This window comes from Equus caballus, chromosome 5 (genome assembly GCF_041296265.1).
Source record: "Equus caballus isolate H_3958 breed thoroughbred chromosome 5, TB-T2T, whole genome shotgun sequence".
Lineage (NCBI taxonomy): Eukaryota > Metazoa > Chordata > Mammalia > Perissodactyla > Equidae > Equus > Equus caballus.
Genome location: NC_091688.1, coordinates 39,971,516 through 40,238,760, shown reverse-complemented (window position 1 = coordinate 40,238,760; position 267,245 = coordinate 39,971,516). Strand labels below are relative to the sequence as shown.

The window sequence follows — 267,245 nt, the reverse complement described above, 5'->3', positions numbered from 1 at the left end:
GCAGAAGCTTGCTTGGTGGCTGCCAGCAGTAGTTTACACAACTGGAGAGGACCAGGGCTGTGTTACATGCCGCCTTGTGCCCAGGAAGGAGTTTGGACACCAGATGCTCAGCCTGGAGAGCTACTTCCCCACCAGCTCTGGGCAGGGAACCACTGGCGCAGTCACACCCACGCCCCTCCCTGAGCTGCCTGCTCCCTCTTCCCTTCCTTATAAACTGTGGCCTTACCCTTGGTTCCAGCCCCCAGGGGTTGGAAATGAGACAGAGGTGCCTTAAAGATCTTCCGCAAACGCTTCAGAGTTTGGGACCTGCAGAGGAAAGTCACTTGCCCAGCATTCACAGTAAGTTAGAGGAGGAGCTGAACCTCCTGAAAATCAGTGATAAAGCCAATTTATTGAGTAGTCTCAATTCAGTAGGGCTCAAATCTGACATGGTTTTATTTTTCTGCAGTCACTACTTTCAACCAGGCTCTGCTCTCTTTCTTACTCTGTAACATCTTGAGCAGATGCTATAATTTCCACTCACTTTTAAGCATTGAGAGTTCAATTTAGTCCATTTTAAAACTCCAATAACCAATCACGTATCTGTGATTTGAACTTCTTTTCCTTCCTCCCCTCTCCCACCTTGTTCCCCTGGCCAGTGGCTGAGGGAGTTGGAGTGGGGAGGGGACATGGTCTGCTCTCCTCCTCCCCAACCCTCTGAGGCTGGGGCAGAACTGGGAGGAGAGGAGGTAGAGGGGCATCTGTTTGTTATCTATTGCTATGTAACAAATTGCTGCAAGCTCAGCGGTTTAAAACAACACACATTTAATATTTCACAGTTTTTGTGGGTCAGGAGTCTGAGGACAGCTTAGCTGGGTCCTCTGCTCAGGGTCTCACAAGGCTGCAATCAAAGTGACTGCCAGGCTGCGTTCTCATGTGGAGGTGTGACGGGGGAAGAATCCTCTCCCAAGCTACTCAGGTTGTTGGCAGCATTCATTTCCTTGTGGGTGCAGGACTGAGGTCTCCGGCTTCTTCCTGGCTGTTGGCTGGAGACTGCCCTCAGCTCCTAGAGGCCGTCCTCAGCTCCTTGCCATTTGGGCTTCCTGATGTAGCTGCCTAGTTTTTTTTTTAAGTCAGATGGAGAAAGAGCCTCTAGCAAGATGAACGCTACAATCTAATGTGATCGAATACACGTAATTACTTATACCTTTGCCATATTCCATTGGTTAGAGGCAAGTCGCAGGTCCTACCCGCACTCATGGGATTACACAAGGGCGTGAACATCAGGTGGCAGGGATCATGGGGAACTACTTTAGAGTCTGTCTGTCACATAAGATTCATGTCTTATGTCTTATGTCACTAGTCACCTGTTGGAGTGTAAGAGGCCTGACCTCGGTCTGGCCTGTGGCTGGTGGTGGCCTCTGCTTTCCAGAGGCACTGCTCAGCTTTGATCTGTGTGGGTCCATCACCCAGAATCCTCTCAGGGGCAGCCTACTGGGTTTCCCTTCAGCCCAGCCAAGAGCCCCATCCCATCCCTCGTTGAATGATACATCGCTTCTCCTGGCCAGCAGGGCAGTCCTGTGGCTCTTGCTTTTGACCTCTCCTGAAGCCATGGAAACTGCTGGGTCTCCTTCTAAGCATTCCAAGATCTGTGGGGAGGCGGGGCTGCCCATCCTCATTTTTCTGGGTCCACTGCACCATATTCCTCTTCTTTTGTTCTCACAGGCTGCTCTAGCAATTCTCCAACCTTCAGAAACCTCCAGGTAAGAAGTTCTTGGTTCACGAAAGCCAGTCAAATTCTACAGGGCACCTGTAGTATCAGTTGTCTTGTCCGTTGCTGATTCTCCGGCCCCTGGAACTGTTCCTGGCATGTTGTAGGTGCTCCATGGTAATTCGTTGAGTGAATGGATGATGAATGATCTCCTTCACCATGCTCTGCACGGAAAGCATGGAAGGCTCAGCAGATATCAGCTAGGGAGCAAGATGCTCGTGTCCTCTTCTTCAAGCCCTCTTCCCATGACAGTGATTCCTTGAGCACCCCTCCTTCATATGGTTTGGAAGTGTAACATCAGTTAGTATAGGCAAGGTTATGCTGAGGTACCGATGAACCCTAAAATCTCAGCAGCTTAACACAACAGAAGTTTGTTTCTCACCTCTGCGAATTACACTGTAGATCTGGGCATTTCTTCAGGGAAGCTGTTGCCCAGATGGTGGCTCAGCCTTTGAGGTTGCCTGAATATTGTGGTGCTGCTATATCTACACACCTTTCCACAGTCGCTGTGGCAGGGGAAGAGGAACACGAACTGCACACTGCTTCCTAAATGCTCTTCTTGTCTCTGGGAATGAAACACGCTCCTTCTGCTAACACATCATTAGCCAAAGCGGGTCACACGGTCATGCCTCATTTCAAGAGTCAGAGATGTGTATTCTTTTATATGCCCAGAAGGGGAGGAGAGCCAGCTATATTGGTGAGTCCCAATCATGACTACTAGAGTAGGGAAGCATCCCAGCTCAAGTATCCAGTCTTGAGGACAAGATTGGCAAGTGTCTTAGCAGGGCCCAAGGCAAGAATCAAAGTATGATACCTTCTTTGGGAGGTATGAGCTCAGGGTGGGGAGGATGAGGAAAAGAGAAGTGAAGCAAAAAAAGATGCAAAACAATGTTACTACATTGGTTACCACTTCAAAACGAACTGCAAAGAGAAGCAGCCAGTTGCCGGACAGGCATTTTCACTTGACAAAGAGGACTTTCTCCAGACAGGGTGCAAGGTGAAACCACCCCTTGGAGGAATTCTCAGAGGGCAGAAAGGAGGAGGAATTTATCTTGCCGGCTCTCTCTTGCTTCCCACTTCCCATTGCTCAAGGTTATGCCATAGGCAGAGGTTGCATCCCCTGTACCTTGGTGTCCACTTAGGAAGCCAGATTCCATGGCCCATGGTATGGTATTTGATATTAATCGGAATTGGAGTGGTGACTCAGAGAGATAGGCTCAACATGTCGGGTGTGAAGACCACGTATTTCTAGGCCTTCAGCTTGGACTCCATCAGCTCAGGCCACAAGGAAGGGCTCTGATAAAGGTGGCAGTGGTTTGGAAGGCAGGCAGCCCTTTGGAAGTAAAGAGTCAATGAAAAGAATCTCAGGAGGAGAACCAGTTTGTGTCCAACACAGTCCACCCCTTGTGCCCTCTCATTATTTTCAGCCTTTATACTACAATATAGGGCTTACAGTTGTTTTGTACAAACAGAGACATCCTTACTTATTCTCCAAGAATGGAGCTACAGGTCCAATCAGTTACATGGCTCCCTTCAAGGTGGAGGTCAAGAGTGTTTTCCTCAAAGACTGAGGCAAGAGGATTAGCAAAACAAGCTACAATCCTCATAGTTGTAACTGGTCCAGTGGCTCTAATTGATAGTCATCGTCTCCTTCTTCTACTACTCATTCTAGATGCCCCCTCCTCAGTTAGCATTTCATCTGGTCTGGGTTGTTTTCCTGGTAGGGTGATCCAGACCTTCATTCCCAAAAGGTGTAGACCCCTAGTTGCCCTGCTCTTGTTGGCTCTTGTAGCTACCCATTAACAGTCATCACCAGGCATGAAAGTACTGAGAGATGCCCCAGAGAGTCCCTGGGTACCAGACATTCTCCCTGCCCCCATTGTGCAGCAGCCATCCTGTCTCCACATGGTAACCAGGATCGATTATCCTAGCCAGTATGAGAACTTTCTTCCTTTGCCTGTTGGTCCACTACATGAGGAGCCCAAAGTGGATGGGTCGTAGTTGCAGCTTCCAGTTTAGTAGAATTCTTACGATGTCATTTGGTAGAAATCGTCTCCCTCTGTTAACTAGGACCTCTAATCTGGAAGATCCCAAGATTATGGTGAAGGGAATCACAAATTCAGAAATACGTCACTGGATGTAATAGCGAGAGGAGCCATTTCCAGTTCCAACCCCTGGTACCCCCATCTGTGTATTCTGGTTATAGGGGACTGCATGTTTTTGTCCCCCCCAAATTCATATGTTGAAACCCTAACTCCCAATAGAATGATATTAAAAGATGGGGCCTTTGAGAGATAATTAAGTCATGAGGGTAGAGCCCCCATGATGGGATTAGTGTCCTTATTAGGGGAGGAAGAGAGCTCGCTCCCCTCCTCTCCATTATGTAAGGATATAATGAGAAGATGGCCATCTGCAAACGAGGAAGACTGTCATCACTAGACATGGAATCTGCCAATGCCTTGCTCTTGGACTTCCCAGCCTCAAGAACTGTGAGGAATAAATGTTGTTTAAGTCACCCAGTCTATGGTATTCTTGTTATAACAGCCTGAGCTGACTAAGACAGGGACACAGTACCGTATCATGAGCATTGGTTTACGGGATACACTCCATCTTGGAGGAGAGAACTCCAGCTCGACATGGTTTACCAGATGGTGCTTTCCTGAGCCTTTGACAGGTCATTCTATCATTCTATCAAGTTGACTAATTTTGGGTGATGGGGTCGGACTAGTAAATCCTGTGGTCATGAGCCTGTGGTGTGCCTCTTTGCTGTAAAATGGGTTCTTTGGTCTGAGGCACTGTGATGTGGGATACCACATTGAGACATCAGGCATTCTGTAAGCACACAGGTGGTGCTGGAGTTTGCATTGATTCTAGTAAGGACAAATCACTGCCCCCTCAATACCGGGGGTCTGATATAATCAACCTACCACCGTGTGGCTGGATGTTTTCTCCCCCCACTGGGGAGTAGCACCATATACACAGCTCAGAGTCAACTTCTGCCGCGAGCAGCCTGGGCACTCAGCAGTAGCTCCTAAAGTTGGTGAGAGGGCACCCGTGATCTTGAGCCCATGCTAAGCCTCCCTCTTGCCACCACGTCCACTATGTTCGTCGGCCCACTGTGCCAGCACTAGGGTGACTGATGACTGAAGAGAAGGGCTGGCTGACAGTCACAGGATGAGTTATCCTGCCCGATGATTGTTCAGTGCCTCCTCTGTGACAGATGCTCCTTGGTGGACATTAACGTGAGTCTCAGAGATCTGCTCCCTTCCTGTGTGTTTCCATAGGTCCATCTATGAGGGCTGGGTCTCAGGTGAGGCAGTGCACGATAGGGCATGAAGTTTAAGGAAGCCTTCACTCTTAGGATCATGGAAATGTACCCCAGTCCTGGCCTTGCCATACGCTTATCTCTTTCCCAGACCCCCTTTGCTTCAACTTTTCATTTTGCTCTTTCCAGGACTCTGACCAACTGACAAAACCATTTGCCACTTACTAGTAATCCATGTGTATCCTTCCTCTGGACTATCTCTCCCTATACACAAAGTGGATGACCAAATGTACGCTAGGGAGGATTTCCCTTTATCACTGTCCTTCAGAGATGACCTGAGTGGGACCATAATTCTAGCACATCCATCAGTTGGTTATAGGGAACGCCCACCAGGCCATAAATGTGGGTTGAAAAAGAAGTACTGCAACAGAGGCAGGTGATTTGGGGTCTGGGCCGCCTGCTCATGCAATTTCCTTACACATTCTGGGCCAGCTCAAGCCTGATCCAAATGTGTCACTCCCATCACACAGTGGATTACTGCTTTGCCGTCCAACTTTAGGACTCGTGTATCGGACACATGGATTCAGCTTTTGGTGGGCAGCTCCGGTTGAATGGTCGCTTGGTGCCCATTGGTCAGACACTCAGTCTCTATAGCATTCCAGTAGCTGTTTTTCAGATGTGATTCTTTGCCAGAGAGGGTATGACCTTGTTCCAGAACCGCAAGGTATGTGGTACACTTCTCCATTGGAGCTTGCCCGAGACTCCACACAGCATCCATATCCACCACTGGACACGCTGGATCACAGGCCCAGGAGGCAGAGCAGCTTGTCCATATCTTGGACCTGCTGCAGGGGCCTTTCTCGCTCTGGGACTTACTTGAAGCTGGCGGTCTTCTGGGTCACCCCGTAAGTAGATTGAAGTGATGTTCCCAAGAGCAGCCCACCTTGTCTCCCAAATCCAAAGAGGCCAGATAAACACGCTACCTCTTCCTTTGTGCCAGGAAGTGCAAAGTGCAGCATCTTGTCCCTCATGACAAGCCCCAGAGCAGGGCTTTGGAAAAAGATGGTGACCAAGGGAACCTGAGGAGTTCTGTGTCCGACAGAGCAAGGATATTACACGCTGTGGGCCATACCAATATCTGTCTTCTCTTTTTCATTCCAACTAACTGCTTTCAGAGAACAAAACTGATGAGTTTTTATTTTTACCATTCTGCCCTCTGTGTCCAGGCTTTACCAATAGCCCACCATTACTTCGTATAATCAATTACTATTTGATAAATAACTGCCAACGACTGGCCTGGCCTTATTTGAGGATTACCTGGTACCATTTTACAGGTGAGAAAACTGAGACCAAGGTCAAGAGACTTAGCTTCAGTCACACAATGAGCACGTTGGTCTGAACCTGGGGCTTCCAACCTGGGACTTCGCGGCCCTGGGGGTGAGGAGATTACAGCTGTCATGAACCAAGTGTTTGCCACAAGCAAGCCCTGTGCTAAGTGCTGTACAGGTATGAACTCGCATACCCTTGTAACAGGCTCACAATAAAAGTAGATGTTCTGATTATCACCCCCAGTTTACAGACAGCGCATCTGAGACTTAGGGAGGGTCAGCGAATTGCCCAAGGTCACCCAGTCAGAACGAGGAGGTCTGGCTTCAGATCTTGGGATCTCAACTGCTAGCCAACACAGACGCCAAGGAGTTAGGGACACAGGCCCACACGGATGGGTGGGCACTACTTAACTGCTTTCCCACGGAATGATTTCATGTGAAAGATACAGGAGGGGAGCAGAAAAGGAGCAGCTTTCAAAGCCTTTAACTATTGCCAGGACAAAACAGCCCTGTATGGAGTTCCCCTGAGAAGACCAGGCCATTCAAGCTTTAAGAAACCAGAATCCAGGAAGGTTTTGTACCCACCAACTCGAACTCTACCCTTTGAATAACCTGTGCTTTGTAGCAATTTCAACCCAAAACATGGACTTGTTTGCAGAACCATGGTATCTTTGCACATAGTTTTTTGTCCAGCCGAACGTGCTTTGCTGACATCATGCATGATCGTGACACATACCCACATGCTCCTGAAAGAGGCAGTGATGTTTCAGATTCCACATGATGCCTTTTATCCTAACAGCTTCAGGCATTTGCAGAACCAAAAGCGTCACTTTATAGTTACTCTCCTTGTATCTATTTAGTCAACACGTCTTCTCTGCCTGCAGTATACCAAACACGCTGGGGGCGAGGCATGCAAAAGTAAACACAAAGTCAGCCACCTGTTCTTCTGGAGTTGACGTCTGGGTGAGAAGAAATACCCACAGCATATTAACCTTTTAGTGCCTCTTACTTCTCATTGGAAACCAGTAGATAACGAAAGGCGTGGCCTGAAACTGAGCCACCGTGAGCTGAAATGGTCAGCCTTGGCCTTGACCTCAACAGCCTCTTTTTCCCACGGGTCTGCATGCGTCTGGCTGGCTTTCTAAATCCCAGCTTTATTATAGAATTGGCACATGAATTTATAATGAGCCAGCCCTAGGAAAATTGTTTCTGTTTTTCTGAAGGTATGAAAAAACTCCTCTATAAAATAATATGCCATATAATAATACATTCAATTTTTTGAAAATTATAAGGCCTTTTGCGAATGTAATACTAGTATTGATATTGATAAATTAGATCAAGTGCTTGGTTTTTAATGTATTATAGCGGGCTCAAAGAGTGACTGACTTACCTGAGCGAATGAATTAATGGCAGAAGAAATAGGTTTTTGTTTCTCTTCTTCATTCTTTTCCACTCTGAGGTGGAAACTTTCTCTTATTTATGTTGAATTCCCAGTGCCTGGCAAAATGCTGGCATGTGGGAGATGCCCGATAACTATGTATTGACATGTTGAGAAAATTTTTAAGGAGAAAAGAAAGCTTTCAGAGAATAAAAAACAGCCTTGCCAGGCAGAGGTGGCTCCATGTTGACGTCTCCCCGACTCCCCACACTTATACAATTGTCCCCTTCACAGGCCACTCTCGTGCAGTGCCGCATGCGTCTCCTCACGCACAGTCGCAGGCTGGCCTCGGTCTCGTGGTGGATGTTTTTCATCCTCGTGCACACCTGCGCCTGCTGTGGGCATCTGCGTGGATGAGAGTGTCAGAGGAAAAGGAGGGAATTGACTGTGGAAAGGGAATAGAAGTTGGGGTCTGTTTGAGCCCCTGCTCCACTGCTTACTGGCGCTGTGACCTGGGGCAAATCCCATAGGTCCTCTGAGCCTCAGTTTCCGCATATGTAAAAGTGGGGATAACCCAGCCCAAGCCATTGTATGTAGAAAATGTGACTCATGCAATGTTTCATCAACCGGAAAAGGCTGCTACACTCGGGCATCATCACTTTATGTTTCATAGCAATAGAGTATTAATCAGAACTGGAGGTCCATCCGGACGGCCCATTCAACAGAGTCGAGCCCTCCCTTGATGAGTCAGGCAGCCTAGGGTCTGAGGATGCAGCCGCAGAGATGCGCACGGCCTTTGCTGTCTGGAGCCTTCATTCTGGTGGGGGAGAGAAAGAGAAACTTGTGAACGAATAAGAAAGATGACTTCAGATCGTGATATGAGTTATGAAGACGATAATGCAGAGCAGATGCTGCTTTTGAAGGCCTCTTCTGAGGAGGTGACAGAAACATAAACCCACTGACCGGGTGAGAAGGAGCCAGCCTTTCAAGGTTGGGGAAAGTCTTGGAACAGAGGGAGCTGGAGGGCAGTGGCCTGGAGCACTGAGGCTCAGTCACAGGGTCAGGCCCCGAGACAGCTGCGTGCTTGCTGGCTGCCGCCCTCAGCCTGCCAGCAGCCCAGGGGCCAGCGTGGCCCCCTGGTAGGCGCCTGCGTGTGCCCCGCTTTTCCCACACCAGCCACACAAGCTCTGAGGAGGTGGGGGGCGGGCAGAAGGGGCCTGAAAGGTATTGGGGAAGATGGAAACAAAGAAAACAGGCAGAAAGGAGGGATGTGTGTTGGGGGGCTGCACAGGTGTCTCCAGCTCAGATGTCTGCCCACCCAGCCCAGATTCTGCAGAGAATTCCAGAATCCTGGTCACCCCACCTTGGGATTCTGCCTTTTGGACAGTGAGGACCCTGGGGATGGACTCTCCCTCTCCAAACCCCTTGCCTGGGTGTGAGGACACAGGAGGATTAGCACTGCTTGGTGTTGAGTGTCCACCCCCCGCCCCCCTCTCATCAGTCATCTCCATTTCTATTTGAAGAGAGTCACACAGGAGGGCAGCAGGTCTGAGTGTCAGCACTCAAACACCTGATTGCCATCTTCTCCACAACCTGCCATTTAATTGGTCACCAGGTGGTGGAGGTGTGGTCTCCGTGCAAGCCCGTCAAACACCAGGGCTCTGCCCTGCGGGGCTGGGGTTCCGTGGTGCCCAGCCCACTTCTGGAGACCATGCCTACCACTTTGACACACTCTAGGACAATCCCAACGAAAGCATTCTTCACCTTTACAATGGGATCACTCACTCTTCTTGTGTGGAGCCTGGGCCCACGCCAGCAGCCCTGGCAGGCGGAGGGTCCTCTCAGACCCACGTACAGCTGACTCCTTGCACAACCGCTCTGTGCAGACGCAGACCAGGTTACGGGACTGCCAGGAATCTCCTGCCGTTCCATCGGAGAGATGTCTCTTGGAAGAGCCTGAGCCTCTTGGAGGCTGTGACTGTCCCTTGCCCTGGTTTGTATCTTCATCCCCCTCCACCCTTCGGCTTAGGTCAACTGGGGCAAGTTCCTGGATCTCTCCAAGTTGCTTTGTCTGGAATATGGGGGAAGAATCCCTCTTTGGAAGGGCAGTTGAGGGATTCCGTCAGCAAACGGTGCTGAGCCCAGCAGGGGGCTTTCTGAGATGTGGCAGGAGCTTAGGTATTTGTTCCCTTTTTTCCAGCCAGCGCCTGGCCCCGTGTCTCCTCATGGCTGGGGCAGCAGCAGCGGGTCAGACCTCAGCTCTTCCCTCTTGCTTGGCTTGTGGAGGCTGGGGTCTGGTCCCCGCTCAGCCCTGCTTGCTGCTGGGCTAACAGAAGGGGCTCAAGAATGTGTGTGTGGGGGCCAGCCCCAGTGGCCAAGTGGTTAAGTTCAGTGCACTTTGCTTTGGTGGCCTGGGTTCAGTTCCAGGTGTGGACCTACACCACTTGGCTATCAGTGGCCATGCTGTGATGGCGGCTCACATAGAGAGTAGAAGAAGATTGGCAACAGATGTTAGCTCAGGGCAAATCTTCCCTAGCAATAAAAATAAAAATAAAAATAAAAATAAAAATAAAATATGTGAGAAATGGCCTGTGTGTTGGTGTTCCCCTCCCAGAACTCTCTCTCTGAGTTCCCAAATGTATTGGTCTGTTGAGCTGCCGTAACAAAATACCACAGACTGACTGGGTGGCGTAAACAACAGAAATGTATTTTCTCACAGTTCTGGAAGCTGGAATTCCAAGATAAAGGTGCCAGCAGAGTTGGTTTCTGGTGAGGCTTCTCTTCCTGAATGGCAGATGGCAGCCTTCTCGCTGTGTCCTCACATGGCCTTTCCTCTGTGCTCATGTGGGGAAGGGGGAAATCTCTGGTGGTCCCTCTTCTTATAGGGACACCAGTCCTATCGATTAGGGCCTCACCTGTATGACCTCATTTAACTTTAATTACTTCTTTCAAGGCCCTATCTCCAAATATAGTCACATTGGAGGTTAGGTTTTCAGTGTATGAATTTTGAGGGGATACAATTCAGTCCATACACCCAACGTCAAAGCCTGTCCTCTCCCCTCAAGAAGCTAAGAAGCTGGTGTCCTAAGGCAGGTAGGACCCTGGAGGAGTCTCTGCAATTCAAGGCGGTGGTACCCAGAGTGACGTACATCCTCCAGGGCCTTGGGGAGAGAGCTCCCCTCTGGCTGAGGTGACAGAGAGGAGGAGGCACAGAGGAGAGCACAGTTTGGGGGCATCTGGGCTGGGCCTTGATAAGAAGTCGTGGGTGGAAAGGGCGTCCCAGGCGCGGGGAAGTCTGGGCAGGCTTGGGGCCACGTGAAGAGCGTGCTGGGTCAGATCAGGTTGCCATCCCCACTTTCTCCTTCTTCTTTCTCCTGCTGTGGGTCCTTGGGGAGTGTATGTGCTGCCAGAAGTTCCTCAGGCTGAATTTGCTGTTAAAGTGAATTGCAACGTGGCAAAGGAGAGAGCTGTCTGGGGCAGCCACAGGAGGAATCCTGCAGCAACTGGAGCCCCTGTGTCGCAGCCGTGTGTCCAGATGGTGCCGGGGTTAGAGCTGCCAGCACCTGGAGCGGGCAGAGAGGGATGGCGAGGAGAACACGGGATCCTGGGAGTCTGGAGAGACCATGGAGAGGGTCACCGGGGATCCGAGAGTCAGGTTCCAGGACTGCTCGGATGTGATCGGGAAGGGAGACCAGCGAAGAATTGTGGAGGATCCTGGAGGACTCAAGGGACCCCAGAGAACCTGAGGAAGCTCCAGATGTTCTGAGGGACCTTCGAAGCTGAGGGCGTCAGAGGCACCAGGGGATTTGGGGGTCAGGACAAGAAGAGTTCAAGGGGGTTCAGGACCTCGTAGATCCTGGGGGCTGGAACTAGAGGTCTAGAGCAGGTGGGGAGATTTAAGGTTCCCACTTTCTCTCCTCCAGCAAGGTCTAGAGTGTAGACTTTGTGGCCGAGAAGGAGTCATGTCACGGCAGCCAGCCCTGCAGACTCCCTGGTGCAGCCCCGGAGGCCACAGTCCTCCCATGTGGTCTGAACATCACCCACGACCACCTGAAAGAGAAGGCAGGAAGCCCTGTAGATGCCTTGGGTCAGGCATCGTGCTGCGAGGGGCGCAGTGGACTTTCCATTTGACAGTTGAGTTAAACTGAGGCTAGGAGAAGTTAATTACCAATAACTCACTCAAGCAAACTGCGAAGTATGTTTAACAAAGATTCAGTTCAGGTCTGGCTCCAGAGGCAGCATTTTTTCCCTCTGCCCCTGCTGGTTTGTTATCATTAGTTCGTTGAGCACCTATTGAAAACCTATTATGTGCTGGAGTGTGTGATAGTTTCAAGGGCTAAAAAGATAAATAAGACATAAGGACAGGGGAGATACATAGGTCAACAAACCCGGGTAATTCAGAATGACAGGAGCTAAACTGGAATCATGGGGTCCAGAGGGGTGTACGAAGGAGTGGTCCCTTCCGCCTGGGATAAGGTTGCATGGGGGAGAGTGGTCAAGAAAAGCTTCAGAAAGGAGGTGGTAGTAGAGAGAGCTGGCTTAAAGGGTGAGCAGATGATCCTCAGGAGAAATGGGCAGGGAGGGGTGGAGGAGAGTGGAGGATGTTCTGGGTTGAAGGAGTGGAGTGAGGAAGGCGTGGAGACAGAGCTGCAGTGCCCTCTGGGGATGGCAAGGCTGTGAAGGGGCAGAGAGCTCGAGAGACGAAGCCAAGAGGTCAGCCTGCCTGGGAGCTTTGTTTTTAGCTGTTGGCACTGGGGAGCCATTGAGAGGCTTCCAGCAGGGAAGTGATGAGATCCGAGTTTCATCGATGGTGTCTTGTAGCACTGGTTCTTGTGCGGTGCCGAACCGCAAGGATCTGTCTACAAGCCTCTCGCCCAGTCGACAGTGTGCTCCTCCAGGGCAGAGCCTGACTTCTGCCTGTCTTCGTGACTCCTTCACCTACTGCAGGACCTATGGTACGCAGATGTTCAGCACATCGGTACGTGCTAAAGGCAGTTTGGTGCTGGGGCCAGACAATTGCACAAGCCGCCATCCCTGCCCATAGGACTGATGCCCATCCCTCTCCAGAGCCCTCTTCGCCCAGTGTGCGGCACCTACAACAGGATATGGCTGAACCTCAACTCTGCCTTTTATTAGTCATAGGACTTTGGGCAAGTTATTTCACTTCCTTAAGGCTCAGTTTCCTCACCTGTAAAATGTTGGCGATAGTATGAAGCCCTCCAGACTGTATGTGTGTTAGAGTGATGACAAGTGTAGACATGTGGGAGGTGCTCAACACATTTCAGCTATAAAGTTATAATAAATAATACCCACCATGTGTGCCGGTCACTTACTGATCGTCTCTCAGCTCGGATCCCTCCCGTCTTTTTTTTTAATAATTTAATTTAATATGTTTAATTTATTTTTTTTTCCTTTTTCTCCCCAAACCACCCCCCTCCAGTACATAGTTGTATATTCTTCGTTGTGGGTCCTTCTAGTTGTGGCATGTGGGACGCTGCCTCAGCGTGGTTTGATGAGCAGTGCCATGTCCGCGCCCAGGATTCGAACCAACGAAACACTGGGCTGCCCGCAGTGGAGCGTGCGAACCCAACCACTCGGCCACGGGGCCAGCCTAGATCCCTCCCTTCTATACTCTGCTCTGTAAGGCTGGGGCTGAAACTCTGCAAAGCACATTTGGCAGACTCCTTTGCCAGTGGGCTCTCTGTTAGGTTCTGTGGATAGGGAGGTCGGCTACTGGCAGACAGCGGAGGACTGGCTTCTTCCTGTCTGCTTCCTTTCAACGTTTATCTAGCACCCTGGGCAGCACTACCTCCCCCAAGATCTGGATCCCACCTCCGTGGGGAGCCCTCCCTGAGAGTCCAGACTCTGACAACTCACCTGCTTGTTCTCCCAGCCTGTGGCTGGGAGCTTCTTCCTGCAGTTCTCTCTGGCTTACTTAGTGTTCCCTTCTTGCTTCCATCCCGCCCACACCAGTAAAGCCAATTCCTTATATCCAATACTCCCTGTGGAAATACCTAGTGTGGTTCCTGTTTTCCTAAGGGAACTCTTGACACCAACATCATGGCTGTAATGGCAGCAGGTACTAGGTGGCTGTGGATGGTGCAGAGATCAGAAAGGGCCTGATTGAGGAGCCTCAGAGACCAAAGATGGGGCAGGGGATGGGGATAGATGGCAGGTCCCCACAGAGCACAGGCCAGGTGATGGGCAGCACAGTGCAAGCTGGCAGATAGGGGAGACTCTAGACTGACTGAAACATGGGGTTTGTATTGGGCTGGGGCGGATCATGATGCTGGAAAGGCAGGTTGCACCTAGAAGTGGAAGGCTTACATCCAGAGGGATGCAATAGAGATGAAGAAGGGCCTGAAGGGTAAGAGAGGACAGTTCAGCTTGCTCTCAGTCCTTGAGGCAGGGTCGGGTGGTGGAAGGGGCTGGACCTCCAGCAAGTGGCTATGTGACCTTACACAAACCATTTTGCCTCTCAGATCATTGATGCCATCCTCTCTAAAGTGGATTAAATATATATATATATATATATATAATACACACACACACACGCACACACGCTTTGGACATAGAAAGCTCTTTGCCCGCACAAGGAATTACTGATATTAGATGCTATTCTGAGTAGGTGGGGAAGAGCAGCTCTGGAAGAGGGGCTCACAGGAGCGGGGAGGGTATTTCCAGGCTGGGAAAGAGAGGAGGGTGGGAGCCCAGTGGGGAAGAATGTTGGGGGAGGACTCCAGGAGTGTAAGGGCCACAATCACACTGGGAGGAGAGGTTGGGCAGAGGGCAGGGGAAGGGAAGGAAAAGGAAGAAACGTTTGGATGACGGATGTGGCATGTCTGAGGAGTGAGGGGTGTGGGACCGCTGTAGGTGGGGGCTGGTCCTGCAGGATTGGGAGGGGAAGGGGCCCTCATTTGTTGTGGCCCCAAAGAAACTGCAAGCAGAGAGCCGTCGACCCAGAGAATCTCTGAGAAGAGTCTGCTTTTCTCTGCCTCTCGCCTGTTTTGTGTCTTCCCAGCTGCAAAACATCCTGAGGTTACAAAAACATGCTGTCAATCCTAAATTCACAAAAACTGACTTTGGCCCAGCCCAGACATGGAGGAAAAAATTTTCTTGGAGGATGTTTATGGGTCAGACCCTGCAGTACCCAACCAGGTAGAGAGAAGGCAGAGCCAGGGCCCTGGCAGGCTCCGACCTCAGCCATCCTGAGCCCAGGACCTTGACCATCTGGGCAAGAAGTCTCCTTTTAAAAGCAAACTGTTTGTTTTTCACTATATAAATAATGTATGTTCTTTAAAAGACATACAGAGAAAACACAATCAAGCAAAAACTGGATATAAATCATCCATAATTCCATCTCCCAGATGTATATTTACACTTCCAGATATTTTTCTGAGTTTGTACATGTAAGTGCAAAAACGGCATTTATATTATTTGTAACCTGCTCTTTTTGCTCTGCACTTGGTTGTGGCCATCTTTCCACAGCACTAAATGTACTTCTACAGCATCTTTTTAAATGATGTCACAATTAGATAATGAGGACCATAATTTGTATGGAGCTCTATCGCTTACAAAGCTCTTGGCATCCATCCCTTATTCCAGCCCTTGGCCTCCTGTGTGGAGGTCTCTCCCTTAGGAAATTCTGCTTCTAAAAGAGGCCGTCCTGCCTCCTTCCACCTGCACCTCCTACCCACCTTGGTCTACAGTCACCCTCATTCTTCCTGTTTTGGCAACAGTTGATTTCCACTCCAACTGCCATTTGGAGAGCTGGATGCTGGCTGGACCCCTCTCCTCCGTTTCCACTTCTTCTTGGCTGACCCAGCTGTCAACACTGTCCTTTTGTCCACACTCCTTCCTTCCTCTGACTCCCAGAGAGGAACAGGCCCCTGTCTCATTTTCTTGCAAATCCTTCTTCATAGTCTCAGAATTTCTTCCCCGCTGACACCCTGGTCTTCCATGCATCATTCATCCTTCTCCTCTGTCCCCCTGCACCTCTGCCCACACCCCGCCCCCCTGTTGAATTCTGCGTGAGGACCGGCCTGACACAACCTGAGAGGGTGGGAACCGGAGTGGCCCTCTGCTCCCTCAGGATGTGCCCCCCCTTCCTCTCCGGAAATGACCGAGCAGAAAGTCTCCTGTTGTTGCTCACAAGTGGGGAGGTGTGGGGACCAGACCCACAGAGAGCAAAGGGACAGGATGGGGTGTCCTCAAAACTTCCATTGCGTGTGTATGTAAGAGGTCTGTCTCCTGCCTGTCAGTGCCTCTCTCCCACACTCCCCTTTGTCTGTTTCTCCCTCTCCTCACTGCCTCCCCAGCACCGCCATCCTTTCCTGTGCTCCCTCTGTCTGACATCTGAGAACGGCCTTGGGGCTTGAGAGCTACAGCCACGGGGGGAGGGGAGTGGAGAGAGGCAGGAAGGAGTGTATTGTGCCCCTGAATAAGTGCCCCCTTATTTGCCTAGGATTTCCGCCAACATCTTTATCCTGGGAGTGCCTCCCTTCTGCTCACCCCCCTGCTTACCAGGCCCCTGTCTCTTCTCTCTCTCCTTCTGTGGTGGGAGTGATGAAGGTGAGGAGAGAAGCTCCTGGCCTGCTCAGTCCAGGACACCAGGCTGTTCAGGTGTCCTGCCTTTCCTGGGACCGAATGAGGGGCATGTCTGGGGCTGGAATATCTACTCAGTCAGCCAACATCCTGGGCAGGGGACTCCAGCTCCTGGCTTTGGAGAAGGCAAAAACCCCTGAGTTAGGGTAATCAGAGATCCAGGCCCGTGGGTCACCTCACCCCTCACCACAGCCACTCTGAGCACCTGCCCCATGGCCCTTAGGCCTCCTTTCGCTAGCAAGGACATCAAGCCTCTTAGCCCTGTGGCCCTTTGAGACCCTTACTTCAGGCAGGCATCGGGGGTACCTGAGGACTTGATCTCCGTCTCCTGACCATGTGCCTAGGGCTCACGAAGCACCCTCCCTTCTGACTCCATCCCAGCCCTACCAGCCTGGATTCCAGATTCCTGATTTGGCACACGTGCAGTGTCACCTGGATGGATAGTGCCACCCTAGTGTCCACTCACTACTGGTCCCTTTAGATGAGTGACCCAGAGGGGTTCCTGTTCATGGAAGGTGACCAGGAGAAGACTCAGGTGTTCAGACCCTCTGACTCCTGGGCAAAGATAAGGAGTGGGTAGGAGGTGCCAGCACACTGCCCATCAGTCTCACAGGGATCGGAGGAACCCAAACTGCCCTTCCCACCCCTGGGGGCAAGTGGCATGGTCTGAGGGGTTGTGCACAGGAGGCTCTGGCTGGAAGGAGGAAGACCTTTGCTACGGGGTGGTGGCCATGTCCTAATAGCTCGCTGTCCTCAGCCCCAGCTGAAGGTTTGAGAAGGCAAACAACTCGTGGACCAGGGGAGGAGCTTCCACAGCGTTGTTGACACCCGGCCAAGGGCAAGGTCCACAGTTTCTACCCCAGGGTTACCCCCTGGCTGGGCATCTAAGATCTAGAGCCCTGCCATCCAAGCTCCCTGGCACTTGGAGAAAGCATGGTGTTATGGGGCTGATCCGAGAGCAGGAGAGGGATACTAACCTCTCATGTCCTCAGACCCTGCTGTTCCTCCTACATGGTGACAGCCAGGAACCACCTTGGCTGCAGCCTTCTGCTCTGTAACCAGAGCCTAGAGGAGGAACTGTGAGTGTCCCAGATCGTCCTGCCTCCACCAAGGCCTGGCCCAGTGACATAGCCCACCTGACCTCAGACCACATCTACCCCCGTCCCAGGCCTCTGGGCCTCTCACCATGGAGGACTCGATTCTGTCCTCCCTACCCCACAAAGATGCATTGGTTGGTCCTGAGCTTGGAGGGGGTGGGACATGAGACCCATAGCTGTCAGCATCCCTTTGCTCATGTGGGGAACTTGTCAAGAGGACACATGGACAGGCCCAAGAGGATGGATGGTAAAATAATTCTTTGATGCTAATCTGTCTCCACTCCATTTCCTTCCCTTCCTAGCCAGCTGCAGGTTATTTTGTCTAGAATTCTGCTTGAATCTAGAGGAAAAGAGGAAATAAAAAAGGGGGTTTTTGGACTCTCTCTTTTAGTCATTGCATTTACCCTTCTGCCTCTGTGGTAGGCGCCCATCACTCCCTCCCCAGGTCAACCTGTTGTCTGTCTCTAGCTGTCTCTGAAAGAGCACGTATTTCTTCCCTCCACAAAGCTTCCTTGTATAGTTGGGAAGTCCTCCTGAAGTCTAACTCCCATCTCGCTTGCTACTTGCTAAATCCAGTTCTTCTCTAGCACATGGATCGCAGGAGAGTTTGTCTTCAGGCATCCCTACATCCTTCTCCAAAAAGTTCTTCTGAGCCAGCCACCACCTGCTTATCTTTGGAGGTGGAGTGCAGACAGCATTTCTCTGAAGCCCTCTTTTCTTTGACTCCCAGTCCCTTCCTTAAGCCCTCCACATCCAGACGGCCAGCGCTTCCTGAGCATGCAATGTCCAGGACTTTGGAGGTTAGAGGGCATGGGTGCTGGGGAGAGGGCTTGACCCCACTGCTGCCCTCCAGGCCTGTGCAAGCACAGGTATGCCTGTGTGCTCAGTGTGAGTGTGTGGGTCTCAGATCTAGGGCTTCTGTGTGGAGTCCCTCCTCCCTTCCACTCTGCCGGAGGCTTGTCCGAGACCGGCAACACAGGGAGAAGAGCACAGCCTCCTCGACTCTTTTCTCCCTTAGTTGTAGTTCCACAAGAAACCATTAGGGGTCACTGTTGCTTCAGCCACCAATGACAGGCAAGGGGTGCTGGGGCAGGTGGTCCTTGCTGCCCACCCTGACCCTGTCAGGGTAGTGTATATGGGTTGTAATTGCTATCATAGAGATGGCCTCACACAGACTCATGCCCACTCCACTCAGGCCCTGCCCTAAGGAGCTGTGGTTTGCGGGGCAGCTGCTGGAGTGAGCAAGCATGTTTGCAAGTGCAAATCTCCCCAGACCCTGGGTGTGAGCAGCTTGTGGCAGAGCACGGCGGCACGGGAGCTCCGGCCCCAAGGACCTGGATGCAGAAAACACTGGTATAGGATGCTAAAAAGCCCTGAGCCATGACCAGCCCCTTCTGCTGCCACCTCCTTCACCAAGGTTTTAAGTCATTCATCTGTAACTCTCCCCTTCAAATGCCCTGATGGCACTGGCACAGGAGCCTGCAAGTGGACTCCGCTGTGTTCCCTGAACATGCCTCCAGGGCATCTCTGCTCCTGGGAAGGAACAACCATAGGGAGCCAGACACACAGACTCTGCTCTGATGTGTGTCCCTTGCCTTGGCTGGGTGGCATCCAGCACGGACTGGTGTTGTCATCAGGGCCCCTCCCCCACCCCATGTTCTGCCCAGCTCAAGTCTGTGCTGTGATATCCCAGGAAATGTCTGCCCTGTGGATACAGCGAGAGACAACCTAAAGATGAGGTGTGGGAGATAGTCGGTGAGGCTGGGAGGACAGTACAAAGCCGCCCTGCCCGGCTCAACCACTTCTGGCCGCCTGAGCAGCAGATAAGAGCAGGACTGTCCAGCTTCACTGCCATGGCAACCCTGGCTGCTCAGGTCCTCATGGAGGTGGTGTTTGACAGCAGTGTATTTATCCTGTATCACCGCCTCAGGGTCACCACCTCAAGTCCCCAAGGAGGGAGGGAGGAAGTTCATCCAGTGTTAACACCATGTAGATGGAGAGATAATGGGCTGCCCGGGACCAGGGTACAAACAGACTCGGCATTTATTGTGCCTTCTCCAGTCTTCCCATGAGAGGCAGGGGGTGGGGGGCAGGAGTGAGGGCAGGGAGGAAGCAAGGCTCTTAGAGCCTTAATAATCCAAGGGTACGAGGGAGGTTGAGGGGAAGAGACTGGGAGATGGGGTGAATCACTCCAAGGGATGCCCCTGGAGAAGAGGAATGAGGAGCACCAGGCTGGGGGCCCTGGGTGTGGCAAAGGAGAGGAAGAGGTGAGGGTAGGCCTACAGGGCCAGGCTGGGGACCCGCTCACCTAGGTCCCTGCTTCTCCCCACCACCTGGTGCATGGGGCCGAGGGGAGGAGGTGAAACACAGTGGTAAGAAAGGCAGTCATGGGGACACCCCATCCCCAGCACCCCAAACAGGGGCAGAGAGGTTTCCAGGCTGATTCTGGTTGCTCATCTGGTTTCAAGTGTGTTGATGGCCTCAGATGTCCACAGGAGACCCAAGCTGAGGGTGGCATTCCCTGGACTCTGCCTCCGGGGCGGGCAGGCCTGTCTTCCTAGCCTGAGTAGGGTCTCTCACTCCGAGGGCCAGGACATCTCATCCGTGGTCTGCTCTCTACTCCTTCTGCTGTGACCTTGCTTACTTTCTCATGGAGAACTCAGACTCTTGAGAAAATCTTCCCTGCGTGAGTCTGCCCTGACCCCCTCAGTCTTTCCTGCTCCTACTTTCTGCCTCACCCTCGGCCACCCCCTACCCTGTCTGAGAGTGGGGTAGGGGTGTGAATGTCTGCACATCTCAAGGCCCCGAAGTTCAGGTCCCTTACTCTCTGCCCATGGGAGACCCATCAGCCAGGGAAGGGGGTCCCCTCAGTGCCCTGGACCCCCATTTTGGGGGCTGCAGTTTGAGGAAGCCCCTTTTGGGGTTGGCAGGGAGTCGGGCTCTACATCGGTGGGCAGCAGGGAAGCCTGGCCCCCGCGGCACTCGGGGCTGTAATAGAAGGAGAGGAGGCGGAAGGAGGGCCGCAGCTCCCCCTGTATGCTGTCCAGGATGTGGGTGAAGGTTGGGCGCAGGCGCGGGTTCTGTTGCCAGCAGCGGCTCATCAGCTCCTGCCTGGAGGGGTGGGGCAGTATCAGAGGAATCCAGGACCACCCCCCACAACGCTCCCAACTGAGAGTGGGGGGAGGGGTCATGGGGGATTATGTCTGGGCGGGTCACCGGGGAGTGAATGAGGGTTGTGGTGGGGATTTAGAACTGGAGGGCTCAGAGCTGGCCATCAGTGGAAGTAAAGCATCAGAGGAGGTAGGCCAGAATCCTGGTGCGGGAGGCAGGTGTGGGCAGAGCCGGGATGAGGAAAGGGCAGGCTGGGGTGACTCACAGCTGAAGCGGGCAGCTCTCCAGCTCCTCCAGGACCCCGCCATCCATGACAAACTTGAGCACCTGCTCGTTGGATAAGCCCTGGTAGGGCTGTTCAGCCAGGGTCACGATCTCCCAGAGCACCACGCCGAAGGACCTGGAGGACACGTAGGAGGGCCTGAGCCCGGCACGCTGCACGCTGCTCAGGGCACCCTGAAGGGGTGCACCCAGACCTCCTCCCTAGACCCTGCCCCACATCCCCTGAGCCCTCTGCTCCAGCCAGGCCCCACCAGACATCCGAGTGGGTAGTGAAGATTCCATCTTTGAGGGACTCGGGGGCCATCCAGCGCACAGGCAGCAGCCCCTTCCCACCCTTGCGGTAATAGTCTGTCTCATACACGTCTCGAGTCATCCCGAAGTCTGGAAAGTAAGGGTGGCTGGGTGTGAGGCAGAGCGCCACACACCAGCTCCTGCCCCAGGAATGCTTCTCCCAACCCTCTCCACCTCCATAGTCTCCAAGAATCCTGGAACGTGCAGGCTCCAAGGACCTCAGAGATCATCCCAGCCAAACCCCTCTGCCCTTGGATGACGAGACTGAGATCCAGGGCGCGGAGCTTTGCTGAAGTTCTCACAGGCTCACAGGGACAGAGCAATGGGCTAGCCTCGATCTCCTGAGGCCTAGCTGGGGAGAGTCTCTCCGCTCCTCAGGCTGCCCTCACCCGCCTGGTACCCTCTGTACCCCCAATCTTGACGGTGAAGTCCTGGGACACCATGCAGTTTCGGGCTGCCAGATCTCGGTGCACAAACTTGTTGGCAGCAAGGTAGGCCATGCCATCTGCAATCTCACCAGCCATCTGGATCATATCTCCCAGTGCCGGCCGTGGGAGCCCAGGGTTGTTCTAGAGCCAAGACAGGAGCTGGTGAAGACGGAGCCTAGAGGCTGGACTCCTACCCAAGGATTACCCCCCAAAACTGTGCTGAAGTCTTCTCTAACTCCCCAGTCCCTTGGTCCAGGGTCTTCCTGGTCCCCACCTCTGCCTCGGGCCGCAAAGATCGAAGATGGCTCTTGAGGTCCCCACGGGTCATTAACTCCATGATGACCAGAGTTGGCTGGCCCTGAGATACCACACCCAGGAGACGCACCTGGGACGGACAAAGAGCCTGGTTGCAGGTCTACTCAGCCCCCTTGACCCACCTGGTCAAAACCTTGACCTGCTGTGGTCACAACCTGACCCAGACACCAACACTGACCCTAACCCCAACCATGACCATAACCCTAATCCTGACTTAACAATGACCCTGACCCTAACCCATGACCTTGATCATATCTGACTATCATCTCAATCTTCATGATTGACCCAACTCTGACCTTGATCCCAATGATAACCCTAATAATTATCTGGACACTCAATATTGACCCCTAGGCATGACCAATCTGAGCCCAGCCATGATTCTACCGTGGCCTTGCCAGGACCCTGTTCTGACTCTAACCACAAGCATGACATTTCCCCAATTAGGATTCTAACCACAGTCCCAACCCTGACCTTGAGGTGCCCTGGTCCCATCCCTGACCCTATCTCTCTTACCACATGACCTAATTATGACCCTGATAATGCCCCTGACCCTGTCTTACCACATGGTGACACTTGAATGCCTTCATGACAGAGGCTTCCTTGAGGAACTCAATGCGTTCCCGTGGGCTGGCCAGCTCATTCACTGTCTTCAGGGCCACGGGCGTGGACTCCTCTCCAGCCTCAAGTCCTTGTGCCAGCCCCTCATATACCATCCCGAAAGAGCCCTGGCCCAGTTCTCGGATTATGGAGATCTGCTTCCGAGGTACCTCCCACTCGTCAGGGATGTACACTGAGAGGAGGTGGGGGTCAAGAGGCAAGGCTACTGCTCTCTGTCACGCCTCCACCCACTTCTCTCTTCTTCTGAAGGGGTCGGGTCCCAAGGCTGCCTTCTCCAAGAAGGTCTCCTGGAAGTCTGCCTCTCCTCCCCTCCCGGCTCCCTTTCTCACAGCACCTGTCCACCCATCCCCAGACCTACTATCAGAGGCACTGAAATACTCCGGATTCACAGAGGTGTACAGGGTGCTGTTTCTGCAATGGGAGGAAAGAGCGTCAGGCTGCAAGGTCCTCGGGAAGGAGCAATGTCAGAGGACAAGGAAGAGGGAGTTGCAAGGAGAAGGGAAATAACTGACTACACCCCCAGCCCTGATCAGGGTGACCCCTGGGAAGCCCTAAGCACTTTCCAAACTGGTCTTGGTCTTAGTCCTGGGATCTGGGATCTGATGGGCTGGGAATAAGGAGGCCAGGAGTAGAGGGGCTCCTCCCCCCTCAGCTAGTTCTTAGAAACAAGCTAATCAAAGCCTTGCCCCCACTTCCCTCTTGCATTCAGCCCCGGGGGGATCTGACATCAGGCATCTGAGGACATATCCTGAGGTCTCCTGCCTCTCCCCTTGCTATGGTAGAACCAGCTTCATTTTTTCTCAGGCCAAGAGTGCGGTGACCGATAGTCCTAGTGTGCCCAGATTGAGGCGTTTCCCAGTATGTGAGACTTTTACTGCTAAAGTCAGGAAAGTACCAGGCAAACCAGGATGAGGTGGTCACCCTAGCTGAAAGGTATGTCCCCTCCATGCTGCCCCCAGGGGAAGAATTACTGCTTCTAAGGAAGTCCTTTCTGCTGTCTTATCTACTTTTCTCCTACTACACTGACCTTGTGATGAGGGCGCAGGGAGAGGAGGGGGTTGGGAACTGGTGGGACTTGTCATCACCTCTTCTTCCCATAGAAGAAACCAAGGGCAGCAAGAATGATGAGCAGCATGAGCCCCACAGGGGTGAGAGTGAGAAGGACGTGCAGACTCCCGGAGTCTTCCTCCTCTGGCGGTCAGAGGACAGGGTCAGCAGGCAACAGAGGGTAGGGTCAACGAAAGAGGAGCCAGGGGGTAGAGGACGCTTCCCTTTCCACAGTGGGGAAATGGGGAGGGATGGGGTGGAGGGGTCTGTGGTTTCTACAATGGGAGATGTGGCTGGGGACCCAGGTGGGGCTGTTTGGGAGTATAGGGCTGGGACAGAGGCCATGTATACCTGGGCCAAGGATGTAGAAAGCAACACTCTCTGTCCAGGACCCATTGCCAGCCAGTGAAGTTGCCCGAACTCTGGCAGAATAGTTTCCGGGGGGCAGCAGGGCCAGCTGGACCCCCCCAAACTTGGCATATCGCAGGCGGGACACGCACAGTACTGTGGCCTCCTGAGGGCAACATAGAACAGCTGGCTGGGAATAGGATGGAGGCACAATTTGGGGCAGGGTTAGGGGTCCCCCGGGGTACCTACCTCCCCTAAGCGGCGGTACTTGATTTCATACTTGAGGATGAGTCCGTTGGGGTCCGGTGGCTCCAGCCAGCGCAGGAGGACACTGCTTTTGCTGGCCACCTCCCAGACCACCTTCCCTGGGATTCCATCCGCCTCTCCTGCAGGAGAGGGCATCAAGCAGCCCAGCCACAAGTATTTCCTCTTCCCTCCATGTTCAAACCCAAGGGGGCTAAACCGGGGGGTTTGAGGAAGCTCTGGGATTATGGGGGACTGGGAGGGGAGAGCGAAGCGAGGCTCTGGAGTTAGCGCGAGGTCAAACTCGCTAGTTGGAGCACTAATTAATTAGGGTCGTTGGCGTCAGTGGCGGGGGTAGAAGGTGAGGGGCGTCACCTACTGTGGGGCATGGTGCGCGCGAAGACGAAGGTGGCCGCGCTGCAGCCCACGGTGTGCGCCGCGTGGTTACAGGCGTGGATGTCGATCCTGTATTCCGTGAAGTGGCGCAGGCCACTCAGCACCGCTCGCTCCCGGGGTACTTTGTCCTCCTGGATCTCAAAATCTGAGCTGTTCCCCCCAAGCCTGAGGGCCCCCACGGCCCGGCGGTGCCGCCCTGAGTCCCTGTGGAAGGCCCGAGTCAGAGCCAGGGCCCGGCCCCAGGACCCCACCCCTCAGCCCCGGCCCCGCCACCGCTTACATTTGAGGGCTCTCGTTGATGGACGTCACCTTCCAAGGGGATCTGGGGAAGCCAGGGAGGGCCCTGTCAAGCCCGTCCGGAACGCTCCCCAACGCGCTAAGCGGCGGCGAGCGGCCTCCAAACCCACCCACAACCCAGGCCCCGCCCACAAAGCCCCACCTCCAGCAAGACCCCCACCCTCATGGCCCCGCCCATCCGGCCCGTCCGGCCCGCGTGCTCCTAGCCGCACTTGGGGATGGTGATAGCGTTGTGTAGAAAGTTTTCAAACTTCTTCTGGAACGAGGCCTCTTGCGCTTCCAGCGGTGGCAGGACCTGCCCAGGAGGTGGGTGCTGGCAAGGGCAGCAGCCGGGCTCCATCTCGGCCTCGAGTTCCCCATCTTCGCGGTCGAAGCGGGGATCGTTGTTGCTGGTGGGCAGCCGCAAGCCTGGCGCGGCGGCGGGGAAGGAAGTAGTTAGACGGCCAGCGCCCGCGGCCTGGGGCGCCCCAAACCCTCTGGCTCGCGCCTCCTCCCTGCGCACCACGGTGGCAGTAGTCATTGAGGTAGAGGTCGCCGTCCTCTGCCAGACGCTGCCACAGCACCAGGTAGTAGGTGATGTTCCCGTTGCGCTGGGTCGGTGGCTTCCAGCGCACCAGCAGGTGGGAGGAGGAGTTGGACGTGGAGATGACGTCCTGGGGCACCGTGGGCGCTGAGGGTGTGAGTAGGGTACAACTGAGGTGCCACGGATCCGCCTTTCAAATACTGTCTGGTAACGGGCACCTCTCTCTGGGGTCTGACATTCCCTTCTCCTGAGAAATAGGTGACCCTCAACCTCCCCTTCTTAGAACTCAGCATTTTGTCCTTCTCTTGTCCCCCAAAGGCCCTTGAATTGTCTCAATCGTTCCCCCTGTGCTCTCCCACCCACAGCCTCCCTAGGACCTAGGCGATGCCTCCTCTTCCTTCTAGGACTCAAGCAGCTGGCCTGCTAGCCTTGGTGAACCAGGTGTTCAGTGACCCAGCTTCTCTATTTCTGGTGTGGGTTTCCCCGTTCTCACTAGGACCCAGGCATCTAGCTCCCATCCCCTTCGAAGGCTTCAGCCTACCCGCAGGCAGGGTTCGCAGGTAGACAATGGGGCTCTGGGCTCCTTGGTGGGGGCTATCCTCAGCAGTGGTCAGCGTGATGGCCCGCACAAACACTGCATACTGCGTCCAGGGCTTAAGAGGGGCGAGGGTCACCCCTGGCTCCTGGGTACGGCTTAGGGGCAGCTCCACATCCAGCAGATTCCAGCTCTGGGTCCCACAGGCATCTGGACCTACGTGCTCCGTGGCATTCTGGAATGGACTGAATACCCCATCCCTGGAGCTGAGGGGCAGCTCAGCCTTATCCCCAGTTACTAGCACCCCCCTCCTCTCTGAATCACTCCAAGACTGTCATTGTCATTCTTTTTCCGGTACACACAAGGGCATCCAGAAGCAGGTATGGGTCTGCCCTCTGGGGCAGGTAGCCTGTGGGCATGACACACTCACTGAGTGGGTCTGCTCAGAGCTGGAATCGAGCCAGGATCCCCAGTATCTGTCTCTGAGGGAACGCAGCCACAGCCACACTGCAAGGAATGATGTTAGGGGAGCTTCCTGAAGGACCTCTAAGTTTCTCTGCCTTTTGAGCCCAGAGGCAGCTGTGTATAGTTGTGCAGATTGTGAGCTGCACAAGCCAGGGGTTACCATTTACGTTGCAGTCCATGTTAGCGCTCCTCAAAGTGTGGTCCGTGGACCAGAAGATTCAGCATTACCAGGAAGCTTGTTAGAAATGCACATTCCTGGTTCCTACCCAGGACTAATTGAATCAGAATCAGTGGGGGAGGGCCCCAGGAATCTGTATTTAACAAACTGTCCAGCTCCCCCATGCTGGACACCTTCACCTACCGCTGAGGCCTAGGAGAACCTTGGCCATACGAGCAGGCCTCCCACCATTGACTTCCCTCCTTCCTCCAGGCCAGGCCCTGTGCTAGTGGGCAACTAAGACCTCTCGATTTTAATTCATAGGAAAAGCTTCTAAGCCAGGAGGCTCCCATCTTTTATCTACCACAGAGGGGGAGAACTCCTCACTCCTGCCCTCCAGCTTGCCATCCCAAATCCATCTCTCTCCTCTAAGGATTTCCATTTTTGATTCCTAGCCATACTTTTGGAGAAGTCTTGTGGTCTAACCACTCTCCCTCCTGCTATGGTCAGTACACTCTCTCCAAAGCAAAGAGCAGCCAGTCTTTGGCTGTCCCTGTTCCCTCGCTTCCTCAGGCTTTAATGAAATGCTGGCAAAGCTGTGCATAAAACTGGCCAAATTAGTGGGTACTTCCCAGACCGCTGCTGGGGCAGGAGCATGTGGTCAGTACAGAGCATTAGCATAGTGAATTGAAGTTTAATTATCCCAGCCATCCCAGCGGGGCGCCTCTCCTGGGCTCTCTGAAGCCCTGATTGCCCTCTCCGTTTCACTGGGTGAAGTGAAATGTAGAGGGATGAAGAAGGTGAGAGGAAAGCCAGATATAGACCCTACAAGGGAGTGCGACTTAGGGGTCCTGGCTTCCTGGCTCTCCACAGCCCCGCGACGTTCTGCCCTTACCTGCCTGCTGTCGTGAATTAAGTGGCGGGGTCTGATTCGGACCCTGCTGCCATTCTGGCCCCGCCCCCGCCCCGCCCCGCTCTGGCCCCGCCCCCGGTACTCACGACTCCTTGTAGTACACTATGAAGCTTAGTAGGTCGCGAGCCTCCAGCGGCTCGTAGCGCTCCCAGCGCAGCAAGATGCGGTCGGCCTTCGTCACGTTGGACACGAAGCGCAGGGTACGAGTCTGGCCTGGGCGGGGCGAGGGGAGAACCCTGCTCTCAACTGCGCAGTCACCCCCTTGAGCCGCCTACTTCCAAGCCCCTACCCTGACCCCGCAGCATCCCACCCCAACACGGCCTCTGAAGAGAACTGATCACGTTGTCCCCATCAAGCGCCCCCTCCCACCCGGGGGCGTGTCCGGTGTGTTTCAGTGTGTGTGAACGTCTGCGTGTGTGCGCGTCTGGGTGTTTCCTGCCGTCGCGTCTCTCGTTCGCGCGCGAGTGCGCTCGCTGCTCTGCGGTTGGGGTGTCGGGCCTCACAGGCGGCGCGGTCTCCGTTGGTGCGGGGGTTGATCTCGGCCTTGTTTTGCCGTCCTCGCGTGCCGGTCACCTCCTCCAAGCGGTAGATGTGCTCCAAGCAGAGGCGTGGGTTGAAGGCGAAGTAGATCTTGCCCACGGGAATGGTGAGCCCAGCAGCCACCCAGGAGCCCAGCTGCTGCAGGTTCTGGTTGTCCAGCACATACAGAGTGTAGTTCCTGGGGGAGGCCAGGGACCTTGCTCTGCACGGGAGGTGGGGGCAGGGGGTCGGGAGGGGTGCCTCATAGGCTTCTCCTGGAGGGGCTGTGCTGGGAGCACAGGGGAGGAGGGGCGCTTGGCAGCCCACTCACGCCCAGCATACATGGGCCATTCATACACACCCACTCTGTGTCACTGACCAAGAGTGTAATGTCTGGCGAGTCACCCACATTCTGCATCTTTTCCTCATCAGTGAAATGGGGTCGGCAGTTTCTCTGCCTCCCTCCTTCCCTCATCTCACATTAACTAGGCACCTGCTATGTGCCAGCCTCAGTCCTGCCTTTAGGAACATGGGGAGGAGTGGGACTCAGTCTGGGGCTATGCCTCTTCTGTTGAAGAGGCTGGAGTGTGGGCACTCCTGGGGGTACATGGCAATGTGCCAGGAGACATGAGAAACCACTTGGCTGGATGGTAATTTAAAACATTATTTTGAAAAATCCTGGCTACATTATGGGTAGGCCTTGGCTGGCAGGCAGTAGGAATGGGTTTCAAACCCACACAGTCTTGCTCTGCAGCTGAGAGGATCACGTGATAGTTATAGCCAACCCATAGAGTTATATGTTACTATAATTTATATAGTATGTAATGCATTCCAAGCACTGTTTTAAGGGCTTTATACATAACAACTTAACTAATACTCACAACAGCCCTAAGAAATAAGTAGTGTGTACTTATTACCCCATTTTACAGATGAGAAAAGTGAGGACCAGAGAAGTTAAGTAACCTACCTAGAGTCACACAGCTAGTAAGTAGCAGAGCTGGTTTCAGAACCCATGCTCTTCACCACTGTTTTGGGAGTGTTGGGGAGGAGATGTGATAGAGGGAACTGGTCAGAGGCCTGTTTCTGACCCCTTACCCATCCACCATGGCATCCCCCCGGATTAGTTTCAGGTTCTTGAAAAAGCCCAGGGACACGAGGGCAAAGGAGTGCTTGATTTTGAGGAAGCCGGTGATGGTCTCCACCAGGCCCAGGCTGCGCTGCAGCTCCTGTTCCAGGTTGTCTAGGGGATGGGAAGACAGGGCTGGAGCAGGGGCAGGGAAAGTGATGGGTCCACAGGGTGAGGGGGCTGCATGGGGGCCCAGGGAAGGGGGGCCCTCAGGGCTGGGATGGTGGGCCATGGAAAGTGGTGCTTTAGCTTGGTCATTGTAAGGGGCGTGGCTGGGAGGAAGGGTGTGGCCAGGGGAGAGGCACGCCCCTGAGGAAGGTACTAACAGCCCTGGCGAAGATTGAGGATGAGGCTCCCCTCCACGTGGGTGCAGCCCACCAGATCCTGTGCCGCCTGGACAGAGTCGATGGTCTTGGTGCCCACCTTGCACTCTTTGGGGCACAGCCCCTCGCACTTGTGGCAGAATATGCTAGCAGGGGCAAGCAGAGGGTGTGGTGTGAGCCCTGGACCAGTGTGGGTCTCCTCACTGCTCCAAGGGTGCCCCCCACCCACCCAACACTCACCTGCTGCCATTACTGGTGAAGCCTGGGGGGCACTGGGCCAGGCAGCTGCCCTGGTGGATGCCAAAGGTGGAGGCACGGCCGGGCACAGAGCGCAGGCTGGCACAGCGCTGGGCCGTGACGCAGCGCCAGGATTCATGCTGGTAGGTGCCTGGAGGGCAGGTCCGGTGGCAGGCGCCCTGGAAGTAGAGATGGCGGCAGGCGACGCAGGCACGAGGGTCTTCCGGCCGGCTGCAGCCCCCCAGGCATTCGATGTGGCAGCACTCACCCCGAGCTGTGCAGGCCAGACCACGGGGACAGGGGCACACTGTGGACAGAGTGCTGCATTAGACCTGACCCACGACTCCTTGGTCCTGGCCCCGCCCCCTCCTCCTGGGATAAGGCTCTTAGCCTGCTCCCAAACCCCTCCCGTTCTGATGACACTGGTTGCCTACTCTGTTTTCCTTAGACAGGGGCTCTTGAGGACAAGGACCATGGCCCTTTTCTGTGGCTCCCCACCTCCCACAGTGTCTGGTCAGGGGTGTCAGAACTCAGGACAGAGCAGTGACCTTGTCCATCAGGGCTGCTGCTCCCCAGCCTGCTGTCCTGTCTAGGCCTGGTGCCCAGATCATCACTGGGCATGGTGCCAGGGCGAGCCAGCCAGCTTCTCCCGAGCAGCTAGCCCTGGGGCAAGGTGGGCCTGGGAGTGTGTGGAAACAGGCGCCACCACTGGTCATTTCACCCAGGCCCCTGCCCATACCTCCTCCCCTTTAGTGCCCTGCCCTGGGCAGGAGGCGGCCCCAAGCAGCAGTGGGTGGGTTTGGGGCTGGGGGCCTAGTGGCCTGGGAGCTCTGCACAGTGGCAGCTGGATGTCTGTGGGAGCGATGCGGGTGGTGGGGGTCAGCCGGGGCATGTTGACACTATACACGAGAGGGGACTGGTGGCAGCTGTGTTTACAGCCAACAGGGAGGCATCGGGACGTGGGGCCCAGCGGATACAGCAGGGGTCTGGTTACTCTTCTGCCCTGAGGCGGAGGCATTTGGGTGAGGGGGGCTGACTTCCAGGAGCTGTGTGGAAAGAGCCCCATGTTGGGAGACCCCAGATCTGCTCCCAGCCTCTGAATGGTCTTCCTTCCCTCCCCCATAACTTTCACTTCCTCCACCAACCACCCCTCCTTATTCCACTCCTCCCACTCCTCTTCTCCACTCCAGTCCTCGGGTTCCTCTCCATGCATCTTACTTCTTTTTTTTTTTTTTTTTTTTTTTTTTTAAGATTTTATTTTTTCCTTTTTCTCCCCAAAGCCCCCCGGTACATAGTTGTGTATTCTTCATTGTGGGTTCTTCTAGTTGTGGCATGTGGGACGCTGCCTCAGCGTGGTCTGATGAGCAGTGCCATGTCCGCGCCCAGGATTCGAACCAACGAAACACTGGGCCGCCTGCAGCGGAGCGCGCGAACTTAACCACTCGGCCACGGGGCCAGCCCCCCCATGCATCTTACTTCTTAAAGAAGATCCCGCCTCACATTTTCGTCCTCACCTATCCTGTCGTTCGTCTGTCACTTCCTCCTTTCTCTTCCCACCCGCTCCCAACCTCCCCGTTACCATATCACCCGCCGAGCCTGGACCACCTGCGCTGTGGCCACTTTCATCAGGAACACAGAACAGCTACCATGGCCCAGGCACCACTCTAATGCTTTACAGAGTAGCTCATTCCTCATAACAAGCCTATGATCATTTTACAGGTGAGGAAACCGAGGCACAGGTAGGCTAACTGAACACAGCCAGTGAGTAGTGGAGCTGAGATTTGAACCCCGGCCGTCTGGCTTTGCACTTAACCACTGCCGTATACTGCTTCTTGTGCTGCCGCCTCGTATCCACTCACACCTACCCTCTCCCCCACGCCCACCTGGTGCCTGTCCTTTACTTCCGCCATGACCACCTGACGCTGTCTTTTGCCTACCCCTTGACTGCTTCACGCCACACCAGTTATTTAACTTTTCCGAGCCTCAGTTTCCTCATCTGTGAAACAGGAATAGCAATAGTACCTGCCTCATAGGGTAAGTGAGGATTAAAGTAAACACTGGCGGCAAAGTACTGACCCACACCGTCCTGTGGCTACCCTGTCCTCTCTGTGCCCCCCAGTCGTGCTCTGTGCCAGTGCCCACCTCTCTGGCAGTGGCTGGAGGTCCAGCACCTGTAGTCGGTGTGCCCGCTGAAGGTGGTCCTGGCACAGGGTTCGCCAGAGGCACCCAGCACGCCGGGGCATACGTCGGCACACTCCTCACCCAGCTTGTTGCCCACGATGTGGTTGGCGCCAGGTGAAGGCTGCAGCAGGCCCCAGTCAATGGTGGAGAGGTGGCAGAGCTCCTGGTTCTTCTCCACACGCACAGCCCCACGCAGCACGGCCCCCAGCGCCGGCAGCCCCACGTCACGCAGGTGAGGCATCTCGAAGATGACCAGCGCGTAGCCCAGGAAGAGGCGGGCACCGCGGATGACTGCTAGGTTGGGGAAGAGGTCACGCAGGCTCTCCAGGCCATAGACACGGAAGAGGAGCAGGTAGTCGGTGATCTGGGTGAGGCGCGGGAAGCTGAGGCCACGGAAGTCCTCGCCTGTGGCTGTGAACAGGAGCAGGATCTGCAGGTGGCCCTCTACCACACTGCAGTTCTCCAGCCGCCGCAGCTCTGCCACCTCTGAGCGGATGTCCAGGCTGGGGCACACTGTGGGCACACACGGCAGGCAGCTGTCAGGGCAGCCTGGTCCAAGCACTCCATCCCACCCTGGCAGCTTTGGAGGAAGAGGACCACATTGGGAGTGGGACATTGAGGGGGAACCGGGCTCTGCTGTGGGTGTGGGGTGCCCTCCTCCCTGGGCCTCCGAAGCCATACCTGCAGCTTGCAGGATCTCTCCCAGATGAGCCAACACGGACAAAAATGAGCTCTGGACCTTCCCTCCCAAACCCACTTCCCCTTCTCATTGACTGCAAATTCCTTCTTGCAGTCAGACTCCAGATCTAAAGGCATCCTCACCTCCTTTCCTTCTCTCACCCCCCACACCCCGTGGGCTCTGTCTTTAAAATAGATCCAGAATCCAGCCACTCGGCACCACCGTCACTGCTTCATCATCATCTTCCCCTGGCTTTACAGTAGCAACCCCCCTACTTCCGCCCTTGTCCCCTCTGTGGTCTGTTCTCCACTCTAGCCAGAGTGATCTCGAAACACAAGCTGGATCATGTTCCTCCACTGCCCATTCCCCCGCAATGGCCTCCATCTCCCTGATATAAATCCAAAGTCCTCAACGCCGCCTACAAGCCCTCTGCAGCCTCTCGGACTCCAGCCCCTTTCTCTCTCTCCTTCAGCCACACTGACCTCTTTGCTGTTCCTCAAACAAGCCAGCCAAGCTTTGCTTGGTGTCTTTGCACCTTCTGTTCCCTCTGGCTAGAACACTCTTCCCTCTAAATGGCTCCCTCTCCTCCTTGAAGTCTTTGCTCAAATGTCACCTCCTCAATGTGGCCTTCCCTGACCATCCTAGTTAAAATGACACCGCCCCCGACTTCCTCCTTTATTTTTCTCCATAATTCTTTTTTGTTAAAGATTGGCCCTAAGCTAACATCTCTTGCCAATCTTCTTTTTGTTTTTTTTTTCTTCTTCTCCTGAGGCCCCCCAGTACATAGTTGTATATTTAGCTGTAGGTCCTTCTGGTTGTGGCATGTGAGATGCCGCCCCAGCGTGGCTTGATGAGCGGTGCTATGTCCGCGCCCAGGATCCAAACTGGTAAAACCCTGGGCCGCCAAAGCGAAGTGTGGGAACTTAATTAACCACTTGACCACTGGCCCCTCTCCATAATTCTTAACACTGGATAATATATAACTTACTCATTTATTTTGTTTACTGTAAGCTCCAGAAGGGCAGGGATCTTTGTATAATTCATCGCTGTATCCTCGGTGCCTGGTACAATGCCTGGCACAAAATTGGCGCTCAATAAATATTTGATGAATGAATGAATGAATGAATTCTGTAACTGGGAGGCAGTAGTCTGAGCTTCATGCCTTCCACTTCTCTCCCAGGCCAAAGGGAGCTAGGTGCCTGGTCCCTGCATTTGTTTTACTCTCACAGGGACATTCTGTGGCTCCTCAATGCCAAAAGTTCAAGCTTAGGCTCCTCAGCCTGATGTTCTGGGAGTTGATAAACTGGTCCCCACTAATATCTCCAGCTCCAGAAGGGTTCCTCGGCCTCGTAACAACCTCAGCTCTTGTCCTGCAAGCTGCAGGGCCAGCTCCCCCTTCCCTGACCCTCTGATGTTGAGTTAATCACTTCCCCTTCGGGCTCGGCAGCACTTAGTCCAGCACCCACACCAGAACACCTGGGGCATCTCCCCAACATTGCCATCTATATCTCTGTCATCCCCTCCAAGGAGGGATCTCCTGAGGGTGAGGCCCTTGTTAGTCAGCTCTGCATCCCCCCGCACTTAGGGACTGTGGGTTCAGTCGATGGACGTCTAGATCCCAAGTCCACTCCTCCCTTGGGGACCTGAGTGTGTCTGGTTTCTTCAGACCCCTGGCCCCAGCCCCACTTCCCTTTCTCTCCCCAGGGCACCTAGGACCATTCCCCTAAGTGGGCTGGATACCTGGTCCCTGCACTCACTTGCTCCCAAGGATACCTTCTATGGCTCCCACTGTGGGACAGTCAAGTCTGAATTCTTCAGCTTGCCATTCAAGTCCTGCCAACCTCTCCAGCCTCTACCCTCTCCCTTCCCACCTAGCCCTCCAGCAACATGGCACACATTACACATCCCTAGACCCATCCTCTGATGGTTAAGAGGCGGGTGGGCAGGCAAAGCTGGCTCCCTGGGCTTACTCCACACTTTCCCTCTGTTGTCATTCATGGTCCTGGGCTTGGCTCTGCCCAGCAACTGTGTGTGTGTGTCTGAGCACATGCACACACACGCACACACACAAAAGAGAGGGAGGAAGAATGAGAAAACACTTCTAGCCCCTCCAGGCGCAGGCCAATCAGGCTCTGCGAGGCAGATGGGGGTTCTCTCAGGCGCCCACATGCCACTTCCCATCATGCCCCTGCCTCGCTAGGGCTCCCCTGATGGGAGTCATTTGGAAAAACAAATCTACGACCTTCACAGATTAACCCCTGCCTCCCCTCAGGACACAGCCCTGTGCAGAGCTGCACTGGGAACGGGACATCTGGGTCCCTGACCAAACACCAGCCTCCCTCCCCCTCAGGGACATGCTCCTGTCCTGACGACGGTGCTCAGGGCTGGCATCTGCTGTGCCCTGTCCTGTCACAGCCCTGGAGGAGGGGAGGGTGTGTGAGGGAGGGCTGGGCCTTGCAGGCAGTGCCTCTGTGATGAGCACCCTTCAGGGCACCCCCTACCCCAACCCATCACATCACTCCTCTGTCTCTGTAGGAGGCGGAGACTGCCCTGCCCCTGCAAGCTCCCAGTCTGGGGGCGTCACAGGACCCCTCCGGCAGGCACAAAGCACTGGATTCCTGAGCTCTGTGTGGAAGCGAATGGTGGCATTGCAGAGGGGACATCTGTTCATCCTGCCCCTTTTGAATCTTCCACCCTCAGCTTTTTTTCTTCTCCCCGCCAAGCCCCCAGCACCCCCATGAGGGCCACTTAATCTACATGATCCTCCCCAGAAACCCCACACATGGGAAGTGTCTAACATAGGGCACTAATGAAAAGCAGCCCCCCACCCCAGTGGATGGGCCCTAAGGGTGGGGGACACAGGACAGGGGCCTGGAGGCAGGAGCTTAGGACCCAGTCTAGCCTGACCTCTCAGTTCTCTGAACCTGTTTCCTGTCTGCACCATGGGTTCAGTTACCCAATGGTGCCAAGTTCTCAGCCACCTGTCTGGCTCCTGACCCCTTGCCATTCAGTGGCTCTAGAAATGACCTGTAAGACTCCCCCGCTCATATTGGTTCTCATTCAGGCTTCACTGGGATTACAGTCTCACAAGCAGGAATGGAGGACAGGTATTCATCCCTCTGTTTCAAGGTCCTTTTCAACTCCCAGGGAACTGAGAGTAAAACACCCTTATGTGGGGCACTCACTGCTGTCCCTGGTGGGAAATCCTTGTGAGAGCTAACCCCAGTCTTCACACTGCAGCAGGGAAATAGGTGTGTTCTGGCTGGAAGGGAGACGGGGCTCCAGGAGACAATGCTGGGCACTCACCCTCCAGTGCATCCAGGCCAAATCCCAAGGAGAGGAGGATCACAAGCAGGCATGCCACCCACGGCCACAGACTGGGCACTGCCATTGTCCTGGCCCTGCCTTGTGCCCAGTCCTGGCTCTCCTCCAGATGTCTCAGGGCAGGAGAAGGGTCTGACATGCCCTATGGGACATGGAGACCAGGCTTCAGAGGGGAGGGGAAGGGGCTGGGCAGAGCCACGAGGAATCCCACACAGAGATGGCAGGAGACAGAAAAAAGGAGTGGCAGCCACAGAGACACAAAGCAGTGACAGGCAGCTGGAGACAGAGAACCCAGAGAAGAGAAATGGGGACAGAGGTGCAGACAGCGACAGGGAGAGACTCAGAGGGGCCTCCAGAGGGAGAAAGTCACACAGGGTGCAGAGCAAAAGGCAGGCCAAGAAGCGGCCAACCCCGAGGGCAGGGCGAGCGGAAGCCGGGAGCGTGCCGAGGAGAGCAGCTGGGGTCCCGGGGAACGGGACTCGCAGGGGAGGGTCTCCCCGGATCCCTCGGGGCGCGCTCGGCTCCCGGGCGCCCGCTCGCTGCGCTCTCTCCCGGGGCCGCACGCAGGGGCCGCGCCCAGCTCCCGCCCTCCCCGCCCCCAGACCGAACGGATTGGTCTGCTGGGACCTCTCGGTTCTCCCCGCCCCTCCCGCCAAGCCAAAATATTTAGCCTGACAACTGAGGGGGATAGGTCTGTTGGGGAAATAAGGCCAAAATACAGGGGGATGGTAGGCCAAGAACCGAGCTCCCCCCAACCCCGCGGTGGCTGCAGTGGGTCCTCCCCCTCTCGCCCCGGACTTCTCCCAAATGGGGCTGCTCGGTCTGAGAGGCAGCGAACCGGGGCCCCCGGGAAGGAGTGGTTCTAGGTTCTGACACCCAGTGCCTTGACACCTGCGGGGTAACTTCTGGCAGCCGCCACCCGGCGGGAAGCGAGCTAGTTGAAACCTGGTAGGAACACGAACTGTGTCTCCTGCATATTCAAGCCCTTCCCCTCTCGCCTCTCGGAGCCCCTCTCAGCCTCCGAGGAGGCCGCCACACTGGGGACAAGAAGCTCTGTCCTAGCGCTAGTCCTTTGGTTCTGACCAAGATCCCCGTAGAGAGGGCAATCATCCTTTGGGCCCCGCCTCTGTCCGGTCACCTTCCTGAATTCAGGCTGCTCCATCGGTCTGTTTGTCCCTCTCTGTCTCGGGGAATTACAGGCCGGTCTGTGCTGGGGCCCCGGCGGAGAGGAGAAGCGCGCGCCTCAGAGGGCTTCATTCGCTTGATCCCTGGGGTCCTTGTCTGCCTTCTCCCCAAGAGTCCCTCCTCCAGGACCCCTCTTCCTCCCCCCTCCCCGGCTTGAGGCGGTCCGGCTCTTGCAGCCACAACGGCCTGCGGGGTGGGAGTGGCTGGGACCTGCCCGCGGGCCGGTGCTGGGGATCCTGGGGCTTTCCGGGCGGGCTGGCGGCCTCCTAGGACAGACGGGTCCCCAGCTCCACCCGCGGGCGGCCCCCGCGTCCGAGGAGCTAAGAGAAGATCTATTAATTTCTCCGTGCAGAAATCGATGCTCTTGTCAGGGCGGCGATCGATGCCAGCCCAGCCCGGCTTGGTCCTACCCGGCCTGGGGGCCAGCGCTGGACGGCCGGGGTCACGGGCTGACTCGGGGTGGCGAGGCGCAGAGCAGTGGGGTCTGCAGACCGCGCCCCCACCCACCCAACCCGGGCGTAGCTCACACCTTTGCTCGCGAGCTTCTAGCGCCACCCTGTGGCCTCTCCTGGAAATCTGCGTCTCGGCTCCCTGGTCTCTCTTCTCTGGCTGTTTTTGGGCGACACCTTCCCTTTCTCTGCCTCTTCCGTGTTTTCCTTCGCCAGGACCTGCATTTGGTGTTCTGGGGGTTCCTTCCCAGTTCTTCCTACGGTTTAGAAAGTGTTTCACCTAATTTATTCCAAGTGACATCCCCCACTGCCTCAGGCACACGCACCGGGAGGAGGGAGATTCGAGGCCGGGGGCTGGCTAGGATGACCTGGACGGCAACCTTTTCCCCAGCTCAGTCATCTCCCCTCCCCCCTAAAGGCAGCTGCTTTAGGCCGATAGAAATAACGTATCAACTTCCCAGTTCCCCCATTCCCAGCAGACACCTCTGAGGCGTTCTGCGGCGGCCCCTCCGCGTCTCCCGGAGCTAGGGGGGTCTTGGGGGAGAAAGCTGGCGCGGGGGCCCCCAAAGCGGTGGGGACAGAGTTGGGGGCTTAAGAAAGGAGGAGGAGGGGTTGGAGCCGGAGGGGGCGGGGCGGGTCCGGGCGGGGGCCGCTGGCTCCGCCCTTTCCTGGCGGCTGGGTCTTTAACACCGCCCAGCGCACATGTCGCGGGAGGCCCGGCAGCCGCTGCTGCGAGCGCACAGACGGCGGCCCGGCCGGGGCGAGGCGGGCGCCGCCGCGATGCTGCGAGGCGGACGGCGCGGACAGCTCGGCTGGCACGGTCGGGCTACCGGGCCGGGCAGCCTGCTGGCTTGGCTGATGCTGGCATCTGCCGGCGCCGCACCTTGCCCCGATGCCTGCTGCCCCCACGGCCCTTCGGGGCTGCGCTGCACCCAGCCTGGGGCCCTGGATAGCCTCCGCCACCTGCCGGGCGCCGAGAACCTGACGGAGCTGTGAGTGTCCGGCGGGCGAGGGGGCGCGGGGACCGGCGGGCAGAGCCGTGCCCCGAGGGCGCGGACTCCCCGCCTGCTAGCTGGGTCCGGAGGGGCAGGCGCGGCGGGAAGCTGGTACCGCGGCAGCCCTCGGTTGTGCCTGGACTTTTCTCCGCTGCCGCCGCTGCCCTGGCAGCCACCGCAGTTACTGCCTAGACGTTGCCTAGATCTCAGTGCAGCCTCGGGGAGATCCAGGGTGGCTTTCGGTACACCAGGTCTGAGAGAGCCCCGCAGTCTCGAAGCCGCTTTCTGGAGCTCAGACAAGAGCCTAAGCACGGCCTCGTGCAGGGGGGTGGCTAGCTGCGGAGAACCCCTCACTCGGCGCTCTTACCGCCATATCTCCTTTCCAGGGGGAAATTGGACCTCACCTCCTTCTTTGTCATGACGAGGCAAGGCCAACTCTTTCCCTGGAATTGGGAATTGAACTGGAATAGGTGGGAGGTGTGAGGAGTCGCAGCTTCTCCCTATTTCCACCATCTCTTGTCCTCACGACCTCTTGATTTTGGATCCCACGACCCCTTCCCGGCTTCCTTCTCCCCACCCCCATCTCCCTTTCCTCCCTTGTCTCCCTACTTGGGGCAGAGAGTTAAGGCCGTTGCTGAGGAACACTCTCCTCCCTTCAGGGCCCAAGACTGGGAGGAATCTCCAACATTCTGCAGTACTCTGACATCCTGCAGTAATTGATTACAAAATACTCAAGTACTTTTTAGCAGCTGGAGAAACCTATGGGAGTATTCTGTAATAATTGGCCTAGAGGTACTCAAGCATCACGTGGTGATGACTGGAAAATACTTGAGTATTCTATGTGGCTGGTGGGGCCAGCAAGACTTCTAGGAGAGGGGATGAACAGCTAGAAAATCCTCCTCCTGTGGCCGGGGGCGTAGAGGGTGGGCAAGGAAACCTGGCCTCCTGCAGTGATGGGCTGGAAGGTATCTGAGGCAGGGGCCATCACTGTCTGGAAGTTACTTGAGCAGGCTGCAAGAATTGGCACTGAGTTACTCGGGTATATCTTGGTAATTAACGGGAAGGTACTCAGTCTCTCTCTCTAATGGCCCTAGGGAGACCAGGAGGAGAGGACATGGCCTTGTCTTGGTCTGGACCTCGGTCTCTCTCTGCATGATGGGAGGGGGCATGAGATCCAAGCTGCCACCCCCAGTTCAGTCCACTCATCACCCTGGGTCTTCAGAGCAGCCCAGCCTCCTGACTGTTCCGCATCAGCTCTCTCATTTCCCAGTCCCCTTCCAAGCCCAAAGTGGGTTCAGGCTGGAGGGAGGGAGGGGCGGCATGGATAGGCTGGGGCTGGGGACCAGGAGGCATGCAGGGTAGTGAGCTGCGATGTCCCTCTGGGTGGGGCGGCAGCCTGACCCCCTGCCTTCGCTTGCACGGTCCCCTCCTCCTCCCTCACCCGCAGAGCTAACGAGGAGATAATGGACTCGAACAGACAGATTGATTATGAATCCAAACGAATGAGGCAGCTTTGAGCACGCTGCCTGACAGCTCCGACACACCCGGCCACTGCATTATCACTCCTCCTTGGGTCCCCACAGCTCTAAACCCTCTGGGCAGGGACTGGGGGTGTGGGCAGGACAGGGACCTACTCACCCTCGGAGTCACTGGAGGTTCCTCCCTGGGCATCAGGGGACTGAGGACCTGATACCTGGCTTTCCTGCTGGGGCCAAGGCTGGGGACAGGGAGAGGGGTCACTCAGGCTGCTCCTGGTTCCCACAAGTTAGGGGAAGTAAGAGGGTAGAGGGGGAGAGTTCTGAGAACAGGCAATGAGTCAGGGGCCCCTGGCATGTGTGTGTGTGTGTGTGTGTGGGATACGCTGACGTCCCGCTGCCGGGCAGCTGACTTCTCAGGAACTCGGTGGTGTTCCAGATCCAGAAGTGGGGCAGGGCATAGGGCGTCAGCCATCCCCCATTCCCACATGCCTGCTCTTACTTCTTTATTTCTCGTCTCCCTATCTTGCTTTCTCTGGCTCTCTGTCCTTATCTATCTGTCTCCCTTTCCTTATCTGTCTTTCTCCTTGCCTGTCTCTCTCTCTCTGCCAGTCTTTTCCTGTCCGTTTCTCTTTGTCGGTGTTTTTCTGCCCCCGATGTTGAGCCTTCCCATCGCTGCTCTCTCAGCCAGTCCGCGCCCCAACTCTGACTCCATCTTCTCATTGCACCTCTCCTCCTTCCTGGGTCCCTCCTAGGGCAGGCAGAGGTTCAAGGGGTCCCTGACTGACAGCCTCCATGCCTCTCGCTTGCTCTGCTGAAAGATGGGGTGGGGGAGTAGGGGTTGCTGCTTGAGTGTGAGGAGGGGCCAGTGGCCTTGAGGGGAGAGGGTGGGGTGTGTATATGTGTGTGTGGCGCGATGGGTGAGCCCAGAGCAGGCGTGTTTGGGAGCGCCAGGTATATTTGCATGACCCCAGGGCTTCCTCCGTGCTGGGTGGGGCAGTGGCAGTGACGAGGCCCTTTGTGGAAGCAAGCGTTTCAGCATGACCCCCATTGTTGAGCATGTGCAGGAGAGGCCCTGTGCGTAAGAGCTGAACACCTAGCTGAGAGTGGACTTGTGTGTGTTTATGAACGTGAGTATGCACACACATTCTCACACTTATATGTGTGTGTTTGTGAGAGATATATACGTGTGTCCTTGTGTGAGAGTGTAAGCATGCACATGTTCGTGCACACACATGTGCATGTGTGACTACGTGAGGAGGTGTGTTCCTGTGCATATGTTTATGCCTCTGCGTGTGTATGTGCATGACTGTGTGCGCACATGTGAGAGATGTGTGATGGTGCTAGGATGCATGCATGCACATGCATGCATGACTGTATGTGAGGAGGTGTGTCTCTGTGCATATGTGTATGCGTGTGTGTGCATGCCCGTGCACGTGTATGTGTGTAAACAGGTCTGTATGTGACTGTGAGCACGTGAGTGTGCATGTGTGCACACATGCATGTGTGGTTGTGAGGGAAGCAGATGGGTGGCTATGGGAACTCCACTGTGGGCCTGAGCCGCTGTGACTCCCATCCCTCTCCCCACAGCTACATCGAGAACCAGCAGAATCTGCAGCGTCTGGAGCGCAATGACCTGCGGGGCCTGGGGGAGCTGAGAAACCTGTGAGGGGGCTGGGGACTGTGGCTGTGGGGCTCAGCACAGGGCCTGGGGGACCAGAGGCTCAAGGGCACTAAGGACCTGGGGGACTTGGGAGGCTGAGGACTGAGGGGCTGGAGGAGGTCAGAAAACTCAGGGGTCTTAGGGGCCCAGGGTAGCTGAGGAGGCTATGAGGGCATGGGGAGGGCTCCAGGGCTCAGCACTGGGGACTTGGGGCTGGCGTGGGCAGAGAGGCCAGGGTGGCTACGGCCCTGGGCGCTGACCCTCTGCACCCTCCCCAGCACCATCGTGAAGAGTGGTCTCCATTTCGTGGCGCCAGATGCCTTCCATTTCACTCCTCGGCTCAGTCGCCTGTGAGTGGCTGGGGCTGGGCAGAGGGGCTGGGAGGACATCCAGGACTGGGTGGCTAATGGGCTTGGCCCTCCCCAGGAACTGTTCTGAGGAAGGCCCAGCCTGGTCAGGGAAGTCGGCTCACCCATTCTCCTGGGGATTCTTCTCATTGACTTCAGGGAGGTCGTGCTCTCAGCTCCCACCCCTGGCAGCTAGAAGGTCCTTCTTGCTATCTTACTTCCATGCTTCATGCTACAGGGACACTTCTCATAGGTTCACGCCCCATTTTTCTTCCCAGGTTTCAGATACACACCAGGTACTAGCTGGGACTCCATCTGCCACTCCCTCCCTGGCCCCTGGGGTGGCCGGGGAGCTGGGGTCTCAGATCTGCCACTCATCACCCTCCCCTTTCCTGGGAGTCATGGCCACCCCTCCTGCAGGGGACAGGGAGGGGCAGGGGTGGGCAGGAGAGCCCTCCAAAGGAGAGACCCTTGGAGTCCCTGGCAGCCCCTCCGTGGCCTTCTGAGGGCAGGAGTTCAGCTCCCCCTTTGCACGACGGGCATATGAGAGATGAGAGGGGCCTTGGGGCCTGTCATTCTCAGAGTTGTGCTGGGCACTCTAAACTCTCTGTTGTGTCCAGTGATTTAGCAACAATAAAACTTCAGTTAAAAATGTGTACTTCGTGACCCCTCACAATGCCTCTGCCAGTGAATCTTCACAGTCAATCTGGTGAGAGAGATAGTGTTATCCCCATCTTATAGATGAAGGTTCTGAGAATCAGAGAGGTTAAGTCTCTGGGCTGAGGCCACACAGCTGTAAGTGGCAGGACAGAACCACACCCAGATCTGTCTGGGGCTAAAGTGGGTGGTCTTTCTGATCCCTGTGTGGTGGTGTCTCTTCAACTCAGCCCCCACAAACTATAGGACAGCCAGGCAAGGAGAGGTGTCAGGGCAGGCCCTCAGAGGCAGAGGGTCCCGGGAATGGCAGCCTGGTGCAAGTCACAGAGTACTGGGGTTCCTAAACCAGCTTCCTGTGTGGCTTGGAGCTGGCCCCCTGCTGAGCTCACTATCTCCATCTCTACAGCTAGGGGGCTTGGGGCCTGGGGTCCCTTCCAGAGTCTTTCATTAGTCTCTGAGGAGGGGAAGGAAGGAGGAGTGGGGAAGGGACCTGAGGAAGCACTCTGAGATCCTTGTCATCCAGTAGGGGGCAAGGCATTGTGGGAGCCGTGGTCTTGCCTCCTCCTTGGGCCCTGTCCTGGGCTCTGTGGGCAGGGGAGCACAGATGGAGCCCCTTCCCCCAGCTGGGGCCTCAGCACTTTGCCAGCTGGGGCCAAGGGTGGGGGAGGGCGGAGCGGCTCTTCTCTCAGAACCTGCTCCCTGGGGTCTGGGGAGGGGGTTAAGTGGGGTTAACCCTTGTTGTCCCAGGGAGAAGAGTGGGATTCACCCTCATTGCCTCTCTGGCTGGTTCTAGTGGCCAGGGTTGGGAGGGGGAAGCGAGATGTCAACTTCATCCTTGGCTCCTCCCCTCCCCTCTCTCCCTCTGGGTCAGAGCTGAGGGTGGGTGGCAGGTGCTCATAGGGTCTGTCTCGTTCTGTCTCGACTCCTGCAGGAATCTCTCCTTCAATGCTCTGAAGTCTCTCTCCTGGAAAACTGTCCAGGGCCTCTCCTTACAGCAACTGTGAGTGTGGGGGCTCCCAGGGACAAGAGCAGCAAGTGTGCAGGGGTGTGTGTGTGAGATGTGTGTGTCCGTGGGCACTTGTGTCTCTGTGTAAGGTATGTGGCTGTGTCTACGTGGAACTGGAGGGGGTGGCTCCCTTTGGGGACTGCGTGTTTGGCTGTGAGCTGAGACTGGGGACTCTGTGCATGCCTGTGAACCCCCCATCAAAGGGGAGGCTGCAGGCCCAGCTGCTGAGGGGTTACTGCTCTGGGGGCATGCAGGGCGGGGGGTGGCATGGAGAGCTGGCCTGGACGACTGATCTGTACGTGCTCAGGAGGCTGGGGGCTGGCACAATTCTCTGGGCCTGTGCTGAGCAGACCCACAGGCCCACCGCCTGTGCACACGGGCACGTTCGCCCACATTCCCAGCACATCATGCGCATGGGATGGGCGACAGCAGTGGTCCACGTGTGCTTGGTGGACACCTAAGGTCTCTGGGTCATCCGGAAGGCAGTGCCCTTCCTTCCTTGTCACCCTGCTCAGAGCCCTCACCTGGCTTGTCACCCTGGGGAGCCCAGGGTAAGGGAATTCCGTGTGGCGCACAGCCGGCCGTCTTTGATCTGCATTCTATTTCTTTTAATAATGTCTTGTTACTGGGGTCCCTGAGAGGAACTTCTCCTGTGTCCCCACTCCTTCACCTCTAGACAGTCCACCCCACTGACTAAATGCGCTCCCTCTTACTGTAGTACTTCGTTCTCTGGGGCTCCAGGCTCACCACCTGTCCCTTCCCTGACTCTCTTGGTGTCCCCCACGCCCGCCAGAGTCCTGTTGGGGAACCCTCTGGACTGTTCCTGTGCCCTGCGCTGGCTGCAGCGCTGGGAGGAGGAGGGGCTGGGCGGAGTACGTGAACAGAAGCTGCAGTGCCACCAGCAGGGGCCCCTTGCCCTCATGTCCAACACCAACTGTGGTAGGTGCTGGACGTGTTGTAAGGGGCTGGGAAAGAGTTATGGGCTTGGGGAGAGGACATGGAGCAGGGCTTGGGGAGCAGGCACTGAAGGGGGCCTGGGGCATTGCCAAGAGCTGGGGGAAACTGAAAGTTGGGGCCCATGGCCAATGGGGGGCTCAGGGTCACTGAGGAGGGTGGGGGGAGGAGCACTGCCTTGGGGTAAGGTTCTGAGGCCACTCCCTGCTCTAACACCCCTCGGGGATCCTGGGCGGCCAGGCGTGCCCCTGCTGAAGGTCCAGGTGCCCAATGCCTCTGTGGACGTGGGGGACAACGTGTGGCTGCAGTGCCAGGTGGAGGGGCAGGGCCTGGAGCAGGCCGGCTGGATCCTCACGGAGCTGGAGGAGTCAGCCACAGTGATGGTGAGGAGCCCTTCCCCACCCCCGCTCCCCCTCACCCTGGGCGAGGCCTGGACGGGGCTGTGGGGACAAAGACCCGGAAAGAGAGGCAACCAGTAAGAAGCACACATGGGCGAGGGATGGACAGAGATGGTTTAGATCCATGGAGCTTGGGCTGATGCTGTGGGGCAACTACAGGCACACGCATGCCCTCAGGATGGGCCCTGGCCCAGCAGGGACCCCAGGCTCTGCTGGATCCACCAAGACTTCGGCCCCCTCTCTGGGAAAACAATGCTGGCTGCATGTCAGAGGGTCACAGAGCCTTCACATATTGGAGCTGAGGGGGACCCCACAGACCATCCCTCCCTCCCAGCCCCTTTCTAGATAAGGAAACTGAGGCCCAGGGAGACGGTGCGATATTTGTGAGCCTGCAACCAGGCGAGTTCTTGGGGGAAATCCGTTTTTTTTCTGGAGATTCTGGAAGCAGCATCCTCTGTTGTGTGTGATGAGTGTATGATAGTAAAGGAGGCACAGGTCTGGTTTCAGCTTTCTGATTAATTCATTTTTGGAATGACTTTTTGGAAAAATTCCTTAATCTGCCTGCATGTCATTTTTCTTATCTGTCAACTGAAGAGGTGGATGTGATGGCTTTCTGATGTCCTGCCTGCCTCTGGGCACTCTCTGGCCTCTACCTCTGTTATCCAGATGGTCTTTGGGCACCTTCATAGGCCTTGCCCTTTGTCCTCAGCTGGCGACAGGAAGCTGAGAGCAGCCACAGCTGACGCAGGAGGCCTTGTTGGCAAGAAGGCTGTACCCACCCAAAAACCTGGCCCCTTCTGGGTAGACACACAGGGTCCACCTCATGGGAGGAGCCAGGCCAACAGGACCAGGGGTGTGACTTCAGTTTGGAGACCCTCACTTTGGGAGGAGAGTCAACCCCAGAATTGCTGGACTCCCCAGGAACAATATTGAAGGAGGAACTACTGGAGGAGGGGGGTCCAGACATGGCGGAGGGACCACTAGCCATGGAGTGGTTTCCCTTCCCGGAGATCAAAGCCACCAAGAGTGAATCACGGAAAGGGACAAGGCAGAGGCAAGAGGTTGGCCATGGCCATCTGTGGAGAGACCTTTGATCAACTGAGTGTTTTGAGAAATTCCAGGTTTTTGCTTTGCTTTTTGGGAGATTTACATATTTGCTACCACTCATGTGTTCTAGAAACTTCTTATAGAAAAGTCACACCCTAACTGGGTTAAATGGAGAGGAGGGGAGGCTGGTCACCCTCAGGAGAGTAAAGGGTGGCAGAGCAGCTCCAAGGGAAGAGTTAACGGGACGCCATACCCCAGGGTGACTTGGAGGAGTGGGCAGCCCCGAGAAGCTTAAGGAAGGCTTCCCCGGAGGTGGCTGGAAACCAGAGCGTGCCCGGGAGGCTGGAGAGCTCTTCTGGAATCTTTGAATTCACATATTCCAATGGAAGCCAAGGGAAACTTCACCTCCTCTGGCATTTATTCAAAAGATTCCACGTTTATCTGGAAATTATGAAATTTCCAAATAAATGGGATTTGTCCACTACTCCATTTATTTTCATCATTTTATGAAAATAGCTTTCTAAAATGATGAAAGATCATTTAAAATGATGAAAGATCATTCTGTCTACCTCTTCAGCTTACAAAACAAAAAAAACCCCCATGGTTCAGCAAGATTAAGAATTGTCTTAAGGTCAGATAACTTCCACATGTCCATGGTTTCTTAGGAAGAGAATCTGAACCTGATTCAATCTTTTGATGACTCAGAATCAAGTCACTTTGCCTCTCTAACTTCACTCTCTGTCTTCATCTGCCAAAGGAGGTCACGAGGCTACTGTTGCTTGTACCTGCTGCCCTGTTATCAGCGCCATCTCTTTGTTTCTGATCTTCCTCGGGCTGAGACTAAGTTTGTTAGAACTGTGTAAAACAAGAATGCGTAGGTGATGAGGTGCTAGTTGGCTCTTCAGTGAGTTGTGTATATTTGGTATTTGGGATTCATGAACTCTATTTATCTGCTTAGATGAGTGGTTTTGGTTCAGGGTATTTGTGCCTATTTTGAGGTCATTGGTTATGGTCTAGGTTTTTCAGATCATTAAATAAATGATCCAGGAGATAGCCTTCGAACAAGCTCTAAGGGAGGAGGGCTATTTCCTGCCATATTCTCTCCCATATCTCTACCCTCAGCCTACTCCCCTTCCAGTCCCCCTCTCTTTTTCCATGTGGAGCCAGAGGGGCCCCCCAAAGACATCAGCTCCAGTCCCCTGCCTCCAGCCCCAAGCCAGCTGACACTCTTCCTGGTTTTCCTCTCTCTTCCCTGATTCAGCAATCTGGGGGTCTACCATCCCTGGGGCTGACCTTGGCCAATGTCACCAGTGATCTCAATAGGAAGAATGTGACATGCTGGGCAGAGAATGATGTGGGCCGGGCTGAAGTCTCTGTTCAGGTCAACGTCTCCTGTGAGTCCCAATGTCTGCCCCTGTACCCACCCCCATCCCTTCTCCCCTGAAAAGAGGATGTGAGGGTGGGGGGCTGGAGGAAGGGGGTGGGATGTATGTCTCCACAGCTGCTCCCTCCCAGCTGTTTCCAGATTCCCATGAAAACCTGATCCTTTGGGGGAAGTCCTGGGGGCTTGTCAAGGCCAGAGGGACGCAGATGGATTTCTTTTTGGCCCCCTGCCCAAGTCTTGCTACCTGAGGCCCTCAACGCCAGCTGCCCCGCTGTTCTCAATGCTCTGCTGTATTTCTTCATGCCCGTCCCTTTGTAGGACTTTCACCCTACATCCTAGTTTTAAAAGAAGAAATCCCTCTGCCAAGTTCATCTTTAGGCTTGCTGCCTAATTTCTCTAGGTCTGCCAACAAATTATTTTAAATCTTCTACGTTATATAATTTTTCTTCTGAAATATAACGTACATAGATATGTACATAAAAGATAAACACTTTAAACAACAATTATTCTTACCAGCATTTCAGAAGACACTCCCTTCCTTTCCCCATTCAGAGCCCGTCCTTCTCTTCCACCCCATCCTGACTTTTGTGATAATCATTTCCTTGCTTTTAAAAATAATTTTACACACATATCCTTCCCTATCGATATGGTCTCGTTTTGTTCTTGTACATATATCAATGGAATCGTACTGTAAGTATCATTTTATGTCTAGTTTCTTTCACTCAACATTTTATTTGTAAGATTCATCCATATTAATGGGAGCAGCTATAGGTCATTCAATTCACTGCTGAATAGTATTCCATTGCAGGAGTGCTGGCTAGAATTCCAGTATCAACTGTAGATGTTGATTATATATATATATTTTCTATTATTGAGGGGATTTCCCTTTTTTCAGGTTGGGTCTATTTCAAACCCATATCTTTTTTCAAAAAGGTTTTTAACTGGGTTTTTTGCTTGTTTGATGTTTAGGCCTCCTCCCGATCTTCTTAAGTTTGATGACACTTAATTTTACCCTTATCCAAAAAACTCCATGTTTAATTTCTATAAACTGGTACCCCACGTCTCTAAGGCTATTACTTATATACTTTAAGCCCTCCTCTTAAATTCTTTAAGCTTCTGAATTTCATACACCTGCTGCCTGCTTTATTTAAGATATACTGTCCACTGTCTTCAAAATGTTTCTCCTTGTGAACGTCTTAGGGCCTCCTGACCAGTTTCTCTTAGGCCCACCATCTGATTTCTGGCTCTCCCCAGCTTCCTCCCCTGGACCTGTCAGGTTCGGGCTGGGTTCCCTTCAGATACCCCCTGACTTCTCACTGTGACTCTCTGGCTCACAGTCCCAGCCAGCGTGCACCTGCAGACGGCGGTGGAGCAGCACCACTGGTGCATCCCCTTCTCAGTGGACGGGCAGCCAGCACCCACTCTGCGCTGGCTCTTCAACGGCTCTGTGCTCAATGAGACCAGCTTCATCTTCACCGAGTTCTTAGAGTCAGCGGCCAACGAGACTATGCGGCACGGCTGCCTGCGCCTCAACCAGCCCACCCACGTCAACAACGGCAACTACACGCTGCTGGCTACCAACCCCTATGGCCAGGACTCCGCCTCCGTCATGGTCGCCTTCATGGACAACCCTTTCGAGTTCAACCCTGAGGACCCCATCCCTGGTGCGAGGGCCACCCTGAACCCTGCCCCTGCTCCCTGGGCTCCACCTGGGTACAGATCCAGGTGTCCAGGGAGGCCTGGCCCACTTCCTGCTGTGATCCTGACCCCAGAAGTTGGAGTGCCTGGTCCTGGACAGAAAGGAGCCTGGAATTCTGGTGTCCAGCTCTGTGCTGGCCTCCTTGCCCCTGCCTCCCCCAAGCCCCAGGAGTCCTGAACCCCTGAGCTATTCCATCCACTTGAGCTGGCTGAAGAGAGAGCCGTGTCCCAGGGCATCCACAGCCCAGCTGGAAAAGGGCCATGTGCATCATCTCCCTTGAGGTCCAGCAGCCCCACTGCCCCATCTCACCTCCACCCCATGAAGGGATGATCCCAGAGGGGGAAGGGGCTTGCTGCTCTCCTCTCCCATCTGACTGCTTTCTCTCCTCCCTCCCGCTGCAGTCTCCTTCTCGCCAGTGGGTGAGTAGCCCAGGCTGGAGGGCATGTCTGTCTGGCCCCTGGAGCTGAGGCTGGGGCAGAGGGCACAGCTGACCTGATCCCCGAGGGGTCAGCTGGGGCCAGGGTGGGGAATTGCTAGAGGAGACTTGGTGTGTGCCAAGGCCCACCTTTCCTGCTCTGTGTCCCCCAGACACAAACAGCACATCCAGAGACCCAGTGGAGAAGAAGGATGAGACACACTTTGGGGTGAGCTTGCGGGGTGGAAGCTTGTCGAGGAATTGGGATTGGGAGGCTGGGCTGGGCGCTCATCTGCATGTCACTTCTGATCAGAGTGTGGGGATCACTACAGTCTGGGGGGGGCTTGGTCAGCCACCGTCACAACCACGGCCTGGGGCACGGCGGGGAGGAGGCAGGTGGGGAGCCTGGTTCTGGGCTCCTCTGCAAGATGGAGAAACAGTTTGCTATCGGGGAGCTCTGAGAGCACAGGAGAAGCCCCAGATCTAACCCCCCACCCCCAGGTCTCTGTGGCCGTGGGCCTGGCTGTCTTTGCCTGCCTCTTCCTTTCTACGCTGTTCCTTGTGCTCAACAAATGTGGACGGAGGAACAAGTTTGGCATCAACCGTGAGTTGGGGGGCTGCAGAGGGGCGGGCTGTCAGTCTGTCCTGCTGGCTTGGTTTCCTCCTGGCTCTTTCTGACTCTGTCCTCTGCACGAGGGGCCTGTGCACACGTGGAGTTGAGCGAGTGCGTGTTTGGGGTACGTGAGGGCCTGGCTGCGGGCTCGAGAGCGTGTGTGTCGGGGCTGCTGCTGGGGTAGTTTCAGAGGGAGCAGCTGCTAATTGGCGGCTGGATTGTAGTCAAACACTAAGTGGGTCTGGGAGGGCTGAGCTCTGCGGGGGGGCGGTGGGGGAGTTCTTTGGCGGCCCATGGGGCCTGGGGTTGGAGAGGCTCCAGACAGAGAGAGGCCACAGTACCTCCCCTTCCCCCGCCTGCTGTCTTGCTCCCTAGCTCTTCTGTTCCTCCCCTGCAAGTCACAAGATGGGGTCACTTGGCACCCTGCAACCTGGCAGGGGCCAAGGTATGTGCCTGGGCTGTGACTCCTCCATGTAGCTCTGTCTCCTCCCCAGGTCCCGCTGTGCTGGCTCCAGAGGATGGACTGGCCATGTCCCTGCACTTCATGACATTGGGTGGTAGCTCCTTGTCTCCTACTGAGGGCAAAGGCTCTGGGCTCCAAGGCCACATCATCGAGAACCCACAATACTTCAGTGATGCCTGTGAGGGGCTGTGCTGGGTCAAGGGTGGGGGCGAGCCTGTAGACACGTTTGGGTGCACACGTGCATACGCGTGAGTGTGTGTGTGTAGAAGCTACTGTGTCATCACCTTTGCCCACCCCAGGTCTGAACAAGCCTTCCTTCCACCCTACCCCCACCCCATCCACCCCACAGCACGGGGCGTGGTGAAGCAGTAAAGGCTCAATTTCAGTCCCCATCCATCCCCTGGCTGGCACCCTTGTGCAGCATACAGCCCTGCTACACAGTCCCGTCCTTGCCCCCACCCCATCCTTCCCAAAACTGGGCTCCTGTGTGATCCTGCCAGCCCCTCCGCAGGTGTTCATCACATCAAGCGCCGAGACATCGTGCTCAAGTGGGAGCTGGGGGAGGGTGCCTTTGGGAAGGTCTTCCTTGCCGAGTGCCACAACCTGCTGCCTGAGCAGGACAAGATGCTGGTGGCCGTCAAGGTAGGACCTTGTCCGTGAGGGACGGCTGGCCTGGGTCCACCTCCTGGAGCACCATCATTCCAGGACAGGGTGGTCAAGCTGGGGGGTGGCATGCTGGGGTCTGGCATGGCTCACAACTTGGGGCTCACAAGGTGGGCCACCTTGGATGTGGGGAGGTGAGGGCTGGGCCCCCACTCAGTCCTGTCCCTGGCCCTACCACCCAGGCGCTGAAAGAGGTGTCGGAGAGCGCTCGGCAAGACTTCCAGCGCGAGGCCGAGCTGCTCACCATGCTGCAGCACCAGCACATCGTGCGCTTCTTCGGCGTCTGCACCGAGGGCCGCCCGCTGCTCATGGTCTTTGAGTACATGCGGCATGGTGACCTCAACCGCTTCCTCCGGTACGAGCGCCTGGCCCCAGCGCTGGCCCCTGGCCCCGCGCTCTGAGCCCCGTCCCCCCTTCCCTACAGGCACGTCTCTGCTTGTCTTTTGAACTGAGGAGGGACACCAAGAAGAAGCAGGAAGGCATGGCTCCTGTCCCCAAGGAGCTCTGAGGCAGATGTGTGAATGTGACAGTCTGGGCGAAGGACGGAGTGTCAGGGAGGTAGACAGGGAGCACAGCAGTCAGGGAGGCTGAGCTAGCGGAAGTCCTGAGCTCAAACTTCAGGACGGGAGGGCTTTGCAGAGGGTCCGTGTGCATTTGTGTGTGGCACGCAGAAGCCAGGCCTGTAGGAGGTGGCAGTTAAGATAACTAGACAACAGCAACAACAACAAACGTTTGTCAGGCACTTTCTATGTTCAGGCACCACGTTATATACTGTACAGTTCTTTCTTATCATGGCGGTACATGCTTGTACCTATATATCTGTACAGTAGTCCCCCTTTATCCACAGTGTCAGTTCCCTGTGGTCAACCGAGGTCCAAAAATAACACCGTGGCACAATGCCTACACCTCACTTGATCTCATCACGTAGGCATGGTACCGTCTCACATCATCACAAGAAGACGGATGAGGATAGTACGATAAGATATTTTGAGTGAGAGAGAGTCACATAACTTTTATTACAGTATATTGTTACAATTGTTCTATCTTATTAGTTATGGTTGTTAATCTCCTACTGTGCCTAATTTATAAATTAAACTTTGTGATAGGTATGTATGTATCAGGAGAAAACACAGTCTATATAGGGTTCGGTACTATCCACGGTTTCAGGCATCCACTGGGGGTCTTGGAACAGATCTCTGCTGATAAGGAGGGACTATTGTATAATAATATAAATATATCTTTATTTTTCAAAGTCTCCAAGCATATATGGCAATTTATACTTGAAGAGAGTTACCAAAAATTCATTTATTTGGCTTTGGACAGAACAACTCTGATACGTTTACTGCTTGGTGCTGATATATATATATATATATATATATATTTTTTTTTCTGAGGAAGATTCGCCCTGAGCTAACATCTGTTGCCAGTCTTCCTCCACTTTTTATGTGGGCCACCACCACAACATGGCCACAAGTGGTGTACGTCCATGCCCAGGAATGGAACCCAGCCCACTGAAGCAGAGCATGCCAAACCTAGGCACTAGGCCACCGGGGCTGGCCCTGTGCTGATAATTTTAATAACTTCAAGAAACATGCCCATTTCACATATGAGACTTAGAAAATTTAAGTGACTTGCCCAAGGGCACACAGGTAGTCAGTGGCCCAGAGGGGATGTGACCCCAGGCACAGCCCTGCTCTCAACCTCTGACTCACGGGTGGTGACACATTCCCTTTGTCAGTCCTTCTCCCAAGAGATCACCCCCTGTGAGGATGGGGCCATGTGAGGAGGAAGAGGGCCAGGCTTTGGAATCAGCTGCAACTTATTAGCTGAGACTTCTTTGCCAAGTAGCTTTTCTCTCTGACCTCAGTTTCCCCACCAGTAAGAGGGACAACAAGGGGACTGTGGCTCTGAATGAGAAAGCATGGTGTGGTTGTCCAGGTGATGGTCACGATTTGGTCCCCAAACACTCCCTTACGAGTGACAGGTCGTTCATGCAGTCAGGCTGCAGAATTCAGCTGGGAGACAGTGCAGCGGCTGAGCTAATCCTGGGGCTGGGGAGGAGCCCATGGAGGGTGCGGAGCAGGAGGGAGACCATGCCAGACCCGAGATGAGTGTGGAGGTGACCGAGAAACTGGAGGCAAGAGAAGGCCAGGGAGGAGCCCTTCCCCTTGTTCACAGACACAGTGTGGGCTCGGCGCTGGGGGCTGGGGATGCGGGCCAGGGGCATGCCGCCATCTGGGGCCCAGGCTGTGGAGAAACGGCTCTAAATGCTGCACGGAGCACGGGGAGCCAAGGGAGGGAATCATGAAAGCTCCTAGACGAGTCTGGCAGACTTGCCCTAGGAGAAGCCGTCTGCTCCTTCTTGCCTCCGGGCCTTTGTACTTACAGTTCCCTCTGCCTAGCACACTGAGCCTCCCTCCCAGACACTTCACCCACCCCTGTCCCTGACCCCTTCCAATGGCTTACCCACTGCTCTTCCTTACGGCTTGCATCTCAGTTTAGATGCCTCTTCCTCCAGGAAGCCTTCCCTAACTTCTTCCATCCCTACCCTGAGTGCCCATCAGGTGCCCCTCACACTGCACTGCTGTGACCCGTTTATCTGCATCCTGCTCTCCACTGTAGCTGTGGCACTTGGCGCACTGGAGATGTGTGACGAATACCTGGGATAAAGAAGAAATAACCGGATGAGGAGAAAGTTGACTAGTAGGAAAGGGCAGTACTGACAAAGCCATCAGCTCAGGCAAAGGTTCAGAAGAAGGAACTTGTGGGGAATGGAGATGAATGATCAGGGACAGATCTGGAGTGGTGGCTGTGGGGTGAAGGAAGAAACCTTTGGAATGAAGGAGGACCCCACAGGAATGGCTGGATATTGAGGGCAAAGGTGAGAGAGACAGGAATCAAGGAGGACTCCCAAGTTTCAGGCTCAGAGCCTGGGGGGCAGTTCCCTTCATTGAGGCAGGGGCAGGCTCAGGGAAGACGCTGAACATTTAGACAAGGGCTAAGCTGGAAGTGTCCATGGGTAAGAGTTGTAGGGGCCAGTGGACAGCTGAATGCTGCGGTTGGAGTTCAAAGGGGCTGCTTGAGAGGAAGGCATGAATGTGGAAAGTGTCGGCCTGGGTGGAAGCCCTGGAGGTGGACACACCTCTGGCTCCTCATCCCAGCCCCTCTAGACAGCTGGCTCCCCTGTTCTTTGCTTTCTCCATTCCCGCTGAGTCCCCTCCTCCATTCCACCCCAGCTCCCCGGCCTCCCCTTCCTCAGGCTCCTGGGGGTTCTCCCCTCCCAGCCCGCCCTTCTCCCTTACTCTCTCGCAGGTCCCACGGGCCTGATGCCAAGCTGCTGGCTGGCGGGGAGGACGTGGCTCCAGGGCCCCTGGGCCTGGGGCAGCTGCTGGCCGTGGCTAGCCAGGTCGCTGCGGGGATGGTGTACCTGGCGGGTCTGCACTTCGTGCATCGGGACCTGGCCACGCGCAACTGTCTGGTGGGTCAGGGACTAGTGGTCAAGATCGGCGATTTCGGCATGAGCAGGGATATCTACAGCACTGACTATTACCGCGTAAGGGTCTTTCGTCCCAAACCCTCCCGCAGCATCCAAACTGCGCACACGCTGGATGCCGAGTCCCCCTAGGAGAGCCTGCCCTTGCTGGGCACGCCAGAACTCTTTGGCTCTGGTTTTTAACCCCTCTCCTACCTCCTCGGCCTCCAGTGGAGGAGGGTCTGTCTCCGCTATTCCGGACAGAAAGGGCACCATCGGTTTTTCCCTCTTAGCCAGGGGCGGGAGAGCCACTTCTATTTATTTTTAATGACGGGGCTGGGGCCGGGTCTGCGCCGGGAGAGGCTGTGGATGCGGGCGCCCCCTGGAGGTGACGCGGCGCCCGCCCACCGGCAGGTGGGAGGCCGCACGATGCTGCCCATCCGCTGGATGCCGCCCGAGAGCATCCTCTACCGCAAGTTCACCACCGAGAGCGACGTGTGGAGCTTCGGTGTGGTGCTCTGGGAGATCTTCACCTACGGCAAGCAGCCCTGGTACCAGCTCTCCAACACAGAGGTCAGCCTCGCCCTGCGGGTCACCCCCTGCTGGCCGCCCCTTCCCTGCTCCTTCCGAGAGCCCTTTTTCAGGGAAGTGAGCGCCCTTTTGCTTTTCATCCCACTGCCAGCAGGCACCCATCCAGCATCCTGCCGACACTGCGCTCCCTCCACCCCAACCCTGTTCTTTCCTTGCGTCCTTCCCCTCTCCTATTCTTGCCTCCGTTTACTGTCCTAAGCCCAGGCCCAACGGGCTCCTGGGGGAACCTCAAAGCACTTTATAAATGGAGCCCAGACCCCCCCCCCCCCCAGCTGCATTTTGTAGACCTAATAGGCATTATCAGGGTGGGAGAGTTGTGAGAAGAGGAGCACAGCACAGGAGGACCTGACTGCAGCAGGAAGGCTGGAGATTAGACTGTAGGAAGGACGGTCCTGCCTCCTCCCCGTGCCCTTCTGACTGGACACAGTCAGAGCAGGCCCCAGGTGTTCTGTCTCCCAGAGCAGCTCCCCCACCCCCTCCTTGGCTCGCAGCTGTCAGTTTCCATTTCTCCTCCTAATGCAGTCTGCTCCCTGGAGGCTGGTGGGGTGGGGGAGAGGGTTATAGATTTTAATTTTCTCAAGCACTGAGAGAAGGAATGGAATTAGTGCTGCCTATAACCCAAGTCTTCTAATGGGGAGGGAGGAAAAAAGGGGGAAGAGGCTCCAGGTCCCTGCAACCATCTCCCTGCCACCATCTCTTCTTCTTTGGCTCTTTTAGCTGCTCTAGCGGTCCTTCCTGGAGTCTAACTTTGATCTTTCCAGCTGTAGTTTCTTTTCAGAGGACCTAGGTCCCAGCAGAGTGGTACCGACAGAAGAGAAAAGAAAGTGGGGTTGCCCTCTCCCTTAAAATGCCAGCCAGCCATTTGTCAAGGCCTTTACCAGCAATCCAGCTCTGTTTTCTTTTTGTCCCCTGGAGCGGAAAGCAGAGGGCTTTCCCTTCCTCCATTCAGCCCTCAACACTGTGCTGATGGATTTGGCAAATGCCTCAGGCCCACCCCTTCCTCACCCCACCTGGCAAGTCTTCTGAGGGTCTGATTCCAGCCCTTGGAGGAGCAATCCTACCTCAGCCCAACCTTCTCAGAGTCTCTCCAGCCTTCATCCCTCCCACTGCTCAGTGTCAGAGTGGAAAGGAATCTTGGGGTTCGCTGCATCCTTTTAGATTGTTAGTAGCCAAGAGGCCCAGACGTGTTGTGTGACCTGCCCTGAGAACCTCAGTGAGGCAGGGGCAGTGCTGGGGCTGGCCTCACGCTGCTGCTCCCGACCCAGGCTGCCCTCCTCTCTCCCCTCGGTGGCCCCAGGCGATCGAGTGCATCACGCAGGGACGTGAGCTGGAGCGGCCGCGTGCCTGCCCACCCGAGGTCTACGCCATTATGCGGGGCTGCTGGCAGCGGGAGCCCCAGCAACGACACAGCATCAAAGACGTGCATGCTCGGCTGCAAGCCCTGGTCCAGGCACCTCCCGTCTACCTGGACGTCCTGGGCTAGGGGGCTGGCGCGGGGGCTGGGGTTGGGTAGCTGGAACATGGGGCCTGCCCTCAGCAAGCCCCACAGCTCCCAGCAGCCCCAGGGTGATCTCAAAGCATCCAACTCACCCTCAGCATGCCGGAGGGGACAAGTGGGGCCTGGGAGTGGAGGATGGTCCTGCTTCTCTAGGCAGGGTTCCGTCATAGCAATTATATTTATTACCCCTTGGCCGTGTCTCTTGCCAATTCTTGGAATGACGTCGTTCTGGGAAGGGGTATGGGGACTCAGGTAGGGGGATGACTCTCTGGGATCTGCCCTCTCTCTGGTTCCCCTCAGCTGCCTACCCCTCTCCATGCAGCTGTCACTTCCACCTCGTGGCTGTTATTTGCCTCCCAGTCCTGTGGTCACCCTGTTCACCTGGTGGTGAGGCAGCCTCAAGTCAGGCTTCCCAGAGCTTCAGACCTCACTTGCCTATCTCTGTACTTCACGTTCAGGAAGGCTGGTGCTGCAGTGGGAGGGATGGAAGTTAGATTTCATGGTGGACAGGATGGAAGCATTGGTGGGAGTCTTTCCTGTACTGGGGTGCCCAGAACAGAGTGTGCACAAAGTAGAACAAATGGATGAGAGAGAGGGAGTGTGTGTGTGTGGCAGGGACACAGGAGCAGGAGAAAGGAATGGTGAGGGAGGCAGGACCCCATATTCCTTCCCCTCTGTCACTCTTCTTGGCTTTAAGTGCTTTGAGATCAGCACCTGGAGACCAGGGACTGAACAAGGTGGCTGTTTCCTAAGGACAGAGCCATCTCCAGGTCCCATTCTGCCTGAGTGAGGAGGTGGAGTCTCCTTTCCCCTCTACCCCTTGGGACACCACTGGCCTTACTGAGTGGCCCGAGGCTTCTGTCAGCACGGAGGCTGGATCAGGTCCCCTATCCCCAGGACCTGGGCCTTGCCCCCGTCTTTCTCACCCAGGAGCCGGGAACCCAGAGCCCAGGAGGAGCAGCCCCCCCACCCCCGCAGCCCCATCACTTCCAATCACCTGGCCAGCTCCTGCAATAACCCATGTTGCCCATGGCTCCTCAGGGCTAATGGTGTAGCCGTCACATGTCCCTGGGTGCCAAGCTCCCCCCGCCCCACAGTGATTCAATCTGGGTCTTATCACCCCTAGGCCTAGCCCGCTGGTGTCTGCCTCTTGTCCAAGCTGGTTAGTGCTAATGGAGGTCTGACCCAGGGCTGCAGGCTGATTGATAGCGGGGGCTGGTCCCTGAGGGCCAAGTTCATAGGCCCTCCTCTCCTGCCCTGGGATGGGTGGGGTGGATGCTGCACCACCCCCGTGAGGAGGGCAGGTGGAGCAATTGGAGGGAAAAGGGGAGGGCACATGGTGGGAGAGACAGGCTGTGGGATCAGATCCAACAGGTGAGCCCAGGGACAGGTGCAAAGAGAGAGACAGTGCAGACGGAGACAGGGACAGGACCTGCAGATGTGGAGACACACAGACAGGAGAGAGACATACTCACACAGATGGATGGACACAAATGGAGAGACAGACAGAGGTGCAAGTGAGTGGGGTAAACAGACACAGGTGAGACAAGCAGCTGAATCAGAGAATGTCCTGGAGAATAACATGGACTCCTGGGAGGCGCTTTCTATCTCACCCCCACTCCCTTCCGCCCCATCTGCTCTGGCCCCTGAGCCTCTCCTCAGGGCTATGGAGGGGGTGGGACACTTCCAGCCTTGGAGACTCTGTGGGTAGAGGCATGGGGGGGGTCTGAGGTTCGGGCCACATTGAACAGGAATGGGGCCATCACTGAAGCAGAGGGGATGGAGGTCAGGTAGCAGAAGGGAACTGGGAGGGCACGTGGAGCATTTCCAAGGTCAAGAGCATTAGGGCATCAAAGTCTCTTAAAACCACAGCTAGAGGTATTGCTGGAAAAGCCAGGCAGGTGAGGTGAGGGGTTCTGGGAACAAGGTTAGGACAGGAAAGGGAAATTCCGGGAGAGCATGGGAGAGGGAACTGGATAGTTTTCATCCATCAGGGAACAGAAACTGAAGCCAGCCACTCCAACCAGCCACTCCAGGCAATCTGGGCTTGGGACCCTGTCCTGGATGGTGAGGAGGGGGCTCGCACCCACGTTGCCAGCTTCATGGTCTAAGAGCACCCCAATACCCTCCCCTTCGCTGACAGACATGAAGAGGGCACATCGACAGGCACACCTGCCTGCCACACACAGCCAGGCACACGTGCAAACACATCCACACACACAGCCCCCCATCACTCAGAGCTGTTGGATTCCATTGTCATTATGGTGCTCCCCCCCACTGCAGCACATGCCCGCTCCCCATTAATTACCTCCTGGCTGTGCCAAGTCCATTAGCTTCCCCCCACCACACACACACCAGGGGCTGATCACCAGCTGAGATGGACGCCTGCAGGGGGATCAATGAAATGAGACCCTGAGGGCCCCGTGGGGAGCTGGGACAGGGACAGCAACCTGAGGCTGTGGGGATCAGACATCTGAGTCTCCCAGACCTGGCATAGGCCCCTCCCTCCACCCTCCCTCTCAGAAATGACTGTCTTGGTTGGAAGACAGAAGCTCAGATAGGGTGGTGGGCACTGCAAGAACACCCAGCATGGAGGAAAGAACCCAGAGCTCCCCTCTCTAAGGAAGCTTCTGCCAGCTCCTCTATGTTGACTCTGAAGAGGGGGAATCAGTGGTGCAGAAGCCAGTGGGGCTCCCCAGGGGCCCCTGGCACTGGGATGGGTGCTCTAAAGAACCCGGGGGTCCAAGCCATCCCAACCCCCTCAGCCTTCCTATGCAGCCTCTGCCTCCTTCCTGCCCTGCTCCCTCAGGGGCTGGATTCCCGACAGAACAGAGCATCTGTTCGGGTTTCCAGGAACAGTGTGGGCAGAGCGCTGGGGCAGCCTGGGTAGAAAATATCCTGTCCTGTACCCCCTTGGACCCCCAAATTGAAGAGAGATCCTAGAAAAATTCCATTCTCCACGGGCCCTGGGCTCTCTAAGCACCAGCTGGAGAGAGCCTGTCTTGCCTAATTCCTAAAGTGGCCTTGGACAGGCTATCCAGTGAGAGAGGGGATGACAGTCCTGGGAGCAGCCAGGACCTAGGATCTCAACTTTCAGCCTACTGCCGGGCCGGACCACAGGGCTGTCCAGCCCCCCAGGAGGGAGTGAGGTGACTCCATTGCTCCAAGCATCAGTCCCCTCCCAGACTGTCTCTATTTGTCCCCCCACCCGACCCCAGCTCTGAGAGACTCCAGTGCTAAGATGGAAAGTTTGAGAGCTGTGGCTCAGGGGTGGTGGGGAGGAGAGAGATCTGGAGCCAGAAAAGGCAGAGACAGAACAGGGCTGGAGCTGCAGGAGGTGCCCACAGAGAGGCAGAGAGGACACGGAGACAGAGAGAGGGGACAGCCCAGAAGAGTGCGGAGAAACAGGGCATGCGTGCAGAGGGCACGGAGAAAAAGGCAGAGCCCGAGACGCAGAGGGACGGAGCACGAGATGCCCAGAGCAGCATGTTTTACTCTGAGCCCTGCCTCTGATGGAGCCCCGGGACCAAGAGGCTCTTCAGCCCACCTCCCGCTAAACTGGGTCCCTTCCTCTTCTTCCAGAGCTGGGCTCCCTGGAGGCTGAGCTTCTAGACTCTGGAGGCAAAGTGCTTGGTTCTGCACTTCGCAGCTGTGTGATGTTGGGCAAGTTATTCACCTTCCTGTGCCTTGGTATAGTCCTCTGCAAAATGGGTTTAATAACAACGCTAACCTCATAGGGTTTTTCTGGGGTTTAGACAAGTCTCAAGGGTAGAGCTCTTCCCTCAGGGCCTGGCCCAGAGCTGCTGTGTTGTTTTTATTCCTCTCTTTCCCACTCCTCCTCCTCCTGTTTTCTCTTCCTCGCTATCCTACCACAGGCTTTGAGTGCCCTCAGCCCAGGCCCTGGCCCTGGTCTTTGGGGCTGGGGCAGGACGGGTTGGCAGGGGGTAGTTTGGGGGTACAGTGCTCACAGAGGAGAAGCTCTTGTCCCTGATCCAGACCACCCCCTCTGGCTGCAGCTGCGGAGTGTGTGAGGTGAGGACGGGGCTTCCTCCCTCTAAAACCCCGTGGGCTGCAGGTCTCTGTGCTGCCGCAATGCACCCTGGTGGAGGAAGAGACCTCAGCTCGGGGGTCTGCAGGGAGGACAGGCCCAGAGTGCCCCCATCCACTCCAGTCCCCCGACTCCCTGATTTTTCCCAGTGGGAACTCCTCCCAGCTCACCTCCTGTGGGCAGCCCTCAGGGATTAGATGTGGACCTTGGTGCCCTCATAGGGTGCTTCTAAGGTCACAAATCCTTAAAGACTCTGAGTCAGGTCTCCAATGGAGCCATCCAGGAGTGGGAAACATACTTCCAGGTCTTTCTACCCTCTACCCCAGTGGCCTCCTGCAGGAAGTCCTTCCTGCTCTCTACCCTTCTGCTTCCCACCTGGATCTGAAGGGGTTACTCAGCTCCAGGCCCGCCCAGTGGAGGTCCCAGCTGCCTGGGGCCTGTGGTCAGAGCTAATGTAGGCAAGAGTTGGAGGACAAGAGGGGATAAAGTTATTAGCGTCTTCATCTTTGAGGGATATCGATTGTCGGGTCTCCAGGCTCGCTTGGTCTTATAACGGGGCTCACGGGGGGGTTGGGAGGGGCTCAGAAAAATCTCATGGAGCCTCCACCCCATATGCTTGAGTGGAAGCTGGGCTGCTGGGTCTTCTCAAAGGATGACATGTAGAGACACAACTTGGGAGGCAAAGGGCTCTGGGGAGGCAGAGGGGGCTGAGAGGGGAATTAGGGCTTGTGCCCTGGGCAAGGAGCAGACTGTGGGGTGGGCCAGATAGCTGAGGTGGATGTGGGCTTGGTATCAGTTCACTACACTTGGCTTTAAGGTGTGTGTTTCTGTGTGTGTGTGTGTGTGTGTGTGTGAGAGAGAGAGAGAGCCACTGAGCTAGAGTGATTCAAGATGGCAGCCCAGGGAGAGAGGGAAGGCAGGGATCCCTCCTCCTGAGGCTCATGTCATGCAACTGACCGCCAACCTCCCGTCGTGGAGGCAGAGCCTCTTCCACTGGCACCTGGATGTTCTGTGACACCTCAGCTGCCCCTCTCCAAGTGGCCATCCATGCTCTGGAAGTTTGTACTGTGACTGTGTGTGGTGGGGGGTGGGATCTCAGAGTGGAGTGCCACCCCCTTCCCACTCCCAGGGTGACTTTGGTCCCAGGATGTCTGGTTTTGTGTTTGCCTGTGACAGTCCCTGTGTGAAGGTTTGTGTGAACTTGGCTCTCTGCCTGCATCTGTGCAAATTCCTGTTCCCAACCTGAAATCAGAAGGGATGTTGGCAGGGGAAGGGGCTCCGGGATCTGGCTGTCCCCCTCGTCTAGGGAGACCCCTCTTCCAGTCAGAGGTTCTTCAGCTCCTGATTGACTATCTCCAGGGGTGAGGATGGAGCTCAGACTGCAGAGACTCCAAAGGGCAAGAGCCTCAGAGAGGGAGATTGGGGGGTACGAGAGTGCTAGGGACAGAGGGACAAAATCTCCCTTCGTTCCTTCCTTCCTTCGTTCCTTCCTTCCCCCATTCCTTCCTTCCTTCCTTCCTTCCCTCCCTCCTTCCAGATTCCTTTCTTCCTTTCTTCTCTTTTCCTTCGGAAGCAGGGAGGAGCAGGGCAGGAGTGGCTTCTTGGCCAGGGGGTCAGACTCGGTTCCTTTAGCGCCCCGAAGGAGCTGGCTTCCCCTCTGCTGGGCTGGGAGAGGAGGTAATTAATGACAGGGAGGCCAGGAGGGGAGAGTGTTCAGGGCTAATGTTGGTATTAATCAGGAGCTGGTCCCCAGCGAGGGATAGGATTCAGCTGGGGCTCTGTGTGTGTGTGCGTGCGTGTGTGTGTGTGTGTGTGTGCACGTGCGTGCGTGTGTGGTGGGGAGTGGGGGGCTATGGGGGACAAGGAGGTCCTGACTCATCCTGTCAGCCTCTCTCCCTCTCCTTAGTGCCCCCCAACCCTCAGCTCTTGCCCTTGTTTTTCTGGAAGTCCCTCCTGCTATCAGTCCTCCAAACTCCTGCTGAGGGAGAGCCAGGGTCCCTCCCCAAGTCCAAGTCCACCCCTGGATATGGGGGTGGGGCAAGCCCCCCCCAAACCTTCTCCAGCTCTTATTGTAGGCGGGCGCATTAGGTGATTCCCGAGGCTGTCAGCCCTGCTAATTGCCTCTCAACCTTCCCCTCATCACCAGGGCGGCCCCCCACGAACTCCATTAGCCCCCCCTCTCTCCCCTGATAGCCCCTAAATCAGCCCCAATTATTCACAGGAGGGGGGGTCTGGGCTGAGCTGTGATTACAGCTAGAGTGGAGGGGGTGACGGATGGGAGCTGAGTGCCAGGCAGACTGGTGGGCAGGCCACAGGCAGGGCTGGGAGGGGGCTTGTGGGCAGATGCAGGCTGGGGACCATCCAGGGGCAGCGACCTGGGAGCCTGAAATAGGGAGGGGAGGCCGGGCTGGGAGGTGGGCAACTGGGGGTCATAGCTTACATTTCAGGGCCCCTTCGCACACACATTAAGACCCAGGAGGGTAAGGGAGGGGTCAGCTGGGCACGCCCCTGAAGAGCAAGTCGTCCTCACCATTGTAATCAGCATCAGTGCCAAGCATCTGGGACAAGCTCAGTTGGAGAGGCAGGGAGAGCGGCAAGAATGTGCTACCCTTTGGGGCTCTCCTGAGAGGACCTCACTGCTCCTTGCAGCCCCTACCCAGGCCAGCCACGTGGCCGTGGGCTGGGTGGGGACATGCCACTCCCTCCCTCACTCTGTGTGTTCTGGCGAGTGCACCTCTGTGGGGCTGTGAGTGAGACAGGGAGTGTCACGTGGGGTGTGGGGTGTGAGGTGACATCTAACCTGCAGTGTGGGAGACGGTGAGACCAGCCTTATGCTCAACTCAGCCGCTCTTTCCAAGCGAGATCCGGGAGCCCTCTCCAGGCCTCTCCAGTTCCTCCAATGGCAGCTGCCTCTGGGACTCCTCAGCAGCCCCCGCCCATCCTGGAGGGAAGAGGCACCCACACTCTGCCCCCTCGCTTCCCTCCGCGAGCGCTCTACTCTGTTCTAAGCCCACATTCTCCTGAGCACCTCCACTGGTCCAAGCCACCATCAGTGCACCCCCCACCCCGCCCCGCATCAGTGCGGCAGCCTCTTCTCCCATATCTCTGCTTCCACTTATGCTCCCTACAGCCTACTCTCAACACAACAGTAATTCTTCTAAAACCTGAGTTGGCTGCCTTCCTTCCCCTGTTCAAAATCCTCTAGTGGCTCTCCATCTCACACAGAACAAAATCCAACAGCCTTACCACAGCCCACATGGCCCTGCAGGATTTGACCCCCATTATACCTCCCTACCACACTCCCTGTCACTCACCTTATTCCAGTCCCCTAGCTAGTCTTTGAACATGGCATATGCTCTGGCCTCAGGGCCTTTGTACTTGCTCTTCCCTGCCTGGAATGCTCTTCCCCCAGAAATCTGTGTGGCTCCCTCCTTCACTTCCTTTACGTCTTCACCTGGAGGTGACTTTCTCAGTGAGGCCTTCCCAGACCACCTTTCCCCAAACTGCACCCCCAGGATGCCCTGTCCCCCATCCCTGTTTTGTCTCTATTCTTTTTGGTAGCACTTATCATCATCTAATGCGTCATGATTTTAGTGATGGAGGTTATTTATCGTCTCTCCACCAGCACGGCTACCAGAAGGGAAGCTTCATTTTCTACCCTCCATATTGAGGCGAGATTTTGTCTATTTTGTTCATAGCTGCAGCTACATGGCTGGCACATGGTAGGTGCTCAACGAATCTTTATTCAGTGAACGAAGGAGTAATCGACTCTTTCCCCAACTAGCACAGGAGCTCTTTGCAGGCAGGAAACTTTCCTTTCTCCCCTAAATAAGTTATTAAATACAAAGATCTTAAAGGAGCGCCTGGTAATCAGTAGAGTTTATTTCATAAAAATCAGTAGTTGCCATCAACATCATCATTGTTGTCATTTCCTCTGTATCCTGGGCATCTGGTACACACAAGATGAGTGCTTGTGGGACAAAAGGATGAATGAAGACCTTGGGTCCCCTTGTACCTTCCTGGGAGGCAACAGGGGAACTTCCACCCCCTTGGCTATAAGGCCGGGTGCAGGAGGCTGAGCTGGGGTCCAGGAATCTGGAAGAGCAGTGCCCAGGGTGGCAGCCACTCACTCCAACATCCATTTAGCACTTTCTCTGTGCCAAGTCCTGGGATCACAAAGATGATTTCACCGGCTCCGGCTCCAGTCCTTGAAGAACTGAGTGTCTGGGGAGAGAGAGACAACTTACACGTTCATATGCAGGAGTGGGATGGGGAGGGAGATGCTGAGGCTGGAAAAGCTCCCAGAGAAAGGGCAGTGGAGCAGAAGGTGGAAGGATGAGAACTGAGCCAGGTAAAGGAGGGGGGAGGCATGTTCCTCCTCTCAGGTCCTCAGTCTCCCCATGTGCCCCTTGAATGTGCTGGATCTGACAGCTTTCAAGGCCCCTCTGGCCTCCGACACGTTACAACTCTGTAGACTTTGGCTTCTGGACCCTGGAGCTGTGTGCTGGTTTCTGCTGCCCCCTGCTGGGAACTTTCTGTGGCACTGGAGTCGGGAAAAGCCACCTCCAACCTTGCCTTCTTTCCTTCCTTCCCCAAAGGGAGCAGCATCATTCAACCGGCGCCCCTCCTTCCACTCCTCAAAGTGCCAAACTAAACACTTGCTTGTTTCTCAGATAGAAAATATTCTCAATACATATTTTTGACAAAGGACTTGAAACCAGAATACATAAAGAATTCATAACCAGCAACCACACTCCTAAGTAGCTACCAAGATAAATGAGAACATAAGTCCACACAAGACCTGTACACAGATGTTCATAGTAGCTTTATTCATAGTAGCCTCAAACTGGAAAAAACCCAATGCCCATCAACTGGTGTAAAGACAAGACAGATTGTGGTATACCCACACAACAGGATACCACTTAGTGATAAGGAGCTTCGAACTACTGAAAAGCCTTATGGTAAGTGAAAGAAGCCTGGATGGATGAGTACATGAGTCCATTTATATGAAATTCAAGAGCAAACAAGTCTGTAGTAACAGAAAGCAGATGAAAGATTTCACAGGGCTGGGGTTGGGTGAGGATGGAGTTGGGGGTGGGGCATTATCTGCAAAGGGGCTCAAGGGAAGTTTTTGGGGAGAGGAAAATATTTTTTAAATTATTTTGATTGGGGGTGGTGGTTACACAGATTAACACATTTGTCAAAACTCATGGAACAGACATCAAACTAAGTGAATAAGCCAGACACAAAAGGGCAACTACTGTATGATTCCACTTATGTGAGGTACCCAGAGTAGTCACATTCATAGAGACAGAAAGTGGAAGAGAGATCACCAGGGGCTGGGGAGGAGGAATGGGGAGTGACAGTTCAATGGGTACAGAGTTTCCGTTTGGGATGATGAAAACGTTATGGGGACGGATGGTGGCCATGGTTGCACAATATGAATAAACTTTATGCCATGGAGCTGTGCACTTCAAAATGGTTCAAATGGTGAATTTTATGTTACATATATTTTACCATTAAAAAATCTAAAAAACCCTCAACGAACTTTTAAGTGGGTATCTTTTTTATCGTACGTCATTTATACATCAATAAAGTTGACTTTACAAGTCTCCACGGAGAGATGTTCCTGGCTTGCTCTTCCTGAACTATCGCCGCTTTTTCTGTGGCAGGCGGTGATTGGCAGAGGGAGCCTTGAGGTCAGACGGACCACAGACCTGGGTTCAAATCCTGCTTCTACCCACGCGGGACATCCATCTCATCCCGTGAATGGAACCAATCTCGAGTTAAGGATTAAACGAAGCGCTACACCTAAAGGGCTAGTGATGGGGAAAGCAAATGTAATAAAAATTCAGTCAAGAGACCGATAAGGGAAGGGTGCCCTAGAGGGGTGGAGGGCAGGTTGCCGCCATCCTCCGGGTCCGCGGTGCGGGCCGTGGGTAGGTGTCCGCTGGCCGCGCGGTGGCGCCCGGCGGAGGCGGCGCGGGGGTGGCGGGGCGCTCGGCTGGAGGGCGTGGGGGCGGGGGGCGGAGGCTCCGCGGAGACCGCCTCCTAGGCTCGCGCCCGCCCTTGGCGCGCTCTGGGGCGGCAGAGAGAGACGAGGCCGTTCCTGGCCCGCCTCTCCCAGACTGGGATGCGCCGCTTGGTCGCCGCGTTGGGTCTTTAATCTGATCACGGTCGTGGGGCCGCACTGGGCAGGTGCCCGACGCAGACCATCTCATTGCGTCCCCTCCACAGCCCCACTTTGCAGACAGGAAAGCTGAGGCAGGAAAGGGGAAACACCCCAAGGCTGCAGAGCTGGTAGAGAGCCGAGGAGGGACTGGGGCCGGGGCCCTGCTCTTCTCCCCTCCTCATCCCCTCCCTGCTCCCGGTCCAGGCCGCCGAAGGTCGGCCCCGCAGCTCAGCCTCGCTGATCCCCCTCGCAGCAGTTTCCCTCCCGGGCGCTCTGCATCTCCCCTCCCCCGGCTCCCGGTTTCCTTGTCAAAACTTCCTGCCTTGGCGAGGGCCCGAGTCCCCACCCCCTTCCTGCCCCCCGCCCCTCCGCGCCCCTCCCCGCCCTGCGATCCACAGCGTTCGTCTCCCCGCCGCTCCCGCAGTCGGGCTGGGGCTCACCGCGGGGACCTCCGCCCTGTCCTCCGGGTCGACCCCCCAACCCAGGCCAACCGAGAGATAGGGTCCCGAGGCAGGTGAGTGACTGCGCGCCCCCGGTCCGCGACCACCCTGCCCCAGGGAAAGGGCGTGCAGACTCTGAGGTCCCTTCTGAACTGGAGTCCGAGCCCCCTGGGCGGGAAGTGGGGAACAAGAGAGACCCACAGAGAGAGACGTGAAGGGATGCTGGCAGTGGAGAGGGTCCGAAGGGAATTGAGGGTTGCCATCCATGATGAAACCACATGTAAATGACATGCAGATGAAGCTGCTTCCCAGCCCCTGTAGCACCGTTGAGTCCAGGGGCAGCCTCCGCCCGGCTTGCCCCGTCTCAGGGCTCAGGGAGAGAGGGTACCAGGTCCTCTACTTGGCTAAAGCGAACGTTAAGAGCACCCACATTGGAGTCAAGGCTGCTTAAGTTCGAATCTCAACCCTACCCCTCACTTAGCTGTGGGACCTTTGTCAAGAGACTTAACCTCTGTGGTTCAGTTTCTCATTTTTAAAAGGGGAAGAATAAAATAGAGTGGCTACCTGGTAGGGTGGTTGTGAGGTTGAGATGAGCAGAAACCTGTCTCCTACTGAGTACAGTGCCTGGGCAGTGTTTTTTATGGCATTGCCTGGCTCCCCACCAGGAGAAATGTTGGAGGAAGGCGTGGAGAAGGGACCCAGGTTTGCAGGCCCCTTTGCCAGTTATGAGGACTGGGGAGTTGGCAAAGGTCTCAGGCATCTGGATCCTCAGAAAGCTGGCTGGGTGATCTGGGGCGGTGCTAATGGCAGGGCTAGTTGGGGGGAGGTCTGGTGGGGGGGGGGGGTGGTTAGGCTCCAGAAGACCAAGCCCCAGCAAGGCATCCCTCACCCGCACCCCATCTCCAGCCTCCAGTACTGGATTCTCGGCTCTCCTATTCTGGCCTTTGGTGAGTGGCCTCTCCCGGGTCTGGGCTGTGACCCCAGTCCCCGGGGATGGGAACAGCTTGTGCTGGCCCGAGGTTCCCAGGCTCAGCTAGACCTCGGCTCCAGGCAGGATTGGGCAAGGGGTCAGCTCCTAACCCCAGCCTAAGCTGGGCCTAGGGGGGCAGGGAGCTGCTCTCTGAACCCCACCCCAACCCAATCTGATAGAGTACCTGTGTGTGTGCACATGTGAGCCAGGCTGTGAGGGCAGCTCTTCTGCCTCCTGTCATCTGTCCCCTGCTGCTGCTTCTTCCACTTCTGAGGTCTCCCAGTGTCTACCCATCATACTTGCCACTGCAGTTGGGGCTACCCTCCCTGCTGCCTAGGAACTGGGCTGGCCGGCCAGGCTCGCCTCTCTGTCTTCCTCTCTTCACTGGGAGGTGAAGCCGAGGGTTGGCATCTGTTTTTCCACTCCCCCCGCCATTCTCTATCAGACTTTCCCAGGAGAGGAAACTCTCTCTTCAGGCAGCCCCATCCACCAATCGGAAACCTGGATAGAGATAGAGGTCTCTGGGCTGCTGTCTGCCTCCCGACAACCCCACGCTGCAGGGGTGGGGTGGGGGTGGGAGGGCGAGGCCAGGCAGGGCCTCCACTGCTGTGCTCCCTGGTCTCTCCTCTGACTAGCCTTGGAAGCCTTGAGAAAGAGGCCCGCAGGTGCGTGCGGGGCTCTGGCGGGGTTGGGGGGGGGTGTTGGCTCCACTCCTGGCACGTAACCAGTCTGGGAGAAGCCAGCAGGAGGAGGATGAGAAGACAAGGAAGGAGAAAGACAGACAGAGATATAGAGACATGAATATCAAAACAGACAGACGCCGGCAGACACGAAAACACAGGCTGAGGCACAGAGGCTCCTGGAAACGATAAGGCCCAGAGGGAAAAATGGGCAGACAGAAAAAATAGAGCAGGGACCTAGAGAAAGAACAAGAAGAAGGTGGAGACAGGAGAGATGGAGAGTCAGAAGACCAAAGAGAAACCCTAGGGGGAGAGCACTGGTCCGAATCCCTGCTCAGCTTGGTGGCTATGTGATCTGGGGCAAATTACTTAACCTCTCTGGGATAATTCTTCATCTGCATAATGGGAGACGTAATAGCACCTACTTTATAGGATTGCTGAGAGAATTAACAGAAACGATCCAGCCCGCAGTCTACATTTAACAGGGGTGATAATTGGTATTACAGCACATGCCTGTGGGCATGTGGCACGATGGAAGTCTCCAGAGAGAACGAGCATATGGGTGGGTCCTGGGGCATGAGGCCTCCTGGGTTCCCTCTCCTGCCTCTCCCTCCCACCCAACATGGGGCATCCGGGGCCTAGTCTCTCCATTTAGGAGGAGGAGGTGTGGGGATGGCCAGTGAGGGGGTGTTGTCCCTGGACTGGAGGCTGTGTGGACACACCCCCTCCTCTCCAGGTGACTCAGCGCCTTGCACTACCATGGACTCATCCCGTAGGAACTTGGAGGCCAGCCCTGAGGAATTCCTGCCCAAGGTCAGGAGGGCAGTTCTGGGCCGCCTTTTGCTTTGTAACGTTGGAAGTTCTGTCTGGACCCCACCTTCCATCGTCTCGCCAGTGCCATGTCTTGAGGGCCCTGGAAGGAGGGCCTAGTTTTGCCGTCTGGTGAGCTGAGGAGCAGCTGCAGCCTCCAGATGTCTCTCCCTCTCCCCGATTCCCTACAAAGTAAGGTGGAGGCTGCCTGGAGTCAGGAAGGATTCCAGGGTTGACCGGTGCATCCACTCCACACATATGTGCAGTTTCTGCTGGGCGCCAGGCCCCCTGGGTGTGTGTGTGGAGGGGCTGGTCTGTGCTGGGGACGCAGGGCTGAGGAAAGCAGAGAAGTGCCCTGACCCCAAGGAGCTCCATTCCAGTGGGGAAGGCACCTTCATGAAAACATCGTAATGACCGTGGCCTGGGAGCTGTGAGGGATCCTCTGGGGGGCGGCTGGCCCACCAATGGAGGCTCAGAGAGGAGTGAGATTGGAGGAAGACCCCACCTGCTGGAGAAGGCAGACTCACAAACTGGCAGTCACAAGACGGGGTTAGTCCATCAGACTTGAGGTGCTTCAGGGCTGGGAACTTCTGGAGGGCCTGGGTTAGTCCCACATATGCCCAGAGGAGGGACATGGTGCCAAGCCTCTGGCTGGAATTTGGGGACGTGTTGGTCTCTGTGGACTGATCCAGCCTCAAGGCAGAACTGGGGGAGAAGAACAACCCAGGTCTGGGAGGGGTGCTGGGGGTGGGGAGTCCCTGTGGGGACTGTGCTAAGAGCCTGCAGGAGGGCCTAAGGGCAGAGAGGATGGGTAAGGTCTGGAGTCGCTGAGGGGGCTTCCTGGAAGAGGCTAGCTTGAAGGATGGGTAGGACCTGGGCATTCTAGGGGTGGCTATGTGGTGGGAGGTACGTGGGGGCAGTGGACTTCCACTGTGATGGGAGCACAGGGCCAGAGGCTGGACACCTGGTGGGTGTCCTTTCCTGTACTGTATTAGAGAGGGGCAGTGACCAGAGCAGAGCTGCGCTTTCTGAGAGTATCTCAGAGTGACTATGAACAGGGTGGGACAGAGAGGGAGCTGCTCCCTGGCCTGTGTCACCCCAGGGGTTACCCTCCACCCACTGCCTTGTTCTTTGAAGTAGATTCTAATCCTGCTGTGGCCTCTGAGGATCGGTCGGCCCTTGGGCAAGTCATTTTACCTGGGACCCTCCGCGGTCTTGCCCGTGAAATGCAGATAACACTCCCCAGCACCTGCAGGAGGTGGCGAGGGCCGGAAGGGCACCGGCGCCAACCTCCAAGTGGCACGTGGTGGATGTTTGGTGAATCAGAAGCCCTCCAGTTTCCCTATTTCCTGATGAGTAAACAGGTCAGGCTGAGGACCCTCCAGCTTCTGTTTCCTGAGCCACAGAGAACACAAGGCCGGCCCCTCACCCCTGCCCCCTTCCCGCCCAGCCTCTGGCGCACACGCAGGCTTCCTGTCGCTCCATCCGGCAGACATGCCTGGCGTGCCAAAGGCCTGGCTTGGCTGGATGAAGGAGGGGCTCTGTGCTTGCGTGTGCAAGTGTGTACACGTGTTCACTGAGTGGCGTAGGGGGCAGAGCCGCCTCTGTGTGGGGAGGGTGGGTAGTCTTCAGACTGGGTTCTCACTGCTGAGTGGGGAGGACTAGATGATCCTGTCTCCAGGGCAAAGATAGGTTAGGAAAGGACACAGAGAAACAGACCCAGAGACTGAAAGACAAGAGAGGAAGAGGGCAAGGCAGCCTTAGCATTAAGCTAAGACATACGGCTTGGTGAGTGGATCGTGGCTGGAGCTCAGCTTCCACTCCACACTTGAAGGTGGATTCCCTAGTGCAGTGAACATCCTGCACAACTGCGCATGGCAGCCTTGATATAGGAAAGGAAGGAGAGAGGCAGAAAGACAGAGACCAAGAAGCTGAGGGAGGAAGGAAAAAAAAGGCAGAAAGCAGAGTTTCTGACGAAGAATGAGACAAAAAGCAAAAAGAGAGAGGCAGAAGGCCTAGAATGTGGGGGATTCTGTTTCTCCATCAACACACATCCACTGAGCAGCCTCTGGTCTGAGGCTCTGTCCAGGGTAGCCCCTGGAACCAGCAGTTCCAACCCTCACTGAACCCTGGGAGATGTGGGGGGTTATTCTCCCATTCTACAGATGGGGAAATGGAGGCTCACAGGGCTCGTGTGACGTGCCTGAGGTCACATAGCCTTCAAATAACAACTTGTAAGTACTGGAACGCTTGGATTCCAAGATGGGAAGGGTAGAGACAGAGACAGAAGCAGAGAAAGAGACAGAGAGAGACAGAGAGATCCAGAGAAGAGAGGAGGGGGCGGTGGAACCAAGCAAGCAGCTGGAGTTGGTGCTCAGGCTGAGGGCTGGGGCGAGCAGAATCTGGGCGTCCTGCCTCATCAACCGCCTGTGGCTTGATGATGTACCTGGCTGGTAGCCCATTGTTCTGGGGGATCAGGTTCTTGGGGGAGCCTGGCCCCCTCCCACTCCCACTTCCTTTCTCTCTGTCAGCATCTAAGGCCCCATTCTCATTCCTGGATCATCCTGGGCGTTCTTCAGAAAAAAATAAAACTGAGAAACAGCTTTTCCTGGAATTAATACTCAAAGGGTATGACAGTGCCAAGGGGAGTGGGGATGGGGCCGTTCTGGGTGCAGGGGGAGTGGGACTGAGGATGCTGTCGTGGAGACAGCTAATGTTAATAGAGCTCTAAGCACTTTATCTGTGTGAACTCATTTGTTAATCCACACAACAACCCTACGAAGGGATCCCCATTTTGTAGATGAGGGAATGGAGAGCCGGGATTCACACGCAGGCTTGAATGGGGGTGGGAGGCGAGGCAGAGCTTAGAGGGTGTCCTTTGCTACCTCACCTCCCAGGGAAGAGAAGCTAGAACGAGCCAGTGGGGAAGTCCCTCTTGCTGTCTCACTTCCATCAGCCCCACTCTTGCTCTCTGTCTTCTATAGAAAGGATCATCTCCTGTCCCTCCAGAGGCCCCAGACTCATTTCCCTCCTCCTCCGAGGGGCTGGGGCACAGTGTGGGTAGGGGGGCTCCCCGCCAGAGGGAATGGGGCTGAGCAGAAGAGCAGGGGTGAGCTGGGTTGGGCTCTGTGTGGGCTTGGAGGCGGAGAGGGCCGGGATCCTGGGGGGCCGTGTAGGCCGGACTGGGGACTTGGGGGCCTGGCCAGGAGCCCAGCTGCTTTGCATCTCGAGGTAGAGGAGAGACGTGTCAGCTCATTCTTAACTGTAAACACATCCCGGGTTCCCACGCCTCTGATCATGTTCTTGCGGTAGCCCCCACCCCCATCCCCTTCTCCTGTCCGGCCCCCTGCCAGTCTCCCCCCCTCCCCATCACTGACGCTGTTAAAAAGAGATGCAAAGCCCCTGGGATTCCTTTTTGGGCTTGGGAAAGACTGGAACCATTGGGAGGCCTCCGCTAGCAGTCTGGGTTTGGATCCAGCTCTGATACTACTGGCTGTGTGGCCTTGGGCAGGTGACTTACCCTCTCTGTGCCTGTTTCATCATCTGTAAAAGAATAATAATACTTCCTACAATGGGTTGACTTAGCTTTAAAGGGGATCATCCATGCAAATCTCTCAGCACCCTCCCTGCCTGTCCCAACAGGGTAAAGGATATATGGGGTCACATTATTGTACTTGTGAGGGAAGATGTCTGGGTCCCTCAAACCAGAGGTGTAGTGGAGGAAGGGCGCTGAGTAGGGGAAACCGAGGGGCATCTGTATGGGAAGAAGAAGTGAGCCTACAGTGGGGGAGATCGGGGTCCCCCTCAGTGAGTGAACTGTGGGCCCCTGGGGCAGAATGGGGAGCTAGTAGTGTCTGATTTAAACCCCTTGGGGTCACTGGATTCACATGGGGCCCAGGGTGGCTGGGTCTGGAGGTGTAGGGGGAGGATGGACCCAGGCCTTAGGTCCCTAGCTCCCCAGGGACAAAGGCTCTGCTGGGAACAGGCTCGGGGCCCAGGCTGGGGCTCTGGGCTCCTGGTCTGGCCTGTGTTCCGTCCTCAGGGACTAAGGCTGGTCAGGCCAAACCCTTCCCCTCCCTGCCAGGATTCCCATCCCATCTCTCCCCTCCCTGCGGACCACCCACTGGTCTCACTTCCAGCCCCACCACTGGCTTGCTGAGGCCTCCTCTGCACTCAGTCCTACTCTGAGGCCCTCTGGGAAAACAGAACCTCCCCATCCTTCCAGCCAGCTGACCTCTGGTTGTTAGAGTCACACCCCTGGGATTGGGGTCAAGCCCTCGTCATGCTCCCCTGCCCACCTCCAGGTCCCTCTCAAAGCCGGCAGGTGAACCATTTCCTCTAGAAGTTGGTTGGGAGGAGGTGGCTGCTGTTGGGCGCTATGTGAATGGGAGGAAGGACTTTCTTTGGGCTGGCAGCCCAACCTACACGACCCCTCCTCTCTGTGCCTCAACTCAGGTCCTTCCTGCTGCGGCTTTCGTCCACCTTGCTGCGGCCTCCAGCTCTGGGGATGGATCCAGGCCCGGGGGCAGCCTGGGGGTCCCTGTGTGGCTGGAGATGAGGCTTACCCAGGGACAAGGGTGATGATCTTGGATCCAGACAGACGGCTCCAATTCGAGGACAGGGGCCCCATGCCAGGGCCACAGCTGGGGTCCAGGCAGAGGGGGGTGTGGAGACGACTGAGGGATGAAGAGGGGGAGATGTGTGGAGGGCGCAGGGTCTAGCCCGTGGCCCTGGCTGCCAAGCATACTCAAGGGAGAGGTGGGGAGAAGGTCAGCTGGGAGCAGACAGGGCGAGCCCTGGAGGTGGGCACTGGGCCTGGAAGGTGGCAGGGGCGGAGGGGATAGTTTGGGGACACTGGGAGAAGGAGCCAACTGTGTTTGGGAGGGGGATGGGGGGGCGTTGGGGATGCTCTGGGGGTGGTGTAGTGGGACAGACTGTGGGATCATCTGAAGGACCCTCCTGACTGTGGCCTGGCTTCCTAAGGACAGGCTGAGTCTCCCCCTCATCCCTTCAGAGTGGGCCACGGTGCTCAGCTCAGGAGACAAGCCACTGGAAAGAGGCTTCTGGCCCTGCTGCCCGAATCCGATCTTCTGAGCTTAGGGTGGTGGGAGGACGGAGCCTGTGAGCATGCTCCCTGCTGCCCTCCCCTACATACACACCTTCTAGCCGGGCTCTGTTTCCTGTTTTCAGGCTCCACATCCTGAGCGCTGGGATCCCCCAGGACACTCTCTGGCTCCCCCAAGGCCCCAGGCCCCAGGGCCACGTTGCCCTGCCCCTGGCTCACCTGAGTTTCTCAGGCCCCAGGATGCCGGAGAAGCCTGGTGAGTTCCTTGGGGACTGAGGATGGATGGGAGGAACACAAAGAAGACTAGAGGTCGGGATTTGCCCTGGGGAGCCATGATGGGGCAACCAGCCAGGGTGAGGAGAGGCATTGCCGCTCTGCACAACTGGAGGGCGGTGGGCAGAAGTTTGCACTGAGAGGGAGGTAACCTGGAGAGGAGAGGTGGGCCAGCCCTAACCGCTGGAAGGATTCCTGGGAGGGAGGCCGTAGCCAGTGAGATGGGGTTAAGTTAGGGAGCGTCTCTCTCGAGCGCTGCCCTGATTGGAGCTGAGAGTGGCTGTGGGGACCCTGGGAGTGTGTGGGTGGGGGGCATGGGGTGGGGCCAGGCAGCAGGCATTCCAGAGATACTCAGGAGGGGTGAGGGGCCAGCAACCGCGACCTTTGTCTCTTCCCGGGAAAAAATTATAAGCAGATGTGGTCGCCTCAAGGAGGCGTAGAGCAGGGAGCCAGGGTAGTCTTAGGAGCGCTGAACACAGAATCTGAAACCCGCCGCGGGGGCGGCAGCTCAGCCCCTCCTGAGCTCAGGAGCGAGAACAGACTCAGCTGAGGTCCTGACCCACTTCCCACCCACTGGGCGAGGCCAGGGGTGGAAGAGATGGAGAGGAGTCCGTTTCCAGATGGCTGCTGGGGTGGTCAGAGGGAGGTGGGGGCTTCTCCTGAAGTCTGAGGCCAGGTTGGGGACCTTGGGTGACAGCACCTAGAGTTGGGTACAGTGGTGTGCTGGCAAGTGTTTAACAACTGGCTTGGATGGGGTTGGGGGGCTGGTTTGTGGTGGTTGCTGATTTCTGTGGTGTAAATAATCCCCCATCTCCAATTTCAAGGTACTAATGTGGCGTTACTGAACGAGGAGTTGGGAAGAGATGTGAACAGTTGGCTCTTATGAGTCCGTATGAGCGGGTACCAGCACACCAGTGGTTGGGAGGGGCCTCCTTCAAGGTCACCTGGACCCAGCCCTACTTCCGCCTCCTACAGCAGGAAGCCCCCAGCTGCCTCAGGGTGGTTTTGGCCTCTACCTGCATACATCCAGTGACGGGGAGTTCACCACTTGAGGTAGCTGATTCCATTACTGAACTGCTTTGACTGCTGGAAAGTTTTTCCTCCAACTGAACCCAAGTCGGCTTCTCTTATAACTTCCCCTCGGTGGCTCCAGTTTCAGAGCTTGGTACAAATATCAAAGTGCCCTGGGTAGGGGCTGGGCTGCGGGTTGGGGATTCTAGAACAGTGGTATGTGGGCGAATGGTGCTGGGGGCTGCAGAAGGAATAAGGGGCAGTCTGCCAATGGGGGTCGGGGAGCAGAGCAGAGGAGGAGCTATGGTACTTGGGTGGGTACTTGGGTACTTGAACGGTGAGTACTCAAGGTGAGGAATGGAGGGACGACGGCTGGGCAGAGGAGACAGTGTGAGAGAGGCTCAAAGGCGTGGCAGTGCACCACCTAGTCAGGAATGAGACCCGGGGGCTGGAACCCAGGGGGCCTGGGGCCAGAGGACAAGAGGCAGCAGCCTCATCTCTTCTGCCACCACTGCTCAGGTCTCTGCAGACACTGGGTTCTCCAGGTTTGTGACTGCAGTGTCCCTCACCTGCCTGGCCCTGCCACAGGCCTCTGCAATGTCACCACCTCTGCACTCCCTTCTTCTCCTGGCACTGGGCCTGGGGCTGGCTGGAACCCTCAACCCCAATGACCCCAACACCTGCAGCTTCTGGGAAAGGTGAGAGGGGCCCCTGCCGTGCGTCGAGGGCACCAAGCCCCAGCCCCCCATTTCCCCTGCTGGGGATCCTCTTCCTGTTCCTTCCCTTGCCTCCCTCCCTCTCTCCAGCCCTCATCTCCTTCCTGTCTCTGCTTCTGCTCTCTCTACTCCCCGCGATGGGCTGCTTCTGACTCCGTCTCCATCTCTGACCTTGTCTCAGTCTCCATCCTGGCTCTGACCTTGTCCTTTCTTTATCTCCCTCCCTTGGTCGCTGTGGGAGGCGGCTGCAGGACAGAGGCGGAGGGAAAAATGGAAGGCTCTGGTCCTATAGGGTGAAAACAGGGTTTTGTTGAGGGGTGTCTCAGGAACATTCCAATTCTGGGAAGATCCCTCCAGACTTCAGAGATGGAGCAGAATGGGGGGTCCATCCTAGGCTTGAGGGAGCAAGCCCAAATGTAGGGATGGCGGTTCCCCACTGTGGCCAAGACCTCATGTTCCTGTTTCCCATGGTACCCTGTGCCACCTCAGGCCTCTCCCCACCCTGAGCCCCTGGCCCTTCCCCTGTCTTGCAGCTATACCACCACCACCAAGGAGTCCCACACTCGCCCCTTCAGCCTGCTCCCCTCGGAGCCCTGCGACCGGCCCTGGGAGAGCCCCCACACCTGCCCCCGGCCCACGTGAGTGCCCCATCCCCCTCCATGGGCACCTGGGCTGCCTGAGTAGCTGCCTTGGCCTGGCCCCTGGCCCTCCACTCCCCCATTCTCTCCTCAGGACATTTCAAGTTTAGAGGAAGCATCTGGCCTCCATGCACTCAAGGCGAGGTGTGGGGGTTTGTGTGGAGGGTGTGTGTTTGGGGCGTGCCTGCATCACGTACGGTGTGTGTGTGTGGTTAAGTAAGGGCCAAGGAGGGGATGCTCTTTCTATGCTCCCCCAGCCCAGAGCATTGGACATGCCCCCAGGCCTCTCCGAGTGCTGCACTGTAGTGAGGGTAGTAGTGCGGGACACCGTAGACAGGGACAGCTGGAGCCACCTTCCGGGTCTTCCCCAGGGTTGTCTACAGGACTGTGTACCGCCAGGTGGTGAAGACGGACCACCGCAGGCGCCTGCAGTGCTGCCGGGGCTTCTACGAGAGCAGCGGGGCCTGTGTCCGTGAGTCCTGGGTAGGGCCAGGGAGGGGACGGGGTGGAGCCATGGAACGCAGTGGCCTAGTCCACCCTCCTATTTGTTCCCTGCCCCCCAGGGTAGGGCTACCCCTCTGCCCCTTGGGTTTTCTCCCCCTTCTCTCGCTCCACCTGGCTTTATCCCTGGGTCCTGATGAGTATTTCCCTCTCAGCTGCCACTTCATACCTCTGTCTCTGGCTGCTCCCATGGTTCTCTCATCCCCTCTCTCCATGTCCCTCAGCAGTCTCTGTCTTTGAAGCTCCATCTGTCCGGAGCTCTCTTTCTTCTCTGGGCTGCCTGTGTCTCTCTCACTGTGTGTCTGGGGCCTTGGTGTCTGGGTCCATCTCCATCTCTTCCTCTCCCTGTCTCTGACTTGTCGCTGTCCAGTCTCCTGCCCCCTGCCCCCCAGCATCCTGAAACCCCCAGACTGGAGCCTACTCTGCCTTTCTCCCCTTCCCTCAGTGCCGGCCCGTCGCCTGAGACTCCTGCCCTGCCTGACCACCCCCTAGACTTCTACCCTCTTCCTGGACAGCATCCATATGTAGGTCTTCCAGAGAACCCCCCTCCCCATTCTCCCAACAAGGTGCTTGGAGAACTTCACAGAAAGGGGCTGGGAAGCCCAGAATCCTGAGATCTTGTTAAGTCCTGACCTGAGCTGCTGCCCCTCAGTCTTTCTGCATCTCAGAGGCAGAATTCATGCTTGGAGAACTCCTGGTCTTGGGTGTGGAAGGAAGATGGGATTAGGCTTCAGAGGACAAAAGGTGGGTGGGGACAGGAGTGGAAGCATCTTCTCACGCCCCCCCATCTCTGCCCCAGCGCTCTGTGCCCAGGAGTGTGTCCATGGCCGCTGCGTGGCACCCAATCAGTGCCAGTGTGTGCAAGACTGGCGGGGCGATGACTGCTCCAGTGGTGAGTGGCTGGTGGCTTCAGGGACACGGGACCCTTGGGCAACCCTCCCTACCAGGGCAAAGGTACTTAGGACCCCAGGGCAATTACCCCCCAGAGCCCCATTGCAGCGAGCTGCCCTTTCCGGAGATGTGGTACATCGGATGCGCCAAGCTGGGCATGGGCATGTGTGTGGGGGCTGGGAGATAGACGGGGACTAACTGGAGACTAGAAGGGGCAAGAGCCCTGCTGACCCCCTTCCACCCTCCTCATCCCACAGCATGTGCCCCAGGAATGTGGGGGCCACAGTGTGACATGCCCTGCAGCTGCGGCAACAGCAGCTCCTGTGACCCCAAGAGTGGGGCATGTTCCTGCCCCTCTGGCCTGCAGCCCCCGCACTGCCTTCAGCCCTGCTCCCCTGGCCGCTATGGTCCTGCCTGCCAGTTCAGCTGCCAGTGCCACGGGGCACCCTGTGACCCCCACACTGGAGCCTGCTTCTGCCCCCCAGAGAGAACTGGGCCCAGGTGCGTAATGGGGGGGGGGGGGAAACGATAATGGGGCCACAGATACAGGACCACATGGGCATACATGGAGTTACGAGGGTACTCAGACAGGATCCCAAATGTGGGGATGGAGTCGAGAGGCCAAGATCCTAGTCCCAGCCCTGCCACTCACTAGTTGAGCGACTGAGAAAATCGTTGACTCTTCACACGCTTGTTTCCTGTCTTTAAAATGGGAACAGTATTGTCACCTAGAAGGGCTGCTGCGAAGAGAACATGAGCTAGTGTGTGTGAAAGCACGTTGTCCAGTGGGGCTGAGACACGCACCCAGAGAACCCTGCTGTCAGGCAGGGTGAAGGGCGGGCTGGACAGTCACAGGAGGGAGAGGGGGCACCCAGGTGGAGAGCAAGGGCCCAGCTTCCCGGAGGAGCTTGGGAGTTGAGCCCTGCAGGACACAAAAATTATGGCAGACAGAGGCATTCTCCTAGAGGGAACAGCACGGGCACATGAGGAGGTGGAGAATGTGGAGGTGGAGTGGAGGGCATGTGGGGAGCAGACCTGCCACCCATGGCTCTTCACTACCCTACCTGGTGGAGCTGGGTGTCCCTGCCATTTCCAGTTCTGGACACCTTTGCTTTTTGACTCCAGCAGTGCCCAACAGGGAAGAGGGGTGGGGCTCAAAGGGCAGGTGTGAGGAGTCCCCTGCATGGTCAGTTAGCCCTTGGAGGCAGAGCCCTTGGAGGCAGTTAGCCCTTGGAGGCAGAGCCCTTGGAGGCAGTTAGCCCTTGGAGGCAGAGCCCTTGGAGGAGGCAGGTGCTCCTCATTTACCCACTCATGGCCGCTCTGCCCAGCAGCTGTGAGGTATCCTGTCACCAGGGCACTGTTGGCTTCTCCTGCCCCAGCACCCATCCTTGCCACAACGGGGGTGTCTTCCAGGCCTCCCAGCGCTCCTGCAGCTGCCCGCCTGGCTGGATGGTATGAAGGGGGTGCCTCTGGTATACTCTGGGAGTCTGGGGAGAATTCTGTGAATGGTTCTCAACAGGGCGTCCTCGAGGATGTGCATGAGTGGGGTGGGCTCTGTGGGCCCTGGAGAGGTTTGAGGGCTCCAGGTATGGGGGTATCAAGGGATCCTGTAGCCATGGGGAGGAGGCTGGGCACCTAGAGCTCTGGCAACCTCTCACCTCCACAGGGCACCATCTGCTCTCTGCCCTGCCGGGAGGGCTTCCATGGACCCAACTGCTCCCAGGAATGTCGCTGTCATAATGGCGGCCTCTGCGACCGATTCACTGGGCAGTGTCGCTGCGCTCCCGGCTACACGGGGGATCGGTGAGTGACGTGGGCTAGGGCGAGCGGAGGAGTGGCGGGGGCGGGCCAGGAGGAGGTGGGCGCGGCCGGGCTCACTCAGCTAGGCGCCCAGGTGCCGTGAGGAGTGCCCCGTGGGCCGCTTCGGGCAGGACTGTGCCGAGACGTGCGACTGCGCCCCGGGCGCCCGCTGCTTCCCGGCCAACGGCGCGTGCCTCTGCGAACACGGCTTCACCGGGGACCGCTGCGCTGAGCGCCTCTGCCCCGACGGCCTCTACGGCCTCAGCTGCCAGGTGCCCTGCACCTGCGACCCGGAGCACAGCCTCAGGTGGGCCGCGGGACACTGTGGTCAAGGGGTTAAGAGGCCAGTGCCCTTCGGTACTGAAGCCGCCAGAGTCACGAAAAGCGTCAGGGCATATCCAAGGGCGGGACAGATGTCAAGGAAGGGAAAAGGGCGGGGCCTCAGGGGCGGGGCCTCGGTGCGCTCTCCGCACAGCGCCGAGCCTGCCTGCTGACCCCTCACTGGGCGATGCCCGACTCCCACCCCACGTCGGGGTCGGGGAGGTCGGCCTTTGCCCCCTGGCTCAGACCGCGCGGCGCCCCCGTCTCCGCCTGCAGCTGCCACCCGATGAGCGGGGAGTGCTCGTGCCTGCCGGGCTGGGCGGGTCTCCACTGCAATGAGAGCTGCCCGCAGGACACGCACGGGCCGGGCTGCCAGGAGCACTGCCTCTGCCTGCACGGCGGCGTCTGCCAGCCCGACAGCGGCCTCTGCCGGTGCGCGCCAGGCTACACGGTGAGGCGCGCCCCGCCGCGAGGAAGGGGGAAGAGGCCGAAGAGCCGGCCCGCCCTGCTCATTAGTCCGCCCACCCCCATTCAGGGCCCGCACTGCGCTAGCCTCTGTCCCCCGGACACGTATGGAGTCAACTGCTCCGTACGCTGCTCTTGCGAAAACGCCATCGCCTGCTCGCCGATCGACGGCACTTGTGTCTGCAAGGAAGGTAATGGGGTGGGGTCTCCGGGAGGGGCGATTGGGGGGGCGGGGCCGCGGTTAGAAAGGAAAGTCCAAGGGGAAAGGCTGCAGGGTAAGGGCGGAGCCACTGGGCAACAGCTGGAGGGTGGGAAAGCAGCCAGGCTCCTTCCTTCCTGGAATATCCATTTTGCTTTTCTTCAACCACAAAACTCCTACTTGTCCTTAAAGGCCCAGGCCAGAAGGCACCTCTTCGGTGAACATTTCTCACTTTCAGTCATACAGAACCAAACAACAGCCATGCCACGAAGGACACCCAAGATCTACCAGAGGTGGCACTGTTGGCAGCCTTTCGGCTGGGTTCTGATACCCCGTTTGGCCAGCTCTCTGTTATATCTAGCAACCTTCCAGTCTGCAGCCCCCACTTCTCCCTTTTGCCTTCCACATGGTCTGGATGACTCATTTAGTTACCTGTCGGGGACTCTCTCAGCATTTGGGTCTGCTGCTCCCCTTCATTTTGCACAAGAGGCACACAAGACCCAGACCCAGAAGTGGTGGTGTGTCACCAGCAGTCACTTAGCCTTCTATGCAACACCTAACAGTTTACATGCTTATCTCTTGTATGGAGCCATGAGCAACCTACTCCCACCCGCAGCTCAAAGTACAGAGCTCGGCACAGTGAATGCCCACTGTGTGCTTGCTCAGGAGGGGAGCTGGGTCCCCATACCTATGTGCAAGGCCCCTCTTCCAGGTTGGCAGCGTGGTAACTGCTCTGTGCCCTGCCTGCCTGGAACCTGGGGTTTTGGTTGCAATGCCAGCTGCCAGTGTGCCCATGAAGCAGCCTGCAGCCCCCAAACTGGAGCCTGTACCTGCACCCCTGGATGGCATGGGGTTCACTGCCAGCTCCCCTGCCCGGTAATTGCCCAACAGCCTGCCTGCCTGGGGGAGGGGAGGGCAAAGCACCCCCCAATAGACTGGCCTGCCCTACCCTCCACTCCCTCTCCAAGAAGGGGCAGTTTGGTGAAGGCTGTGCCAGTCGCTGTGACTGTGACCACTCTGATGGCTGCGACCCTGTTCATGGGCACTGCCAGTGCCAGGCTGGCTGGACAGGTGAGCATTCTGGGTGTCCAGGCTGCAGGCCTACTGGGGAGTTGGGGGATGCATACTACCAGACATATGTCCAGAAGAACCCCTGTGGAAGGAGGGGGCCAAGGTCAGGCTCACTCTACCCCCCGCGTTCGCAGGAGCCCGCTGCCACCTGCCCTGCCCTGCGGGCTTCTGGGGGGTCAACTGTAGCAACACCTGCACCTGCAAGAATGGGGGCACCTGCATCCCTGAGAATGGCAATTGTGTGTGTGCACCCGGATTCCGAGGCCCCTCCTGCCAGAGACGTGAGGCTCCCTCCCCTCCCCCCGCCTGCCAGCTGTAGGGTGCAGTGTCAGATGCCAGCGCCCCCACTCTCCCCTCTTGGTCTCCTCCCCTGTCTCCAATCTTTGGGCCAATTACTGCAGTGGGAAGGATGGAGGGAGACAGTGGGGTCAAGGACTGACTGAGGGTTGGCTCCTGCCCCCAGTCACCACAAACCCCTTTCCCCCAGCCTGTCAGCCCGGCCGCTATGGCAAACGCTGTGTGCCCTGCAAGTGTGCGAACCACTCCTCCTGCCACCCCTCGGATGGGACCTGCTACTGCCTTGCTGGCTGGACGGGCCCTGACTGCTCCCAGCGTACGTGGTGGCTTGTGTGTCTGAGCACATGTGCATGTCGAGAGGGTGGGCTGAGGACCCGAGGCTCCTGTCCCCCTGCTCCCGGGTATAAAAGCCTCTGGACCTGCCTCGAATCAGTCACTTATACAAACAATATAAACGAATATTTATTTATTGGGCATCACCTACATGCTGGGTACTGTTCTAGGTGCTGAGCATGCAACAAGGAACAGGTCAGGGAAAAATATCCCTGCCTTCTGCATGGGAGCCTGGGAAGAGCAGTATTTGTACGTGGTGGGGAGTGGGAGGGAAACCATAGCTCAGCTTTGGATATGTTCTTTTTTTTTTTCTTTGGCATTTTTCAATTTATTTTTATTTATTTATACATGGCTGCTTTCCCACTTAAATATATGAAGAACATCATGGAAAAGAGCAGTCAAAAAACTGAGTAAAATAAATTTTGAAAAGGGGAAATGAGAAGCTGTCACTATGAGACAGGCTGGATATAAGCTCATCGGCAGGCGAGGTAGAGGGATGGGATCTTGGCAAAGAGTTTTTCCATAGAATTTGGTAACACCTACTATTAGATTATTTGCTAGTGTCTCCGATACACAAAAATTATGCCTTAAATAGAAGGGACACTTCTTTCTTATGTTTAAAAAAAGTCCAGAGCTAAGCAATGCTGGGTGCTGGAAGCCTTTGGTTTCCGGGCCTGGTCACATTATTTCAAAATGGCTATTGGGTAGTCAAGTGCAGATGCTGAGGAGGCAGCCGGGCACATGGGGCTGGACATGAGCATCTGTGAATCATCAGTGTGCAGAAACATTCAAAGCCTTGGTGTCCCTGGGGAGACCAAAGCTGAGCAGAAGATTTTCGTGATGCTAGGGGCTGAGAATTCATCCAAGAGGGGCTTGCCCTCCCCTGCCAGACATACACCTTGTCTCCTGCAGCATGCCCTCTAGGACACTGGGGAGCCAACTGTGCCCAGCCCTGCCAGTGTCGCCATGGTGGGACCTGCCACCCCCAGGATGGGAGCTGTTTCTGCCCCCCAGGCTGGACTGGACACCTTTGCTTGGAAGGTACCAACAGAAGAGGAACTCCATGCCCCTGTCCCCAAGTGAGCCCTAGTTTGTGGAGCAGACTGCAGTTTCCTTGCCCCTCTGATCCCCGCCTGCCTCCTTGCCTCTCTCCTAGGCTGTTCTCCAGGGACATTTGGTGCCAACTGCTCCCAAGCATGCCAGTGTGGTTCTGGAGAGAGGTGCCACCCGGAGACTGGGGCCTGTGTGTGTCCCCCAGGGCACAGTGGTGCCCCCTGCAGGATTGGTGAGTTCTCCTCCAGGCCCCAGGGAACCAGGACACAGATAACTGCCCGGGTGTCCACCAGGACCTCGAGCCCTCATACCACCCTGCCTTCCCTACGGGGGCCTCTCCCATGCATGCACCTCAAGCTCTCCAGCAGAGCCAGGACGCTGTCCTGAGTGACCGCCCCATCCCACGTAGGAAGCCAGGAGACCTTCACCATAATGCCTACCTCTCCAGTGGCCTATAACTCGCTGGGGGCAGTGATTGGCATTGCAGTGCTGGGGTCCCTGGTGGTGGCCCTGGTGGCACTGTTCATTGGCTACCGCCATTGGCAAAAAGGCAAGGAACACCAACACCTGGCAGTGGCCTACAGCAGTGGGCGACTGGATGGCTCCGAGTACGTCATGCCAGGTGAGCTGGCCTGGGGGTGGGGGACACACATGACTGGCTGGCTCATAGGCTGAGGGTGGGTGGGGTGTGGGGGCTCCTGCGTCCCCTCCTGGACCCAGGAGATGGGAAGTGGAGAGTTAGAGGGAGGAAGGGAGGCCAGAGAGGCATATTACTGATCTCCTGGGACAGAACAACTCTCTTGGGCCTGGGCCTGTCTCTGAGCTGGCAGGTCATGCTGCACCTGTGTCTGTTCATGCAGATATCCCTCCGAGCTACAGTCACTACTACTCCAACCCCAGCTATCACACCCTGTCACAGTGCTCACCTAACCCCCCGCCCCCGAACAAGGTCAGTGCTGGGGGAAGGGACGCAGAGGGAGGAGTGCAGACCTGGTTCTTTGGAAAGCTCTATCCTTGGATGTTTCTCTCCCTACTCTACCCCTCCCCTATCAGGTTCCAGGCGGTCAGCTCTTTGCCAGCCTCCAGGCCCCTGAGCGGCCAGGTGGAGCCCATGGGCATGACAACCACGCCACCCTGCCTGCTGACTGGAAGCACCGCCGGGAGCCCCCTCCAGGGTCTCTGGACAGGGGTAGGAGGCTGGAGGCCAAGGCCTCTGGTGAGGGTAGACGTGTGCAGCCCAGCATGCTGCTCTATCTGAGTGTGTGTGTCTGCAGAAGGGGGTTCTGGGCCCAAGTTCCAGAGGAGGCGGGAGCCAGGGAGGGGACCTGGGGTTGGATTGCACGTTGCCTCCTCTTCCCCAGGTAGCAGCTGCCTAGACCGAAGCTACAGCTGTAGCTACAGCAACAGCAATGGCCCAGGCCCGTTCTACAGTAAAGGTATGGGCACAGCGGGAAGCAAGGGAGGGGGCTGAACTTGGGTTTAGGAGCCAGTGGCTCCACTGAGCTTGACTTCTTTCCCCTATCCTTAGGGCCCATCTCTGAAGAGGGGCTGGGGGCCAGCATGGCATCCTTGAGCAGTGAAAACCCCTATGCCACCATCCGGGACCTGCCCAGCCTGCTAGGGAGCCCCCGGGAGAGCAGCTATGTGGAGATGAAAGGCCCTCCCTCAGGATCCCCCCCCAGGAAGCTTCCTCAGCTCCGAAACAGCCAGAGGCAGCGACACACCCAGCCACAAAGAGACAGTGGCACCTATGAGCAGCCCAGCCCTCTGACCCATGGTGAGCCCTCCTTCTCCGCTGGGGCAGGGACTAGAGAGAACGGGGACAAGGGAGGTAGAAAGAGAGAAGGGATGCAGAGAGAGAATACAGAGGCGGCATCATGTGGCAGCAAGAGCAAGGCCTTTGGGGTCAGACTTGTGCCATCCCTGGCATGATGTCTGGAAAGTCACATTGCCTCTTAGAGCCTGTGAGTGGTGGTGCCTACCTCTCAGGGCTGAGGATTTGAAATGGTGGTTGTACAGCGGCTGAGTTGTGGAGTTGGTACCCAGAAAAGTGGAGAACAAGGCAGGTGACAAAGTGTCCTCCTATCCTGTGAGGTGGGCAGGTCCAGGTGGCCTCCCCCACTGGAGCTGAGGAGCTGCACACACTGGCCTCTAGCCAGGCACCATCTTTGGGCAGAAGAAGCTGGAGATGGCAGGAGAGTGGGGAGAAGGGGAGGAGTCACCTTCCCCTCATCCTGTCCCCTCTCTGTCTCCAGATCGAGACTCTGTGGGCTCCCAGCCTCCCCTGCCTCCAGGCCTGCCCCCTGGCCACTACGACTCACCCAAGAACAGCCACATCCCTGGACACTATGACTTGCCTCCAGTACGGCATCCTCCATCACCCCCACTTCGGCGCCAGGACCGTTGAGGGGTCAAGATGGTGTACAGAAGCCAGCACACCTATTCTTTGCTGCCCACGGCTGGGGACAGAGCCCCCTGTACCCTGCCAGGAGCAGGGAGAGGATGGGCAGGCCGTAGACATGAACATGTTTCATAGAGGAAGTGAATGGAAAGGGCATGGGAGCCTGGCTCCCAAGTTCCATCAAGAGAGACACTGGTAATCAGGAAGTCTGTGTTCCCTGTCCCCAAGACACTGCTCCCCAAGGTCCCAGGGCCCTGTGTATATAAACTAGTGGGCTGAATGGTGCTGGGTAACTCTGATTTCAGATTGATGTAAAAAATGTATATGGGGTACATTTTGTGTGCACTCACAGGCTGGGCCCTGTGTGTGAGTGTGTGTGTGTGTGTGTGTGGGTGGGTGGGTGGGTGGGTGTGCGCGCGCCTGCGTGCATGTGAGTGATTTCAGAGGAGTACCAGGCACAGGTCCTGTCCTAGGGCACTCACCATTAGTTGAGAGACAGCCCAAACCCAGTTAACTCTAGCAATGGCCTAACTGGCCTCCCCGCATTCCCTTGGTACCCTTCCAACAAACGGCTCAAAACACAAGCTGGTCAGGTTACCCCTGCCTGAAAGTCTTCATGGGTGCTCCATTGTTCTTGGGCCAGAGTCAAAACTGTCGAAGGCCTTAAAGGCTCTGCTGGCCTGGCCTGTCTCTTCAGCCTCACTTTGAACTGTGTTCCCTGTTACTCCACTCCCGTCACAATGGCCTCTAGGTCCTGTTAGCCATGCTTCTTCCTATCGCGGGGACTTTGCACATCTGGAATGCTCTTCCTCCTCCACTCACCTGTTAAGGCCTACTTATCCTCCACATCCCCTCCTCAGGGAGGCACCTCTCTTTCATAGCGCTGATCCCAACTGTGTTCACTCACCAGATACCTGCGGAAGGCCTCAGGGTGCCAGGCGCCCCTGTAACATGTTGTTTCTGGATGTGATTCTTTGATTAATCTCTGCCACTACCCCCCAACCCCCACAGACTGTAAGTTCCCTGAAGGCAAGAGTCCTGTGTTTATGCTCAACATTGGTTCCCTTTGGCACATAGTAGAACTCAATAAATGTTCCTAAAAAGCTGAGTGGCCGAGTGAATTAAAAGTACCAGCAGTAAGTGCTGGCAAGTACTCAGATGGGCAAGTTGTGTGCTCTGAGAACTAATAGACTTTATCAGTGGAAGCCTTCCCCAAAGGGTGGCTTTTTTTTTTTTTTGAGGAAGATTAGCCCTGAGCTACTACTGCCAATCCTCTTCTTTTTGCTGAGGAAGACTGGCCCTGAGCCAACATCCATGCCCATCTTCCTCTACTTTATACGTGGGACGCCTACCACAGCATGGCTTTTGCCAAGCGGAGCCGTGTCGGCACCGGGATGGGAACCGGCAAACCCAGGGCCGCTGAGAAGCAGAATGTGTGCACTTAACCGCTGCACCACCTGCCGGCCCCAAGGGTGGCATTTCTACAGGGGAACAGCACAAAGGCTCAAAGGCGGGAAGGTGTTGGGAGTGGCAGTGGGGTGCAGAAGCTGAAGGCAGGAAGGCAGACAGGAGACGGTATACTCAAGTAGGGGCCCAGCAGCGGTCAGGGTCTAGACTACCTGAAGACTTTGAACTCAAGATTTCTAGGAAGCTTGGCCCGCCTCATTAACTCATTAGCGGACTTAATAAGTCCCCAGACCTCTAGGAGGCTAAATAGATGGGGTCGAGAATAGAAACCCAACGCTACACCAACTCGGTGGGTCTCTGGGCTTTTCCCACCAGGAGACCTCTCCTTACAGAATAAGAGGGTGGGCCCAGGGGAGTGGATCTGCTCCCAACTGGACTTTCCCTTCCTAGATTCCTCTGACTGCCGCGATCTCTCATAAGCCGGGCCGGCTCCCCGCTTTCCTGTGCTCAGTTTCGCGGGTGACTTTGGACGGCTCCTTGCCCGCCCTAGCCCCATCCCTCCATCCTGGTCTCGCCCTAGCCCCGCCCCTCCCTCCCGGTCTCGCCTAGCCCCTCCCCTCCCTCCCGGTCTCACCCTATCCCCATCCCTTCATCTCGGCCTCGCCCAAGCCCCGCCCCTCCATCCCGGTCTCGCCCTAGCCCCGCCCCTTCGCCTTGGTCTCGCCCTGGCCCCTCCCGCTGCGTCCGGGCCTCATCCTAGCCCCGCCCCTCCCTCCCGGCCTCGCCCTAGCCCCGCCCCCTCTGCTCCAGTCCCTCCACCACTGCCCCGCCTAGGTCCCGGGCCGCTCTAGGCCCTGACCCTTTGCACAGAGGCCGCAGGACCTTGCCCTCCAGGGATCACCTGCCCCTGTGGCCTCTGGCTCCCCTAGTCCTACCTGCCCCGCCCTGGCCCCGCCCTTCCCACCCGCTCTAGCTCCGCGGCTCCGCCCTTGGGGATCACCTACGCCCTTCTCTGACTCTGCCGCACCCCCTGTCGGCCCCGCGTGTGCTTTGCGGCTGCCTGTTTCCCGCGGGCCCGCGCACCTCGCGCGGTTGTCATGGAGATGGACGCGGAGGCGACGCCACTGCCGGTGGGTCGGGTCGGTGGACGCGGAATAGCGACCCCTGATTCGGCCACCTGTAGGGCGAGCCCCACAGAGTCCCGTCCTGCCTCTTCGCCCCCGTGAGGGTCCCCAGAGTCGCTGAAAACCGCGTCAGCATGTCAGGAGAGACGAGCGCGCCGGGGGCCTCCCCCAGGGCCCCGCGTCCCGCGACCCAGAAGTCGTCCGGCACAGTGACCAAAAAGGGGGATCGCGGGGCCAAGGAGAAGCCAGCGGCTGTCCTACCGCCGGTGGGCGAGGAGGAGCCCAAAAATCCTGGTACGCTGGCGGCGGGGTTGGGGGATTAGGCCTCCAGGTTGCAGCTCTGCCCTCCCGCCACTGGAGGTGTGGGGCCTTGGGCACGTTTCTTCTCTGTAGTGTGGAGGTGTGAGTCCTGCCTGCCTACCGGTGTGGAAGAATGGAGGTGATGGTGAGAAAGTACTTTGTAAACTGCAAATTCATTTGTTCATTCAACAAGCATCTATTATGCACTCACTGTGTGCAGAGCTCCGTGCTCCACCTTGGGACATGAATCACAGTTTTACTTCCAGCATAGTTCCTGAATCTCAGCTTGGCAGATGTTTGAATCGAACTTGATCTTAAAGAACCCACACTGTGGTTTGGGATGCTGACAAATACAATAATATGTGATAAGATGTATAAGAGAAGAAGGCCCAGGGGGTGATGGGAGGACACAGGGGGACTACAGGAGGTGACTTTGAGTTGAGTTTTATAGATACTCATTCATTTACTCAACAATTACTTTTTGGATGCCTGCCCTGCAGCTAGGTCCAATACAGAGAGAACAAGATGGACACAGGCCAGCCCACATGGAGTTTACATTCTCTGGGAAAAGAAAACCATGGGAAGAGTATAAGTAGAAGTGTGGCTCTTCATGTTGCAATTGGTAGAGCCCAGCCCAAACTAATTATCCACAAAGGAGCGTTTATTGCAAGGCTTCTTGACTCAAATCCACCAGCTTTGCCATCAGAGAGGGCCAGGAACTTGCTGTCCCTGGACTCACGGTAAAGCAACTTGGGAAAAAGGCTCTGATTGTCAGGCCCTGGTCAGGTGCCATCTCCTTGTCAGTCAGTATTTGTGGCTGGGGGAGAGAACTATGAGAGCTGGAGAAACAGCATTTCCAGAAGGAGAGACAAGATAGTATAGGAGGAGGAGCTGGCAGGAGAGGCTGATCAGCCTTAGGGCAGCGATGTAGGAGAGAGTAGGGGTCGTGACTGCACAGTGACCCTGGACAGGGCAACACGGAGGTCATGGCGGCTCTAGCAGGCGCCATTGTGTGCTGTGGCAGGGTCAGACGCAGGGCTCAGATGAAGTAGAGAATGACGGCAGACAGTAGGAAAGTTTATAGATTTAGAGGAAATGCCATCTGCTGGCTTCTGTTTCTCAAGAAGCTTCAAGTCAAGGTCATTAGGGAGCGTGAGGAAGGAGTGTGGGAGCCGAGGAGAGCAGGAGCAAGCCCCTTGAGAGCTGCACTGTCCACGAGGTCACTACCATTGTGCAGATAGAGAACGTTTCCATTCTGCCATGACATTCTGTTGGGAAGTGCTGTTCTGCAGCAGCAGTGCTCAAGGTGCTGTCCTTGGACCGGCAGGTTTGGCATCGTCTGTGAGCTGGTTAGAAAGTGAATTCATGGACTCTATCCAGCCTATGGAAGCAGAATCTCTGCGGATGGGGCCCAGGAAACTGTGTTTTAACAGGCTTACAGATGGATGTTAAAGTTTGAGAATCTTTGTTGTAGAGAAAGGTGGTGTGAGTGAGGCAAGGAAGGGCTGAGGGGCTCTCCCAGCAGAGGGAACAGCCCCAGGAAAGCCCGTGCGCAGGAATCAGCTGTACAAGGGGCTTAGCCCAGCCTCCCGGGGCTGCCTCCCCTCTGCCTTGTCCATTCAGCTGATGTTTCTCGGGCGTCCGTGTTCCCCCTGATGGCTGGGCGCATGAGGAACATGTCTCTCATCCCTTTGCCACAAGAACGCTTAAACCTCTCTACCTCCTGCCCCGACACATGCTGAGCACCTGTCCTCCCCTGTCCCTCCCCACCCTCGGGGCAGGCTACCTCCTGTTAGTGGCTGGAGTGCTCTCTGGGCACAGCCCCTGCAGTCCCTACTGCCCAGGGCCTGGATGATGTTGCTGTGGGGGGTCCAGGATGCCTAGCCAGCAGGAAGCTAGCCCTCTGCCTCCAGCTTCTCCCATTTGCCAGGGACACCCCTTCCCATCTCCAACAACCACTTCTTCCTGGGATGCCCATGGGGGAGCAGGAAAGAGCTGGGATCTCTGGGGACCCAGACAGCTCCGGTTTGCATAGCCCTCAGGATGGGATGTGGTGGGCATCTGTCTGAATTAATATAACTCTTGAATGAGTTAATATTCCTAAGGCATTTAGAAAAGTGTGGGACAGGGGTAAGTGCTATATAAATGTTTGCTAAGTAAATAAAAGCCTGCCACCCTGCTGGAATGTGGTGTCCATGTGTAGGGGTGGTAGTGGGAGTGGAGAAGTACTGGTGTTCCTTCCTTGGCTCACATCAGGCCTGGAGCTTCTTTCTCCGTGTGACCCTGAGCAGTCCCAGCAAGGAAGGGACATAGGAGGCTGGGCTGGGGAGGTGGAGCCCCGTGTCCCCCCGCCCCGCCCCCCGCGGGAACAGAGAGCCGGAATGGAAGAGGCTTTGGCCCATGGGGCGGGTGGAGGAGCGCGCACAGAAAAGAGGTGCCCGGCTTGCCTACATTCCACGCCCTTTAGTCTCCTTTCTCCCAGGTCTTGATATCCCACTGTTTCCTCTCAAGTGTTTTCAGCGTCAGTCTTTACAATGCATCTTACATTAAAAAAACGGCTGTAAGGATGTCCTTCCCTGCCTCTCTCCTCCCCGCCCCGCAGAGGAGTACCAGTGCACCGGGGTCCTTGAGATCGACTTCGCCGAGCTCTGTACGCTGTCTGGCTACACCGACTTCCCCAAAGTTGTGCCCCGGCCCCGCCCGCACCCGACCTTTTTCCCCTCCGCTTCTATGTCGGAAAAGCCCACCCAAGGTGAGTGACAAGGGAACCCCCGGGTGCCTGCCAGAGCCACCTCGCCCATCCCCAGCCTCCCATCGCACGGTGGGCCGAACGGCGGGGGCGCAGGGCAGTGTGAGAGAGTGAGGGGGCGGATGGGGAGGTGGGGTTGTCTCCCGGCTTCCTTCCCAAACCCTCACAGACGCGGCCCTGGCCCGAGAAGCAGCGCCCCCAGGCGAGCGCCTCTCACACCTGCGGAGTCCTCCCATCCCGCCGCCTCGGTGGGAGCCGTCCCTGCCTCTCGGGCACCCGTGGGCTGGCCGGGCGTGCGGCCCGGGGCGGTGGCTCTGTCCCCTCCCTGCTCACCCCATCTCCTCGCACCCCTGCCTTCTAGAGGATCAGCGGCTGTCGGGGTCCTGCAGCCTCAACAGCGTGGAGAGCAAATACGTGTTCTTCCGGCCCACGATCCAGGTGGAGCTGGACCAGGAGGACAAGGCCGTGAAGGAAATCTACATCCGCGGTGAGGCACCCCCGCAACTCCTCTCTCACCTCCCCGCTAGCGCCCCCCCCCCCGCCCCCCCTCGCGCCACCAGACCTGAGGCAGCTTCCTCCTCTCCTTTCCGCAGGCTGGAAGGTTGAGGAGCGGATCCTGGGTATCTTCTCTAAATGTCTGCCCTCCCTCAGCCAGCTGCAGGCCATCAAGTGAGGGGACATGGAGGGGGGTGGGCAGGAGGCCAATGTGGGGGGCCGGGCTCCTGGTGGCTTGGGAGAAAGAACTGAAGGGGCATGGAAGACCCTGGGGACTGTGGGGAGGGGGCTTGCTGAGGGAAGGTGTGGCTGGAGAGGGCGGTAGGGGAAGGAGGTGATGCCCCAGCCATGTTTCTGCACTTCCCCCCAACTCCAGCTTGTGGAAGGTGGGGCTGACTGACAAGACTCTGACCACCTTCATCGCCCTCCTGCCTCTCTGCTCCTCCACACTCAGGTCAGCGACGGGGGAGGCCCCCAGTGCCTGGGTAGCCTGGCTGGGTGCGCAGTCAGAGGGGAGCAGTTTGGGGAAGGGAGTGGCAAGTCCCACCTCCTGCAGGCCTGGCTGGCATCCCTGTGGAAACAGGGTGCAGCTAGTGTCTGTTGGGTTTTGAAACTTCCATCTGACAAGAAGCAGGGTGCCCTTTTCTGCCTCCACCAGTGGCTGAAGAGCCTGACCTTTGGGGCCTCATCCCCTTTTCCTTTCCATCACCCACTCTCCCTGGAGGATTTTTCCCTCACTCCTTGCTCCCTGGAGCCTGACACTGTACCAGGGCTGGTTCTCATCCTCCCGGACCTGGCAGTTCAATGAGGGAGGGAGAAGGATTTAGGAATAGATACTGCAGGGCAGTGTGGGGACTGCGGTGATGGAAGAACGGTTCATGCGGTGGGGGTGGGGATGGGGAGGTGGCTGTGGGGGCAGAGAAGGAGTGCCACCCCATCTTGTGGGTGTGGGGCAGGGAGACATGGAAGGCTCCCTGGAGGAGGAGGTGCTGGGCTGAGCCTGAAGGAGGAACAGGAGCAGGCAAGGCAGGGCATTGGGAAAGGACATTCCTTTATAGAAGGGAGCTGGAGCAAGGTGTGAATAGTGTCACCACAGGTGTGGTTTACTGTATAAAGGGCAAAGCTGATTTGGCCACCCCTGCTTGAGGCTCCCCCAGCACACTTGACTTCTCCTGCTTCACAGCACCCTCACTGCCACCCACTGGCTCGCCCATCTTCCTCCTGTGGATGGGATGGGTGCTTCTGGAGGGCAGGGGTTGTGATTTCTTCAGCGGAAGGTCCTCAGTGCTCCCTGTATAGAACACCATGAAACATATTTTACTCCATCATGGGAATTAGAAACAACTTAACCGGCAGAAAAATAATTATAGAATTTAGCTTAATATGTAAAACCTAAGTCAGATCAACATAATAAGAATAATTTTAGGTGAATGCCACCCAGTTTAGATGAAAGATGAGCCAGCCTGAAAGGCTGAGCAAAGATAATAAATCACGGGAGAAAATTTTTAAATAGAGAAAGTTCTAGCCATTAGTTCAATTTCTGTTGTGACTTAGAAAAAGACCTCCATTCTCTCAGCACTGTTGCAGAAGCCACTGCCTTATGGAGGGTCATGTATTAGTTGCCTATTGCTGTGTAACAAATTACCTCTATACTTAGTGGCTTAAAACAACACACATTTATGATCTCACCATTTCTGTGAGATAAGTCCAGGTGGAGGTTAGCTGGGTGCATCCGGCTCAGGGGCCTGGTGAGGCTGCAGTACAGCTGCTGGCTGGGCCCACAGTCATCTCCCATGGGGCTGGAGCATCTGCTCCCCAGCTCACTTACGTGGCTGTGGCTAAGCTCAATGCCTCCACACGTGAACCTCTCACATGCAGTCTGAGTGCCTCACCACATGACAGCTGATGATCCCAGAGAGTGCCAGAGAGCACCCAAGATGGGAACCAGTCTTTTTATAACCTAAACTTGAAGTGACGTTCCATCACTGTTGCCATATTCCACTCATCAGAAGTGAGTCACTAGGTCCAGCCACAATCTAGGGGAGGGGATTACACAAGGGCATAGATACCTGGAAGTGGGGATCATCGGGGTCATCTTAGAGGCCACCTTACCACAGGTCAATAACTCTGGGGAGTGACCCCTTCACATGGCCACACTTCTGGATTTTTAGTCTGGAGAACTGTCACATACAATTTCCTTTATTGGGGGGCCATTCTTTAACTCAGTTTCCAGGCTGCTCCCTAGAGACCCACATTTCCTCTCTGTCCCCTTCCTTCACCTGGCCTCAGTGGTGCCTCCTGTTTCTCAAATCTCTCCCACCCTCAGGAAGGTGTCTCTGGAGGGGAACCCGCTGCCGGAGCAGTCATATCACAAGCTCATGGCATTGGACAGCACGTGAGACTCACCCCCTTTCTCTGGGCCCGCCCCCCATTCCAAGTTGTCCCTAGTCCCCATTCTTCCTTGCCCCTCTAGCACCTCCCCCAAAGACCCTCAATTCCTGCCCCTCGACCCTCAGACTCGATGGACCTCCTCATGCCCCCAAGTTCATCGAAATTCCTGCAAACGCCCAGGACCCCCTGTTTCCAGTGACCCTCGTCTCCCTTCCGCTGCCCAGGATCGCTCACTTGTCTCTGCGGAACAACAACATCGACGACCACGGAGCGCAGCTCCTGGGCCAGGCTCTGTCCACGCTACACAGCTGCAACCGGACCCTGGTCTCGCTCAACCTGGGCTTCAACCACATCGGGGACGAGGGCGCCGGCTACCTCGCGGACGTGCGTGAGCGGCGAGGAGGGACCCACGGGAGCTGGGACGGCCCGGGTCCCGCCGGCTCACGCGCCCCCTCCCTGTCTGCCCAGGGCCTCCGGCTGAACCGCTCCCTGCTCTGGCTGTCCCTGGCTCACAACCGCATCCAGGACAAGGGCGCCCTGAAGCTGGCCGAGGTGAGTTGCCGACTGGGTGGGGCCGGTGAGCGGACTCCCGCTCTGGGGCGTCTGATCGCGAGGTGGCGCCTCGCCGCAGGTCCTGCGCCCCTTCGAGTTGACGCACACCGAGGTGGTGGAGCGCCGGCGCCTCCTGCTGGAGAAAGGGCCGCTGGAGCGAATGCGATCGGTGAGGAGCCGCCGGAGCCGAGAGCCGAGCCCCTCTTAGCCCTCCAGGTCGGCTGCTTTTCAGCAAGCTGGCCATGTCCTAATGTGTCCTCTGGCCCTCTGTCGTGACCATCTTTTTCTGTGACTTCTGCACAGATCTAACAAACATTTGGGCTTTAACGGCAGAACCACTCTATGGGCAGTAGAGGGTATTGGCTAACAGAAAGGACTAGATTTAGACCGCCTGTGCTTGACATTGGGCTCATCTACATAACAGCTTGTGACCTTGGACATGTTATTTAACCCACCGGTCACAGTTTCTTCATCTGTAGAATGGGAATGATTTTACCTACCTCATAGGCTTGCTGAGAGGATTAAGGGAGTTAATTCACGCGATGCACTTGGAACAGAGCCTAGCACTTAGTTCAATGAAAGTTAGCTACTATTTTCTCCCTCAGTGTGAGGGTCACAGCCCCCATGCCCACCCCCCAGCTCATCCCCAGATCCCTCTGCCCTTTCTTCCCAACAGCACCTCCCCCTAGAGGAGTCTCAGGCAAATTATTTTGGCACTTAGGCAGGGAGATGGGGGTGGGGTGCTGCCCAACCGAATGCTGCCCAGGCTCGAGGCTCCCCCTCACCTCTCGCCGAGGAAGGGGCGCTGGCTTCTGGCTTCTTCCTCCATCCCCTCCCATTTGTGAGCACAGCCTTCCTCCTCTCGACATGGGGAATCCAAATCAGATCGTGAGAAGAGTCAGGCGATAGGGGCCAGCAGTGTTGCCCTGGTGGACAAGGCAGACAAAGTGCAGACAATGAAGACCCCCAAGGGCCTGGGCAAGAAAAAGGAGAAGTCAGGGGTAGGTGTACTGTGGGCAAGAGAGCCTTGGGCCCTGGAGGAACGGGGGAGGCAGCTTCCGTGGGGTGGGGCACAGGTTGGGGCGGAGGGAAGAAGGCCTTTGAAGGCCCACCTCAGGCCCGGGGACCTAACGCGGCCCTGTCCCACACCTGCTCCCTATCCCAGGGGAGGTAGGACTTTCATCTCTTTCCTAACGTCCTCCACAGGAAGTGGTGAAGAAAGATGAGAAGTCAGGGTCTGCGCAGTCGCCTGTACAAGGAACCCCTAAGAAAGAAGACTCCACAAAGGCAGGCAAGGGGAGTAAGTGCTAGTGCCCTGCCGCGGCACCTTCTTGGTGTGGAGGAAGGAAGAGCACTGGGCAGGGTGCAGGAGAGCTGTTCTCAGCCTCGCTGTGTGCTCTGAGCTAGTCCTCTGGTCATGTCCCTCTCTGGGCCTAATTTCCTTCTCTGGGTGAGATGTAGAAAGCCCCACCGGGCCCCACATCCTGACACATCACACCACACACTTTGTTTCCCTGGGCTGGACCCCCGTGGCTCAGCCCTCAGAAAAAGAACCACCTGCCTAGCAAGGGGCCCCCTCCAGCTCTGTTTCTATTGCACCCAACCCAAAGTTTGAGGAGCCTCCTTTCTTGCTCCAGCCCACTCTCTCTGGGGAACATGGGTGGTATCAGAGTTCTGCACTGTGCATTCTGGCTCCTCTTCCCACACCAGAGGTGACCATCCCTGAGCAGAAACCAACCAAGGGAAAAGGGCCCAAGACTGGAAGCAGAGAGAAGCGCAGCATCCTCCTGGAGTCAGAGGTAGGCTGCAGGAGAAGTGGGGTGGGGATCCTTGGGACCCGGGCTGCCCACGAGCTCTTACCCCAGCCCCTCCTGGAACGTGGTCTCCAGCCCTGGACTGTGGCAGCAGCCACTTCAGTTCACTTTCTGTCTTCCAGTCCTCTTACCACACCTGAACCCCCGCAGCCCCCTCCCAAGCTGGCCTTGCTGGCAGATGATAGAGCTTAGCGCTCCCCCTCTCCCCTGCCTTGTTGACTAGGAGCCCACACCCTGCACTTTTGATGTGCTGTCTCAGCTCAGGCTACTTCCCAAAAGGCCATTGGTTCACCGTCACCACCTCCATCATCTGCTTGCACAGTGGCACAGGGAACAGAGCACGTGGTCCTCAGCCCCTCTCAGCAGAGCCCCAGGAAGGCAGGGCGTTTTATAGTAGTTTTTATAACCCTGGGCACGGCTCCTTCAGACCCCTTCTCCTCTGCCCCTGGAGCCTCCGTTTTCCCTTTCAACTTGTTCCTTGCTTCAGGAACTGCCAACTCCATAGGTCCCATCCTTCCCCAGGCCTCCAGCTGGAGGGTCTGTCTCTGTCCATCAGGAGACCTCCCTTGCCCTGGGCAGGGAATGGCCCCCTCCCCTTTTAGGAGTCTTCTCTGGCACCCAAGACAAGATCTTACGAAAGAGGAAGTTCAGGTGGAGAAAGGGGGTGGAAGCTGCCTTTCAATTCCCAGTTTTCTTTGTCCCTGCCCGGGTCTTCCTCCAGGCTGCTGCTTCTCACCAGGACTACTGCAGTTTCTTCTCATCCTGCCTTCAGTGTCATTTCCCTCCAGTCATTGCCCTCTTTGCTCTAGCTGTTAGGAAATCCTTAGTGGGACCCAAATGTGACAGACTGCTTCATGCCCCAGAGCCTTTGCACCTGCTGTTTTCTTTGCCTCGAACACCTTTCCCTTCTATCTTCATCTGTAACGACCCCATACCATTCAAACTTCGGCTCACAGGCTGCCTCCTCCAGGAGACCCTTCCTGACTCCCAAGACTGGGCTAGATGTCCCTCCTCCATGTTCCCAGTGCTCTGAGCTTACCTCTGCCACTTGTCACACCATACCCCATTACTGTCTCACTTTCTGGCTCCCCCAAACCAAGTTGCTTCTTGAGGGTATGGGCTTATTTATCTTTGTATTCCCAGCACCTAGGACAAAGCCTGGACTATAGCCGGCCCTCAAAACATGTATGTTGAATGAATGAATGACTGGCCTGTTGACCAGCTCCCCTCTCCTCTGCTGCATTAGTATTCTGCTTTAGCAGCTGGTTACTGAAGCTATGGAGATGGTCAACCCTCTCCTGGAGCCTGTAGAGCACCGAGATGGGAAAGTTTTCATGCCTGGGAACAAGGTCCTTTTGCACCTCAACCTCCTCCGTATGTGTGCCAACCACCCCTGCCCCCCTGCCGCAAGGCTACCTGGGTCCCACGCTGCCAGGAGGGTGCCCCACCCGACTCCACGGAGCAGAACGTGGTTCTCCTGTGGATGGGCTTTGTGCTGTCAGAGGCCCTCTTGCAGGGAGCTTTGGGGTGAGGGAGGCAGGCCCTGGGTTGGGCAATTAGAGAGTAAGGAGGGGCGGGAGAGAGCACTGGGGTGGAGAATACCAAGGGTGAGGGAAGTGAGACAGAGGAGGGGTCAGAGGAGGAGGGCTGGGGTGAGGGACCAGGCAGGGGGTAGGCCTGGGCTGGTGGGTGGGGTGCAGGGAGTTGGTTGTGCACTGAGATGGGGGTGGGTGCCAGTGAAGCTGGCGGTGTAAGCAGCCACCTCATCTCCTCTTCCACCAGGAAACCGCATCACAGAGGTGGGGCTGGAGGGCTTCCTCAGCACGGTACAGTACCAGGCGCAGTTCTCCAAGGCCAAGAGTGCGTCCAAGGGCCCCGTGGGGCTGCTGTGGCTGTCCCTGGCGGTGAGTGCCATCACTCTCCTGCTGCAGGTGGCTTCTGTGGCTCCCCATTTTCGAGGCAGGCCTCCAGTGCCCCTCATTCTTTTTATCACAACATAACCTGAGTCCCTCTTGCTGCAAGATCAGCAGTCCTGCCCACTTTGCCTTTTCTCCATGTCCCCCAACCCCGAACCCAGGATGTTTTTTTCCCCCAGAGGACTAATCTTTCCTCTGTCAGCTGTCAGCCTTCCTTTCCCTCCTTCAGAAAAACTGCTTCTCCCCACAATGTCCTATGTACATCATGATCCAGGAGCTGATGCTGCCAAGGGACCCCATCAGTAAGGCCAAGTCCAGGGAGGAGGAGGCCATGGCTTCCTCCACCTAGCCCCTCCCACCTTCCTCCCAGACACTGGGCCACAGAAGCTTCTCCTGTCCCTGCGTGGGCTGACCTCCCTGGAGGAGATCTCAGATTATGAACAAATTCTATTGCTGTACTTTTTTCCTTGAGGTTGTTTGAAAACTTTGTTCCAGAACTACTTGAAACATTTGGACTCTGAGCCTGTTCATGTTACATGGCCAGAAATGGCTGAATCACTTTACAGTTCTGCTGGGGATGCTCTCAGCCCCTGTGGCGTTGGCCAGCCAGGGCCTTTGCTCTCCTGCCTCCTCAGGGCCTAGCTCTTGCCTGCTCAGGCCAGTCACTCCCCTGTGTTCCCCAGAGGACAGGCCATGCGCCTGGGTTTGCATTCGGCCTTTGGTCTCAGAGGCAGAAGGGAAGGACTTGGGATTAGTGACCGATGGAGCCCGGGCCCCACCTTTCCCTCCCCTGCGCCCACCCCCTCCTGCTTCTCCCTGGCTGGCCCAGGTGTCTGACTGGCTTGGAGGAGAGGCAAGGGCTCAGCTTAGGAAAATGTGGCGTTGGCAGGTTACTGCAGAGAAGGGCTGAGTCTCAACATCTACACAGCAAAGGCCAAGCCCTACACATGAGCCCGAAGAACACTGCCTGCAGATGCCAGCGACCTGACACCAGGGACTCCCACCCGGCATGGGGCCATGTGGGTGGGAAAGCTGGGGACCCCGTGTCTCTGCCCTTCAGCGTTGCCTGCCCTAAGACAACCCACTGCCATGCCCGGAGAGCACAGGGCCGGCTCCCGGGGAGCTGACGGCCGCTCTACAGGGAGAAGTGTCCCCCGTCACCTCTGGGCAGATTTAACCTGGGCCACACCCCCTGAGCCCCAGTCCCCTCATTCTGTGGCCTCGACAGGGACTTGCTCTGCCTGCCCAGAGCTCCCTCTCTGCGAGGCTCAGTCTCTGCCTCTGCCCGGGGCTGTGGCTCGGCCTCTCGGCAGCCAGCTGCTGAGCTTCTGCAGAGAAGATCGACCAGCACTGAATTCCGCACACCGAGCACATTACAGGTGCTCAGCGATGATCAGTCACCTCAGCTTCTCCAGTTATCCCTGCCCAAGTCCGTCTAAAGCTGCGGCGCACCCCAACAGCCCCCGTCCATATCCCGACACTTGATCACCAGCGACTCGTCTATTAGTTCTGATGCCCAGCTAGACCGTAAGCTCGCGAGGTCAGCGTCTAGCGTTATGCTACGTCTAGGAGGGAGAGTATGAGCTAGTTAGGGCTGAAAGAGAATCTGTCCCTTTCTCCAACAATGAAGGCAAAGAGACAGAGGAGTTTGGATGGTTACAGTCCTAGGGATGGGGATGTGGCTGTGGCTGCCGTGCTGGCCTCCAGGGTTGTCAGGGCCTGCGGGAAGGATGTGGACGGCTGATGACAGTGACAACTGGCCAGGACTCTGAGGTGACCCTCCCCATATGTTTTCCCTTTTAAGTCCTAAAGCTCATTGAGGGCAGTTCATGAGGTCTCCTGACTGGGTCCTCTGCTCCTTTGTATATATGTGTGTGTGTGTCTAAATTAAGTGAGTTCAGTGTCTTTTCGTTTGGGCCACAGGGGCTGTGTAGCTCAGTTTGCCCCACTGCAGTTCCGTGAGCACACATCTGAAGCTCTGGGAGAGAATATGGCAGGACCTGGGTAGGGGGCTTGATGCGGGGTCAGGGGAAGGACACGACGACACCTCCTTCTGTTCCCTCTATCCATTTCTAACCACCCTCTCAGGGAACCAACCACAATATCTTTTATCACAGCACTTCTAAGAATCACACACACACCACCACAGTTGAAGAATATTTAACTTTTCTTAAAAAAAAAATCTTAACCATGAAAGGAAGAAAATAAAAGAGTATACATTATTTTAACAGCAAAACAGTCATTTCCATATCTATATTTTATATATTATATATATTTATATATATATATGTATATATACACCTAGCACAGTGTGTATATTCTATTTGTCAGTGGGGGAGTGGAGTGGACATGGTAACAGGGGCCAACGCTGTGGTGGCTCCTGGGGATGGTCCTGGTTAATTCGGGGACTCCAGCATTCAAACCCCCTCCCCCCACCTCCTGGTGGGGGGCCCAGTTTTCAGCTCCATACCTGATACACTGGTTTTCTATGGGGGGGGGGGGGAAGGGTGGTCACAGATGGGGTAAGATTTCCCCTGAAGATGAGAAGTCCTAGGAGGAAGGGAGCAGCTCGGCACCCAGCTAGGCGGCCAGAGGCCAGGAGACCTTTCCGCCCACAGGGGACTGGGGCACTCAGGGCCGGCTACACCTTTGGGCCCTCATCCTGAGCTGGGTGTTAACCAGGAGGTCCAAGTGAACCTCCCCTTCTCTCAGCAGTCCCTTCTATAACTGCCTCCAGCACCCCAGGAACAGAAACAAAAAAGGTCAAAGTTATTTACAATAGCAAAGATGCACTTACAATACATACATATTTATAGGAAACCAAAGTGACAAAGAGGAGAGGTGGAGGCCCCCACCCCAGCCTTGGGGTCCTGTGGAGAAAGGGAGGGAGGAAGAAAGTGCATTTACACAGAAGCCTCCTCCCTTCACTTGCATGTCTGAGGGCACCCACACATACAGGCGGACACGCGCACGGGGGACGGGGGCCTTTCGGATGCAGTTAGCATGCTTAGGAGACACGAGGCCTTGGAGGGGGGCTGAAGGGAGGGAAAAAAGACACTGGAACTTGACTCCGATCTTAGCAGACCAAGCAACATGCGGGTCTCCCCCCTGGGTCTCGGCTGGATCCGTCTCCTCAATTGCCTCCACCACAGGGAGGAGGTTAGGGGTCACCCCACTCTGTGCCCCTGAGCAGGAGTGGGCTGCAGAGGATTTGGTGGTGTGGACAGTTACAGCCCTGGGGATGTGGCTGCCTCCGCCGTGCTGTCTTCCAGGGGGGTGTCGGAGCCTGTGGAGGATGCAGGGATGGCATGAGGAGCTGGCCTCTGAGGTGGGCCTCCCTCTGATGTTTAGCCTGGAAAGTCCTCAAGCTCGTGAGAGCAGCTCCTGTGGTGCCATCTGTCTGTGACAAGGTGCTCTCCTCCAGAAACCCTTGAGTTTCTTGTGGGGCCTGGAGAGGGCTGTCTCCTGAACCCCCCTTTTGTTTTGTCGGCCCCTGAAGCCCGTAGGCAGGCATGTGCTTTGTCTCCCTGAGATGGAACACAGCCTTGTGGCTGGCCCACTCAATCTGATTCTGAACCGTTTAATAAGAATGGATTTTAGATGTGAGACTAGGCTCACCCTGGTTCATTATCTCCATAACCCAGGAAATAGAGGCTTCTATTTTAAGTTTCCCATTTGAGGGGAGTTTCTGTGGGGCTTCCCTAAACAGATCTCTTTCTGAAGCTGAGGGATGAATTAACTGTACCTAAGGGCAAGTGAGACCCCTTCCTCAGAGCCCTCGCTCCCCTCACACTGCAGGTGACGTTTCCTCCCGAGTTGGAGGCCTTCTCCCCCAGCATAGGTACAAAGAGGGGAGCGTCTTTACTCACCATCCTCAGGGCAGGGCCCCAGTTCCTGGCTGTCCCTGGAGTCAGAGGCTAGGGGCTCCTTGGCTGGAGGTGACAGGGTGCTGTTTGTCCATCTAGCCGCCTCTGTGTGGAAACTGCCCACAGGCGTGGTGCCGCCAGATGACTCTCCCCCGAGGGACCTGAGCAGCTCTCTGTGGGCCAGCTCCATGTCCTGGAAGAGTTAGTTGCAGGGGGATGTGTGCCCTCGAGTCCTCCTGTTCATAAGGTCCCTGGGGAAGGGACCAGGCTCTCTTATCTGTGCTGGGCCCTAGGGATGGGGCTGTGCTTGAGTGAGGCTAGGTGCGAGGAGGGAAGAGCCCCAGGCCAGGATCTAAGGCTCCCAGGGACACACCACAGAAAGCCTCCAGGGACCCAAGTCCCGTTTCCCTTACCTTGAGCCTGTTGAGCTTGAGGGTGAGCTGTTCAATGGTGCGGAAGATCAGACCCACGTCCCTGAGGGCCAGGCTGGGGGGAGAGTGGCCGGGGCGCCTCTGATCTTCATTGCTTCCCAGCCGCTGGGGCCGAGGCTCAGTCTGCCAGGCAGGGAGGCTGTCAGGCTGGGAGGGGTTCGTGGGTACCTCTGAGGGGTCGCTGCTTGAGTCCAGGGGTCCTGCTGGCATGCTGACATAAAAACAGTTCCCTGTCCCCACAGCAAGAGAGAGGTTAGGAGTCAAACAGAGAGAAGTCGAAGCCCTCCTCCCTCCCATGGTGTTCCCCGTGCCGAATGACAGGGCCAGGGAAGGCACCACAATGAGCGCAGAGCGGGCTGGCCTCACGCCGCCTGCCCGTCCCTCATAGCTCTCCTCCTCCAGAGCCTTCCAGATAGCAGTTTGCTGAGCTTGGCCCATAGCAAGGGAAGTGGTGGAAGTTACGAGAAAGTGGCAGGGGCTCCGTGTTTCATCTGGGAAACATGGAGTGGCTCTGCTCCTTGGTCAAGAGGGGTGGGCTGGTTTCGGGGACCTGTGAAAGGAGCGGGCGGCGCCTCCTTCACTCTGCCCCGTCTCAAGCTCTGCTGTGAACTTCAGCCCCACCCCCTTTGCCAACCGCCATCTATTTCATGATGCGAGAGACACCTCAGCTCATCAGAGGGGGCTTGGGGCAGCTGGAGGAAGGCCATGGTGGGTCCCTGACAGGGCAGTAAGCATAGGAAACACCGAGGAACCTGGGAGGCCAGGTAAGCCTGTTTCCACGGTGACCTTGGAGTTGTGGCTCAGACAGTCATGCTAAGGACACTGGGCCTCCTTGCCCAATCTCAGGACAGCACAGACTGCCAAACCTACTGTTCTGAAAGGCACCTGGGCAGCTCTTGACAAGTGGGTGGCACAGAGTCTGTTTCCCTGTTTTGAGGCCCATGTCCTACTCCCTCCCCATTCCAGACAATTGAGGGAATGCACGGGTGTGTCCCCCCATGTGACTGCAGGTAGGGCTCCAACTCCCAAAGCCCAGCTCTGCCCCCACAGGCCCCTCGCTCCAGCCCTGGCCTGTCTCTGGCTCCAAGGAGAAGTTCATTACCCGTAGCCTTTGCTCCGCCTTCCACTTCAGGTGGCTCAGGCTCTGACTGGCCACTCTCTGGTAGTGCAGGGACAACCTTGCTGCCTGCCACCTCAGCTGCACCAACACCACCACCACCAGGGAGAGCAGAGACCGAAAGAGAAGGAAAGGGAAGGGAGAGAGAGCAGGAAGGAGAGGGAGAGAGAAGGGGGAGTGGGGATGGAGAAAAAGAAAAAGGGAAGAACCAAATGAACACAGGATCACTCATGATTACACCCCAGGGAGCTGCAGAGAACCTTCCACCAATTCACCGAAGGAGAGAAGGAAGGTCAGTTCCCAGAAACCAAGGAGAGGGCAGACCTTGGGCAGACAGAACGAAAAGTGTTCTTGGAGAGGGAGGCAGAGCTGTGCACTCAGGGAGGCTAGGAAACCCCCTCGCACTAACTCAGGCCCCATCCACCCGTCGCGGGCACCCCAGGCCTCATTTCGTCTTTCCCGCCACACTCCTCAGACCAGTATTCATCCTCAGCTTACTCCTCCCTGCACCTAGGGCCTCCCTCCCCAGGGCTCACTGCTCTGGCCAGGCAAACCTGTCCTGAGCACGAACCCTGGCTAGTCTCAGCTTTTCTTGTCTTAAAGCCCCCCATGGTTTTCCACAAGCTGGGGCGCACTCCCTACCTCCTTGCTCATTCGTGACCCCCCCCCTTACCCTCCATGTGTCTTCCCAGCCTTGTTGCACAGCCCACCCCCCACTGCTTGACGTCTAGTCCAGCTGCCATCTCCACCCCTCACACTGCCAGCTCCTTCATCACTGCTTTCTGGACCGACTGGCTGCAAGCATCCGCCCTTGTCTTTCCAGCAGTGAGGCTTCTGAGAAGAGCCTCATCCTTTCCTTAGGACTGGGACATGGGTGAAGAACACCAGCCGAAACTTGCTGAGAGCTGATTCGTGCAGGCAGTAGGCAATACCCTCGTACTGTAACATGAGGTTCAGAGATGACTGAGAATTTTCTTTAAGATCACACAAGTGACAGAAATAAGGTTTTGAACCTTGGCTGTCCGACTCCACAGCCTTTGCACAGTATCAACATGTCCCCTTCTGCCAGGACCCAGTGTGAGCCCTGCACACGTGGTTTCCGGAACAAAGGCGGGAAGGAAGGAGCCGTTTGGAAGACTCGCCCCTACCCTAGCAAAGCTGGGCATTTGTCTCCCCAGTGGACGCCCCAATTTATTTTACCTTTTCTCACAACTTTGTAACTTCCTGCTGCCTCTGTGCTTGAAGTTTCTTCCTCTGGATTCCTGTCCAGCTCGGGAGACTCCCAGATCCCAGAATTTCTGGTCCTTGGGGGTAAGTGTTCCAGAGAACAAAGAGCCACGTCCTCCTGTTCTGGCCGGCCCCCCTCTGGCCCTGGGAGCTGGGTGTTGTCCCCTTCACCCCCAGTGGGAGCTGGCCCTGGGGAGCCTGGGTCCCAGGGGTGAGAGGTGATGCTGATGACAGAAGGTGTAGGTGTCAGGTCGTCCTCGGGCTCCCTGGCAGCCTGAGGTTCCACGGAGTGACCTGGCAGCAGGCTCCACAAGATCAGGTGCCGCAGGTTCTCCACTGGAGGGGAAACAGGGTGATGGCTTCCCCAGCACAGGACTGCACACCACGCCAGGGCTGGGAGAGTGCAGAGGTGGCAGGAGGGTCGCTGCTCTCCTCCCCCACCCCTAACTTCGTGAAACTGCCTCCTCAGTCACGGAGTGGAGCTGGAGGGCTCCGGCCAACCAGCTGGGGGTGGGGGGGGCGGGCAGAAGGGGAGTGACAGTTGTCTCTCTGCATCTGTCCCTCCTCAAGCACAACCAGGGAGAGCCTTCGAGCAGGTGGAGCCTGGAGACATCTGCCAGTTCACACTGGCCACACTACTGGGGGACCAGGGCTGACGGCAGGGTGCATGGGGCACTCACCATCTTCTAGGGCTGCGTCAGCGAGTCCTTCCATGAACAGAGGGTCTGGGAGGGGCAGGAGGATGGGGTCCCTTGTCCTGCTGGCCCTGTTCTCTACATCCAGGGATGCAGCAGGGTGAGGCAGGGCACGCACCTCCTCTTCCTCTACACGGCCCGGCTGCTCGGGAGCCTCTAGCATGACCGGGTGCTTCCCTTTGACCCTCTGCTGGGGCCCAGTGCCTATTTTGAATGGGAAGACAGAGTAAGGCAGGGAAAGAGGGAGGGCACACGTGGGCTGATCCCATGCCCAACTTTGGATTCAGGGGGCTGGGAACATCGGCTGATTCATTCCACAGACGTTTAGTGAGCACTTGCTATGGCCAGGCAGTGTCCCAGACTCTTGGCATACAGCACCAATAAAACGGAGCTTAAATTCTAGTGAGGAGATTAACCTCCATGTGGGGCTTAAATCCTAGTGACGCACATGGAGAAATAATAAAGTTAGTTATTATCTGAATAAAGTAGAAGGTGAGAAGTATTATAGAAAAGAAGAAAAACTTGAGCAGGGTGTGTGGTACCAGGACAGCTGGTTACATATTAACCCGAGTGCTCCAAGAAGGTGTATCGATGCAGAGAGAACATTTGTACAAATACTTGAGGAGGTGTGGGAGTTCGGAGGAAAAGCATTCTAATCAGAGGGAAACAGCCAGGGAGCCCACCCAGGGAGATTTCTCTCTAAACCCAAGACATGAAGTTATTCACATAAAAAAACCTCAAGGAGAATTCTGTTCAGGACCCTCCCACCCCTGCCAATCCCATCCCGGTAATCGGGTCTGAAGCCCTTTGAGCTCCCAGTCCCTGCAGTCTCCGCGTGCATCTCGTTCCCCATTAGTAACCCGACTGGAAGAAGCAGGGCCCCTGGACCCTGCCCGACTGCCCCTCTTCCGCCATTGCTAGCTACCTGCCAGCAGAGAGCCAGGGTGGAGTCTCTTCAAGTGAGCTAGTCTCCGCTCGCTTAAGTCTGTTCTCCTTCTTCCAGACACTTTCTTCCTCACTCTGTTTCCTCTCTGTTCTTCTCAAACCTCCTACTTCTGGCCCTGATGGATCTCTCCCAGCACCCCACACCCACACCTGACCACCTCCCTACCTGTGCCTACAAAAAATGGACTGGGGTGGGCTCCCACAAAGGCTGTTGGGGGGACTCACCTCCAGGAAGCTCCTCAGGTTCTGGTTCCGCAGGGAACATTTCTGAGTCATCCAGCCCCGCCCTGAGGGAGAAACAGCCGAGGGGGAGGGAAGATCACCTGCGGGGACTCTGGCTCTCTGCCAGCCAGCAGGTGGTGATGTCACAAAATTCCACCCTGGCCTCCCAAGTTAGAATGGGCAACGAAGGAGTGGGGTCCAAGAAGAGAGGTGTTAGGCTTCAGCACCTGCCGTCTGGCTGGCAACCTGTGGGGGTGGGTGCTGGCCAAGCTCCTCCTGGTCCCAGTTCTACAGCCCCCACCCCACTTCAGGCACAGTCTCCATTACAGTCAGGATGGGGGCTGCGGGGGGATAGCAGACAGACAGAAGGCAGAGACGTGGAGGCATGTCCCTGCTAACATTTGTCTACTGAGGCTGTCCATCCCCAGGGGTGAAGGGCTTGGAAGCAGCAGAAAATGAGTGGCTTGGAGTGGGGATGGCGAGGCGGACTGGAGGGCTGAGCACCTGCTCGCGGTGGGGCTTGGGTGGGTTGGCTCCTGGGGGCCCGGGGGCGGGGGATGGATGGGCGTCGGGGCGGCTCCAGGGTGCCTGGTGGCGTGCCGCACGGCTTCTTCTAAGAGCTCCATCCATCTGTTGCTCGGCAGGAACAGAGAGTACTGGTGGTGAGAACAAGGCCAAGGCGCACAGCATCTCCCCCTGCTGACTCCACCACCCAGAGCTTCGAGGCCCTTCTCCATGTCCTGTCCCCACAATCCTCTGCCTGTTCCCACCTCCCCTCAGTCCTGACTGGCTGCTCTGTGGAGTTCTATTACTTGTAGCTACTGATTACTGAGCACCAACCCTCTGTTAGGCTCTGTGCTAAGCATTCTGCATCTGTTTACTCTCTCAAAATAACTCTCCAAGAAGTGGCAGGACCCACTGCTTATGGATGAAAACCCTGAGGCTGAGAAACTGTCTACCTCCACCTGTCTCCCTCTCTGTGCCACGCCACCTCTGGCTGGCTGCTGTCAGGGGATACGGGGTGGTTGGATGACCTCGGGGGGATGAGGGTCCTGGCGGCAAACATCTGAGAGGAATGCATGAATTTCATATGCTGGAAGGGGAAGGGGCAGAAGAACCCCAGCGGAAGGGCGTGGAGCCAGAGACAGGAAAGCAGCAGAAGGCGGGGGCCCTGTGGGGGACTCCTCCTCCCTGCCACAGGCCGGCTTACAGGGCAGGGAAGGTGTTCCTGACAGCCCCTCCACATCTGCCCCATCTCCCCCTTCCCTGCCCAGCCCCTGTCCTCTGACTGCTCTGGGGTCCAGCCCTGGCCTCACTGCCCACCATCCTCATACACACCACCCTGGTCCCAACGGGACGGCAGTTACGTGTGACCCCTCAATCAATTCTCACGTGTTCTTGTCTGATGATGTCAATGCCACCAGCTCATATATCTGGGGTGGGCCCAACTCGGAGGTACAGATGATGAAGAAGGCCCGTTTATCTGTGTGAGGAAAGGAAGGTAGAAGGGTCTATACTGGGGGTGGCAGAGGTGTGACAGCAGCCTGGGCCAGGACAACAGAGTGCAGACTCGAGGCCCTGACCCTCAACACAAATCAAGAATGCAGCATGAGACAGACCTCGGTCATCAGAACCACTTGGGACTCATTTACAAAAGGGACAGAGGCAATTCTGGAACCCCTAATGTTATCTCCATGGCCACCCCCATTACCTTCCTGGTCCCCTAACAGTGAGGGCTGATGTGTGTAAGGTGCTTAGGGTTTATAAAACTTTTTCCTATCCATCACCCCTTTTGATCTCTCCAAGAAGTAGGGCAGGTATCACCCCATGTTATAGAGGAAGAAAGCAAGCCCAGAGAATTTGGTTGCCTGGCTCGAGCTCAGAGCTCTTTCTTGTACACACTCCACTCCTCACTGAAATGTCCCTGTCCCCTGTACCGCTCTGAACCATGGGTGCTGCAGTCTTCTGCATCCGAGCTCTGCCCAAGTCACTGGTGAGCAGGAAGGTGTGTCCCGCTCCCCTCTGCCCAATCCCATGCTTCCCAATCCTGCTTGAGACGTCCTTAGCCCATCCTAGGTGCCCACATCCCATCCTGTCTGCTCCAGCTTCTCTATCTGCATCTTGATCCCTATCCTACCTGTCATCCTAGCCCATCTTGGACCACATCCTCCTGCTTAGATGGGTCAGGAGGAAAGAAACACAGGTGGACCGGTTAGCTCTCCAAGGCCCCAGATCAGCCCTGCATCACCCAGTGCTCGCTGGACACTAGTAACAGGGATCACGGCCCTGGGGCCCAGGCCAGTCTCCCCACGGCACCTGTGGCGACGGAGCGGATGAGCACGGCATTGAGCTTGAGCACGGGGCTGAAGGTCTGCTTGCTGTCTGAGGAGCCCACGGCTGTCTTGCTGTGGCACTTAAGCAGCAGCTTCTCGTCCTGTTTCTGCAGCAGCACTAGGAGGTCCTCCAGCAGCAGCACATGGAGGTCTGGAGGGGGGTGGTGGCGTTGAGGTGTTCCCTGTTGCCCACTCATCCCTCTTCAACACATGGGGCACCTCCCCAGCCACCTTACTACCCCGAAAGCACCAGGTTCCAGGGCTTATGATCCAGAGAGGGAAGAGCCCTGGGGCTGTCCAGCCCACCGTGGATTCTCTCTCGGCCCCAGTCCCCTGACACATACCCAAGGTCTTATCCTTGCTGATCCTCCAGGTCAGGGGCCCCTCGTGGATCATCTTTCTGGCTGTAAGATCCAGGCTCTGTTAAGGAGATACCATTCATTCATTCATTCAACAAGTATTCGAGAACCTACTATATGTGCGTCATTGTGCTAAGGTGCTGGGAATCAGTGTGAACAAGAAACAGTCCTTGTCCTTACCCTCTGGTGGGAGACGCAGACAAGTAACAAGGCACCTCTGAAGTCCTGTGCATGAGCTGTGCTGCTGGTACCCCAATGGCTCTGGCTTGGGTTTCTCATCCACCCCCTTTCACATGCCATCCACTTTCCTAAGGTCGCTCTCTGCTTCGCCTGCCCATCCCTCCAGCTTTATTCCTTCTCAAACGGTCTTCACCTTTCCCTCAGGCTCTGACTCCCATCCCCTGCTCTCCCAGGCTGAGTTCTAACATCGGGTCTTTGTTGGTGGGGCTGTCTATCTAGGGATGGGGTGACAATGCTAACAGGGTGTGTGTGTTCCATGTCCTGCCATGCCCTCCGACCACAGATACGCCCGTCTCCTAGCAAGATTCTCCAAGCCCTGACCAGAGTTCTGCTCCTAGGGGTGGCCAAGAAGTAGGTGTGTGGGGGGCTGACCACGCCACAGCCTCTGCCTGCTACCTTGAACTCTGCTGCCAGGGGGTTGCTGGCCCTCTCCAGGGAGGTGGTATCCAGGCGTTTCTGGTAGCCCTCTAAACGGTGCCGGTTCTCGGTCTGCTTCACCGCTTCATTCACATACTTGAGAATTTCCCGGCACTGATCCCGGGCCCGGCAGAGCTTCTCGTGCTCAGAGGTACCACCTGTGAAATGGGGTAGAGGAGGTGCTGAGGGCTCCCGCCTGAGAAATCTGTCCGAGTCCAACGTTACCTGGCTGCCTAAAGCCCTGAGGACCGGCCTCCCACAAACCAGCAGGGAGGGGTGTAGATACGCCACCCCTGCCTAACCTGAGGACCTCAAGTATAAGGTTAACTTTTATTGAGTGCCCTTGGGTTTCACACCACTGCTTTGAAGACACAGGCAGCTGGGAATTCCTGCCTAGACCACAGCCAGCTCTACAGATGTGGGGGGACAGGAACAGGGACAGTGGGGGACGGCAGTGACTGTGCCTCCAGGAAGCCTATTCAAATCAGGCTGAGGTTCCTCACACTTCTATACCCTGACGCCAACGTCCCTAATTTGAGGGTGGTGAAAGATGTTCAGGATCCCAGGGACAGTGACAACCTGGGCCCAGACCCCCTTATTCAGCCTGGTCCCCTATTCCTCTGGGGTTACCACATATAGTCTGTCTTTTGTGCACTGCACAGAGGTGTCCAGGGGGGAAGATGAACCAGGGCTAAAATCCAGCCATGGCCCCTGTTGTGGGACCATGATCATCAGAGGAGCCAAGGTGTCCTCCACGTGCCAACCTGTGTCCACTCAGAGGCTTTCCTCTGATTTGCCAAAGGCCCCACGTAGGCTAGAGGTGGCTCTTATCTCCTCCTGCTGTTGAGCACCTTCTATTTCCTAAGGCACATTTATAATCATTATCTTCTTTGAGACTAAGCATAACAAGAAAAGGATGAAGACCCTGAAGACCAGAGAGGCCAAGCTATTTGTTAAGGTCACAAAGCAAGTCAGTGCTAGAACTAGGGTCTGAAATGAGGGCTGTTGCCTCCTAGTCCTAGCCCCTCTCCAAGTCCTACCCTCCGTGTGCTTGATGATGTTCTCCAGCAGCAGTGGGTACTTGGTGAGCCGCTGCATCTCTGAGATGATGAGGTCTCTAAGCTGCAGCCTCCGGCACTGAGGGTGGCTCTCGGCCTCCTAGAAGGCAGGAGGCACACACAGAGGAAGACGTCAACCTGTGGTTGGGAGCTGGCTTATGGGTTCAGGACCCAGATGGGTGTGAAAAGGCAAAACAGATCCTAATCCCAGATGGGTCGTCCAGAAACAGTGGTGGCAGCTTCTTCCTTGAGTCTTTAGGGAAAGGCTGGTGGGGGCAAGGAGACCAACAGCCCAAGGAAGGGATATGGTCAAACAGGCTACACAGAGCACGTATTCGTCCCACATCATAGACAAGGAAGCTGAGATCCATCCAAGAGTACACAGGTGCTAGCAGGTGAGCCTGACTTCTGACTGCTAAGCCAGTGTTCTTTTCAACAAACAGTGGGCTCTGTCTTGGGAGTGGGTATGTGTCCGTGATTTTGGGGAGGTGGTGGTGTTGGGAGGGTGTGGATGGGTGCAGGTGCTGCCAGGTTATCTTCTCTGGTAGAGAAAAGCTGGGGACCTGGAGCTGGGGGCCAGAAGGAGGGGAGTTCAGGAGATCCCTGGTGAACATTTCTTTTCCTCCAGCCTTACTGAGATATGGTTGGTTTGGTTAACTGTTAGAGGCGATGAGGGAAGGCTGAGGGCGGCCAAGGACTCACCTGCATGAAGAGCTGGAAGCGGCTCTCCTTGCGCTGCTTGGTCTTGATCAGCTCCAGGGCTATGGACTGATAGGAGCAGAACTGAGCGGCCACTTGCTGGAGTTCCTCCCGGGCGGAGCCATCAAACTGAGAGGCAGAAGGGACACGGGCCCAGGCATCACAGCCCTGCCTGGGATGGTCCCTCCCCATCTCCTCCTCTGCCACATCCCCTAACCGTGGGTAATGAGACCTGTCTCCTCCAAGTGGGAGAAGTTGGCACCATACCCGAGCCAGCATGAGGTCACTGATTTCTTTGATGATGGGGCCTTCCTCCCGGAGCTTCCTCATGGCTTCACACCAGGAATCTGGGGCAGGGAGAGAAGAAATGGAAATGCCTGGGGTTGAGCTGCGCTGCCAGACCCTCTGTGACTGAGAGGAAAGGGGCCTGTGGCAGCAGTGCTGTGGGGAAGGGTCTGGAGACCATTTCACTTTTGGGGGAACTGGAGCTGGTTTCAGGTTGTACACCAAGTTCTTGCACCAAAGAGGCCTGGTGAGGGGCCGGCCCCGTGGCGGAGTGGTTAAGTTCGTGCGCTCTGCTTCGGTGGCCCAGGGTTTCGCCAGTTCGGATCCTGGGTATGGACATGGCACCGTTCATCAGGCCACGCTGAGGTGGCGTCTCACATGCCACAACTAGAGTGACCCACAACTAAAATATGCAACTATGTACTGGGGGGATTTGGGGAGGAAAAAGCAGGAAAAAAAAAAAAAGAAGATTGGCAACAGTTAGCTCAGGTGCCAATCTTTAAAAAAAGAAATTAAAAAAAAGAGGCCTAGCGAGGGTTATCTACTCAGGGAGGTCCTGGCACGTGGGCAAACCAGAAGAGAAACCTGAAGGCTAGCCAGAGAAGGAGTTTGGAGGGGGGAGGCCGGCAGATGGGGAGGACAGGCTCCTCACTGTGGATCTCTATGAGTTCAGGCAGGTTGGGAAAGAGCCGGGCCAGCTCCTCCCGAGGCATCAGATTCTCCTTCTTCATTCGCTGGTAGAAGATCAGGTCCAGGACCCGGAGTGTGCGCAGATGGGAAGCTTCTGTCACAAACAGCTCTGAGCGGGGGTTGTGACAAGGGGGGGCAGGGAGACAGAGAGAAATCAGATCAGCAAGTATCTAGTCACTACCCTGATCTCCAAACCACTTTACCTTTGGGGGAACCGAGTGCTGGTTTCAGATCGTACATCAACGTTTCTCCCAGCCCAGGGGCCGGAACACTGAGGTGGCCCTTATCAGGATGGCAACACAGACCTAGTCCTGTCCCCAGGGCCCCACCCTACTTACTCTTTACCACCCTTTGCATGTTAGGTGCTATGCACCTGTTCCCACATGAGTCACAGTGGAAGTGGGGGGAGTTGGAGCGCATTCTCACCGTTGATGACCTCCTGCCGGTCAATCTCCCTCTGGGTGAGCCCAGATACCACATCCTTGCCCACTGTATGCTGCCAGTTTTGGGCGTCCAGCTCTGGCTCCAGGTCAGACAGCTGGCCCAGATCATCCTCTAGGAGGTGGGGGAGGAGGGCATCTGTGCAGAATCCCAAGCTGGGGGACTCAATGCTCCTGGGGGAAAATGGGCAGCTCAGCCTTACTTGGAGGAAGACCTCACACACAGGGTTTGTCCCTCCCTCTCCTGCCCACCTTGCCTGCCCTGGGCCCGTGGGAAACCAGAGGGCCATGAAGAGAAGAGGAACACCCAACCAGCCACTCAGGGTTGGGAGGAGCAGCTGAATGGCTGGGACACAGACACTCAACAGAGAGGAGACCATTACTCACTTGCGGCCCATTTTGGGGGTGAAAGGAGGGGTTGGGTTCTCAAGAGACCTGTGGAGAGAATGTCACCTTTCAGCAACCCTCTGCCCCTGTCCCTGCCCCCAAGATATCAGTGGGCTGAGCCACCTGAGCCCTGGCCACCTGGTAGAGAGGCTGGAGGCAGAGGACGAGGCTGACTGGTGGAGGCGGGCGGCCTCTGCAGCAGCATCCATGTCAACGTCACTGCGAGAGCGGGGCACGTTCTCCGCCTTCCGAGACCGCTTCATCTCCTCCCGGCCCTTCAGGCTCTCAGAGCGGCCCAGGCGAATCTCTGAGCGTGAGCTGGTGGGGGAAAGGGCAAGAGACTTTGGGATCTTATGTCCTGGCCAATCTTTATCTGCGGCCCTATCTCAAGGGTGCCTCAATGTTGCAGGTTCTCTACCTGACCCCTAAAGAGCCCAAACACCTGGGCGGCAGACACTTCTCAGCAACAAACCACTTTTGCTGCTCAATAAACTCCTCCCTCCCCAGCCTGGCTTGACGGACAGAGCCTTTCATCTTCCTCATAACAGATCAGGAAGGGATCCTAGCAGGAAGGTGAAATCTGGGGCTAACAATCAGACTCATGGTGTGTCCAGGTGCCAAAGACCCCAAGCCCCCATCAGGAAAGCTCTAGACGACGATCTGCATCAGGGACCTCAAGGTGCCCCCTCTGCGGCCCTGGGGCCATCTCACTGCCAGTCCACCTTGCCCTCTGCTTTGAAACAGGTCAGCTGCTTGAGCTGTATCCCTCCTTTTACAAGATCTTCTCAGAGGGAAGTACAGAGACTATCTTCACACACTCATTCTAGCATTCTCCACACTATCAGAAAATTCTGTCTGCTGTTGGATTCCCACCCTTTACTTGTGACGTGATTTCTTCCATTCTCATCTTGATAACATCCTTCCTAAGCCTCCATTTCCCTTCTTGAGAGCAGACCAGCTTGGGAGGGTGCTTACTGACAGGTTGGAGCCTGTTGCCTGGCCTGCCATGCTTGGCTTCTGAGCGTCCCCAGGGCTTGATGAGATGCTGACGACCAGCTGGTGCTCTTCTTGAGTCCTGCAGTGCATCAGCCCCGAGACAGCTGGCATCTCTGACCCCTAGCTGCCCCAGGATGGTGCCTCTCCCCATGGCCCTGCTGGGCTGGTTCTTTGCTGACATTATTACTAATCTATATCCTGCTCTGCCTCCAGGACCACAGAAGACCTGGAGATGTCTGGAGAGCTCTTAATAGCACAGCAGGGTGCTGCAGCGAAGGCGCCAAATGGCATGGTCTCCATTCATCAAGTTTCTCCGGACACCAGAGGATCCAAATAGAGCTCCCTGTGTGGGGTCCAAGGGTTTGTCTGCATGGTCAGAAACCATACTGCCAGCTGATGCCCACTGAACTCACCCCCTGGAGTCTGTTACAACAATTCCAACCCAAACTAACTCAAAACTCTTTTCACCAGTGCCCTTACTGGGTCATTTTAGCACACAACAAACCTCGTCCAGTGGGGTTACTGGGGCTACAACGCTAAGCACCGTCCTTCAGGCACCCAGAAGTAAGCATCGCTCCCACCAGGAAGTGAGACACATCACCTACCTCTGGCCAACAATTCCCAGAGTACTGCCTCCTAGAACTGGGGGCTTCTTATACCTGTTAAGTATCTATGATGACCTCTGACCCTCTGTGCTGCTTACACCATTTCTTCTAAGATTGCCAGTGAACTTACAATCATCAAATCCAGAGGCTTTTGCTGAGAGCAGATTCAGGATAAATGTCTTAGGGCAAATTTACCTGGCAACTTCAAGAATACAAGTTTGCAAATGGGCTGAAATATTTTCTCAAAATGTTGATATTATATCTTTTTTTTTTTTTGAGGAAGATTAGCCCTGAGCTAACATCTGCTGCCAATCCTCCTCTTTTTGCTGAGGAAGACTGGCCTTGAGCTAACATCTGTGCCCATCTTCCTCTACTTTATACGTGGGACGCCTACCACAGCATGGCTTGCCAAGTGGTGTCATGTCTGCAACCGGGATCTGAACTGGCAAACCCTGGGCTGCCGAAGCAGAACATGTGAACTTAACCGCTGCGCCACCGGGCCGGCCTCTGATATTATATCTTATAATCATATATTTGATACATCTATAAGATCATGCCTACCACAGCAATCCCATAATTTGTATGTTCAATTTAGCCGGTAATATTAGAACTCAACCTCTCACCCCAGTACAAATCTATTATTTATCTTTCTTCAATCTTTGTTAATTTTCACTATGTCAAAATCTTTTAATAAGTATTAAGCTTATAAAGGCTTACTATAAACAGAAAGGAGCAACCCAGCAAACGAGCGGAATGTCTGACTTATGGTTTGCTAATGAGTTATTTCAGAGGTAAAATGGTTTGACTATCCAGGCTGCTACATATTGACTTGCCTTTAGTCCACCTGTAGTGCCTGCCCTTAGTCCAGCTCAGTGGCTCAGATATGAATCTATATAAGAATTATTTTCATATATACAAGACGACATTTACTATACCTCAAGGGTTTCTTATGGAATTTGCAATGGTATTTCCAACTATACGCAATTTTCACTTTAAGTGCTGGTGGCAGAATTTTCAACATGACTTGATTGTTGTCATGCCACAGTCAAGACAAAGTCCAAGAGTGTGTTTCAATATCAGAGAAGGGTTCTCATTAGAACCTGACCAAAGATGGAGAATGAGACATGCCACAGCCTCAACTCCCTATTTTCCTCTTAAAAAGGGAAGAGCAGTTTGTTTTGAAGTGATGAACTTTGAATCTCTCTGCTGAGGCAGACATCTGATGTCCAAGTTACATCGTCCGTCTTTAAAACCCCGGCAGAACCTTGTCTCTTGTTCTCTTCTTCATGGGTGGCACAGACCATATTTGGCCTGACTTCCTTATTTCCCAGGCCTTCCCTTTGCCCCCCTCTAGGCTTCTCTATCCTTGGCATGTAGGGTTTCCTGATTAGCTGCTTTATAATGTAATCTAGCTCTTTCTTGGGATGGAGGATGCTAAGTAGCCAAGGGCTGAATCCAAAGGAAATTGTAAAAGCATGCGGTTACTGGGCTGGAGGGTTAGGGGCGCTGCTCTCCCCTCCAGTGGCCTAATCACTGACACATGTCTTCTTCTGAAGACACCAGGCGGGAAGGTTGGGGAAGGGGGTGAGTGTACTAGAGTGGGAGCCTTATGGGCTAATAAAGGGATAAAGTAGCTGGAACTAAACCCTATTTCCAAACCCAGGCTCTACTCCACTCAGTGGGCAGCTGGCCAGCCCCAACCAGCCACTGCTACCTGTCGCTCTCCAGCAGGTCCTCGGGAAAGCTTCCTGTTGAGAGTCGCTGCGTCCCAGGTTCTGGGGCATCATACTGCTGGTTGTTCTCGAAGTGCTGAATGATGTTCCTCACGTTGCCTGGTTTGACTGGAAGCAGAAAGATAATGAAGGACACTCTGCTTTCTGTTCAGGGACAATTTCTCAGGGCCCTCGCTCCCCTCTAGCCCAGAAGACAGAGTAATGAGCAAGCATGGATGAGAACAGCGTGGGGCTGAGAATCAGGAGACACGGTTCTAGTCCTGGCTCTTCCACTACCACGCAGCGTGGCCTGGGCGGTCACTCTACCTTTCTGGGTCTACTCTTCTCATACGCTAAAGAGGGTTTGAAAGTACATTTCAGTGGATACAGGCATACGTCGGAAATAGTGAACTGGGTTCAGTTCAATAAAATGACTCTCTTACTAAAACGAGTCTCACGAATTATTTGGTTTCCCAGTACACATAAAAGTTATGTTTATACTATACTGTATTCTATTAAGTGTGCAATACATAATGTCTAAAAAAACCAATGTACATATCTTAATCAAAAAATACTTTATTGCTAAAAAAATGCTAACCATCATCTGAGCCTTCAGTGAGTTGCTATCTTTCTGCTGGTGGAGGGTCTTGTAAAAAACACATTATCTGTGAAGTGCATTAAAGTGAGGTATGCCCGTATTTCTTTTGGCTTTCACATCCTTTATTACAATCACTCTTCTGCCTGAAAATTGTGACTAGGTGTTTCCCAAGAGCCACACACAGGTTAAAGAAAAAATAGCCAGGAGGACTGAAAACATAAGTACGTGTAATTTGGCCATGTTGTCAAATTGTATCAAGCATTTTTCAAATGTGTATTATTTTTAGAGTTCATTATTTCTGTTTTTCCTTGACCCTTCTTTCTGCCCCTGCCCCCTCCCCCCACCACTTCTGATCTCCATCATTAAAGAATCACATCTTTTATTACCAGTGAGGGGGGGTCTTAGGAGGAACAGAGGAGGGATGTTGCTCTCTGGCATTCAGATTCTAGCCTTTTTTTTCAAAGCTAAGACGAAAGAGAGCTATTCTTGTTCAAAGAAGCAGAGAAGGCAGGTAAGAGAGTAAAATGGCACACGCAATGCCACGTGGAGACGCTGGAGAAGAACACGCAGGCCCGGGGCTCACGGCTGTCACCTGCAAAGTCAACCAGCTCAGCTCCAGGGCCAGTGATACTAGAACAGGAGTTGGGCTAGAAATGCTGCTCTCCCTGAGGCCAATGGGAAGGATAAGTGGGATTAGGGAGGCAAGATAAATACCCCAGGGGGCTAGGCCCTGATTCTAACCATACTAACCAGGGTTCCCTACATGCTTCAGAGACCCTGATATCTATATATACAAACTTACAAATCTCCCCATGTATCTAAACTTGAGTTTCATAAGAAAATTTCCAAGCCAGAGGGAGCAGAAAAAAATTTAGCTGGTCTCTTCAAAGCTTACAACTTCATATCCTGTAGGCAGGTAGCTAGGGTAATATTTTCCTAAAACTGCGTAACAGGTAGCTGTGGGTATGTATTAGGAGTAGGGGCCGTTACCATCACTCCCATTTTGAAGATTAGGGCCAGATCTGCCTGCCCCAGACTGAGAGTGCAGCTGGGCCTTGGGCAACTTCCAGAACCAGGGCCAGCGGTGCAGCCACTGCCCTGGGCCGCCCTGGCTGGGGGATGACGGGGGAGCCTGGGAACATCCTATAACAGAAAGCCAGGCTGAGTCCACTGTTTCCTCTCTCATGGGCCACTTGGAAAATGCCCAATTGTCCTCAGGACATAGTTACACTCTGTGATAAGAAAGAGGTGTAGCCCTGAGATCTGGTAAAACTGAATAACTCAGAGCAACAGGGGAAAAAATAGGTAGAAAGGAAGACATTTTTAAAAAGAGCAAAGTTTCACTGGTCGCCTTTGCTCTCCTTCCTCCATTCTCTGAATGACAATAAAACTACATAAAAGTAGATCAGATGTTACCAACAATCAGATACTTTCACTAATCAACAGGGGCAACAGTTGACCGTAAGTGGCAAAACTCTCACTATGGAGCTTTCTAGCTTTGGTGGGTGTTTGGTCTTTAGATACGGACACAGATTTGCATGATGTCCTGGGAACTGAGAACACCAAATCAAGTCACGAAATCACAGCGGAAAGATCTGACTGAAAGAGATGGCGGACACACAGCATCCTTATCCTGCCCTTGGGATCAGCGACTCCGCCCTGGGCCTTCCTGTCCCCTCTCAGGCTGACACAAAGCAAGTGGCCTGGGCAGGGCTGCTAAGTCTCCCAGGGCTGCTCGCCTCCTGCCTTCCCCGGGCAGGGCGGACGCAGGGCCGACGGGAGGAAGAATCCATTAAGAACTAAGGGCCTGGGTTTCAAGGACATCCTTTTCTTTTTTCCACTGTTTTATAAACAGTTTTTCAATAATTCTTTATTTTCATTGTTTCAAATAGCATAATGTCTAGGAATTTAATAACTTTTAAAATAATTTCGAAGATCATTATTTTTAACTGCCGCTTTTACATAAAATGAATTCTAGCCACAGAATAATTTCCTGATTGAATCCCACTACTCTCTCTCTCCATAGATTTATCATAGAACCCAGAAAACATTAATCACTTAATTGAATGCATACGGACCTCACTGATGGGACATGAACTTGTCCCATTCTAGGCTCTAAGCTTCCTTGGGTTAATGTGTATTGAATATATATTTTAATACACAGATTCTAGAAGACATTAGGCACTCTAAAACACACTTATGGTCCTTTTTCACCTGCTGCAATTATACAGTGCTGACAGTTATGAGTTAAAAGAGATGAGGGTATTATGCTAAGGGGCTTAAGCAAAGTAGATGATATAAATAAAGATACCCCAAAGAAAAACTGTTAGAGACCTATCATTTACTAAAAACCCCACATAACCTCCAAAAATGAGGATTTTTATTATTTCAATTGAAAACAAAAATCTGAGGAACTTGTGCAGGACATTTCAATGTATGAGGGTTTCCTTCATTTATACAGAGCTCTACAGCGTGAGCCTCCGCCATAGAGAGGCGAGACAATTAAAGAGAAAGGTCTTAGGCTGCGGAGCAATCTCACAGGGACTAGAAGGTGGGCCTCTGCTGAACCGCCAGGAAGGGCCCCCCCGGGGAGGAGCCCCGGCTCTTGGGGAGCCTGGGTTGGGCAGGTAGAGCCTCGCAGCCAGAGTGAGGGCAGAGCCTCATGGGCAAGGGTCTGTGTCACAGAGCAGCTCTGCAACAAGGAGGAACATATAAGAGAAATGGAGGGAGGAAAGAGGATCAGGATAGGAGGAGAAGATGGAGGAGAAAAGGAAAGAAGGGAGGACAGGATTTGGGCGATGGAAACTCAATGCTAATGCAAAGAAAAACCCAAAGAAAATGGTCCTTTTACCTTCCACAGGGGACAAGGGAATATGAAATGCTAAAAGAAAACAAACAAAAACAAAAGTAAACCATGAAAAGTCAAATTAATGTTTCACGAGTCAAAATAAAAATTACATCAAGCTGGAAAATGAAAGGCAGCGGCAAACATCAGGGCTGATCTAGTGGAGTCCCCGTCCTCCCCCTCCTCCCCCAAAGCAGCGATTTCAGAAAAGGCAGCAGGCCCACCCCACAGCCTTCACAGAGTCCCCAGACTAATACTGGGGTCTCAAGATACTGACTGGGAGGGCCAGCAGCAATTTCCAGACAAATGACACAACGCCGGGGAGAGATCAATGATAGGACCAAGGAGTTTGGGTTACTGATGGCATTAGGGGAACCTCTGGGTCCCAAACCGACCCTCTTTATGCCTAGTTCTGCTTAACAGTAACTCAAACTCCCTAACAAGGGCCCATAATTGCTCCCAGCACACAGGCCCTCAGGAGTACAGATGAATCCCATGGATGAAGGTGAAGGGGGCGTTTACCGTCAACAGGGCTATCCTGCCAGGGGGGAAATATCCCTCCGCATGGCTGTTCAGTAGCTACAACTGGCTCTGAGTTCCTGGACTAGGACCCACGGCCTCCAGGGCTCTGAGTAGTCACCTGTACCTTAGAGGTCCTGCACTGGCTATGGCCAGGGGAGAATGCAGGAGCACCAAGAAGAAGCTGAGTCTGGGCCTGCGGCTCCCAGAAACACAGGAAGACCCTTGGCAATGTACCAGTCTGTGAAGGGGCTGAGGTCCCTGCCCAAGGCCGTTGCTCCCCAAATACTCACTGCTCTGGGATGAGCTTTTGGGCTTCCCGATGTACTTGAGGATGGGGTTTCGCTTCTTGTCCTCCAAGGCATCCTTTTCTTTCTTGGAATTGCTACTCTGCTGAGACGAGAGACACTGCGGTTTAGAGAAGGTCCCATCATTCAGCCTTGGCCACTAATTACTCTGCCACTGCTCCCAAGACCGGCCCTAAACAAATAGCTGGAAAGCAGACTCATGCTTGTACCCGACCTAGCACATCTGCTCTGGGCTGGGTTTGGAGGGAGAGCTGCTCTGGTCTAGGGATTCTCACTGACTCCATGTCCCAAGGCAGCCGGATGAGCTAAATAACTGCAGAACGGCCTCCCCATTGGCCTCAGCGCAGACAACTGTACACCGAGAGAGGACGCTTTCTAGGGCAGCTCTGTCACCTTCTTTGTCTTTGGGAAGAAAGGCAGCCACTTGTCCTTGTCAGGAGCAGACTGGGCCTTTTCGGCTGTGCTGGCAGGGCGTGCCTCTCGAAGACGAATCCCAGCATGGCTCATGTAGGTATTGAGGGCGAAGTCCATGGGGGCACTGTGAGAGGGAGCCAGGTGTCGTGGATCTGAAAGCCGAGTTATGTCCCTGCCAGCTCGTGCAAGGGCTGGAACTCTGCTCCAAACAACCTCCTCACCATCGCCCAGAGGGGTGGCGAAGAGATAGTTATGGGGTCAGGATATTCAGAGGAGGCCTGGAAGACTCCAAAGGGACAGCAGGCAGAAGGTGGCTGAAAGTCCTGGCTGGCATGACCCCTAGGAGAAACCATATTCTTTCCCTAAGCGGAACTCTTTCTAGTGAAAGGATGCTGGTCAGTGGAAGGACATGTCAGTTTCCTACAATCCAAGCAACCAAGCCACAGGCAGGCCTGGAGGACCGGTTGAGGCCCGCAGCTAATGTCCTCAGGCACACGTGGCGGGGCGGCAAAGGGAAAGGAGATGTGCCGATCTGCCTCTGCCAAGGTAGGCTGCCTTCGCCACCCTCCCACCCCCCAGTAGAAAGAGAAAGAGATGGGAAGGAGTTGTCAAGTAGCTTCCAGCTGCCACAAATGAAACTGTCCAGAGCTCTGTGTTTAAAAATTTCTTTGGCTCTCAATTCAGTAGACAGATTATCCACTTTGTGGATTCAATGCAGCAAATGCTTCAGCCCTAGCTTCCCTTTCCACTTACATAGACTTCCCAACCCATCTCCTCTCCCTTACTAAGTGTGTGCATGCTCAGGGAATGCATACTCATCCTGCAACACTGGCTGCTGAGAAACAAAGACACGTATATAGGCTGCAAAAAAAAAAAAAATCACAATACATGCCCAGAGAGGAAACGTGTTGTTCCCCAGCTCGTCCCTGTAGGTGCTGCTAACACTGCCTGATTCTGTCACTGTCACTTCTTTGGGTGGTCTAAGAGAAAGAAGCAGGAAGGGAGATGCAAGGCTAATTTGGGTGGAGAAGAGGAGGCCAGGTCTGGGAATGTCGGGAACGATGGCAGCTTGGTGTCTTCACACTGAGGAGCAGACCCATGTCCCAGACAGTGATTCCTGAGGATCAGGAGCCTGGGCCTCACGACCCCGTTGTTATGGTCACACAGACACCTGGGAACTCAACTTGGAGAGACCATGGTCCTATGTGATCCTATGATGCTAGGGACTCGCCTGTGATTGGCAGAGATGGAAAGCACAGTAGCCAAACCCCATTCCTTCCCACCTTGAAATCACACCACAGACTCACTCACCTCCTGTCTTCCTCGTATTTGGACCTGGAACAAAAGAAAGAACAGATGACTCAGACTGCAAAGGCAGAGGCTCGTCCGCCTGTGCAGAGCCTGGGAGGAGGGCAAGTTCTTTCCTAGAGGAAGGGAGGGTTGGCGGAGAGAAGGGAGGAGTATGATAAAAGGCCAGACTTAGACGCTTGGTCTCAGCTCTGGAGCCAGCTTGGGGCTCAGGAGGTGAGGGTTCTCATTCCCTCGAGGGACTCAATTAGCACATAGCGATGATGATGATGATGCTGATGCTGACGTCCTTCTAGCTAAAAGGAGGGGGAAAGTGGCACGGACAGCCTCTAGCTTGTACCGTTTCAGCTTCTGAAGTTATTATGGAGGAAGAGGCTCCTCCCTGTGTCCACCTAGAACTAAATTAGGAGGGTCAGGCTGACGCTGAGGCAGGAGGTGAGAGAACAGAGATAATACCTTGAGACCTCATTCAAAGACACCTATTTAAAAGAGGTAAATGGTAACAGTAACTAACGTGAGTATTTACCACAGGCCAGGCACTATTCTAAGCTATTTACATGTATAACTCATCTAATTCTCAAAATTACCCATGACTAGGTATTATATCTCCATTTCATGAGACTGAGGCTTCCTTGCTTTAAAATAGAAACCATTATAAAAGGGGCATCTGTACTGTCAACAATCTCACGTAATTCTGTGGTGCCTGTGACCTCAGAATAGGCTCACTCAGGTTCTGCCTCCATCCCTGGAGTGGTTGGGGGATTGCTGCCGTCTGACCGCCAGGGGAACGAAGGCTCCGAGAGGTCCAGGGCTTGGCTGACGGTCGGAAGATTGTTTTCAAAGAACATGCCCTCCCTGCGTGATCTCATCTAGTCGCAGCTCCGGCCCAGACCTCTTATCAAACGCCAGATTCATATAAGCAGCTGCCTACTCAAATCCCAAATCAGTTTGATGTCTAAAAAAGATCTTGGATTTAACGTGTCCAAAACTGAGCCCCCTCGATTTTCTACCACAAAACTGCTCCACACACAGTTGTCCCTGTCTCAACGGATGGCACTTCTGGTGAGGAAGGGGAGCAGAAAGCTCACCACATTTCCAGAGCGCATGGTTCGTCAGCACCACCAAGTTACGGTGGGCAGCCTCAGGCTCCGCACTCCCTTGAAACACCCCACTGCCCTCAGCCTGAGAAACGCAGTGGGAGGGTGGGATTCTCTCCATCTTTCAGGGGAAGGAGAATCAGGCAAGAAGTGGAAGAGGGAGAGAGGTCAGGAAATAGACCCACAAAATACATCAGTATGTTCGGGGGGTAGGGTGGAACTGGAGACTCACAAAATATCTCCCAGGGCAGCCAGCTGCTTCTCGGCCACCTGACGCTCTCGGAGAGGGTCCCCATCCAGGTCCAGCAGGTCGTTTTCACCATATAGGCTGCCCAGCCCCAGAGTGCGCTTTGTTCTGAGTCAGAGGGACACGGAGAAAGAAACAATGTACACGACTGCTCGACAGATACCCAGAAGGAGTGAGCAAATATACACACATAACCAGAGATACACACACACCACAGGGAAAACAAAAAGGGCGAGGAGGCAGAGGGACAGGGGAGAGAGAACAGGGGCCAGAGGCCTGGGCCACCTGTAGTCGTGTATCTGCTCCTGGATCTCTGGCAAGGCCGCCTCCTGAGCTTCACAGAGAACGCCGCGCATGTCCTCCCCGCTCCGCAGGCGCAAGTCTGAGGTGGGAGCCGCGAGAGACAGAAATGGGGAGGGATGTCAGGGAGGAGGTCGTGTCTGCCGAGAGTCTCAAAGCCTCTTAGGTCCCTGCGGCCCCGGGAGGGGAGGCTGGCTTTCTGCCCTCCTGTTAGCCAAAGGAAGCGGAGGCCTGGACCTACGAGGCCATTTCTGAATTCAGGACTGGAATCCCAAAGTCCAAGTCCCAAGGCAAAGACAAAACATTTTGGGGATGTTCTACGCTCCATTAAGTGAAGAAATAGTAAAGCCCTTCTCAGGGGACGTGTCCAGATGCTGCCCAGACAGAGCGCACCGCTCTGAGAGGCTCACTCTCCTCCTACGCGTCCAGGGCTGCTCCCAGGACTGAAAAAGGCAAGCACTTCACAGGAACGCCAACACCAGAAACGGGAAGGCCTCCCCTGTCCCTGTGTCCAGCTTCACATCTAGCCGAGGCCAAGCCCCTGGGGGCAGCTGGTTCCCACTCACCCTGCTTTTGAGCAAACTCTGTTCACCCTCTGGCCTGTGCCCATAAAGCACCTTTCCAAAGGCAGCTTTGAACTTCTGTCCTCTAGGAAGCTGCCTGTGACCTGCTTCTCAGGCTGACGTCCTTTATACTGCCTCCCTCCTCTCAGCTCTCCTACTTGTGATTTGAGAAGGAGAAGCAGGCAGAGCGACCACCTAGTGCACTGGGCTCTCACTCTGGACTAGCCGCTATCAGTATTAGTTAAGAAACTTACAAAAACAAAAAAACAAAACAAAAACATGCCGGAGGTCCTGACTCTGAAGGTGGGGTGGAGTGAGGCCCTGGTTTCTGTCCTTAAAAGAGTTCCCCAAGGAATTCTGATGGGCAGCCAGGCTTAGGGATCCCTTGAGTCCAATTTCCCCTTTGCACAGATGACCCAATTGGGCCCAGAAAGGTCATGTGGAAGGTTGGTAGAAATGAGCCCAGGTCTCCAAACCAAGTCGCCTCTTCCGTGACACGCTCCACCAGGCACAGTGAGCTCCCAGGCAGGGCCTGTCCCTTCTGTGCCTGTCCTTAAGCTACCAGGAGGAGTTCTGGAGGAACCGTCCCTAATTTCCCCTAGAGGACAGTGGCCCAAGGATGGGGACTCCATCCCCTCTGTCCTCTAGAGCTTCCTCAGGGCCCAGGACAACACAGGCACCAGGAGAAGACTGACCAATGAGCCAACTTACCAATTTCAGCCTGTAAGACCTCCGGGAGCTTCACTCTCAGAGGCTAAAAGACAGAAGAGCAAGGGCAGAAGTGGTGAGGTCCACACACCCCAGGGTATGAGGGAGACACCACTCAGGGCAAGGAGGGCTCTGGAACACCACATTCTCCCCTTTTCCCTACATCTACCCAACTCTCCTCTCATCTCTCTCCAACCTGTATACCCGAATTCCAGGCTCGGGTTTTTGAGAAATGGAATCTGAGGCCACGGGGCAAGCTGGCACTATGTTCTGAGGGTGGCACATGCAGTTTTTCCACCCTTATTTCAAGGATATCAGGGTGAATGGAATGGGGATATTCCAAAAAGGGGATGGTGTTAATCTAGCAGCAAGGGAGAAATCTTTATTAGGCTATTTGATGGACTTCTTCTCCCCTTCAGTCCCAGGGGAAAAGTGGCCTTACATCACCAAGGACTGGGACTCTGTCCTCTGGAGCCTCCTGAGGGCCCAGGACAAGGCGAGCACCAAGAGGAGACTAACTGACTAACAAGCCCACGTCCCAGAACTTGGTGAGCACAGCGCTCTGGCTTTTGCTTTGCGGGTACCTGCCCGCAGGATACTGGGACGGTTCCATAACAACCGCAGGGAACGACTGGCAGCTCTCACCTCCTTACTCAAGACCCATTTAAGGAAGCAAATAAAAAAATCTCGAGGAAAACCAGTTTATTTCCCAATCTCATTAGTTCCAGTAGCTTACTGCCAGATGAAGAAAGCCATTTTAGAATTAGTTTAGTTAGATCACATTAGAAAGTCTAGGATGGGAACTATCCTCTGCAGGCAGACGTGGTGCCACCAGCGGGATCCCTGACACGTCCTTGGAAGGAACCGTGTCTGGATGCAGAGTGTTCAGCTGCCCCGGGTTCTCTGGGGTTTCCTCCCTCTGAAGGCTGCCTTCAGGCAGTAACAGCAAGTCAGGCTGAGCTTCAGAAACCTGGGTCTCCTCTTGGCTCACTGATCTCAATCATCTGATGTCTCTGGGCCTCGGTTTCTTCGTCCCAGGGATGGGCAAGGCAGGGAGGGGTGGGGGAACCAGGGCATTGATCCAGGCAGAGTAATCAGGTTTTGGTGCAATCTCCTTCTCCAAACATTCAGAGAGGCATGTGCATTCTACCTCGCTGCATGTGGAACAGAAGAGGTACAGGGGGAGATCCAGCTTGAGACAGTAGAGCTGGGAACAGAGGCCAGGAACCCTAATCTCTCAGCCCAGACTTCTCTTTAAGAACTTGTCACCATTCGGCCCGAGTATCTGCACCTCCGAGTGGCCCAAAGAGGACAGTAAAATTGTAATCCAATCTCTGCCCGCCTTACCGCATTTTTCTCTAGGAAAATGTTCCAGATGTCTTTTCCCAAGCTTCGGGAATCCTTGGGGTTTGTCTGCTGATAAACTTCTGCACACAAGTAGAAGAGCTAGGAGGAGAGAGAAAATGGGTTAGAGCCGTGGCACTCAATCAGGAGTGGTTCTTCCCCCCAGGGAACAACTGGCAGTGTGTGGAGACATTTTTGATGGTTACACCTGGAGACGTGCTACTTGCTTCTAGTGAGTGGAGCCCAGTGATGCGGCTACATATCCGACAGAGCACATGACAGCCCCCACAACAAAGAATTCCACAGCTCAAGGCGTCAGTGCTGAGGTTGACAAACCCTGGCTTAGAGTGTTCCAGAAGCCTACGGCAGAGAATCCCCCCTCCCCCTACTTCCAACAGAATCACTCCTCAACTCGGTAGCCTCTCCACACTTGATATTTTGTGCCTGTGCTTGTTTATATGGCGTTGTCTAAGTGTTCGTGTTTTATTTCTCTTTGTGATATGCCCGGTCTTCATTCAGGAATGCTTCTGAGACCCCAGCACTGGGGACTTACACACAGGAATTCAGTGAACACCTGCTGAGCAAATGGATGTGGATTCTGGCTTCTCATAGTGGCATCCCCAGAAAGAAAAAAAACCGGAGTCCACGCTTCGGGCAGGAAGGTTGCACTGAAGAACACAACATCAACCTCCCTCCCTCAGCCCCCTTCCTTTCTAAGCATGCAGCTGAGCAGGATGGGAGAAACTGGTAAGGCTGCAGGCTCCGAGCCCTGCCCCAGGGCACTCCGGCCTCCATCCCCTCACAATCCTTCAGGTGGAAGACACTTTATTGTCTTGCCCCTCTGCCAAGCTTTCTTGAGCCATTCTCTCAACTCCCCACAGTCAGTCTGTATCCACCTTCATTCAAAAAACTCTAGAAAGACCATTTTCTGCAAGCCGACCAAGAACGAACATTTTCCTGGCCGTGCTCTTCCTGCTCCTGCCTATGCTGTCGATGGAGACAGCAGTGAAGAATCGCTTCTGCCTAAGGTGCACCTTCTTTTCTATTTTGTCTCTGTCCTTGAGATGCCTGAAGGTGCCCATGGAGCTGACTTACAACATCTAGAAAGCAGAGACAGAGGCCAGAGATTCTCTTTGCCAGGCACAAGCAGGCACTGAATCAAGACTGACGCTTCTGACTTACCAGTGGACTGGGGTCAGCTTGAGAGAAGATGTAACGTAGAAAAACCCCCAGATGAGCTGGCCGCGACTTAAGTTTCTCAAGATCCTGGAATATGATGTCACTCTGGAAGGCAGAACGACGAGAAGGGCTGGGGGGCACAGAGACCGGGTACAGCAGCACGGCCTGTTTCAGCTTAGCTCCCATGTTCTCCGCCTTCCAGGGTTTATAAGCTGTGGCTCCCTCCCCAAGCTCCCTCACAGCTGGTCCTAGTCAAGCTGCCTCTAGTCAAGAGCAGCTGGTACGACAGAAGAATGATGAAAGGAGAAAACCAGGAAACCGTTACCTCGTTGTTGAAATAACCGGGGTCATAATCTTCCTCTGGGCCAATAATTAAAGGCTTTGGGCTTTGATCTACACCCTGCGGGAGAGAGGCAAGTTGTAGAGAGGAGAGGTTAGAGGACGGGCGATGCAACCCCCTCACTGAAGTCTGTTTAGAAACGGCACGGCACTGACAAGGAAAGCCACACAGGTCTCGTGAACGTTAGCATCTCACTACCACCTCCAAATCTCAGAAAACAGAAAAAATGATTTCCACTCGCAGGAAGTCAACTGCGTCTGGGTGGGGCAGAGCAGACTCAGGGCAGACTGGTCACATGGCATATGAAGATGGGAAGTGAGAGAAGTACTCTCTTCCTGTTTGCAAAAGACCAGGGAGGCAGTGTCAGCCAACAAAATAAGAACCTAGGGCTCCTGCCGGACTGTTGGGTTGGGGGCTTTCTCATCTCCTAAATAGCGACTTCCTACCCCAAACACATACCCTCCCAGTCTAACACAGTGCCATTCCACAGTTCCCGTGTGCCCAGTAAGCACCCGCAGCTTGGTGGTCTGTCAGAGGAGTGCCTAGGAGCCCACCTTTACCTCCTTGAGCACAAGGGGACGGAGCTGATCTTTCTCCAACACCGTTTTCATCATTTCTCTTGCCTGCTCAACAATCTGTGACAGATCCCCATTACCTTTCTAAAATCCAAACTTCTCAGCTTGGCTTTTCCTCCATTCCCCCTTATGCCAATTTTAATACAAACCTAACCCTAACTGTGCCATCCATTAGATATGACGAGAGATTTAATATTGTATAAACTTTTCAGATGCTTCACTGGACAAGCCTTTCTTCTGAAGGTTCCTTGTCAAAGCTTCTCCACCTCACATGCACTGGTTCCCCAACAAGGCCTCTCTGGAACCCACCTAGCTTACTCAGGCCTCTTTTTCCCCAGGCCTGTGATACCCTCCTGACCCACCTTCTCAAGGGGCTTTTCCTGACACTCCTCACTCCTCTTTGTTCTCCCGGATATTTGTAGACTCTATGCCCAGAATCACTGAGTCACAGAATGCATGAGACCCAGAAGGCATCTCAGAGATTGGAGTCTAGCACTCGTTTATAGACGAGAAAAGTGGGGCACGAGTGACTGAATGGCACGCTCCAAGCTGTGGAGGCAGGCCTGATATGCTGTATTTGTATTTCTCAGACACATCCTGAGCATCCTCCTCTTCTGTAACACCCTATTCTCTGGATCCCTTGGGTCCAGGATCCCCAGGGAGTGTTGGATGATCACTTCTGGCTCTACCTGGCTCTCTGGTGAAACCTGAAAGCACTAGGTTTTTGCTTGTTTGGGAGGAGGGTTTGTTTTTTAAAGTCTTTAGAAATATACAGTTTTTCGGATTACAAAAGCCAAATATGCTTATTATAAAACAATCAAACGCTGCAGAATTAGGATAACAGAAAGTGAGAGTTCCCTGTGATTCGCTCCCCGTGCTGCTGACAGTTTCATGGCTGGTTTAGGGTTTCTTCCCATGCTCTTACTAACATAGATTATTATTAAGAAACTGGAACTATATTTGCTCTTATCACTCAAAAATAGCAATTTAAATAGTTTTCAGAAGATGAACAAATTCAGAGGAGGAACAAAAGGACTACAAGACCAATGACTCCACAGCTGGCTCCTATCAGCCACCCAAAGGAAAACCTCCCTTAGAACAGGATGCGCACCGACCTCTGTCGGCAACCTGAACTTGGTCCTGCAGAGCTACCGAGGCAGGGCAGGGGCAGTCAGAGAGTGCCAGGAGAGGAGCACCCCTGCGCCGGGGCTCAGGAAAACTAAGTTCTAGTCTGATGTGGCATTAACAGGCTGAGTGCTCAAATGGTCCCTTAGCCTTTCTCTGCCTCAGTTGTCTCCCTTACCAAACGAAGCTTCTAACGCCTACCTCCTTTCCTGATGGTGAGAACTAAATGAGATTTTTTGCTAAAGGAGATAGCACAGCAGCTGGTGCACTAGCACATGTTAGATCCATTTCTCTGCCTTTCCCCCTCCAAGATCTAAAAGTAACTAAACGCTATCCTATGGGTAAAACTAGAGCATCAAATAGTATGTGATATCGGTTTTATTTAAGGTAATGGCAGATTTACTTTTTAAAAATAAATTTAAGTTTGAAAAAGTGCATTAAAGAAAAATAGTAAGTATCAACATATTTGGTACAAGGACATGGAAAAAAATCATTATGGTGTAGCAGATGAATTTTAAGAAACACTGTTTTACAAAACCAGGAGATGTCTTCTCAGTGTTGCTAACAGGTAGTGCCCCAGCTTCTGCCTGAACAATGACAGACAGTTCCCTGGCTCTCACGCCAGCCCGCTCCACTGCCAGCCCAGACTCTTCGCAAGCTTTTTGTGCTCAGCAACCCTGTCTTCCTGAAATCTCCCCGGACCTAGTTCTACCCTTGAAATTAGTGGCTTTCAAATCAGGTTCTGCAGAATCTCAGGGCTACAGGATGGAGCCCCTGAGGGTGGGGGGAGGTTGATAGGGAAAGGTCCCAAGGTAGCTGAGCTTTTACTTGTTTGCTATATTAGGGTGCCAAATAACAATATATTGTTTAAGAAAAGGACTTTGCTAACGAAAGAGAAAACTGGAAATTAGTACTGTGGAGAAACACCGAACACATCTACGTCCTCTTCTATATAGGCGTTAAAAGAAAGACCAGCTCTCTGCTCCTTAGACACCCCTTCCTGCCACTGTATTTACTGACTCTTCACACGGGAACTGAGATAGGAAAAATCACTATAGTGGCAGCACATGAATTTTAAGAAGCACTTACTTTCCTGTGTCTGTTGATACCACGTGCTTTCTTTACTATTTGTTCTCTAGGAAAGCATCTATCTCAAAACAGGGGTGTAGTCTATTCGAGGCTACGTACTGGCAACACAATTCTGAAATAAGGGAAGGGAGAACTGCAGGGCGGCTCCAGATCACTCACCTGGTCGCTGGTGGAGGGCACGGGTGCGTCCGAGCCCTGCCGCCTGTGGTGCTGGGCCGCCCTGGCGATGATCACAGGGGAGGTCCGGGGACTGTCTAGCCCAGGGTCTGACAGTACTGAGTTCCGATTCACCAATGACTAGAGGAACAGAGAATTCTGTGAGAAGGAAACTCGTCCAGAAGATCCTCAGGGCTCAGCGCATTTGGTGGCGATAGCCAGACTCATCAGCTCATATGAATTCAGTACTTACTCTGTGCTGGCATCATACTAAGCCTTGAAGATGTAGTACCTCATTTAACGCTCACAACAGCCCTTTGATGCAGGTACTATTATTCCTCCTCCTTTTCATACAAGGACTAAGACTTGGAGAGGTTACGAGACTTGCTGAAGGTCAATAGCTAGTAATGTGGTATCCCCTGGATTCAACCCAGTCTCCACACAGCCTTTATCACTAAGCTGTGCTGCCTCTCAGATGTTGAGTCCTTGGGATAATGTCAACTGCAGATTATTTAGGACCTCCCTCCCCCTTCTTGGTGTCTTTCCCACATCCTGATCCTTTCACATACATTCATCATCTTCCCATGAACAGGAAGTAGTAAGGAAATAAAATTCTATTACTTAAAATTAGATTTTAAACATGTTTCAAATTACTTACTCACAGATTTAATTAACCTGGCTAAGTAAATATTTTGCTAACATCATTATTACTTCTTCCATTCGCTCTTATTTTTATATTGCAAGTTTATATCTACAGTTATATATGTAAACTGAGAAGACTTGGAAGAGAGAACTTTTGAGGTCAAAACCTGAAATTCCTTTGACCACCCCAGAAAAGATGAGCTGTTCAAGTACAAAAAGATCTGTGACAAAGAAAGTGAGAGCCTGCTGTTCTGATTAGGCCAGGTTCATTCTATCAACCTAAGGTGATGTTATTTGCAGCCAGGTAGAAATGTGTTTTTGGTCAAGTCACTGTTTCAGATGATTTACATCTCTGCTCCCTTACACTCTAAGGCTCGCTACAGTGAATGACACGGCCTCTCCCTCCACTCTCCTCTTCAACAGAAGCCAGATTCCACGATCTTGCATGTAGGATGCATTTGAAACCCCTTTCTTGGAACCCAGAGCAGAGTGACTAAAATCCTCAGAACTGGAACTCCAGAAGAGGTCCACAGACGACAGGCCAGCGGCCTTGGTGCCACCGGTGAGCAGCACAGCCGTCAGTGCCTAGAGAAGGGACACCGAGCACAGTTTTCAATGGGGCTCGCCCCTGCTGGCACTCACCTCACTGAGGGAAGGGAAGCGTTCTGTCCCAGAGTCCAAGCCGCTGTCCCCCTCCTGGGAATCCAGAGAGAGTCGGCCTGGGAAGAAACAGTTGACACAGTAAGGAAGGAGCTGTGGTCTGGGGAAGGAAGAACCTTCATTCTGGGAGCCTGTGTGGAGCAGGAAGCGGAAGCTGCCACCTTCCTTTCTTTCCCAGTTTCCCTTTGGCCCTCTCATCTTGTGAGCCCTCGAGTCAGATGCTCTACACCTGTGGCCAGGCCATGTCGCCTCCTGAAATAAGCCTCCACAGCTCTGCCTCCCAACCAGTCTCAGCCCTCACCTCATCCCCAAGCCTCTTCTGGTTCCCATCCATTTCCTCCTGCAACAGCATTTCTTGAGCTCCCAAGTGCCAGGTGCCGATGGGCAAGCCATCGTCTGGACCACCATCATTCTGCCATCTGCCTGGCACTTATCCACCCAGGGCTACTGCCTGGACAGTCATTTCTCCTGAATAAGTGGCATCCAATTTCCCCGAGCACTGCTACTGCTTTCTCTCAGTGCTCGATTTCCCAGAGCGCAGGGAACCGCAGATAAGAAACCTGAACTAGAGATCTGCCAGAGAAAAAGGGTGAGGGGAACTCACCTTCTGAAGATCTCTGGCTGGTGTCCCCATACAGTGGAAGTATGTCCTAAAAAAGAAGGGTCCGGAAGGTGGGCAAATTCTGGGAATCTCTCCTTCCTGTTTCCTTCCTCCAAGCAACCCTTCCCTCAGTCTCAGCAGATAATATCTGCTTACAATTAGCGGCTTCTTCTGCTTCACTGCCTTAAAAATGCCCAGCAAGAAGAGCTATTGCTTCACTCGCACAGTTTGAGGAGGATGGTGACCCCTAATGGTGGAAAGGGAGCTCTACCATTAGTAAGATTCTAAAAACTCATTTGACTGATCATCCCGGACCTCAAAGCCTCTACTGCCCTAGTTGGGTTGGACACAGAAAGAACCTTCTATCAAGGAGTCCCACAGGCTCAAGCAGGTGACTGAGGGAAGATAAGAAAGGTCTACCTCTAAACATCTTTGAAGAGGACTGACAGATGCTGGCCCGCAGCTGACTGACCAGCCAGTGTCGGGGGTATTATGTTGACAGAGGTTCACTGTTTATATAAGGTGCTCTTTTCTATCTCATTTACTCTTTCAACAACTCTGAGGCAGGTAGAGTACTCTCACGTTATAAACGAGAAAACAGAAGCCCAGAGAGCTTAAGCAACTTGCCCAAGCTACACAGCAGTAAGCTATAAAGCCAGGGTTGGCGCTCAGACCTTCAGATCCTAGGCTGTGTGTTTCAGACTTGCCCCGTCACAGAGTACATGTGCACTGACACTAACAGCGGCAGCAGCAAGCGTGGACTGGCCCCTGTGCTGAGGGGCGTGCCTTCATTCCGACATAACCCTAGCAGGCAGATCCTGTCCTGATCTCCATTTCATAAATGAGGACACTGAGGCTCCCACGGATCACGGAACTTGCCCAAGAGTCTTAAAGCTGGTGAGCACCAGAGCTGGGATGTGAATCCGGATGGTCCAAGTCCAGAACCTGAGCTCCTATCAACCATGTGACACGGAGAAGTCTTTCCGGAAGTAAAACAGTTTAAATCTGATTAGCTTGTGTTTCCCAGACATTTTTGATCTGGATGTTCTAAAAAAGAAAGTAGATAATCCTCAAATAATTTCTATTGGCTCTGGTAAATATTATTCTTGGAGAGCTTAAAGTTTCTGGTGAGTTACTTCTTATTTACCCAAAGAGTCAAGGTCTGATGGAGATAAGTAGGACAGTAACAGTCAAGTCCCTGACCAGAACAGATAAGGAACCATCTCCTGTCTGGGATTTTCCATGAAGTGTGGTTAGCTGCTGCTACAGATCCCCCTCAACTGATGGGATCGTTTAGGCTGACTTTAAAAAGTACCTGTGTCCTTTGAGAAGACCCATTACCTGAGGGACAGGTACTAGAAAAAGCTACCAGACGAATGTTGAGTAAAATCCTAGTGTAGGAATATACACCAGCTGTGAGGAAACTCCCCAGAAGGGGATGGATAATCGGGAGACTAAAGCCAACAGTCTGACTTATTTCACATTTATTTCTTTCCATTGCAACTGTAAGCTGTAGGAGGGAATAAACAGGCTTTTGCTTTTGATGACATCCCAAATGTCAGGACAGCGCCCAGCCTCTGTGGTGCTAAATAAAGAATTGCTGACCTTTGTTCCTTTGTAAAATACTCAGCACTTATTAGCTCGGCCTAAGGTCCTGTATGACCCAGGAAGGTTTCTGTCCTAGCTGTCTTCCTGACTCTACCCCCGGTCCACCTGCACGGCGCCCTTCCTGGAGCTGTGCCTACATCACTCACCACTAAGCCACCAGTCTCCTGCTGGATCTTCAGCTGTAACTGAGTGACTCGCCGCCGGGCACCTTCGATCTGCTCTTCCAGCAGGCTGGCGGGGTTCCGGCTATACACCTCACAGATACGCTGGGGAAGGGTGAGGAGGATGGGGAGGACGGGAAAAGGCAGAAGGGGTGGTTAGTAGAGAATGGGGAGAATAGGTAGTTATCCCAAAACAAAGAGGAGAGAGAAGAGATCTCTGCCCTTCTAGTAGATGCTCGTTATTTCACCATCATTTAGGAGAAGAAAAAGGTATAAATGGTGAGAACAGAACACATGAGGCCACTGGAGAGAGAAGACACGACACGAACGCCTGTCCTATTCTGACCACATCAAGGCCTGGCTGAAGGAACACATCCTAGGTGAGGTCTTTCTTGACTACTGACTACTCAAGTGTCAGACGTTTAAGTGACCGTCCAAACCAGCACAAAAAAGTGCCCAAGAGGAAACTTACACATAGTGAGAACCACAGATGATAGGAAGAAGCGCGGATGAGGGAGGCCAGCATCCCTCTCCCCAGCCCCGCCACCTGATGCTCCAGCCCTCCCTGCAGCACATGGCAGAGCACTGCACACGTGTTTAGAGCTTGGGCTTTGCAGTCAGGGAGGCCTGGCTCTGAATTCTGGCACCTCCACTTACTAGCTCTGTAGACCTGGGCAAGCTTTAATATGTCCTCATCAATAAAACAGAGATGACAGTACCTGCCTCCTGGGACGGCTGAAAGATGTGAATGAGATTATGCATGTAAAGTGCTTAGCAGAATGTCTGGTGCATAATTACATGATTGAATACACGACAGCGGTTATTATTTTACTACAAAAGGAAGTGCTAAATAAAGCTGCCTGGCTAAATAATTAAATAAAGACGTTGGGTGTACAGATTCTCTAAGTTCACTGGGGCCTCACTGCTACCTGACCACCTTTTTCACAAACTCCTCACACTTCCTGTCTCATCTTCCCCACGCCTGTCAAGCCCCGACCCTTCCCTTAACCTCAGCTGGTGACATCATCTGCTAAGAACGTTCCCAACTTTCCTCCACTTCAAAACATCTGCCGCCAGTCTCCCCTGCCCCAGAAGAGAAACTATGTCTACATCTTCTACAAGGTTAACACCTTCAACGGCCTCGGGCTCTCCTTAGGCCCTGTTCACATATCTTCAAAGTCTCCTCTTTCCAATGGCTCCTTTCCCTCATCTGACAAAAATGCTCCAGTTTCCTGTGTTAAAACAAAAACCACTACAACAAAGCCCTTTCCATCAACTCTGATTATTCTTCAAGCCACTGCCTCAGTCTCATCTCCTTCCTTTCACAGCCACATGGCACAAAATAGGCATCCACACTCAGAGCCCCACACGTTGCCTTCCTGTCACTCCTCAACATGCACAACCTAGTTCCTCCCCATTATCTCAGACAGCTACTCTTTCAAAGATCAAAATCACCCAATTGCCAAATCCAATGGTCTCTTCTTAGTCCTTAACTCTCCAGACCTCTGGTGAATACCTTCCTCCTCAAAACACTCTCCTCTTGCGACTTCCTAACTGCACTGTCTCAGGTCTCCTCACACCGTTCACCTCAACTGCAGCTTTATCCTGCTCCTCTCTTCAATCGAGGTGAGCCTCCGCTCTGCAAACATCTGCCGAGAGCTGACATACGCCAGGCCTGTGCCTGCACACAGGACGAATACACAAATGTAGAGATAAGAGGCACGGTCCTTGCCTTTAAGGAACTCTGTCCAAAAGGGGAGAAGGACAAATAAACAATTAAAATACAACAGCAAGAGCTGTGACGTCAGGTAGAAGCAGCGTGCTGTAGAAGCAAACCCCCTCCTTAGCGCTCTCGTCTTCTCCCCGCGCTAGTGCCGTGGTGGGATCCTCCAGTGCCAATTTCAACACCACCTTTAGGCTGAGGATACCTTTTCTCCTGAGGTTCAGCCCTATCTCCATGCCTAGCGGATGTCTTTCTATCTTGATGTCCCATGGGCACCTTAAACTCAGTGAACCGGAAGCTGACCTTCATTTCTTTCCCCTAAACCCTGCTCTTTTCCTGTCTCACTCCATCAATGGCATCACCATCTGTCCAGGCACTTAAACTTGGGGCTATCACTTATTCTTTCTTCTCCCTTCCCTTCCCTTTCCAGGTGCTAGGTTCTGCTGATGTGATCTCTGAGATGCCTCCCATCGCCATCTCCGTCTTTCTGTTCTTACTCCTGCTGTTCCTGTTAAATCTGTCGTCATTTCTCACATCTTGCTACAGCCTCCTGCATGGTCTCCTCGTGTCAGTCCACTCACCACACTTCTCTAGAGAACGCTGATTTGAAAATATGATCACTCCCTACTAAAATCCTCTGATCAATTCCCACTCTCTTCACAATAAACTCCAAACTTATCATGGCATTCAAGGCCCAAAGCACTTTCCAGAGTGAAACAGACTGAACCCAACTCAAATGTCACCTCATGAAGCCTTTTCTGATCATTGCATAATTAATTATTCCTTGTTTTGGGCTTCCATGGCATTTACCAAAATATTTTAAAAATTACTACTGACATATAATTCACGTAATATAAACGTCACCATTTACAGTGTACAGTTCAGTGGTCTTTATATATTCAGAGCTGTAAACCATTCCCACTACTTAATTCCAAAACATTCCCATCACCTACCTGCCCCCACCACCCCAAAAAACTGGTCCCTCCCAATCTCTCCCTTCTTCCACCCCTGGCAACCACTAATTTACTGTCTCTATGGATTTACCTATTCTGGACTTCCTTATAAATGGAATCATACAACATGTGGCCTTTTGTGTGTCTGGCTTCTTTCACTTAGTACAATGTTTTCAGGGTTCTTCCATGTCCTTCACTCCTATTTATGGTGGAATAATATTAAATTGTGGCTATACTACATTTTGTTTACCTAGTCACCAGCTGATGGACATTTGGGTTGCTTCCACCTTTCGGCTATTATGAAAAATGCTGTTACGAACACTCAGGTACAGGTTTTTGTGTGAACATGTTTTCAGTTCTCTCGGGTGTATACCCAGGAGTGGGACTGATGGATTACATCTCTGTGTTTCTCTATGCTTAATATGTCGAAGAACTACCAAACTGTTTTCCACAGTGGCTGCACTATTTCACATTCTCACCCTCAACGGTGGGAATAAATTAGGATAGTGAATACAGACAAAATATACAAAAGTATTTCTCCGATTTTTCCACATTCTCACTGACAACTGCTATTTTGGCCCTAGCCATCCTAGTGGGGGTGAAGTAGTATCTCATTGCAGTTTTGTTTAGCATCTCCCTAATGACTAATGATATTGAGCATCTTTTCATGGGTGTATTGGCCATTTGTGTGCCTTCTTTAGAGGACTGTCTATTCAAATCCTTTGCCAATTTTTAAATCGGGTTGTCTTTTCATTGTTGAGTTTTAAGAATTCTTTATATATCCTGGTACTAGATCATCAAATATATGAGCTGCAAATATTTTCTCCCATTCTGGGGATTGTCTTTTTACTTTCTTGATAGTGTCCTTTGATGCACAAAAGTTTTTAACTTTGATGAAGTTCAATTTATTATTTCTTTTTGGTTGTGCTTTTGGTGTCCTAAGAAACCACTGCCTAATCCAAGGTCATGAAGATTTACACCTATGTTTTCTTCTAAGAGCTTTATAGTTTTTAAAAGTAGTTTTGGGTCTTACATTTAAGTCTGATCCACTTTGAGCTAAATTTTATTATGTGAGGTAAGGGTCCAAATTCATTCTTTGCATGTAGGTATCCACTTGTTCCAGCACCATTTGTTGAAAAGACTATTCTTTCTCCACTGAAGTGTCTTGGCACCTTTATTGAAAATCAAGTGACCACAGATGTACGGGTTAATTTCTGGACTCTGAATTCTACTCTACTGATCTATAGGTCTATCTTTACACCGGTACTACACTGTCTTGGTAATTCTATGACACGTGTCAATACATAAGTATCAGCACTTATTATAATGTACTGTAACTATGTCTTCACTCATCCACTGATATCCTACTGGATTACCGACTGCTTCAAGGAACGGTTCGTCTCTCATTCATCTTTGCAACCATTCCACTTGTTGCCCCAGCACTGCGGCCCCCCTCCTCCCCTGCAACACACACACAGTACCTAGCACACAATTCCCAGTACCTAGGAACTCAATGCTTGTTAAATAATGAGTGCATTTTCAGATCTCTGTGCCTTTGGCCTCTGCTATCCATTCATTAGCATTCCCTCTTCCACTGCTTTTGCCTACAGAAGTCCCACTCTTCAAAGCCTAGCTGAAATACTGTTCTCCCTGTGAAGTTTTCCCCTACATTTCCCATTATTAATTAATTGCTCTCTTCTTTGTTCTCTTATTGCAAACTGTTTGTTCCTCCCACTCTCTTTCCTATTGTAATATGAATTTCCCCCATTCGATCTTAAACATGTTGAGGGCAAGAATTGTCTAATCTTTTTCATCTCTGTTTACCATAGGAACTGAAACAACGCTTTACATACAGTGGGCACTTATAGAGACTTGCTGAATTGAAATGAAGGAGTGAGGAGCTCACTGTAAGCCACAGCTATTACAGGAATCTGGTTATTCCACTCCAGTTAAATTAATCTTCTTCTTGTTCTCTATGCGCATCATTCCCTAGGTCTGGAAACCTCTCTTCACTCCTTGTACCAACAGTGCCTTGCACCTCTATCAGCCTGGCCCGACATTCACCTACCACCGCGCCTTCCTTCCGTCTTACCCTTCCCTTCCCTGGAACCCTCCAAGATCAATTCCAACGGACTTTGATTTCCTCAGTTCTGACGTTCCCTCATTTCATTCTACCTGTTCCATCACTCTGTTTGTATTTGGTCTGTGTATTCACTATTCTACTCTATTGCCCACGAGCTCTATGACCCTCTTCACTCTATCAGCCAAATTCAGCTTTAACAATTCCACTGGCCTATGACAATTCTTTAGTGGTCCTGAAGTTTTACTTTTTAAGGTTTGACTGTGCTAGGATGTGGCCTGTAAATGAAGTTGTACACACGGGAAGATGCTCTGATAAAGTCTTATTTCGTTGAGGCCATGGCTGGTCTACCCTCAGCAGGGACCTTACCTGTAGCTCCTTTTCCTCCTGCCTCAGCATGTTCCTAAGGATCTGGGTGGCATGTTTTTGAAATTCGGGATCCTAAGAATGGAAAACATGACAGAAGTGAGAGTTGGGGATCAGCTCCATAGCTTTATTTTCTTCTATTTTCGGCCGATGCTTGGGCAAGGAAGCCTATGAGAGCAGGCTGAGCTGTGTGTTTTGTATAACACTCAGCACCTTGCTGGAATTCAGTAAACATAAAATCTTATTTTTATTTTACTCCTGAACTTCATAGAAATCTTGACTGTAATCACCTCTGGTATCAAATTGCTCTCTAAAGTCTCCCAGGACTTGCTGGCTCAGTCTTCTTTCCAACCAGAAGATCCTGTTCCCTATTCCTATCTGCACCTTGTCCTCTTTTAACTCCTCACACAGGCTTTCCCTGGTCTTTGGGTTCTCTCCCTACTTGTTTTCATCCTTTCTCTCCTGACTCTCCTCTCCTACAGACTGGGCTCCACATTTTGTTCTTCCAAATAGCCTTATTCTCCAGGAAGCCTCTCCCCTACTCCTTGACTTACTCCACACTCTTGTCACAATGATTAGAATCAGTCTTCAGCAGATGCCTCTGGTGACTTATGCTGGAGGTGTGCACTCTCTCCCCATGGGGAGAAGAAGTCTCAAAGGGCTTTAGAATCTTCCACACACTTAGGAAACACACTGCACGTTGCTGTCTGAGAAACCTGCACATGCATTTATATGGAAGGAGGACACTAAGGCATGCAACAATCCCTTTAATGCAGCCCTCGTTCTGTTCAACTTTTTGGTCTTCACGTATCTTTTTGGCTTGTCTCTGCTTACCAGCGTGCCATTCAATTTAACTTGCTTTCCTCTTCAAAGGGACAGCAGAGTGAGGAGAGGAGCAGGAGGACCATTACCTGCAGAGGTTTGGGTCCTGTGATGCGCTGTGGAGGTGGCAGAGGTGGAGGAGGTGGTGGTGGTGGAATCACAGGGGTGACTCGGGGAGCTCCTGCTGGGGCTGGATCCTGCTGGAGCGCAGAGACACCAATGGATGCGGGTGAAGAGCCTAGGAGGGTCAGTGCAACATATGCACCAGCTGGAGGAAGACAGACAGAGAGAGGCTTGCTCAAGTAGTATTGTTCTGCACGGCAGACATTCAAGCTACAAAGGAGGAGGTTCATCCTTCTCCTTTCATTAAACATTAATTCTGGAGATAAGGTTCCCCTCACTTTTAATGCCCCCCTGCCATTCTCTAATTCCTGCCCACCTACCCTGCATCAACACAATACCCCTTCCTCCTTCCCTTTCTTCATGCAGGGACCTCAATCGAAATTCCACCCACAGACACCTTGAAACACTCCCAAGGGACTGCCCGATCAGTCTGGTTTCCTCCTTTATCTCGCTAAATTAAGTAGCGAGTGAACGGTGTTTGAGGGAGACCTGGTCTTAGTAGGATATGGTCTAAACGGGAGTACAAAGATGAGCGTGACAATAAAGACGTCTGAGGAGAGACTAACAGTGTCTCCACTTGAAATGACAATAGGGAACTGTGGTAGTCTAAGTGGATCATTCCATGTGAAGACTAAAGACGTGACTTAGGCAGCCTCCCACATCTACAAAGGAAGTCTCCTGGGTCAACAGACCTGCTCTTTCCCTCTCCCTCCCAGGCCATCTGCTCCCCTACTTTCTTTTGTTGTCAGCTCTCTCCTACTCACATTTGATAAGCTTCACCACCTCCAGGTGTGAGCTGTTGGTCACCATGGTGCCATTCACCTGTTGAGGACAAACGATACTGAGGAACGGTGACGGAAACCTAGGGGATCCTTCTACAAGTTCAAAATGCCGCTCTTTTAGGAAGCCATTTTCCAATGTTCTTTAGCCACCTCTAGTCACTTGTTTACTCAAATTCATGTTATGAATTTGTTCCTGTTCACATGTCCCATGTGTTCTGTCTCCCTAGCTGGCTTCTAAGTTTTCAGGGATAAGACGTGTAGCTCCGTTCATTTGACTGGGCATTCATTCACTCATTTAGTGTTTGTTCATTAATTTATTCATTAATTAATGACTTTATTTATTTTTGGTATATACTTTTCCAACCATCAGCCTGTATACATGTCAACCGACCTAGTGTGCTTCCTCCTCACTAGAGGACTAAGGAGTCCCCTCATTGAGGGTTTCCTTAATGCTTCTAGGACTCTCTACTGCAGAAGAAAGCACTGAATGAACAGGGCAGATTACAGTAGCTAAGAACTGGAAAGGACCTCGAGTCAGCACTGTACAGAGGATAAAATATCAACCTGAGAATCCAAAGGCGTTGGATCCTTCACTAGTCTCAATCTCTCCTTCTTAATCTTTTTTTGTGAAAAGGGATAACAAAACTAGTTACAGAAGCTTGGTTAGCCATCAAGAAAGGCCTAGGATATGGAACCCAGCTATCTGCATCCCCACTCTGTCGCATTATACTACTGTGCTCCCTCTCATGGTATGACCCCCTAACTCAGTGGCCAGCTGACAGCTGGTATCAAAACAGAAGTGTGCAGGACGGGCCAAGGCCACAGTGACCCTGCACACCCTCCTGGGGGGCGGAGAGGGAAGGTCACTCACTTTGATGATCCGGTCGCCCTCTTTCACACCGGCTTTCATGGCTGCACCTCCTGTAAGGAGAAGGCCTGGTCAGCAGAGCCCATCAACCTTTCCCAGAGGTCGCTGAGTCCACGCCAAAGTCCCTGTCAGATCACCTCCCCCCACAATTTCTCCTCACCTCTCTGTGTTAAGTATCTCAAATGCTGGGTGTACATCCTATTCTGTTCCAGTGACACAACTACCTTTAAGCTAGAGTGGACTATATAAGGTCACATCTCTTGCTCCTTCCTCTACCTAGCTCAGATGCCAGACTTCTGACAGCCAAGCCGAGGCAGGAGAGAGGCAGCCAGGCTCCGGGAAGAGTGGATGTGCTTCATTTGAATGTGTTTACATGTGTTCTGAGGTCAAATAAGGGTTATTTCTTATTATCCAGCAGGAAGAATGAGTTTACTCTATAAATATAATTGTTAAATAATAATAGTTAGGAGGAGGAAGATGGAGAAAAGGATTAAAACAAGAGTTTTGAAATTGTGGTTCATAAAGATATTCTGGGGGCTCCTATCATTAAAGATGATAATGACAACTGTTTTATTTTCTGCTAAAAAATTGCTTTAGACTATTTACAGTTTCTCCCTTTAAAATGGGCCAGATTAAGGGCTTCTGAATATGACTGACTGAGAGGAGCTCTGAACGCGCTCTCAACTTTTTCAGGTTGTCACTCAACTGGAGACTGCCGTGGTTTTGACCCCCATGCAGTTTTAAACGACTTAGAGTCCTAGTTTAAATTATACCCAGGAAGCATAAGAAATACTAAAGATGAAACAAGTTAATGAGAAGCATAGAAATCATGCTTTTTGTAAATTTGCCCCAAGATGATCATTAAGTCTGTAAGTTGTACTCATCTGATCAAAACAAAACTCCCACAAAGCACATCTCGATGCTTCTAGTCTAAAAAGAGAAATTACAGTGATGACTACACTCCAATTTGGCTTTTCAATATTGGGACGCAAGACAACCCTCATGTAAAGTGTGCTATTTATGGAAGAGTACTTGCAAACACCTTGAAACTCTCTCTTATACTGCCATCTAGAAACTAAAGGCGGAGAGAAAAGAGCAATCTTGCCTGAATGTATGAAACTCATGAGGTCACTTCTGATAACTTAGTGATTAAAAAAAAATTACACTCTTCAGAGTAAGGGGATTGGAGCAGAACTTAGACTTTAGTAAGCAGGAAAATTACCAGGAGAATTTGTTAAAAAGCATATTCCTTGGCCCCCTTGCCAGAAAGTGATTCAGTACTTCTGGGGTTGGGCCCAGGAACGTGTATTTCAATCATCCTAGGGCCTCGCTGATTCAGGCGCAGGCTGAGCACAGACTACGCTTTGAGAAACAGTGAACTAGAGAAATTAGTATCTGGAAAAGACAATAACAGCTACTTTGTCACTCTTGCAATTTCAACGCCAATCCAAATGAAGGCTCTTCCTCTCTTCTCCCCAAAATATACATACATACACACATTTTCCAAAACTCTTATTTTACTGCAAGCTATCCTTTTGTTCTTTCCTCTCTGGGTTTGACTCTGCTCAGGCCTAAGAGGAGGAAAAACTGAAAAAGTGCTGAACTCACACGTCCCCAGAGGGGAGCCCCACACTTTCTGCATCAAACAGACACAGGAGCAAAGTACAAGTTACTGCCAGCCCCGCTAGCTCTGTCATCACGTCCAGGAACCCTGAGAGCATAAAGGAAGCAAAGAATAAAAGTATCTTTTCAGAGCCCTACCTGAGAATATGCAAAACAAACTCCTCTCTGATAAAAGCTACCTCCCAAACATAAGAAGCTATAATTATTCATATCCTTACAAGATCCATAGACCTCATTTTGGTCATAAGTTTGACCTTCTCTTTCCACCTTTCCTGTAAACAAATCCCAGATCTTTCTCCAAAATTACTTCAAGTCTATTTTCCTTCCCATTTTGCACTGTACTTTAGTGTGAGACGTGAGCCTGCTCCCCAGCCCGTTCCTTGTCGTCTTCTTCAAGCCAAGCCTGGTGGTGCTCCTCCGTGTCACCACGCCCAAGCCCACTCGTCACACTGGATTCACTCCTGCCAGGGATACCTGCTTTATCCTCTCGCCCCTCCAGCTCCTTCCTGATTGTCTTCCTCAGCCTGGGCTGCTCACCAACCACGATCTACCAGCTGGCACATGACAGCGCTTTGAAATATTCGAAGATCTTTTATACATAATTGGTCACTTGATTGATTTGCTTACGATAACCTCCCACTCTTTACCCTCTTCCCACCAAATTCCTATCCTGTCAACGTGTTTTTCTTTTCCATCTTTCAACCTATTCCTGAAATCCTACTTCTTCTAAGAAAGCTTCCCAAACTGAAGAGAAGGGAAACGACTATGCCTCGAACTACCCAAATACAAATTCTGTCCAACACACATCATTTATCTCTCGGTAATTTATTACTCAAAGTTAATTGTATTGGACCAGTGTGCCCGTCTTAACTGCAACCCACTCAGAACAGTGACTGTCTGTGCACCGAGCAACGTGATGTGAAGGTAAGTATGAAGAACACAGGTCTTCGATTCCTCCACGGCATCTTCTGACCTAGTGTGAGGGGCTCCTCTGCAGGGCAGGCAGGCATTTGCCTGATGACCTGAGGGCTCTTCTGCTCTTTTTACACTTCCCAATAGGGAAGCAAGCATGAAGTGGGATCCCTAGAAATTCTGCCTAGTGGCCTAGCCTTGTGGAGACTTTCCCAGACGCTCATGGAGAACGAGTTCTAGAGTATTCATTCAGGCCTCCTGAGAAAGCACGAGCATGTTCTTTGAGTCACGCAGTGCTGTCACATCCACGGTTGCCTTGTGAGAACTGCCCACTGCAGGCAGGAGGGCTGCCACACTCACCAGGCCGCACAGACTGCACCAGAACAATGCGATCCCCACTGACTGTGAAGCCGAAGCCATGCTGGTCCTTTTGGATGATGACACAGCGTTGAACAAGACCTGGTGAGAGGTCAGAGGTGAGAAGGAGAAAGAAGGGGGTTAGGCAGGCACTGCCACCAGCAGCATAGTGCATACAAGCCAAGAGCAACCCGGGAAAGGCCCAGTGTGTTTCTTCGTCCGGAAAGCCTTTGTAGACTAACAGATTTCCCAGACCTAGCTGTCCACATGCTATCACAAAGACATGCCTCCCTCGGTGACCACAAAAACCTGGAACTACTCTGTATTCCACACAAGAAACTACCCTCCTCTGAGATGCTGAGACGTGTGTCTCTGTGCACGTCCAGCTCTTCAGGTGTGTCTGGGTGTTACTGGCCAAAGAAGGGGCGCGGCCGTGTCCAGGCTGAAGACTAACTTCACAGAGCAGCAGCCCCAGGACTGAGCCCTAGAGAGACTGGAAGTCTTCCGTCAAATCATGTCCAATGACTACAGCAGGTGGGACAGCAAGGCCTGTTGACTCTGCAGAGCTGGAAACTCATGTGGGTGACTCACAGCTGGTCCCTTGCTAAATCCAGGGAAGGTTAAGTGACAAGAGAGAACCCTTTTCTTCACATGCACATCCATGCACAGAAGGCAGAAAAAAAGAAAGAGAGGCTGTAACACCCAACTGCCCCCTCCCTGCGGGTGTGCACCAGACATCACGCATGTGTGCGGACAGGCCTGACTGCTTCCTGTAATAGGTAAAGCCTGAGTTCTAGAGTTAGAACCCAACTGGTTTCAGTGCACTGAAATATAAGGACTATATGAGGACTAAATGAGGCAATTTATGTAAAACACGTAACACAATGCCTAGCACACACAATGAGCTCAGGACAAAGGCTAAGTTGTTTTACATCTGGGGTATACAGATCTGTCTGTAAGGGTGTACACCCTTTGTCTGTGTGTTAATGTGCCAAGAAGAGGTTACCTGTGGTCTCAGAGGTGTCAGAGGATTGGCGGTGGTGGGAAGGGGACTTGCGTTCAGGTGCCGAATCTCCCAAAGACAGGCTATTTAACCTGGAGAAGGAGTAAGAAAAGCACATCGATGAGCTGGGCAGGGAAGGGCCAGCCTTCCAGTGGAAGCAAGCTCTGTCAAAATGGGCCCTGAGTCTTGGGTAAGGAGAGACCAACTCTGTCATCCTGTAACCCGCTTAATCTGGTGGGAGATTAGCCATGTCTACACCACTCGCAACACCACCTCTCTGGAATCCTAGGCTGGCAGGGCAAGCATGATCTCTTTAATACCCAGCAAGGTGTAAAGGGAAATAGCCCTTCCTGGAGTCAGGAGACAAAGAGACAATAGCAAGAACAGGATGTGCACAAATATACATGCTTGTTGGGTCTTACCAGGCTGCAATGGGGCTGATGGAACAGAACGGAGCAGCAGAGAAAATGAATGCAAGAAAAAGACAGGAAAAAACAAATAGCTAGTTAGTTTCAGGCGATGATTTGCAAAGGAAGGGGAGACTGGAGGGCAAGGACGCGGTGGGTCAGAAACACACAGGTCTGCATGAACACAGCAGAGGACTGCGGTGGCTGTAGCAGATATGTCTGCCCCACTTTAGCTTCATCTCTTTGTCCCTCTCCAAAACAGCATTTCCAGAAGGGCCACTGGGCATTTGGTACTAACCAGTTAGGTAACTGGCAACTTGTACACTTTTCTAGAAAGGAGGGGTACAGCAATGGTCCAAGCCTCTGAAAATTCCATTTATCTTGTGGGTACCACGGGAGAACAGGAATCTGGTCTGTTTGGTGGCAGTTTCCAACCCCATGTTCAGCCTCATTCCTATAGCCAGCCTGAGGCACCTTGCTTAGAAACTATTAAGACCCTAAAACCTTTAGGGACCACAGATGACCAAACCAGATTTATCACTTAGTCTTCTCTTTAATAAGACCCCTGCAGGAGCAGGAGAAGCTCAAATCATTGTTATGCCTCTCCTTTCTGGAAAAATGTACTAGTGGCTGGTTCCTAATCAATAGTTGTTGCCCCTCCGAGGGGGGGGTCTCCTATTCATGTCTGTGGCAAACGACTATGTAGAAGGTTATTCATGGAAGCACTGTGTGCAGTGGCAAAACATTGTAAATAATCTAAATGTTCACAATGGGTGACTGATTACATAGATCGCAGAATATCAATATAATGACACAGGATTCAGCCATGTATAAGAATGAGGAGGCTCTCTATATAGCATAAAGAATGGTCTCTAAAACATGTTGTTGAGGGAAAAAAGCAAGAGGCAGAATTATGTGGACAGGAAAAAAGTGGGTAAGGAGAGGAGAAAATTATTTGTTTAGATATGTTTATATCTTTGTTTACATAGGCATAAAATACCTCTGGAAGGGGACAAAAGATACGTACACCTTCCTCTGAGGAAGGAACTGGGTGCCTCGGGCACAGGGATGGAGCTGGAAACTTTTCATTATATTCTCATTGGTACCCGTTAAATTGTGAATCATGTGAAGGTGCTATCTCTTCAAATAATACATATAATACAATATAAACAAATAACAAACTTAAAAGAGGGGGGTCTCCTTTCCCCCTCACCCTGGCACCCCTCTTACCTGGACAGGTGAGACTGCTTTTTACTGGCTGATCTTTGGATCAGAGAGAGAAGGACATCAAGGAAGAAGAAAGCGTGGGGCCCAGGAGAGAGCGACGCAGGAAAGGAGGAAGAAAGAGAAAGAAAAACAAAACGAGACATAAACCAGACAAGACACTGGACATGGCTGGTTCAAAGGAAAAACTGCAATCAAGCTAAGGACCCACGGGTGGAAACTGGCCACAACACAGTGCAGCGATCTTACTAAAACGCAAATTTACCAGTGTTATCTTCCTGCTTAAACCCTTTTAGAGCTTCCCCACTGTACTAGGGAGGAAGGCGGTCCTGTCTTCAAGCTCGGCCTCGGCCATGGCAGCGAACAGGGTACTGCCCAATGCTAGTCAGCGCCCCTCCACTATCTTCCACAGCTCCCAGCCCCTAATCTCAGCTCAGCATTTAACAAATATTCTAGAATCTGTGGATAACAACTAAACTTACTGTGGTAATCATTTTCCAGTACACGTATGTCAAGTCATTATGCTGTATACCTTAAACTTATCCAGGGCTGTATGTCAGTTACATCTCAATAAAACTGAAAAAAATAAAGTTCCAGAATCCAGACCTCTGCTATCTAATACAATAACTACTAGCCACATATAGCTATTTAAATTTTAAACAAAATGTAAAATTCAGTTTCTCAGTTGTACTGGCCACATTTCAAGGGCTTAATAGCTACATATGGCTAGTGGCTACCGTACTGGGTAGGGCAGAATAAAAGGTTTCCATCACTGCAGGAAGTTCTATTGGAGAAGTGCTGCTGTAGACACTATGCCACCAGGGGATACAAAAATGAATGAAACACGCACTTGCAGGTAATGGATGAGGTCAACATACAGAACTTTAGTACAAACACTGAGTGGCAACAGCTCCGCCCCCACCCCCTATCAGAGAAGGATTCTCAGAATGGACCTTTAAAGGTCTTTTATTCCAGCTGCTCATCTGCTGTCTTCGGTCGGATCAACAACACCTCCCCAGTGGGTTACCCACGATGGATTGAACTCCTCCGCCTCCTCCTCATTGCTTCTCATGAGAAAGCCCATTTTATCTTGGGGCAGCTCGGGCCGCCTCCTTGCCTCGTTCTGCTTGACCCTGAAGGAAACTGGCTTCCTAGGCCCATATTAAAGCCTAGAAAAAATGGTCTGGCAAGTTAACTTGGTTTTTGAACCTGGTTAACTCTTAACCTGGTTGGGCTTGCACTTGAGCTGGGTTGTGAGCTGTTCCACGTAACTGAAGGCACGTGAGGCCAAGGTCCCTGTACCTGGCTGTAGAGGACTGTGAGGGGCATGGACAAGGATCATTTCAGCAGCCGTCAAAAAGTTCCTCTAAAAGAAATCACAGGGCAGGGCAGGTACAGTGGGGGACGAGGGGATTGAAACATGAGCAGGAAAGACTACTGTTGAATTGGAGGAGGAAGAAATGCCTAAAGCAGCAGATCTGGTGGATGGAAACAATGCTGGGCTATTGAGTCAGCTGGGCTTTGAGTCTGAGCAGAGATCTGGGAGGGAGACTGTGGAGGGTTAAAATTTGTGAGACAAGGGAAGAGGGAAAGGAGTAGTTTGGCTTGAAATAGAGGCTGTCAAAAAAACCCAAGACTTATTGGTGGGGTTGCCCTCTTTCTGATGACATTCCTGTCAAAATCTGGCAGCAGAGATCAGATTCCAATCAGCCTAAACTTGCTGGGTGTGGAGAGGGCCCAGGACAGTGGAGAATTTCCCCCCAGATTTGTGGCTCTCTAAATGGCCCAAGTGAGACGGATTTTCTGATCCAACTTCTCAATTAGCCCATAGACATCCAGTCAGTTATGGAGACTTGGAGGGTCCTTTTATGTTTTTCCAGAGTTGCTCCTTCCTTGATATCATCAGTGATAGCCACTTTAAGCCACACGTCCACCGCCTCAAGCCTGGATGACTGAAAAAGACCTCTTGTTTTCACTCCCCAGTTTATCCAGCCGTCCACTACAACAGACTAACTTTCCCAAACACTATTTTCTTTGAGTTCCCCTGATCAAGAACCTGTGAATTCTCTCCTTACTATCTAGATGATCAGATGTGCATGCAATCGCCTGGTATTAAAGGCCTTTCATCAAGTGGATCCAAATACCTTTTCAAGTTCACTCATTACTCGTCTACTTTTTCCGACCTCTATTGGATCCTCAAAGATGCTGTGCTCATTCTCACCCCCATCTTATGGTAGCCTCCATCCCTTCTCCTCTCTTACTCCTTTTTCAAGGCTCTGCTCTAACAGCATTGACTCCACGAGGCTGTCCCTGGCCATCGCAGCTCACTTTTTTTTACCCTGACATTTTATTTTGAGAAATTTCAAACCAACACCACAGTTGAGGAGCAGCATGATGAATACCTGTGTACCCTCCATGTAGATTCACCAATTAATATTTGTCACATTTGCTGTATCTTTCTATGATTATACATTTTTGCCTGTTTGAAATCACAGACATCATGACACTTTACCCCTAAATACTTCAGCATATCTCCCTAAGACGCTTGGAATTCTCCTACATAACCACAATGCCATCAGCACACCCAGTGAGTTTAACTTTGATACAATAATATTATCTATCTATCTATCTATATATATATATATAATATATATATAGCTCATATGCAAAGTTCCCCAGTTGTTTTACTAATCTTCTATATAGCTCTTCCCCAACTGCCTTAATCCAGGACTGAATCACAGATCTCAAATTGCACTTACTCATGTCTCTTTTAGATTCATTTACTCTAGAATGCTCTCCCGACCCCCTACCTCCCTTTTCTCAGTCTCTCCCAACACCGACATGTTGAAGAGTTCTGGCCAGTTGTCTTATTGAATTGCCTGCAGTGGATTTGTTTGTCTCCTCATGATTACATTCAGATTAAACAGTTTAAAAGAATATTATGTAAGTGATGTTGTAGCTTGGCCACTTTGGGTCATGCCAGGTTTGATGACTTAGGTAGGTGGTACTCCTGAGATTCCTCAGTGGGAAAGGCATATTTTCCCATTTGAATAATGGGAAACCTGTGGGGTGATATTTTGAGACCATACAATATCTTGTTTTCCAACAACCTCTCATCCAACAGTTTTACTATCCATTGATGATCCTTGCCTGAACCAGTTACTGCACTGGTGACTGCAAAATAGCAATTTGCTAATTCTACCATTCCTTCACCTATTAGCAGACAGTCTTTTGTAAAGATGGCCTTCTTTTCCCTTTTCTGGACTGCAATGAACTCATGGATTTTCCTCCCCAATGCAATGCATTATAGTCCATTATTACCATCACATTTTTTTAAATGTTAAAGTTGTCCCAATTTGGCTGGTGAGAGCTTCTACAAGCCAGCTCCTGTATCCTTTTAAAGTGTCACCATCTGTCTTTGAGCGCATCTTTGCCTTCTGGCACAAAAAGACCCTCCAGGCTCACCTTGCACTTTCCCTGTGGCCAGCCCTGGAATCAAACATTCCTCTAAGGAGCCCTGGTTCCTTTTATTAGGAAATGTATTCAGAAACAAGATCTGGGTGCTAGGTGCTCACTGCTACTGAGATGTCACTGCTTCTAGGCCCTTTCAATGGACAGAGCTAGGAAATACTCATTAAGAAACTGTGAGTTCACATTGAAATCTCCAGTTTGACTCTCACTCAAGAGTTCTTCCTCATCGTCCCCAATTCCATATTTTATCTTCCTTTTCCTGTGGTGAGAACTCTGTTCCCAAACAATAGAATATATTGACTCATTTGCTTTACTCTAGAATACACACAAGACAGCTTCTGGGGTTACTGCACCGTAACACTGGCAACAGCAAACTTACTAAGCAAACTTCAGGGTTTCTTTGCAATTCTTTTCGTCCTTAGACTACATCCCACTAAAGGTACACAGTCAGGACTGTGGATGAAAGTTACTTAGGATTAATTCCTTTTATGGTATCAATTTGAAATATATTTAGGGTTCTTTTTATATTTATACTTAATTTTAGGGTTTGCTTTTTTCAGATTTACTTAATTTTATTTTTTGAATTTGTTAAACATTTACATGGTTGAAAATTCAAAATGAAATTTTAAAAGCATATTCAGGAGTGTCCTTATCTCTTCACCCCACTCTTCCCCAGGTAACCATTTTCATTCATTTTTGGTTTCCTTTGTGTGTTTCTTCTTGTAATACTGCGTAAATACCTAGAAATATTATTTTCCTTTCTTGCTTACACAACAGGTAGTATCCTACAACTTCTACACTTTGCTTTTTCCATTTAATATATCCTCAAAGTAACTCCATCAGTTCATAGAAATCTTCCATTTCCTCATCCTTTTCTTTACAATGCGGCCCACATTCTGACACAAATGTTCCTCCCTCCTACACTGCTCCCCATCATCTGTGGCGTCGGCCCTGCCTCTCCGCTGAGGCAGAGGTTACAGCCAGTACGTCCCTGCGTGCTCTTGAGCAGCACCAGGCACAGAACGGGCTCTCTGCAAACACATGTCGAAGACACCCTCTTCGTCCTCACCCAGAGGGTGCGCAATAAACCAAGTAAATGTCTGCTGACCTTCCGGACAGCAAAGTCGAAAACTGGTAACCAGCCCACACAGCCCTTCTGTTGGCCTATGGTGTGTGTGTGAGTGACTGTAACTGTTTTTATAAAATTAGTTGTTAAAATTTGAAAATCAGGCAATTTCACATTAAAAATTATAGGTTTCTGGTCTCTCTTGAAAAGGAAGAAGTTCTGGCACCATTGGGCTCATAGTCTCGCATGGTGACAATCTGCTGCAGTGGGTGGTATCAGCCCCCTCAGTGGGAGGTTCCTGGTCTCTTCATCCTGAACCCCACCCCACCACAGTGTGTAAATGAGGAAAGGGCCTAGAATATCCCTGTTCTGTGACAATATTATTAAGTTCTTACTGCCCACCAGGCACCGTGCCAAGCATCTGACATGCATTATCTCATTTCATCATCACAAGAGCCTGGTGAGCTGGGTACTGCACTCCAGTCTCAGAGGAGCGAACAGAGAGGTGAAGTAAGTGGGGTTAAGATGTGCATAAAGTCGGTGTGACTTCAAGGTCTGTGCTTCCAATCAAAAAGGGACTGACCTGTGGCCATACGTAGATCTAAGCGGTCTTTATTGGACCTTCTCTCCTATTTTTTTTTTTACATACATACATACGCACACACACCCTTGCACACAATATATATACACATATATAATATATACATCTCACATGCGGACACACAGGACATATAACTGTATCTCATATGTGTATACGTCATATATAATACATGTTATATATGTATATAAAGACATATAACACATACGATAGACGGAGATAAAAAAGCACACCCTGCATAGGCCAGCCTAGGTCTCGAGTCTGTGGCAGAGTAATGCTCCGGGGCGCCTCCCCAAAGCCAGGAGCAGCAGTAAACCAGGAAAGAGCTACCCTGCCAGGATCTTAGTTCTAGATAAAGTCCACACTCACCGAACCCTGACCTTGCCTTACTGGTCTAGCTTCTCTTATCTACCAGGGTGGAGCTTGAAGCAGCCTCTCTAGCACCCTAACTTTCCAAGGATTCTACCTCTGGGTAGAATTTTCCCTAAGGTCTGAGGCTGGCCAACCCCGCCTCTTAGGCCTGCATGTCTCTACAGGAAAGGAAAGAGGGCTGTTTGCAGACAACCCCTGCCGACAGAATGTGACACAAATGCTCCCTAAGAGTTTACGTAATTGAAGACATTTAGGGAAAAAAGCAGCAGTTTCGATTAGAACCAGAGTGCAAAGTTAACACTTCAGATGGTGCTGCAGAAAAGAGTTGGGTTTGGAAATCAGGGAGATTCAGGTGCTAATCCCAGTCGTCTCTAATTCACTGTGGGCCCTCGCGCCACCACCCACTCGACGTCTACCTGTGTCGGTTCTCTCATCTGCAAAAGTAGGGGCCAGACAAATGGAGTGAAAAGTCTCTGGCAATGTAGCCAGAAAAGGCTCACATCTCAATCGGATCATACACCAGCCGTAGAGCAGCATATGAATCAAGTGAGGCTCCAACCCTGGGGATCCAACTCAGCAGGCCTGTAGTGTGGAATCTATTTTTATTTTTGTTTATTTATTTAGTTTTTTGAGGAAGATTAGCCCTGAGCTAACATCTGCTACCAATCCTCCTCTTTTTTGCTGAGGAAAACTGGCCCTGAGGAACATTGGTACCCATCTACTTTATATGTGGGACGCCTGCCACAGCATAGGTTGACAAGCGGTGCATAGGTCCACACTCGGGATCCGAACTGGCAAACCCTGGGCCACCAAAGCAGACCGTGCGCACTTAACCGCTGTGCCACTGGGCTGGCCCCTAGAATCTATTTTTATTTTAACAAGCACAGCCCAAGTTATTCCTTATTCAGAGGACCATAACTTTGAGGAGCTCTCAAAACAAGTCCCTTAACTTCTGAGTCTATCATCAGTTTTCCCTATCAGAACTTAAACCCCCTGAGAACAAGGACGGCACCCTTTTCATCCTTGTATCACCAGCCAAGTTCCAGTACGGTGCCTGGCGTGTAGCAGATGCCCGTTCCAAAAACTGTTTGCTGAAGGAATATACATGTTCTTTCTTTCTTTCAGAGCTGACATGAGGATCAAAGAGGTAATATTTGTTAAGTTCTTTGAAAGTGTAAAGTCCTGTACAAATGGATTTATCGTGTTTTCTGATGTCTTTTCCAGGTCCAATTTGGGGTGACATATGCTCAACATGTGTCACAGGTGAGGGGAACAGGACGAGAATGAGTGAGTGAACCATCAGTGGAAAAGTGGGGATGACTCCTGGCGTGTTCTAATTCTGGGTAGGGCAGGGCCATGGAAGCTCTCCTTTCTATTTCCATGAAGGTCTCTTAGGGAACAAGAGATTTTAGGCCTTGTCTGACTATCAGAGCCGACAACTTGGCACACAGGCATGTGTGGAGGAGGGAGTGTTGGCTAGTTTGGTTCAACGTCTAATACTTAGCATACAGCCCATGTGGCATAGTTTGGAAAGATAGCTTCAGGAGTAAAATATGAGCTTGAGCTCAGGCTCAGCCTCCTCCTCACTGTGGAGTCTTAGGCAAATCACCTGACCTCTCCAGGCCTCAGTTTCTCAATAACAAATGTGGGTGGAGGGCTGGCTCGTGGCTGAGAGGTTAAGTTCACGTGCTCTACTTCGGCAGCCCAGGGTTTCGCCGGTTCAGATCCTGGGCGCGGACATGGCACCACTTGTTAGGCCATGCTGAGGTGGTGTCCACATGCCACAACTAGAAGGACCCACCACTAAAAATATGCAACTGTGTACCAGGGGGCTTTGAGGAGAAAAAGGAAAAATAAAATCTTTAAAAAACAACAACAACAAATGTGGGTAATACCACTTTCCTCAAAAGGTGATTGGGAGGACCAAGTCACCTTCCCCAAAACCTCAAAGCTAAAATGTTCAAACGGAAATCACTCTCCCCAGCCAAGGTGAGTCCTGCTCCTGAGCAAATGTTTACTCCTCAGGAAGCAGTGCCGTGCACTCGCTCAGACTGGAAGGAAATCTGAGAGTTATCTTTGATGCCCACTCACATCCAATCAACCGCCAAGTCCTACTGATATTCTGGAGTCTGCCATCTTCGGCCCCACCCCATCACAGGCCGGCGTGAGACACGATCGCCTCTCTCCTAGAACAGCGGGGCTCCTTACATTTAGTCTGGGCTTCACTCCTCCAGAATCCATCCATTCTCTACACACAGTCAGAGTGATCTTTTAAAAGGATAAATTAGAACATACATCACCCTTTAGTGGTTAATCACTGCCTTTGTATAAAGTTCCAAATCCTTACCAGGGCCTAGGAAGTGCTCAGTGAGGGCCTCATGCTTACTTACTCTCAAGCCTCATCTCCTCGCTCCCCGTCCGTCCTCACTTATTCCAGCCCCAGGGGTGACCTCTCCCACCGTGGCCAGGCCAGCTCACGCTCATTCTTCATGGTTCAGTGTAAACGCCTCTTCCTCAGTGAAGCCTTCTCTGACACCCATTAAGCTGGCTCTCCCCTGAGATTTTCCTCTGCAGTGCCTAACTCAACAGTAACTAATTATCTGGTGCTTTTTTGATAGTTTAACGTCTACTTTCCCTGTTTAATGATAAGTTTCATTGTTTCCTGTTCTCTGGAGCACACAGCAGCTCCAGAACGTAGTATACAGCAGACATTCAATAAATATATGTTGAAAGACGAAATCAGATAACATACGCAAAAGAACTTTGCAGTTATCAAAATATCAAAAGTACACACTTAGCATCAAGAGAAAGAGTGTTGACTGACCTCCACAACGCATGTAAGTTAGGATTAAATTCACAACCTCATAGTTTTAACAAAGACTAAATGAAGGAGGAGGGTGTTAGCCTCTCCAGGGACTTCCAGCAGGGAGTGACATCAACCTGGCTGTAAGAACTGGTCAAGCTCCTGGTCAAGCTTCAATCTTCCAGATTCCTATAACACTTCTGTACCCAAGGCGGCGAAGAACCCACTAAACAAGAAAACGCATGTTAAAGTGTGTTGGTAACTACAAAGTGGATTTGGGAAGGGGATGGCTAAAGAAGGAATCAGAGAGGAGTACACTTTATTTAACCAGAACCTGGGCGGAAGGGCAGAATTCCGATGGGAGGCTTTGCTGGGAAGGACATTCTAGGGGAAGAACATGGCATAGTTAGAGGCACAGAAGGAGCCAGAGGACACTGCAACTCTGGTGAGGTTGTCACTGCAACACAGAGGAAAAAGAGAGAAGGGCCAGAAACAAGGAATAAATGAGATAAAACTGCCAAGACCTGAGTTCCCATCCTGTTCTGCCCCTTACTACCTGGGGGATCTTAGGAAACTCTCTCAAACTCTGAGTCTCAGTTTCTCCACCTAAGAATGTGGATAATTCACCTGCCCTGCTCTATCTACGTCACAGAGCTGCTGTGAGGATTAAATGAGATAAGCTATGTCAAAAGGCTGTGGAAACACTCAAACAACATGTCAATGTGAGGAGGTATGATGACAGAAGGAAAAGGCTGGGGCAGATTATGGATATTCCTCTTTACAGAGGGGAGCTCTTGAAGGCTTTCTAGAAGGAGTAATAGCATCAGGTTTAGCCTTTAAAAAGACAGGTCTGACTGTAGTGACTTGAGTGGACTGGAGGAGGAAAGGCTGCAGGCCCAGAGATCAGGGAGGGCAGGGATGACACGCAGCTGACCAAGAGCACTGCTGCCAGGGTTGACCAGAAAGGGCAGGTGAGAGGGAGGGGCTGCTGGAGTGGGTTGCTAGAGGAGGACACCGGCACCTGCCAGCTCTGCTTGTCTACCAGGGGAGCTGCGAGTCCCACGGGGCTACAGGGCACCTGAAACGTGGCTAGTTTAAACTGAGACACTGTCAGTATAAAATACACACAAGATTTTAAAGACTTAGAACCACAAAAAGGGAATGTAAAGTATCAGTAACTTTTTATGTTGATTACATGTTGAAATAACAGTATTTTAAATATGTTAAGTTAAATGAAATATATCATTAAAATTGATTTCACTGTTTCTCTTTACTATTTTTTTATGCCATTACTAGAAGCTCTTCGATCACACCTGTGGCTTGCATTCTCTTTCTATGGCACAGTGCTGGTCTGCCTCCTTTGGCCACAGCTGCGCCACACTCCGCCTTCTCTCCCACGGCAGAGCCTCCAGCCCTTCAGATCAGTCAAAGGAAATTGGAAGCCTGTCCAGAGTCACCCTTCCAATAACTTCTCTGTCTCCCACAGCACCTGGGACGTATTTCTACCAAAGCACTTCCCGCATGGTGCCAACCTTTCTCCCTTGTTCATCGGACTGTGAGCTCCTGAAGGAAAGAGGCATGACAAGTTCATCTCTGTACTCCCAGCGAGGACAAAGTGAGCCCTGCTCAGAGGGGCAGCCATCTTGAGCGCTTAGCAGAGAACAACTGGACTCGATGCTGACTGTGCAACTTCTCTTCACTCAGAACCCAACAGCCCACCAGCCTCACAAGCTCTAGCAGCACACGTATAGACTCACATCTGAATTATCTAACTTCTCACATATTCCTGATACTAGGAGCAGCGTGGGAGAGTGTGGAGTTAGATGGCGTGGGTTTGCATCCTGGCTCTCTCTCAGACCATTTGCGTAACTTAGGGAGAAGGATTTACTTTCTGTTAACCCCAGTTTTCTCATCTATAAAACTGGAATACTAGCTGCCTATCCCACAGGGCTGTTGTAAGAACTGGTGTAATGTAAGTAAAGTATCTAGCACAAGGCCTGGCACACAGCAATGCTTAAAAGATGGATGCTATTCTTGTTATAAGACCCTAAGTCAAACGCAATCAGTAAGCCACTGCCAAAGCAAACATGTCCTGCCTCACAACACAAAATAAGCGAATTCTCAGTTGTCTATTATAGATGCAACTGTCTCATAGCTCCCATCTGAAGTTGCTGACTCTTAGGTTTAGTCCGTGTTCATGTGCTTTCGTCTAAGCATCCTCCATCAAACTGCTGCCTCTGATGGAAACAAAGTGTCTCAGGACAGCAAGAGGAGACCGGGAGACCTGGATGGATATTGGTACTAATGCTGCCATTCACTAGCTGTGTAACTGCATTTCAGGAAGATCCAGCTGGCCTGTGCATGCGTGTGTGTGGCACACAGGAAGGGAAATCACTGAGGTTGCCACAGCAACAGGGAGGAGCAGGCCAAGGGACCGAGAAGGCAGGACTGACAGTCTAGACATCTGGGTTCTAGACCTACTCTGCCCCTATCCTTTTGTATACCCTTGAAAAAGGAGAAGAAAATTATATAGAATAAGCATCTAATATGTTACAGGCATTCATTTAATCCTCACAACAACCTGGGGAGGTAGACAGTGTTATTTTCCTTAACAGATGAGGAAAATGAGACTCAGAGAAGTTAAATAAGCTGCCCAAGGACACACAACTATTAAATGGCAGAGCCAGGACATAAAGTCGAGCCTGCCTGACACTGAAGTCCAATCTTCCTGTCTCAGCACCTTGGCTTCATCACCCCCACAATGAAGGGGCTGGACCCATGATGATCTCACGCCCTTTCTTGTTCTAACATTACATGATTCTTTGTCCCTCACAATTTTCTTCAGCATATCAGGTCTTTGCACCCAGAGAGGGCTCAGACGGAACTCAATTCATTCAACTGGGAAAAAAACAGTAGATACCCTCACTGACAATGACCTAGAAGCACTCTCGAGTCTTCATTGGTGATGCCCAGAAGACAGCTGAGAATATTTTTATTCCAGTTTCCTGGTTTTAACAAAAGCAAAGTCATCAGGAGGAGCAAAGCCGAGAATTCACAAGAAAGAATGAGCACCTGTCACAGGGCCCCAGACTTGGGAGGGTGGGGTGGAAAAGACCTTGATCTGTGGAACGAGGTTTCTTCCTTGCCTACATCATGCCCACTGTGTGCCAGCGGACAAGCCACATAACACCTCTAAGTGTCAGCTTTCACACTGATAAAATGGGAAGACCAAGCCTTGTACCTCTCACAGGGCACTGTGATAACTAAATCATTTGCAAACCCAAAATCCCCCTACAGGTGTATCTTGTTTTACCTGGAGTTTTCCTGGAAAGATAAGTAGACGTGTTCTAAAGTAAATCCTCCTGAAGGTGATGATAATACTTTACGTACAAACTTTAAAAGACTGGGGTTTCTTAAACAAAGCAAGGCATACCTTGCTTTATACTTTCTATAAACAGAATTGTTATTTGAGTCAATTTTTGATTATTGGCACAATAAAGGACAAACCATAAAACAAACCACCCAAAATAGCAGCCACATCCAAGAAGTCTTCATTTGCTTTAAAAAAATTTGTTGTTTGGCTCGGAAGATTCACCTTTCTGATTTACTTTGTTAAAGTGGATTTTTAATTAGTTTCCTTTCTCTGAGTTGATAGCAAAATTGATAGCAAAGTACTGGGTGGCAGAGGAAAGTCAGTCTCCAATTTGAAAACTGCTGAGGTGAAATGGTGAAACCCTAGGATGAGTGACTCTCAGAGGTAACTGAGTTGACAGCAGAACGGCTGCTCTTCTTTGCTGAGGTAACTGCAGGAAGATGCAATCCAGTCCCGGCATCTGAGCCACCAGCTGTCATGGGGGAGGGGACCCAGAGCATCGCAGGCTGAGTGCCCCTACCCTCCACATTCTTAGCTGGTGACTTCAGGAAGCCCCGCTGGAAGCAGAGAGAAGAAAGAAGGGTGGTGGGGGAGGTTCTTCAGCAGCCTGCAACAGGCTCCCTACAAATTCCTGCTCCATCCTTCTAAAGACTGCCCCAGAAACTCCCCTCCTTCCGGAAGCTTTCCTCAGTTAACTCTTGAATGAGGACTGCTCCTATTCTTTGCATCCTTCTAGCCCTTAAGCATTCCACTTGTGCTATAAGCACATATCTTTGCCTCTGTACTACTTTAAAAGGGAACTTAGACTGTGTTTTGTCTAATAAAATACCTGTTCAGAAGGAGGGACTCCTGTCTTCTATTTTGTTTTGCTTCAGCACCTGCTTCCCCAGCCACCTGACCTGGGACCCCCAACAATAACCTGAGCCAAAGGATACTTTACAGACATGGTTAGGATGCGGACAGAAGGCCAGCTAGAGAAAATCTGAGTCAACTTCCCTAGCACCCAGATCCGTGTAGCTCTCATCGCAGTCTCATCACTGAATGAGCCCCTGAGGACCTCTCTGACTCTCACTCCATCCCCTCATGTTGACTCGTAGGACTGGGACTGCTGGAGAAGCCATGCTGTTAAAACAACTCCAAACAACGAACTCAGACACATACCTGCCCAACAGGAGGCAGAGTGGGCAGGCCACAAGCCAAAAGAACGCCCCATCGGCCCTGCCTATCTGGGCAGTTCTCGAGTCTGCAGATCTAGGTCACACACATCAAGAGAGGCAACTAGCTGCTGCCTTCTCCACTGGCGGAGACACCAGGGCATTTTGCGGGAAGACAGGGGTTTTAGAGCAGTGGCTCCCACCACTTCCAGCAAGTGCTGCTGTCTCTTATACCCCTTCCTACTGAATTAAATCTTTCGTATCGAGGGGGCTGAACAACAGCGAAACGGATGCCAAGAAGATAAAAAGCACTGGCGCTGGGAGACGGGATTATAGCCCCCTCTGTAGGTGAACAGAAATAATAAGTATTTGTCCTATGAAGTTACATTTCAGAGCATTTTGTTTGACTCAGTTTACCGTCAGGCAGCATAGGGTAGTTTAAAAGGAAGTGTCCTGGGGTTGGAAGCTCCGGATTATTATTTTAGTTAGGCCTTAGTTTCCTAACAAGCTGAGAGTGTAGTGGCGCGTGTGTGGGTGTGTGGACGGGCGTGATGGGGAGAGGAAGGGATGAACCAGATGGTCCCTGCAGTCCCTTTCCAGGGACCTAGAAAACACTCATTCAACCTAGGAACAAATCACATTATAATGAGGTTTTATGATGTCAACAAGGGAACACTTTGAGCAGGGCAATGACAGTATTTCAACTTGGAAGTTGCCAGTCTGCAAATATAATCTTCAGGAAACAAACCTGGATTGACCAGGAGAGAAACAACAGCAACCAAGCTTATTCCCCACTGGGCGAGGCACATAGTATAGCCTCAATAAAAATTTGCTGAATGATGAATGACAACCTTGAAATTCTAACTCCTTCCACACTCCAGTGCCAAATAGCTGACCCTTGCCCTTTGGCCCAGTTTTCTATGGCTAAATTCACGTACTACCTTCTCTAGGAAGCTCCCTTAACCAGAGCAACTTCTCCAATGACCAGTTTAGTTAATAAACTAATTTATGCTATATCTTGAGTCCACATTGCATCACTTAGCATTTGATTATTTTCAAATCATTTCATTCATATTGATCATGTCTCCTTTCAAATAGAAAATAAACTTAAGAGCAGAAATCCTGTCACATTCTTTGTTGACAGAGCCCACAATAACTAGCAGAGTGCTAAGCATATACTCTTAGTAAATACTTGTGACTGATTGATGGGTGGGATTCCAATGATGATGACAATGATAAGAGCTGGCATGTTTTTTAGCACTTACTAAGACAAGACAGTTTGATTAAGAGTGGAGGCTCCTGAGCCCCTCTCCCAGATGTAAATGCTGGCCTTGCCATTTATTAGCTATGTGACTTCAGATGAGTGACTTAACCTCTCTGTGCCTCAGCTTCCTCATCCTTAAAATGAGCATAATAGTAACATCCATCTCATGGGATTGCTGTTAGGACTGAATTATTTAAAATGTGTAAAAATAAAATGCTCAGGCCAGGGCTCAGTAAGAACTCAATAAATATTAGCCATTCGTATTTTATTTTATTTAATCTTCTCAACAACCCCATGTGCTGGTACTACGAATGTTGCCATTTTACAGATGAGGAAACTGGGCTATACAAAGGCTGAGTAACTGGTTCAATGTCATACGTCCAGCGAGTGAGATGGAGCTGGTAGTGAACCCAAGCCATTCAACTTTGGAGCCCTTTCTCTGCTAATGCTCTGCTCTCTGGTTACAGAGAGTCCACACCACCCATTTTACTTTGCCATAGAGCCATCCTTAACTTATGCCAGTGTTCTGAAATCTCAGATCACAAATTCAAGATGGCAGGGATTGGCTGCTTATTTCTCCTTATATGAACTGAGATTCTGCTAACATTTATTAAGCATCTGCTGGGTGGCAGGTGTAGTGCTGGGCAGTACCTCATTTGATCCTCAGAATGACTGAACATTTCTATTTTATAGATGAGGAGGCTGCAGTTCAGAGAAGATAAAGGACTTGCCTGAGGTCCCAGGGTTAGTGACGGCTTGTGTCAGGTCTTGAACTCAAGTTCCCTGACTCCAAGTTCAAGACCCAGAGCTCACTGAGCCAGTCTGGCTCTGGGTGTTTCCTGGCACAAGCGTAAAACATAATGTGATTACCATTCATATGTCTGCTGGCCGAACGCACAGGCTGTGGGATCAGATCCCTGCGTGGTAATCCTGATGCTGACACCGGCTTTGTGACCTCAGGTGAGAGATTTCACCTCTCACCCTCAGGTTTCCTCATCTGTAGCAGAGCTTAGTAACTACTTCACTGGATTGTTATGAGATTAAAGGGTGCCGTTCATTAAAGCATTTAGCACAGGGCACACAATATTACTCAAAACATGTATTAGCTATCATTATCACCACCATGGGAAAAAAGGGACTTGAGTTACTCCTTTCTATTAGTCTAGCATTTCCTCATCTATTATTTAGGAAGATCCCTGTAAAAAAGACAGATGTTCAAATCAAATGATAGAAGGGGAAACTAAATTCTAGAGATGTTAAGTCCTCATCCCAAGGGCAGGGACAGAGTCGATCTCCTGACTTTCAGCATACAGCTCTTCATTGGCTCCTGCTATCTGCTGCCTCTCTGAACTTCACAAAAAGGTCCAGAATTTCAGGGTGTGCAACCTCTTATTCAGTTCCAAAGGAAGGCCTTGTAGTCCTAAGATATCCTAATTGCCCCTTTAGAGTGTCAGGGATTCAAAAATGGGTGCTGGGCAAGCTGTTCCAAGTGGAAAATTCAACTCCATCCCAGGCGGAAACCCCAAATCTCTGCTGTTCCAGCAGATTTCCAGGACGCGCTGGCTCCCAGAAACCACAATTACAGGCAAGCTCAAGGCAGAGGAGTAATTAGGCCCATACCATCGGCTCAGCAGTCTCTTGGCCTCTCCCTCCAGGGCTGACTCCATCTCTCTACCTCTCCCATCCCCCTCACCCAAACCCCATCTCAGCCACTGCACAGTGGAGAGAGATGCAATGGGAATTTCCATCCTTTCTCTCTTCCAGCCCCTACTTCATTTCCAGGAAACTGAAGAAGGGTGGGGGGAGGGAGGGAAGAAGCCATCTCATGGATATAACTAACGCTGAATGCTGAATGGCAGCAAGAACTCAAAATAACTTGCCCAGAAAGAGACGCACTCTTGAGGTCCCTCCCCTCATTCCATCCCTTACTTCTCACAAAGACATCAGGAAGGAGTTCCCTGGGTGAGACCCCAAAAGTGAAACTGAAAGGGATCTTGTGGAACAGGAAACAGCAACATCAATCTCTCCAGACAGGGAACAATCTTGGCTGGAGATAGGATGGGGAAGAGACGACTTCCAGCAGGCCAGAGGAATCTAGGGTTATAACTCTTATAATCAACATCCTGGAAGGGCCCTCAGGAAACCTACCCCTCCCACAGCTCCTCCTAATCCTGGCCAACAGGAAGGAATGCCAGGCCTTGCCTTCTTTGCTAAATATGCTGCTCTTCTATCCCAAAATATGGGACTGATGTTCCCATTACTTCCAACTCTAGCACAAGGGCACTTCGTGCTTGCCTCCTTCCTTCTGGTGTTACTATCTATTGCTTGGGTGGTGGATTTCCTCAGTTGAACTCCGATGACTGTCCCAGACATACCATTACAAAACAGAATGCTGTCCCTTATTGCTCCCAGTAGTCTCAGGGCCATCCCCACCCCCCAACCCCCAATGCTGAGGGCTTTCAGCGGGTCTGAGTGCCCTAGAATCACCGCCAGGGATTCTCAGGAGGTGAAGTGAATGTTAGTGCAGAGGATTAGGATGAGGTGGCATCTCAAATAGGGAGTGGACTTTAATGTCCTAAAGCACTTTTGGACAGCTATGGCTCAGCGCCAGAACTGAAGGCCGTCAGGGCACTTTCTGGAGGCCAGTCCAGAGCCTCCAGAACTGTGATTGACAGAACAGACCGAGAAAAGCCCCAAAGCAGACTGGTGCTGACCCAGTTCCACCCATCAAAACATAATAATCCCAAGAAGCTTTCCTTGATTTCGCCTCTCCTGACCAACCTCTCCTCCTAGGCAGGCATAACCTCAGCCCTCATAAATTCCCTCTGTGTTACTGGTTAGTTACTTACAACAAAACCAGTGAAAACAACCATTCAAGCCATTTATTTCAAGTTACATGTGACATATCCAGCATGAGCAAAAAGAGGAATACTGGCCAGGAATTCATTCTACAAAGACTTGATTTCTGTATTTAATGGCACTTGTTTTAACACTCTTTTTCTAAGTGTTCTTAAATCAATATTCTACCACATCTCGGTTTCCCCAACCAAGCTGTTAACTCCTTGAGAGGAAAGGATGTGTCATCCGCTTCTGAAATATCTTTGCATCCTCTCTTCTCTGTTGGCCAGCAGGATAAAACAGGTGTTTTTTGCACAGGCACGTCCATGTACACACACACACAGCATCTACTACAATGTGTAGGATTCTACACACAAAGCACTGTTTAGTCCAATTGTTCGGCAAACCAGCCAACAAATAGCCACTGACACAAGTCACAAATCCAAGGGACCAGATAGCCAAAGAGAAACTAGAGATATTCAAGATGGAGCCACACAACCACATGGGGTACAGATGAGAGGGCTGGGTTCATCAGACGACTGCCAAGATTCCTTCCAGTCCTGAGGTTGAATCTGATTTGAAGATTGAATGGAATTGAGGGAGGGAGGTGGGGAGCAAGGACGGATCCCATCAAAAGCACTGTAATCACAGGGTATAGACGGTAGAATCTAGCTTCTCTGTCACTCTTTCCAGGGCTTAGGAAAAAAGGGTTCTGAGAGCAAGAAGAGGACTCCTCTGGAATGGGACCCAACACTCGGGTTCTTGGTAGCACCAGGGGAAGTCAGGAGGCTCTGACTTTCTGGACACTTGGACAGGGGTTGGGGCAGAAAGGCAGTGAGAAGATGGCAGTGATTGATGAAAGGTTTCACCACCTGCTGGCGCCCCCTTCTCTGGATCACACTGAACCTTTAGCGATTTGAGTGATGTGTGATACCATCCCCATAACCCACTAACTATAAATGTGCCAAAGGCCTGAGCCAGAGGACGAAGGATCCAAATGAGGCAACGCAAAATCCGTAGCATGAGCCCTATGCCACAGGCTTAGTGAGGATGGGGCTCCTGCAGGGCTGGACTGGCCGAGATTAGCAGCCCTCTAAATTCTAACTGACTTGTGTCAGAATCTCTCCCTTAAAGGGCTCTGCGTGCTCAGGCAGCACAGCGAGGGGGAGACAGGATAGACACCAAGACATGACTTACTCTGTGGGGAATGGAGAGAGCTCCTCACCTGTGTTCACCCTGTTCTCCACAAACATCACGGGGCAAGGGGGAAGGAGAGGTTGGAGAGGATACACAGGGGAGAAGGGAAGAGTTAGAGACGGAATGAACACAGACGTGAGGCGAACAAAGTACAGAAGGGGAGGAAGCAGGGAAGTTACAAAGGAACAAAGAGAGCAAAGCCAGAGAATGACAGAATAAAAGATTTGGGATGGAGGGCTACATGGAAAGACGCGGAGAAACAAGGGGGAAAACTAGGGCAAAAGAGAAGCAGCACTGAAATGGGAAAGAAGGGAGCTGTAGAACTATTTAAACATCAAACTATCTCAGGAGTTGGTAGAGATTCTAAGCCAGCCAGACCCTCCCAGACTCTGGCAGCAGGGGTGTTAAATGGAACTTATTACAGTCTTGGGTTGAGATTTATAAAAGGGCTGTGAAATCATTAATTAGTGCAGAGTGTCTGGCACAAAACAGGATGACGGGGTGGTGAGGAGAAGGGATAGTGGAGAGAGAAGTGGGTAGTCAGCAAACAAGAACCAGTCTTGCTGTAGGATTTCTGGATTAAGGAGCTTTCCCGAGCAGGCTCTCAACTCCCAATCTGGCCATGCCGAATTAAACACACACTCTCTCCCCTACTGACTCAAATACACCTAAGGTGGTCTTTGACCACTTTATCTAAAAATGGCAACCCCACGTTCCTGATATTTTATCTCCTTAGCAATTATTACCTAACCCACTGTAATTTTTTTTTTTTTGAGGAAGATTAGCCCTGAGCTAACTACTGCCAATCCTCCTCTTTTTGCTGAGGAAGACTGGCCCTGAGTTGACATTCGTGCCCATCTTCCTCTACTTTATACGTGGGACGCCTACCACAGCATGGCTTTTGCCAAGCGGTGCCATGTCTGCACCCAGGATCTGAAGCAGCGAACCCCGGGCTGCCGAGAAGCAGAACATGCAAACTTAACCGTTGGGCCACCGAGCCGGCCCCTAAGCCACTGTAATTTTATTTCTTACATAATTCGTCTAGAATGTAAGCTCCAGGAAGGCAAGGATTTGTGTCTGTTTGTTCACTGCTATAGCCTCAGTGCTCACAACTATTCCTGGCACACAGGAGGTGCTCAAAAAATACTAAATGAAAGAATAAACCTAACTCTATTTAAATATAAACCTATTCAATTCTCAGTTGCCTGAGAGAATGTGGGGGGGGGGGCTTTCATATAACTCAAAATAGAAAAATAGAAAATAATGCAAATGCACTTCTCATGGAATCGTAAATGTTAAGAGCGAGAGAGACTCTCAACGTCCTCATTTCACAGATGAGAAAACTGAGGATCAGAGCCTTTGTTATGGATTGAATGCCTGTGTTTGCCCCCAAATCATTGTGTTGAAGCCCTAACCCCCAGTGTAATGGTATTTGGACATGGGCCTCTGGGAGGTAAAGAGGATTGAATGAGGTCATGAGCCTGGGGCCCTCATGATAGCATTAGTGCCCTTATAAGCAGAGACACCAGAGAGGTGGCTTGCTCTCTCTCCATGCGCGCATACACTGAGGAAAGGCCACTTGAGGATACAGTGAGGAGGCTGTCTGCAAGCCAGGCAGAGGGCACTCACCTGAATGTGACCATGCTGCCACCCCGATCTTGGACATCCTGCCTCCAGAACTATAAGAGAATAAAGTTCTGTGTTTAAGCCACCCAGTCTATGGTATTTGTTATGACAGCCCAAGCTGAATAAGACGGTCTTTGAGTGAAGGTTTCAGGGTCCCCTAGTGGCAGGGTGAGAACTAGAACCCAGCAGTGAGCTTTCTATTATACCAAGGCCTTGGAACCTGTCTGCATATCAATGTAGGGGTGTTGGCCACTCTGGAAAGAACAACTGAGAGAAGCTTGAAAAAACAGGTTCAGTATCTTTATCTCACCCTTTATTCAGCTTCTCCGGGCTTCTCACTCTATGCTTGGAGCCAACGGCTTCACCTCTGGGAGAGAAGCAAAGGGAGCTACTCTCCTAAGCTCTGCTTCATTCCTTCACAAGGTGGGGAGAGGAACAAAGGGCAAGGCAGGGCTTTGCTTTCAAAGCTTTTCCTCCCAGCTATTGTTGAGTCACAAGGCTGCACTCCAGGGTAGGAGTGAGGAAAGATCAAGGCCACAGGAAGCGAAAAGTCAGATTGCCTGGAGATAACAAAGAACTTAAATAAATTCTAGGAGCAGTTTAGAACTAACACTCTTGCACATCTTTAAAAACCCAAGTGTGTCTGTATTAAACCTTAAAATCATGACTTTCAGGTGACCTCCTTCATCTCTACCGAGGGTCTGCTTATTAAGTACAAAATGTATTTATACCTAATATGCTTCCTGATGGCTCAGAAATATTTGTATTTATGATCACATTTATCTTTAACAATAGGTAATAACTACTTACTGGTCTACAGAAGTGATTTAGACATTTGGGGCATATATCAAGCTGCAGGCAAGATTCGTGTCCTTGGAAAACTTACAGTCTTGTGGAGTCAGGAGACATAGGCAAACACTCTTAAGTTTGTACAATGTACAAATAAGAGAAGTTAAGCACAAATCCACAAAGAGCCAACTGTATACAGAAAGTACAAAGTAACAAACAGTTATCAGAAAATGGGCTCTTCAAGGAGAGTGATCCTGAGGTCAGTGGTTGTGCTAAGCTCTTAAAGGGTGTCCAAAGGGATAAACATTCTTCTTTTAGTTCTCCTACCTTCTAAAGCCCAGTCTGAACCATAATTTACCTAAACACAAGGAGACTCCTTATCAATGTAAACTCATTAGCTAGTCTAAGCTAGCTGGTGGAAAACTTCTGCACGGGGTGAAGCCAGTCTATCTGGCTACAAAGTTTGAAACACACTAAGTAGTCCAGGACCTGTAATCTTAGCTCTGGGCCATTTCATTCCATTATGAAAGCACTGTCACCTCACGCCCCAGCTCAGTATTCATTAGCTGAATTTCATTCTGAACCTCTCTTGTCTTCTTTCAACATGAACTTGCTGCTTGGAGCACCAATCAAATTCAATCTCATTCTTCCCTCAAAAACAAACAAATACAAACCCACAGCTAACATCACACTCAACGTGGAAAGACTGACAGGCTTCCCCCTAAGATCAAGAACAAGACAAGAATGTCTGCTCTCGCCAGTTCTTTTCAACATTGAACTAGGGGTTCTAACCAGAACAATTAGGCAAGAAAAAGAAATAAAAGGCATCCAGATTGAAAAGTAAGAAGTCAAACCACCTCTCTTCACAGATGACATGATCCTGCATACAGAAAATCCTAAGGAATCCACAAAAACTACTAGAACTAATAAATGGTTGCAGGATACAAGACAGACATACAAAAAATTGTATTTCTATATACTAGCAATGAACAATACAAAAATGAAGAAAGAAAATAATCCCATTTTAATTGCAACAGAAGAATAAAATACGTAGGAATAAACTTAACAAAAGAAGTGTAAGACTTGTTATACAGTGAAAACTACAAAACACCATTGAAAAAAATTAAGTGGAAAGACATCCATGTTCATGAGTTGGAAGATTTAAGATTGTTAAAATGGCAATACTCCACAAATTGATCTATAGAGTCAATGTAATCTCTATCAAAATCCAAGTTGGGTTTGCTTTCTTTTTCATTTTGCAAAAATTGACAACCTGATCCTAAAATTTGTATGAAAATAAACAGCTAAAACAATCTTGAAAAAAGAATAACAAAGTTGGAAGACTCAGAATTCCCAATTTCAAAACCTACTACAAAGCTACAGTAATCAAGTTTGTATGGGACTGGCATAAGGACAGACATACAGGTCAATAAAATAGAGAATCTTCACATTTATGGTTGATTGATTTTTGACAAGGTTCCAGGACAATTCAATGGAGAAAGAAAAGACTTTTCAATAAATGGTGCTGGGACAACTGGAAATCCACATGCAAAAAAAGAATGAAGTTGGACCCCTGCCTCACACTGCACACAAAAATTAACACAAAATCAGTCATTGATCTAAATGTAAGAGTTAAAACTATAAAACTCTTAGAAGAAGACACAGGAGCAAATCTTTGTGACCCTGTGTCAGACAATGGTTTCTTAGCTAAAACACTGAAAGCATAAGTGACAAAAGAAAAAATAGTACATTGGATGTCATCGAAATTAAAAAGTTTTATGCTTCAAAGGACAAGATCAAAGTGAAAAGGTAACCCACACAATGGGAGAAAATATTTGCAAATCATATATCTGATAAAGGACTTGTAACCAGAATACATAAAAAACTCTTACAAATCAGCAATTAAAAAAAACCCCAGTTTAAAAAACGGGCAAAAGAATAAACAGTTCTCTAAAGAAGACACACAAATGACCAATAAGCACACGAAAAATGTTCAATATCATTAGTCATTAGGGAAATGCAAACCAAAACCACAGCGAGATAGCACCTCACACCCACTAGGATGGCTAGAACCAAAATAGTGGTAAAGAACAAGTCTTGGTGAGGATGTAGAAAAATCAGAACCCTTATATATTGCTGGTGAGAATGTAAAACAGTGCCGCCACTTTGGAAAACCGTGTGGCACTTCTTCAAAATGTTAAACACAGAAATACTATATGACCCAGGAAATCTCACTCCTAGGCATATACCCAAGAGAACTGAAAACATATATTTATTCAAAAAGTTGTATGAGAATGTTCATAGCAGTAGTATTCATAAAAACCAAAAAGAGGAAACAACTGAAATGTCTATCAGCTGATGAACAGACAGACAAAGGTGGTTTATCCACACAATGACATATTGACCAGCAGTAAGAAAAAGGAATGAAGTACGGATACATGCCACAACACGAACCTTGAAAACATTATGCTAAGTGAAAGAAGCCAGTCACAAAGACCTGTATTATGATTCCATTTGTGTAAAAGGTTCAGAAGAGGCAAATTCAAAGAGACAGAAAGAAGGTAAGTGGCTTCCCGGGGCAGGGGTGAAGGGGTGGGGGCAGGGAAAGAGGAATGACCGCTAATGAGTATGGGGTGGCTTTTTGGGGTACTGAAAAATTCTAAAATTAGATGGTAGTGACGGTCTCACAGCTCTGTGAATATACGAAAAACCACTTAACTGTATACTTTAAATGGGTGAATTTTATGGGATATGAAATACACCTCAATAAAGTTGTAAAAAACAAACATAATGAACAAAAAACAACCAGCCCTCCACGCCCACACTTTTCTGGTTTCACTGACTAGAAAAGGTCCTTCCTAGGACGCTCACATGACTCCTTTCCTCATACTCTACTCCAGACGGATCTCTCTCCCTCATATATCCAAAGTAAGTCATTTCTCTGTCTAGGCATTAGTTCAATATTTTTGCCAAATCATCTATGTTGAATCTGGATAAAAAGAGAACTTACTTCACAGCATTGTTGTTAAACACTATGTAGAACAGTGCTTGGTATATAGTAAATGTTATGTAAGTTTTAGTTACTATCATCATCATCACTGTCATCATCATTTCTGAGCCATTCATTCAACAAAATTACTTGAGTGCCTAATGTGTATGAAGAAACACTGCTGGGTTTCATGGAAAAAAGCAAAATAAGACCCAAGTCAGATTCTCCTTCCTTGTCTGCTGCAAAGTCATTGCAGGTCTTTAGATAAGGGTGCTGTTCTTGGAGGCTGACGGGGCACTGATGTGGGAGGGGGGTACATGGAGTTTACAGGCTAATATTCACATGGACTCCTCATCGCATGCTCTGCTGTCTAGTCCTGAACACCTACAACTGACTACCTGCCGGACCGTTAGCCACAGGTGCTCCGCCCTATAGAAACCTGGTTTATTTCCAGAGCTGAATTCTATTTCCCTTCCATCACCTGTACTTGGGGCTGTTCCCACCTCATTGCACCTCCCACCCCACCCCACACACACCAAGAGCCTTCTCCAGTGGGTGGGTTTATTTCAAAGGCATAGTCATTTTGGGTTTCCCTATCCTGCTTTAAGCAGCACAGCCACGCTTTGCCATGCCCGCCCCTTGTATGCTTGGCAAACTCCTGCTCATTCCTCAAGCTTCAGATCAAACACAGTATTAATACCTTGGTGAAACATTCCCCTGCCTCCTCCGTGGGACAGCTGCTCACACCCGCCCTCCCTATATTACAGCATCTTGCATTTCTTACAGCAAACCTCTGTTTACGGGTCTCTCTTTTACAACATACTTTGAATTCTTTGAATGTATTTGCTTTTTCTCCCTTAATTGCCATGATTTTCACCTCACTACTCACCCCCAGAACTACACTTTGGATCCTGACATTGCTCAGAATACTTTCACCTTCAAAGACATAAACTCCAATTTCCCTCACTCACGTATTCAGTTCTGCCACATCTGCTCTTTCACCTGTAAGCGACCTCACCCGACTCTTCTATTTTCCTTCCAGGCATCAGCCCCCATCTTGGCTTCTCTCCCTTCTAGTCTGGAGTCTGTAGCTGATCACCTAAAGCAGCCGTCCTGATTCCTGTGTGTAACTCCCATCTAATCTGTCCAAAAACCCAGCTCTGCAGCAAAGCTCCCGTCTGCCGGCTGTGCTATTTCCAGTAATTCAGCTGGGAAAAGCCACGCTGCTGTGCAATCTGGCGCAGATTCAAGGTCTCCAGCCTTCGTCAGGCCTTCAGTGCCCCCCGTGACCCCATTCCCCTCTGCTTTCTCAGGAACCCCTCCTCTCTTAAACCTTCACGATCCCTCCAATTCTACTGACTCTACCCCCTCAGCCTGTAAATTCACACAAATCTCTCTTAACCCGAGGAAGAAACGTTTCCTTGACCCAGCAAGCTCCTCTAGCTATTACCAATCAATCTCTTTGCTCCTTTTCTCATCCAGACTTCTGGAAAGAGTAGTCCACACTCACTGTCTTCCCTTTTTCACCTCCCACTTACTCTTCAACCCACTGCAATCTGGCTCCTGCTTCCAGAACTCTGATGAAATGGTTTTCAGTAAGATTTTTTTTTCCTCCAGCAAAAATAGGTTTATTCGGGATCAGCAAAGAATTGCAATTTGAGGTCTGCAACAATGGCAAGCCAAGTGCAAGTCGCAAGCAGCAAGGGGAAGAGAAACTCTTTCATAGAGGGGAAGAGGAGCTGGGAGGGCTACTGTAAACAAAGAGTTCGCTGGAAGGATTAAGAGTTCAAAGTATAGTGGTTTTTCATTGGCTTCAGTAAGATTTTTGACCCTTAACTGGTAATAGTCCCTTAACTGAAAAGTTTGAGGGATTTTCTTTTCCAGATCTCATCTAACTGGGCGTCTCTCTCTGTATCTGACAGTGTTGACCGCTCCCTCTTTCGGGCCTGCTACTCTCACCATACTCTCCCTTCGTGGGGACAGTGTCTGTGCTGGTGCTTTTAACAAACTCCTACAGCACTGATGACTCCCACATCTTGTTTTCGGCCCTTAGTCTCTCTCAAGTTTCCAGCTCCTATATGTAACTTTCTGGGGGACACCTAGACCTGTAGATACCCAGACTCAATGCACTGAAAACCTCATCTCCGTGCATCCCCTCTTTCCTCCTCCTGTATTCTCTCTCTCACCCAAGACACATACTCTGGCAATCAATCTTGACTCTTCCTTCTAATCACATAGAGCATAGCCAGTTGAACAATAAATCCTGTCAATTTGGTAGAAATGTTTGTATTTCTCACATCCTCCCTCTACTTCAGGACTTAGAAGAGACCACAAGGCACAGTGGTTAAGAGCACAGACTCCAGAGCAGCCCCCCACCCCGGATTTGAATCCTAGTTCCACTACTTATCAGCTGTGTGACCTTACCTCTTTACATCTCATTATCCTCAGCGTAAAATGGGGACACTAATAGTACCTAACTTGCAGGGTTGTTATGAGGATGAGGATGTGCAAAGTGCTTAGAACCCCTCCCCACCCCGGCCGGGTCAGTTATCTTGACGCTGTGCCGCTGACGCACGGTGCACATCCCATCACTGCATTCATCGTGCATGCAGTTATCTACTGGATAGTCTGGGAGCTCCTGAGGCAGGGACCATCTTATCGATTCTTGCGGCCTGAAGGCCCACTGCCATATGCACTCTAGGTGCTCAGTGACGCGGGGGCGCATCTGTTAGTGGTCAAGATCACAGAGGGCCTTAACACGTAGCACAGGGACGTGCAGGTCAGTTCTTCCCACCACTGAAGGAGGACGAAGCACTGGAGTGGAAAGATTCCTCACCTCTAAAATGAAGCGTGCTGATCTAGACTAGTGTTTCCTATATTATATCATTTTACAAAGCAACAAAATACTAACCCTACCAAAAAAGCACTATCATTTACTCTCTGGTGGCTCAGAGAAATTCCCATATCTGTAAAACGGGAACGATCCTATATTATTTAGAGGAACCCAAAGCATGACAACTAGGCTAAAGAGAAATTATACCAATTTACACGCATTAATTAATGTCTCTTCGGCACCTCCCACTCGCCAGATTCTGGGAAATAATGCTGGGGCTACAATGTCAAAAGCATGCTTGCCCCCCAAAATAAAGTATACAGCAGGAGAAATGTAAAGACTTCAAGGGCTGCTATGAGAATAAAAAAATCAGAGGATACATGCTAAAGTGCTTTTTAAAAAACCAAACCAAACACTGTAGAAATGGGGGCAAGAGTACCCAGCTCCCAGGTTCTCAGAGTGCAGCAGCATGATTTAGTAGTAAGAGTAACAGGATGTCAAATCTGCCTGCTCCCAGGGCTCCGGGCCTTAGGTCAGGGAGATTTAAGGCTAGAAGCAAAGGCTGCTGCCATATCAAGTAAGATTTAAAGAAAGAAAGGAAATAGGAAGAAGAAAAAGAACTACAGATAAAGATGTGTCCCTTTCAGACGCTCAGTAGTAAGAAAGTACATACGGACAATCAGGCTGGGGAGGACGTACAACTTCTCAGCACAGTGCAGTTTAAACATTTTGCTATCGGTAACCTCTGAGTATTCCTTTGTCAGTCACACCCGTCCGGGGCAGCAGGGCCTGCAGAGACGTTTCCTTCTCTCCCCCGATTCTGAACAGTCCTGCCTCTAAGTTCCCAGTGCACTCTGTACCAGAACTCCTCTGGCATGTACTGTACTTACTTTTTAAAATTATAATTACTTGTTTATATGTCTGCCTTTTCTACTAGTCACTAGACAGTGTCCGACACACAGTCAATACTAAATGTTCACTGAATGGAGAAAGCAATGATAGAAGGAATTAATCATCTTTTTTCCTTTTATTTTAAAAGATTTTCTAGTGAGGGAAAATCCAACATCTGCTCCACAGGTCTAGCAAAAAGCTCTAAAATCCTGATTTTCTTCAAAACTCAAAAATACACAGATTGGAAATTAAGAGGTAAAACTGCCATTATTTGAAAACAACATGATTTAGAATCAGACAAGCAGATTCTAAAATCTTGGAGAATTAACAAAAAAAACCCCTATGAGAACTAGTAAGTGGATTTAGCAAGGTTGCAGAATACAAGGTCAATATACAAAAACCAATTGTATTTCTACACAATGATATTTAAAAACTAGCATTTAAAACAGCATCAAAAATATGAAATATTTAGGGGTCGGCCTGGTGGTGGAGTAGTTAAGTTTTGCACATTCCGCTTCGGCGGCCTGGGGTTCACGGGTTCAGATCCCGGGTGAGGACATGGCACCGCTTGACACACCATGCTGTGGTAGGCGTCCCACATATAAAGCAGAGGAAGATGGGCATGGATGTTAGCTCAGGGCCAATCTTCCTCAGCAAAAAGAGGAGGATTGGTGGCAGATGTTAGCTCAGGGCTAATCCTCCTCCTCAAAAAAAAAAAAAAAAAGAAATATTTAGAGATAAATCTGACAAAAGATGTATAAGACCTGTACGCTAGAAACTACAAAACGTTACCAAAATTAAAGACCTAAATAAATGGAGGAATACCATGTTCACAGATTGGAAGACTGAATATTGTTAACATGTCAATTCCTCCAAACTGACCTATGGATTCAACATAATCTGAATCATAATCCCAGAAGGCGTTTTTGGAGAAACTGACAAATTGATTTAAACATCTATATGGAAATGAAAACGACCCAGAATAACCAAAATACTTCTGAAAGCAAAAGAACAATATTGGAAAACTTGTATTATCTGATTTCAAGACTTATTATAAAGTTACAATAACCAAACCAGTGTATTACTGACACAGATCATTGGGACAAAGTAGAGTCCAGACCGCACATACATGATCAACTGATTTTCGGCAAAGGTGTCAATGTAATTCAATGAGGAAATAACACTCTTTTCAACAAATGGTGCTAGAACAACTGGACATCCATATGCCAAAATAAATAAATCACCTCAACTCTTATCTCACATGCTATACAAAAAATAACTAAAAATAAATCACAGGTCTAAATGTAAGAGCTGGAACCATACAACTTCTAGAAGAAAACATGGGAGAAAATTTTACTGACTTTGAATTTGGCAAAGATTCATTTATTAAACACAAAGAGTACAAACTATAAAAGAAAAGAAATTAATATTGGATGTCACCGAAATTAAGAACTTTTGCTCTTCAAAAGACACTGTATTTTACTGTACTCAAATTTACAACAAGTTTTAAAAGACATTGTTACAAAAATGAAAAAGCAAGTCACAGACTGGAGAAAATAGTTGCAAAAACATATTTGACAAAGAAATTGTATCTAGAATATACAAAGAATCCTTACAATTCAAAAACGAAGTTAATGCTAAGCTATATGCCGAATTAACAAATGGACAAAAGACCCGAACAAACAGTCCATCAAAGAGGACACACACACGGCAAAGAGGCACATAAAATGCTCAGCATCATTAGTCATCAGGGATATGCAAATTAAAACCACAATAAGATACCACTACACACACACTAACACGGGTAAAATTAAAAGGACTGACCACACCAAGTGCTGACCAGGAGGCAGAGCAACTGGAATTTTCTCACACCGCTGGTGAGAATGTAAAATTGGAAAACCACTTTGGAAAACAACTTGGCAATTTCTTATGGCGTTAAACATATACCTACCATATGACCCAGGCATTTCTCTCCTAGGGTTTACACAAGAAAAATGAAAACGTGTTGCACAAAGTCTTGTACATGAATGTTCATAGCAGCTTTATTTGTAGTAGCCCATATGTCCATCAACAGGGGAATGGATACACAAATTACCCATAAAATGGAATACTACTCATCAATAAAAAAGAATACACTACTGATACATAAAACAACATGGGTTAACCTCAAATAACCGTGTTGAGTGAAAGAGGTCAGATAAGAAAAGAGGGCAGAGTATCTGATTCCATTTCTACAGAATGATAGAAGATGTGAACTAATCTATAGTGACAGCGAGGAAATCCCCAAGGAGAGTTGCCTGGGGATGGGGGAGATGAGAAGAGAGAGAGGGGCATCACAAAGGGGCAGGAGGAAATTTTTGGGGTGATGGGTATGTTCCTCATTCTGATTGTGGTGATAGTGCCACAGATGTACATATATGTCAAATGCATCAAATTACATACTTTGTGTGCACTGATTATGGATTAAAAACACCTTAATAAAGCTATTAAAAGAAAAAAGAATTCTGGGCTCACACCAGAAACTAAACATTGCCCTTCTCAATTATAAAGATGCAGACAGATTCTTTTTACTGGTAATACAAGTCTGCCTTAAGACATTCTGTTTATTATCCAGGTCATGGTGCTGCTAGATCACACAATGAGGCAATGGCCCTTGGCTTTAAAACAGCGGAAAATCACAATATGTACATACACTCTTGCATTCTGTTCGTACACATAGATGATTATTTAATAAATTAATGCACGGGTAAGTCCCAACCACCTGCATTAACAGAGAGGCAGCACAAATAATCAGCAAAAACAGATAATCCAAAAAGCATTGTCATTTGCCTTTGTAGTTAAGTCCGTGGTTTTGTTTCGCAGAAGATATATTTTTTAGGGATGTCAGGCTTTGACTAACGTTAAAATGAACTGTCATTTCTTTTTTCCTATTTTATACTAGAGCAGGAGCTAAGGAGTTCACAGATGGCAAGGATAAACGACAATGCTCGAATGGATAAAGCAATCGAATTACATGCAGACAATGAGAATTCAAAAGCATTTATACATATCTGCCAATGTTATCTACTCAGAGGTAAAGGTCTGCCCAGGTGTGCCCCACTCACTCTCCAGAGCTGCCCCAAAGAGCTCTTCTGGGTCTCTAAATGCTTGTACATCAATGTGAAATGTGTTATAGCCTGCCTATGCACACATCAAGAAAGGTGGAAAAAGCAAAAGATCTAATGCTGAGATTCTGTCAGTAAATTCTCAGCAATTAGTCTCTGATGAACCAGTCGTTATGTAGGAAGGAGGGAGAGAGACAGGTGTGATGGGGTACACAGTTCGAGTAGAAGAGAGCTGTTCAAGAGAAGGATACTCGGGTTTCAGGCCAGATGAACACTTGGCCAGTAGAATGCACTGTCCTTAAATGCTTTCAGGTGGGGACTAGAGAGATGCATCCTTCCAATCCTAACGCCTTAATGAAGCATTTATTTGGGCACAGCAAATGCTGAGCGTGAAGAAAGACAGAGGAATCACACATATGTCCTTGCTCTGTAAGGCTCCTGACTCCAAAAAGAGACAATGACAAGGACACACTTGGAATCAAATTCATAACCATCAAGGATATAAATTTCATTATCATCTAAAATGTACCTGATATTAAGTCCTAATTGTGTGGCTATGCGATGAGAGCATTAGAGAGTCCACCCTCTGGGAGTTTTCAATCTAAGCAATAATGATGAGGTTTCAAAAAGGGAAAATAGCCCAAATAAATGAAATCAACTGTCGGTTATCCATGCTAAAAAAAAAGGGGGCAAAGTGAAGCAGTGGAAAGAACATTAGACTAAATTCAACCGTCTTGTATTTCTATTCCATTTTGATACTATGTAGTCACAGGCAAGTTGTTTAATTTATACCTGTTTCTTCATGAGGACCCTAATCTCATAGGGTTATTGTAAAAATTAAATAAGACTCTATGCACACAAATGTTCATCAAAATACTAGCAAATTGAATCCAGCAACATGTAAAAAGGATTAAATACCATGACCAAGTGAGATATTTATCTCAGGAATGCAAGGATGGGTTAACACAAGACATTTCTCTAAAGAAGACACACAATAACTAATAAGCACATGAAAAGATGCTCAACATCATTAGTCATTAAGGAAATGCAAATCACAACGAGATATAACTTTATACCCACTAGGTTGGCTATAACAAAAAAGATAAATAACAAGTGTTGGAGAAGATCTGGAGAAACAGAAAGCCTCATGGATTGCTGGTAAGAACGTACAATGGTGCAGCCACTCTGGAAAAGAGTTTGGCAGTTCTTCAAAAAATGCTAACTGCAGAACTATCATATAATCCAGCAATTCTCCTACTAGGTACCTACCCATAAGAATTGCAAACAGGGACTCAAACATATAGTTATACACCAACGTTAACAGCAGCATTATTCGTAAGTTGCCAAAATGTGGAATCAACCCAAGTGTCCAACAGCAGATGAATAAACAAAAGGTGGTATATACACACAATGGAATATTATCCAGCCATAAAAAGGAATAAAATTCTGACACACGCTATAACATAAATGAAACTTGAAAATATTATGGTAAGAGAAATAAGCCAGACACAAAAGGATAAATACTGTATGATTCCATTTACATAATTATGTCCAGAATAGGCAAATCCATAGAAACAAGAAGTAGATCAATGGTTGCCTGAGGCTGTGGAGAGCGGGGAACAGAAGTAACTGCTAATGGGTACAAGGTTTCTTTTTGGGGTGATGAAAATGTCTGGAATTAGATAGTGGTGATGGTTGCACATCTCAAGGGTGAATTTTATGGCATGTGAATTATATCTCAATAAAGCCGTTATTAAAAAGATGCATGTGAAAACACTCAAACTATAAAACTGCAAAGTAACGCACAAACACAAGGGATTATTATGACACAAATACATGGCTGTGGATTGTGATGTCACGGAGGTTAGATGAAGTGGCAATTAAATCAGCCAATTCACTAAACCTCAAAAACATCGTCTGCAGGTATGGGAGGTGCCCGGCCTACTATGTTATTTTGCATTTTGATGTATTTACTCTTGACTTTAGAGTACATTTATAATAATTCCCTTTTCATCTGTGACCAATAAAGGTATATTAAAGATAAAATGTATGGAGAAAGGGAACAAAACCCCACAGAAACCCATCCTATTCCCAAGTTTAAGAAGTTTGTATCTGTGCTACACTAAAAACAACACAGATTTTTAACTCAGTAATTAACTATGTCCATCACCTCTTGCCTAGATTACTGCAATAGCTTAATATCTCTTCCTGCTTTTCTCCTGAACCCTTGGTCTATTCTTTTTTTTTTTTAACCTACATTTTTAAAATAGATTTCTCACCTTTGTTCTTTTTTGTTTTAACAACTAACTTTACTTTATTTATTTATTTTTTTCTGCTTTTTCTCCCCAAATCCCCCCAGTACATAGTTGTATATTTTAGTTGTGGGTTCTTCCAGTTGTGGCATGTGGGACGCCGCCTCAGCATGGCCGAACCGGAGAAACCCTGGGCCGCCAAAGTAGAGCGCGTGAACTTAACCACTTGGCCATGGGGCTGGCCCCTGGTCTATTCTTAATATCAGAGGAAATCTTTTAAAAGGTGTGTCAGATATGTCACTTCTCTGGCATCTTCAGTGACTATTCTTTTCATATTTTTTGAATACGTATCTCAGCTTAAGCATATGCTTATAAATACTAAATAAATCCCCACAACCTCTAGTGCAGTGCTGGCACATCAACTTGGGATCAATAAACATTTCTTGTTGAAGCCAATTAATTGCCAAATAAGACTTGAAGGTAAAATGAGAAAGAGGAGATTCCTTATCTCTACCAAGCTGAGAGCAAGCTCTCCAGGCGTGGCTGCAGTGCCATTACTTTATGCTGCTATAGGGCTCTTAGGTCTTTTGCAGGTGACTTCCCAACAAAGCTTTAAGTTCCCTTAAGTCAGGGACCACCTGTTTCCATTATCTTCCCCAAGGAATCTAGAAGAGAGATGAACACACAGTACAGGGCAGGAGTAGCTGCTGATGGAGACGATGGTAGGCAAAATGAGATGGGGTCTGTATTAGGGTTTGTATTAGGTCTGAGAGAGAGGGAAAAAGAATCTCAGATTCCAGCAGGAGTCATGCTGCCAGCTAGTTATGTCACCCTTCCCTCCTCACCACCCCTCCCTCCATGCCTTCCTGAAGCTGCGAGTTCCTAGCCTCTGAGGTGGTAATCCTTCTGCCCTAGCCAATTTATTTTCTAATCTTGTAGCTGTCATATAAAAGGCTCTCCACGAGACTGATGATGTCAGACAGGGCAGCCACATAGATGAGCGGGCTACTCTCTTAATTACCACCAGGGAGGAGGCACCCCATTCACGGGAAGAAAGACAGAGGAACTAAGTTGTCTCAGAAAGCTGGACAGAGCTGGCAAAACAGGGTGTCCCAGGGGAACCCAGGTCCAAAAAGGGAGAGGAGGAAAAGGAAACTAAGTCAACTGAAGAGAGATGCCTCTGTCATCAACCCGCCGGCTCTTCCTCACAAGAATATGGTGAGGATAAAGTACAACAATAGATGGAAAATGCTTTGAAGAGTAAAAGCCCTGTATAAATGCTTGGGATTGCGAGGACTATTCTACCAAGTGGATTCTTATCCTCTGCTTGGTTTGTATCCTGGTTCTTGCAAGAGCACCCTAATAAAACTCACCAAGTGTTTGTTAACCAGACAGGAAACGAAATGGAGCAGACTCTGGGTGAGGCGCCCCTGCTGACTAAGTATCAATTTGGAGGCAGTGGCAGATCACTGATGGGGTCAAATGCAAAGAGCATCAGTTTTGCACCTGCCTGTACTCTCCCCGATCGAAGGAGAGAGAACTTGAAAGTGGACACTTTTGGAGAGCTCTCTCTCCACCCTTTTGCTCATTCTGTGCTTCCTATCTTATTAAGCACTATTTCTCAGACCCTCCTCCCAGCACACGCACGCGCGCGCACACACACACACGCTCTCCCCTACTGGGAGCACACTTTTCCAAAGTAACCGAGCTCACGGGGCTCCCAAGCAACTCCATCTCTAGTGTAAATGATCAAAGCGGCAGACGCAAGACCCTGGGAGGAAAACAAAACCCAGTCCCAGATGCCCAAGAGACTGCTCTAGAGCAGGGAGGGCTGGGATGGCAGAAGGAGATTTCATCCAAGTTCACCTCCTTCAACAAAGACAGGAGGTGGAAGGCAATCTCCAAGACCAGTAAGCAGGCTCCTTGGAGCTCTGGGTGATTGAGAGCACTAACTGCGGGACAAACCAGATGCCTTCCTCAGGCCAGGAGACGAAGGCCAGGATTTAGAGCCAGAGACCTAGGTTCACTATGAACAGATTTCAAGTCTCAATACCCGAGAGCCTTGGTTTTCTCATCTGTAAAGGAGAAAAATAACTGTAATAGTATGTTAATCAGAATGGTTGTTAAAGCACTTTCCAAAAAACAGTAAAGTGCTGGACAAACGCTAGTTGTTATCATGGATCTCCCCCAGCCGCCCTTCCATATGCTTTTATGGCTACATGAAATATCACGTGAGTGGACAAAAGGGTGGAGGACTTGGGTTTCCCTAAAGTGCCAGATGGAGTAGGGTTAGCGGTTAGTAAGTCTGAAAAATTGCAAGAACTTTTAACCAAGAGAAAACATTTGAACATTAGATGATAAAAGTTATTGGAAAAACCCCGACTGGAAATTTTAGTAAAGTTTTTTAGGGCACTTAAAGAGTACAGAGCCCAGCTGTAGGTACTATGGGAGTATTTACAGATGACAGAGCCAGAAGAAAAGATAAGCAGATGTCATACAAAAATCAATAGGGACCTACAAGGTGAGAGACACAGGAAAAAGAAGAAACTTGAATCAAGGAGAGTTACTCAGGTACGACTTAACTAGTAAGTAAGATCTGAACATGTATTTGAAGGAGAGGAGGGACAAAAATTAACAAGAAAGGAGTTAAGTAATTGTGGCAAACTGAATTTTCCAGAAGTAATGGGGCAGCAGTATCTCCCATCCCTCCTGCTCTTCCAGAGCCTCGACACTTCCCATCAAGAGGGGGAGTCTACATCCCGTCCCTGACCTTGGGCAGGCCTCTGTGACTCCCTCAACCAGTAAGAGTAAGGCGGAAGTGACACCAGGCGACCTCTGAGGCTAGCTCACAAAGGGTGATGCAGCTTTTGCAAATGTCTTGGGATGCCTGCTCTAGGACCCTTCAGTCACCTCACAAGAAGTCCGGCTACCCTGAGGCCTCCACGTGGAAAGACAATATAGAGATGAGAGAGATGAGAGAGAGAGAGAGAGGCCCAAGGAGCTCCCGCTGTTTCAGCTGTTTGAGTCTTCCCAACACAGGGGCCACAGTGAAGAAGGCTCTGAAGCCCAGCCCAGGCCTGCTCAGCCCCTATATACCTGCAGCTGCATGAGAGATCGCAATTGAGAACAAATGCTTAGCTCAACCCAATCAACCCTCAGAATTGTGAGCAAAATAAATGATTAGTATTATGTTAAGCCACCGTTTGGGGTCGTTTGCTATGCAGCAACAGATAACTTGAACAGCAGTGGTCTGTGCAAAGCCTCAATAATCAGGGCAGGTTAAGTCAGACTTAGCGGACGGGCACCTGGCTCATCCAACTGGAGACTACAAGATGTGAGCTAATAATGAGATAATAATAATACCTAACATCTATTGAACTCTTAACTATGTCAGGTATTTTGCTAAGCACTTTACATGTATTATTTTATTTAATCTTTGCAAGAACCCTATGAAAGAAATACTATTTTTCGCATTTTCCAAAGGGAGAACCTGAGGCTTAGAGGGGTTGAGTAACAGGAAATCCAGGTCTATTGGACACAAAAGTCATATTCTGACAACTAGGCCGTACAGCAATATGGTGGTGAGTAGAGCCTTAAAGGAGCGACCAAGGTTCCACAGACGAAATAATATTAGAGTTGGATGGATCTCAGAGATCAAATCCAACTTTCCCACTTTATGATTGACGAAACTGAGGCCTAGTGAGTTTAAGCAACTTAAAACTGTATCCATTCCTCAACAATAAAAAGACAAATAATCCAAACAAAAAATGGGCAAAGGATTTGCATGGACATTTCCCTAAAGAAGAGATGCAAATGGCCAATAAGCACATGAAAAGATGCTTAACATCATTAGTCATTAAGGAAATGCAAATCAAAATCACAATGAGCTACCACTTTACACCCAATAGGATGGCTACAATCAAAAAGACAGACAATAACAAGTGTTGGGGAAGACATGGAGAAATTGGACTCTCATAGCTTGCTGGTGGGAAGGTACAACGGTGCAGCCGCTTTGGAAAACAGTTTGGCAGTTCCTCAAAATGCTAAACACAGAGCTACGATATGACCCAGCAATTCCCCTCCTAGGTAGACAGCCAAGAGAAATGAAGACATATGTCCACACAAAAACTTGTACACAAATGTTCATAGCAGAGTTATTCGTTAATAGCCAAGAAGCGGAAACAACCCAAATGCCCACCAACTGGTGAATGGATAAACAGGTGGTGGTATATCCACACAATAGACTATAATTCAACCATAAAAAGGAATGAAGTACTGACACATGCTACCACATGGATGAACCTCGAAAATATCATGCTAAGTGAAAGAAGCCAAGCACAAAAGGCCACATATTGTATGATCCCATTTATAGGAAATGTCCAGAACAGGCAAATCCATAGAGACAGAAAGTAGATTAATGGTTGCCTGGGGCTGGAGGCAGAGGGCAACAGGCAGTGACTGCTAATGGGATGAGGTTTCTTTCTGAGGTGATGGAAATTTTTTGGAATTAGTGAGGACAGCTGCAGAACTCTGTGAATATACTAAAAACCACTGAATGGTACACCATAAGGTGGTGAATTTTATGGTATGTGAATTATACCTCAATAAAGCTGTTATTTGAAAAATTGTATCCATTCATTTAGTAAAACTTTACTGAGCATCCATCCACTCACAGTCCCAGGCACCATAGTGTACACAGAGATAAGGCCCCCAACTAGCTCAAAGGTGCCACAGTGATGAGCGGAAGAGTGCTGAGTCACTTCTCAGATTTTATTCTTTCCAACCTCACTGAACTTACCTGGCCCCAGAGTGCCACTTTTCCCCCATCATTAATCAGCCAGGAGGCAAAAAGAGAGAGGGGAGGTATCTTCTCGGATAGTGAATGCAAACCTCGGGTCCTAAAGGGCCCACAGACAAGGAGATCCTATTGGGAAGACTTGATCCTGCTTTACCATCTCTTTTCCTGGAGGGCACCTTTCATTCCTGTCAAGCAAACCTGATGTCTGGCTCCCTCATGAGACACACTTTTTCACCACTAAGTCTTGCCAGGGGTGAGGAAAATGGAAACAGCACTAGGCTAGGGCTCAGTAGGCACAGATTTTTTTTTTTTTTTGATCCCAACTCCACTACTTACTAGTTTACAGACTTTAAAAGTAAGTCACTAAAACCCCCCTGACCTCGTTGCCCCAACTATAATAATGGGAACGCAAATACTTGACTGGACTACCTCAATAAGATAATGGACAAACAACACTTCACAAACTACAAGTTGTCCTGTAGCATACAAAGGAGCACCAACATTTCTGCACTCTCATCTCGGTCCTAAAACTTCCATCCTTCTCTCCCCATCAACCACATCCTCCCCTACTTCAAAAACTGACTTCTTCTCTTGACCCTAATCTTCCTTTAATCCTGTCACACATCTCCCCTCCTGCCTCTCCCACAGCAGTTATGAACCCAAGGTTTTACTAAATTCATTTTATACTTTGGATCATAAATAATAATAATGTTATATACTTCCTCGTTGTCTGTCCTCTTCCAACAGAATATAAGTTCCTAGTGTATCTCCTGTACCTAGAACACTGCCTAACATTTAATATACATTTAATAAATACGTTAAATGAGTAAAAAATTCCCATACCCCAGACCAACAATGGGGAGTAGGATCTTAACAAGGGAGTGGTCTCTCCCCTACGCCTGCCCGGTCCTTTCTGGACCTGCCAGGCCTCGAGTTCAGGACGAGTGAAAGGCTGAGCTAAGGCAGAAGGAGAGCTACAGCCCTAGGCTAAGTCCAGCTAAGAGAACCACGACTTCTTCTGGGTTTCTGCTTGCTTAATCAACCGATCCTAAGGCCTGAAGTGGGGTTTAGGAAACCCTCTGGCACAGGAACTGCCAGGCCTACCATTATCCACTGACCCACACCTACACCTCAGGATCCTAGGGCCACTGGTCTGGAGAACTAGGGGGTTTTCCAGAAATTATGAGAAGCGACCCACTGATTTAAGAGGAAAAAAAAGAAAAGCAGGAGAAGAGGGAGAGACTCAAGGTCAAAGGGCTCTTGGAAACCCCAAGATGTACGGTCCCTGAACCCAGCTTCAAGGGAAGTGACAGAGGCCCTAGAACAGCAACCTCAGAACAGCACGGGATCCCTGTTCCCACCCCTGGAGCAGAGAAGCCACCGGTGTGGTGTGGGCCGCCGCAGGGTCGAACCACCACTCTGTGGAAGTATGTTCCAGACACGGAAGCACTCTGAGTGCAGGAGCCGCGTTTTAAGAGCTCTGCCGACATTCTAAGAGGAATCAAGGACACGCCGAGGATCCTTCCCACTGAAAAATTCAGAATCTGGGATTCGTTTGGAGGAGCATGTTAAGTTGCTCACTTAATTCAAAACTGAATTACTGAAATTATGTATATTTGATTTGGCATTTACTGTAAGATTTGATATTTCTGTAAGATCACTTTCTGACCTTTTTTTTTGGCTTTAGTTTATACTTTGAAATTACAAACACTCCTCTAAACGCACCATCCCTAAAGATCTCTAGTAGACAGGATTTATTTGCACCGATGCCACAGGCAGACAGAAAAGGGCTAAACAAGGTTTCATAGATGAGGGGCCAGAAATTCTGCTTCTTGAGTCAGCTTACCTGGTTCAATTCACTGTATTTAACCAATATTTATGGAAAGTCTACTGGGTGGCAGGCACTAGGTTACGTGTCAATGTTTCAGTGACCAGCCCTTGTCCCCAAGGTGTTCAAAATGTGCTGAAGAAACTCACAACAGAGAGTGGAAGTACTGACACAAAAGCTTTGGAAAAGATAGTTAACAACAAAAGTTCTGTTATAAAAACATAAGAAGGGGCCGGCCTGGTGGCGCAGTGGTTAAGCGGGCATGTTCCGCTTGGGCGGCTCAGGGTTCACCGGTTTGGATCCTGGGTGCGGACACGGCAGCACTTGGCAAGCCATACTGTGGTAGGCGTCCCACATACAAAGTAGAGGAAGATGGGCACGGATGTTAGCTCAGGGCCTGTCTTCCTCAGCAAAAAGAGGAGGATTGGCAGCAGTTAGCTCAGGGCTAATTTTCCTCAAAAAACAAACAAACAAACAAACATGGGAAGAGCTAATTAAGAGGACAGATGTCGTAAGGCAGTGGCTCTCCATGTATGGACCACTAAAGTCAGCATCATCTAGAAAGTTGTTAAAAATGCAAATTCTCAGGCCCCAACCTCAATCCAAACTTACTGAGTCAGAAATTTTGGGGTTGGGGCTGGCAATTTGCACTTTAATAAGCTCTCCAGCTGCTTCTGATGTATGTTAAAGATTATAAGAACCTAAAGCAACCTAGTCCTACCTTGAAAAAATAAACTCAAAGTCCTACTGACAGGGACCAGGAGTTATTCTTCTCTTCTTTCTGACCAAACTCCATAAAAGAATTAACTAGACTGTCACCACTTCCTCACCTCTTCTCTCTTCAAGCCACTGCAGACCCCTCCCCAACCCCCGCAGTGTCCAGAGGCCATGAAATCCTCCTACTTCCTAAATCCAGACACTGCTCTATCCTTTCTGTCCTTCCCCTCTTGGGAGCATGTGACACTGTTGACCATCCCTCCCTTCATTTCTGGGCTCCTCCCGCTTCCCTGTCAATCCCTACCTGTCTCTTCTGTGGGATCCTCTTCCTCTGCCTCACCTTCGAAGATAGTGTCCCCAAGGTTCTGTCCAAGGCCTTCTTCTCACTCTACACCCTGTCCCTGGACAGTCTCATGCTTCCACCACTCTGTCTAGATGTTGATGACCCACAAACGTGATTCTCTATCCCACAACAGCCTCCTGACCTCCAGACCTATATATACAGATGCCAGCTGAACATCTGGCCTTGGATCTTCCAGAGGCACTGCAAAATCAACCTGTCCAAAAGGCGAGCTGACTTATCCCCTCCTTCAATCATGCTCTTTCTCTACAGTTCCCTTTTTCATGGATGTACCACCCAGTAGCCCCAAGTCAAGAATAAGGGTGTCACCCTTGCCCCACACTCTCGTTCAAGCCTCCCCTCTCCCACATAACCAAATCTCTAATCCTTCATTCTTCACCATCTCCAACGTCACTTCCTCAGTAGAGGCCACCCCACCTCCTGCCAATATTACCGAAATAGTTTCCTAATTCGTCTTTCCTCTCTCTACTCTTTCATTCTTTCCATCTAAATATCCACACTGCAGCCAGAGTGATCTTGATTTTCTAAAAGCATATCTGATCACATCACTCCCTACTTTAAGTCTTGCAATTGTCCTTCACTCCCCTCAGGACAAAGTCCAAAACCCTTAACATGGAAGATTACATCGTCCTCAGGCCCTGGCTCCTACCTACTCTCCAATTTCATTTAATTAATTGTTCTATAGTCTCGCTATTGATCAAAGCACCACACCATGCCCTTTCTGGCCTTCAGTTTTCTATACATGCTGTTCCCTCTGCCTGGACTTTCTCTCTCGCAAACCTGGCTCTTATTTTTAGGCCTTAATTTAAAGGTCCCTTCCTTCCTCCAGGAAACCTTCTTTAGCGTCCCTCCAATGTGCTTCAACTGGTAACACAAAAGACAGCTCAGGATGCGATCATACAGCCCCTGCTTACTTCATTCTTCCTCACAAACCACAAGCTCCCTGAGGGCAGGGTATGCAACTTATTCTCCTTGTCTGTTGAACCCCAGTGCCCTGAGGGGCACTGGCCAATCAGCCTTCTTATTTGAGGATAGCATGAATATTCCTAAACTTCAGACTCTGCTCCTGTGAAGACACTGAAACTTCAGTGGTTTTGTGCCCCCAACCCTAGGGCTCTGAGGAGAAAGGGTCTGTGGTTCTAGCCTCATACAAGGTCCCATTCACAAGGCTATTTACTACACTCTCTCCAGCCACCTCCCCCCAGAACAACAGTGGCCTTTCTCTGCAGCAGCAGTCTCTTGGAGGGAAGCTTCTGAGGGCTGTGGTCTGGGAAATGAATGGGGCCAGCGGGGCAGGCAGGACAATAGCAGGGTGGGCCCTATGCCCGTCAGACCCCTGCAGGGAAAGGCAGCCCGGAAACCAGGCCGCCAATGGGGAAATCCCCCGAGCTCTGCGAAGCTGAAGGCAGCCACCCCAACAAGGCTGCTCTGTCCCTAGAAGAAATAGCGGGCACCCAAGACCTAGCACCCAATTAGAACAAGGGGAATTCTTGGTCTCCGTCCCTGACAGCCATGTTTAGAGTTGCTTTCTTGAAATGCCTTGGCTAGGCACGGAGGGAACTGGAAATGTCAAGAATGGACTACAGTTCAAGTGAGGAAACAGCAGGCAGGAGTACACCTTGTATAAAGAGAACTAAACTGGGCACTAGAAGACAATCCAGAAAAATGAAGAGACATCGCTTTTGAACCCTAACAGGATAAGACACAATAACCAACATAAAACATGCAAAGAATGGAACAGTACCAACATTTATTTATAATAGTCTACCATGTGCTGGGCATTCTGCTAGAACTTTTACATTAACCATTTTATACAACGAATAAAAGATAATAGAGTCAAGCTGCTATATGTACGTGCAAAACTAGTGTTGAATATAAATGTGTAGTTTGATGGTATTAACCAGAAAAGGTCTCCTTGAAGGAAATAAGACCACTGGAGTTGGGGGCAGAAAAGAACACTTAGATAAAGATGTGGAAAGAGTGATGTGGGCCCAGGAAACAGGCTAGTCTATCCGAAGCAGGGTGGCAGGGTGCGGTTATAGGACTTGGGATTAGTGAGATGTGGGCTGAGCTGAAGGAAGAAGTCACAAACCGCACGCTGGGGAGTTCGGGCTGGAAAGGAAAGACACGGCGGGTTTCCAGCAAAGGAGGATGTGCCTTAGGGTGAGATCCTACGCACCTGACTTTTAACTACTGTCCTGTGCTGTTCCATATGTTCCCAGGGCCATGCGTGTCAGTCTTCAGTTTAAAATCAGCATAGGCCTGAGCACGCAAGCACAGGTCTTCTAGTGGCAGCTGAGGAGAGTTCTGGCCATTCTGGGGTCCTTGCCAAACCAAATGCCTTAACAACACTCACCCTATGCCTGGCACTATAGAATTCACAAAATGCTTCTGCACAAATCTTCCTGATTACGTAGCTGGTTAGTGGCTGAGCTGGGGCTCACGCGATCTTCTCACTTAACGTCCCATACTCTCTATAATTATGCTACTAGGATGGTTTCTGCATAGATATCCCTTTAGCCCTGGAGTTTGATCTGCTATGTGGGGGTGGGGTATGATTAATTAGTCAGGATCCATCAAATATATGCTAATCTCCTCAAATCGTGACCCAATTTCCTAAGGGATCTCCCAGAACTCACTCCCCTTTTCTCCCTCCCTTTAAAGACTGCACTGAAGAACTCTCAAACCATTTGGTAAAAATGGCCTAACCTAAGGGCCTTAGCAAGGTAAGTACCATTCAATGCGCTGTATTCAGTGAATTGCTGGGTACCAACAGGAGACAGAATGACTTTTAATGATGGCCCTATCCTCTTTAACAATAGCACCACCCCCCTCTTAGTCAACCAGTCTCAAAAACTTGGGAATCAAATTTAATTCAGCCTTAACATACCTTGCTAATTTTCCTTCCAAAATGTCTTTCAAATCCTGCCCCTCTTCTTTGTTCCCAGGTTATCTTTTGCCAAGATTGCCGCAAGAAGTCCTTGCTGGCCCTCCTGCCGCCAAGCTCTCTTCCCATCTACATATTAATATCAGAATTCTCTCTTTAAACACTATTTTAATCGCCATATAACACATGACCCTCACTGGCTCCCTTCTCCCTACACATCAAATCTGAATACCTTTATCCCCCCACCCTACCCACCTTGGCAACCTAATTTCACTCTGTTCTACAAAACCAACAATCTTACCAGAGACCAGAGACTTGGGTTCCACCCCAGAACCTTTGCTTATGTTGTTCCCCTTGTCTGAAACGGCCTCCTCTATTCCACCTAAATCATTTCTAACTACCCCTCCCCTGGCTATTCTCATTAGCCTCAACTTTCTACTCTTCTCTAAATGTACGTTTTTGGTATACATCAAGATTCAGCAATTAGGTACAATCTTTTAATTGTTTTGTGTTGTTTCATTAATAACATTTCCCAACGAGACTGTAAGTTCCACATTTTTGCATATTATCTACTAGAAGACCAAGAACTGAGCTGAGCATGGAGCTATTTGGTAAATATTTGCTGTTTAACTAGCAGATTGCTAGTGCCACCAGTCATAGGTTGTCACTTGGAAGGTTGCTAGATTGGTTGGGCTCCCTGTGGTTTAAGGCCAGGCCATGACTGGTGACTATAGATCCATCAGACCATTCCACAGTAGCTTCAAATACTGGAGGAGAAAGTGCTGGAAATCAAGACTCTGAAATCACTTCACTCAACTTTTCGAAGCCCCTTTTCTCACACATTCATCTCTTGGCTTGCTGTTCTTTACAAGGAGGAGGAAAATCTTGAAGAAGTCAATAAAGATGCTAGAGGGACACTAGTGACTTTAGGGTCCATAACTGAAATCACAATTAAAAAAACAATAAAACAGACTTAAATTGTAGCAAAGGAAAGTTTGGTATCCAAAAGAACTTATAACTGTTGAACTCACGGAACCACCTTCCACCAGGATGACTGGAAACGAGAGACTCTCACCCATCTTCACTCGCTCAAGAGACTCCCTAGCTGGAGGCAAGAGGGAAGGCAAGGTAATGCGATCCCTTAAGACTTAAGAATTCTGTGATTTTCCCTCAGATCCGTCCAATTGTTCTAGTGCCACAAATCTGTGTACTAATCTGTGTTCTTCCAGATCTTAAAACGCCTTCCAAATCCCACTCCAGTTCTCTTAGGGGCCACAGAGTCCCCAGTCCCTCCCCACATTTCCATATCACTGTGCTTCCACTTTCCTCTCCCGTTCCACCAGACGCTCTGTTCCCTGGCCTTTTCAAACTTTCGTTTTCACTGGCTTTCAGGAAGCCCAGATAAAGATTCCTGGAAAAAAGTTCTGGCTCACTGAAAGGAAGGCCACAAGGCATTATGTTTTCACAAGTTCAAAGGACATAAAAGCTAGAAGGAATCAAACCTTAGAGGCTGGCTAGCTTAATTCACCCATCTATTAACTCAGACGCCGCTGTTCCTCCCTCAGAACTCCAAACCTCCTTTCACCGGGGATGGAACATGACTTTTAATAAAGTAATGATTACTTTTTTCTTTTGAGACCAGAACCTGCAAGTTCTTTACTTCTCCTTTTTTAGTCCATGGCACAAGTGACCTTGGATGCTACCAGGAGGTCTTCTCCCAATACAGGGACTGACAAAAGAAGGAAGAACACACAGTCCATGGGGGAAAAGGGTTCCCAAGTCACACGATAAACCTTGGAATTAAGTTTTAAAAATAACCAATAAAATGGATTTTTAAAGGCACTGCCACTATGAAGATGTGAAGCAGATTCAGTCAACATGGACTAGAATGATTCCTCTTCTGTTTTAGAGAACTTGACAGTTAAGAAAGCGCTTTCACATACATCAGAATCCCAGACCTTTAAAACAGTAAGGGACACTATCCCAAAGTTTCCAAACTCTACTCCATGGAGGTTATGAGCTTCCAGAACTCCTTTGTCTTTATATTAATTTGGGGATTAGCTATGTGCCCATCACAGAATCTTTTTTATTTCTGATGAACTCATATTGTCATTTTTCATATTTTGTTGTCTAGTCTCCTAAATGGGACAGGAACTCTGTCTGATACTACTTTGACTATTAAAAAAAGCTAAATAAATGTGTTAATCACAGGACATGTTTTTGAGTATCTAAAGTCAAGCTGAGCCTGTTCCAGGGTGATTAATTGCCAAATGTTTCGTCTGCAAATCCACTGCCATCTCTCACCTCACCTTCCAGATAGGAGGAGGGTACATTTTGGAGAAGACTCAGCATTTCAGGTGACTTACTATTTGTAGCTTGGATCCATCACTGTTCTGGGAGGTCAACCTTCTAAACTAGGTAGAAACTCAGCTGAATATCTGGGAATTTCTTAGTCCCAGGGCTCAACAAGGACCGGAAACTGAGGTGGAAAGACTCCCAGGAACCACCCACTACCCCTTCTCAGATAAGACCAGTCTCCTCAGCCCCAGCTACCAGGATCTTCTCTCTACAAACCTTCCCCTCAGCCTGGAGGCTCTTGGCTAGGACAGGCCTACCTACCATTCCCCTCCCTCCCCTGCCTCTTCCTCCACACATCTCAGGCAAAATTTTGCCTCTTCTAGCAGAAAAGGGTCCAGACTGTGGAAAAGTTACATTCAATCTCAGACCCCTGAAAAAGAACAGTTGCTAGGTCTGGATTTATTCTGAAAGTCATGTGCTTAAGTTAAGCTTTAAACGTAACTTCCAAAGTATGATTTAATTAGGAAAGTCATAGACTTCTAAAACAAGGAACGGCCAGAGATTACAAAAGAAATCCTTTCTATCCCCATCTAAGAGAGCCAAGATAGCCGAAGCCTCTCCCATTCATCAAGATTCCTGGGAAGGAGAGTCAATAACCTTCCTCTTCTCATATTCTTCCAGGATCACCACCCAACCCTGACCGTTGGAAAAGCAGCCCTTCCTTCTAACCTCACACACTTCGGCAACAAAAATGCCTGTTCACTGTGGTTAAATTCTTCAAAACAATGGAAAGATCATTCAGGCCCCCTTAATTTGTTTTGGGCTAGTTCAGAAAGTACTGCATGAAGCTAAATCAAATCCATGGGCTTACCATCTAAAACGTACATAGAGGTTTACAATTTAGAAAGCAATTTGAAATATATTATTTGATTTGCCCCTTTCAACAGCCCCATTAGAGAGATACAATAAACGTTATAATCCTCAAAAGACAGGCCATGTGAAAAAATGTGTGAACTGGAAAGCATGTCATAGAAATGAGCTATTGCTTTATATATGAGGAAACCAGAGGAGGCATGTGACTTGCCCAAGGTCACAGAGTTAAGGGGAATGCCAGGGCTCAAACCAAGAACTTTTGGCTTAAATCTTGTACTTCTCTGTTTTGGTCCTCACATGAGCTAACTCACTCTGCACAGAGAAAAGCTGTTTTACGGATGCAAACTCCTAACCCATCTGGCCATCTCAAACACATCTGTCACGGAGAACCAGGCAAATGGATATAGACGGCTTAGCAAAACTCATTACCATTCCTGTAAAAATAATTCTCTGCTTGCGATATCAAACACATTTTTAGAAACTCTTGGGCAGAAGATATATTAACAGGCAGTAAGTTGTCCATGGACAAAAACTGAAAGGGACAACAACAGCTACACTTCAGCCCATCTTTCAGTAACAGATGGTTAACACTAAAAGATAAAATATTAGTCACAAATACTTCATGTTTCTTAGAACTCAGGAGTCACTGGCCAAGAGGGGGGTAAAGACTCTGCCGAATAAATATTCCAAAACCTTCTTTACTTTGAGCCACAATCCCTCTCCACAGACATGGTCCTCCATCACTTCGCTTATCTCCTAGAAAATATTTATGACCTAGGAAGCCCTCTCTAATTGACCTGACTTTGACTACATTGGAAATGAACACATGAATGTTGAAATAATCTGAAATGGAAGAATTTATGCTTGCTGACACGTCACTCATTTGTCAAATACTTATGCAGCACTTACCCCATGCAAGACACTAAGCTCGGCATGCAGGATATACCTGAGCAAACCACAATCCCCGCCTTTATGGAGCTCAGAGTCTGGCAGTGCTTTCCTGTGGTCTTCAGGAGTCATATACCTTTCCTAGTTCCCCAGTTAGAGTGTCTGCTCCTTCTGAGCAAGAACTGCATACCTGAATTTTCTAAAACACTCTTAAAGCACCTCACACTTGGCTCTCTACACAGCAAATGGATAAACTAAAAGAGAATCCTTGACTCCATAAACTGGAGCACTTCCTTCCACTCAGTCCCTCCAATATGAGGTAAGATTGTGAATCATTTAAAATCCATAGCGTCTTGAACCTGAGATATCAGAAGGTCCAACAGAATGAACCTACAGCTAAAGGGGTCAGATCCACTGCAACTGGAGACAACCTGAAGGGGACCCGAGCCCCAAAACCAACCCTCTAAAGGGGAAGAGAATAGGGGTAGGGGTGGAGCTGAGGAACGCTCTTACCCTACAAAGTTGCGTTATCCCACCGGAAAAAAACTGTGCTTTAACTATAGAATTTAGAGGTGCAAGCCCCAAAACTGTTAACAAGAAAAGTGCAAGGCAATGCTGAAGAGCATCTTACCCTACTACCAGAGAGAAACAGTGTCCCCCACGTTCCACAGGACCAGTATACAAACCTACTTAGGGTGGGGCAAGGAAAAGAGCCACAGATCCAGAATCAGAAGACCTGCGTTTGAGTCCAGATTCTGCCACTAATCTGGCAAGATGGCACTGGGCAAGCCAGGTATCCTCTCGAGCCTCAATTACCACTTCGTCAAAATGGGAAAAATAACCTCTGATTTGAATGCCTCACAGATATATCGTGAGACTCAAAGGAGATATGCTCCTATGACAGCACTTAGGGAAACGTACCATGCTATACAAATCCCGAGAAGATTGTGAGGATAGACAAACTCCCACAGCAGCACCTCACAGCAGCCCAGGAACCCCCACTGCCTCCTTCTTGCGCCCCCCGACACCTGTGTTTCCATCTTCTCACATCCCTGAATCCAGAGAAATCACCATTCAAATCTCAAAAAGGCAAGGGCATTAATTCCCAAACTCCAAGACGACGAAAAGAAGGGCAGCCATGTAACCATTTCAACTCCTTGCCTTGACATGCCTTGGGTCTCCCTTTACAGAAGTCAAACTACAGAGAAGCCAACAAAAAGGGGAACGGATGGAGGTTTGAAGCAGCCACATATACTTTCTGTCTTCTGTGGCTGTCTGCCTTCTCTCCACTGCCAAGTCAGGTCCCCGCCTGGGTACTGCTGAACTAATCCACACAGGACTCTGAGGCAATACAAAGATTAGCGTTTGGGGGAGAGAGATTATATGCATTTTAGGCCACATTCCACAGCCAAAAAGAAATTATTACTAGCATGGACAATCAAAGGTTAACTGGACCTGAAGAAAGCAATTGCTCCCTTGCAAATATTCTTCCCTCTCTCTCCAATAATATTTTTTCCAGGCCCAGTCCTTCCATTTGCTTGTTCAGTCTTCCAACCACCCATCCATCCAGTTCCGATGTGTGCAGCACCCACAGAACGACTGTCCCTCAAAATTCTCAAGGCAAAAGGGTTGGGGGGGGGGGGAGGCAGCAGGCAGACACCTTACAAACTTGTGAACTGGAGTGTTACCAGTGATGGGGAGGCTGGGCGGACTCTTGAGGGGGAGGGGCATCCTGCGCTCAGACTCTAAGGGCCAAAGCCTCTGCCCATCAGGCCGAGGAGCACAAAACAACTCCTTCCGGCTCCAGGCAGAGGGAAGGCCTATTTTGCAGAGTCAAGCTTATGAAAAACAGCTCGGAAGATTAAACCTAGAGCATCAGCCAGTTGGCAGGTCTCAATTTAAGCTTGGAGAGGAAGAAATTCTAATGTGACCTACGCATCTTGAGGCCATTATCAGCCACTGGTAAAAATCCAGACCTGTATGGGTGCAAAGGGTGTTTGTGTCCCATCATTCAGGCCAAGAACATCCTCCTCATTCTAGAAATGGGATCCACCCCATCACCAAGCCCCACCATTCCACAGCAATCAGCCCAGTGGAGGCCCCTGCCCCTGCCAGGGCCCTTCCCCCTGCAGCTCCAACACCTAAAGCCAGTCCCAAACCACCCTTGGGGCTCATGTGACCAGGCCTGCGCCGGCCTCCCACCCCCTAGGCTGGCAAGTTAGGGACTCAAATTCAGCCTCCAGCCTGGCAAAAGTCAAAGGCAGCTGGAAGCATTTCCCCCTCTTTCCCCACTCCTGGCTTCACCGTCTATTGCTTATATTTAAAAAAAACACTGAATCTGGAGAGATGTTTTGAACATGGACACACACACAGGAAACATAAACACACATGCCCAGACAGTCCCCAGAGACCAACGCTCCTACCCCACAAATTCCCACAGCCCACCCAGACCCTTCTTTTGCAACCTTTTCTCAAAATGCGACACCCTCCCTCCCAGTCTTTCCTTAAGTAAGGGTTGAAAAACCACATTATTAGCAAACCTACCTGTCTATACTCTGGGGTAACCTTACACTCATGGTTTCTCGGTGTGTCCACAGTTCCAGAATCTTGTGGTTCTGATGTCTTGATCAGGATTGAATCGCTTGCAATTTTTAAGAAAGGTGAGAGGAGGGCCTCCCAACTTGAAGACTGAATCCTTTTTCCTCGGCTCTCAGGACCCTGGTAACTGAAGCTCCATCCTACTTCTACCAGTTAACATGGTCTCCTTTCTTGGCCCCCCCTTTCCCCTCCCCCCTCTTAAAAAAAAACCGAAAAAAAGAGAGGAAAAACTATGACCTTCTTAGAAACCAAAAACCAACCACAAATGTCTTCAAGGTTAGCGCTATGGGCTAAAAAATGAATCACAGAAAGAATGCGCCTTCAAAATATCAGTCTTAACTGCAAAATACAGATAAAAACCATCCTTTTAATCCAGTTTTCCCAGCTGTCCTTCTGTTGGCAAGAGAGCTCCAAAGGGGGGAAAAATTCTCTGGTCTCCAATGCTTAAAACGACAACAACAGATATGTTTGAGGGAAGGAAAAAAAAAAAAGATGAATAAATCCGAATTGGCACTTGGAAAAAATCTTCCAGCTGATTTGCACAGTAAAAAAAAATAAATAAAACCATACAATAGTATGTACACAACAGCACTCCTTCCAAGTCCAGTGCAGCCCTGGGAACCAAAATTATGGATCTCCTTAAAAAAAAAAGCTTTTACATTAAAGATTTTGAAATTCTTCAATGAGCCAATCGCACCAAAAAAAAAAAAAATCAGACCACCTGAAATGCAGTGCTTTTTACCTTTCAAACGATAGCAATAACCACAAACGAGAGAAAATCTCTGAAAATATCCTCTCCTTCTCTTTTTCCTTTAAACTTGCAGGTTTCTCCACCTACACCAGCCTGATTCTCAGAGCCAGCCTAGGGTCGGCCCTTTTCTGGGAGACAATTTCCTGAGTTAGTTCTGTTTTGCTCCTCCACATCCAGGCTCCGAAATTTTCTCCTGCCTCAGCCTCCATGAAACGGAGATTTCGCTTCCTCCCGTTCCCCCTTCTCTCTCTCTCGCCCGGCCAGCAAAACTGCTTCCTTATTATTAACAGTTCGGGTTATTATTGTGGGTCTGAGTTCGCGGGGGGATCTGCCTCCACGCCAGCCTCCTGGAGGATCCGATCGCCGGGCTCCCCTCGGCCTCTTTTTCCTCCCTTTCCGCCCCTTGCCTCCTCTCGCCGGCAGGAGCCCCCGCGCCTCGCGCACCACCGCCGGCGGCCTCCGGCTCCCGGCCCCGCTCGCCCGCTCGCCCCACGCCGAGCGCCGCGCTCCGGCCTCCGCGGCCGCACGCAGGGAAGGCGGCGGCGGCGGCGGCGGCGGCGGCTCGGGCGAGCGTCCGGCTCCTGGCGTCGCGGCCGCGCTCGCCTCCTTCCGGGCCCCTTCCCCCTCGGCTCGCCGCTCGCTCGGGCGCAGGCCCGGCCGGCCGCCCCCTCCCCGCGCCGCCCGCCCTCCCTCCTTCCCTGCGAGCCTTTCTCCTTCCCTCGCTCCGGCGGGGGCGGGGCCGCAGGCTCCTCCTCTGCGCCGCTGCCCGCCGGCCTTTCCCCGCTTGCCGCGGCCGCGGCCCAGGCCGGGGGCGCGGGAAGCTGGCCGCCGCTCCCTGCCTCGGCTGGGCTCCTGCGGTCGCGGCCCCCGCCGGCCCCCGCACGCCTCCCCGCGCGCCGTGTCCCGCTGCGACCCCTCGCCGCCGCTCCTCGGCCGGTCCCCTCCGAGGCCCCACAGTCGCCGGCCGGGCCCCTCGGCGCGGCCTAGCTGGTCCCGAGCTCAGCCGGATCCCCGGCTTTTCCCGGCCCGGCCCGCCGGCGACCCCGGCCCCGACTCCGCGCCACCCCCGCCGCCGTCACCACCCCCGCCGCCTTCCCGTGGCTGCTTTTCCCCGTCTTAACTGCCCTGTGCCCAAGACCCGACCTTTGTTTCTTGCCCCCTTCCCACCCTGCTACGGTGCCCAGCGCCCCCGGCCTCCTCCCCACGTGTGGAGGTCTGTGTCCGCGTTCACCAGCATCACCCCTGCTCTCCCACCGCCGCTGCTCACCCTCTCTCCGCCTCTTTTCTCATCTTATTTTTCAAAAATTTGTCGCGGCCTCCTTCCTTGGTGTCAGGAGCTCCTTTAACTGTTTCGTCTCGCTTCTGCGGCCCTCCCCACTTCTAACACCCACTGACACTGGGGCAAGAGACCCTACTCTTCCCCTGAGGTTGGTTTGGGCATCTTAATACCAGGCCGGATAAAGTGTTTTTGAACTCGATGGAAAAGCCTTTCAAGGACAAGTCTATTTTCATAACCCCCTCTCATAGAATCACAGTTTCTAAATCTTTCCAAGTAACATGACATTAGTCAGAAGGTCCCAAGCGTTATGGTTAAAAATAATTAAGATGAAGAGGAAACTTTTTCATCGGAACTGGGGAGCGAACTTTGTCTTCTCGCCTAGGTCAATGCTATTGTGAAATACCCTGCAGGCAGTGGTGTGTCTGCGTATATTCTCTCCCACAGCAGCACCTTGATTGTTGTTGGAGGGAATATACATATATGTATACTTACCCACGCACATCCATCCATAAGCAGTACAGAGGGAGCCCAGTGACCCCAGCAGTGTTAGAAGTGGTGGGTGTGCAAATAGCAAGAGGAAAAAGAAATTAATAAGCATCAGTTGAGGACTTAGAATGACCCAGGAGCTTCCTCTAAATTATACCACGTAAAAGATGGCACATAAAAGACAGACAGACCTGCTGCCTTTGCCCCCGTCTCCACCAACCCCTAGGCCAGAACCAAAGACAGCTGGTCTGCTGGGCTTCTGAAGCACCTCAGTCCACATTGCTACTGTCACTGTTGTTCATTCCCTGCAAAATAGTTTCTACGACCTGCGAAAATGATGGTCCCAAATGTGGACACTTCCTCTGAGGTGATAGACCAGTGGTCACCAGACATTTTTCTTATCATGCTTTCTTAATATGTAGAATATTTTAAAAACAATTATTTACATGTATTTTATTACATACCTTATACAACATGCCTGAGTAGAAATATTAAAAGATTGAAATGAAGATGAAGTACGTTTTTAAAATCCTACTTTTTAGTGAAAGTTAATGACTCTCATAACTGGAAAAGACGCTTATCAAAAAGGTAGATTCAAGCAGAAGAAGGGCATCCTCCATTGCGTTTATTAAATTACGATACTCATTTTCTGGTTCCATTCACCGCAGTGCAAAGGCTTTTCATTGAAATTCAACTAGTAAATTTGCATCTTAAGTCAATCAGCCCTTATTGAATGATTGGAAGGTGTTGCATTTATGTTTTCAACAAATGGGTTCAAACCCACTAAGAAGCTTTATTTAGATTTTTAAAACATATTTTAAAACTCTGTTTCTTAGTTTTTCAAGCATGCAGACACAAGTTTTGTAGGTAAAAGATGTTGTTTTTGGTAATAAAACAAAAATCACAACATTGGAAACATCTCCAGTCATGGATTTTCAAAATGCTTTCTCCCTAATCATGAGTTTCTTTAGAAAGACAATGACTTTCTCACTCATTAATAGACTGTCATCTTCACCTTGAAGGGACAGATTAAGTTGATTTTTGTTTTTTAAAAATAAGTGCTAGGTAGTATATATACTTTTTTTTTTTAAGATTTTATTTTTTCCTTTTTCTCCCCAAAGCCCCCCAGTACATAGTTGTATATTCTTCGTTGTGGGTCCTTCTAGTTGTGGCATGTGGGACGCTGCCTCAGCGTGGTTTGATGAGCAGTGCCATGTCAGCACCCAGGATTCGAACCAACAAAACACTGGGCCGCCTGCAGCGGAGCACGCGAACTTAACCACTCGGCCACGGGGCCAGCTCCTATATACACTTATTAATAGGCTGTCATCTTCATCTTGAAGAGACGGATTAAGTGTATTTTTGTTGTTGTTGTTTGTTTTTGTTTTTAAAAGTAAGTGCTGGATAGTATACTCTTGCCAGCCGTTTCTCATCATAGATCATGGTAAAATAAAGATGTGTATCTCCTCTATTTATTACCTCTTTTTTAGGCCTTTCCCAGAAGGTAACCAATGAATCTCTGCAGAACAAAGATTTTCATCGTCATTCTCCCATCTTTACTAAGAATTGTAAAGTTTGGAGCAATTAACAGGCTTATTGTTGCCCAGTGGACGGCATACATTATGAAGAAAATGAATGTCTGAGCTGTGTGCGGCATTACCGCTGGTTCCTGGAAACATCTCACATACTGCATGTGACAGATGACCCAGTGAGAGTGCTAGGTCAGTCCATACATTAAGGATTAGTATTAAAGCTTAAATAATTATTTTTGCTATAGTTAAATAGTATTGTGAATGCATTCTTAAATATTTTCCTCTTGCACACCGGTACATCTCTTTGTATGCTGCACTTTGAAGACTATGGGGATGGGGGTAGTTTTAGCAGGAGAGAGTTCCCTGAAGTTAGCTGGCCATTTAATTGAACTGCAAGTCTCAGTTTAGGAAAGAAAAGATAGATTAGATTGCACTCAAGACAGACTAGGTTGTAGGAATCTCGAAACAGCTGTTAATAGAAAGAGCACTAGACTAGGAGTCCAAAGCACTGAGTGTGTTTTGTGCTATATCCCTTTCTGGCTTTGCGACCTGCTGTTTGCAGCTTGTAAGGGTTAAATAAGGTCAGGCACAGGCTCTGTAAACTGTACAGTGCTGGGCAGGAAAATCAGGGTAAATGTTAAGAAGTGATATCTTGAATCGAGATAATCCTTTTAACTTTTTCCTACAGAACTCTATTAATAAATGAATCCTTTCCGCTGTCCACCATCCTGTGGGATGGGGAGGGCATTAGTTGTTATGTTCATTAGTTATTAAGTTCATTTATACTTGAGGAAGCTATGGCACAGAGAGGTTTTAGGTGATTTGTATGAAATCCCATTAATTGATAAATTGAAGCTAGAATTCATAGCTCCTCATTGTTAAGTGTGAGAAGCAAAGGGAAAAACAGGTATGGTCAGCTTTTATTTCCTGAGAGGGATCCTAGAAACCTAGTATTTAATTGAAGAGCTCAGGGAGACGTGTAACGGAGAACCTTGGGTGGCTCACAGTCTAAGTTCTAGAGAAGCAACTGGTCATTCATGCACAGACATCCCCAGCCCAAACCAGGTGTATCTTCTAGAGGGATGGACGCTGAGTTTCAGTCATTCTCCTTCTGAGGTGCTATTAGGGGACAGACCTAGCAAAAGAAAATCACCACTGGAGGCATGGTGCCGCTGTTTACTGGAGATCTTTTATCCCTCTTCAACCTTTATCAATTGGAAAGATGATGTGGCGAGGCTTGCTTAATTAAGGTATTGTTTAGTCCTAAGGATGAGAAAATTTTATGGTTTATTTTTTAGCTGGTTTAGATTTCTCTAGAATGCTTCTGGGTAGCCAGAATAACCAATATTAAATCTCTGTTACAGACATCATTTCATTGTCGCTCAGAATATTCTTCTGTTCATTCAACCTGTTGAATTCCCAATAAAATTTTAGTATGAAGTAATAATAATACCCAAAACATATACACTGCCTACTATGTAAATACTGTTCTAAACAAACTGCAAGTATTAACCATTAGAGCTTCTCAGCAACCTTTGGAGATAGTTATTATTATCCCCATTTTCAGGTGGGAAACAGACCCAGAGAGGTAAAATAACTTGCTGAGGGTCACAGACCTGGGAACCCAGGCAGTCTGGCCCCAGAGTCTGTGCTTAACTGTCAAGTGTACTGCCCTATGTTACAGGCACTATGCCAGGCACTGGGGAAGATAGATAACACCAAAGAACAATGCACAGACAGAACCTTCTCGTAAAGATAGAAGAGGTGCCGGGCTTATTGAGGAGAACCCTGGGAGGGTGGAGCTGGAAGCAGAGGTCAGCGGTTTAACTCCCCAGCCTTCCAGACAGTTATTTTTCCCGCGGTGCAGTGACCAGCGAATTTACCTTAGTGCTCTCAGTTCTTTGTCTCCCTTCTCAGTGTCCCTTGAGATATCGCCCCCGGAAATCTGCCCCTTCGTCACTTCTGAGGATCTAAACGCATTTAACGGAGAAAGGGCTCTCACCTTAACTCCCACTGAGACGAGCTTCGCATTGTCTGCGGGGTCTCCTGCTAGGTGTGCACTCCAGCCTCCCAAGCTTGGTACCTTCCTGTGTGTGGTTACCTTAGAAACCAACTCTTTCCCATCAACACCACTAGGAACTGAGACAAACCGAATAACAGGGAAGGTGCCAAGATAAATCGTAAAGGAAAAGGTGTGAAAGAAAACCAGTTTTAGATTGAAGGCTAATATTTTCAGGAGTTGGGTGTGTATGTGTGTTATTTTTTTCCTCTCAATAAAAAAGTTCCCGGGATCAAATGTGAGATGCAAAAAAGATGAGATGGCAAGGGAACCTGAAGCCCGTTTTAAAACTGAAAAATTTCCTTTAAAAGTCAAAAAAAATGTATTGACATGCAATAAATTACACATATTTAAAATGTACAACTTGATAAGTTTTGCCACTTATACACCATAAAATAATCACCGTAATCAAGATAATGAACATATTTATTATCTCAAAGCTTACTTTTGTTCCTTTCTAATTCTTCCCTCCCACCACTTCCAGCAGGACCCCTTTGCCCCCTCTAGTTCCTGTGCAATCACTGATCTGCTTTTTTTCCCTACAGATTAGTTTGCATTGTCTAGAATTTTATATAAATGAAATAATAGAGTTATGTGTTCTTTTTTGTATGACTTCTTTTACTAGTATAATTATTTTCAGATTCATCTATGTGGTTGAGTATATTAATTTATTGCTGAATGGCATTTTTAAAATTTCAATTTTTGCTTGCTTACTGCTAGTACATAGAAGTATGGGTTTTGTATGTTGATCCAGTATCCTGCAATCTTGCTTATTAGTTCTAGTAGATTTTCTGCAGGTTCCATCAGATTTTCTATGTAGATGATCATGTTGTCTGAGAAGAAGGACAATTTTACTCTTTCCTTTCCAACATACATCCCTTTTATTTCTTTTTCTTGTTTTATTGCACTAGCTAGAACCTCCAGTGCAATGCTGATAGAACTAGTAAGAGCAGGCATCCCTGTCTTGTTTCTGATCCTAGAAGGAAAGCATTGGGTTTTTTTTTTTTAACCATTAAATATGATGTTATCTGTAGGTTTTTCATAGATGCTCTTCTATTAGAAGGAAGTTCCCTTCTATTCCTGGTGTGCTGAGAGTTTTTAGCAAGAATAGGTGTTGAATTCTATCAAATTCTTTTTCTGCATTGATTGAGATAATCACATGGTTTTTCTCCTCTAGTCTGTTGATGTGGTGAATTTTCAGCGTTGAACCAGCCTTGAATTTCTGGCATAGACTCCACCTGGTTATGATTTTATATCTTGTTTGATTTGATTTGCTAAAATTTTGTCAAGAATTATTCCATCTGGGGCCAGCCCCATGGCCGAGTGGTAAAGTTAGCACGCTCCGCTTCGGCAGCCCAGGGTTTCGCCGGTTTGGGTCCTGGGTGTGGACATGGCACTGCTCATCAAACCACGCTGAGGTCGTGTCCCACATGGCACAACTAGAAGGACCCACAACTAAAATATACAGCTATGTACTGGGGGCACTTGGGAAGAAAAAGCAGCAGAAAAAAAAAAAAAAGATTGGCAACAGTTGTTAGTTCAGGTGCCAATCTTAAAAAAAAAAAAGAGTTATTCCATCTATGTTCATAAAAAATATTATTTATTTTCTTGTAATGTCTTTGTCTCATTTTGAGTAATGCTGACTCCATGGAATGAGTTGGGAAGAATTCCCTCCTCTTCAATTTTCTGGAAGAAATTGAATTGGCATTATTTCTTCTTTAAATGTTTGATAGAATACTCCAGTGAAGCCATTTGGACCTGGAATTTTCTCTTTGGGAAAACTTTTAACTACAAATTCAATCTTTTTAATAGGTATAAGGCTATCTGGATTATCTTTTTTTGTGTGTGTGAGTGAGCTTTGATAGATTCAGTCTTACAGAGAATTTGTCCATTTCATCTAAGTTGTTGAATATTTGCACATGAAGTTGTTTATAAAATTCTTTTACTATCTTTTTAATATGTGTGAAATCTGTAGTGTTGTCTACTATCTCATTCCTAATATTTGTAATTTTTCCCTCAGCCAGTCTGACCACAGGTGTATAAATTTTATTAATCTTCTCAAATAACTAGCTTTTTGGTTTCATTGATTTTTTTCCCTCTATTATTTTTCTGTTTCATTTATTTCTGCTCTGAACTTTATTGTTTCCTTTCTTCTGTTTACTTTGAATTTTATTTGCTCTTCTTTTTCTAGTTTCTTAAGGTTGAAATTGAGGTCATTGATTTGAGACCTTTCTTCTTTTTTGATTATAGGCATTTTCACATTATAAATGTCTCTCTAAGTACTATTTTACCGACATCCCACAAATTGGATATGTTATGTTTTCATTTTCATTCCGTTCAAACCCATGAGTTATTTCGTTTCCAAATATTTGGGGATTTTTCAGATATCTTTCTGTTATTAATTTCTAAGTTGATTACATTGTGGTTAGAGAACATACTTTGTATGACTTGAATCTTTTTAAGTTTATTGAGACTTGTTTTATGGCACTGAATATGGTCTATCTCAGTAAGTATCCCATGAACTCTTTTGCTGTTGAGTGGACTGCTCTGTAAATGTCATTTAGGTCAGTTTGGCTAATAGTGTTATTTAAGCCTTCTACAGCCTCACTGATTTTTCTCCTTACTTCTTCTGTTAATTATTGAGAGAGAGAGAGATGTTGAACTCTCTAACTATAATTATAGCTTTGTCTATTCCTCCTTTCAGTTCTATCTGTTTCTGATTCATGTATTTTTTGATCTCTGTTATTAGATGCCTTGATGATTAGGATTATTTTGTCCTCTTGAAGAAGTGACCCCTATGTCATCATGAAATGGCCTTCCTTAGGCCTAACAATATTCTTTGCTCTGATTTATACTTTATCTGGTGTTAATATAGACACTCCAGTTTTCTTTAAGTTAGGATTAGCATGGATATCTTTTCCCACCCTTTTACTTTTAACTAATTTGTGTCTTTATATTTAAAGTGGGTTTCTAGTGGGCAGCATATAGCAGTATCCTGCTCCCCCACACTCTGACAATCTCTGCCTTTTAATTTGGTTGTTTAGCTTGTTTACAATTAATGTGATTATTGATATGGTCTGGATTTAATTATTCTATTTTGCTATTTTCTTTCTCTTTGTCCCATCTATTCTTTCTTCCCCTTTTCCTCCTTTCTGCCTTCTTTGGGACTAATTGAGTATTTTTTATTGTGATAAAATATACTTAATATAACATTTACAATTTTAACCATTTTTAAATGTGCAATTCAGTGACATTAAGTACATTCACAATGTTGTGTGACCAGCGACACTATTTCCAGAACTTTTTTTGTCATCCCAAACAGAAAACCTGTACTCATTAAGCAATATCTCCTCATTTCCCCCTCCCCCCAGTTCCTGGTACCTCTAACTTATTTTCTGCCTCTATGAATTTGTCTAATCTGGACACCTTATATAAGTGGAATCATACAATATTTGTCTTTTGGTATCTAGCTTATTGTTATCTAGCTAGCTTATTTGATTTAGTGTAATATTTTCAAGTTTCATCCACATTATAGCATGTATCAGAATTTTATTCCTTTTAATGGTTGAATAATATTCCATTGTTTGTTCTTTTACCTGGTGAACACTTAGATTGTTTCCACATTTTGGCTGCTATGAATAATGCTGCTATTAACATTGATGTACAAGTATGTTTGAGTCCCTGTTTTCAATTCTTTTCGGTATATACCTAGGAGAAGAATCATATGGTAGATCTATGTTTAACTTTTTGAGAAATTGCCAAACTATTTTCCATAATGGCTGCACCATTTTACATTCCCACCATCAGTGCACAAAAGTTCCAATTTCTCCATATCTTTGCTAACACTTGTTGTTTTCCATTGTTTTGGTAGTATCCATTCTAGCGGGTATGAAGTGGTATCTCATTGTGATTTTGATTTGCATTTCCCTAATGACTAATGATGTTGAGCATTTTTTCATATGCTCACTGCTCATATGCTCATTTGTATATCCTCTTTGGATAAATGTTTATGCAAGTCCTTTGCCCACTTTTGAACTGGGTGGTTTGGGTTTTTTGTTGTTGGGTTGTAGAAGTTCTTTATTTATTGTGGATGCAAGTCTCTCGTGAGATACATAATTTGCAAATAATTTCTCACATTCTGTGTGTTGTTTTTTCACTTTTATGATAGTGTCCTTTGATGCACAAAAGTGTTTTTAAGTCCAATTTATCTATTTTTTCTTTTGTTGCCTGCGCTTTTAGTGTCATACTTAAGAAATGATTGCCAAATCCAACGTCATGAAGATTTTCTCCCATGTATTCTTCTAAGAGTTTTTCAGTTTCAGATCTTACATTTAGTTCTTTGATCCACTTAGAATTAATTTTTGATGATGTTGTAAGGTAAAGGTTCAGCTTCATTCTTTTGCATGTGGATATCCAGTTTTCCCAGTACTATTTATTGGAAAGATGGTCCTTTTCCCTTTGAATGGTCTTGGCAACCTTGTCAGAAATCAATTGACCATATATATATATGAGGGTTTATTTCTGGGCTCTCTATTCTATTCCATTGGTCTGTATGTCTATCCTTATGCCAATACCACACTGTTTTGATTACTGTTGCTTTGAAGTAAAATGAAGAAGTATGAGCCCTCCAACTTTGCTCTTCTTTTTCAAGATTGTTTTGGCTATTCAAAGTCTCTTAAAATTCCACGTCAATTTTAGGATAAGTTTTTCTATTTCTGCAAAAAAAGTCTTTAGGATTTCGATAGTGATTGCGTTGAATTTGTAGATTGCTTTTGATATATTGCCATCTTAACAATATTAAGTCTTCCAACCCATGAATATGGGATGTCTTTCTATTTGTCTGGGTTTCCTTTAATTTTTCTCGGGAGTGTTTTGTAGTTTTCCGTGTATAAGTCTCTCACCTCATTAGTTAAATTTACTCCTAAGTATTTTATTCTTTTTGGTGCTATTGTAAGTGGAACAGTTTTCTTAATTTCCTTTTCAGTTTGTTCATTGCTACTGTATAGAAATGCAATTGATTTTGGTGTGTTGACTTTATATTCAACAACTTCTCTGAATTTGTTTATTAGCTCTAACAATTTTTTTCTGCGTGGATTCTTTAGGGTTTTCCACATATAAGGTCATGTCCTCTGCTAATAAAGATAATTTTACTTCTTCCTTTCCATTTTGGATGCATTTTATTTCTTTTTCTTGTGTAATTGCTCTGGCTGGAACTTACAGAACTATGTTGAATAGAAGTGGTGAAGGTGCACATCCTTTTCTTACTCCAGATCTTAGAGGAAAGCTTTCCAGTCTTTCGCTATTGAGTATGATGTTAGCTGTGGGTTTTTCATATATGGCTTTTATCGTGTTAAGAAAATTCTCTTCTATTCCTAGTGTATTGAGTGTTTTTTATCATGAAATGTGTGAGACTTTGTCAAATGCTTTTGATGTGTTAATGGAGATGATCATGTGGTTTTCCTTAATTCTATTAATGTGGTATATTACATTGATTGAGTTTCATATGTTGAACCATCCTTTCACTCTGGAGATAAGTCCCACTTGGTCATGGTGTGTAATCCTTTTAATATGCTGCTGAATTTAATTTGCTGGTATTTTGTTGAGGATTTTTGGATCTATATTCGTAAGATTTATTGGCCTGTAATTTCTTGTGATTTCCTTATCTGGCTTTGGTATTAGGGTAATACTGGCTTTGTAGAACGAGTTGGAAGTATTCCTTCCTCTTCAATTTTTAGGAAGAATTTGAGAAGGATTGGTATTAATTCCTCTTTAAGTTTTTTTTAGAATTCACCACTGAAACCGTCTGGTCCTGGGATTTTCTTTGTTGGGAAATGTATTAGTCAGCTCAAGATGCTATAACAAAATACCATAGACTGAGTGGCTTAAACAACAGAAATTTGTTTCTCCGTTCTGGAGGCAGGAAGTCCAAGATCGGGATGCCAGCATAGTTGTGGTCTGGTGACAGCTCTCTTCCTGGCTTGCAGGTGGCTGCCTTCTCACTGTGGCCTTATATGGTAGAGAGAGAGTAAGAGAGAGCTCTCTGGCATCTCTTCTTATAAGGGGACTAACCCCATGGGAGCCCCACCACATGACCTCATCCAAACCTAATTACCTCCCAAAGGCTCCATCTCCAAACACCATCACACTGGGGTTAGAGCTGCAATGAATGGGGAAGGGGCACTCTTCAGTCCATAGCAGGAAGTTTTTGATCACTGATTCCATCTCCATACTAGTTACAAGTCTATTCAGATTTTCTATTGCTTTTTGAGTCAGTTTTGGTAGTTTGTGTGTTTCTAGGAATTTGTACATTTCATCTAGGTTGTCCAATTTGTTGGTGTACAATTGTTCATAGTATTCTCCTATAATCCTTTTTATTTTTGTAAAATTGGTGGTAATGTCCCCACTTTCTGACTTTAGTTATTTGAGTCTTCTCTCTTTTTTTCTTAGTCTATCTAGCTGAAGGTTGGTCGATTTTGTTGATCTGTTCAAAGACCCAACTTTTGGTTTCTATTATGGACTGAATCTTGTGTCCTCCCAAATTCATATGTTGAAATGTAAGCCCAATGTGATGGTATTTGGAGGTCGGGCCTTTGAGAGGTAATTAGGTCGTGAGAGTAGAGCCCTCATGAATGGGGTTAGTGCTCTTATAAGATAAGGCCAGAGAGGTAGCCAGCTCTCTCTTTCCACCGTGTGAGGATACAAGGCCATCTGCAACCTGGAAGAGGGCCCTCACCAGAACCCGACCATGCTGGCACCCTGATCTTGGACTTCTAGCCTTCAGAACTGCGAGAAATAATTTTTATTAAGCTGTGTAGTCTATGGTAATTTAAAAAAAAATTCTTGTTTTTTTAATAGTTCATCTTTATAGAGCACTTACAATGTACTAGGCACTTGGTTGACAGCTTTACATTATCTCATTTAATCATCACAGTGCTGCAATGAGGTACTATAACGTTATCTTTTTTTTTTTTTTTGAGGAAGATTAGCCCTGAGCTAACATCTGCTGCCAATCCTCCTCTTTTTGCTGAGGAAGACTGGCCCTGAGCTAACATCCGTGCCCATCTTCCTCTACTTTATACATGGGATGCCTACCACAGCATGGCTTTCCAAGCAGTGCCATGTCTGCACCCGGGATCTGAACCCAAGAAAATTTTTTTAGATGTTTAGAGAAAAAAGCAGATATTACTTTTAATGGGGCAACATTTATATTGACAGCTGACTTCTCAATATCAACAGTGAAAACCAGAAAAACAGTGGAATGATGTCTTCCATGTGATAAATGAAAATATTTGCCCACCACTGAGAATATTTGCATTAGGATAATTCTAGCTTTTGTAACAAACAAATCCCAAAATTTCAGTGGCTTAACCAGTGGATGAGTGGACAGAGCAGCTTACAGTCCTACTCTGCTTGTTCATTCAGGTACCTGGGCAGGCAAAGCCTCTGCCTATTGCTTCCAGGGTTGCCCTAAGGGTCATCTTTCCAGCCAGCTGCATGAATGAGGTTTGGCAGGGGTGGTGGCGGTATGGTCAAGATATCTTGGGTTCTTATGTTGTCTGGGAGTGGGTAGTAAATGTATTTAACATTAGACAATAACATTGGACAAGGTAAGGATGCAGGTTGTAATTTTTGGGTTAACTATTGTGAGACTAGAAACTGTGTATAATTTCCAAACTAGTAGAGGGCAAAAAATGAAGCAATTTTTAAAAATCCGAAAGAAGACAAAAGGGGAAGAAGAAAAACCCAAAATGGTAGACTTAAACTCAAATCTATCAGGAAGTAATTTCTGAATTTATGATCATCTAGAAATTGTAGGCTATATGGAAGAATTTCTTTGTCTTGGCCACTGCCGTGGAAGGTAAGTTGCACTTTTCAGCCTCAAAGTCACTCTTACAGCCTCACTTCACTTGCATGTGCCCAATACAAGCCAACCACAGGTACCCCTTGGCTAGTCTAATTCCTCTCGGGCCAGGAGAGTGCCCAGTCACAGGTCTAGAGCAGGTGTAACACATGGAGTGGTCTTCAGGCTTCTTTGGTTTGGCTGTTTTAAATTGGAATTAAACTGGAATTTTTAAGTGAAATCTCCCCATGTTTTAAGTGGACAGGGGCCAGCCCCATGGCCAAGTGGTTAAGTTCACGTGCTCAGCTTCAGCCGCCCCAGGTTTCACCGGTCCAGATCCTGGGCACTAGACCTAGCACCGCTCATTGAGCCATGCTGAGGCAGTGTCCCACATAGAAGAACCAGAAGGACCTGCAGCTGGGATATACAACTACATCCAGGGGGGCTTTGGGGAGAAGAAGAAGACAAAAGAGATTGGCAACAGATGTTAGCTCAGGTGCCAATCTTTAAATAAATAAATAAATGGGCACATTTCACATAAAAATATGTATGTCCAGCTTTTCTAAACAATTGGAAGACTCGTCTACATGGGGCATATATTACAAATGACTCTAATCTGTTGGACTTTGCAATGACTGCTCACTTTGGAACGTGGCATGTTCTGTTTTCCAGAATCTCTACCATGCTCTATTGTGTATTATCTGCCTGACCCAATAGGCCTTTCAATTTGAAACCCTAGAGCAACTTCATAAGGAGCACATTTTCTAGGGATCTCAGAGGTCTCTTCACCTAAAACTTCTCTTCTCGTATGAATGGGCACTACATATTGGATCAATAATAACAATAGTTTCACTTATTGGGCAGGTATTGAAAGCACTATACACACATCTCGTGAAATCATTATGGTAATACTGTGAGAAGATGGTTTCGGAAATCATACCCATTTCACAGACAAGGAAACTGAGGCTTAGAGAAGTTAAAGAACTTTCCCATAATCACACACATAGTAAGTGAGGAACCGAGATTTAAATCTAGATCTCCCTGGTGCATTAGAATAAATTTCAAACTCTTGCCCACAGTCTGGGAGACTCTGTATGATCTGGCTCTAGTCTTTCTCTCCAACCTCGTTTCATGCCTCTCTTCCTGGGTCTACTCTGATTCTGTACAAGGTTACTTCCTTCTCATCTTTCACTTCTCTGCTTAAATGCCATCTCGCTGAGAGACCTGTGATCATTCCTTCTAAATTTGGTCTGCCTTCCTCTTCCTCCCCTGTCCAAGTGATATGTTTGAGCTGGCTCATACTGGCTCATATTGGCTCATGAGAGTCATTTGTTAAATTTTCAGGAATTTTGCAAATCAACTGAAGTCCCATTGGTAACTTGAAATCAGCCATGGTGGAAGTATTTACACTATGAAAATTGGCAAACACTGCAAATCTGTGCTCCCCATCCCCACCCAGAACTAGTTGCTAAGCATTTACCAGTGTACCATTGTCTTTCCCAACCCTGCCCCATAGTTTATCTATTACAGTACCCTGTTTGCTTCACAGCACGTACGACACTTTGAGATCATGTGCTTAGTTTCTTGTTATCAGATGATAACATGTTATAGAGTTTTTAGCGATAGTTTAGTGATTTATAACTACAGCCATGCACCACACAATGACATTTTGGTCAATAATGACCCACATACACAATGGTGGTCCCACAAGATTAGTACCAGGTGGCCTAGGTGTGTAGTAGGTTACACCATCTAGGTGTATGTAGGTACATTCTATGATGTTCATACAACAGCAAAATCTCCTAATGATGCATTTCTCAGAATGTATCCTCGTCATTAAGGGATGCATCACTGTATAAAATTCTTAGAATATTATCTGGCATAGAGTAAGCACTCAAGAAGTGTTAGTTATTATTATGCTATCATCTCCTGAATGTAGGATCTATGTGTATTTTGTCGATTGTCCAATGGTGTGCTGGAGCCAGCTTGTACTGGCTCATGAGAATCAGTTGCGCATATCTCTTCCCAATTCCACACTCAGTGATGTCATATAACTTGATATTGACTATGGCGGGAGTTTGACACCATGGTAATTGGAAAATGCTTTAAATTAGGGCTTTTTAAATTCTTGTTTTTGCAGAACTGGTTTACCAGTATGCCATTGTCTAGCCCAGTGCCTGGCACTTAGTAGTCCCTCAGTAAATATTTGTTGAATGAAGGCACTCAGTAAATATTTGTCCACGTGTTAAATCATTTCATTAGGGTGTTTTCTGCCATACCTTCAACTGAGTAGGGCTCAGTGCAGAATTTCTTATCATTGGACACCCTTGCTGTGGGCATCCTTGGGGTATTATTTGCATGGTACCTGGCTGCTCTCCAAAAAAAAATCTTGGCATTCTTCCCTTCCAGTTCTGGTTTCTTTGAAACGTTTGACAAAGGGGAAGAGAGACAAGAAGCAAGAAGGCCATCAGAAGTGACTCATCCTGATAAGCTGGACTGGTCTCAGAGTCTCAGGAGTCAGCATCCAGTATCTGTGTGTGGAGCCTGCTGTAAGGCTGCTATTTCGGTTCTGCAGCCTTGAGTTTTCTGTGAGAACGTCAGAGGGAGGGAAGGTCATGAGACCTGGGTGTACTAGGCTAGTGAGAAAATGATGATGGAATTGATGGGAGATGTTTGAGACCATCTGTGGAAGAGCCCCTGATTGTGTGAGAGCCTATGAGAAGGGATGGGGTGGGACTGGGACGAGGAAAGGGAGGGTGGGAAGGAGGCAGGCTCTTCTGAAGAGGATGCTGATACAAGGCTTTTTGGGGAAGGGTTCAGATGTGGAGCCCTGCATATCATAAACAGGTGTGCGGTCATGTGTTAGTCCAGTCGTCATTTCCTTTCTTGTGTAAAATGAAAGTAAAGCTTGATCCTCTCCTAGTGGCCATGTGTTGGAGGGATGTGGGGCTGGAGAAGGGAAGATACATGACGTATTTGTCATTATAATTATTAGGAGTAATTTACCATAAAAATGCCACTATTGCTTTACGCCTGACAACAACAGCACGTGCTTTTCCAGTTTTCATTTGATCTTCCTACTTAACCTGTGATGTAGTTATGGCAGGTAATATTATCATTTATTTTTAAATTTATTTTATTTTTATATAAGCAGTACAATGCTCTGGTTTAAAAATCATTAGTATAAAATATGTGCAGTGAAAAATCTGCTTTCACATCTGTCCTCTGTCCACTCAGTTCCTTCTCCTCAGTAGATAACCTATGTTATAAATTCTTGTTTAACTTTCCAGACATTTTAATGCAAAATCAAGTAAATACGAATATATATTCCCACCTTTTTAGACAAATGGTAACATCCCATGCACACTACTTTGTCCCTACTTTTTTCTCTTAAAACAAACCTCACAGCTATTTCCACATCGGTACACAGAGCGCTCCCTCTTGCTTTTTGCCCGTGCACAATGTTCCATTGTATGGACGTACCATAATTTGTTTAACCAGCACACTGCAGGTGGACATTTCGACTGCTTCCAATAGTTTGCTTTTGAAACCATGCCGCACTGAATTTCCTTGTAACTTTGCACCTGTGCCAGTTTATCTATATTGTCCCTGTTTCATAGATGGGGCAGCTGAGGCTCAAGGTAATGAAATGGCATGCCCAAGGTCACCAGTGATCATCAAAGCAAGTTCTGCAGCCCAGCCACAGTGAGAGTCTCCCTCCACTACGACACGGAGGCTGGATTTCCGTTCAGCAGCCGTTGTTCTGTACTGTCTTAGCCAGGCCCTGCCTGGGTGCCAGCACCGTAGAGATATTGGGGCCCTGTTTGACTCTGCCTAGGGGGTCAAGATGAGCTTCCGAGCAAAATCCTAAAGGGTGAGGAGGAGTTAGCTTAAGAAGAGGGCAAGACAGGGCCATTTAACCACTGGAATGAGCGCACACCCAAAGCCCAGAGGCACAGGCAGTGATGCCACCAGGATGCCAAGAGGGTGGTGGGACGGGCTGCCAAATTGTCTCTGAGTATTTGTGTGGGTTCAGTGGTGAGCTCCTGGATCCCATGCTATAAGGAACTTGGACTTGGTTCTTTAGGTCTCAACCCGAAGTCCATGAAATTTCTGTGGGAAGGTTAACTTTTGTGTCTTACTTTTTTTTTGGTGAGGAAGATTGGTCCTAAGCGAACATCTACTGCCAGTCTTCCTCTTTTTTTTTTTTGCTTGAGGAAGATTGTCACTGAGCTAACATCTGTGCCAAGCTTCCTCTATTTTTGTATGTGGGACATGACCACAGCATGGCTTGATGGGTGGTGTGTAAGTCTGTACCCGGGATCCGAACCTGTGAACCCCTGGCCAGCGAAGCAGAGCGTGTGAACTTAACCACTACGCCACCCGGCCAGCTCCTTGTGCCTTACTTTTAATAATCTAAAACCAAATGAGATAATTCTGTTTTGGATCATCTGGGTGGCACTTTATAATCTATACTGCAAATGATTCCACTGTCTGCATTTGCCTTTGTGTTTGGGATGACTTGGCACCAAGTCGTGCTGCTTTAATTGTTTTCGCTAATGAGCAGGGAACAGAGGAGGACTTCGTATGTAAATGATGCATTTCTGCCTGGAGGAGGCCAAATGTCCTCGCAGCGGGCTGAGGGAACAAGGGGTGAGCAGAAGTTCTAATAGAGAAAAGTGGCGGGAGAAGCGAGTCATCACTCGCCTGCCATACTCCAGAGGCCCTGCGCTGGAGGGATGAGCTCTCCCACTGCATTGTGTGCAGTAACGAGTTTCAGCAAACATCATCTGTTGCAACAAATTAATGTTATTATTTTAAAATGTATTGGCTTTATAGTTTTGTTTCTACTTAATTGGTAAATTGCCATTGCTTTGATAGTTTTCTGTGCCATAAATATATATTTATACCTAGTTTTATGTCTATATTTAACTGATGTTATAGTACAAATAAATTACCACCACCGGGGGGTCCAGAGAGCTTTTTCTCCTTTCAGTGGAGCCACTGAAGAGTTTTGTCATGTGATGAGATTGACCTTTTAAGCAGAGCATCCTGGCAGTATGGAATATGGATTGGAAAAGGACAAGGTTAGATTCTCTAAGAGGCTGGTGAGGACCAAACTAGGTCAGTGTAGAGTTGCCCAGAAAAGGATAGATTCGAGAAATGTTTAGGAGGTGAAACTGGTAGGGTTTGGTGACTGATGGGGTGTAGGAGAAGAAAGCATGGCCTGACACCCTAGTTTCTACTTGGGTGTAATTGGATAAATTGTGATGTCATTAACTAAAGAAAGAACTGAAAGAAAAGAAGAGTGAGGGGCAGCACTGAATGTTGAGATAAAGAATTCCATTTGGGACATGCCATGCTGGAGATGCCTACGGGACATCCAGGCAGAGATGCTCAGTGGGCAGTTGGACTAATGAGCCTGAAGCTCGAGTCAGAGGTCAGGGCTGGCCGTGAGACGTGGGAACAGACATGTTCAGGCGGTGGTTAAGGCAAGGAGAGAAGACAAAGCTGAAACCATCTAGGAAGCATGTGTAGGATAAGCAGAGCTGTGGCCAGTATTCCGGAGAACACCGGAGGTGAGCATGCAGAGGGCAGCCCGGAAAGGAGTTTGAAAAGGAATGGTCTTAAGAATGGGAGAGCTGGGACTGGATGGATCTTAGCAACTAATGGAGCAAAAGGGTTGTCAGTAATGTCTCATGCAGAGGAGAGGTTGGATAAGATAAGGAACGGCACGCGGTCATTGGATTTAGCAATATGGAAGTCATGGAAACAACGTGGACCGCTCCCCTTCCTAAGCTTCCGACAACCTTGGGATCCTTCCCAACTGTGAGCTTCCTAGTTGCGGCCCCAGTCAATCAACTGGACTTGGCACAAGAGTTGACACCTGCCTGGCCTTCCTTGTTTGGTACAGGTGGGCGGGGTTACATCAGTGGGGAGACAGTCCATTCCTGGGACTGGAAGAAAGGGCCAGAGCAGAGGAGGGAAGCCCCAGTGAAAAGTCAGTAGACGGCCGAGAGGAAGAGAGTGGGATTTAGGTAAGAGAGAAGGTTTAGAATAGATGCTAAGAGCTGACCCAGGACTAGCAGAAGACTCGTGAGGGCCCTGATGAGGCTGGAGGGGTGGCTTTGTTGTAGTACCAAAGCCTGCAGTTGTGGGATTTTCTCCATCAGTCCACAGCAAGATGGGGGCAGACAAAGTGAATGGGATTGATACATAGGTTTCGCTGTTCCTAGCGACCTGGGACAATTTATTCTCAGGGAGCTTTGAACCCTCAACTGGAAAATAGATGGGTTGGACTGATGTTATCTCTGGCTTCATTTCTCAGTTCCTGGCAATAGGCCCTGGTAACTGTGCTGTTTGGGTCTCATTCCATTTAGAGGCAAAACCTCTGGCCCAAACACCAAGTCTCACTCATTGCTTGCTTTCCTCTGGTTGAACCCTCCAGGTAATTGCTGCTGTGCTCGCTCGGTTTTCCCCTGGTGACTTGCCCTGACTGGTCTGATCCTCTGAAAGGCTAAGGACAAAGCATTGAAAAAATTACAGACAGTATTAACTAGCTATAGTATTAACATTTCAAATGGAAATAACAGCTCTCAACCCAAGTGTCTGGGGGGGGGTCCTTATAAAAATAATTTACCTTTTTAACACTAAACGAGGTAAGTGATGCCTGGCCTGGTGCCTAGAGCCTTTTCTTCCCCTGTTTCCTCAGAACTTTCTGAAAAGCTCTCTTTTTCCTTCCTCCTTCTTCGCCTATCCCTATTTCCTCCCTCCATCCTTAGCTGGCCATAATATGAATTTAAAATATCTTTTATGAGTGAGGTAGTCCTAGTTCTCAATTTTATAGCAGGAAAGTCCAAATGATAAGTAATAAATGAGCATAAAAATGCTCAGTTTGGGGGGCAGGCCCTGTGGCCTACTGGTTAAGTTCTCGTGCTGCACTTCCAAGGCCCAGGATTTTGCTGGTTCGGATCCTGGGCACAGACCTGGTACCGTTCATCAGGCCATGCTGAGGCGGCGTCCCACATAGCAGAACTAGAAGGACCTACAACTAAAACATACAACTATGTACTGGGGTTGGGGGGCAAGAAGGGAAAAAAAAAAGATTGGCAACGGATGTTAGCTCAGGTGCCAATCTTAAAAACAAACCAAAAAACTGTTCAGTTTTCCTGACCGTTTGCTAAAGACGTCCCGAAGAAGACAGTGATGACATAACAGTTACTCTTGTTCATGAAAGTGGGAGAAGGTGGGGAAAGGTGGCAGCTGCTGAGGCTCCAGGAGGACGCCGCCTTTGCAGGTGGCATCGCAGGCGCGCGCAAGGCACAAATGATGAAGCCAGTTGCTTATCTGAACCGGGTGGGGCTCCAGCGCTTGGAGGGAATATGGCCCCAAGCAGGTTGTTTTCCCTCCCCACACCTCAATCTCCTCATCTGGAAAATGGGATGATGATAGCGCCTAGTTCCTCAAGCCGCTGTGGGAATGGGATGAGCACTTATGACGAGGCTGGCTCATAGTAAGTGAAGCGTAAATGTGGCTTTTTAAAATCTAACCCTTTCGGAGGACAGTTGGGCAATATGTATCTAAAGCCATTAAAATGTCATAATTTTTGACCCAGTTATTTCACCCCTGAAAATTTATCTCAAGGAATTAATTTAAGAAGAGAAAAGAATTTTAACAATGTACAAAGGTTTTGAAACATTTTATTTACACAGCAAATAACAAGAAACAACCTAAAAGACCACCGACAGGTGATGGTTAAATATGAGCCGTACCAATACGACAGAGGGTTCTGCTGTGGTTAAGATGATCAACGCCAGCTATAAATGCACGGTGAAGTGTTTAGGGAGTATAGGCGATGAAAACAGTGAGCACAGAATTGTATATGTGTTTGGATAACTTTATAAGCAACTGGCACATAAATGGCCTGGCTTTCTGTGTTTGGGGATGACATGACTTCTTAAGATTTACTTCTAGGTATTTTAAAGGAGCTTGAATACTAAACAAAATTTATATTTAAATTAGGCGTTGAACATTTATGAAGCCATCTTCCCTCTCAAGGGCTCTGTCCTCAGTCCCCTGTGTGACTGCCAAGGCCCCCCCCCGCCCCCCCCGCCCCCATCTCGCATGCAAACGTGCCTACTTTCTATGCAATGCACTGACTTCCAACACACTGTCTGTGATACTGCAGCTTCTTAAGGACAGGTACCCTGCGGCCAGCCCAGTGATGCAGTGGTTAAGTTTGTGCACTCCACTCGACAGCCCAGTGTTTGCAGGTTCAGATCCCAGGCACAGACCTAGCACTGCTCGTCAAGCCACACTGTGGAGGCATCCCACATAAAACAGAGGAAGATTGGCACAGATGTTAGCTCAGTGACCATCTTCCTCAAGCAAAAAGAGGAAGATTGGCAACAGATGTTAGCTCAGGGCCAATCTTACTCACAAAAAAAAAAAAAAAAGGACAGGTACCCTGCACCTCAGTACCCGGTGGCACCGTGTTTGGCACATGGTAGGTATTTAAGAAATGTTGGTTGAAATATATATATGTGTGTGTGTACATATAAATGCATATATTGTGTGCATAACATATATGGTACTTGAATTTTTTTCTCCCCTCTTGTCAGGGTCCTCAGTAGAGACAAAATGGGAGCAGGTAGAGATTACCCTCACTGCCATCAACAATTCAGGGCAGCAAATACTTTGCTTTGGTTTTTGTTTTTAAGTCTCCAAGGCTCTTCCACATGCTAATCAAGTGTTTTAAGGACAAAACCTCTTCCATTTAATAAGTGTATGCTGGCCTACCCTGAGAATACTGGCTTTATGGGGACACATTTTTTTTAAGGAAGATTAGCCCTGAGCTAACATCTGCTACCGATCCTCCTCTTTTTTTTTTTTTTTTTTTTTTTTGAGGAAGACTGGTCCTGAGCTAACATCTGTCTCCATCTTCCTCTACTTTATATGTGGGACGCCTGCCACAGCATGGCTTGCCAAGTGGTGCCATGTCCACACCCGGGATCCGAACTGGCTAACCCTGGGCTGCCGAAGCAGTATGGGGACAAATTTTTAATGTACATCAGACAATTAAGGGACAGCACCAGACAATACGTAATCAAGTGCCAAATTGCAGACAAAAAGAAAAATATTTGCTATATGGTCATATTAAAAACCACAGAGAAATATGTATTCCTTCTCAACATATAATATACTCTTATTTCTAAGGAATTTTAAGGGCCTCTTAAACTCTCAATCCAAATGATTATGGTGAGATGGAAAGAACATTAACTGATAATTAGCAAATTTATATTCTAAATTTGGGTTTTCTACATGTATGGTTTTGAACAAGTCCCTCTCTCTCTGTTGGCCTGTAAAATTAGGGGGTTGAACTGGATGATCTCAAAGGTCCCTCCCAGCTCCTACCAGTCTACAACTCACGAAGCCTAGGGGTCTGACCCCTAAAACTCTGCTTGAACCCGTGAGTGCGTCTGCCCCACCTTGTGTGAGAGAGCCGAGGGCCCAGGGGCAGGGGTGGCTGGTGAGCTGACTTCGCTGTGTTTTGTCGTGGGTCCCACTGCTCCTAGAAGATGGCTGAGTGTCCACTCCATGCTCCTCCCAAGTGAGGGTGACGGCCACAGGTGGCCAAAGGGTGTGCCGTCTAGAGTTGATGGCTGCACCTGATTGTAGCAGAGGAACTGACATCCTGCAGTCTGGTGTCACCTGAGACCTGTTGATCCTCTGCTGAACACTCCATGATTTGCAAAGGGGGTTTGAAATGGGAGCGTTCTCTTAAAATGTTTTTTTTTTTAAAGATTGGCACCTGAGCTAACATCTGTTGCCAGTCTTTTTTTCTTCTTCTTCTTCTTCTCCCCAAAGCCCCCCAGCACATAGCTGTATATTCCAGTTGTAGGTCTTTCTGGTTGAGCTATGTGGGACACCGCCTCAGCATGACCTGATGAGCGGTGCCACGTCTGCACCAAGGATCCCAACCGGCAAAACTCCGGGGCTGCGGAAGCGGAGCGCGCGAACTTAACCACTCGGCCACGGGCTGCCCCCTCTCCTAAAATCTTTTTATCCTGCAACCCCCTTCCTCCCCTCAGAAGACTCCAAGATGCCTCAAACCAAGCCCACTATGGGTTCTGCCCCTGGAGCCTAGTCAGGGCTCTGAGCTCTTCTGATCGCTGGTATGGACTCTGGCCACCAGAGGGTACTCTTGCAATGTGGAAAACCTACAGTTCATGTTGCTGGAGCCTGAGTCCCATCTTTGCCAGAACATCTGGACTTGCTGAAGCCATTCTCCACTTTAAGTGATTCCCAACCAGGGACAATGTCTGGTGGGGGAGGATGTTACTGGTATCTAGAGGCCAGCGACGTACTAAACGTCCTGAAGTGCACAGGACAGCTCCTGACAACAAAATTTCTACAGCCCAAAATGTCAATAGTGCCCAAGTTGAGAAACTGCTCTACTCGGTTCTGTTGTCTAAAGCAGAGCGCACCTCCCAGAAGTTTATGTCCTCCGGAGCTGAGCTTCCAGTCTCCTGGCTTCACCCACTCCCAAGGGAAATTTTAGAATAGTCACCGCATAGCACTGTTCCCTGCCTGAAATGCCGGGGGCAGGCAACCAGGAGCAACTGACGAGGAGGAGGGATCGGGCCGGGGGTGCATGGGTGGTCCCCAGTATGGGCCCCTGTCCCTGGGGTTGGTCTCTCTGAACAGGGCCCCAGGCCCCAGCACAGTGGGATCTAGCTCTTTGTGCTGGAGCAGACAACACTAGGTCTTTGTTGTCGCAAACTGGGCAGGGTGACGGGAAAGCCCCGGCCTGGGGGTTTGTCCTTCCCACAGGGCTGGGGATGGGCCTGCAGCTTTGGGAGCAGGTGAGAAGCAGTTTTCTCTGTAGCCCCTGGGATCTCCTGGGAGAGAGACTCTGAGGTCCCCTTTTTTTGGCATCCGGGGTGAGGGAAGGAGACTGAGATGAAGAATTCATAGATCCTTTCTCCTGGCCTACATCCAGCTTGGAAATCCAGGGGCTGGGCTCCTTGCTCATCTCACCCTTTCTGTGGGTGAGGGTCTAACCCTGCCCTGCTCTGGGTTTCTCCTTCCCTATTCCATTTGTGGGAATGATGCATCAGCCACAAAGATGACTGAGGGGCAGCAGAAAGCAAAATGCAGGGGAAGCCCCGGGAGATGGATGCACACCTACTCCTTGGATGAGGGACAGGGACAAACGATGGACAAAGGGACCCTCTGTGCCTCCTTAGTTCCTGCTCCCCCTCATGCAAAGGAGGTGGAGACAAATCCTAAGCCTGTAATTGGCCGCCAAGAGATAGGAGAGCAACATGGTTCAATCGCCTTGGCTCCTGGAACATTCTTCTCTGTTAGCATTTCCTTGGTCTCTCTCTCTGTCTGTCTCTCATCCTCCCACCCCCAGCCACGATGCTTCAGAGGAGGAGGGATCTCTGTCAAGGCCTTCTTTCACCCCAGCCCCTTAGAGCTCTGCTCAGCAGTCCATGGCAGGGGTCTGAGGGCCATCTGTAAAGACCCCTGCTCTGTTCCTAAGTTCTTTCCTTGAAGCTGGATTCCCAATGGCCCAGGTGGCTTCATGGGCCACAGCTTCTTTCAGCCTTTCTCTCTGGGAGACGATGGCAGCAGGAGGGAGGACGCTGGCGGCTTGATTTCCTCTTCTGTCCAGGCCTCAGGCCCTCCTCCCAAGCCCCCCTTGCCCCTTCCCCGTTGGAATCTTGGGTGGTTGTCTAGCTTCACACCACATCAGAGGGCAGCAGGAATGCCGCAGGGGGTGGTCAGCCAAGAGGGCAGTTTGCCAAGGGCATTTTATTCCTGGTCTGCAGTGGAGTACTCCAGAGCTGAGGAGGCCACGCCCTTCCTCCCCCACCTGCTTGCGTCTGGGGGAAATGGAGGCAGAAGGGAGCGCCTGCTCGGGATGGAGCTCCCAGGGTCACAGAAATCAGGATGGGAGAGAAGAGCATGGAGGGGCAGCAGAGGCACTGAGAGCTTAACTTGGATAAGGGACATGGGCCCCAGAGAAGAAAGGACTTGCCCTGAGACTCAGGAACAAACAACTCCTGACCCGCCCCCTCCTAGACTCTTAACACCCCTCAGTAGGCCCGTCTGCGGGCCTTCACATGATGGAAACCTTATTCTCTCAAAAAAAGTCTAGATTAAGATTGTCTCCTTAATCTGATTAGCAATTTGGTGGGAGGGGACGGGGCATCCATCTCAGTTTTACTCATCCCCATTTATGCTCCTTCCCTGCAATGGCCTCCAATCCCCTTGGGTCCAACACCAGCCCTTCAGATCCTCCTGCAGTTTAAACCTGTCTCCAGCCAGGGAAGGTGCAAAGCCAGAAAGGAGGTAGACAAGAGGAGGGAGAGGGTTTGGGGGAACCCCCCACCTGACATCTTCCTCCCCAGTTAAGGAGGATCCAAGGGCCACACTGCTTTGAAGTTCTCCAGATTGGGGGACACAGGGCTTTCCTCCCCAGTTTTGGGTCCGTGCATCTCCGAGGAGAAGCCCTCCCTGGGATCCAGGTGCCCCTTTGACCCCATCGTGGGATCGGACTTTACCTCCGGCCTCAGGGACAAGAGCCGGAGCCCCTCACCAGCCTCCTGTCCCAGCTCGGTCAACAGGGGAATCCCCGGAAAGTGGCGGGCCGCTGAGGGGCACGCGGGTCCTGGGAGCAGAGGTTCTGGCTTGGAGGACCCTGGGAACTGCTGCTCTGCGGGGAGACGGGGCAGGAAGGGCCCTGGGAGGCGTGGCCAGTCGGAGGGGAGAAGGGATGGGGCGGGAGGGGGGAAGGAGGCGTAACTGGGCAGCTCGTCTCGGAGGCTCCCCAAATGGCAGCAAGGGCTCAGCCGGCAGGGGGCTGGGGCAGGGACAAGGCCTAGAGGGAGAGAGAGGGAGAGACAGAGAGAGGGAGAGAAAGAGAGGGAGAGTTAGGCGAGTGCCACAGCTCGGACACGCCCCCTTTCTCCGCCCATTTTTCCATTGCTTTTTCCCGTTGCCACCTGCCCTGTGCACTTCCCTTTTTTGTCATGTAAATATCATTTCCCGGGGCGGGGGTGGGGGGGGGAACCTCCCGAGAACCAACACTACCTGCCCACGTCCAGCCTAGGTGGGAGCCCGGGCTGCCCTGTCATGGCTCCTGTACCTCTCCTGCAGGGCCATTCCCTCAGTTAGAATCAGGTAGTCATTTGTGTGACTGCTTACTCTCTGTGTTCCCAACTCTGTGGGGCCTGGAGCTGTGTCTGTTTTATTCTCCCCTGGATCCAGCTCAGCTTGGCACATTGTAAGAGCTCAGTAAAAATGGGCGGAGTGAATGAGTGAATGAAGATATTTTTTGCCCTAACCCAACCATCGCTTCTTCGCTCTCTGTGCCTGCAGCAAAGGGCTCTAGCTCTAGCTGGGCAAAGAACTGGTTGTGTGGCTCTGGGTTTGTCACTTAAATTCGCAGACCTCAGCTTCTTCATCCATAAAATCCCCTCACAGAGCTAAGATCAAGCGACATCTTCTGTAAGAAGGAGGCTGCAGAGCCGTGAGGCCCCATGCACGTGGGGTGAGCCCCTGCTTTGTCCTTCAGCTGGTTCTGGCCAATAGCCCTCCTCCTTCGAGAAGCCTTCCCTCCTTCCATGTTTTCCAAATCTGCCCTCTTTCCTCCACCCACCCTGCCAGGATCCTACAATAGGGGCTCCCAGCCTGGGGTCTCTGGGGGTGATCACACAGCACTTCACACCACGTTCTGTATTTCTAAAAGCCTGATTCCAGCTCCGCATTTTTCTTAGCAAGGCCACATCATTCAACTAAAAGAGCAGCTGTCAACCCAACATGATCACATCGGCGGGCCTGTAATTAATAAAAACTGGAAAAACAAATGGGTTTTTACTTTAATACATCCGATTTATTTGATAGAAACAGTATTTCTGAAGTCAGCTCTATGAAGGGGAAAATAGTAAGAATGATGCTCCATGAGGAAGAGCGTGAGACTCCTGCTGGGAGGTACCCTTTCCTGGGTCACTGTCCCTTTCCTTGGGTCCTCAGATGAGGTGGAGATTGCTGTGCCAGGAAGGTTGTGTCCCGGGAGGGGTGGGGGAGCTCCTGAGGTCGGGGCAGTGTCTCCTCTTGGAGACACACAGCTGAGTAGACATGAGGAGATAGTTCTAGAATCCTCCTACCTCTCTCCCACCCCTTCTCAGCACCAGCCCTGCAGCTCGCAGCCTCTGGTTCGATAGTCCTGACCACTCTTCTGCTCCGAAGCAGCTTCTTTTCTTGACACCAATGCTCTGAATGAAGGTGGAGTGAGGGCCTGGCACCGCCTTCTGGAATCCCAATCCAGAAGTGGGGCATGTGGCTGCTACTAGCCTTCTGGTGACCTAAACCTGCTTAGCATGCTGTGCCTCAGGGCCCAAGCACAGGCAGGGCATGTGTGTGTACCCAAGAGGGCAGGGAGGTGCAAAATAGCCCACTCCAAGTTGGAGCTCGCCAGGGACACTTTTTTTCCCTCGTGGTTTCCCAAAGAGAGAAGCTATGTGCCCAAGGCATTCCCAGAGCTGGGAAGGGGTGGGTGGGGTGGAAGAACAGGGATGGCTGTTCAGGTGCTGTTTGGACCCAGGCTGCCCGACTGGTGGCTGTGCGAGTCCCAGCTGGCCCTGGGCCGCCCCACACCCACAGCTTCGGCTGCACTCACGGGGCCCAGTGCCAGGCACCTTGTGTTCTCTGGGAGGTGGGACCGCTGGGCCCCCAACTACACTGGGGGTGGGGCTAAAACGGAGGGTCCTTATTCTCTGGAATTGCCTGGAGGGGAGAGTAGGTCTTGGGCCTCTGCATAAGAGCCTTGTGTTGGTGTAGTGTCTCTGTGATCTTTTTCACAGAAACTCTGATGTTGTCACTTCACAGCTCACAGCCCAGGAAGAGCTGGCTTCTGCCTACGTTTCCACCTTCTCCCTCTCAATCACCATGTACTGCCACACTGGCCTTTTCCCAGTTCCTGTTTCCTGTCCCAGGACCTTTGTACATGCTGTTCTCTCTGCTTTCCTTGCTCTCCTCTCTCCCTCTGAGCTAAGCTGATACCTATTTTAGGTCTTAGCTTAAATGTCACTTTGTTAAGGGATCCTTCCTGGGTGCTGTCTGCATGCTGAACTCTGTCGCAGTTAGCACAGTTACAATTGCATATCTCATTATTAACTGAATGTCTACAGACCCCCTCTTGCCTATAAGCTCCATAAAGGCAGTCTTGCTCACGTGGGCGTCCCCAGCCCTAGGATGGTGCCTGGCACACTAAACAGGAGGTCATTAACTATCTGTTGGAAGAAGGAATGAGTGAGTGACTGAACTGTGTCTCCCCAACCCCTCTTCCGTTGGCCCTCATCCACCCCATGGTCCTTGCCCTGGTTCTGGCCCCATCATCTGCCACCTGGATTATCTTCTAAAGCCTCCCAACGCAGTCCTACGCCTCCTCCAACACAACCTCTGCATACCACCCAGGCCATCTTTATAAAATGGACATTGGAGCGTGCCTCTCCCTCCTGGGGCCCTCCTGCCCACGGTAAAGTCCAGCCCCCTCCTCATGGCTTCCACAGCCCTCCCTGACTGGGCGCCTGTTTGCCCTGCCAGCCTCATCTCTCACCCCCACCTTGTCCCCACTCCCATCCCATAACTGCCTCTCTGACCACGGCAAGCACCAGATCTTCAGATTCGCTACACTCGCCCACAGCCTTTTGCTTTACAAACGCTGTTCCCTCTGCCTAGGCGCCTCTCTCCACCTGCTTCACCTGCTCAGGTGCAGCCTCCTCCGGGAAGCTCCAACTCCTCTGCTTTCCCAGAGCACCTGGTGCCTCCCTGCATCTCAGCGCCCGTCACCGGCCATCCTCGCATCTCTGCCCCCCACTATTCTCTCAGCATCCTGAGGGCCATCTTTCATCTCTGAACCTCCACACCTAGTAAATAGCTGGTGCTTAATAAATGTGTGTTAAATGAATGAATGACTTGCATTATCTCTTGTCTCGTGGCTCCCTACGCGTGTGCTCAGCTTAAGATTCTCTGGGCCCTCCCCGGTCCCAAGTACTCACGGTGGACAAGGCTGCTGCTCCCCTTCTTGTCCCCAGACGCCTCTGGTAGCCCTCCAGGGGTCCGCTGTCCAGCCAGCTGCTCCACCATGGCCCGATGGGTGAAGAGCATGCTGTGCAAGAGCTGGGGAGTGAGGAGAAGGAGGTGTGTGTGTGGGGCGAACGGGCTCTCCTTGGCATATATTTCCCAGTACATGCTGTTTTAACAACCACTTGCTAAAACAATGAAATGCCATCGCCCCTCCCCTGAGACCCCCAGCCCCTGCCCTGTGACCCACCACTAAAGGAGGGATGCCCAGCACAGGAATCACCCTCTCTCACGGCCAGTGCTGTCCCACGTGGTCTGTTAAACGTGTGGGTGCTTTAGTGCCAGGGGGTGGGGGGCACTCAGTGACTAGGATGCAGGGAGAGGAGAACAGTGGAGGCTGACAGGCCCCGAGGCAGGGAGGAGGGCTGGGGGCCTCCTGGGCAGAGGGGCAGGGCTTAGTGGAGCCCTGGGGACAGGGGCTGCCTTCATGCCTACCTCACTCTGCACGCCCATGGGCACCAGGGCTGGCCGAAACAGGGCAGGGGTCCCCAGCAGCAAGTGGGGGGATGGCGGAGCCCACACCTCCCACAGAGGATAGTTGACTACGATGAGCTTGCTGAAGTTGAACTTGTAAGTGAACCTTTTGCCTTTGGTCTTGTGCAGGATCCTCTTATTGTAGTAATACCTGGAGATTCCGAGGTTGAGAATAGAGAGTTGGCCCAGTGGACAGGGAAAGCCATCAGAGACCCAGCCATGCCCCTTCCCCAGGCCAGCAAGGCTGACCCACCCTGTTCTGGAGAATGACTCGGTGGCATGCTACACGCTCATCATTTCCCAAGCCTTGAAGTGGTAGGAATTGGACATCAGACCGGAGTGTCAGAAACCACAGCCCTTTTCTTTGAACTCTGCCCTCTCTGACCACGTTAGCTGCCTCCTCTCACCTGAGGGCCCGGCTCAGCTTGTCATAATTCATCTGTGGTTTGCATTTCCTGCGGCCCCAGAGGCGGGCCACCTCGTCTGGATCCTTGATAACAAATTCCCCGTACTCTCCCTGCTGCCAGGCGATGACATGGCGGAACTCTTCCTTCTGCAGCAGCTCCAGGATGAAGTGCCACAGCTGGATCTGCCGGGAGCCCGGGGATGACTCGGCTTTGTAGGCCCAGTCAGGGAAAGCCAAGCCTGGGGTGGGCAGAGAGGGAAGTGTGAGTGCCAAGTGCGCAGTGCCACGCTCCTGAGCACCCCCCTCCCAACCTCCCCCCCCCCCCCGCCCCGCCGCCGGGGCCACTGCTGAAGCCTGGGTGGGAGACCTGGCAGAGGCTCACCTGAGATCCAGGAGTTGCCAGCGATGGCTGGGATGCCCTCGGCCAAACAGCTGCAGTGCATGGTCCACTTTGGGGGAGCGATGGCCGTGTCTGCGCCTTGCGGGGAAGATGGTCACCGCTTAGGAGGAAAGGGAAAGAAGAAGGCAGGGGAGAGGGAGGGAAGAGACCAGGAGAGAAGAGGAAGACTGAGGCAGGGGAGTGGGGTCCGAGGCAGGAATCTCCCCCACACCCAGGCAGGGCCCAGCCTCCTGGGAGGGGAGCTCCCCACTGGCCAGGGGCTGACCTGACTCTGGGATCTGGGCTGAGCCACTTAAATAGATGGGGAGGAATGCAAAGGGTCCCACATCCTGCCCCTGCTGGGGGATTTAGACAGAGAATGAGATCTCTTCTCAGGGCTTAACAGGATTGGAGTTTTTCCCAAGAGAAGACAAGAGAAAATGTAATTAATCGTTGGCGCTTTCTAAACCTTCATGGGGAGGAGTGGCAGATGCACAAACCCATACCTCTATAGCACTTAGAGCAATCTTACAACTGAGAAGAGCAGGAATTTTGTGTGTTTTTTCACCGATGATGAGTCCCAAGTGCCTAGCAGAGTGCCTGGTACATCATGGGTGTCCAAGAAATGACTGTGGACGGAATCAATGAATGGTAAAGAATGTATCGAAGGTGTCGTTACATGCTTAATATCTGTCTTCTGCTCAGTGTCAGCCCCACAGGGTCAGGAACCCAGGCTGGCTTCACTGCTGCCTTCCCAGATCCCTTCCTTACAGGGCCTTGTCCTCACAGGTGCTCTGCAAACATTTGGAGATTTAATGAATCATGGGCAAGGAAGACAGAATCTTGCTGGTTCCTAATTTGGCTTTGGGGAGGGGTGGCGAGATGGGGAGAAAGCTGGGGAGTGAGCCCCAGTGAGGTAAACTTGCCTGCTGCAGGCAGAGCAAGGAGAGAACTAAGTCCCACAGCCTTGGGGATGCAACTGAGGTTGATGCAAAAGGCTGGCTTCCGTTGTCACCAGTGGAAGATGAAACAGTAGGCAAGAGGACTGAAGAGGGATGGGAGAGGGACTGGACTGCAGGATGCGGGCCAACTCCCGGGGGGTGGGCCGGGCACAGGGGAGTTACCTGGGTGTCCAGGACCACATGTAAACAGGGGGCCGGCTTACACAACCAGGACTCTGGGTTTCCATCTGATGTGGTTGGCATGAGGCAGCTAGAACTTATTAGGCTGTCAGGTCTGGAGGGACCGTGAGGGTTTGTCTGGAGTAGCCTCCTCGCTTTCCAGATGAGGCGCAGAGAGGGAAATCGACTTAACACATGGCGTTCAGCCGCCATACCCCCCACTCCTAATCCATAGCACCTTCTCATAGACTATGTTGCCTTAAGACGCAAAACATCATCTGTAGCGGTGCCTCTCATACTCTAATGTGTGTAAGAATTGCCTGAGGATCTCTTTAAAATGCAGATTTTGGTTCAGTGGGACTTGGTGGAACCTGAGGTTCTGTATGTCTAGCAGCCTCTAGGTGATGCCACCGCTGCTGGTCCGTGGACCGTACTTTGAGTAGGGATCCAGCAAAAAAGCTCTGGGTGTCAAAGAATCCCAGACACCACAGGATGTGAGACCCTCCCTGCCCTCCCCACCTCCACCCCGAGAGGACATTGGGTCTCTTGTTCTCCCTTTGCAGGGGAACGGGGGCTCCAGGGGGGTCAACTGAGGAACCCACAGCCTGTCGGGGACAGGTGCTTCTGGCGGTACCCAGTCTGGCCTGACCAGAGAGCATCTCTGGGAATTCAGGTACACAGGTGGTGAGTAGGTCCATGCCTGCTCTGTGTCTGGATCACCAGGTTTTCCCACCCATCCCTGTGTCTACCCTGACAGCTGACATTCTGGAATCCTCTTCTCTCCTTCCTTTCTTCTCCTGAAGCAGATGCCCCCACTCGTCTCCTACCTGCCTTTCCTGCCGTGTTCATTGGGAGGTTCCCCCTTTGTCTGACCTCAGGCTGGGATCTCTCCTACCTGACCTTAGGAAAATTGGTGGGAAAATGGGGGTAGGGAGTGACAGGTTCCCAGGGAAGCTGATAGAATTCCTATATCTGGCTCTGGTGCCTGCTGGATCTGATGATGTTTCCCAGTCTGGAGTGTTTGAGACCTTGGGGTAGACTCAGGATCTGGCAAGAAGAGAATGATAGACCCACCACGGAGCAGATGTTCAGTGCGCCCTGCACTGTGCTGAGGAACTGACATACCCTGAACCTCACATGAAGTATCAGAGGAGATGAGGCTCAGAGGGGTTGAGTAACTTCTCTAAGATTGTACAGCTCTAAAGCGAAAGAGTGGAAATCAAGACCTCACTTCAAGATTTATAATATTTAGCCACCTACGTAGGCTACCAACACCCTCTCTCCTGCCCCCAAAAGAAAAAAACCTCAAAATACAAAGCCAAAATGAGTCAAGCCTTCTGGGTTCCCTGAAAGCCGTGGCCCGCTCCCTGGCCTCTCCCGTGTTTGTGAGAGGCCCTCCCAGATCCTCAGGTCTCTGAAGGGCTTGCCAGTTCTGGATGTGGAAACCCTCACTGCTGGTAAGTCCTGACGGACATCTCCCCGCAAGTCCTTCCTCTTCTGCTGGAGCCCCGCACTGATGTGGGGAACGCTCAGAGAGGAGCAGGTTTTAGTTCTACCTGCACGTCCGAGAATTGCTCTTGCTGTTAACCTTAATTCCTTGGGTTTCATTTTAACCCACACTCTGGTGGTGATGCTCCCGAGGCTGGAGGAGGTGGCCCCACTCTGTACCACCTCCCCTGCCCCGCCCCCCGCCGGCCCCCAGGCCCCGGCTCCCTCCGGGGAGTGCAATGGCCTAAGAGAACGAGTAGTGAGAACCATAAATCAAAAAGGATCATAACCGAATCTTGAATGATCAGAGTGGCTGTGCTTAAGTGCTTTGTGTTCCTTGAAGGGTTATAGCACGAGCAATTATCATCATCATCATCACCATCGTTCTGATTACTAATAATGTGATTAATCCCCTTGGCCAACATAAGTGCTCATTACAACACATACAGGTTTTAGGTTGCTATTTAACAAAAACAATATAGATAACAATGATCACAATAGAGAGTAAGCCATAAAACCAGGGCTTGGAGCCAACGGAAATACGTCCAAAGCAGATTTACCTTTGTACGAGGTTGGTGAATGTGAATCAGGTCCCTATCATGTACCCAGCATTGGGCTTCACTTTTTTTTTTTAATCTATTACTTCATTGAGTCTTCACATCAACCCTTCGCAGTGGGATTATTCTCTCCGTTTTGCAAGCCAAGGAAATTGAGGCTCAAAAGGTTAAGAGACTTGCATAAGATCCCTGGGCAAGTGGTGGAGCCGGATGGGAACAGGTCTGTTTGACTCCAGGCTCTGAGCTGTAATCAGTCAATCAGGGCCGAAGAGTTGGAGATGAAACCTTGGTGCAGAGGCCAGGCTGGCGGCAGACCGTGGGCCCTGAAGGCGGCACTCCGGTCTAAACCTAAGATGCAGGCTCTTTGCTAGAAAAATGATCTGCGGAGGCCCCAGGAAGCCAGAGGACAGACAGTCAGATATAGGCTAAGAGGAGCACAGAGAGAATGAGAAAGGCAGGAATCCAGAAAAAAAAAAAACAGTCGGAGAGTTTAAGACCAGTGCTGCATCTCTGCAAAGGGGAACCTTGTATCAAAAGTCACTTTGTTGTTGGGCCTTCTGAGCGGCTGAAGTGGATTGACGGCATAATCTGACTGCTTGGACACAATCCAGTCTTCTCAATGACTGCTTGATTGATTCAGTGGGAAGACGGGATTGTTTATAAATACAAGGGTGGCCAGAAGAGACAGCTAGAGAGTGGATCAGAGAGAGTGAGACAGAGAAATAGCCATATGGAATTCGGAAATCCGGCGTTGTGGACACAGGTGAGGTCCAGGAAGGGCCCTGGGGAGAAAGCCCAGAGGGGCGATGGTGGAAACACGGGGATGACAGTCTCCAGGGGGATACTTTACGCTTGTAGCACTGAGCAAACTGTGCAGCCCCCTTGCCAAATCCCCAATCTGATTAGAAGCCTCTGGTCTCTCCCCTTGATCTCAGCCCCAAGTGGAGAGCGGTTAGTCCTGAGACCTCCCTTAATGCTATTAGCTAAAGCTGCTTAGGTAGGAGAGCAAGACAGGCGGGGGGCTTGGGAAGGGCAAAGCCAACCACCTTTTTCCCTTGGGGAACTGGGGGAGGGTCAGGGCGTGGGTCCTTTCTTCAGTGAGACACGGAGACACAGACACTGAGACCCCAGACCCCAGGGAATCTTGTCCCTCCTGCCACAGCTGCCAAACCAGAGAGCCTGTGCCTACGGCAGAGAGGATCCCTCCTTGATGCTCCAGGTAGAGAATCCGGTCAGCTGTGCTCCATCTGCCTCCTGCAGCCTCAGCCCTTCTGTTGGCCCACCCCTGGACAACAATCAGAGGCTGCTCCTCGCCTGCCGCTCCCTCAGCAGGGTCCAGCAGCACTGCCTGACTTCTCTCATACCCCACCTTCCTCCTCCCCAGCCCTGAGCCCCTCTCCAGGCTCCCTCTCACCTGCTCCCACTGCTCAGTGCTCTCAGCCTGTTGGGTCTCAGATCTCTGCCCACCCTTCCTCCCACCCCCACCCCTTGCAGATGTGCCTCCGACTCTTGTCTCTGTGGTCCTTGGGGGCCGTGGGATTTAAAGGGTTTGTGTAACTCTGTGGAGTAGAAATCCAAACCCAGACACCCTCCCCATGCCCCACCCCCAATCTGTCACGAAGGGCAGTCGAAAGTCATGGGGAAAGTCACATCCCTCCTCAGGGACCCAGGGGTTAGGGGAACCTGACACGAGGTGTCAGGAGAGCGCTTCCAGGCTGCACCCGCCCCTTTCTCTGTCTCCTTCAGGTCCCTGTTTCACTTTGACCTTTTAGTCTTCAGCTCATTTCCTCCTTCGAGACAGTGTCTCTCCTCTTCCCTGGCAGTCTAATTCTCCTTCCTTCTTTCCATTTCCCATCCGCCAGCCTTCTCTTGTCTTACTTCCCCACCACCGTTTACTTTCTTTTCTCTCTGTTCTCCGTCCTTTTCTGTCTCAGGGTGTCTCGTTCTCTCCATTCCCGTCTTTACGTCTTGGTCTCTCTCTGTCTTGCCTCCCTCATGCCCCTGTCCCTCCTCTGGAGTGTTGTCCCTGCCTCACCGCTTCTCGCCCAGCCTGCCTTCTGTCGCACTGTCTCTATCACTGTCTCATTTCACTTTCTGTTTTCTTGCCTTTCTTTCTGCCTTTCTCCCATTCCAGTCTCTCACCCGTGCTTCAGAGCTGGAAACTGAACCCAGGCCCCCAGCTTCCCGGCCCTGGCCTTCACAGCCCACCTCCTCACGCCCCTCCTTCCTTCCCAAAGCCCTCCCTCCTCACCCCTTGCCCCTCCCCCAGTGGCAACCTCAACGTTGTTTCCTTTTATCTCATTCCCATCAGCTGTGCCCCAGGGGATCCCCCTGCCTGGACACCCCCACTCCTTCCCTTGGTCCCCCCACCCAGGGACTAGAAATCCCCTCGAGAAGAGCAGGCGCTGAGGTGGCTGAGGAGCCAGGCCAGCCAGAGGAAGTGAAAGCTCTCGGCCAAATGCTGAGCTGGGGTGAGCCGGGGTGAGCTGGCAGCCAGAACGGGCCTGAGTAACAGGGGCCAGGAATGCAGCGGGAAGCAAGCCTCTGGGGCGCTCTCACCAGCTGGGGGCCTCTGACGCCTTCTGACTCAATCCCCAACCCTCAATCCCGTGTCTACTTCCAGCCTCAACCTCAACCCTTGCCTTCAACACCACTCTTAACATGAACCCTGACTTCAACTTCCACTGAGCCCGAAGCCCAGCCCGAGACTCCTTCCACCTGCCCTGATCCCTCTCCCCACCCGGCCCCCTTGCCCTTGAGTGGGACCAGGACGGGGCTTGGAGGTGGAGTGGCAGTGGCCCCACTCTCTTCCTTAGCCCTCTCCTCTTGTCCATTGGGAAGGGGCTGGGGAGAGGAGCATCACCTCTCTGCGCCTCTGCAGCCTGACATAGCCTGCATCCGCCCCCAACAGCCCGGGGCTCTCCTGGTAAGGGGCACCCAAGCTCTCAGACTTCAGGCTTCTTGGACCTAGTTCTTTGGGAAGGCTGCTGGGAGTCTGAGGAAGGGACGGAGCAGAATCCCCTTACCCCATCAGAGATTTCAGTTCAATTCATCCCATCCTGGCTCAGAAGGGAGCACAACCTTACCTCTCCCCTCCTGAGACCCCCCTGCACATCCCCTGTTCCTTCCCATCCCCGTGCTGTGATGCCCACACCCTCAGTGTCAGTCCTCACCTACTGCCCTTCAACCTTGGCCACAGCGATGGCAGCAGTGAGCTCGCTGGGACACAGGACTCCCTAGGTGTACAGACAACAGGGCGTGGGGATGGCTGAGCCCTGCATCTGTTCAGCCCCCAGAGCCCCACTCAACCCCATTGATCCCAGGAGTCCTCTCTGCCCCAACGAGCCGACATCTGACCCCAGCCGTGCCCCATCTAGGGAGAAGAGCCTGCTGTCATGCTGGCCCTGATGTCTTTATGAGGTCCCCACCTCTCTTTGCCCTGACTGCCCAACACCTGGCTCTGTGGCTGTCCCACACCTGAATAGAAGAGCCCTGCTGCCTCTCAGGTGGCTTCAGTGTGGCCCTCCGGCTCTCATCTCCACCCAGTGCCTGTGTCACCTTACTTCTCCCCTCCCAATTACCCCACAACCGGCTCCACAGCTGGGGTTGGGGTGGGGGCGGAGAAGGGTCATCCCTCCAGCCAGCCTGAGCTGCAGACCTGCCTCCAGAGTCCCTTACCTTGGTGCTCCCCTCTGTGCAGGTGCAGCAGCCGGTCCGGGCTCTGTCCAGCGGCTCCTTCTGGTGCACTCCTCGCCCAGCGACCCCTCGCTCATCACACGCTGAGTTAGGGTTACTTAAAATGAGAGCGGGATCTCCAAGCTCCCAGGGGAGCCGATGTGGTTTTCAGACAATAGCATTAACCCTTCGGGGACCAGTGGCACCACAGCCCTGTGCCCCCTCCACCTCTGTGCGGGGTGGGGTGGGAGGGAGTGTCTCTCACCGGATCCTTTGCATCCAGAGCCCACCTCTGGGGCAGACGGCTCCTAAAACGTCTGAGAGACTGGTGAGAGGGCTGCCGCTTCTTCAGTTCTAGGAAAAGGGACAGTGAACTTCTCGGAAGTCCTTCCAGCTGTCTACCCTTCCCACTATAAGCCAGCCCTCCTCGCATGGAACTTTCTATGGAGATAGAGTCCAGACCTGGAGAAGAATCCTCCCTCACAACCTCTAAATCTTAATACCACCTCACGCCCTGTTTTTCCCTCTGAGTCCCAGGCCCCACCTCTGCTCACATAACAGATGCCAAATCTTCACAATACATAACTTTTCCTCTTAGTCTCAGGTGTTAAGATGATACTAACAGTTAACTCAATCACCTTTTCTATAAGGATTTTTAAGCACTTATCATGTCTCTTTCCTCTGAGAGTTCTAGAAAATGATTTTTCCTTTTCTTTATTAATATGGCTTAAAGTTAGACAGTGAGAAGAACTTCCACCAAGGCAAAAACCAGACAGGAGAAAGTAACTACAAGGGCAGCAGATACCCTGCGAAGGAGATGGTAGGAACAAGATAAGGGGTAGGATTCCAGAATGCACTGGGGAGGGAGGTGGAGGATTTAGGTGACTTCCCGGGGAAACTGGAGGAGGGTGGATGTCAAAGACCAGAGCCTCTGTCTTTAAAGTCCTGGGGACCAAGTGACCCCGGAGCCAGTCAGGCCTGTGTCCAATCTCCCCGTTCCCTAGCAGGGAGGAAAAGATTGATGGCTGTCATTGGGGAATCAATATGATTTTCTTTTTTTTTCCCCTCCCTGACTCTGGGAGGCCGAGTTTCCCTCTGTCTCCCCACCCCCCTCATTACACAGCCCCTCCCAGCCCTGAGCTGATGGAGATGGGAATGGAGGGCCATGGAATTAAATTCTGGGGGTTGTTTTCTGGTTAAATCAACCGAAGCTAACATGATGGAAAGGTGAGAGAGAGAGGCTGATTGATGGAAGAGACAGGAGCTGGGGGCCATGAAGAGAGGGTCCTTACTGGGGGGAGGCAGGAGGACAGGGCTCTGAGCCCACCGAGGGCAAAGAGGGAAGGGGCCACAGAGGGAGGGGTGGTCCAGAATACTGCTCCAGAGGGTCGGATGCAGGGAGAAGGGAAGAATATTAGCAAGGACTCGGCAAAACGGATCTGCATAGAGCACAGAGAGCTGCAGGAGGAGGACTGAGGTCAGCGCCGAGACGGGGTACCCCGGGGTATTTCTCTTAGGTGTCGTTGGTGTTTCCTCCCCTGGAGAGCTAGTCCTGCCCCTTGCTCACCTTCACCCCGTCCCATCTCTTTCCCTTAAGGATTCAGGCCCGTGAGAGTTAGGAACAAGAAGATGCCAAGGCCAAAGAGGAGTGTGGGGAGGAAGAACTGCTCCCCTCCTCTCCATGAAGGCCCTGTTTAAAGAGTGGGGGGAGCAGAATCTGAAGTGGGAGAACTGGGACCTGGACCGCGGGCCTGGACTCCACGGGGTCCTTCTGACCACCTCCTGCCTTCACAGCTCTCCCAGCAGGGCAACATCGGAAAGGCCTCCAGAGAAGGAGGCACATGGCTCTTCTGCTTTCCCACTTCCTGCCACCATCCCAGCTCCCAGGAAAGTCCCTCATGTCACCAACTTTGAGTCCTTGCGAGAACTAGAACAGCTGCTTCTGAGACAATTAGGGTTTTCACCCTTTCTCTTCTGCTGCTCCACACACTGTCCCTACCCACTTCCTCTCATATTCCCGTAAATCTGATCAAAGCAGCCCCCCCACCCCCGCCCTGCCCTCTCTGGCTGATTTGCACTTTTCGAGGAGGCTGGGTGTGGGGTTAGGAAGGCAGGCGCTTGGCACAGACATTGGCTTCTGGGGTGGCACACTGGGCCTGCTGTTTCTTCCCCATGACATAGGCAGATGGCCTAGTGCCCTTGCCGGGGAGTGGGGGTGAGGGGTTGGGTGGGGGAGGGTCCCCTGACCAAATCCAGCCCTTTCCTTTGCTCTTGTGAGCATCTCGGTGTGCCTTCCAGTGTCTGGCACAGTGCCAGGCCGTGGGGGCTGCTCCGCCAATGATTGCCAAGTGAATGAACCAAAAGGTACCCCCCAACCAGCTCCCCACACTCCAGCTAATCCAGCTACCCTGGTTCTCAACAGCCTCAGCACATTTCAAACTGCCTTTGAAACCCCAACTTTGTTTTCATTAACTGTACCTGGCCTGATCCCGTCCCTCAAACTCCCCTGACACAGTGATGCAATAACGAGGGTCAAGGGAGGTGGGGTGGAGACCCCATCCCCGGCAGGTGGTCCTTTCCACTTTGGGGCTGGAGCCGGCTCGGATGTCTCCCAAGTCCCCTTGGCGAGGAGTCTCTCAGGACTGGGGGAGGCCAGGGAGGGGCTGGGACGAATCCTATTCCTTAGTTCCCCTCCCAGGTCCCGGAGCTGAATGGCACAGACTCACCGCAGTATACTAAAGGATGCTCTATTTGAGCCTCAAGTAGAATTGTCTGGTTCTAGTTAGTGACTTTTTTTCATACTTGAGTAACCAGCGCAACAGGCTAAATTCTGAGCCTATCGACTCTGTCCTGCAGACTTCGCATCCAGACTTCACTACTCGGATTGGGTCCTCTCAGCCCTCACCTGTGCCGTTCACCATCTGATGTTAAAATGGGCCGAAGACACGGGGAAGGGATGAGACCCTGGGGAGGGCTTCTCCAGGGGCCGCACAGGATGCAGGGGCTGCCAGGCAGGGTGGAGACGGGGAGGCGGTGCCATCTCTTCCCTGAGGAATAGGCAGAAGAAGAAAAGGGCTCCTCTTCCTCACTCTCCCCTCGCTCTTCTGCCGGGGATCTGGCCTGGGCTCATGGCGGCCAGTGGGGTGAAGGGGGCCACTTGGCCGGTCCAGGAGGGTCTGTCTGGCCAGTCCACTTGCAACAGGAGGAGGATATCCCTTGATAAGAACTCCATGCCAGCTGTTGGAGAAGGAGGGGTCATTCCCACTGGCTCACTCAGTCAAATCTCCCATCGGCTTCCCAAGATGGGATACCCCCCAAGGCACACCCCTCAGAGGGACAGGGGAGTGGCGGCGACTGAGACTGGTCTCAGAGGGCGGGAGAAGAGGGGAAGGGGGTGGAGAGAAAAGGGACACCCCTGAAGAGAGGAATAAGGTCCCCAGGTGGCCAGGAAGGGGAAAAGGAAAAGAGTGTCAGATAGGCTTTTGGAAGGAGGAGGAAATCAGATCAAGGAGACAAGAGGGAGAAGGAGAGGAAGAGGAGGCGAGGAGCTGAGGAGGCAGAGGGAAGAGGAGAGGTCGGGGACGGGGAGGAGTTGCTGCAGGAGGAGAGGCTGAGGAGGCAGAGGGAAGAGGAGAGGTTGGGGATGGGGAGGAGGTGCTGCAGGAGGAGAGGCTGAGGCAGCCCTGGAATGCAGCGCTGGGGGAGGGGAGCTGTGTGTGCAGCCGGTGGCTGTGGTGTCGCTGGAGACTCTTCATGTCCCATTAGCGGCAATGGAAGGTGACATGCGGGGATCGATACCAATCGAGGCAACAGACTCCCAGTAATAAACCCATTTCACTCACACTTCTCCACCCCCGCCGGCCGACCCCAAGAGAGGGAGCGAGGGCTTCCCACGCCTGACCCCCTCTCCAGAGAGGCTGTGCCCAGAACTGTCCCCAGCCCTGCACCAGGACAGGGGTAGGGGTCCCCCAAGCCTTGGAGGAGTCTTCAGCAGGGTGGGGGTGGGCTGCACGCTTTCTGGATCTGTAAGGCTCAGGCCCAGGGTCCACTGAGCCCCTCAGCCTGGGCCCACATCCCGAACCCTGTGGGTATTTCTAAGGCAGAAAGGGGAAAGCTCTGGAATTTGTTGATCAGCTCACCCGTGGGCGCAGGTGAAGGCGTCTTTGTGCTCCTGGGTCTCTCATTCGTGCCTCCGTGTGGGTGTCTGAATGTGTGTCTGTCTGTCTCTGTTAGTAGATGTGCGTCTGTGTGTCTCTGAGGATTCACGTCTCTCTGGGAATGTCTGTCTCTATGACCGTGTGCTGTTGTGCGTAGGGGTTTGTGTCCATTTTTGTGTTTCCAGCATGTGTTGTTGGTGTACTGTGTGTGCCTGTCTGTGTTCACACACACCTGTCTCTGGGGACGTGGGTGTGTGAGCCTGGGTTTTTCTGTGCGTGAATCTGAGTGTGTGTCTGTGTTTCTGTGGGTGTCGGCTTCTGGGTGTATGGGCTGTGACTTGTTTTGGAGACTGTTTATGGGTGTCTCCGTGTATATGTGTGTGTGTGTGTGTGTGTGTGTGTGTGTGTGTGGTTGTGCTGTCTTTTCTCCCTGTACACATATGGGAAAATGCTGCTGGCCTTTTACTATTTCTACCCAAACCCTGCCCCCATCTGGCTCCTTGAGCTGGGCCTCAGGCAGTATCCTAACCTCTGGGTAGGGTGCCCCACTATCCCTGGGACTGAGAAGTATCCCCAGACATGGACCTTTCAGTACTAAAACTGGAACAGTCCCAGACAAACTGGGACCGTTGGTCACATTTCTTCAAGGCCTGGACATAAGCAGGCCAAATAAAGGGCAGTGCAGGTACCAGGGAAAGAAGGATGAGAGAAAGGTCGGGTGGGGGGAGTGGAGGCATTTGAATGGAAGAGGAACAAAAAAGAAGGCTGTGGCAGCCGTAGGAGGAATGATGGTTAGACTAAAAGAGGAATTTCCCCAGGGCACAGAGGTGGGACTCTGGAAACTATGTTAGAAGGGAAAAAGGATGGGTTATCCTCTGTTCTGGAAAACTCTGGTGAAGAGTTGTGTTGGGCTTTGTGGGGGATGCTGGCAGAGAGTGATGGTGCTTGCCTGCTGGTGGCAGGTAGGAGGTACCCAGATGGACCTTGTGGGGGTTCCCACCCTCCTGCACACCCCCCACGGCTCTCTCTGATTCCTTGCTGGGTGGGGATGAGTGTGTGTGTCTCAGAGGTGGGACCCCTGTAGTGCAGAGTCTGTGTGGATGCCCTGCATTGAGTCTTTCCCTCTCTCTGCCCGGTGGGCTCCCTTCCTCAAAGGGAGCAGAGCAGGCCTGGCTGGCCCTGGGTGATGGGCACGGTGGGGTGTGGGGTCAGGAGGCTGCGGGAGGGAGAGCTGGTTTATGATGTCCTGGAGTGTCTAAGCTCCGAGGGAGGGTCTGAGCCTTACCCACTGTGTTCACTGTGGAATCCTTGCCTTAGTGCCTGGCACATAGTGGTCTCACAGGAAACTTTTTGACCGAATCCATAGCTTTGCCCCTCCTCCTGAGCATGTCAGCTGTTCTCCTCTCAGGGCGTGGATGAGAAAGGGGCCCCTTCAGTTCTCTGGCTGTTCCTTCTCCCCACCCCATCCTTCCCCTCCTTCTCACCCCTGTCTTCTCTAGGGGGGGTCTCGTGAACTGGGCCTCACAGGGGAGCACCGTCCAGTAAATCTCATTCCTGCAGAGTCTCTGAAGGTTAGATAGGACCAGGCTCCAGCTGAGGGGCCTCTGGTCTCTGCCTAAAGCTGTCCCCTACTCTTTAGTCTCGATGCATGCTTTTCAAATTGACATTGGCCCTTTGGCATCTTCGAGCTGTTTGACAGGGTGATGCCAAAAACCATGAAGATTCAAACTACCTTTGGAGGTCATACAAGGCTTTTATCTGTTTTATCAACCAAGTTCTCACTACAGGTTTTGAAAATAGAGCTCCAATGCTCAGAACCTTCGCACTCCGGCTGCTCCTGACATTTGCAGGTGTCTGTGCAACAGCATATCCAGATGACAGAGTCTCCCTGCAGCCTGCTCAGCAAAGTGCGCCCAGGGTGGAGGCCCACGCACGCCATGGTGCCGCTCTGGTCATTTGGGCAGGGACTTCCAGGGCGCCAGGAACCCAGAGCATGGGCTAGAAGGGGAGCATGCTGCAGGTGGTCATGTCCTGTTGACCCCACAGACCTGGGCTGAGGGCGGTACTGTTTGCAAATTACAATTTCAGTACCCACCGCCCCTCTGCGCTGCTCATCCGTGAGCTGGTTCTGGGTGTGCTCTGGAGGATGGCGAGAGAGCTGAGCCTGGTCCAGGTCTTCAGTATTCACTCCCCTTTGGGCCTTGTCTTTCTGTCTTTCGGGTAGGTCTTCTTGTCTGGTCCTCAGATGGGTCTTCCCTCAGATGGGGGTTTCAGGAAACCAGGAGCTGTTGCTTCTCAGATTAGGGCTCCCCGGGGGAACAGCACCTCCTCCCTCAGTGTGTGACTCCCTGGGGAGGGGCTGAGTCTCCTTCCCCAGCTCCCCTTCCTCCAGCTGGAGGCTGGATGGGCTGCCTGAACCATGTGTGTGTGTGTGTTTGTGTGTGTGTGTGTGTGTGTGTGTGGCAGGGTGGGGGGGTGGGGGTGGGGGACAGTTGGGCCAGGGGCAAGGAAGGGGAGGGTGTGAGAGTGGGAGGCAGGTAGGCAGGAAGAACACACATAGAGTGGACAGCAGAGGAACTGGCCTTACACATAGGTTAAGAGGCCCTGAAAGGGCAGCAAGAGGGACTGAGACAAGACCCTGAGGACTCAGTGAAGGGATGTCCATAGCCTGGTTGAGGAGTTAGAGGGTTCCAGGTCATGAAGTCGGGGGAGCAGGATGGGTGCGGTGGTGAGAAGAGGCAGATGAGGCTGGGGCCCATGGATTCTCTCGCCCCCAGCTCTTTTCTGGACCTCAGAACCTGGGATGGGCAGACATTTCCACTCTTTGGAGCCATGAAGGATTTCTTGAAAGAGAACTCAGAGGCTCGGAGGGGAGGCTGTTCTCTCCTCCCTCCCTCCACCCCTGTCCCACAGCCCAAACACTGACCTGGGGCAGGCTAACCAAACTTTTCTATATCTGTATATTCTGTGTTAAGGAGCCCTGTGTCAGGCTGATGGGAAAAAACAAGCGGGAGAGAGAAGGGGAAGCCAGGAGAATACAGAGCTCAAATGAGACCCGAGATAAAGCAATTACCTGATCAATACGGGTGAAATTGAGTAATCTAGCAGATCAATACCATGGGCAAGAGGCTGGGGAGGGGGTGGCGATCCCTGCGCTCAGCCCCGCTCCTCTGCCCTCCTGCGGCAGACCCCCCCATACTTCAGTCCCCACCCACCCCACCTCCTTGGGAATTTATCTCTGTCTGCCTTCCATCTCAGCCTCTGCACTCTGGTCCCCCATGGTATCACCGCCTGCCCCTCCCAGTCCTCAACCTGTGCTCAGGCTGCCACCTCCACCCAGGACCCTCCACCTCATCTCCCCTCACCCATTCCTTCTCTTCCTTTCCCAAACTGATCCCACTCTTAACAGCCCTTCTAGGGTGATGCCTCCCCCTCTTTCTCCATCTTCCTCCACACACCTCCCTTCCCCTTCACTGGGGGCTACAGCCCAATCCAGTTGGATAGCCAGCTGCCTACATCTGTGTCCTTGGTGCAAGCATAGGGAGGTGGCCCGCCTCTCCCTGTACCCACATCGGATAGGAGCTCTCTAAGGACAAGAACTAAGTTTTCAGGGACCAAGCCTTCCCTCCTAGGCCAGACCTGACTGGGGAGGGAGCTGTGGCTCGTTTCGCTGTTATAGGCAACACAAGCTAACTACTCCATTTATGGAGCACTCCTCATACTCTGGGTGCTGGCTGAGCTGGGCTCTGGGGGCAGGGAGCTGGGAGGAGGACCCTGGTTCCTGTCGCTCCAAAGGGGGCCCTGTGGGTGCTGCCAGTGAAGGGCACTAGTCCATCTGAGGACTGCCTGTATTTAGAAGGGGGTCTTGGGGCTCTGGTTTTTTTCAGAAGGGGGATGGGGGAAGAGTGAGAACTCCTCCAGTATTGGGGGAACACCTGAGTCCCTGGCTGTCAAAGTCAGTATTCAAAATTCTCTGGCAACTAGGAAAGTTACAGCTTACTAGGGGATGAAGAGAAAGGCTGTGCATTGTGGGAAGAGCACTTGAGCAGGAGCCTCCTAATTACCCATCTTCCTCGCTGCTGGCCTGGAAGATCCTGGCAGGTAAGGAGTGTCTTTATTTGACTTTGAAATCCCAGGACAGAGCCTGGCATCCAGGAGGCACTCAGGAAATGATAGTTGAATAAATGAATGACCATTGTCACCTTGTCACAGTCTGCCTTGTATATCAGTTCATGATGTTGACTTGTTTCCCCCACTAAACTGTGAATCCCTAGAGAGCAGGGACCTGCTGTGTCTCCCAGCACATGGCCGCCATGTTTGTTTCACAAGTCACTGACTGACTGAATGTATGTGTGTTTCTCCCTCTCTGGCCTGGAGGTCGTTCCAGGGGAGCTCACACGGCAATGATTCCACAAAGTTCCTTTAGAGCAATCAAGAGCCATTTAAAGCAACTCAGTCCTCCGCCCCCTTCCTTCCAGCTTCTCTGTGTCATCACTGACAGGCAGGGAGGTGTTTGAAAAAAACATGGACTTTGGAGTCAGAAACTCTGGATGAGTCCTTGTTTGGTTACTCGCTAGCTGTGTTGACCTTGGGCACTTAACTTTGTTGACCTTTGTTTCCTTCATCTGCAAAATGGGGATAATCACAGTACCTTCCTCGGAAGGCAATTTTGGGAGTCAACCTGTGGATTTAGTAAGTTAACACAAGTTAAGTGACAAGAATGTATAAATGCTAGTTGTTATTTTCAAGGTGGGGGAAGGAGGAGGTGGTTAACAGAAGACCAAAATTTCAACACATGCAGATAAAGATTTTTTCCAGCTGGGCCAGGAGTGGGAGAATAAAAACCAACTTCCTTTACCTGTGATATTCTGAAGAGAGACCGACACCACATACCTCAGTTTCCCTTCCCTTTTCCTTCCAATTAGTTGCCAGGAGGACAAAAGTCATACAAAGAAGACACGTCTCAAAACACCAGATTATGCCTGGTTCCCCACCTTCTTGCGTTTAAGTTACTCTCTGAGGAATCTGGGGAAAAAAACAAAAGAAGGTCTTCCTGACATACTGGAACAACGCTTCCTGCCCCTACAGCCAGGATTCTGATTTTAAGGCCGACCTCTGCCTCCTGGAGAGGGGCAGCCTCCCATCCTCCTCCGTCTTTCCCTCCCCTACCTGGTGAGGTCTGTGCAGGGCTCCAGGGGAGAGGCCAGACACTGCCCTCCTCGTTGGTCCTTTGTTCTCTTGTTGGACTGTGGTTGTAAGGCTCTGGCTATACTAGACCAGTCTTTGGGCTGAGGTTGGGTTGGAACCTGCACCTGAAGACTAAGGCGAGGGGCAGTGATGCGGGCAGAGGCCTGCTGTCTCTTGGCTGTAGACCATCGCTTCCCAGTCTTGGCAAATTGTTTGTGCTGTACACTCCCCATTGTCTGCCTAGACCAGATCCCGAGATCTCGGAGTCAGGGGTCAGGGACTGTGGGGCTCTCCCGTCCCCCAGCCTGGGCCCTGTGAGTCAGTGTTGGCTCATCTGCCTTCTGGGAAGGGTTTGCTCTTTGATCTTTATCCCTCCTTGGTCAGTCCCCGCAGCCCGGCCCCTGGAGCCTGTTTGACCAGAGCTCAGTGCCCCCTCCCCTGGGCCTGCTGCAGGTGCCGGCTCCCTCTCCTGCACTCGATTGGGACACAAGGCCTGAAACCTGAAGAAACCCTAAGACTGGGGTCCCCAGCACCACCCCGGATTCTGCGTGTCTGATTCTTAGAGGCTGAGAGGAAGAAGGGTCTTCACCCTCGCCTAGGAGAGCCGAGGCAGTGAACGGGAAAGCATGGGATTCAGAGTCTGGAGACTGGTTTCTAAATCACTAGGACAAGTCACCCACTGCAGGACTCACGTGTTTCATCTGTAAACCAGGGATCAGGGGTCTACTTCTCTTGAGAGGGGCCAATGAAAGAGCGACGGGAAGGCACAGAGCCCCCCAGAGTCCAGGGGCCGTGATGGGCGAGTGGGACCTCACACAGACAACTTGGTCACTTCATTAAAAAAATGATTCTGAGTGCTAAGTGCTGTATGTGTCCTAGAAAACAGAAATTGAGGCGGAGAGAGGTTCCATAATCGACCTCGAGTCTCATAGCCAGTAAAATGGCAGGGGTGGGACAATGGGATTAGAGCCAGTGCCAGTTTATCTCCCTTCCTCAGGGAGTCAACACACCCAGCTCCTGCCAGAGGAGGGAAGAAGCCACGACAAGAGCGGGGGCAGTGGGAGTGGGAGGATGTCTGAGACAGCAGGCCTTCTTGTGGGTTTTTAGCTGCTTTTCGAGTTTTTTTTTTTTTTTGCAGGACCAGGGGCAGGTGAGTGAAGCCGGAAGGAATAGTCTGAATCCTAGGAGAGGAGCAGGAAGGGAAACGCCCGGCTGGGGCTGTTTAGAACTTGAGGTGTCTTGGAAACTGTGAGGCCAGGGAGCACCGTTAGAGGGAGGGGTCTTGGTTCATTTTTCTCTCGCCCACATTCGGTGAGTGAATAAGGACCAAGCAAATACATCCAGTGTGTACCCTGAGGGGAGGCAGGTTGGAAGGAAGGAAGGGAAGGAGAGCCTGGAGATAGAGGAGATGGAGGGGTCATTGCAGGGACGGTGTCCTGGACAGCGAGAGAGCCTGGGGCCAGAACAGGGGGCCACATGGCTCAGCAACTGCTGCAGGCGGCCCTGCTCTGGGGCCTGCAAGTTTGACCACAGACACTGTGAACACAGGGCTGCCACCCTCCCCTCATCCCTTTGCCTGTCCTCATCCTCCAAACCTGCATCCTTCGTGCCAACAATCAAACCTCCTTCCTGTATTTCTTGTTATTCGTTTACCCAGCAAACATTTATCAAGCATCCTTAGGCTCCAGGCAATGTGCTGGGCACTGGAGGAAGATGAACCAAACCCGGTGTCAGCCCTTGGCTTCTTGGCCATCCTGCGAGAAGCCGACCCAGCAGAGCATTGACAAGTGTGTAAGGGCGGCTGTGCAGAGGTAAACGTGGGCTGCAGAACACAGAAGGTGGCCTGGAACGGCCCCCCGAGGTGATGACATCTCAACTCTGAAGGATGTGATGTAAATGGCCAGGAGCAGCGGAGGAAAGGAGGGTGTTGCAGGCAGTGAGACAGACCGCAGTTCAGCCGGGCCCAGAGGCCTCACTGCAGAGTGGCTAAGAGCACAGCTTCTGGGCCTTGCACCCTGGTCATATCAGTTAACATCTCTGCGACTCAGCGTTCACCTCAATAAAATGGGCACCTTTCTCAAGGTGTTGTCATTGCAGATCGAACAAGTTAACAAGCAAGCCCTTAAACACACCTGGCACACAGTAACTGCTCTCTATGCACTGGCTGTTATGGTGGCTTTGCGTAGGGTGGGAGGGCGTGTGGAATGCGTGTGTGGTTAAAGATGAGGCTGGAAGGGTAAGCAGGGCCCCTACTCATTCACCTGGAGGGCCTCTGAGACTGACCCTTTCGCCTCATCACCAACCCCCCTCCCCCGCCCCACCCGTGTTCTCATCCCCCAGGCTTCACCTCTTCCCTCACTTCTTTCTCCCTGTTCTCCATCACTCACACTTCTTTGCTCAGAATTTGAATCACCACCACCCAATCCCATGCACTGAATGGTCCACATAGGCTAGTAGAACCAGATGCCTGGGATCCTGATCTTAAAACCATATCCAGTTTCCTCCCTGAGACAAGCCTCGCTCTGCTTCCAGCAGCATGAGGGAGAGAAGCGGGAGGCTCTCCCAGCAGGCGGCTCTGCGGCCAAGCCCACTCCCAGCTTGACTGGGGCTGCTTCAGGGAGTCAACCAGTCAGGTTGTCACTTCACTTTCTCCCACCTCAACAATAGAGTTAATAGTCTTCTTGAGCAGAGAGAGTAATTTGACAGGGTGCTTACAGCTTCTCAGCGCCACGGCCTCCAGGTTCCTCATTGGCCTAGTCCAAACGCTTGTAAAACATTGGGGATGGCCAATGCTAGCAGAATGAAAACATAAACTCCTAGGCATCCCCCCGAGACCCTCCACAATCCACCCTCGTCTGCCTCTCCAGCCTCACTCCTCAGCAACTCCAGCCTTCCGGAATGCACCGGACTCTCAACACAAGTCAATTAACACCTGGCTGTGACTCTACAGATGCTGGGACCTTGAGAAGATCGCTTTGCCTCTCTCTCAAGGGCAAAATGAAATTACTTAGTCTGTCACCATTTTTCCTCGGGGGTGTTATGTGATGATGTTCCACATGCCAAGATTTCCCTCTGGTCCCTCTGGATTCTTGTCCTCCAATGGGTAACACTGTTTCCCTAATACTGGTTTGCCATGTACTTAAAAAACCACCACCACCACCAAAACCACCTTTGTGGAGATATGATTTACATACCTTTCATCCTTTTAGAGTGATTGTAATTCAGTGGTTATTATATTCAAATTGTTGTACAACTATCACCACTACCTAATTCCAGGACATTTTTATCACTCCCCCCCAAAAATGCAACTCATTAGCAGTCACTCTCCAGGGCAACCACTAATCGATGTTCTGTCTTTATGGATTTGCCTAAACTGGACACTTCATACACAGAGAATCACACAAAGTGTGGCCTATTATGTCTGGCTTTGCCATGTACTCTTAATGAATCCTCAGAATAATCCTGAGGAAGAAATTTCCCCACTAACTTGCGTCCCTGGCTTCAGTTGTCCTCACCTAGCCACAGCCATTGACTCAAGGAAACTGACACTCTCCAAAACCATTAAGAGACTCACCTCCTCACTTGTTGGTACCTGTGCAAGAGGAACAAAAAGCGGGGCGGGGTGAGCCAGCACGGACTCTGCAAATTCTCTGGCATGACCATCCTCGCCCAGTGTATCAACAATAAAACCAACACTCTGTAGACTTACTTAAAAGTATTTTTTTTATTTAATTTCTGAGGTAAAATACTTTTTTCTTTCAACTTCCATAACAAAATACAGAGCTATCAGATACCCCTGGAAAAAATATGTATATTATACATATATTTCTATAACATTACATCATATATATATAATATATATGCAAAAATTTGAAGACTTTATAGAAAGCGGAACATCTAAAAGGCACTGCACAATGGAGTTAAGATTACTTACATTTTATGTACATATACACACTTTATTCTGCTTAAGCGGCTAACAAGTGAAGTCATCTTTCACACGTGAATGTCTCACTCACAAATCCCTGCATCACAATTTTGTAACTTGAAGAATGCCTGAATATTTCAAAACAAATTAACTGGCAACTTTTTCCCCCCCAAAAAGAAATGAAAAATGAACAGTTCTTGAAAGATTCGATTAAAGTTCTTTGTCTTTTAAACAAAATCAAAATGTGTTCCATTACTGTTTACAAAACAAAAAGCACGAACATAATTATGGAATAAATAAAAAACAAGGGACAAACAGCTAACTGACTCTACCCGCTTGGTGAGAAGTGATATACTTCAACTTTTGTTTTTTAATGCTTCTGGAAGTTTCTTGGCCCATGGAGGACTAGGGTGCAATAATTGCCTATATTTGTTAGAGAGTTGGGTTTAACGCAGTGCAGCCTGAAAACTAGGGGTGAAGGGACTTGGTGAATCTTATTTCACTCCTATCCGTTCTTAAAGACAAAGAGCTCCGCAAGGCTGGATGCCCTTAAGAGATCTCTACTACTTTCTTTTCTACGGTCAAAAAAGCAAACTGCACAAATAAGTTCTTGATTAATTCATGAAATTTCAAGATTTACATTTGCAAAGTTTAAACATTTGGCACACCAAAATTTGGAAAAAATGGGGGAGAGAAAATAGGTCTGGTTTTGTCCCCCTTTTCCACCTGCTGTTGGACAGTGATGAGATGCTCTGAGAAGGGCCTGGCTTTGTGCCAGGTTGGTGGCAGGCACTGCCAGGAGTGGACTGGGGGGAGAAAAACTACCTCCCACCCATTACCCCAGGAAATGGCAATGACCTCCACGTTCCCAGCCCACTTCCTGAGCAAGCCCAAGTTCGCTCTGTTTAAGGACCCTCCCCCACCCCCAACCCCAGTGTGCAGTGCAAATCAACCAACAATTTACTGGTGGAATGGCAATCAAAGGAAACAGTTAAACACCAAACAATTTCTTAAAGCCAAAAAATTTTTCATGGAGTTGAACATTTTCTTGAGTGTGTTATTTCAAGTGTAAAAGCAGTGACTTTTTGTTCAAACAGAAGCAGCATCTAGGAATTAATTCTGGCACTTGGGTTCTAGGGGTTACAGGTATGCATCATGGATTTCTCTCCCTCTTATTTTAAAGGCCTCGTGTTTCTATTCCTGAGTTCATACTGACACCTGCCGGCCCTCCCCTCCCATGGACAGAGAGGGCGGCCCGCCAGCTTCCCTGGTTAGATCGGGCAATGCCAAGCAGAGATCCCTCCTCCACCTGCCCGGGCTTGCTTTCTGAGTCGAGGTAAGTCGAGGTGCAGAGAAAGAAACTGATGAAAACACAACCAACCAAAGGCAGCCTGACCAAAGCTTGAGTCGTTAGGGACCACTCTCCCAAACCCTTTCCCAGGGGAAGACAAATCACTCATGGAATACGAATCAAACAAGGAGGAGGACGTTTGCCAAAAACAGCAGGACGGACTCCAGTCATACCAAGCCACCTACTAAGTCACTCACCTGCTCTAACCTTTCCCGGGCCCCTCATGCACGGACTCCAGTTAAAAAAGAATTCCCACCCCACCATTAAAAGTCAACCCTCAAATGCTTCTTAGTACAAAGAGCTCGCTTAGGCTAAGGTGGAGTTAGGAATTCCTCCAATTCCTAGACAGCATCCCTGTGCCCACTTCTTGCCCCTATCAGAGGTGGAGTTCTCTCTGCTGCCCGGTGGGTGTGAGCCACAGTTGGGTATTTCCGTACACTAGGTAGTGACCTGTGCGCACAACACAGACAGTTGGCTGTGGATTCTTCCTCTCTGCCCCGCGTCCAGGCCCCTTTTGCTTCATGTAAGATCAATACTTTCCTGTTCCTCTGAAAGTGACAGAAGGGAATTTCCCACAAAGAAACAATTCCTCACCATCTGTAAACTGGGGTCTCGTGTGGGATAGTCACTTGATCATGAGAATGAGAACAATCTAGGGAGATGGGCATGGCAAGAAGGGCAACACGACAACAGGAGGGACAGCAGCCCCTTCACTCACACCAGGCCTTGGGCATCCAGCCCTCCTGTCTCCTGCCCACCTCTTCCTCAGTCTCAGCAACATCCACCAGTACCCCCAGCTACCTTCTGTGTTTCCAGGCATCATCTGCTCTCATCATTAATTCCCATAATCCTTTTTGCTACCCATCCCAATAACAAGAGGAGACAACTAAAGACCAACTTGAAATTTAACCATATTTTGACATTCCCAGATTATCTGAAAAGTCGTCCATGTCCTTTTACAGGTTTATGTTGACAGACCCGTATCACTATGTACGTTCATTGTTAAGGCTTTACTTAAGAAAATGATAAGAGAACCAGACACAACGGAAAGACATCTTCAACGCTGTCATGCCTCTCAGGGAACTTGCCCACAGTCACACTTTGGTTTGGCTCCCCAAACCCATGATGGAAAAGAAAAAAATGAAGATCATTTTTGTGTTTTTGTTTTTAAAGGCATTGGGTTACTTCCTCCTGCCCTCTTCTTTCTTCCCTGAGCAGGAGGTTACAACTCCTCATGGCTTCTTAATAGGTGAAGTAGGTGAAAAGTCCAAGAAATTCACAGCAGGGCTTCCTGTCTCAACCACGCAGTGGAGGCTCCGGGCCTGGGCCTTCCCAGCCCCACTCTAACTGGCAGTATGTTTCACGTTTCCTGAAAACATTTTTTCAAAAAGGAAAAGAAAAAATGCCAAACAACAACAACAAAGGAAAAAAGAAAAAGAGCAACATCTGAACATCCCTCTGCCCCAGTAAGACCAAGATTATCTTATTCCTCCCCTGAAATAATTAGAAACATTTCAGGCAAAATACTTAATAGAAATGGTCTCTCATTGCTCAACCTCCCAACCACGCCTTTTTCCCTTTTATGTTATCTCTGAGAGCAAAATAAATTCATCAATGGCTTTCCATATATAAATACAATAGAAAGGAAAGAAGTCTGGAACCTGAACTATCACGGGACCAACGGCAGGTTGGCCCTTTAGGGGTTTGTCAGAAAGTGTGAGCCTCAACAGGACAGAGGCTCTTTCTCCTTTCAGTTCAATACCCTTCCCATGTCCTACTCACCAGGAAAAAAAAGTGTGTTCACATCCCACCTAATTTACAACAGAAGATACCCCATCCCATCCCCAAAACATAAAAATACAAGTCTATGCCCCTAGAATGATCAAACCAGTCTAATTCCCTCCCCCCTCCCCCGACCCTGAAATCTTGCTACATAAATACATGTATTTGATTATAGTATAAACAGCTCCCAATCCACTTCCAGTTCTAAGCATCAGCAGCTGCCGTTGCCAAGCCCCGGGGTCCTGACCCATTCCAGAGGAACTTGCCATTCTTACTCAGCTCTCGGGCTTCAGGGTCATCATTCCAGCGCCGCTTCAACCGAAGCTTGGGGGGCATCAGGGCATCTTCTTTCTTCTCAGGGGCACTGGGCTCTTTGCCAGGCCTGTCCTCACTGTCTTCAGTCATCTCGAGGGATTCTTCACTTGGGGTGCTGGGTACAGAGGGCCAAGAGGACCGTGCAGCTGGGCGGGCAAAGATGGGGCTTTTTTCCTCTTCTATGGTCCTGCTTGGCACAGTGCCCTCTTCTTGAGGGCGTTCCTGCTTCTCTCGTGCCGACTGCCTGAGACTCTCAGGATCCTTTTCAGAGGCTGGCTCCACCTTAATTCTCGGGGGGACAGGAGCCATGGTGGGAGCAGTGACAGGTGCCGACTCCTCGCTGCTCTCTACCCTCTCCCGGTTCTTTCGCCCAACTGGCGGGGGCTGCAGCTTGATAGAAAACTGGGTTGACTCCTCAGGATGCATTTGGCACTGCAGTGGCGGAACCATGAGCCCTGGGTAACGGGGAAATGTCCGGGGACTCAGATGGTAGTTGAACACAGAACACGCTTGAGAATGCAGGTAGTGTTTCATTTCCTCAGGGTTGAAGGAAAAGCAACTGCTGCTGGTGAAGGGGCTCAGGCCTGGTGACGGGCTATAGGAGAAGATGGTGGGCGTCAGGGAGAGGGCTGGTGAAATGGGAACATTAAGGACACCTCCACGGCTAGGGATTGGAGAGACAGCGAAGGGACTGTGCGGGTCAGGATACATCCCTGGCCTAGTGAACAGAGGAAGCATTATGTCAGGCTTGCGTTTCTGATGGCCAATCCCCCCTCCAACAACAGCATTCCGGGAGGACATGAGATCCACGCCCCGGCGCCAGTCAGCGGCTGAGCCATCCTCCAGCTCCGAAAGCTCCACCTTTCTATCAGGGCCATTACTCGACTCCTGGCCAGAAGTGGTTAGCGAGCTAGCAGAGAACCGCCCTGGCTGCACATCACTAGTTGGAGAATGGGTGTCCAGAGGTGGGAAATGGAACCGGGAAGAAGCTGTTGGCACTGGTGGCGCGCTCTGGGGAACCACACCTGTGATGGTGGAAAAGACAAAAGGCCACTTTAGAGGTCTGGCCAGTCGTGATGAGCATGTTTGCTTATGCTAAATAAGTACAAGATGTTTAGGAGCCACAGGAAACACCACGAGCTGGACTGAATTCCTCAGCTCCCTGTCTTTCTCGGGCTGCTGCTCAGCTTCCTCTACTCGATTCAGTTGCCATCTTTCTCTAGCTTCTTACTCTGTCTTCACAGCACTTGGTACTACCTGAAACATCATTTACTTATTTATCTGTATTCTCAAACATAAACTCCTGTTGGTCACAACTAGACTTCCAGCAGTTCAGGGTTCAACAATTAGTAGGTGCTCAGCAACTTAGATGAATGAATGAATGAATGAATGGGTACAAGAGCCTTTTCTTTTGCAACTCTGAATACTGTGAATATATCACCTGTTTTAATTCTCAGGCTTGCAACTAGTCTTTTCGTATTTCCATAATTTTGGCCATATCTATAAAGAAAGCAAACTAACCACAGCAAAAACCAAACAAAACTGGAAATGACACGTATGTAAAACAATGCATTAAAAGCCCAAAGACTCTGCACCTCGCAAATATGGACATGAACAAGACCATATTTTAAGAACAAAAACCGATAAAAAAAAAAAGGTCATATGTTCATTAAGCTAAGTTTTTATGATTTTGTTTGTTTGTTTTGGTGAGGAAGATTGGCCCTGAGCTAACATCGGTTGCCAATCTTCCTCTAATTTGTATGTGGGACACTGCCACAGCACGGCCTGATGAGTGGTGTAAAGGTCCATGCCTGGGGTCTGAACATGTGAACCATGGGCCACCGAAGTGAAGCATGCTAACTTAACCACTAGGCCACTGGGTCAGCCCCTTATGATGTATTTTTTTATAATCTCTGATATATATACCATCACTACTTTACAGAGATTCAAATGTTCTTTAATTTCTCCAAATCTATATTTCTCTAACAAATTTTACATGATGATCTCCATTCCCATCCTGCTTTCAATGCTTTTCAAGGCTGGGAGAAAATCCAGGACCTACCACTCCCTCTCCCAAGGTTGCCTGCTAAAATTTGAAGCTCTAAGCAGAAACTAACACCATACTGAACATGCCAATGTCAAAGGCTCCTAAGTTCTCAACTTCCCAAGAGGGTCTTTCTGATAAACAGGGCCTAAGAAAGGTATGCCATCTGAGGCCTCAGGGACCCTTTGGGTTCCTGGAAGGTAGCAATGGCTTCTATCATTGATGATGTCAGAAGGGCTCTTTGTACTCTGAGGCAGACATAAGTGAGAAGAAAAAAATAAGAAAAACCCAAATAAGTGAAAGTATGGTGATCTAGGAGAAGAAACAAAAGAGGTGCACAAGACATGGTGTGGTTAGGAATTGCTCCCAATCAGTTGCTTTCTTCTATTCTTGGTATAACAGAGTTGTTCTTAGATATGACTCCGGCGTTGGCCGGTATGTACAAGCCTGTAGCTTTCTAGGCACGTGTGACTGAGGAACACTGTCAGAGCAACATTTCCCAAACTGATGTTCCACAGAGAACTGTCCTGCAGGACTTTTTTTCTAAAGCCGCTGATTTAATATCACAATTAGGGAAAACAGATGGATGACCCTGCATATAACTGGAGTAAAGTCAAGAGAGTCCCAGGCCAGAAGTATCTCTTCTTTTAGCCTACTACAAAGGGTAAAATCCCACTCTGTTTGATTTTTTTGGATTTTGACTTTGTATTAAGAGCACATATGTGCAAAAGAAAAACAAAACCCAAAACACTTCTGTGTGTTCCAAAGGACTGAATAAGATAAACACAACGTGGGAAGAGGAGGTCCTGACTCCTAAACAATTTATTATTTTTTTTAAATTGAAGGATTTCTCAGTCTTTACACAGGCTAAGGTACACTGTAATTCTGCAAAAGGAAAGAGAATACATATTATTTTCCAAATGCATCTGGAGGGAGCGAAGCAAGCAGAACCTAGGAGCAATGTTGGAGGGAGCATCTGGACGCCTCACCTCTGATTAACTGCAGCAGCCCTACTTTTATATGTTACATGTTGAGACAGCAAGTCTAAGATTTTTGTTTGAAAAAATAAGTTTGCTGCTTAAAAAAGCTTGAATAATACTGCTTCAGAAGAAGATCACCTTCATGGAGTGACCATGACATCTTATTAAGGTTGGAGAATCTGGGTTTGAATCTCAGTTCTGGCACCTTCCACCTTGTAGTCTAGTTTAAGTAACCATCTAATCTTTGACTCTGGTAAAATGGAAATAATAAGGTCTTTGCTTAGGTTCAAACCCCGGCCCTACCACTTACTAGTTGTGTGACTTCGGATAATTTACCTCCCTGTGCCTCAGCTTCCTCACCTGTAAAATGGGTACTAACGGGACTACTCCTCATGTTATGAAAACTAAAACAGTTAATATTTGAAAAATCCTTGGAATGGTACTGGTAGACAGCAAATGGAAGGCATTTGTGAAAATAATTTTTTATTAGATATCATGGTTCAAAAATCAAAACTTGAAAAGACATCTATCATTTGAATATGAACCATATATTAGATCATAGTATTCGAGCAACGTTAAGCTTCCTGGGTGTGGTGATGTTATTGTGGTTATGGATGAATGTCCTTGTACGTGGGAGATACGTGCTGAAGTACACGGGGGTGAAGTGTCACGATGCCTGCAACTTAATCTCAAAAGATTTAAAAAGTATATATAAATAGAAAGAAAGCAAATGTGGCAACAATGTTAATGATTAGTAAATCTAGACAGAGGATATATGGGCGTTCACTGTTCTATTTTTCCCAATTTTTCTGTTGGTTTAAAGCTTTCCAAAAGAAAGATAAATAGAAAAAACCGGGGGGGGGCGGGGAGGGATAGTGTGAGCGCTCTCAAAACCATCCCTGAACTGGTCTGTCCTGGCCCCACCCCGTGGCAGATAACCACTTTTACTAGTATCTCCTGTATCTTTCCAATGTTTCTTATGCAAGTACAAGTAAATATTAAAAAATATATTTAATAATGTATTTTATAAGATGCTTTTAATGATACAAATGAGATACTGCAGGTAGAAGTATTCTCAACACTATTCAGATGTTAAGTACTCTACCCTGAACTGCTGACAGTGAGCAGGACCGTGGCGAAGGGAAAAGAGAACATCCACTTTTTGCTTCATAAACTTCTGCATTATTTGGATGTGTTACAATCAGCATGTATTGTCTCTAAGTTTAAAAACACGCAGATCAAAACAGCCCAAGTGTATCAACCCACCATCTATCTACACATGCTCTCTCTGGCCTCCAGGATCTAAATCCACATAGCTCCACTTCTTAGTGTTATCACATTCCACATTGTATTAAATGTCATATATCTTCTCTCTCCTGTTAAATTGTGAGTTCCTGGAGGGGAAGAACTGCCTCATCTTTTCTTTTTGTCTTTAGGGCTTAACACATTATCTGTTGAACAAATGAATGAATCCCAATCCAGGCGAGGAATGTACAATAGCTCAATCTCTTAGGAATTGTTTTCTGAGAAACTGGTCAACAGATAACTGTTATTCAATCCACCCTGATCAATCTTTGACTTTTCTCTCATCCTTAATTTTATCATTTGTAAAATGTGGATACTGAGACATATAGTTCACAGGGCTGGGAGAGTTGAATGAGATAATTCACAAAAACACTAAGCAAAAGTACCTCCATTAAGTAGATGTTCAGTAAACACCAGATTTCCTTTGTCATCATAAAAGTTAACCTGAAACAACTTAGTCTCTCTTGGTAAAAGTTCTCTATGAACTAACGACTCCAGTTGTTTGGAGTTGTCCACCCAGGATGTAAGCAACCAAACAGCATGCCTAAAAGAAATGCACAGTGTTTTGCTTGCTCTGTGACTTCTGGTTAGGATCCTGAGCTTAGTTAAGGATCAATGATGGTTCAAATGCCTTTAGGTAGAATAGGTTGTACTAGGCCACTACTGTTATGTCTCTAGACCAGAATCTTCAGAGTGAGGGACCAGACTTCCTTGCCCTGGAAAAGTGTATTAGTCCCAAGGGCTGATGGAAGCCCCATTCCAGGTTGTCTGAGTGGCTGGACTGTTGGGTTCTCAACAGACAAAAATGGGTCAAAGACAGAAGAACAAGATCAATGAAATCTTTTTTGAGGGGAAGGTATGGAACATCAACACATTCTTCAAAAGTGCTGGCATATCTGGAGTACCAGTTCCTTCATGTATACAGGGAGGGGTCAAGAGTGAAAAATAAGAGGAAATGAGATTCCAGTGGCTAGAACAGGTTTGATTTCCTAACGCCTCTCCCTCAGGCACAAGGAAAGAAAACAGGTTGTAATTAGAGAGATGCATTCCAATACCAGTTTTTTTTTTTAAATGCATGCCCGAGGGACAGGAGGGAGTGGCTACAGAAGGAGAGATGAAACTGTAATGATAGCAGCATCAAACTAAAACTGCCCTAACTTGTCGTGTGTAGTAATTACCTATCTGCAATGGATCTCAGCATTACATTCTCAGCCACACCCCTGCTCTAATTTTTCAGGTTTCTTTGCTTTAACATACAATGCCACAAAGATACAGTATTGATGGCTAGTCAGAAACTAGTTAAATACAATCTATTTTCTTGGGCAGGAGTTACGATCTGCACCTTAAAAAAACCCACAAAACCAAAAACCCTTATAAGAGACTTGTCTTCTGCATTGAGAGGCAGACCTAAAACCTCTGAGAGGAGCTGTGATAGAAAAGCTGGCAACCCGGAGAGCCTAGAGGGGAAGCCTTGCTGCACTTAAGAGGAGAGAAGGTCAAGTAACCCCAGAGTCTTGTTCTCTGAGGAGCTGTTGGCGCAGATCAAAGACACTGCTTTTCACTGCAAACATCTGAACCTCCCCTTCTGTGATCAAGGATGCTGTGGTTTTGATGATATTCACTTGATAAGGGAGAGCTTGGTAGTTTCATAGAAAATCGGAAGTGTTTGTAGAAACAGGTTCTCGTCTATGAGAGAGCCACCAGGCAGGGTGTTAAAACTCTGAGTCGTGAACTTAAAGATCAACAAAAACCTACGGAGCGTCAATCCTAAAGAGGATAGTGTTACAATACCTAGGAGGTTACAAATAATATGCAGAAAAGGGAAGCAAATAAACAAACCAAACAAACCTATCTTGAGGCTGCAGAGCCTGTCACTCCGTGTGTGAGACGTATGGGAAACTGAGAAGAACAGGGAGGTACTCCGAGGGATCTCATGACTATAGTGTTTCTAAATACCCCTTAAACAAGCCAGGTCGTAGACTTGGGTTTTTAAAATTCTTTCTCAACTCAAAATTCATTCCCTACCAAGAAAGTTTGCGTCTTACCACTTGACCGAATGTTGATGAACGGGTAGTTGGGCATCACCAGTTTGTTGAAGTTAAATTTATAAGTAAACCTTTTCCCTTTTGTTTTATGAAGGATCCTCTTGTTGTAATAGTATCTGTAAAAAGAGGACTGCATGTCAATTTACCTTCTAGCTACTGACAGTTTTTGATACACTTAATACCACTAAGACAACAATTCTTGCTCTAAGTATTCCTTGCAAACATCACTATCATTCTTTTGCAGCCTTGCCCTCAGGTTAGGGCTGGGAGACCTAACAGCTCACTTTTCCCATTCAATTTGCAACTAAGTTCTAGACCTTGGCTAGACCTTTACAAAGACAATCTCACTTGAAGATTCTGAACACCTATCCTAGCCCCAGCCTTTCTTCTCTCTCTCTCTCCAGTTTCAATTCTACAGTCCATTTCCTTCCTGTTCCACTACATGTCACTGCCTAGTTTCTCTTTTCTGCCATGCCCAGGTGGGGGCAGGCAAGTTTCTTGGGAGCCCTGATGTGGTTAGTCTGGAGGCCTAAGCTCAAGGCAGAGACAGAGGAATGTAGAACTGTTTTATGGCGGCAGGTCAAACAATGCTATACTGACCTGGAAAACAGCAGTCAGCTTCACTTTCAAAGGGATGTGAGAGGCTGCGGCAAAGCTGCCACACAGATTTTACATTCACAGTCACTAAGAATGAAGCAAGACCGGGGAACTTCAACATACCTGGAAGCTTTAGCCTTGCAGCTGTTCAGCAGCCCAGGTTATAAGCTGCCTTCTGGCCCCTTGAGGGCTGACGGGTTATGAAATGTAAAGACTGACAAGGGGAAAAGAGAAGCTGGGAAAACTTATAGGGATCAATCTTTAGACACGTTGGAGCAATCTATGGACTGACAACTGTGCTCACAGACATGGCTCCTGAGACAGCTAGGTCAACCATTCAGTGAGCCCTCCTGTGTGCTTGCTTCATTCTTTTTCTAGTTTCTTCCAGGAGAGCCTAAAGAAGAGAAATTCTAATATATTTCCAACAGCTAAGTCTAAACTAATCTTTGAGATTATAAATGAGCTCCAATCTACGTTTCACCATAACTCTCGCCCACTACAGAGCAGAATCGGCTGGCAGGATCCAGTGCTAACCACGCTGGAATTCCCTCCTACATACAACCAAAGATACGCCTTTTCTCCTCCTGTGCCTGTGCTACTCAGATTCAACAGCTCTTCTACTCCCACTTAAAGCCACACATTATTCACTTAGTGTAGTCTCTTATCACCTGATACCTTTTTAGCTAACATTCGCCAAACCGCTCAGACTCCTTCCAATCTGTTAACACCATGGATTTGGGAATCCTTTCCCTTACCTGAGGGCCCGGCTCAGCTTGTCATAATTCATCTGTGGTTTGCATTTCCTGCGGCCCCAGAGGCGGGCCACCTCATCTGGATCCTTGATGACAAATTCCCCGTACTCTCCCTGCTGCCAGGCGATGACATGGCGGAACTCTTCCTTCTGCAGCAGCTCCAGGATGAAGTGCCACAGCTGGATCTGCCGGGAGCCCGGGGATGACTCTGTTTTATAGGCCCAATCAGGAAACTGATACCCTTTGACGTGAAAAGGGCAAGATCAAGGTAGTCAGGAGCTAGGTACATACATACCGGTATCCTCGACTTCACATTCCATCGCTCAGAATCTCTAGAGTGCTGTGCAAACATGCCATAAACACCCTTTCACTGAGCTGGGGTAACCCCATCAAGGTGAGGAAAGCACAGAGAAGTTACCTTTCCTTGCGGCAATTATTAAAGCTCACAGAGTTGGGTGGCAGCACCCAAGTGTCCTAATCTCTCGCCCTTTCATACATTGCTAAATCTCACACCTACTTTCTGTGAGGGCACGAAAGGTCCAAGGGAACAAACTGGAAAGATAAACTAATGTTCTAGGAAAATACAAGCGAAAACCCCTTAGCCCCAAGGATGGAACTGTGTCTCTAACAGGAAAGAGACTCTAAAGCTTGGGATAAAGGTGTGGTGACCTGACACGTTAATATACATCCAGAGGAAACAAGCCTACAACTGTCCTGGCAGTATCCACCCAGTCAAGAGGCTGTCAGCCATGGTCTGCCATTTGTGAACAGGGCCCAAGTGGACAGAAAAGGAACCACTGAAGTCCATCAGAGATAATTAACTTCTGCTCACCTCCACCTCCTTCTGGCTTTTCCACGATGCTACAGCCCGCTTTCATTTTCACCCTCCTGCTGAGAGATACAAGCCACAACAATTACTTTAAGGTGCTATTTATTTATTACCTTCCCAAGACTTTCTGGCACAGCCTTTTCCCAAACTTCCTTTTCCTTGTCTTTCCCTCCTTATGTAACCCTCTTTCTAACATGTCACCTCCAAACTGCTAATCCCCAAGTCATCAAATGATGGTCCTCAGGTCATCAGCTTCAAAGGCCATAATTATCTCTCACCTGACTTTAAACCACAAAGTGTAAACACTGTCTTTAATATTTGCTTTCTTTCTCCTGACCAGCCCTTCAAATGTAAAGAAGGGTGCAGTGAAACGGGTCCAAAAAGGCAGCCCAAACAAGTCAAACAGTTTGTCTTCTATTACTAGACAGACCCAGATGCCAAGATACACACGCCTGAGTTCACCCAGATGTACCAGATTAAAGGAGAGTGGAAAAAAAAAATCCAAATCCATCTGATTGCCACTCAAGAAAAGAACATCTGATTTTGATTTATTTTACCGAATTATGTGAGATGGGAGAAGGAAAACTTGTCCGAGTCAGAAACTACTCCCTCCTCTTTGAAAAACACCCTGGGATACAGGAAGTAAACACACCATATGTACAGTTACTCTATAGAAGAAACACAAACACATTCCCCAAATTTTTTTGAGAAAAATTTTCACATTTTCTCCCTTTAACAGGGGAAAAAGAAAAACAGGTATCTCTGAGAAACTTCTGTTCAATATGTGGAGGGAGTCTTGCTGTGATTTGAATTCATTCCATCCAGATTTACAGTTCCTCAATAAATTTCCTGTTCCTAGCAGCAAGCAGCTTGGTATCGGTCAATCCTTCAGCAAAAAGGAGGGAAGGGGGAAACTGCCAGAAAGACGTGGGCGGGAGAGGGCAGATCTCCCCTCACTGCTCCCCAGAGTCCTCAGCACCCACATTAGCAGTGGTCTGGAGGGAATGTGGGTTCCTCAGCGGCCTCAGGGTGGGGTGGGGACAAATTCCTAATCTTGGAAATTTCATCTAACCTGGGATGCCTCCAGATCCTTTAGATTTTTTTCTCACCATACACATTAAGATCAGCAAGTTTCAATTTATAAAACTACCAGGGAATGAGAATGAGATAAATACCCCAAAGGCAGGAGAAAACAAACACACACGCTGATACACAGTCACATACACAAGATACACAATAACAAGGCCTCCGAGCTGAGGCAGGAGCTTCCTTTCCCGGCGGCTCCCAACTCCGTGACAATGAGGGAGGAAAAACACTAATTTCCCCACCGCTCCAGGAAGCTGCCCTGGACTCTAACTACTAGATTGCTCGGTCGGATCGCGGGGCCTTTATCCTGCCACAGGAATGCCCTTCAACCACGACGACGCTGGGCTCCAAAGCCCGCTGCACCAATGACTTGACCAGGAAGCTCTCTCCTGACACCCCAGCTCAATGATTTCCCCCAGAAACGGCCCCCTCTCGGGAGCCCCGAGACGCCTCTGCAAGCCCTTCACAAATTCACTCCGAGGACACTGTCCAAGTAGAGCCACTCATCTCAGCTCTGCAACCCCCGCCCCCAGACCCCTCGCCCTCCCTTGGATCGCGACCATTCCCCCCAGAATGAGGCACGCAGAGTCTCGCGCTGAGGATCCCCGGCTGCAGCTCCCGGTCCCGGCCTCCGCAGACCCCGGACCCTCCTTCCCACTTGCCACCCGGCCGGGCCTCCCTCGTCCCACGGCTTCGGGGCTCCGCGCAGCCACCGCACGAACGCTGCCTGATTCCCGTCGCCCCTCAGACATGGGGGTCCCCTCCCTCCCCGCCCCCCGCGCTGGCTGAGGCCCGGCCGGGTTGGGACGCGGCCGGCTGAACTGCCCGGACCCCAGGGACGACGTGCCCGCCGAGGCCCGTGGGGTCGGCCCGGCGGCGAGGCCGGGACTCACCTCTCCCCGGCACGGTCCGTCTTCGGTCCGGTCTCCTCCGCGGCGTCTCCGGCTCCTCCTCATCCACCCCAGCAGGAAGTGACCTCCTCGGCTGCTTTCGTCACTTCCATCCTCTGCCGCGAGGGCGGGGGAGGAGGCGGCGCCCTCCCGCCGCTCCCGGCCGCGCCGCACCCAGCCGCGTCTCCCTTTCCTTTCTCCTTTCCGCAGACGCCGACTTCCGCCCGCACCCCGCCCCCGGCGCGCGCTCCTCCCGCCGCGCATCCCGCGCATCCGCCCTGGCGCGGCGCGTGCGTCACGCTGCGGGGACACGTTACGCACGCTCGCGGTGGGCGGCGCGGCCGCGGCACGGGGGTCGGCTGGAAGCCGAAAGTGACGCGGCGCGAGGGGGTGTCCCATCGTCGCGCACGTCCACCCCAGCCCGGTGCTGGCTGGGCGCGGCCCCGGGAGCCCCAACTGTTGCGGGAGGGGACCTCGCAGACCCCACAGGGTGGGGCCAGGCCCCGGGATAAAGCCGCCTCCGGACCGCCGAGAGGAGGCCCCCGTTTCTCCAGCAAATGGCCCTGCGACCTCCCAGAGAGCCGAGCTCTCTCGATGGGAAGAGAGGACCCGCAGGCTCCAGAGGGAGTTCTCTACCCTCCAAGAAAGGGCCCTTTCGTGTGCTTAGAAAAGAAGCGCCAAGCTTTCTCCGGAGCGCGTGGCTTGGGCTTTTATTCCGTGTAAGGGAGTTTGACCCGTTCCCGCTGATCCCCGTGCCTCTGCGTTTAGTTTTAATTTGTCCAGATCGAAGCAGCTCGCAAGACTTCTCCCGAAATCATTCAAATAGGTTTTCCTTTTGTTTTCTTCTACCTTTTGTTCCTGCTCAAGCAGTTTCACGTATTGTTTTTGATCTTTAAGAGTCGTTTATGGTAGAGGGTCTCAAGCAGTTCAACTTTATCTCCATCCCCAGCCCGGTCTGTCTGAGTGGTGTCCACGCCTAGTTTCACTCGAGAGGCAGAACAAAGGGAGGAGTAGGGATCAGTAAACGGAAGATAAATTAGAATAAACAATGCGAGTGTTTAGAAGTGTTTAGGCAGAAGTGAAGAAGAGAGATACAATTGAAGGGAAACTGAAGAACAATTTGGTGTAAAGGAGTAAAATTCGTTTTTTACCATTGTTCTGATAACACTTTTACATCATGAATGCCACAAAGAACATGGAAACGTCACTAGTAGTTAGAAAAGTTTTGGGTCTGCTACTAGCCATTCTCTAGCTGTCGATAAATTAACTAGTAAATTGGTCCCCTCTGGGCCTAAAGTTGCCTTTCCTGTTTAAAGAAGAAAGGGTAATAGCATTGGTGATGTGAGGTCTTTTCTAGATAGAAAATCATACTATGTAGGTGAATAAAATGACCAAAACTTTTGTGCCATAGAGAAGGCTACCAATATCTGCAATTATACCGTGAACTCTTTGCTTGTAGGAGCGGTTAAGTATCCTTTGTATCTTCTGCATAGTACCTAGAACAGTCTTATATGTAAATATAAGGTGTTTGGTTAAACACTCTTTAAAATATTGGGATTTAGCTAAATGATGTAAATTGTAGTCAGGTCCTGGTGCATTCATTTACTAGCCATGTGACCTCGTTAAGTTATTCTCTGTCAGTTTCTCATCTGTAGGAACATAACCTATAGTATCTATTCATGTGGTTGTATTAAGTGTGTTAACATATGTAGAGTGGTTAGAACAGAATGACACATTGTAAATATGGCAGATGAACAAATGTTGGCAAAAATAGTCATAAAAGTCACTATCATAAAAATCAAATTCTCATACCACTCATGCAAATCTTAGTAATTGTGTCAACTCGGAAACTAGGGTGATGAGGAATGAGCAGCTTCCTCTGAAAGTCTGAAATTGCTAACCTTTAGCTCATCGCTCAA

At 50.9% G+C, this 267,245-nt stretch overlaps 7 protein-coding genes across 34 annotated transcripts; 3 read left to right on the top strand and 4 right to left on the bottom strand.

Moving 5' to 3' along the window:
- Nucleotides 1-19,449: 19,449 nt before the first annotated feature.
- On the bottom strand, nucleotides 19,450-36,310 carry INSRR (insulin receptor related receptor). Its single transcript, XM_023640975.2, has 22 exons — nucleotides 35,763-36,310; nucleotides 31,739-32,290; nucleotides 29,600-29,903; nucleotides 29,363-29,505; nucleotides 29,006-29,150; nucleotides 27,895-28,109; nucleotides 27,478-27,604; nucleotides 25,863-26,101; nucleotides 25,301-25,468; nucleotides 25,011-25,206; nucleotides 24,782-24,823; nucleotides 24,485-24,705; nucleotides 24,112-24,248; nucleotides 23,866-24,028; nucleotides 23,553-23,658; nucleotides 22,826-22,878; nucleotides 22,410-22,639; nucleotides 21,809-21,919; nucleotides 21,516-21,675; nucleotides 21,067-21,196; nucleotides 20,799-20,933; nucleotides 19,450-20,533 (listed from the first exon to the last, which is right to left on the bottom strand). The coding sequence occupies exons 1-22, from the start codon at nucleotides 35,917-35,919 to the stop codon at nucleotides 20,290-20,292; spliced, it is 3,978 nt and encodes a 1,325-aa protein (XP_023496743.1). The 5' UTR covers nucleotides 35,920-36,310; the 3' UTR covers nucleotides 19,450-20,289.
- Nucleotides 36,311-38,091: 1,781 nt separating this feature from the next.
- Nucleotides 38,092-56,946, top strand: NTRK1 (neurotrophic receptor tyrosine kinase 1). The gene is made up of 17 exons (XM_023640974.2): nucleotides 38,092-38,406; nucleotides 41,475-41,549; nucleotides 41,826-41,897; nucleotides 43,483-43,551; nucleotides 44,351-44,496; nucleotides 44,752-44,894; nucleotides 47,218-47,350; nucleotides 48,678-49,004; nucleotides 49,441-49,458; nucleotides 49,628-49,683; nucleotides 49,956-50,058; nucleotides 50,562-50,708; nucleotides 51,042-51,172; nucleotides 51,376-51,548; nucleotides 54,506-54,746; nucleotides 55,080-55,238; nucleotides 56,554-56,946. The coding sequence occupies exons 1-17, from the start codon at nucleotides 38,117-38,119 to the stop codon at nucleotides 56,737-56,739; spliced, it is 2,469 nt and encodes an 822-aa protein (XP_023496742.2). The 5' UTR covers nucleotides 38,092-38,116; the 3' UTR covers nucleotides 56,740-56,946.
- A 10,390-nt stretch (nucleotides 56,947-67,336) lies between these two features.
- Nucleotides 67,337-88,017, top strand: PEAR1 (platelet endothelial aggregation receptor 1). 12 transcript variants are annotated; one of them, XM_070268009.1, is made up of 26 exons: nucleotides 67,395-67,488; nucleotides 74,330-74,451; nucleotides 75,065-75,195; nucleotides 76,037-76,265; nucleotides 76,812-76,921; nucleotides 77,473-77,577; nucleotides 77,949-78,049; nucleotides 78,878-78,970; nucleotides 79,227-79,470; nucleotides 80,301-80,421; nucleotides 80,636-80,772; nucleotides 80,864-81,076; nucleotides 81,367-81,541; nucleotides 81,626-81,746; nucleotides 82,467-82,630; nucleotides 82,723-82,825; nucleotides 82,960-83,106; nucleotides 83,313-83,438; nucleotides 84,368-84,496; nucleotides 84,612-84,740; nucleotides 84,918-85,130; nucleotides 85,369-85,457; nucleotides 85,562-85,697; nucleotides 85,870-85,944; nucleotides 86,037-86,285; nucleotides 86,764-88,017. In XM_070268009.1, exons 4-26 carry the CDS (start codon nucleotides 76,095-76,097, stop codon nucleotides 86,913-86,915), a joined length of 3,303 nt encoding a protein of 1,100 aa, XP_070124110.1. In that variant the 5' UTR covers nucleotides 67,395-67,488; nucleotides 74,330-74,451; nucleotides 75,065-75,195; nucleotides 76,037-76,094; the 3' UTR covers nucleotides 86,916-88,017. The 12 variants fall into 12 exon arrangements, with proteins under 12 accessions (XP_070124109.1, XP_014595425.3, XP_070124108.1 ...); XM_070268008.1 differs by lacking the exon at nucleotides 74,330-74,451 and having other exon boundaries at nucleotides 67,337-67,488; XM_014739939.3 differs by lacking the exon at nucleotides 74,330-74,451 and having other exon boundaries at nucleotides 67,351-67,488; nucleotides 85,562-85,724.
- A 749-nt stretch (nucleotides 88,018-88,766) lies between these two features.
- On the top strand, nucleotides 88,767-101,893 carry LRRC71 (leucine rich repeat containing 71). 10 transcript variants are annotated; one of them, XM_070268016.1, is made up of 16 exons: nucleotides 88,767-89,734; nucleotides 92,343-92,492; nucleotides 92,851-92,976; nucleotides 93,083-93,158; nucleotides 93,361-93,438; nucleotides 95,311-95,379; nucleotides 95,600-95,759; nucleotides 95,844-95,927; nucleotides 96,007-96,096; nucleotides 96,779-96,928; nucleotides 97,134-97,227; nucleotides 97,638-97,726; nucleotides 98,885-98,926; nucleotides 99,004-99,115; nucleotides 99,524-99,645; nucleotides 100,547-101,893. In XM_070268016.1, exons 1-16 carry the CDS (start codon nucleotides 89,575-89,577, stop codon nucleotides 100,565-100,567), a joined length of 1,623 nt encoding a protein of 540 aa, XP_070124117.1. In that variant the 5' UTR covers nucleotides 88,767-89,574; the 3' UTR covers nucleotides 100,568-101,893. The 10 variants fall into 10 exon arrangements, with proteins under 10 accessions (XP_070124117.1, XP_023496736.2, XP_023496732.2 ...); XM_023640968.2 differs by having other exon boundaries at nucleotides 99,001-99,115; XM_023640964.2 differs by lacking the exon at nucleotides 100,547-101,893 and adding an exon at nucleotides 99,887-100,166.
- On the bottom strand, nucleotides 101,807-200,923 carry ARHGEF11 (Rho guanine nucleotide exchange factor 11). Of its 7 annotated transcripts, none has more exons than XM_023640955.2 (43): nucleotides 199,826-200,002; nucleotides 150,018-150,050; nucleotides 148,803-148,817; nucleotides 148,384-148,472; nucleotides 147,381-147,479; nucleotides 144,489-144,538; nucleotides 143,600-143,657; nucleotides 142,802-142,980; nucleotides 141,894-141,965; nucleotides 136,754-136,873; nucleotides 135,003-135,048; nucleotides 134,381-134,457; nucleotides 133,100-133,237; nucleotides 130,137-130,211; nucleotides 129,815-129,916; nucleotides 128,636-128,734; nucleotides 127,292-127,334; nucleotides 126,003-126,099; nucleotides 125,703-125,825; nucleotides 124,377-124,400; nucleotides 123,045-123,189; nucleotides 122,637-122,736; nucleotides 121,831-121,860; nucleotides 118,384-118,510; nucleotides 115,207-115,386; nucleotides 115,069-115,116; nucleotides 114,668-114,855; nucleotides 114,204-114,350; nucleotides 113,534-113,613; nucleotides 113,270-113,395; nucleotides 112,550-112,667; nucleotides 111,489-111,667; nucleotides 110,838-110,913; nucleotides 110,477-110,644; nucleotides 109,553-109,643; nucleotides 108,665-108,790; nucleotides 108,164-108,225; nucleotides 106,979-107,197; nucleotides 106,272-106,634; nucleotides 105,057-105,152; nucleotides 103,937-104,184; nucleotides 103,527-103,716; nucleotides 101,807-102,943 (listed from the first exon to the last, which is right to left on the bottom strand). In XM_023640955.2, the coding sequence occupies exons 1-43, from the start codon at nucleotides 199,855-199,857 to the stop codon at nucleotides 102,885-102,887; spliced, it is 4,737 nt and encodes a 1,578-aa protein (XP_023496723.2). In that variant the 5' UTR covers nucleotides 199,858-200,002; the 3' UTR covers nucleotides 101,807-102,884. The 7 variants fall into 7 exon arrangements, with proteins under 7 accessions (XP_023496723.2, XP_001495570.6, XP_070124107.1 ...); XM_001495520.6 differs by having other exon boundaries at nucleotides 122,637-122,733; XM_070268006.1 differs by lacking the exon at nucleotides 105,057-105,152.
- Nucleotides 200,924-225,631: 24,708 nt separating this feature from the next.
- Nucleotides 225,632-231,333, bottom strand: ETV3L (ETS variant transcription factor 3 like). Its single transcript, XM_001500756.4, has 5 exons — nucleotides 231,244-231,333; nucleotides 230,863-231,100; nucleotides 230,417-230,606; nucleotides 229,897-230,017; nucleotides 225,632-226,715 (listed from the first exon to the last, which is right to left on the bottom strand). The coding sequence occupies exons 1-5, from the start codon at nucleotides 231,302-231,304 to the stop codon at nucleotides 226,246-226,248; spliced, it is 1,080 nt and encodes a 359-aa protein (XP_001500806.2). The 5' UTR covers nucleotides 231,305-231,333; the 3' UTR covers nucleotides 225,632-226,245.
- Nucleotides 231,334-251,130: 19,797 nt separating this feature from the next.
- Nucleotides 251,131-265,616, bottom strand: ETV3 (ETS variant transcription factor 3). 2 transcript variants are annotated; one of them, XM_001500763.6, is made up of 5 exons: nucleotides 265,330-265,616; nucleotides 263,354-263,412; nucleotides 262,525-262,762; nucleotides 261,173-261,288; nucleotides 251,131-255,823 (listed from the first exon to the last, which is right to left on the bottom strand). In XM_001500763.6, exons 2-5 carry the CDS (start codon nucleotides 263,397-263,399, stop codon nucleotides 254,688-254,690), a joined length of 1,536 nt encoding a protein of 511 aa, XP_001500813.3. In that variant the 5' UTR covers nucleotides 263,400-263,412; nucleotides 265,330-265,616; the 3' UTR covers nucleotides 251,131-254,687. The 2 variants fall into 2 exon arrangements, with proteins under 2 accessions (XP_001500813.3, XP_005610065.2); XM_005610008.4 differs by having other exon boundaries at nucleotides 263,354-263,409; nucleotides 265,330-265,548.
- Nucleotides 265,617-267,245: the final 1,629 nt, after the last annotated feature.

What these genes read in the sequence shown, in the direction of transcription:
- INSRR (XM_023640975.2), bottom strand. Translation starts at nt 35,919, where the DNA reads ATGTCAGACCCTTCTCCTGCCCTGAGACATCTGGAGGAGAGCCAGGAC. An exon ending in AACGCTATCACCATCCCCAA is followed by an intron (nt 24,824 to 25,010) that starts GTGCGGCTAGGA and finishes TGGCTTCCCCAG; the next exon opens with ATCCCCTTGGAAGGTGACGT. An exon ending in TTCTTCTATGGGAAGAAGAG is followed by an intron (nt 22,879 to 23,552) that starts GTGATGACAAGT and finishes CTCCCATTGCAG; the next exon opens with AAACAGCACCCTGTACACCT.
- NTRK1 (XM_023640974.2), top strand. Translation starts at nt 38,117, where the DNA reads ATGTCGCGGGAGGCCCGGCAGCCGCTGCTGCGAGCGCACAGACGGCGG. An exon ending in GGCCTCTCCTTACAGCAACT is followed by an intron (nt 43,552 to 44,350) that starts GTGAGTGTGGGG and finishes CACGCCCGCCAG; the next exon opens with AGTCCTGTTGGGGAACCCTC. An exon ending in AGATGCTGGTGGCCGTCAAG is followed by an intron (nt 51,173 to 51,375) that starts GTAGGACCTTGT and finishes CCTACCACCCAG; the next exon opens with GCGCTGAAAGAGGTGTCGGA.
- PEAR1 (XM_014739938.3), top strand. Translation starts at nt 76,095, where the DNA reads ATGAGTCCGTATGAGCGGGTACCAGCACACCAGTGGTTGGGAGGGGCC. An exon ending in GGGCCCTGACTGCTCCCAGC is followed by an intron (nt 83,439 to 84,367) that starts GTACGTGGTGGC and finishes TGTCTCCTGCAG; the next exon opens with CATGCCCTCTAGGACACTGG. An exon ending in ACCCCCCGCCCCCGAACAAG is followed by an intron (nt 85,458 to 85,561) that starts GTCAGTGCTGGG and finishes CTCCCCTATCAG; the next exon opens with GTTCCAGGCGGTCAGCTCTT.
- LRRC71 (XM_023640963.2), top strand. Translation starts at nt 89,575, where the DNA reads ATGTCAGGAGAGACGAGCGCGCCGGGGGCCTCCCCCAGGGCCCCGCGT. An exon ending in CTCTGCTCCTCCACACTCAG is followed by an intron (nt 93,439 to 95,310) that starts GTCAGCGACGGG and finishes TCCCACCCTCAG; the next exon opens with GAAGGTGTCTCTGGAGGGGA. An exon ending in TGCTGTGGCTGTCCCTGGCG is followed by an intron (nt 99,646 to 99,886) that starts GTGAGTGCCATC and finishes TCCCTCCTTCAG; the next exon opens with AAAAACTGCTTCTCCCCACA.
- ARHGEF11 (XM_023640955.2), bottom strand. Translation starts at nt 199,857, where the DNA reads ATGAGTGTAAGGTTACCCCAGAGTATAGACAG. An exon ending in TTACCCCAGAGTATAGACAG is followed by an intron (nt 150,051 to 199,825) that starts GTAGGTTTGCTA and finishes TCTGATCCAAAG; the next exon opens with ATCAGCCAGTAAAAAGCAGT. An exon ending in GGTGCAGTCTGTGCGGCCTG is followed by an intron (nt 144,539 to 147,380) that starts GTGAGTGTGGCA and finishes TTCTCCTTACAG; the next exon opens with GAGGTGCAGCCATGAAAGCC.
- ETV3L (XM_001500756.4), bottom strand. Translation starts at nt 231,304, where the DNA reads ATGCACTGCAGCTGTTTGGCCGAGGGCATCCCAGCCATCGCTGGCAAC. An exon ending in CCATGGGCGTGCAGAGTGAG is followed by an intron (nt 230,018 to 230,416) that starts GTAGGCATGAAG and finishes CTCACTCCCCAG; the next exon opens with CTCTTGCACAGCATGCTCTT. An exon ending in GAGCAGCAGCCTTGTCCACC is followed by an intron (nt 226,716 to 229,896) that starts GTGAGTACTTGG and finishes CTCTCCCTCTAG; the next exon opens with GCCTTGTCCCTGCCCCAGCC.
- ETV3 (XM_001500763.6), bottom strand. Translation starts at nt 263,399, where the DNA reads ATGAAAGCGGGCTGTAGCATCGTGGAAAAGCCAGAAGGAGGTGGAG. An exon ending in AAAGCCAGAAGGAGGTGGAG is followed by an intron (nt 262,763 to 263,353) that starts GTGAGCAGAAGT and finishes TTCACGTCAAAG; the next exon opens with GGTATCAGTTTCCTGATTGG. An exon ending in CATCAACATTCGGTCAAGTG is followed by an intron (nt 255,824 to 261,172) that starts GTAAGACGCAAA and finishes CCACCATCACAG; the next exon opens with GTGTGGTTCCCCAGAGCGCG.